Raw genomic sequence first — 280000 nt, forward strand, 5'->3', positions numbered from 1 at the left:
CGTGTGGGCCGTTAAAGGGAAATGAGAGCACCAATTAGAAGTATCGGTTAGAAACAATAGCCGTTAGTTTTTAATTCGATTCAGTGATGGGGGGAAAAAGTAAAGCTGATTAAAAAAATATTGTAATGCCGTATTGGTTCAATTTGCATGTTAGCGGGTTTTGTTTGATTCGGTAAGCCGCGGGATTGGTAACATTTACTACTCTAATGAGCCAAGAATGTCTGTGTCCCGCGCGTGACGTCACTCCACGTCGGCCAGCCCCCCTCATTAATAATCATGAGCAGGTGACGTCACTCCACATATAGCACCCCCTCATTAATAATCATGAAGAGGTGACGTCTTCCAAATGAACACCCCCCCCCGCCATTGATAATTAGCGGGTGACGTCACTCGACATGGGGGGGGGGCGCCTCCTCCCCCCTCCTCGGCGTCAACTGACAACCCTCACTACAAAGGCAGAACCCTCACGTCATCACGCGATCTCCGTCACGCTGTTGAAACATCCAAGTAAAAAGGACGTCGTGATGGACAAGTGATTATAACCTTTATACATGAAATAAGTCTGTGTCACCGCGGCCTTACAAATTGCACACGAATTGATGCAATGAATATCACGTCGCGGTCTGCTTTTCGCTTGCAAGTTTCAGATTTAATGAAATACACCCGTCCCTGGACGGGCAAAAGGTTAGTATGTATTATTTACGCACGCATTAGGAGCTGGGGTATTCAAGGATTGAAATAAATCGGAGACACCTCGGAGGAAAAACCCACCACGTGAAAAATAGCTTCATAGCTCATCCGATTCCTCGAGCACGAATCAATATTCTGATTGTGAGTGGTGTGGCACGCAGCTCCGCCATCTGCTGGCCGCCTCGCAGCCTCACATCAGCAACAGAAACAACAACAGCAGCAGCAAGCGAGCACGCTAGCGATTCCTGGCCACGATATTTCCAATCAGATTTGATAAAGGGCAGCCTGCCCTGTTTTCCATCACGCAGCCTTCAGCTAAAACAATAATGGGTGCCACTGCAGGAGAGGGTGCAGTTTAAAACGAAAACAAAAATCCCTCCCCCTCCACAAAAAATAGAGGGATGCTCGTTTAAGGGCAAGCGAGCCTTCTCTCAATCTCTGCGCAGGCCACTGACATTTCGTCAACCACGGGCGGAAGAAATCCCGTGGAATCCAATATAACTGTTAACCTTCTCCTGAGTGGCAAGCCCGAAGCGCGGGGTTTGAGTTTGGATTCCAAGAGGCCACAGGACAGCGGATTGTGACTCGCGCCTTATTGCAGCGCGTGTTGTGCGCGGAGCGGTGGCGCAACGGTTGGCGCGCCGTACGATGAACTCCGAGGCCCGAGTTCGATTCCTGCTCAGGGCCAACACGGGTGAAGGTTACACTGGTCAACAAAAAAAAAACATTTTTTTCTCGCCTGGACTTTTGCAGCTGATTTAGACTAATTTCAGGGTGCTGATTCCAAATCTGATCTCAGATTTGCTCTATCACATCTCATTTTTATGCTATCGGCATACCCCATTTTCATTGATTTTACCAGAAATTAACTCTGTCACTTATGATTGCAAGTTGTTGCGAGTCAGTGACTGCTTTAGTGTTAAAATATGGTGCTGTATTTTTAGGATAGTGTGTTTATAATATCATTTTATGTACATATCCACATTTATTTAATATTTTTCTTCTGCAGTTTTTATTGAAAATGTAATATTTAATATCTCAAAAACCTGATGTGATAGACAAAAACTGATGCCAGATTTGGAATCAGCACACCAAAATTACATTAAAACCGTTGGAATACCTTATGCCACAAAAAGTGTGTTGACCAGTGTTATCTGAGCCGGTCGCGAGCCTCTCTGAACAGGACAGGTTCCACGGCTCTGAGAGGATTCTGGGATGGAATTCGTCATCCCAACGGCACGACAGCAAGAGCACAATCGGGATGCAATTTGGGAAAAATAAATAAATAAAAGGTTTAACGCATGCTTGGTTTAACTCACACCAAACTAATGTTTTATTGTATTAATCCAACCTGGGCACAAACCCTGGGTAACAAAAAGCTCAACACACTCATCAACAACACCGTGACCTTAAAATGATATATAGCAGAATAAAATAGATATATTTGGCAACGTTTTTGTATCATTGTCTCTTCTTCATAGCACATGAACAGAGGCCAGAGGGACAGAGTGAACGGCGTTTGGAGTCAGCACTTAACGCAATGGAGCCTGATGAGAATCTATTTTAAAAAATGTTTAGCAGCTCTTGAGGACCGAACGATGCATGTAGGTTGAACTTCTTTCGCACCATACGTAACCGACCGCGCTAATCGGAGATGCGGCAGACCCTTCAGTCAATCAAACCGCATGATTAGGACAACTTAATTCATACTCTTAGGTTTTTCGGTAAAGTCACGTAGGTAAAAAAATAAATAATAAAAAATATTATTGAAATAATAATAGAAAAAAATAATAAATCACGACGTTTCGCAGCAACACAAGTCTCCGTCATCAGGTGGGACCGTCACAGCTAGATTTACTGAGACAGTACTGAGACAGTAAATCTAGCTGTGACGGTCCCACCTGATGACGGAGACTTGTGTTGCCTCCAAAACATCGCGGTTTATTATTTTATTTCTATTATTTCAATAATATTTTGATTATTTATTTTTTACCACGTGACTTTACCGAAAAACCTAAGAGTATGAATCCTTGCAGTCACGAAAGCTTCAAATCTAAACTTAATTTATATTCAGTCAAATTTGTTGTTATACATATATAAAAAAAATGTTTGCTGGCACGATGCATTTGGTAACAGGGCCGTATCTACTGGCGTGGCTCCGCGTAATGAGAGCAACTGGGAGCGGACGCGTGGGCGTTCTTTGGCACGCAGAGAGGGCTTCTCATAAACCGCGGCCGCAGCCAGCAGCCCGCCACGAACTCAACAACTCCCACGGCGGCTTTAGCCCGTGGGCGCCTAGAACGACAACGACGATGACAACACAGTCGATACCACCACCATCTTCGAATCGCAGTCCATCATACGTCTCCTCCCTGGCGGTGTGCGGAATCTCCGCTGGACGTAGAGCCGGGAAGGCTGAGCTGGTGTTTAGAAGGATGGGCCGAGCTATTGAGCGCGCAGGCGGCGCAACTGCGTCGGGAATCCACCGGCCAGAATAACCGAGGAACTGGGCTATAAAGTGTGGGGGCGGGGGGGGCTATTTCACTCACTGCTTGCACCATGACCCATGACAACCACGCAACACTACCGAGACCCATGGCGCCTAACATAACTTATGGAGTCGCATGCCAAGGAGACCCAGGGACTCACCCAGGACACACGTGCGGAGCGTGTCGAGTGCGGAGCTGCGGTGCAGCTGCACGGAGCGCCTCGGGCGCAGAGGTGCGACTCCGAGGGGTAATTGGACACTGGGGTCCCGATTCCATTGCGTGCAGCTCATGCCAAGTCCGCGATGGCCAGGAGCCCTCTGGCAGCACGCGTTAGTGGCCAGGTCGCCTCTGAACAAAAAAAAAAGTTGATGCCTCAGTGGGCTTTACCTGGTAAGATACAAACGAAAAAGTTGAGTTTTAGTGTGTATATTTTTAAAATGACTTTTGTTTTACTATTCGTATACTTTGCACTCCACGACGAAAAAGAGCCGAATAGCTCATGGCATTCCTGCAGAAGACATATTCTGATTCAGAAGATCAGATAGTCTTGCGTTGTTTATATTTATGCGACCTAACCCCTAAACAAGTCTATCCTGGATGGTAGTGGTCGCTAGGGGTTGTTTTCTCATCGAGAGACGGGCCCTGCCTTAGACATTAGGAATTCCTACCACTGGCTCAGTTATCACCAATAACAATGCTCCCTATGCATTGAGCTTTGAGGGGGGGGGGGCGGTTATTTGAAGACGATTTAGATTGTTTTGACTTGTTACAATCGAGAGGGATACTGCACATTGGAGTTGCAGTCTAGGTGTCGCCAGTTAAAACCCTGGGGCAACGTTTCGTAGAATTTCTGCCCACTGCCTCTCTCCACCCGCCGGCAGGACAACACATGGATGCAGCACAGTTGGTCGATGGGCAGGTCGGTGTGGTGGGGTGAAGTGTGGGTGCCTCCCACCTCTCTCAAGACGTCCGCTCAGCGTGGACAATTCATTCAGAAACCCTCAGAGGCCTTCCGAACAGCGGTGGCGTGAGCCAGCTGTTGCAGGGCTGTAGCTCCACGGGCTGCGTGAGGAAGAGCCATTGCCCGAAACGTCGCCGATTACGTTTTTATTTTATGGCAACAGTGTTGTTGTTGTTGACGAGTGCGTTGTTTTTGTTGTTGGTTGTGCATCACTGTCAACGCAGCAACAACACGATGGGGATATATGAATTACGTCGCTGCTATGCAGGAGGTCGTGGGTCCGATTCCGAGCCTGATGCCTGCTGTATATTTGGAGTTTGTGGTGTCTCTCTCATCATCATCATCATCACGGTGGCTATGAGATGTTAACTACCTCGCCTGGCTTACAGGAGGTCGTAGGTTCGATCCCGACCCTGACACCTACTATTTATTATATTATATTATTTTCTTTTTATTTTACTTTTATTAATTTCAATTTAAATTTTTTACCTACGTGACTTTACCGAAAAAACCTAAGAACATGAGTCCTTGCAGTCACGAAAGCTTCAAATCTAGAACTGACGCCTACTGTTAACTTGGAGTTTGCGGTGTCTCTCTCCCCCGTGGTCGCGTGAATGTTTCTCCGGGTTTAGAGTATTTGGCTACGGCTATAAATGTCCACATGATGATAAGCCACTTGATTGAAATATAATTTGTGGCCAAGTCGCTTCTAAAAAAAACGTCAACATAACTCAGTGGGCCTTACCTTTTAAATAAAACAAATAGTTTAGTAACAGCGGCAGTGGCATCCCTAAATAATTAGTTAAAAAAAAATTATACATTTTCGTTTTTTTCCAGAAACCTCCGTAAAACTTCCGCTTCTGCGTGAGAGTAATTGTTGCGTCGTATCTCTGCCCTTGGTGCATTGGTTGGCGAGTTTAGGATCGACAGACACGTGGCGAGATGAGACAATTCGCACAGTGTGTGTTACAGAGAGGCCGAGATTGCCTTCTTCAAGGAATTAATTCAGAAGGCCTAAACAAACAAGCGCCGTGCTTATGCCGTTGCCTTGAATTTAATCACAGGGAGACTTTCGGGCTGAGCAAGGTATATCCAGGGCCAAAAGTTCCGTGCTGCAATCAAATGTGTAACTCCGCTATATAAGAACAAACACCTCAAAGTTGATGAAATTATAGTTTTTTCCCCATTTTCTCTTTGAAGGCAATCGGATAAGGGGGTGGTAGCAGCCCTGTGATGAAATGCATCTGGACGGACGTTCTATCCACAAAGGCTTTTTCATTGCAGAAAAAGAATCCACGCAATGTGGCCTCAAGGAAGCCGTGTAAATTCCACATTCCCGTGGCAGGGACTATATCCATAGGCCAAGCACTATTGATTCCCGCAAAGCTGTGCTAATTTTATCGACCCCACTCTCGGGCATGATGGGTTGAACCAACCTGCAACCGGAAGTTGTGCTCAGCCTCCAAGTGGAGGCCGGGTATGGGCTCCTGGACGGTCACGTGGGGGGAGTTTCACAACGTTGACGTGATCCACCAGCCCCCGCCTCAGCGCTGGTGATGAACCAGCCACTGCCCGGCTGTCAAATATGCAGAGGCAAAGGCACGGAATTAATCATCAGCGGCGTTGTGGAGAATTTTCGTGCATGAACAGGCCAACATTGTGGCCAAATTATTTGACGCCAGCCTCCATGCACTGCTAAATCTCATGAGGCGTCAGAACGTGTGTATATAAAAAAAAAAACTAAAATTGTCTCTGTCTACGCTCGCTGCCTGAGCAGAAATACAGCGAGAGACAGAGACGGGAGATGGAGAAAAAAAGAATCCAACAGAAAACAGCTCCGAGTTTAGCATTCAGGGATAGCGACGTCTCACAGCGGGCCAGAGAATTGAGGCTGCTTATTATCCTCGGGCCTCGTAAGAGGCCCTGCGCGCATTGCCGCCCGCCTCTCTGTGTCCCGTGGATATCAGTCGCACCGCTCAATCCTGTCCCTGCAATTACGCGTGCCCTAACAAGGCCCTCTGCGCATTGCGCTCCAATATGGAGCTCCGTAATGGCTCTCTTATTTAACGCTTTTAATGACCACGGGCCGCCTAAGTAGAGGGCTTATCAGTGTGAGACGCAGTAAATATTGTCCCCCTTAGCCATTTAAATGTGCACACGGATACAGCAACGGCGACTTGGCGTGCGCGACGTTAATGACGCGCGCACAGTCGGTGGTGGTAAAGGTGCAGCCCTGCAAGTGCCCGCTGACGCCACCCCTGCCTCAAGATGCCACCACTGCAGTGAGCTCTAGGGAAATCTTCGAGAGGGTGGGTATCTTTGGCCTACTCTTCCCCGCGGGCCGGACGTCTTGGAAGCGGTGGAAAGCACCCACGCTCAACCCAGTACACGCGGACTCCCGGTCGACTCCATTGTATGTGCCACACGTGTAGTCGTGTAGACATGTGGGGAGTGGTGGCGCAGTGGTTATCGCAATGCGCCGTTAGACTGCAGGCCACCATCAGCGGTGATTATCTGAACCTGTCATGCCGGGCCGGCCCTAGGGCGACTCAGCCTTAAATGTGTATCTGGTGGGGTGTGTGTGGGTGTGTAAACAGCAGAACTGGTGGGGAGCGGTGGTGTAGTGGTTAGTGCGCTTCGCTGTGACCCGAGTTCGATTCCCGCTCACGGCCAACACCAAGTGACGATTATCTGAACCGGTCCTGGGCCTCCCCAAGGTCGACTCAGCTTCAAATGAGTACCTGGTGCGGTGTGTAAACATCGCCACTGGGGAGACAAAGGCGGTCGGGCGTGGTGCTGGCCACCCACCCCCTCGTGTACCGTTCCGTCCTTCATAGGTGCTCGCTCACAGCACTTGCCCCTACAGTCTGTTAAGGCTACACGGGGGATCTTTGTCTTTTTAAACATCAGTATATGGAGAGAGACAAAGGCAGCCGGGCTCGATGGATCCGACCACACCGCTCCCATGGCTGCTCTTCATAGACGTGGCACCAACAGTCTGTGTGGGGTCCACGAGGGCAACTTCGTCTTTGTGTATAAATGCGCGCAGTCTAGATACCACCCCCGTTATTAAGTTGAATATATTGTCCAGACGCGCGCTGTTTGCGAGTTCCTATTAAGGCCGAAGTGGTGGTGGTGGTGTTGGAGTCAGCGCGTCGTTGTCTTCCCGAGTGCTGCTGACGCTCACACAATTGAAGCGCGCTGCCCAATTCGGGCCGGGTCCACCGGGGGAAGGGTGCGCAATGCTTGGAGGCTCCGATGCCATCCGTCACCGGCGTTGCGCCGTCGTGCAGTGGGGAAATGCCTCTGGCTTTGATAGGAACGCATCGCTCTCTCGGTGTGTGTGTGTGTGTACCGCTGTTCGTGGAATATGCAGTACTTGCTATTAACGTGAAACTATTTTTTGTTTTGTTTACTGACATAAAAAATGTTATGTTTGGCAATATATTTTCTGATTTACAGAATAAGAACAAAACAACAACAACAACCCTCGCACGAATGAAGCACAATTGCAAAACAAAAACGGCATGAAATAATGATCCGATCAGCGCACGCAGTGTTAACCTTGTAATGTCTGTCGGCCCTTTACTTTGCGACCCATGCAGCGTGGGGCAATGGACGTGGGGCAATGGACGTGGGGCAATGAACGTGGGGCAATGAACGTGGGGCAATGAACGTGGGGCAATGCACGTGGGGCAATGGACGTGGGGCAATGGACGTGGGGCAATGGACGTGGGGCAATGAACGTGTCTCTCTGCTCAATCGTTGAGCCCTGGTCCAGGCGATGGGCGCTCCGCATCCCATTGGCGGATGTGCATTGTCTACACGGGACACCTCCGATTAGCACGGTTGGCTACGTACGGTGCAAAAGAAGTTCACCATAGATACATTGTGAGAGTTACTGGTGAAGGTTCCGCCCTTGCGTTTGTGACCTGATACCACTACGGACAGGAGAGCCCTGGCTAGGGCGAGGGCTGTGCAGTCCCTCTCGACCTGACAGTGGATGCTTGGCCTACTCTTCCACACTGCAAGAGATGGAAGTGCCCGCACTTGACCCCACCACACGCCATCTGCCTCTGCATGAGTTTTAACTGCGCGTCAGGAGAATGAATCGGACCGGTCACCTGTAGATTGCAAGCCCCGTGCGCTAACCATTGCAAGCATGCCGATGCTTTGCAGTATATAGCATACCTCTTAATAATAATAATGAAATGTATTGTCTCACTCATTATATCATTATACCGGGGATGAATAAATTAATAAAGCAGTCGCCATAACAAATGTCTCCCGCTAACGTGCGTACAACCGTACACGGACGTATAAGAATAGGGTTTTACCCTCTCTGGCAATACAAGAGGTGTTAAGATGTTAAAACAACAAAATGTTTCTGTTTGGTGTGTTAACATATTAACACCTGCTATTCTTATAGTTTGATACCGGCACGAAAAGTATCATCACGTGCGTACGCGTCACGCGCAACAAAATATTCCAGCACCCCCCCGCGCCGGCCCGGTTTTCCAGAATGGTCGCGTCCGCATTGAGTGCGCGCCGCCACAGAGAGAGTGGGCCGTACCAAGACGCGTGCGGCGGGGGGGTGAGTTGGGTTGCTCACCCCCCTTTGTATTTGTGGTGCCGCCGTAACCAGAGCGCGATGGGTGCGAGCGGCTAATGGGCCACGCTGCCGCGCTTGACACGGTCGCTGATAATTGGCATTCGCGACAGAGTGCTCCTATCCCGCGTCAGTTTATGCTCGTTTGTTATTTCGCAATGCAGATAGAGTAATGACGATGTTCTTTAAAAAAATATCATTATCAAGTTAGCAGGTCGGCCTGCCAATTTCAGTGTGTGTTATTAATTTGCGGAGTTGTTTACGTGAGACGTTCGCCAAAACGTGCAAATGCGATGATGATATTTCATTTGCGATGTTGGAGTCCTCTTGTCATCAACTCGCTTGACGCTGGCAATTATAGTTGCCTAATGTAGTGCGTTTGCTCGGGAGAGGAGCGGTGGTGCAGCGATTCGCACACTGCACTCATATAACCACACACACACACCGGTGAATTCAGCGAAATTAAATAATTCCCAGTCACGGCTAACACCACCAGCAGGCAGAGCCGTCCCTGTGGTACGGCGAATCGGGGCGACTGCCCTGGGCCCCGAGTTTTTTTTGGGGGGGGGGGGAAATACATGGTGGGATTGGCCCCGCTCCCCCCACACAATGACCCTGTCCTGGGGTGTCCTTTTGACCAACCTGAACTGGACTTCCCTCAAGTATGTTCGAACAAACCCCATGACAGACGTAACATGGGGAGACATTCACACAACAGGAGATTGATAAAATGTTCCACGTTACGGCAACACATTTGTATTTGTTCAAAGTTTTGCGGTGTGGTCTTCTTTCATTCACGCAATTATGTATAATATATATATATAATCAAGTAAGTTTTAATTTCAAATTACAAGAGGAGAGTTTCGAGGTGTCAACAAGCCCTTGGCTAGCAAGGTGAAGACGGAGTGGACAAATGGGGATCAAGGTTCAGGTGCACATGCTGCAAAACGGTGGGATATGGGAACACCTATAGAACAGTGCAGCTGCTGCATGCACCGGTCGGTTGCGGGCGGTTAATTGGTGAGTGTGGAAATGCGACGGTCGGATATGCGACGTTGTATTCTGTCAGGCGTCAGCGCGTGTCCTCGAAGATGCTGTGCACGAGACAGAGGCGGCCGGGCGTGGTGCTGGCCACCCACTCCTCGTGTGCCGTGCTGGCCGTCATAGGTGTTACGCGCTAACAGCACCTGCCCCGACAGTCTGTTGAGGCTATACGGGGGACATTTGTCTTTGTGTGCGGGTATGATACCGGCCACCCACTCCTCTCTGTGCCGTGCCGGCCTTCATAGGTGCTATGTGCTAACAGCACCTGCCCTGGCAATCAGTTGAGCCTTTAAGGGGGACATTTGTCTTTAGCGCATGGCCCGATGTGGCCACGTGTTCGTGTCGGGTGAGCACGTGTGTGAGTGTGGGAGGTTGGTGGATTCGGTCTGGGTTTGTGCTGCACCCCCCAAGGTAATACACAAATTGCCCCGTGACATACAATTTGGCAAAGTGACCGTTACGCTTTAGCCGTGGTCTCGTGCTGCTCGACTCGATTTACCTCCATCCAGCCGTGCGAAGGTGCTCTGAGCCGTGCTAAGTCGTGGAACATGCCAGTGGTTAACATTTCTCTTCAGGGAATTTAATAGCCGAGGTTTATGCGGGCAACACATATTTACAACAGCGTTTGTTGTTGTTACATTTTTTAAATTATATACATTTGCAATACGTTAAGACGTTATTTACTCATTTCCAACATCTTTCATGATCGATTTCCACAGTCAGTCGGCAGGCGTTGTTCGCATCGCAGGGATTGGCCCTGGGTAATGACGACACAGTGCTGCTGTGTGACGTCACGCCGGTAGCCTGTGTCGCCCCCACACCGAAGTGGTATTCGCTGTAGCGCGTGCATCGCACTCCAAACATCCAGGAACATTTCGAGCGCGATCACATCTCTCCCTGCAACAACAAAAACACAACTAGATGTTGATTTTTGCAAAGGTTTGCGGTTCGAGCCCGGTGGCAACCCTGGTTAACACTGCGGGTGTATTCAACCATGAATATCACGCGCCGTCTGCGTCGCAGTGGACTTTAAAGGATCCTTGTGATGTCATTAAAAAACATAAACGGGCCATGCGTCTTCAATGTCCGCAGTGTTCCTCTGGGAGCAGCATCGGACATTGGTCGCCGTGCGAGTTCGTGAGTCCTAGCGAGGACTGGACCAGGCCACAGCCGTCTCCTTGTCTCGCCGCCGCCTGCCGGGATAGCCACGTGGTCTCGACTCTTTCAGTTGGTGGCCTGAACGACGAAATGGCCCCACAGTTCTTTTGAATTGGTGGTCTAGCGAAGTGTTAGCATACGCAACGCTGCACATCTCCGTGTGCCGTTACATCTCCTCGTTGTCTTAATTCTATTGTTGGAATGTGACTCGTGACAATTCTTATCTTAGACAATTTCTTGAGATTCCAAAGTCGTTCTGAAACTCAGGAACCCTGGCCAAAACATAATGTTGATGTAAACAAAATAATACAATAATTACTCATTCACACCCACTGCTGGGGAAAGGCGTGCCCCAGACCTCCTCGTCACGCGGACTGTTCGACCATACTTCACCACACTGGTCTGAGCTGGCCAGGAAAGAAAATACCCCCCCCCCCCCGCCCCCGCCCCAGGATCAGTGGCCGCTGACGTTAGCCGTGGTCAAAGAATCGAACTCAGGATTCCCGGGGTCATGGTACAGTGAGATAACCACTGCACCACCTCCTCACACCGTTTGTGAGATCCGTCTTGGCGAAAAGAAACTAATTTTTATGGGTGGTATAATCTAGAAATGATTAAATTGTACATACTTGGTTGCATACGGCATCATCCCTTCATCTCACTGAGTGAATTATGTAAGATATATTTTTCTTGGAAACTCCAGTTTTTCCCCCCTTCAAATTAATACAAGTCGTTATGAACGCATCTTTGCAGTTAGAATTTACATATTTTAACGGTGCTCTGTGTTAATCTTACGTCTCGATCACAATCGCATTCTTATTAGTTTACTGAAATAATTACAGGACTTGTTTTCAGATTTCATCATCATCATCATCATCAGCTCTGATCGATCCACTAATCACGGAGCAGCAGCTAAGGCACCTCCACGGTGGAGATGGAACGGCGATTAACTCAGCTGCTCGTGTGTGGGGCAGGTGGCTCGGATGGATTGTTGAATTGCAGGATCGTGAGTGGTGGCTGCGGCATGGGCAGGGAGGCCTTCATCCAGCAGTGGATTGACCACGTGGGCTGCTTGATGCCCGCATTTAAACCGTTTTAAGTAAACACGTTCCGTCGGAGTGGGCAGGTAGGAACTTGGTTGGACAGCGCCTTCGTGCACGACGACAGACAGACAAATAATGCCTGGTGGGCAGTGTGGAACCTGTTGTTCCTACCTGTGTAGCACTCCACAGCGCAATAGCTCTACTCTTTGGTTCTTTCGGCAAAGTCACGTAGGTATAAAATAAAATAAAGCACGACGTTTCGGGCGCAACACAAGCGTCCATCATCAGCTGGTAAAGCGTGGTCTGCTGCTGAGGCAGACTGTTCTCGAAGGTTTGAAATGGGTGTCGCTACACCCGTTGGGTTGCACTCCCTCGTCGAGGAGGCCGCTCTACTTTGCCTTCTTTTCTACAGTAATATGCTGATTTTTCACATGAACATCATGCTAATCTCTCACATGAACATCATGCTAATCTCTCACATTAACATGATGCTAATCTCTCACATTAACATCATGCTAATCTCTCACATTAACATCATGCTAATCTCTCACATTAACATCATGCTAATCTCTCACATTAACATGATGCTAATCTCTCACATTAACATCATGCTAATTTCTCACATTAACATCATGCTAATCTCTCACATTAACATCATGCTAATCTCTCACATTAACATCATGCTAATCTCTCACATTGACACCATGCTAATCTCTCACATTAACATCATGCTAATCTCTCACATTAACATCATGCTAATTTCTCACATTGACATCATGCTAATCTCTCACATGAACATGATGCTAATCTCTCACATGAACATCATGCTAATCTCTCACATTAACATCATGCTAATCTCTCACATTAACATGATGCTAATCTCTCACATTGACACCATGCTAATCTCTCACATTAACATCATGCTAATCTCTCACATTAACATGATGCTAATCTCTCACATTAACATCATGCTAATCTCTCACATGAACATCATGCTAATCTCTCACATGAACATGATGCTAATCTCTCACATGAACATCATGCTAATCTCTCACATGAACATCATGCTAATCTCTCACATGAACATGATGCTAATCTCTCACATGAACATCATGCTAATCTCTCACATTAACATCATGCTAATCTCTCACATGAACATCATGCTAATCTCTCACATGAACATCATGCTAATCTCTCACATTAACATGATGCTAATCTCTCACATTAACATCATGCTAATCTCTCATATTAACATAGCCACTTCCGTGCCCTCTAATCTCTCACATTAACATCATGCTAATCCCTCACATTAACAAAGCCACTTCCGTGCCCTCTAATTTCTCACATTAATATTGTGTTGCTGTTGTCTTGCACAGCGTCGTGAGCTGCAGTTTTGCATGAACGACGTTATATATGTGTATATGAAAATAATGATAGTATTATAATACACATGGAAACAGGGTGATTTGTCCTAAACGTCGCCTATTATGTATGTTTCCTTTGAAGGCCACAGTGTTAGGAAGTAATGTTTTGAGTTGTTGTTGTTTGTTAGTTTGTGCTTGTGCACCAATGCAGCAGCAGCATCGCCGAAATTTTTTGTCGAAGTTTTGTCAACATGCACATTATTCAACCAACTTAGGGGAGAGAAATACTAGTAAATAATCATTAAATCGGCTCTTTTTCGTTGCTCAGTCCGAAAAACAAAAACATACCTTTTTTTTTTGGCACCTAGATTTGTGAAATGTTTCGTTTTAAAACCACGCTCTTTGTTGAAAGGTGGTGATAATAGTAATGAGAGGCTGTGAGCTTAAACCGACCCGGAAGGATGTGTCTGGGAACAGAGCAGCCGAGGCATCATTAAGCCGCGCCGGTACAAGCTCCACATGAGGCCTTGAACCCGCCGGCCGATAAAAAAGTGTTAAGGGGAGAGGAGGGGGCTACAGATGTAATACAAATTTACAATTTTGGTGACTTTTCTACCCCAACACTGAAACTTTCTTCTATAAAAAATAATGATGATGATGGTGGTGGTAACAATAATTAGTATACTAGTTCACATTCTTATGCGAGCATCCCCCTTCTTGCAAACTCCCCCCCTCCCTCCTTCATTAATTGCAATATGTAGTGGCCAGCGTTGTTAAGGGTCAGGTTGTGGTGACCTTTTGTCTAGACATGGTTGTACACAAACAAAACAATCTTTGTTTTTTAATTACAGCATATAACACGTATGTATATTATGAGCCCCTCCTTAAGGCTTGCGACCTTCGTAATCAGGAGCTAATACTTCAGTGTTATATTGCAAGGGAATTGTCATAGGAATTCGGAAGGAAAGTCAAAATTGGCAGACGCACAGCGTTTGAAGGTGATGCGACTGCGTAGATTGTGTGTGTGTGTCTGTGTGTGTGTGTCTGTGTGTGTCTGTGTGTGTGTGTCTGTGTGTGTGTAAGAATGTGCCAGATGCCACCGTAATGTGACGCTGAACACACCGGATTGGCAATGCAGAGGTCCTCCGTTCCATCTCCCGACGCGGCATATTAAACAATGGACCGATCGTCGCCTAAACCGCCCTTGCCTGATTCTGTTCACCCAGCAGGATAAAGAGTTACACGGCGATGCGCGGGTCACGTGTGGCGGGGCAACTAGGGGTCGGCACGGTTTGAACCGACTCAAACTGGTTTCAAATTGAGCAATCCAAACCAAACCAGCGACGACTGAACCAAACCAAACCAAAACCAAACCAAACTAAGCTAAACCAAACCTCTTAAGTTGGCTTGAACCAAACTAGTTTGAGCCGGTTCCACCCTGTCCGAGCCAAACCGAGTCGGTTTTCGTAGCCCCAAACCAAACCGAACCAGTTCAAACAGAGCCAAACCAAACCGATTTGGTTCGGTTCAAACCGCGGTTTGGTGGTTTGAGCCAAACCGTGCCGACCCCTAGGGGCAACGCATGGGTAACCTCCAACCTGTTCCGATATATCCGGGCCAGCGTCGAAGATTTGTCTCAAAAAAGAGGGAAGGCCCCGTCTGCCAGCGGTGACGTGAGCAAGCACTTGCTGGGGCTGCGCCTCTACCTTCGACGACCGTGCACGTGGCGCCTGCGTGCTAAAGGTCACCGCGGATGTGCCAACGTGCAGACGCCGAAACGACAGATTTTATTTTTTAATTACCAAAACTTATTCCTGAAACAAAGCCTTTGGGATTCAACTGTGACGGCAATACTTGTTGTGCACAGGCCACTGATGAGAGAGAGAGAGAGAAATGTAATACGGCGGTGCTTTATGTAGCGATACGACACAGAGCCATGCCACGGTAGCATATAATGAGGGTTAAGGCAAGGAACAAGCATACAATTCTATAAATACTGCAGACTGTGAGACGATATGGGTGGTGATTGTGAATACAGAGACATGTACGTATACACACACACACGCCTACAAAGACACAGATCTCCCCCGTACACAGAGCGTTAAGGGAAAGTGCTGTTAGCGAGCACCTATGAAGGCCGGCACGGCACATTTGTGGCTGAGTCGACCTATGGGAAATCCAGGACCGATTCAGATAATTATCACTGTTGGCTGTGAGCGGGAATCGAACTCGGGTCGCCGGGTTCGTAGCGCAGCGCCCTGACTTCTACACTACCGCTCCTCACACACGCGCACAGACAAGTGCTGTTAGCGAGCACCTATGAAGGCCGGAACGGCACACGAGGGGGTGGGTGGCCAGCACCACGCCCGACCGCCTTTGTCTCTCTAGTGGCAATGTTTACACACCGCACCAGGTACTCATTTGAGGCTGAGTCGACCTAGGGGAGGCCCAGAACCGGTTCAGATAATCGTCACTGGGTGTTTGCCGTGAGCGGGAATCGAACCCGGGTCGCCAGGTACGTAGCGCAGCGCGCTAACCGCTGCACCACCGCTCCCCATCGTACACGTACACACACGTGTACACACACACACTTACACACTCACGTACACACACGTGTACACACACACACTTACACACTCACGTACACACACATGTACACACTAACACTTACACACTCACGTACACACACGTGTACACACACACACTTACACACTCACGTACACACACGTGTACACACACACACTTACACACTCACGTACACACACGTGTACACACACTCACGTACACACACGCGTACACACACACACTTACACACTCACGTACACACACGTGTACACACACAGGAGCTCGCTCGTCAACCCAACATTCGGGCCTCTCCCTGGGCGCTCCTGCCTCGCAAGTCTCCACGACCTAACTTCTCTCCACTGGCGCTCTTCGCTAATCTTTCAGACGCGGGGGGCCACTTTCGCCGATAAGACATCATCGGCTCGAGGGCCGCCACACGTGTAAAGCCATCTTCTTGGTTCTTTCGGTAAAGTCACGTAGAAGGGAAGTAATAAAATAATAAAAATAAAACATAATAAAATTATTCTCACGACGTTTCGGCCACAACGCAAGCAGCCGTCCTCAGGTGAAGACCAGGTATGTCGGGGAGACAGCGTCTGAATGAGAATTATTTTATGACGTTTATTTTTATTATTTTATTACTTCCCTTCTACGTGACTTTACCGAAAGAACCAAGAAGATGAATCCCTACAGTCACGAAAGCTTTACATCGAAATATAAAACCATCGTTGCGTTGAACAGCAGCGCGGCGACGATGGGAGGTGGTGTTCTCACTCGCTGTGCACCGTCAGGGGCCGCACTGAAGGCCACCAGGGGGCCTTGCAGCAGTGAGGAGCACGGATCTCCCGGACCCTGACAACCCGAGTGCCAATCCTCGCATTCGGACGGGTGGCAAGGCGACTCGACTCGCGCGCGCGCTTCCCCGGAGCGAGCGCGCAGACCACAGAGAGGCAGAGGTCGCAAACGGGTTTTGATTCCTTACTCGTACCCGTACCCGGCCGCACCAGGGTCGCAAATGGGTACCCGTACCCGGTCGGCCGGGTACGGGTACCCGTTCCCTACCCGAAATGAGTGACAAATGGTTACTCACCAGTGACTCACGGCCTACCCGTACCCGTACCCGGCCGCACCAGGGTCGCAGACGGCTACCCGTACTCGGCCGGGTACGGGTAGCCGGGTATCGGGTAGGGTACGGGTATCGGGTACCCGGTTGCGACCTCTGCAGAGAGGTTCGCCCGCCTCGCTACGGCGCCAGAGTCGGGGATTCATCTCAGCCGGAGCTGCCCGGGGCTGAGCTGCAGGGGTCGGGTCCGGGCGAAGGGTTAGGAGGCACCTCGTGGACACGCTCCGTGAGCAACGAGGCCCGGCCTCTAATTGTATTCAATCGACGCATCCCCCTTCCCCCGCTGGCTATGAGGCGTACAATAAATCACTCTAATCTGAGCTCCTTCAACGGAGGAGGAACAGCAAATCGACACCAACTCTGACTCCCGAAGCCCTCTCGCCGTTGCCAGCAGGCCTAGACATTGGAGTTTAGCGTTCTGAACTAATTGCAATCACACGCAAGAATTGTCTAGAATCCTACTGGCTACGACGAAGTGACTCTTTACTGACGATGACTGCTCCGTGCACTGTCGTGGACGCTCAAAGGTTTCGCCATCAGCGTGAATGCCACCTTGGTGATGGGGGCCACAACCAACGACCTGACCACGACAGTGGTGCAGTGGTCAGCACGCACGCTGGACACGCGATCCAGACGACGCCGAATCGGTTCGATCTTTCCCAGCGCGGCGGCAGCTGAAACAATCGCGCAAGTCCCTTCAAGTTCAAGTTCATTTATTAGGTATAGCCCTGTGAGCCATTCGGCTCTTGAATAGGGTGCAACCGCAACAAACAAAAAACAAAAACATGAACAAAAAACATCTTAAAGTGAATATGTAACTGAGTGCAAACAGAAAATCCAAGAAAAGACAGCAAAATATTGCAGAAAAAAATCACCGTACACCAACGCTGTGTGCAAAAATCCCAGTGGGATGCAAGTCAAACAACCAACGACAACCACAAAACAACTTGAACTTGAAGTCCCTTGAAGTCTGTCGACTTTAGACCACGTGCCGTTCGCCACGAATGTCCGGCGTTTCGCTCCGCGTGCTGGGAGCTTCTTCGAACCGGCAGAGCAGCAATCGGCAGCACCCTTGCCAACAGTGACAGATTATAAGACGGCTTTAAAAAAAAAATTGCATAAAAATGCAAAACATAATAACGTCATAAAAACATAATTAGTTTTTGGAAAGCTGCGGAGAAAGACCTTCAGCCCATCTGGCCTGCCCCTTCTTTTAACGTCCACTATCTTCCCCGCAGTACTTTAGACGTCCCGTGGGATGTACACACGCACGCCGCCCCATCCACCTGCATTCCCCAAACCATCCGACTCAGAACCCAATCAGCACCGGTGAATTTATCTACCCCCCCCCCCCCCGTGCATACTGATGCGTTCCTTCCACTTGTTGACGCAATCGTGTTACAGTGGCCCGATCTCCTTGGGGGCCGTCCATAAATGACGTCACGCGATTTTGGACGATTTTGACACCCCCCCCCCCCTCGTCACACGGCGTCACAAAAAGTCAGACCCCCCCTCAATTATGACGTCACAAAGCTCTGCCCCCCCAAAAAAAATGTAAACATGCTTCAAATCTCTATTGTCATTGTAGTGCGTATTTAATGTGGCGATGCACTCTGATGTTGTAGGAGAAAACATTTATTTAAAAGTCTATTTAATTAAGTAGAACGTGTTGTCTATATTTATTTAAAGTTGCGCATTTTTACGTGACGTCACATTTCTCAACCCCCCCCCCCCCTCGTCACACATCGTCACTGACTACCTCATCAACACGGTGGCTAGGAGATGTTAACTACCTCGCCTGGTTTACAGGAGGTTTGTGTCTCTCTCTCTCATCACCATCACGGTGGCTAGGCGATGTTAACTACCTCGCCTGGTATACGGGAGGTCGGGCTTCGATCCGGACCCTGATGCCTGCTGCTGCTGTATATTTGGAGTTTGCGTGTCTCTCTCCCCGTGGGAGCGTGGACATTTCTTGCGGGCCCCCCTCCACACTGAGAGTGAACATCACGCGTTTAGAGTATTTGACTGCTCTACATTTTCACACGATAAGCCACTTCATGGAGTTATCATTTATGGACAGGTCGCTTCTGAAGATGAGCTCTAGAGCTTAGTGCGCCTTATCTGGTAAAATAAAAAAAATAGTTAAGTTTACTTTAATAGCGGTCTATCATGTGACAAAAATGACTGTCATATGCCGAGTGGGTGGGGCAAGTGCTTCCCTCTCTGTTGTGTGTGGACCAGAGGTCACTTGAAGGGATTTCAGACGTCGCTCAGTGATATCCGCTTCCGTGGGTCGTTGTCACCGCTAAGAAGTGTCGCAACTGCTCTGCGAGAGATCCCCGTGGAGTCTGCGTGTGATGGCGTGATGCCGATAGCGCAATCGGATTAACATTGGAATACAGCAGCAGCAGCAGCAACAAACAGATGTCTATCTAGATTTGAAGCTTTCGTGACTGCAAGGATTCATATTCTTAGTTTTTTTCGGTAAAGTTACGTAGGTAAAAAAAAAAAGTAAAATAAAAAAAATCACGACGTTTCGGAAGACGGAGGCTTGTGTTGCCCTCGAAACGTCGTGATTTTTATTTTATTTTTTATTTTACTTTGATTAATTTTACATTTTTACCTACGTGACTTTACCGAAAAAACCTAAGAATATAGATGTGTATCTGTTCTTATTCCGTAGTCATATCAGAACAATGTGTGGTGCTGCACAGCACGAGCACAACGGAGCGATGGGCATCACGGGCTTCGCTGGTACACACGCTGTCGGCACGAGATCTCAGAAGACAGTCACTCATTCTGCTCTCGCCTTCATTGGCATTTGTGTAGAGTTCGCTCAACGCCGACTGTGCCCCCCCCCCAGCACCCCTGCCCTGTTTGTTTGTGTCTGCAGCCCCCCCCCCCCCCACCGTGTACAAGACCACGCTGTGGGCCTTACCCACGTGGCCCTTGGGCAGTATGGAAATAACCATGTGCAGAGCTCCACTCACCCCCTCCCTCGCCCACAGGCACCGCTGCTCTTCAGGAATTCATCACCGGAAGGCAATGAATTCACCCCTCTACGCCCGGGTGAACGACAGGTGTCTTTAGATATAAATGACAGATGTCTTCTGGTTTAAATTACAAGTTTATTCTGGTATAAATGACAGGTTTCTACTGGTATAAATTACAGGTGTCTTCCGGTATAAATTACAGGTGTAATCTGGTATAATAGACGCGCTGTTCAGGAAGCGCATGCATTCTTTAGCTCGACGGACGTGGATCTGTCGTGGATCGCTTCTGATCGCTCGAGACATCGATCTCCCTGTTTCACACGCGGCCCGTGCTCGGGTTTTGCAGCTTCGAGGACTTTGCACAGAGGCGAATATTACAAACCCCTCTCCCGGCAGTGTGCAGGGACTGTGGTCAGCACCCAGAACAGAACCGCGGAGTGTGTCACGTGGACTCAATGCCCGATTCGCATTCTCAGGAAGAACGTAATCAACCAGGTAGGGTGTTGACTGTTATGTTATCCGACTCTCTGTTGTATTACATTACATTTCTAAGTAGACTAGATTTGTCTTCTTGGTTCTTTCGGTAAAGTCACGTAGAAGGTAAGTAATGTCTACTTGACGGACCTGTTCTCCACCTGAGGACGGCTGCTTGCGTTGTGGCCGAAACGTCGTGAGAATTATTTTATTATGTTTTATTTTTATTATTTTATTACTTCCCTTCTACGTGACTTTACCGAAAGAACCAAGAAGATGAATCCCTGCAGTCACGAAAGCTTTAAATCGAAATTTAGACTAGATTTGTGTTTCTATTTAATTTATACCTGATGATGATTGCTTGTGTTGCAATCGAAACGTCGTATGCTAGTATTTAATTTAATTTATTATTTTATCTTTATACGTGACTTTACCGAAAGAACCAAAGAATAATTCCTGCAGTCACGAAAGCTCCAAATTAAGTACGAAGGGAGGAGACCGCATCTTCATCATCACGGCAGAGATTCAGCACTCCGTTACTTCTGACGCAATCATCGGGCTCAACCAGCCTCAGTGTATACATTACAGCTGTGGCTCTAACATCAACAATGCCAACCATAGGAAAAAGGTCAGAGCTGGGGCAATCCAATTAATATTTAAGCCATCGTTTACTCTGTCGATCATCGGGTTGACCGTACGGATAGCGTGAATATAGCTGGGAATTAAGAGCCCCACGTGTGCCGCTGGACAGGCAGGTCGATGTAAAACTAAACTTTAAAACTTTTTATAATTTTAGGCCCACTGAGCAATGTAGCTCTTTTTCAGAAGCTACCAGGCCACACATGATAGCTCAACGAAGTGGCTCATCATCATGTGGAAATGTATAGCAGCCAAATACTCTAAATACATGTTTCGAAACGTGAAGGGAAAAACCGGAGGACTCGAAGAAAATTCCACGTGACCGCGGAGAGAACAAGCAAACTTCAAACAGAGAGTATCTTCTACTTACGAACGAGCTAGGTTTCCGAGGTCTGTTCGTAAGTCCATTTGTTCGTAAGTCCAACTTTACTCCTGTCGATTCCAAACGTGTTGTACGGCGTGTACACACTAAACACGGGGAATGGCTCTAAAAGGTGTATAATCTCCTGTAGATGTAGATGCCACTGATTCTTCACGTTGTGCAGATGCAACCACCGCCATCGATTGCGCGGTGGTTGAACTTACGACTCTCGATCCGAGCAGGCAGCTGGGTTGTTCGTATCTCTGAAATTTCGTCTGTTGGGTGTTCGTAAGCGGAGGAGTCCCTTATAAAGGCGCCAGGGTCGGGATCGAACCCACGACCTCCTGTATACCAGGCGAGGTAGTTCACATCTCCTAGCCACCGTGACACCCACGGTGGCGAGGAGATGTAGCGTTGCCAACCGTCCCGGATTGGCCGGGAATCTCTACTGGCATTGGCGTCGATCTTCCTGTGACCATTGAAAGCAAACCGGGAGGTTTGAAATGTAAGATATTTTAAGAAAAAAAATAATATTTTAAAAAAATTCCGGAAGAGACTTCAGTTGGAGTTGCCATTTCGAGCGGCAGGTGATAGCAGGACTGGTTATACCCCCCCTACTCCCCACTCGTCACCAACGCGGTGAGGTTGGAGAGAGATAATACACGACACGTGGTGAACGCGGCACGGGGAGACCTTTCTCAATGGGTGGATTGAGCGAGCGAGAGAGCGTGCGAGAATGTGTGAAATTAGTATTTTTTATGGTTAATTAGGGAACACCAATCTGAATGGGGTTCGACCAAATGAAATCAAGCGCGTAAGTCAACCGGTCAAGCGACGTCAGTTACACAACGGGCTTTTTATAATTTTACTTTTATCAATTTTAATTTTTTACCTACGTGACTTTACCGAAAAAAACCTAAGAATACACAACGGGCCTTCAGGAATCGTGAATGTCGGCGGCCTCTGTGTACGGTGAAAGGGCGCAATGGAACAAGAGAGGAATCCACCTGAACAGGACCACGTCAAGAACGAAGACGCCGGAATGGTGGCGTCGTGTGTCAGCCAAGTGGAGCGTGTGGGCAGTGAATCCAAATATGAGAGAGGGGGGAGGGGGGGGGGCGGTGGGGCGGGGTAGGGGGGGAGGGGGAAAGGGGGGGCGGGGGGAGGGGGAGGGGGGAGGCCATTTGACTCTTTCGGAAAGGACTTCATCTGCGAGTTCTGTCCACCTGTGTGGAGATGGAGCGATAAAATAACACAGAAGCGCCCGTCAGAGTTGTTTCATCGCTGGGTGGTGAGAGATGGCGAGATGGCATGCCGAGACCTCCAACCAGCAGTGGCTTGATGATGACTGCTGCTGCTGCTGATGATGATGATGATGATGCTGATGATGATGATGAATCCGAATGGGTTCACGTATGGTTGGATCGATGACGTGTAGGAATTATGAATCTCAGTCGCATTGAACCTCCTAAGTGAAACGCATGCATCACAATACCATGGCACGGGCACATGAAGGGCACTAACACAATCGGGATACGCTTGATTCAGTATTTTGTTTTAATATTTTGTATGGTTGCACACAGTGAACATTTAAAATATATATTTATCTCAATGGCATTCATTACCCCCCGATGATTTGGGGATAGTAAGAAGTAATCTAATTGGGCTCACCGAAGGTGAAAGGACCATGAGAGAGTGAATCTGGCTGGCCACTTATTTGGTTAAATAAAGGTCGTGTAGAGTTTTAGATTTGAAGCTTTCGTGACTGCAAGGATTCATACCCTTAGGTTTTTTTGGTAAAGTCACGTAGGTAAAAATAAATAATACAAATAAATAATATAAGTAATAGGAATAAAAATAAAATAAATCATAAATAATACATATAATATGAATAATAATAATATTTATTTTTAAATCCTTTATATTAAGTTCACTTGCTTGCTTGCTTACGACCGTGCAAATCTTTCGGTCGTTTTTTTAACCCACTTCCCGTGATCCAATCAAGCTGATATTTTCCACACAGACTCGTTGTGCGTGACAATTTATTTTTGTAAAAAAAAAATTCCTAAATTTTACACTGTTTATGGAAAAAAAATTAAATATTGAATACCAATTGCTTAATGGTGCCAGGAAATCATCTGACCCATAGGTGGCAGCCATCTCAAGCCAGAGGACGAGAGGACTCTAGCCGCCCGTTTCATGATGACGCAAATGTTGACTAACCACATGGCATGAAATCCCTGCCCCCACGCTGTACAATGGAGACTATTTATAGAGCAGTTATATTGAAGCCGCCAGGTTCTTGAAAGTGGTAAAACGGGTCAACGCTAGTGCCCTCGGGAATATACGGGGCATGTCAAGAGGTGATCTTACATATAAAGGATTTATAGTGAAAAACTTTGTTTTTACGGGTTCATTTTTTACCTACGTGACTTTACCGAAAAAACCTAAGAGTCGTGTAGAGTAATGAATGTGAATTGGCTGCCGGGATGGGTGAAATAAAGGACGTGTGTGCATAATTAATACCAGTGGGCTTTCGCCTGGTTAAATACAGAATGTGGCGAAATAATTAAGCTCGATTGGGTCTAACTTAGTTGAATAGCGTGAATATAAAACACAATCGAACGGGCCCTCTCTCTGCTAATAAGGTACATGAGAGGGGGTCACGGTGCAGGCCTCGCCTTGCATCGCTCAATCATCCACCCACGGCTGGCGTGAGGGCCTCTGCCAGGCTCTTGCCGTGCCCACCTCTCTCGCCCACGCCTCTCAGACAGTCTCGGAAGAGGCGAGAGCTCCCTCCACACTTTACCACCACCACCACCAAAGACAAAAATCCCCCCTACCCCGGTATAGCCTCAACAGACTGTTAGGGCAAGTGCTGTTAGCGAGTAGCGGCATCCTATGAAGGCCGGCACGGCACACGAAAGGGGTGGGTGGCCAGCACCACGCCCGGCCGCCTTTGTCTCCCCAGTGGCGATGATTACACACCGCACCGGGTTTTCATTTGGGCACCGAATGAGGCATGTGGTTTTGAAATCTGGGGCATTCAAAGTACGGAGAATGCGAAAGACGCTGAGTTGCCACGGCGGGGTGCAATGGTTATCAGCACACCGGACTTGCAATTCATATTTAGCCAGACGAATTGCATCATCCCGGCGCGGCAGTTGAAAGAATGTGGGCACGTTTCTTAAATCCCCAGCCCCTACCCACCACCACCACCACTACCACCCATGTTTATCCAGTTGTTCAGCTGGTCGTGTAGTGGTGGTGGGGTAAAGTGTGGGTACTCACACCTCTTATAAGAAGTCTGGGCAGCATGGAAGAGTAGGCCAAATGTCCTCTACTAGAGTGGATCTCTAGGGTTCGCTGCAGTGGAAGCCGTTTCCGTCAGCAGTGGTATGAGCAAGCAATTGCAGGGATGCGCCTTTACCCTTTAACTTTTCTTTGCAAGATCAAGATTTTGTATTGGAGCTTCAGATCGCACTATGGCTGAAAATGAATAAATGGTAACTGATGTTTTTGTACTGTGTTCATGCACTCGTTAAACATAACACCACCAAACTGGGATATTTTTTTTTACCTTGGAAAGAGACAATATGAACTGGAGAGTTGTGGTTTATTTTGCCGCCGCCGCTGCTGCTGGATGGATTTCCTTACAACTTACACATTTTAGGGGTCAAAAATATCTCAGAGTCCACAAGTGGAAATAACCGGCTGTGCGGGAAAACCGACGATTGCAAAAGCCATTGTGCACCGAGGAATCCAAGCTAAAGGAATCAATTTCCGGGGCTGCCATTACGCATCATGTGCCAATCAGCTGTCTACCCGTCTCCGTTGCACGTCCATCTCAAAGTCATTCTAATAATACAATCGCGTTATATTTATATATATCCACGTGAGCACTTGGCTGTTCAAGGCAATGCAAGACTGTGCCACAGCGGATCCGCCCAGGTGTTGCCGATCGTGGTGGCGGTGACCCCAATGGCTTCGCTGTCAGAGTGCATAGCCGGGCACTGCTGACATCCTGGGTTCGAATCGAGGTTCCAATCATCCACGACGATAACTGAGTTCTACGGTGTTGAGTTGAGAGTCTCAGCCTCGTCACCAATGATTGTACAAGATAAAAAAAAAACACCACCGCCACCATTTTACTTGAAATTTTCACTTTGGTAAGATTCCAGCTCTGAGATTGACATTGTCTTTTTGGATGACTGCCTTGTGACGAACACGTCTCTGGCGTGGCAAGTTGAATCGTTGCCCCGTGTGTCAATTAAAGATGTCACTTGAACAACAACAACAAAACATATCTTGGAAGTAGTTCTGTGATGTCTTCTTTCGCGGGGCAAATTGTCGAACGCTGGGGGCCGATGCCCCCCGTCTCGTGCCGCGATGCCGACAGCAAAGTTGGGAGACACAAAGAGACCCGGCATCTGTAGGGACGCAGCGATGTGTGCATTTCCCTTTCTCCTCTTCCCATACAAGGCGCGCATTGCCATTCAAGTCACGAGTGCTTTAGCCGTGGGCATTCTGGTGTTAACCCAGAAGTGGTGAGTGATTCGCTCCTCGTTGAAACGCGCCGTTTCAACTCGCTCCGTCAGTAAATAACCGCGGCCCTCACTACCCAAGGCCAGTTTGAAGATCCAAAGAAATTCTCCCCGAACAAAGATCGCCCTCCTGAGAAATTGCATGCTGCTGCCTTTTCAAAAAGAAAAAAAAAGTAAATGCAGTTATTGAGGACATCGGTTCTCACCGAAACCGCGTTTGGCCGCCCCCACGCGTTAAACAGAAGCAGAATCTTCAGTTCGCCTGGAGGAATCCGATGAGCTATGAAGCTCTCCCCCCCCCCACAGATGCCCAGTAAATGCGGTTGCAGATCTGTTGCCTCGATCCTCTCGTTCTTCCGTTTGTCATCCACAGGGGTTATATTTTGAGCTATTTCCTCTCTCCTCTCTCTATCCTCTCTCTCTCTCCCCTCCCTCCCCTCTCTCTTCTCTCCCTCCCCCTCTCTCTCTTCCTTCGCTGTCTTTCGAATTCCCCTTTCTGCGTCAACCTTTAGCTCTCCCCCCCCCCCAACATCCCCTTTCATTTCCGCACGTCGCGTCTCGTTAATTGAAAAGGAACGGGAATTGAGCGTCCCCGTTCCCTGCCGCTGTCTGACGAGGCATCCGCTTAGCCGATCGTTATCACTGCGCGCCGACATCAAATCTATGCCACGGGGCTCTGATATCCAGAATTTAAATTTGCCCCCCCCGCCGCCCGATTACTGTCACCACCACCACCACCGAAGCCAGTCAGACTGGCTTTGTTGAATCGAGGTCTCGAGTGGTGAGATGTGAAGCTGGCTGGCTGGAACGCTGAGCAGGTGCTCAGCTGGCAGTCCACAGGCTGCCGCTTGCATCTCCAACCACGACACAGAATTCTACAGAATTCAGAGTCAGCGCTGTCGCCTCTTGTCACGCGAAAAACAGGCAGGTTTCTCATTTTTTTACTGAAAACTAAAAATAAATTTAATTTTTTAACCAAGTAAGGCTCACTGAGCTATGCAGCTCTTTTTCAGAAGCGACCTGGCCACCACAAATGATTGGGCAACGAAGTTGGCTCATCATCACGTGCAAGTTTATTGCTGCCAAATACTCTGAACGCGTGACGTTGATTCTAATTGTGGAGGAAGAAAAAAAACCCGGAGGACCCGGAGAAAAATCCACGCGACCACGGGCAGAGAGAGACACGCAGACTCCAAATATAGCGCATGAAAACATGAGAATATGTTTTACCCTTTCTGGTAATAAAACAGTTGCGTTAAGATATACAGCAGGCGTCAGGGTCGGGATCGAAATCACGACCTCCTGGATACGAGGCGAGGTAGTCAACATCATGCCACCCTGGCGTCTACAATACTTACTGTCGGTTCGATCTCAGGGCGCGGCAGCTAGCAAGTTTCTTAAACCTCCCCTCCACCCCCCAGCGACGCCACTCTCCTAGCGAGTGCACCGACAGCTTGCACGTGGTCATGGTAAACGATGAGTACTCACACATCTCTCACGACGAAGCATTGGCATGCGTGAAAGAGTAGGCCAATTACCCCGCGGGTAGGGGGGCTCTCTCTGGAACTCCCTCTTAGCGAAGGCCCCTTCCGCCAGCAGCGGCGTGGGCGAGCAATTGCAGGGGCCGCGCCTTAGTCGAGTGTCACGATGGCGTCACACCGGCCCCGGCCACGACTCATAGCGCCACAACGACATTTCGTTGGCGGGTGGCCGCGGCGGCTCGGGTGTTCGGGTGTCGTGAGCCACCGTCAGCAAACTCCTGAGGCCGCGGTAAGAAGGCCCGAAGGGGAGAGGTGCGAGGTGGTCAGGGGCACGTGCGGCAAAGAAGAAGCACTTATTGTTGTTGTTTGGTGTGGAGGGCAGTCTGAAGGTCCGCGTGGTTATTCACCAATGATTGGACGAGGGCCGACGACACCGTGGAATGAGTGGAGGTGCATCCCTGGCGACTGCTTGGCGTGTCGCCACGTCAATGACGCGCGCACAATGGGCGATGGTGAAAGCGCAGCCCCTGCAAGTGCCCGCTGATGCCACAAACTGGCAGAGGGACCTTCGCTACACCGGGGTTCTTGAGATCCTCTGAAGGGCGGCTTGGCCAACTCTGCATCAAATCAGCCGCAAGAGGAAGAAGAAGGAGAGGAAGAAGAAGAGTCAACTCTGCAATTGATTGAATCATGGGAAAGTGTCGTCTATAAATTGACGCTGCGCGTAGTGGAAGTCCATGAGAGCGGTGTGAGTCGTGACGTCTCAATCTTGATTTGAAGCTTTCCCACCTGATAACGGACGCTTGTGTTGCGCACGAAACGTCGTGATTTATTTGGTTTCATACCTACGTGACTTTGCCGAAAGAAGCAAAGAGAATCGTGAAGTCTCGTTTGTTTTCGAGGTACATCGCCTCTGACGGGGAACGCGCGAGAAGGAATCTAAAACACGCGACGCACTTGTCTGAAGACATTCGGAATCGTTTGATTTCAACTCACGCCATATCGCAGCCCCTACACGACTGCAATTGTTTTGACAGAATCACAATTGTGTCCACGATGGCCTTTGTTTGCGTTTAAGTGCTCCCTCGGCACGACTGCTTCCAGGGGTCGTTCCTTCGGAGCGAGCCGTGGGGCCTTTCGGGAGGGGTGGCGCAGCTGTGTGGGGGGAGACACCCAACAGCATTTTGGATAAAAAAAATGTTTTAAAATAAACTAATGGTGTTCTTAAGTCTGCGTTTTGTGTGCCCCCACCCCCCGTATATTTATTTAACACCGGACGAATCCGAGAAGCTATGAAGCCCTTTAAATGGGCAGCAGCACGCGAGCAGTCGGCTCGCCACTGGACCGGTTGCATAACAGCGAGCGAACCGTCGGCTCGCGATTTGACCAGTAGCGCGGCTTTAATATAGTCATCGTACGGGCAGTCTAAAAACAAAACGTCAGTTTAGATACAAATATGTTGCACGGGCTGTGTCGGGGGATATGCGTCGCGTGCCGGCGGTAATTAATGACAGCATTCGCCCGAGGAAGAAGGTGTTTAATCAGCGCCGACTACCTGCGACGACATATGGTTCGGAAACACGGCCATTAGCGGAAAAGTACAGAGATTAAAATTTCACGGTGACGCTGCCGAGAGATGCGTGCCGGGGAGGACGACGGGAGAGACGGGAGGAGATGGAGGCGCACACAGGTTGATGGCAACCGCTGTCGCCGCGTGCGACTGACCACATCTCTTCCCTGGCCCTCCACCGTGGCACTCCTCAATGAGGCCGACCAGACCTCTTGCCCCCCTCGCACCCTTCACCTTCCCTGGTCCATGCCCAGCCACAGCACCGATCTATCTTGTGTGGGCCCCCCCGTACCCCGTCGCCTCTCGTTCACGTTGCGCCCATCTGTCACCCTCATTCACCATCACACTCCACGGTAAAACTCATTGACCAAGTCCTGTGCCTCCATCCTCTCCGTCACCTCCCTCGCTGATAGCACTTCCACCCCCCACCGCCCTCTCCCGTTGCTCCCCTTCTGCCCCAATGTGTACCGCCCTCGGTTTGCGGTGTAGAGCTTCCTGCAAAGGGCGCGAATGATGGCAAGGAATGATGGCGAGGAATGATGGCAAGGAATGATTGGCAAGGAATGATTGGCAGTGAATGATTGGCAATGAATGATGACGAGGAATGATGGCAAGGAATGAAACCAAGGAATGATGGCAAGCAATGATGGCAAGGAATAATGGCGAGGAATGATGACGAGGAATGATGGTGAGGAATGTTGACAAGGAATGAAACCAATGAATGATGGCAAAGAGGGAAGGACGAGTTCGCGAGGTGCAGTTGCATCCATGGACTTGGCCACGATAGCATCTTAATCCTGGAAATTCCACATTCCCATGGCAGATGGACATTTTGTGAGGTTGACCGCTGTTGACTCTCGGCAAATGTACATCCCGAAGGAGATAATGATGGGCGAAGTTGACCCATGACCAGGATATGTAAAATGCAGTGGGCTGCAAACCTCTCCAGGTAAAATTAAGAATCTTGGCATGCATTACAGATTATTATTTTTATATATATGAGGCGTGCATTACAGATCATTATATTTTAACATGAGGGTGAAGGCGCAGATGCCCTGCGATGTCTCTTGCTCGGGCCACCGTCTTTGTCTCCCCAAATGCTGACGATGTTCACACTCCACACCATGCACTCTGCTCACAAATATTCGCCGTCGCAATTGGCTGGGTTCGTCGCGCAGCGCGCCAACCACCGCGCCACCGCTCCCCGCAAAGTACGCACGTTTCAATGAAGACACCCCACCCCGCCTCCCTCCGCATAGCTTTGACAGACTGCTTGGGAAAGTGCTGTTAGCGAGCACCTATGAAGGGGGTGGAGTGGCCAGCATCCACACCGACCACCTTTGTCTCCCCAGTGGCGATGTTTTTACACACCGCACCAGGTACTCATTTGAGGCCGAGTCGACCTAGGGGAGACCCAGAACCAGTTCAGATAATCGTCACTGGTGTTGGCCTTGAGCGGGAATCGAACTCGCCGGGTTCGTAGCGCAGCGCAAAACCACTACGCATATACGCAGTTTAGAAATATATAAGTTGCACAAATGAAATGGAAGACGTTTATTTGACTAAGTTGTGACTGAATGACACGCTGGGAGATGGGAGAGTCCGATTTGTATTAATTGTGAGATGTGAGAGTCCGATTTGTATTAATTGTGAGATGTGAGAGTCCGATTTGTATTAATTGGGAAGCCGAGCGGAGAGAATGTGAGAGATGGATTCTCCCAGAATGAGGTCTGCATGCAATTACCCCCTATGAATAATACCGCCCAAAGTAAGTGCGTGTATCACTTCGCACTCACCCTTTGGTTATATGTAAAGATTAACGCAACATGGGCACGTAATTATAAATCGCTAACTCTCAGCGCTGCTAAATTACAGCATTTCAAATTACTTTAAGAAATCATCTCAAATTAGTTCAATTGAGCTTCTCCGCATACCTTGGGATACCTAAATGGTGTTTAATTCGGGGATAAAGCTCTGAGGGTAGTGTCAGGCAGTCCGCGCAGCGGCGAAATGAATCAAAGGTTCCTCCTGAAAACTTCTGCGTCCACTTCACGTGCAGGAGAAAGATTTCTTACAGTACCATTAATTAGTCCTTAATTTTATTTTGTCCCTGAGCAGAATTATACGTGCTCTTGTTCGTCTTATAGGATAATGTCCCCCCCTCCCCTGCTGTGAAATGCCCCTTTGGAAATTGATGGCCAAAAAAAGTAATTACTTGTTCGTGCATTTTTAATGGCCGGTCGTTATTTTTACTGATTTCTCTCCATACGACTCTTTAATTGGATCGTTACGTTATGGGATAGAGGCCGCATTCCCATCCCTTTAACCTGAGGCTGCGCGAGATATTCCCTTTAGTTGCGCTTCGCCTGTTCGGCAAATGCGAAACAACAACAAAAAATTGGTCTTGGGCTGATTTGTACGAAAGCTAATTTTTGTTTAAGGCTGCGTTTCTTTTTTTGGTTTTCAATGCTCGTCGCTTTTGCGGCGTTTGCTGCGGCTTCACCGCACGCCGCCCTCTGCAAGCGCGAGGTTGTTGGCTTGGCCACACGCGTTCGTGCGTCGAACATTTCCCTGGGATCGACTAGAACGTCGCGGGCGGCAGCTGACGCGTTACAGGGTTAAGGAAACGGTTGTTGGTCTGCTGCTACTCCGTGACATCCAGGAAATGATTTTTTCCAATTTAAATGCAAGAGGATTTATTTTTTTAAATATAGTTTTGCAAAGAATATATGCGTGACACGTAGAATTCTTTACCAGTATATCTATTTTTATACTTGTGCGAAAACCGATCTCACGCTTGAATATGTTTGACTAATCTTCTCAAGATGTTTCTACAAGTGTGGTTCACTTCAAGGCCAGCCTGGCGAATGATGTTTGGTCTGCGTATCGCAGCCACGCTTACAGCAAGTGGGTACACTCAGTGTGAGCAGTTGGAGGCTCATTTGAGACACAGACATCGCATCTCCTGGCTTTGACCTACTGCTCGCTGGTTCAGCAGTTCCACTGCTGGATGATTTTTTTCCGCCTGAGCACGACCGCTTGCGTTGCGATCGAAACGTCGTGATAGATTTTATTTCTTTTATTTTATTTTTACACCTACGTGACTTTACCGAAAGAACCAAGAATATGGCTCCCTGCAGTCACGAAAGCTTTAAATCGAAAGCTCTTGCTCTGTGGCCAAATCGCCCGCCAGTCTCGGCAGATCGCGGAAGCTAAGCAGGATTTGAGTCTGGATAATGTTTGGGAGTTTTGGAGACCTAGGGCTCTTGAGATGGATCATGTACAATATACGTGAATAATATTGTTTGCGAAAGCCCTACGTGATAAATTGTGGACTGCATGGCGGGCAGTGCAGTAACATCCGCCAGTGTGCTGCACTTGTATGCCACCGCATCTGTGCGCCAGCCTTCGTATGGATTCCTGCAGTCACGAAAGCTTCAAATCAAGATTGAACTTATTTTTCGATTTAAAGCTTTCGTGACTGCAGGGATTCATCTTCTTGGTTCTTTCGGTAAAGTCACGTAGAAGACAGACCTGTTCTTCACCTGAGGACGGCTGCTTGCGTTGTGTCCGAAACGTCGTGAGAATTATTTTATTATGTTTTATTTTATTATTTTATTATTTCCATTCTACGTGACTTTACCGAAAGAACCAAGAAGATTGATCTTATAATTATTATTATTTCTTCGGCCCTTTTCTCTCCTCGTGCTCCTCCACTGGAAGCGATTGTCCCCTCCTCAACCCCCTTCCGTTCCTCTCTCGAAGCCTCGCCGCCACTTCTCCCTCGACCATTCCCTTCCCCTACCCTCCCCTCGCCCCTCCACTCATTCGCGTCCCTCCCCTGTAGCCCTTTCGTGGTCCCCAAGTCCCCCCTCTGTCGCGCTCACTCGCTTCCTCAACCCTTGTCGCACGCCCACCCTGTCCTCTCAATCAGCCCACTCGTCACCGTTGTTTGCTTTAATTGCGTCAAGCGCCTTGAGTGAAGGTGCTCTGTGAATATAGAATGTGATTTAAGAATTATTATCATTACGAGTGACACAGCTCCAACCACGATCTGTGTTGCAATGTATACTTTATCACAATAGAGGCTCATGCCGGGCGTGTAAGTGTTGTGTCCCATCAAGTCTGGTACATCGAGCATTCGAAATTGGCCCAGCACCGGCTACCATTTGAAGATGTCTGTGGTTAATTAATGCCCCGACTGAACACACAATTTTCCTTTGTTTCTTCTCGCTATAGAGTAATGAATGTACACCTTTAAGTACAACACCGTTCGCCACCCATTACTTACGGTTCCAGAAAGCGCTCCGTGAAAGCGTAAGCCGCCGCTGTTCACGGAAAGACAAATTACATTTAACGGCGGTGATCGCATCCGATGGCGGCGTTGGAAGACGCGCACGCAATATCCTCTGCAGAGGAGGGGGGGGGGGGTGGGGGGACCAGGCGTTTATTTTCCGCTATCTTATTTAATATCAAGTTGCAAACATGACCCTTAAAACAAGGAGCCGACGGCACCTTACGCGATGTTATTTAGACTCTGTATGAATGTAAATGTCGGCGATGGCAGGGTAATATTTGGTGATTTGCAGCATTACACGATTTTTTATAAATTACAGCCCAGCTGCAGCCGTAATCGCCATTTAAAATAAAATGCTGCGAGTGGTTTTTGCGAAAATAAAAAAGAATTAATGACTTTTCACAAATTTTTATGTGTTTTTTTTTTTAACGCGGCAGTGAAATGTGACAATTATAGCCGGTATGAGCTGCGCGTTTTTTCTCTCGCATTCTCGCATGAGCTAAACAAGTTGTTTTTATAGATTCTGTGAGTGTTGGCGATAGTTTAGTGTCGTCCGTGTAGACCTCGAGCCAGACGAAGCGAATCGCTTGCCATTTGATAACCATGACACCCGTAACGATTGACTCCCCCCCCCCCCCCCGTTAGGCATTGTACAAACTGCATGCATGGTCCCGATTTACGACGATTCGCTACTACGATCTGCAGATGTTGTCCTCGATTTACGGCAATTCTTTATCACGAACTGCATGTGTGACCCCGAATTACGACGATTCGGTATTACGAACGTCAGGTGTGGTCCCGATTTAGGACGATTCTTTATGACGTCAATCAAATTGATACTTTTAATTTTTCTTTTCGTTGGTTTCATTATATATATAAAAATTATAGATGATATTTTTTTGGTGGAGAAAACAATCTTAATAACTAAAGTAAATGTCGTTTGTCCTTGTGTGAATGTTATACTGTCCCTCTGCCGTTTTGCCTGGTCAAGCCGCGTAGTTCAAACTACCGTATTGTATGTATGTATGTTGTACGTATATCGTATGTATGTATGTATGTTAACCAACCGTGCCAATGGGAGTTGCGGGGAAAGGGCAATCAACTAAACACAAAAAGCAAGTTCTAAAGAAATTCGTTTTCAATCGAGATGACTTAAAAGTGCATCATAGCTCCCAGCGGCTTCCTAATATCGGAAGGAAGAGCGTTCCAGACGGCCACAGAAGCGCATCTGAAAGCGCCGCGGGATCAATGCGGTGACCGCCGCCTTTGTTCGACGGTCAGCCAAAAGAGGCTGCGAGGATGATCCAAGTTCGCGCGATGGGGATTTATTCTCCTCGACGAGATCAGCGAGATATTGCGGCTCGCTTTGCGGCAAGCGCTTTTGTGCAAGTACATACCCTATGCATACTCGTAGGCAGAGGTGTGGACTCGAGTCATGTGACTTGGACTCGAGTCAGACTCGAGTCATGAATTTGATGACTTGCGACTCGACTTGGACTTGCATAACAATGACTTTGTCCCACCTATGAGATGTGGACTCGAGTCATGTGACTTGGACTCGAGTCAGACTCGAGTCATGAATTTGATGACTTGCGACTCGACTTGGACTTGCATAACAATGACTTTGTCCCACCTCTGCTCGTAGGTAAAAAAAATCTGTATCAGATTTTTTGCTGTGACAGTTTCACCTGAAGACGGAAGCTTGTGTTGCCTCCGAAACGTCGTGATTTTATTGTTTTTATTTTTTATTAATTTTAATTTCATTTTTTACCTACGTGACTTTACCGAAAGAACTAAGAGTATGAATCCTTGCAGTCACGAAAGCTTCAAATCTAGAATTAATACCCTATGCACATTGCGCAAATGCATATACTCGAGGCAATTCTTTGATGCACAAATTCCGTGGGTCTGTCACACGGCTAAGCGACGAATCATCAGGTGGCGAGCAAATGCTGGTGTCGCTCCGACGACGGGAGACGACTCCGTGGCCTTCCCGTTGTATTCGACCGAACCTCAGGTGCTAAAATATCTGCAAGTTACCACGGCCTAAGTGAGCTGCGTCTTAGGTTAACTCGGCCTGAAAACCAAGCACACGTTGTGGCCTCAACGACGAAGACAAGACGGAGTGAGGCAGCGAGCGAGGAAGCGCCACCTGTGTCGTGTAAGTGTGGCGAGTCCCATCTCGTAAACAAATCACGTGGGTGGACCGCTTTATTATGAGTAGTCGTATTATTTTGACTGCATCTGCATTTGAATTGATTCGATGACAGTCGTGAAATGGGTTTTTTGTTGTTGTTTTTTTGGACTCGCCGTGGGGGGAGGATAAGGAATTCGGTTTGGCAAAGTAGCGGTTCGAGGTGACACCGACGGTGATTTTCACGCGAAATCTGCTGGGATTAGCCGGTGCCACTTTGAATAGCGGCGCTGGGAAAAAACGCCGTTTGACAGCGCACAGCACTTGGGATTTTCTTCTGATTCCTTCTCCATCTCATTCCATTCGTTCATCATTAATGTTGGTGCGAGGCTTAAATTGTGGTGACCTTCACAAACAACATACACGACACGCTGTGAAAACATCGCTACCTGTGCAATTAACTCTTGATGCAATTAAGTGCTGCGTTCATTACACGCTCGGCAAGAGTGAATGGTGAAGTAAGGTAGTTAATGTAATATATATATCCAGCATCAACCTTTCCCAAGAGAAGGAGTGATAATTGCAAGCCAGCAGCTGTTGATGTACAGCAGAGGAATTCAGAGCAAGAATCACTGCCTATTCCCCAGCACCCTCAAGTAACATTGTCATATATCAGATTTTTGTATTACAATACAAGATTGCTTTTTATTTTATTTCTTTGACGTTTTCTTATCACCCCCTCCCCACTTTCACGATACTTCCGTGATGCGGAATGGGTCGCACACCGGACTTGCAATGCAGAGTTCGCGGCAGTTTAAACAATGTTGTAAGAATTGAACAATGTTGTAAGAATTAAACAATGTAAGTATTAAACAATAAAAAAAAACCTCCCACCTCGTTTCACCTACGGTCAATCGGCGGTTCGCGTGGAAGAGTAGGCCAAATACCCTCTAGAGGGACTCTCGAGAGCTTCCGACAGTTGAGGTCGCACTCGTTACACACAAGTGAACCACACAGTACCTTGCTGGTCTCGTCAAGGAGTATAAACCATCATCACGCGGCTTGTGGCGAACCGTCGAACAAAGACGGCGGTGGCCGTCGCACCGCGTGGCGCTTTCAGATGCGCTTCTGTGGTCGTCTGGAACGCTCTTTTTCTTCTGATATTAAGGAAGCCACTGGAGCTATGCACTTTTAAGTAATCTAGATTGAAAACTAATTTCTTTAAAACTACTTTTTGTGTTTGGTTTGTTGTCCTTCCCCCGCACCTCCGATTACCACGGTTGGCTACGTACGGCGCTAAAGAAGTTCTACGTGCATACATATTGTACAGACCCTGCCGTCTTGCAGTGGCAAGGGCGGGACGTTTGGAATCCAACACCTCCTGTAAATGATGAGACGATGACAGCGGGGACCACAGAGGAGGCCGCGACCACCACGTGGCGTGATAGGAGTCGTGACGAAGTTCTGCTGGGTGTGAGCTCACCGCCGTGGTGACCTCACCCTCGTGGTGACCTCACCGCCGTGGTGACCTCACCATCGTGGTGACCTCACCGCCGTGGTGACCTCACCGCCGTGGTGACGTCACCCTCGTGGTGACCTCACCCTCGTGGTGACCTCACCGCCGTGGTGACCTCACTGCCGTGGTGACCTCACCCTCGTGGTGACCTCACCCTCGTGGTGAGCTCGTGTCAGCGGCGCCTCACCGTCCACCAACTGGGTGAATTTGTGAAAATGTCGGATTTGGGGTGAACGTCTCGGGAACAGGACAACGCAAATGTACAATCACTGCAACTGGGTGGACTCGGTCAGTGGGTCGGGGCGGATATTCGAGGCTGTACTGAATTGCTAAGTGCACACTCTGATGAGTTCTATCAACCCCACAATACATTTACCCGACCACCCATTGCCCGGGTTTTATTTCTCTTTTCACTTTCGCTGTGTGCAGTGCTTAGACGGGGTGGTCACCGTTCAGGAAAGGTCACGCATTCAATTCTCAATTGAGGGCCATTCGGAGCAGGGGCTATTGCAGAGTCATTAAATAACTCGACAATCTCTGGTAGCTAGTTCATCATCATGGACAACATTTTTTTAGGTTTTGCACCGTGAGAAAAAAAGTGTCCGTCTTGGCGGTTCGCAAGACTCCCACGTGACCGTCCCCGCTCCAGGCTTTTAATCACCGTCTGCCGAGGGGGGCTCTGACAAGGGTTCATCGAACACAATTATTGGGCAGTGAACTCTGCTTTGTGCCATTAGGTGTCCCTTGCCACAGGTTAAAAAGAGTAACCGTTAGTACAACATATTCCTTGGGGGTCTGCACTGTGCCTTTTCGTTTCAGGTGTCAGATCCCTAACTCCTCCCCTCCCTCCCTCCCTCCCTCCCTCCCTCCCTCCCTCCCTCCCTCCCTCCCTCCCTCCCTCCCTCCCTCCCTCCCTCCCTCCCTCCCTCCCTCCCCTCCCTCCCTCCCTCCCTCCCTACCTCCCTCCCCTCCCCCTCCCCTCCCCCTCCCTCCCTCCCCCCTCCATCCCTCCCTACCTCCCACCGTCCCTACCTCCCCTCGCTCCTCTCGCTCTTTCCCTTCCTCCTTCTCCCTCTCTCTTCAGATGTTTCTTTCGTGTTCTCGAAGAAGGAGGCACGGTTGCTGTTACCGTTCTCCTGTCACATCGCTTCAGATGACCTGCTTTGCGAGCAAGTGTGAATGGTGAGAGGGTGCGGCGCAGGGGAGCTGGGTGTCGGCCCCTTTCACAAAGCCCTCTCTGCGCCACGTCCCGTGGCCCACGGGGAACATCAGTGGACCCCGATACCATCTACAGCAAAATCATTCTTTGGTTCTTTCGGTTAAGTCACGTCTAAAAATAAAATAATAAATTAAAATAATAGCGACGTTTCGATTGCAACACAAGCAATCATCATCAGGCATAAAAGAAATAGCAATAAAAATCTAACTAGAATCTAACTAGAAAACTATAGACAGACATACAAGCAGACAGACATCACAAGGACACACACACAGAGAGGACACATGTCGTCCTCTCTCTGTGTGTCCTTGTGATGTCTGTCTGCTTGTATGTCTGTCTATAGTTTTCTAGTTAGATTTTTATTGCTATTTCTTTTATGCCTGATGATGATTGCTTGTGTTGCAATCGAAACGTCGCTATTATTTTAATTTATTATTTTATTTTTAGACGTGACTTAACCGAAAGAACCAAAGAATAATTCCTGCAGTCACGAAAGCTCCAAAATTAAGATTGAACCACTTCTACCGGGAAGTTTTAAGCTTATCTTTTTTCTCTCTCTGGCTATTTGTTCTCTCTGCCTGTGTCCTCTCTTTTGGAATTTTCACACCTAAATTCTAACTTAGCAATCTTTGAAATACGTAATCAACCAGGCTATGCGTTAATTGTGTGTTGACCGACTCTCTGTGTTGCATTACATCACATTTCGATATTTTGCGAGGTTATTTAATTTTAGTGTGCCTTTCTCCTAATTTTCAAGCTTGTGTGCCGTGCCACGTCGTCATCTTACTTGCGCAGCAGCAACACGTTGCCGTCCACTCATTGATATGCTAATTTTCTCTGCCCCCTCCCTCTCTCCGTCCCCGCCCCCCCTCTCTATATTTAAGGGACCGTCACAGAAACGACCCCTCTGTGCCGATATGTGTCCTCTCTCTGTGTGTCCTTGTGATGTCTGTCTGCTTATGTCTGTCTATAGTTTTCTAGTTAGATTTTTATTGCTATTTCTTTTATGCCTGATGATGATTGCTTGTGTTGCAATCGAAACGTCGCGATTATTTTAATTTATTATTTTATTTTTAGACGTGACTTAACCGAAAGAACCAAAGAATAATTCCTGCAGTCACGAAAGCTCCAAAATTAAGATTACAGCAAAATCGTTTATTTTTTAAAATGTTTTATTGACCAAACGTACCAACAAACCTTGCTTCCTCTCTCTCTCTCTGTGTTGCAAAGTAGTCGCAATCGAGCACCTCTCCACGCATCTTTGTGCACATTGCAGTGTTTTGTTCTCACGGGGTTTGTTTTGGCAGGCATTTAATAAACAGTGCAATGCCAGATTAATAAGACTGCTAAATCATTTCCTTTTGTTTTCGAATGCAAGCATCGTGAACGGCTCCTCTGCTCCGAGATGTACACGGGTCGGCTCGTCACCCCGCTGGTCGTCACATTGAAGTTAGCACGCGGCGAGGGCATCGTCGTAATTGCAGATGCCTCGTCGCCGACGAACATCACTGGCGCGCGCGCACGTTCACATTCGGTAACAAACAGCCGCGGCGGAGGCTGCCAACTGAATGGCAGCCCAAGGAGGGAAAACACGCACGGGGAGGGCTGCCCACCGATAATTAGAAAGGACGTCTGGCTACGCACGGTGCGAAAGAAGTTCAACAAAACGTGACGTGCAAAACCACCGCAGCTCACGGCGCGGCCTGGGCCGCCGGAGACGAGGGCGGCTTGGGGGAGCCTTCATCCAGCAGTGGATTTGAACGCGGCTGTTGACGATGACGGCGGCGGCGGCGGTCAGGCCTCAGCACTGCGGAGCGCGTGCCCCCGCAACGATGACGTCCAAGCAGTTCGCGGCTCGTTCCCGCAGAGGTTTTCGCGGTTCGAATCCGAGCGGCATGCCCCGGTTATCACCGCGGTGGCGTCTGCGTATTAACCGTGAATAAAAAAGACAGCGCTAGGCGCCGCCTGGTACGCAGCGGACGTTAAGGATGCCGTGGCGTCGTTCGCAAGAGGAGGCCATTGTGTACCCCGGGGGCCTCGTGGTGGACGTTTGCGAAATTTGTGGAGAGAAAAATGACACCGGCAAATGAGACAATTGGGATTGCACGCGGCGGCAATCCTTGCCCCCTGCTGCGTGATGTACGGGAGGCTTGAGCCGCGTATATGTGTGCGCATGCATCACGTGCACTGCCATACATTCACACTTTACAATTTACTGCACACGAGGAGTTGTACGGTTACGCGAGCGCGCGCGTAAGTACCGCGACGATATTCTGCACGGCCATTTGTTCAGTTGGTAACAAAAGAAAACATTCATTTACATTTTGACTTGTTTTTTACAACTGGCCTTTCGACCGATTTTGACATCAATTTTTCCAAAAAACTTTCTGAGCAACCCAGGAAGGCAAGCCATCACCTATCTGATCCGTCACACTGGCCCAGCAGCGTGGGCGCAGTGTGTGTGCATGTGTGTGTGCATGCGTGCATGTGTGTGCGTGTGTGTGCGTGTGGGAAGCGGTAGTGTAGCGGTTCGCGCGCTGAGCTATGAACCTGGCGATACGGGTTCGATTCCCGCTCGCGGCCAACACCAGTGACGATTATCTGAACTGGTCCTGGGTCTCCCCTAGGTCAACTCAGACTCAAATGAGCACCTGGTGCGGTGTGAAAACATCGCCACTGGCGAGACAAAGGCGGCCGGGCGTGGTGCTGGCCACCCACCACCTCGTGTGCCGTGCCGGCCTTCATAGGTTCACGCTAACAACACTTGCCCCAATACTCTCTTCAGACTCTACGGGGGATCTTTGTCTTTGTGTGTGTGTGATTGGCTGCCAAACAGGGGGTTGGTGGTTGCTGAGAAAATTGGCCTAAAGATTCATTGACCCGTTCGCGGTGATGTCACAAGGGCAGCAGCAGCAGCAGCAGCATTAAAATGAAAAATAAAATCTGAGATCTCTTAACCAGCACCTGCTTGTTGATGTTATTATTATTATATTTTAAGATATCGAGGCAATCTTGCAACCACAAGTCACAACCACTCGTGTCTTTTTTAGTATTGAGATAATTCATCAAGAATAGTTGGTAAAACAACGAATGTCCTTGCACAGTGTGACCGCACCAGATTAGTTTGTTTTACAGAGGTGGTGAAGATGAAGGTACGGGAGAGATGTTAACTACCTCGCCCGGTATACAGGAGGTCGTGGGTGTCTATCTCGAGCCTGACGCTTGCTGCTGTATATTTGGAGTTTTCGTGTCTCTCTCTGTCATCATCAGGGTGGCTAGGAGATGTTAACTACCTCGCCTGGTATACAGGAGGTCGTGGGTTTCTATCTCGAGCCTGACGCCTGCTGCTGTATATTTGGAGTTTTTGTGTCTCTCTCTGTCATCATCAGGGTGGCTAGGAGATGTTAACTACCTCACCTGGTATACAGGAGGTCGTGGGGTTCTACCTCGAGCCTGACGCCTGCTGCTGTATATTTGGAGTTTTTGTGTCTCTCTCCCCGTGGTCGCGTGGATTTGTATCCGGCTCCTCCGGGTTTCCCCCCCTCCACATTCAGAATGACAATGACGAGTTGAGAGCACTTGGCTGCGATACGTGTCAACGCGACGACAAGCCACTTCGTCAAGCTGTCATTTGTGATCGGCAGTTCGCTTCTAAAAAACAACAACATCAGCAATACAGCTCAGCGTGGCCTTACCTGGTAAAATAATTAAGCTAAGTAAAAGTAAAATGCGCAGCCGTGCAATATTCTGTCTCGCACCACTGCTGTCTGAAGCTGCTGCTGCTGCTGCTGCTGCCTCCAGCGAGAGGGAGTTTTGGAGAACGCCGTGGTGAGGACGCGAGTAGAGTAGGGCCCAGACCTCCACGGTGGTGGGGGCAGCACCACTGAAGAGGTCTTGGAACGCCAGTCAGGGGAACAATAAAGCAGCCATGGCCTCGGCTGTTTATCAGCTAAAGGCGAAACAAATGAAAACATTTTCGTGGGGGGGGGGGGTGAACATAAATTTCGAAACCGTATGTTGACATCTTCTTGGTTCTTTCGGTAAATAATAAAAATAAAAATAATAAAATAATATTATGTTTTATTTTTATTATTTTATTACTTCCCTTCTACGTGACTTTACCGAAAGAACCAAGAAGATGAATCCCTGCAGTCACGAAAGCTTTAAATCGAAACATACGTTGACAATTACATCCCTATGTCTACCTCGAGATGGCCCAACATTTGTTGAAATTCACAACTAATTTCCTTCCCAGAATGGTTGTGGCTAAAAATAAAGTATGTCATTTTGACAATAACATATAAACATGTACGTGTGTGTGTGTGTGTCTCGTGGCTCCGGTAACATAACTCGTGCGTCGGAAGTCAAATATTGGATTATTTTATGCCGCAGCCAATTAGCGGAGGGGCGGCGCTGCCCCGGACACGGTTGAGGGGGGCGGGGGGGGGCGGGGGGGTGAGGAGGAGTGGTGGGCGGGGGGGTGATGGGGAGGGGGCCAGTCAGCCCTTGCTGATCCGAAGCCAAGACCGAGCCAGACGGCGTGACAGCCACTAACGAGGCGAGCCCTCGCCTCCCGCCGCTGACCTTAAGCGCAATGTGAGAGACACCCTCCCACAGACGGTGGTCACAATTAACAACTTGGGGAAGGGGGGGGTTACACATTTCAGCGACAAATTGGATTTTTTTTAAGTCAATTAATTTGTTTTGCCCGCCCTAAGTTGGTTGTCGTGGCCGTTACGGCGGCTGGCTGCAGACAAATGCCGTCTAATTAAAATGAACATTTCGATGTGTCGATGGTTAATCCTCGTCATGGGACCGCGCGTATTGACGAAGCCCAACTTTAGCTCTCGCACCTTTAGGCGAGGACAAAACGAAACGGGCATCGCTCTCTCGTGGCTTGACTCACCGCCGCCTCGATGGTGTTCTGAGTAGTCACCCAGCGAGTGGCCACCCAGCGAGGGACGTCTGTGGAGGTCTGGCGAGAGATGCAATCGGACAGAGAGAGAGAGAGGAGAGTGGAGGCGTTGCCGACGAAGCAGCACACGTCGCTATTTAACTTTCGTGAATCGAAAGGACGAGGCGCTGGTTGTGTGTGTGTTGTTGTTGTTGTTCGGTGCACGGAATACTACAATCCCAAGCCGCCAGCACAGACAATACAGCTAACAATATCGGGCGCTAACGACATGCCTTTTTTAGTCTTCCTGCATATGTTTTATTTATAAAGTAGAGTACCGTACATATACTGGGGTGGAGTGGTGGCACAGTGGTTAGCACGCTGCGCTACAAACCCAACCCAATGTGTTTGATATGCAGTCCACGGCTCACATCAGAAGCGAGCAATGTTTAAGCCAGTCCTGCTTCACTCCGCTTCACTAACCCGCAACTGACAAGTGTGGTGAAGTATGGTCAAACATTTGTAACCAAGGAGTGTCAACTTCTGACCGGCAAGCCAAAATGTGTTCCGAGGCAATGCTTTCCAAAACGGGCTCTGTCTCGTCACCATTGTACATTTGGGATGCACACAGCCTTTCCTCATTAACCCTCACGTGGAATCATGTATCTATGCAGGCCCTGGCCGTATCGGCATGGGCTGAAAGCATTCATCAACTATGGCTGGCTGGCCTCCACGGCTGAGCTTCGTGCAGAAGGCTTTGGCCTTCTCGCTCAGGAAAGGGCCACTTCATGGGTGGCCACTTCATGAGAAGGAAGCACAGACGAGCGCGAGGTCGCTGAGCCAACACAAACGATTGCCCAAGCTCTGCGGTCCTCTACATATGACATTCCTATCAGGCAAATTAACGAGCGTTTGCATGTGCATGGGCGGAAACCATAGGGCTCAGAGAAAAAGTGCGAGGGGGAAACACTCTATCCCATGCCCGAAATGTCGCTTATGATATATTTGTTTCCTTTTCTTTTAAGGCCGAACACGGTGTTGTTAACGAACGCGTTGAGTTTTTTTTTTGCTTAATTGTGTTTGTCCACCGCTGCCAACACAGCAGCATCAGAAACTAATTTGTTTAATGGGTTAGAGCAGGGGATGGCTGTCAGCTCGCTCCAGGCGCGAAGATAACTTTAAACAAATTCGCGTTCCCTTGGGCGATTGTGTTCGCTTCTCTGCTGTCATTTTTTCCACTTTGTAGAGGCGGCATTATTCCGGAGTGATATTTCCAAGAGCAGTAATATCCCCACTTGGAGGGGAATATTCCCAATGATTTGCAATTCAAAGCAGACGGCGCGAGATGCTGTTTCGAGAGACAACGCCGCAGGTGAACGCGACGCGATTCGCTTAACCCGTTGAGCACCCACGCTCAGCCGTAGCACTTGGGATAGGGCGCGACGTGAGACTTCGAGAGTTTTAATCGATTATTAATCAATTATTCGGCTTTAAATTTTAAACAAATTCGCGTTCCCTTGGGCGATTGTGTTCGCTTTTCTGCTGTCATCCCTGCAGTCACGAAAGCTTTAAATCGAAATTTAACCGCCTCTACGGGGAGGGATTCCACATAACTTTGAGATCCTTCAACAAGCTCCGTGATAAGAAGGCTCAGCTAATCGAGTCTTCCCTTCTACGTGACTTTACCAAAAGAACCAAGAAGATGAATCCCTGCAGTCACGAAAGCTTTAAATCGAAATTTAATAGATTATTTGAATCGATTATTCGGCTGCTTTAAATGCCCACGCGATAAGCCACTTCGCTGAGATGTCATTTGTGGCCAGGTTGCTTCTGAAAGACAACCAATAGCTTAGTGGACTTTCGCTGTTAAAATAAAATTTATTGTTTCGTTTTGTATATGTTTTAGTGGTTTGCTTACCTTTTCGATACTTTACACTCCTGTTGTGTGTGTGTTGTGTTGTTGATGTTGTTGTTGTTGTAACTTTCTGATCCGCCCCGAATGGATATCCATGATTAAGAGCCTTACAGCTCAATGGATTTCTCCAGGACAAATGAAGGTTCTGATTCTGATAATATCACAGTGCTCATTATAACCCACTGTATGATGCTAACAATAATAGTCGTCATTCAAGGTGACGGGCAAATCGATACCAAGAATCACTTAAACGGTGCGAATTTGTCTGACGCATTACTGCAAAGATATGAACATTTTGACTTGGGAAAAAAGAAATGTGTACATGCAGTGCTGTGAGATTTTTCTCTTGACAAAAGTAACATTTGAAGCTAGAAAGTTGTTTTGGTCGTTTCAAAAGCAAATCGCAATTATTATGGAGAGACAAATTAGTTTTTTTTCAGAAATGCAAAAGCATTTATAATACAAGGTTTTTTTGGGGTTGGATTGCGTAAATGTAAATGTATCTTGATTTAAAGCTTTCCCATCATCCATCCGGGGGCCTTAAAATAACTACCGCTTTGTGGGGAGGTCAGCAGTGGTCGTCCCATGGCGAGAAACTATGTCCCCGGGCATAGGAACGTGGAATTTCTAACACTGACTGTGGGCTTGTAAACAAATTCTCATTTGAGCAGCGAATCACTGTCACTTTGATTGTCGTGATAAATATTCACTCAGCGCAATCGCACGGACACTTTGCGTATCCGCGTGACAGAAGCGGTAGATGGAAAGGCTCCTATTTATTTAGTTACACGAATTAAATTGGTGGCTGAAATATTAATCACATCGCCGCATTGTCTCATTGTCTTGCGCCGTGCATTTGGTATTGATCACAGGAATCCGTGAGATGTTTGCTCGCCAAACTATCATCGATATGAAAACTATATTGTCGCTCGCTTTGGGGCCGTCCTATGCTTGGGATCGTGGTGCAGCTGTCAACCCCCCCCCACCCCTCCTCTCGCTGGGCCACTGATTGTAAGAGGTGATTTTTTATATATAAAGTGCCTTGTCAATCCACTGCTGGATGAGGGCCTCTTCACACCGGGGCGTTGACCGTACCTCACCACGCTCGTGAATGCCGACAGGTGATGGGTGAATTTCGATTTGAAGCTTTCGTGACTGCAGGGATTCATCTTCTTGGTTCTTTCGGTAAAGTCACCAGGTCTGTCGGGGAGACAGCGTCTGACAGCGTCAGACGCTGTCTCCCCGACAGACCTGGTCTTCACCTGAGGACGGCTGCTTGCGTTGTGGCCGAAACGTCATGAGAATTATTTAATTATGTTTTATTTGTATTATTTTATTATTTCCCTTCTACGTGACTTTACCGAAAGACCCAAGAAGAGGTGATGGGTGGTCCACAGGCAGCGTCAGTTATCACTCGGCCGTGCAACTGGTCCCCGGATATCTTCAAATAATAAATAATATCATTACCGTAATTGAGTTCAAAATCGTTTAGCAAAATATGGGCCTTTTGACAGGATGGAAATAATTAGATCACAACAACATCATCATCATCATCCTCCACCCGTCGACTCAGAATGCGCTCCTGCGTCTCTCTGCTTCATCGACCATTGGGTGCCACGCGTCTCGACTTCTTACAAAGCAATCTTAATTTTGGAGCTTTCGTGACTGCAGGAATTATTCTTTGGTTCTTTCGGTTAAGTCACGTCTAAAGATAAAATAATAAATTAAATAATAGCATATTACGACGTTTCGATTGCAACACAAGCAATCATCATCAGGCATAAAAGAAATAGCAACAAAAATCTAACTAGAAAACTATAGACAGACATTCAAGCAGACAGACATCACAAAGACACACAGAGAGATTCCACATTCCTATGGCGGCGTCACTCGCCCACCCCATACCGGGACTCACTACATACAGAGTATATATAGTAAAGCGTGTCTAGTGGGTATACGGTGAGTATCAGAATGTGTTTTACCCTTTCTGGTGTTGAGATGTTACAACACCAAATAGCAACGTTTTGCAAGGCATCATGTCTGCATTAACCATGCGTACTTGTGGTGAACACGCAAACACAAACATGCTCTGGTAGTATTTGATGATGCGTTGGCTTTGAAACCGATTGCTCTACACGAGACACAGCCTTCTTGAAGGCCTCGTCTCAACCGGTGTGAGTAAATGCAGACATGATTCCTCGCAGAAGGATTATGTTCGGTGTTTGAACACCGTAACACCTCCTGTGTTATTGCCAGAGAGGGTGAAACACATTCTTATACTATAATATCGGCAAGAAAAGTCCCATGTTATATAGTGAGTAAATAGTGAGTAAATAGTGAGTAAATAGTGAGTAAATAGTGAGTAAGTGGTGAGTAAGTGGTGAGTAAATAGTGAGTAAATAGTGAGTAAATAGTGAGTAAAAAGTGAGTAAATAGTGAGTAAATAGTGAGTAAATAGTGAGTAAGTGGTGAGTAAATAGTGAGTAAATAGTGAGTAAATAGTGAGTAAATCGTGAGTAAATTGTGAGTAAATAGTGAGTAAGTGGTGAGTAAATAGTGAGTAAATAGTGAGTAAATAGTGAGTAAGTGGTGAGTAAATAGTGAGTAAATAGTGAGTAAATAGTGAGTAAAAAGTGAGTAAATAGTGAGTAAATAGTGAGTAAATAGTGAGTAAATAGTGAGTAAATAGTGAGTAAAAAGTGAGTAAATAGTGAGTAAATAGTGAGTAAATAGTGAGTAAAAAGTGAGTAAATAGTGAGTAAATAGTGAGTAAATAGTGAGTAAGTGGTGAGTAAATAGTGAGTAAATAGTGAGTAAATAGTGAGTAAATCGTGAGTAAATAGTGAGTAAATAGTGAGTAAGTGGTGAGTAAATAGTGAGTAAATAGTGAGTAAATAGTGAGTAAGTGGTGAGTAAATAGTGAGTAAATAGTGAGTAAATAGTGAGTAAGTGGTGAGTAAATAGTGAGTAAATAGTGAGTAAAAAGTGAGTAAATCGTGAGTAAATAGTGAGTAAATAGTGAGTAAATAGTGAGTAAATAGTGAGTAAATAGTGAGTAAATAGTGAGTAAGTGGTGAGTAAATAGTGAGTAAATAGTGAGTAAAAAGTGAGTAAATCGTGAGTAAATAGTGAGTAAATAGAGTAAGTGGTGAGTAAATAGTGAGTAAATAGTGAGTAAATCGTGAGTAAATAGTGAGTAAATAGTGAGTAAGTGGTGAGTAAATAGTGAGTAAATAGTGAGTAAATAGTGAGTAAATAGTGAGTAAGTGGTGAGTAAATAGTGAGTAAATAGTGAGTAAGTGGTGAGTAAATCGTGAGTAAATAGTGAGTAAATAGTGAGTAAATAGTGAGTAAATAGTGAGTAAATAGCGAGTAAATAGTGAGTAAATAGTGAGTAAATAGTGAGTAAATAGCGAGTAAATAGTGAGTAAATAGCGAGTAAATAGTGAGTAAATAGAGTAAGTGGTGAGTAAATAGTGAGTAAATAGTGAGTAAATACCCCAGGGAAGTGGTGACCGATGACAACCTGGGACTCAGGCCCACTGTGGCAGTTGGGCGGTGACCTGCTATTGAATGTATCCCACCTCGCCGCGGATATTAATAATTCTACTGTGCTGCATTATAATAATAATAACAATGATTCAGTTTCAAATAGCGTCATTCACGGTCATTCCATATCACAACGCTGTACAATAGCTGTACGGATGATTACACCAAGGGCTAAATCTTATCCATTAGCAATTATCAAGCAAATACAATCTCAGAGAATAGAAGGCGAATCGTCTGGTACGCTACTCCTGGCCACTGAGCGCTCAGCTGACTGCTGTTCGTGTGCTGCTCTGTGTGTGTGTAGGTTGGTGCTCTGTGTGTGTGTAGGTTCGTGCTCTGTGTGTGTAGGTTCGTGCTGTGTGTGTGTAGGTTCGTGCTGTGTGTGTGTAGGTTCGTGCCCTGCTGTGTGTGTAGGTTGGTGCTCTGTGTGTGTAGGATCGTGAGCTGCTCTGTGTGTGTAGGTTGGTGCTCTGTGTGTGTAGGTTCGTGCTCTGTGTGTGTAGGTTCGTGCTGTGTGTGTAGGTTGGTGCTTTCTGTGTGTGTAGGTTCGTGGGCTGCTCTGTGTGTGTAGGATCGTGTGCTGCTCTGTGTGTGTAGGATCGTGTGCTGCTCTGTGTGTATAGGGTCGTGCTCTGTGTGTGTAGGTTAGTGGGCTGCTCTGTGTGTATGTAGGTTCGTGCGTTGCTCTGTGTGTGTAGGTTGGTGCTCTGTGTGTGTGTAGGTTGGTGCTCTGTGGTTGTAGGTTCGTGGGCTGCTCTGTGTGTGTGTAGGTTGGTGCTCTGTGTGTGTGTAGGTTGGTGCTCTGTGTCTGTGTAGGTTTGTGCTCTGTGTGTGTAGGTTCGTGCTGTGTGTGTGTAGGTTCGTGGGCTGCTGTGTGTGTAGGTTCGTGGGCTACTCTGTGTGTAGGTTCGTGGGCTGCTGTGTGTGTAGGTTCGTGGGCTACTCTGTGTGTAGGTTCGTGGGCTACTCTGTGTGTAGGTTCGTGGGCTGCTGTGTGTGTTGGTTCGTGGGCTGCTGTGTGTGTTGTTTCGTGGGCTACTCTGTGTGTAGGTTCGTGCTCTGCTCTGTGTGTGTAGGTTCGTGGGCTGCTGTGTGTGTAGGTTCGTGGGCTGCTGTGTGTGTAGGTTCGTGGGCTACTCTGTGTGTAGGTTCGTGGGCTACTCTGTGCGTAGGTTCGTGGGCTGCTGTGTGTGTTGGTTCGTGGGCTACTCTGTGTGTAGGTTCGTGGGCTGCTGTGTGTGTTGGTTCGTGGGCTGCTGTGTGTGTTGGTTCGTGGGCTACTCTGTGTGTAGGTTCGTGGGCTGCTGTGTGTGTAGGTTCGTGGGCTGCTCTGTGTGTAGGTTCGTGGGCTATTCTGTGTGTGTAGGTTCGTGGGCTGCTGTGTGTGTTGGTTCGTGGGCTGCTGTGTGTGTTGGTTCGTGGGCTACTCTGTGTGTGTAGGTTCGTGGGCTGCTGTGTGTGTTGGTTCGTGGGCTGCTGTGTGTGTAGGTTCGTGGGCTGCTGTGTGTGTTGGTTCGTGGGCTGCTGTGTGTGTTGGTTCGTGGGCTACTCTGTGTGTTGGTTCGTGGGCTGCTGTGTGTGTTGGTTCGTGGGCTGCTGTGTGTGTGTAGGTTCGTGGGCTGCTGTGTGTGTAGGTTCGTGGGCTGCTGTGTGTGTAGGTTCGTGGGCTACTCTGTGTGTAGGTTCGTGGGCTACTCTGTGTGTGTTGGTTCGTGGGCTGCTCTGTGTGTAGGTTCGTGGGCTACTCTGTGTGTAGGTTCGTGGGCTGCTGTGTGTGTAGGTTCGTGGGCTACTCTGTGTGTAGGTTCGTGGGCTGCTCTGTGTGTAGGTTCGTGGGCTGCTCTGTGTGTAGGTTCGTGGGCTACTCTGTGTGTAGGTTCGTGGGCTACTCTGTGTGTAGGTTCGTGGGCTGCTCTGTGTGTAGGTTCGTGGGCTACTCTGTGTGTGTTGGTTCGTGGGCTGCTGTGTGTGTTGGTTCGTGGGCTACTCTGTGTGTAGGTTCGTGGGCTGCTGTGTGTGTAGGTTCGTGAGCACCTTCATCAGCAGCGTTGATATCAACTCGCTAAGGGAGAACGGTACGGGACGACACTTTGTGAGTGTCTCTTAGCCCTGTCGAACAAACTTAATGGGGTTGTCCAAAGACAAAGATCACCCTAATAGCTCTGACAGACTGCAGGGGCAAGTGCTGTTAGCGAGTAGCAGCACCTATGAAGGCCGGCACTGTGGCACACGAGGGGGTGGGTGGCCAGCTCCACGCCCGACCGCTTTTGTCTCCCCAGTGGCGATGTTTACACACCGCACCAGTCGACTTAGGGGAGGCCCAGGACCGGTTCAGATAAACGTCACTGATGTTGTTGACCGTGAGCGGGACTCGAACTCGGGTTGCTGTGTTCGTAGCGCAGCGTAGCGCCAACCGCTCGAACCACCACTCGATGGGGGAGTTCCATCAGACGCACACAGGCACCAGTAGCATCGCCTCCACAGTGAAGTCGCATCGTGTGCATGGTGTGAGACGTCTACCCGTATAGACAATGCTCTTTTTCGTGTCACGGAACAGCCAACGTGAAGTCTTTAAGTGTCTCTAAACATTACATATTTTATGCATGATGGCGTATCCTTTCTTGTCAAAACAGCGACGACGAAAACTTTGATCGCGTTCATAAATATGCATGCGACTCAGACACAAGATATTGCGGCTCTCGTAACAAAACCACATCGACATCTTACGCGAGAGGTCTCGACAGCGCCGGGCGCGTTTGTCTCATCCGCCTGTCGCCGTGCGAGAGACGTCCGCGATTGGGATGATGCAGAAGTTCCATCGATAGATCGAGACAACTACGATGACGACGACGATGACATCATCACAGCCGCCGTTCGCCTCTCAGTGACGGCGACGTCGCCACTGCGCATGTGCCAGGCTCGGTGCACCTGGAGGCCAGGTGAAGTGTCGGTGTCTCAGTTTAACACGTGGCCTTTCGCCACCAAAATCATCCATAATAGAGGAGACAGGTGGACTTCTCCACAAATCTGACTGTCGCCTGATGAAGCTGGTTGTAATTACTGGCAAAACGTCGTACTCGGATTGTAAATGTTGTGGCTTGGCTCTCCAACACACAACCGGTTAGTGCTGTACCAGTATACTACACTATACACTACACTATACACTACACACTAGTGCTGTACTAGTATACTACACTATACACTACACTATGCACTACACTAGTGCTGTACTAGTATATTACACTATACACTACACTATACACTACACATTATTGCTGTACTAGTATACTGCACTATACACTACACTATACACGACACACTAGTGCTGTACTAGTATACTACACTATACACTACTATACACTACACTATACACTACACACTAGTGCTGTACTAGTATACTACACTATACACTACACACAAAGTGCTGTACTAGTATACTACACTATACACTACACTATACACTACACACTAGTGCTGTACTAGTGACGAATTGGCCACGTTCTGTTTACGTGACAACCCTCACTAGTTGGCTGTGTCGGGTGGTGGCGGGTTTTAACGACACAAACCGAGGGGTTGTTTGGGTAACTGACCGCGATGGCTCCCTGTGCTGTCCACTGTCCCTACCTACAACAACACAAAGACAAAGCTCCCCCGTGTAGCCTAAACAGGCTGTTGGGGGCAAGTGCTAATTTCTCCTCCGTTGAAGCAGCGCAAACCGCAGTGGGTTTACTGGACGGCCCATAGTTTGGGCTGCGTGGTCACGATCGCACGACTTTCGGTTTGTGTCGTCAAATTGTTTCCACTCACCAAGGCGGTGTGCGCTGCGACCTGTTGGTGGTTTGACGCGGCTGATGGTTCACACGAAAATTGTCGTCGAGGGATGTGAACGCCAGGAGGGGTGCGATGATGTCCGGGTTTTCGAGATATTCTCGATGCAGGTTTCGATGTTCGCCTTGGCCGGGTATCAAATTGAGATACCTGGTGGTGCACCAACTACCGTCGCCACCACTCCACCGGATAACGTGACAGACGCGTTCACATCGCTGTGTGTGTGCGCGTGTGTGCGACGCTACGGAGTGGACTATAGGCAAAGGTCATTTACAAGGCATGAAGTCCCGCGCCGTCACATTCACGCACTACACTGCTGCTCGGCCAGGCGGCGTCGTTGTCGAGATTGTTGATGTGTCGCCACAATCCCCATCGAGGTGCTTTAAGTCGACGGGCGACTTTTTCAACAGCTGCACGTGGCGTGGTGCTGGCCACCCACCCCCTCGTGTGCCGTGCCGGCCTTCATGGACGCTGCTGGCTAGCAGCACTGGACCCAACAGTCTGTTGAGGTCACGCACCAAAGCCCGCAATGGGGCCATCTTGCTGCTATGAACAGAGGCCAATGCCTGGGTGCAGTTAACACAAATTCGACACATCCATCAAGAACGTAAATGTCAAACGCCTTTGTTAACCTGCTTTCATTGTCACTTTATTGCAAGGCGATGACAAGGCGTAGAAAATGCGTATCATCAAATAATGAATCTGCGTGGCGAAATATTACTGCGGGGTTATCTTTATTCAATTTTGAGCAGAGGCTGGCGCCTTCCAGATATTGGTTTTAATTATTAAGATCCATCAGAGCAAAGTTTTTTTTTTATATATAAGTGGAGTGGGAATGTTTTAATATCACATGCCAGCACGTGTTACCGAATTTCACCGCCGCCTACTCATTCCACGTGGCGGGCACGTCGGCGTTGTTGGCAGGGCCCCAACGTCCACAGACACATCACAAGCGCAGTCGCCGTCTGCCTGCACGGTGCCATTTCAATGCCCCACGCTTCTTGAACTTCTGTCGCACACGTACGTAGCCAACCGTGCTAATTCGGCTCGGCTACGCGTTGGTGCATGACACAGGTGTTAGATTCTAGATTTGAAGCTTTCGTGACTGCAAGGATTCATATTCTTAGGTTTTTTCGGTAAAGTCACGTAGGTAAAACATTAAAATTAATAAAGGTAAAATAAAATAAAAATCACGACGTTTCGGAGGCAACACAAGCTGCCGTCTTCAGGTGGAACCGTCACAGCCACGACAGCTGTATCAAGTCACTTGATACAGCTGTCGTGGCTGTGACGGCTGTGACGGTTCCACCTGAAGACGGAAGCTTGTGTTGCCTCCGAAACGTCGTGGTTTTTATTTTATTTTACTTTTATTAATTTTAATGTTTTACCTACGTGACTTTACCGAAAAAACCTAAGAATACAGGTGTTAGAGTCGTCGTCGTTATTGTTCTACCTCCAACAGAGTGACGGCTGGGTTAGATCCCCGTCCGTGGCCAGCATCGGCGGTGAGCGGGACCCAAACCCGTCCACCACCTTCCACCAATCCGCCAGAGTCAGAATATGTTTTTATTCAGGAGGAATCCGATGAGCTGTAAAGCCCTATTCGCAGATGTCCAGTAGGGGCGGGTAGGAACGTCACAGCAATAAACAATTACTAAAACACGCTAGGAGTACAAGGAAGGTAAACAAAGACAAATATCTCCCGTATAGCCTTAACAGACTGTAGGGGCAAGTGCTGTTAGCGAGCACCGATGAATGCCGGCACAGCACACGAGGGGGTGGGTGTGTAGTGCAGCGTGTGTGCTGTGTGTGTGTGGTGCAGCGTGTGCTGTGTGTGTGTGTGTGGTGCTGTGTGTGTGCTGCAGCGTGAGTGCTGTGTGTGTGTGGTGCAGCGTGTGTGCTGTGTGTGTGCTGTGTGTGTGTGTGGTGCAGCGTGTGTGCTGTGTGTGTGTGTGGTGCTGTGTGTGTGCTGCAGCGTGAGTGCTGTGTGTGTGTGTTGTGCAGCGTGAGTGTTGTGTGTGTGTGTGCTGTGTGTGTGTGTGGTGCAGCGTGTGTACTGTGTCCGTGTGAGTGCTGCTACATTCAAACAAAGGCATTACAGTCCTTGGGGAAAGCGACTCACCAAGAGAGCACGCTTTGGTTACGATCGTGCTGCACGCACGGAGAGCACAATTTAAAGAAGCGTTTTGATTCATGCGCTGTTTTAATCTCAAATTTAGTGAAAAGAAATTTGTTTTAAAAAAAACCACCCCCCTCCAGGAAAAATTCTCCTACCCACAACGCAGCCTCGGGGGCGGCTCTCCCAGCCACAAGAAATAAAAATATAAATACAATTCCCCCGACAGATCTCCTCTCGGAGTGCAGCGAGAGAGAATCTGCAGGGTCCGTGGGGAACGGGGTCAGTTGTCGAGATGTGATTGCGGCTGCCAAGACGCGACTTGACAGAAAATAAAGCAAACAAATAAAAAAAAATACGGATGGTGTGAGCCGGCTAAGGATCAGGAGGAGGAGGAGGCGCCGTGCTTGAGAGAGAGAGAGGGAGGGAGGGAGATGGGGGGGGAAGCAGGAAAGACAAAGTAGCGCACCTCCGGATGTGCTGATATTGCGAGAGTGTTTTGCGATTTATCGCCTGCGAGTTCACACTCAACGCGCTACCCCCCCCCTCCCGAGGGGCCGGCACGGGGTTACCACGGCAACACTCATCACCGGTCCACCCACAACCTCACACACCACCCCCCCGCCGCTTCCCCCTTTTCACTCGCCTCTGGCCACAGTAATAAGCACACCGCCTGCTTCGAAGACAGAGCAAATGCCGAAGATTTATAACCATATTATATCATTGAGCTTGGCAGGCAAAGAATGTTTGTTTAGAATAAGGAACAAAAAATTGGGAGTTATGGATTTGCATTGAAAATCTGCAATGCGGCCAATGAGTTGCGGTGAATGTATGGACTCGCAATTGTTAGCAGGCGGAATGCAATAAAGTAGTTTTTTTTGTTATTTCGCAAGTTTCACTTACGGTCGGAATACTCGAGTGGTTACATTTTTCACTTTCTTATATTGCCACGCAATGCCGAATGTTTTCACAGTGGTAGCAACTGCATCGTAAGTCTATTGTTAGAACTAATATGACCCAGTCCATATTTTCCCGACAGTCCACCTCAGATGTTTCCAATTTGTTATTGTTTCAGCGGATGACACATTGGTGGTGTTTAAAACAGATATATAAGCGGTGTTGGCGTACAAACCTAAATTATTTTCTTGCAAAACGTGGACTGGATTCGTTTTTTTTAAATATATACAGGGGTTTTTCAATGGGAATTTCAATTGTTAAACGTTAATAACAGAGTGGTGCTGTTATAAAGTAAAGTGCGGCGTGGATCTGTGGTGCAAAGGTTATCGCCATGATCATCTGTCCCATTGCCCGCGACTGCCGGCGTCTGCGCTGAGTGATGACTGCGAGGGCTCACAACGTGCGCGAAGCGTGGTTTGTAAAATCTGAAAACAAAACACGACGACGACTGCGTGGCGACTTCTGCATGCAGCAGTGGCATTGACGCGTGGGCTGCAAGGGTTGTGAAGTGCACACACCGGGAGACAACGAGCCAACGACGCTGGTAGCCACCGCACCAGGACTCTCTGCACGCAGCACGACACGCGCGTGGCATTTGCGTGCGCAGGATGATGTGGCTTTTGTCATTTGGCCAAGATCCGATGTTGGACGTTACGGCCTCTCCCAAACACGCGGTTCGGGTCGAGTGGTGGTTGCTTGACCAAGCTTCGCCGTGTTGGGGCAGACACAGGTTTTGGTGAAGGAGTGGGTGCGTGGAGTGGGGGGGTGGGTAGGCAAAGCGACCACCGATTTCAACAAAAAGACAACTCCCGAATGAATAGAAATACAACTTGGGGAGGGCAATCGAGGGTACGCTCGATAAACAGAACCAATTTGTAGAAGCGTCTGAAAAAAAATGCTTCTCAATATGAAATAAAAACTACTCGTCCAAGGCAAGAGCGCGGATCGAGCCACGGTACTTGGTGATTAATAACTTCGCATATTTACAAACCTCGGCAAAATATTACTCGACGCCCAAGTGGGAGAGGAGGGGGAGGGGGGGTTGAAGGCGGTGGGGGCGGGGGTAGGGGGAGGGAGACGGTGGGGGGGGGTAAGAAGTTTATGAAATTAGAATGGGCTTCCTTTAATGGGCATAGCTCGGCAATTATCCCGTGGCTCCGCCGTGGAGGGCGCGGCTGCGGGAGGGTTCCTCCGGCAGATGTTGAGAGGAGTTCGCTCAGCACGGCTCTGCCATTAGTCACCCATTAAGTGGTCTCAAGGCCATTAACGGCCGTTCGTTGAAAGCGCTCAAACTTGAACATTATTTCTCTGGAACGTAGTGTTACGCTCCGCGATGGATAATAATAATAAGGCACAGTGATTTGGCAATTTAGCATTTCCCGTGTTTCAAATAAGTCATTTTTTTTGGCCACTGTAAGAACCCGAGAACATTGTCGTTTGAGAACAAAAAATGTACGTCTTAGTAAGAGTCCAAAGTTTCCAGAACACCTCTGCAACGTCCAAACGTCATAGTTGTTTTGTTGTTATGGTTTTTAGTTTTTAACAATGTTCCAATACAAAGCCTGCTGCTATGGGATCACACGTTTTGCAAACGGGCGTGCTGTCAGAGTGAGTGATTTTAACATCGATTTACACGGATGACCTTCCACAAGGGACCTAACTTCATTCCCCGTCTTGTGTATGTGTGGTATGAAGCTGATGTTGTCGCTGTTGTCTGTGCGGAATTGTATAATATTGCAGGATTTCTCAAACTCCAGCCTTCCCACAGTCCATTTTTAACATTAGTATCATTATTATTCTCTGTCGATATTTGGCTTTAAAATGTAAAGGTTTAGATGAGCATGTTCAAAGCGTACCTCTTGATTAGCGAATTGAGAAATGTGCACTGTTTGGTGTGATGATGGCCAGTTTTATTTTTTTACATTTAGATTGTTTCAACATCTTGTTACCTTTGGCAATATGCAGTAGATTCAGGATAGAAGCACAACAAATTACATTGGTGGGGGGGGGAGGTAAAAAGCAAACGGAATGGAAGGATTCTAGATTTGAAGCTTTCGTGACTGCAAGGAATCATCTTCTTAGGTTTTTTCGGTAAAGTCACGTAGAAAGTAAAATAAAATAAAAACAAAAATCACGACGTTTCGGAGGCAACACAAGTCTCCGTCATCAGGTGGGACCGTCACAGCCAGATTAGCTGCATCAAGTGAGGCTTTTAAGGGATTACATCTTGAATCATTGCCTCACTTGATGCAGCTAATCTGGCTGTGACGGTCCTACCTGATGACGGAGACTTGTGTTGCCTCCGAAACGTCGTGATTTTTGTTTTTATTTTATTTTACTTTCTACGTGACTTTACCGAAAAAACCTAAGAAGAGGAATGGAAGGAATAATTTACAAAAGGTTGTTAATATTGAATGTTCAAGTTAAGTTAAAACGTCTCCCCATGCCCAAACAAGAATTGGGTTGGTACTCAGCTCTGTCAGCAGCTTTGAGCCGACAGAGTAATATCCACGTTCATATGCCAGGGACCGGTCTCTCCATTGGACAACCACTGTTGACTTACAACCACTCTGTAACCTGACACTCCACCTCTAAACCAAAACAGTATTCACCCAACGACGGCCAGCTGACTTTTTTTCTAGTTTGTTTAGAAAAATATAAAAACTATAGAAGTTTAAAATAAATACGAGTGTGAAGTTGTTTGTTTGTTTGTTTATGGTCCACGATTGAGTAGTTGTCACCACCGCCGTGCTGCTGTGCATGATCTGCACGCTGCACCTCTCCACTCGGGTCTGCCAGTCCAGCCCCCCCACATAATCACGGCTCGCAGTGGAAACAACAACAACAACAACAAAGACAACAACAAAGACACGCCGCCACGAACCTCCTCTGTTGTTGCAGCCCTTTCGTGCCACGATCTCTGTCCATATTTAGTTTCATTCCAAGGTGGCAACCCTGAGACTACGCAGTGTCTGCAGTGTGCCGTGGATGAATGTTGAACCTATTTCGCAATGTGCGAAGCCAACCGTGCTAATCGGAGGTGCGGGGGAAGGACAACACACACACACACACAAAGCAGTTCAAAAAAGATGAGTTTTCAAACTAGATTATTTCAAAGTGCATAGCGCTAGTGGCTTCCTGATGTTGAAATGGAAGAGCGTTCCAGACGGCCGCGGAAGCGCGTCTGAAAGCGCTCGCGCTGCGGTGAGCGTCTTTGTTCGATGGTTGAACAAGAAGCCGCCGCTGCTGCTGCTGCGGTGAGCTTCTTTGTTCGATGGTTGAACAAGAAGCCGCTGCTGCTGCTGCGGTGAGCTTCTTTGTTCGATGGTTGAACAAGAAGCCGCTGCTGCTGCTGCGGTGAGCGTCTTTGTTCGATGGTTGAACAAGAAGCCGCTGCTGCTGCTGCTGCTGCGGTGAGCGTCTTTGTTCGATAGTTGAACAAGAAGCCGCTGCTGCTGCTGCTGCTGCGGTGAGCGTCTTTGTTCGATGGTTGAACAAGAAGCCGCCGCTGCTGCTGCTGCTGCTGCGGTGAGCGTCTTTGTTCGATGGTTGAACAAGAAGCCGCTGCTGCTGCTGCTGCTGCGGTGAGCGTCTTTGTTCGATGGTTGAACAAGAAGCCGCTGCTGCTGCTGCGGTGAGCGTCTTTGTTCGATGGTTGAACAAGAAGCCGCCGCTGCTGCTGCTGCTGCGGTGAGCGTCTTTGTTCGATGGTTGAACAAGAAGCCGCCGCTGCTGCTGCTGCTGCGGTGAGCGTCTTTGTTCGATGGTTGAACAAGAAGCCGCCGCTGCTGCTGCTGCTGCGATGAGCGTCTTTGTTCGATGGTTGAACAAGAAGCCGCCGCTGCTGCTGCTGCTGCTGCGATGAGCGTCTTTGTTCGATGGTTGAACAAGAAGCCGCTGCTGCTGCTGCGATGAGCGGAGTTCGCGTGATGATGGTTTATGTTCCTTGACGAGATCAGCAGCGAGGTGTCGCAGTTCACATGTGGCGAGCACTCTGTGTGTAATTGTCTGTGATTGCTCGGCCACGCGTGTCTGCTCGCAGCATATAAAACAAACAGAGCCCAGGGCCTCCGGTGCCAGAGGCTCTCCACGCCGCGACAAAAGCGGACGACGCAGCAGAGTTGATCTCAAGAGGGTGGGCGCCACGGTGGCTGCGAGATGCTAACTACCTCGCCCGGTGTACAGGAGGTCGTGGGCTCGATCCCGACCCTGACGCCTGCTGCTGTATATTTGGAGTTTGCGTGTTTCTCTCATCATCATCACGGTGGCTACGAGATGTTAACTCCCTCGCCCGGTGTACACATACACACACATACACACACACAGGGCGCTGTAACACCGCTTGCCGAGAGGTGCGGCCCCAACAGAGAGAGGCGCAGCGTCTCTGCTTTGGAGTCGGCGGGTGGTGCCTGTAACAAGGCGCCGTGCGGCGTGCTTTGTGTTTAAGAATCGCGTGGCCTTGGTGCCTTGACTGCGCCTCCCCGAGTTAAGACGTCAGAAGGCGAAGAGCGGCAGCGTCGTGGACAGCTCTGTGGAGCAGCAGCCGGAATATAACGAAGCTGCCGGATTATAACGAAGCAGCCGGAATATAACGAAGCTGCTCTGCAAACGCGCTCGAATTTGCCCAAAGGCTAAAAAATAATGTGCGCAGCTTACTCGCTTCTTCTCTTGATTCGCGCAGCGGCGTCGTTTTCTCTTCTCCTTTTATTCCTCCCCACCCACCACCAGCGTGTCAGTGCGTGTGGGCGACCCAACGATGTTGACAACGCACGTGGAAAACTCATCGCGGTCTCGTCGAGTCACTCAAAAGCCCCCCACCCCCCACCCCCCACGACCATCGCGGCTGTTGTTGCTTCCACCTCGTTGCGATCCTCGTCGCTGGGAAGATCCCCGCGGCTACGCTCGTCCCTCTTGTCGAGATCGCCCCTCTCGTGGGTGTCGTTCACGCGGCGAATTTCTCAGATTTGTTTGGCGTGTGAATCAAGTGAGCTCGGTCTCGTGTGTGTGCTTTTTAAACCCATGAAACGCACAGAGCGTCACCTAAATGAAGGCTTTTCCACAACAGTTGTATTACAGATGCATTACTGTGTCTGTGTGTATGTACATGTGTATATGTACATGTGTATGTACATGTGTGTATGTACATGTGTATATGTGCATGTGTGTATGTACATGTGTGTATGTACATGTGTGTATGTACATGTGTGCATGTACATGTGTGTATGTACATGTGTGTATGTACATGTGTGTATGTGCATGTGTGTATGTACATGTGTGTATGTACATGTGTGTATGTACATGCATATACACGGGGAGCAGTGGTTAGCGCGCCCAGCTATAAACCCGGCCACCCGAGTTCGATGCCTGCTCACGACCAGCACCTATGACGATTATCTGAACCGGTTCTGGGCGTCCCCTAGGTCGACTCAGCCTCATATGAGTACCTGGTGCGGTGTGTAAACATCGCCACTAGGGAGACAAAGGCGGTTTTCCCTCGTTTTTTGACATGTGTCGTGTTTTTTTAATTGTCACTGTTTTCCTTTCGCTTATTTGTGTTTGTTGTTGTGTTGTGTGTGCGAATAAACAATGCACCACACTCACCGATTCGCTCACTCGCTCACGCAATCACCCAGCCTCCTTCTTTCTATCTCACTCACTCACTCAACCACCCACCGACTCAATTCCTCGCTCAGCCCACCAGACTCAATCAACCGCTGATCTTGCCCCACGTCACAAACGGCACGCCGACAACGCCACTGTGCCTTGGCGGGCGTGCTGCCGAGAAGCGGCGCCCGCTACGAAATGGCACAGATCCATTCCCCTCTTCAAAGCCACCTCGGCTCAAATTAGCAAGCAGCGTGGCATCGTCTCAACCGCGGGAGACCCGCCACGTGACGCGAAATTCACGTCTCCCTCCCTCCCTCCCTTCCTCCCTAATGATTTCATTTGCATAATGCGAGGCCCGTTAACACGGAGATGTGTCCCGCCCGCACGTGTAACAATTTGTCACCCCGCTCGTTCCGTGAGCCTCAAAGAAAACAAGTTTCGGCCGTTTCCATCACCGCTGACCGGACGCCCGTCGTTACATTGCCGTTGCTGCGGGTTGACGCGCCAGCCACCGATACATCAAAAGGATGCGCTGAATGTGGACATCAATGTCGAGAAGAATAAGAAGAAAAGAGCTGATGAACAATGGACCACGGAGGTAAAGCTTGGGACACTCGACCGCAAAGCTGCGTTGGTGGAAACGCGAGAGGTCCATTTACACGCTTAGGTGTGAGCCGGGCCATGAAGACACATTCACCGTGATCCATGCACGGGGCTCAAGACGATCACACGCCCAATGAATGTGATCACACCGCCCTCTCTGCCAACGACACCCGCTGCCAGAGACCGTCCCTAGGGATATGCGGCGAATCGTGGCGACCGCCCCGGGCCCCGCGCTTTGGGGGACGGGGGCGCGTTTCGACGTCACGGCGACAGACGTAATACGATACCGTGGGAGCTTGTCGCCAGTATCAAAGTATGAGAAATAAGAAGAGGGGTTTACGCTTCCTGGCAATAAAACAGGATGTGTTAAGATGTTCAAACGCCAAATAGATAGCTGTTGCAAAGAATCAAGTCTGCATTAACCACGCGTACTTGTGGTGAACATGCAAACACACGTGATGTAAGACTGCCGCCTTAGTTTAAAGGCGTCAGGGGGTTGGTATTGATGGGGGGGGGGGCACGGTGGGGTTCGCCCCGGGCCCCGCACCGCCCCCCCCCACTTGCCCCCTACGGATGGCCCTGGCTGCTGCAGCACAGAATCAAGACAAGACGGAGACGTTCTCCGTTCGGGCTTCAGGCGTTGCTGCAGGCAGGACACGTGAGCAGAAGGCTCCCAGCGCAACCGCAGTGCTGCTCCGCTCCTCTGCGGTACAACACACAATTGGGGAGGTGGAGCGGTGGCGACGGTGCCATGGTGAGTGCATTGCGCTATAAAACTGGCCCCCAACCAAGTTCGAATCCCGGATCCAGCGAACATAATTGGGGGCAGGGGGGGGGGGAGAGACAAATATCTAAATTGGTCTTGAGGGTTTTGTAAAATTGCATGAGAATTTTTGCAAATTTAACGTGCAACGAATGCTCAGTCTCAAATCCAAAGACGGGTGAATTGTCAGTCAAACGCGCGGCCCTGCAATTGCTTGCTGACGCCACTGCGAGTAGCGGTGCCTCCAACAGAGGCGGTTCTCGAGAGGGTATTTGGCCTACTCTTCCGCACGGACCACACGTCCAGGAGGAGGAGGTGGGGTTACCCACACTTCAACCCACCGCACGCAACAATGCCGAGTGATGGAGAGTGGCGCATGCGCACGGCTGGGTGATTTTGGCTTCGTGAACTTTGCGAGTTGTTCCAAACTGCTTCGCCGTGAGACGAAACCGCATGGCGACTCTCCTGCATGGCAAGTCTGAGCGTGCCAACCGACGACACATCGCCGCAAGGGTGGCAGCAACACGACCGCAATGCTGGCTACGAGTTTACATCTCAAGGCGGAGAGATTGCTGTTGACCCGTAGCCTGGTCGTGGTTGCTGCCCACACGAGTTTTATGCCGTGTCCTTTATCGGAGTGCCAACGGGGCTCTTTATTAGTGTCCACAGAAGGCGCAGGGCACCTCCGGCTGTAATGTCTCGTCTGGAACGTGGCACCCAACAAACGACATTTTGGGACTGCGTGTCGCCTGTGACCAACAACATGTGTGACATCCAGCGGCGCGCTTGATGACACGTCAAATACTTATAGTAGTGGTTTTAATTTACACTTTCTATACCCTTTGGTTAATTCGGTAAAGTCACGTAGGTATCAAATAAAATAAATCACGACGTTTCGGGCACAAACCCCGGCCTATTTGTTCAGACAATGTCCACTCGGCGGCGGATCACAAAGTTACTACAACAAACACTACAAACAACGACAGGAAGGCAAAGTACCGAGTAGGAAAGGTAAGCAAGTCACCGTAAATAGATAAAGCAATACTTTCAGTCAACATTTACACGTTGATTGAATGTTCACGAGCTAATTATGGGTGCGGCTAACTATGGGTAGCCGCTCATGGCTGGACTGGGTCCGGTCTGTCTCTCTAAACTCGACTTTTTTTTCATTAAAAAAGTCAACAATGTTTTATATTTCACGGGGTAAGACCCCCCCCCCACTAAGCTACTACGCAGCTCTCTTTCAGAAGCGGCCTGTCCGTCACAATGTGTAGCTCAGCGCAGCGGATGATTACTATCGTCGTGCGGAAATTGACGGCAGCCAACTTCTCTCTGTCCCTCCTTCTCCCCATGCTTCCCAATCTCGTCGTCGATCTTTCTCCCTCCTTGCACCCCGCCACCGCAATGAACTACCCCTGTAGATCAAAGGGCAGCCCCCCCCTCTCCTTCGCCTCTTTTTTTACGATCAGTGGAAACAAGAAGATGATCGGTGTAGTCGGCACTTTGCTTCGTTCATCATTTAGGTTTTTTTAAAAAATAACTTTGCTTTATGTAAACCCCCACCTCTCGCTCACTCTCTCGCTCTCTCTTTCGCTCTGCACGCAGTCCTTCCCTTCCTCTCCTAAAGCCACACTTATCTTATTCTCCATTCCCTCCCCTCGCCCCCTCCACCCCTGTGGCCCTGTCGTGACCCCCCCCCCCCCCCGTGTGCCGTCTGGGTACGGATCGCCCATTCCTCGGGCCTCTGCCGACTAAATCACTCGGTCGTCAGTGCCGCGTTTAAACTATTTAAAGCGCCTTGAGCTAAGGCCCTCTATAAATGTAAAAGAGGATAAAGAACATTTGCCAGAGGAGCGGCATCGACACCTGTGGCCATGCAACGCAAACTCCGCACCCTGTAGCAAGCCCACTGCGGTGGTCTGTGCTCCTTCGGCGGAGGAGGAAGACACGACACGAACTCTCTCTCTCTCGCTCTCCGCTGAAGCCCTCTCGTCTTGGCCATCAGCTCATCCCGAGCTCCGGGACGCGTTGCTGCCAAGAATAGGAAGAAGAAAAAGAACCCCCGCCTATTTGATGATTGTTGTCGATTCGGGTCGCAATCGAATATTCAACGTCGGTAGTTTCCCGTGACGTTTTCGCCGCCTCGTTCGGGATACGTCGCGCCCTCGCCGCTGCTTCGTAGTCCGCGCCATTCCTAACAAGGGGCCGTCCATAAATGACGTCACGCGATTTTGGACGATTTTTAACCCCCCGTCTCGTCACACGGCGTCACAAAAAGTCAAACCCCCCTCAAATATGACGTCACAAAGCTCTGCCCCCCCCCCCCCCAAATAAAACATGCTTAAAATCGCTTTAAACTATTGTCATTGTAGTGCGTATTTGATGTGGCACTGCACTCTGATGTTGTAGGAGAAAACATTCAAACGTCTATTTAATTAAGTAGAACGTGTTGTCTATATTATTGGTTCTTTCGGTAAAGTCATGTAGAAGGGAAATAATAAAATAATATAAATATAAAACAATAAAAATTATCACGACGTTTCGACTGCAACACAAGCAATCGTCATCAGGTGTGAAATCCACAGCAAGAAAATGTTCGTGTTGTCTATATTTATTTAAAGTTGCACATTTTGATATGACGTCACAATTCTCAACCTCCCCCCCCCCCATCGTCACAAATGTCTGACCCCCCCCCTAGGTGCGTGACGTCATTTATGGACGGCCCCGTACCCCCCCTCCGCCTCCACAGCTCTTCCAATACATCTGTCCAGCATTGGAAGAGGAGGCCAAATTCCCTCTTCTCTGGAGCTCCCTTGAGTGGAGGCTCTTCCGCCAGCAGTTGCGCGAGAGAGAAATTGCAGGGCTGCGCCCTTACCCGCCGCACCTGTGCAGGCGTTGCACGTAACGCGTGAACAACCCCCACCCTCTACACGGCTGTTCACGATCGGAGGCAAGTTGGGGTGTTCGTGCTGAGCGCACTGTGGTTGCTGTTCTGTCTGCAGTGACTCACGACCCTCATCGCGTCGCAACAAGAACGCGGGCAGGAGGTAAAGGCGTCGCGTTGAAGTGAGACAGCCACAGCCACACACAACATACACACAGCACACACACCACACACAATACACACAACACACACAACATACACACAACACACACACACAACACATGACATACACACACAACATACACACAGCACACACACAACACACACAACATACACACAGCACACACAATACACACACAGCACACACAACACACACACAACACACCACACACACACACAGCACACACAACACACACAGCACACACAACACACACCACACACAATACACACGACACACACAATACACACACGACACACAACACATACGACACACACATCACACACACAACACACACACAATACACACGACACACAACACATACGACACACACAACACACACACCACACACAACACACACAATACACACACGACACACAACACACACCACACACAATACACACACACAACACACACACTATACACAAGACACACACCACACACAACACACACACCACACACACCACACACAAGACACACCTGCGTTGTCAAGCGCCTGCAAACAATATATGAGCTGAAAAAGTAAACAATTTATCCATTATTGATGCTCCCATTTAAAGGGGGACGCGGTGAGATTATTGATTTTGTTTTCTCTCCCTCCCTTTCATTGCCCCCCTCTCTCTCTCTCTCGTTTTGAAATTACCGCTCTGGCGACAAGAGGTCGTGCCTCGCCAACAGCGATGGCATCTTTTAGGGGCTCCGATGTGTCCCGTGCAATAACAACAAAGATCCTCCGCATATTCTAGATTTGAAGCTTTCGTGACTGCAAGGATTCATATTCTTAGGTTTTTTCGGTAAAGTCACGTAGGTAAAAAATTTTTTAATTCATAAAAGTACAATTAAAATAAAATAAAAATCACGACAAGTGACTTGATACAGCTATCGTGCTGTGACGGTTCCACCTGAAGACGGAAGCTTGTGTTGCCTCCGAAACGTCGTGATTTTAATTGTATTTTTATTTTACTTTTATTAATTTAAATTTTTTTACCTACGTGACTTTACCGAAAAAACCTAAGAATATCCCCCGCATAGCCTTAACAGACTGTACGGGCAAGTGCAGTGCCGGATGAAGCTAGGGCGGGGCCTGTAGCATATGTTATGAAGGGGCCCTAAATAAATAAATAAAACACAGAATATTAAAACACGTAAATTTTGAACTTGCATAGTAAAGTAATTGTACTTTTTTTCATTTGCTATACAGCCAGATAATACGACAAATCGCTAACCTTAAACACCCAGTCGTTCGCAAAAGTCGAAGGCGGTATAGTACTATAGTAATGGAGCAAGTGCAGAATCACTGAACCGGAATTGATAGCTTAAAAGCATTTAGCGCGGGGCCCTTGAAAGTGCGGGGTCCTTGAAAGTGTGGGGCCCGTAGCATATGTTACTTTTGCTACTACGATAATCCGGCACTGGGCAAGTGCAGTTAGCGAGCACCTACGAAGGCCGGAACGGTACACGAGGGGGTGGGTGGCCAGCACCACGCACGACCGCCTTTGTCTCCCCAGTGGCGATGTTTGCACACCGCACACAGGTCCTCATTTGAGGCTGAGTCGACCTAGGGAAGGCCCAGGACCGGTTCAGATAATCGTCACCGGTGTTGACAGCGAGCGGGAATCGAACCCCGGGTCGCCGGGTTCATAGCGCAGCGTAGCGCTAACCGCTGCACCACCGCTCCCCATGCAATATCCACACAGACACAAACACACACAGAGACAGAGACAACGAGCCGAGCAGGCAGTTGCTCTTAGAGATTGTCACACGTCACGGGGGTGGGTGGGTGGGTGGGGGGGTCCTGGGAGGGATGTGTAAATGTGATGATTGTCGTCGTTATTGTGGCCCTCTTGCGGGGTCGGCTCGAGCAATGCCTCCAGGCGCCATGCGCGCAGAGGGCTTAAGCCTCTCAAATCTGTCGGCGCGGCATCGTGACGACGTCGCGTCTCGGCCATGGGTTGTGTGACATTCCGTTTGGTAGCGGCGGCAGAGTAAGGAGGTGGGGAGCACGCCGCGCACACAAGACGTGAGGATTTGACTTACAAGCACGTACGAGAAATTAATGAAAGCTCTAAGTGAATGCTGGATATGCAGCACGTGAAATACTGTACTTTTGTGGATCCACTACTGGATGAGGCCCCATGCCTAGCGGGCCCTGGGCACGGACAGTTAACGAGACCGCGCTGGTCAACGCGGCTTGGTCGGTGTCAGGTGGGACCATAGACATTAGAACATAATACAGTACAACAATGGATTTGCTTCTGCACTGCCCTCTGCTGAAATCATATCCCAGCAGTAGCCTATAACGCCCGGTGTCTTACCGGTGTGCGCCTATCTAAGTATTACTCAAGGCTCAAATGATATGGTCATATAATTCCACACGAATCTATAAACACGTTAAAGGTGCATCCCTGCAAGTATTTACAATCACTGCTGGAGGAATTGCCCTCCACTAGAGGGAGCTCTAGGAGGTGTTCGGCCTACTCTCCCACGCTGGCCAAACGTCTTGGGAGAGGTAGAAGTACCCACACTGCCGAAACACGATCTGTGTTGGAGCCAAATGGTCTGATGCGTTGACAGAGGCGGGGAGGATTTAAGAAATCCACACGGTCGTTCCAACTGCCGTGGTGGCTAGGAGATGTTAACCACCTCTCCTGGTAAACAGGAGGTCGTGGGTTGGATCCTGACCCTGACGCCTGCTGCTGTATATTCGGAGTTCGCGTGTTCTCTCCCATGATCGCGTGGATATTTCCACGAGTTCTCCGGGTTTTTCCTTCTAGATTTCTAAGCGTGCGTTTAGAGTATGTTGCTGCTGTAAATCTCCACGTGATAAGCCACTTCGGTTGGCTTTCATTTGTGATAGCCAGATCGCTTCTGAAAACAAAGAGAGCCATGTACAGTAGCTCAGTGAGCCTTACCGAGCAAAATAAAAAAAAAAGTTGAATGTTTCGATCGAACACTACCGACATCTGAATTGCAATTCCACGTGCGAGCCATCAGCCCACGGCGGGCAATCCGCGTTGTGATGATGGTGCGGTGCTCATCTCGTCACACGTGGTTCTGAGCATGCGAGCGTCAGAATGAGCACGTTTCAGCATTACAAGTCTCAATTTGATACATCGATGAACGAAATTGAGAAATAAGTGAGAGCCCACAAAGGTAAAGTATTTTTTCTCTCTCACTCACTCGCAGGGAAACCTTCCCGCAGTCACAAACACGGATTTGAAAAATAATTCACTGGTCAACACACTTTTTCTGGCATAAGATATTCCAACGGTTTTAAGGTAATTTTGGGGTGCTGATTCCAAATCTGGCATCAGTTTTCGTCTATCACATCAGGTTTTTGAGATATCAAATATTGCATTTTCAATAAAAACTGCAGAAGAAAAATATTAAATAAATGTGGATATCTACATAACATGATATTATAAACACACTATCCTAAAAATACAGCACCATATTTTAACACTAAAGCAGTCACTGACTCGCAAAAACTTGCAATCGTAAGTGACAGAGTTAATTTCGGGTAAAATCAATGAAAATGGGGTATGCCGATAGCATAAACATGAGATGTGATAGGGTACGGGTAGCCGGGTACGGGTAGGGTACGGGTATCGAGTACCCGGTTGCGACCTCTGCACGTGGGTGGTCACATCGCGGAACCGTGAGCGGCGGCGGCTCGGGCGATGGCTTCATCCAGCGGTGGATGGACCACGGCCGCTGATGACGATCACCTCATTCGACCTACGAAGCTTCTTGTTGTTCTTGTTGTTGTTGTTTTTTCGCGTTGCCTTACGTGCAGCGCGCGAAGCAGATCCGGCGAATCCACCGCGCGCGAGGCAGTGTGCCTGCACACCGCACCTGCAGGCCAGGGGACAAATTGGTCAAGAGGAGGCGGGGTGGGTGTGTGGGTGCGTGCGTGTGAGTGCGTGTGTGTGAGTGTGTGAGAGTGTGTGTGAGAGTGTGTGTGTGTGAGTGCGTGTGTGAGAGTGCGTGTGTGTGAGTGCGTGTGTGAGAGTGCGTGTGTGTGAGTGTGTGAGAGTGTGTGAGTGTGTGTGTCTGAGTGTGTGAGTGTGTGTGTGAGAGTGTGAGTGTGTGAGAGTGTGTGAGAGTGTGTGAGTGTGTGTGTCTGAGTGTGTGAGTGTGTGTGTGAGAGTGTCTGAGTGTGTCTGTACGTGTGAGAGTGTGTGTGTGAGTGTGTGAGCGTGTCTGTATGTTTGAGAGTGTGTGTGTGAGAGTGTGTCTGAGTGTGTGAGAGTGTGTGAATGTGTGTGTGAGAGTGTGTGAGTGTGTCTGTACGTGTGAGAGTGTGTCTGTATGTGTGAGAGTGTGTGTGTGAGAGTGTGTGTGTGAGAGTGTGTCTGAGTGTGTGAGAGTGTTTGTGTATGCATAGCGGTACTGTAGCGGTTAGCGCGCTGCGCTACAAACCTGGCGACCCGGGTTAGATTCCCGCTCACGGCCAACACCGCCAGTGACGATTATCTGAACCGGTCCTGGACCTCCCCTAGGTCGACTCAGCCTCAAATGAGTACCTGGTGCGGTGCGTAAAAACATCGCCACTTGGAAGACAAAGGCGGCCGGGCGTGGAACTGGCCACCCAACCCCTTGTATGCCGTGCCGGCCTTCATAGGTGCTCGCTAACAGCACTTGCCCCTACAGTCTGGTACGGCCATACGGGGGATCTTTGTCTTCGTGTCTTTGTGTGTGTCACGACTTCCCCCCCCAGGGCTGCTATATTAGAGACACGCTGCCGGGCATCAATAGCAGAGAGACCGAGTGAGGTCATCGAATCCCCGCCCTCGTGCGGGGCCCTGCGGCCGCGCGCGCGCCGCTCGTTAACGGTGAAACGGGGGGGGGGGTAGGAGGGGGCGGTGGTGCCAATTGCCGTGCTGCTGCTGCTGCTGAATCAGTCACAGCTCCAATGAGCTGCGAGCAGCGTCTCTCTTCCGTTACAACGAGATTCCCCGTCGTGTGATTTATAGATATGTGATGATGATGATGAAGGAGAGAGAGAGAGAGAAAGTTATCTGCAGCTGTAATTCTCTCTGTGAGACACCCCTCCTGGTGATGGTGGTGGAGGTGGTGGAAACGCGTGGGTGGATTGAGCTTTGCGGGTCAGTAGAGTTGGTGAAAGCCACCCTCAAGAAAACAGACGACACGTCTCGTTCACGCGAATGGGCCCTGCGCAGGAATCAAACTCAGGTCACCAGGTTCAGAGGGCAGTGTGCTAACCCCTGCACCGCGCCATTCCCACCCCATTATTATCTTTCCCGTCAACCTGGGTGCCTCGTCCCCTTTCACACGAGGGTGCAATTGGTAACTACCCCGCGAGTCTCACCCCAATGTTGACTCAGCTCGAACACGAATGACGTCGGGTGCAGAGCGTCAACATGAGCAATGCGCTGCGATGCTGCCCACACCCGCACGACACTGGGTGCTGTGCTCACCTTAATAGGTGCTCGCTAACAATGCCTTTCCAGTAGACTATAGCCCACGGTTCATTGAAATAGATATGTTTTTTGTAATATTCAAATGCAGAAATGTATACACGGTAATGCATATGGAATCGCATACGCAGTTTTATTATACTACGATGATGATAATAACTTTTGTCAATCCGCTGCTGGACGAACACCTCCCCATGCCACATTGGTCGTGGGGTTGATTGGCCATACTTCACCGCGCTGGTCAGGGCATCTCGGTGAAGCTGGGAGCTTGCGATCGGATCACGTTTATCTCGCTCTCGATGTTAGCCGTGGCCTGGAGGCGAATTCACCGTCTGTAGCAATGACCACTCCACCACTGCGCTACGCCTAAAGATTGTTTTTGAGAATCAACAACACTAACTCCGCCAATTCAGCTCCATCCATCAATATACGTACGCGTGAACATTAGCTGGCATATGCAGACGAGCCGTAATTAAATCATCATCATCGTCATCAGCCACCGTTCATCCACTGCCGGATTAAAGCCCTTCGCCCCCCCCTCCCCTCAGGCTGTCACCATCCCTCGTGGTCAGGCGACGTCACAATCCATCTCGCGTCTGCGCATCTGCTGCGTCTCATCGCTCCATCCCCGCAGCGGGCATCCTCTCAACCCGCCTTTCTTACTTTGGCTGCCAATCATGTTGGCGCGCGGCGCTTTCAGATGCCCTGCTTCTGCGGACGTCTGGAACGCTCTTCCTTCAGATCTTAGGAAGCTACTGGAGCTATGCACTCTATGGGACCAGAGTTCGGTTTCCATGGCCACAGTGGGTTCACTCTGTGGGGTTAGAGTTTGGTTTCCATGGCCACAGTGGGTTCACTCTATGGGGTCAGAGTTTGGTTTGCCTGGCCACAGTGGGTTCAATCTGTGGGGTCAGAGTTTGATTTCCATTGCCACAGTTGCACTACCACCGTTGCTGCTGTGTCTTGAATGTTTGATGTGCGCAGCGACCTGGTGGTGGTGTTCCGATGATGCGGGTTGATGGTTCCACCACCGGTGTGTTCGAGGAGGAGGAGGTGGTGTGATGATGTTTGGATCTCGAATGAGGGTGGTGTTTGTTGTTCTGGACGTCCGCGTTGTTCCAATTTTTCCCAGTTGTGTCTTGATGATCAAACTTTTCTGGACGTGGCTTTTGGTTTGCTCATGGCTACATACGACTGTACCGTATTGGCATCCTACTCGGCAGCCATTGGAAAGTTTTTCAATTCCTTCCTGTTGTTAATTTCCACTCAGTTTTTTTTTATCATGACCCATTTCATCAGCAATGCTGAGGCGATTTCCAATTCATGCATTTGATGTATTCAATGCAATAAAAAAAATCAAGCCTTCTAACATGGCCGTGATTAATTTTGGATATTTTTTTTTTACACAGAAATGAGATACGTCCGTCGTGAAACGCCGCCTCAATCATTATCTTCTCCAAGAGGGGTGATTAAACTGACTTGAAGACTTACAGATCCACTGCCTTCTTCGGAATTGTACTTAATTCATTTCCATAATTCTGACTTATATTTGATGAGGGCATCTGACATTGGTGAACGCTTTCTCCATTTAATATCACAGTACGCCTTGGATTTTCGAATACAGTTTCAGAAACATCTCCTCACGTTGATGCCGCGAAAAGCCATTGGTGAGACCGAATCTGCTTGCTCGACTCCTGTTCTTTTTCAATTGCCATGTTGCCACTCTTCACACGCTATCTTCAGAGTGTCACGGTTCCCTCCTTAGCAAAAAATTAAATAGTTTTTTTTAAACATATATATAATAACGTCGTCGTTTTTGTATTTGAGGCCTTGCATTGTGGACGGCTTTGGTTTACTGCGTCCGTTTCCATCGAATGAAATGCATTTTAAGAGTCTATAGAGGCAGGGCGTGATGGTATTAGATACTCATTTGTCTTTCCTGGGACCTGGTTGACAATATTATGTGGCCAATGGTATAAGAGCCTTGTCTAAATCCAGCTTGACGGCATGTGCGTGCTTGGTTAGCCTCTACGATGATCATCATTAGATTCCTTATAACCTTCATTAACAATTTATGTACGCGTGATTGGAGGCTAATGGCTCTGTAATTTTTCAAATTTGGTGTTTTTTTGTTTCCCTTTTGTGAACAGAACGACGCCGGAAGGGAGTCGAAGGACGTTGCGAGCAACGTCTCTTCTTCGCAGCACCGACATTGAGAGCCCAGAGAGATGGAGCAGGTAAGAGTTGACCACTCAACCAAGGTGCCTTCTGAGAAAACATTTGTTTAAATTCCAGTATTTACCCACGAGTCGCCAGGAGACGCATCCAATCGCCGTTTTACTGGAATCTCCGATTGACATCCTCCGTATTTCCTAATGCGTTCAATGGACTTTTGCGCACTCCCCCTGTTGTTTGATTTCGTCGTGCTCTGTTGACACACTGAAAATCGCGATCCAGAAGAACTCTCCGGTTCGATCTCACGGCGCGGGAGTTGAAAGAGTTGATACACGTGTTTTCACCCCCCCCCCCCCCACCACCTGCCCATCCCAGCAGTGCAAACGCGGACTCCACAGCTGCCTGATCGCGTGCGGTACTCCCACGTATTCCAAGACGTCTGGCCAGGATTTAAGAATAGGCCAAAATGCCCTCCCGAGGAGGCTCTCTAAAGCCCTCCTCGAGCGGAGGATCGTCCGGCAGCAGTGGCATGAGCAAGGCATTGCAGGGCTGCACCTCGAGCGAGCGGTGTTTCGGCGTGGAAGACAATGTCATTTCGATTTAAAGCTGTCGTGACTGCAGGGATTCATCTTCTTGGTTATTTCGGTAAAGTCACGTAGAAGGGAAGTAATAAAATAATACAAATAAAACATAATAAAATAATTCTCACGACGTTTCGGCCACAACGCAAGCATTCAGGCGCTGTCTCCCCGACAGACCTGGTTTTCACCTGAGGACGGCTGCTTGCGTTGCGGCCGAAACGTCGTGAGAATTATTTTATTATGTTTTATTTGTATTATTTTATTACTTCCCTTCTACGCGACTTTACCGAAAGAACCAAGAAGACAATGTCATTGTCATATCAATCGATTAAATTTGCAGATTTGCCTAAGACACCCTCGTGGCTCGGAAGCACGGCCAGCATTATACCCACTTGACATTGTAAACTAGAAAATTCACGTGCGGTCGTTAACATGGGGCGAAAGGAAAAGTGTAGGGATGGGGGGGGGGAGTACAAATAATATTAATGCTAAGAAATCAATATCTGTATAATGATCAGTCACCTAAGACTTTCATGATTAATTCCTTCAATTACTTTTAATTAACCTGCAATGTGTCCATCAAGATCGGGAGATTTAGCCGTGAGGTAGACGTTTCCCGGACAGTGATAAATGCTTCCATTACAAAGTATCTTGTTGTACATGCACCGCAAATCTGTGTGTGTGTGTGTAATTAAAGGGCATCTGGCCACGCGGAAGTGACTTGTCGCCCAGGGGAATTGCCAGTGATGTCATTAATGCGCAGACATTCATGTCTTAGTGTTGTAACGTTTTGTAAAGATTTGAGCTTCGTGCATCTGGCTAATCCTCCGTCGCACCTCCGATTAGAAGTTCAACATACATGTACATACAGCACGTACAATCCCCTGTAACGTTCTGCTATTATATGCGTGGTTGTTATTTTCTCTGACACCTTTAGTTTTTTCCACTAAGTGAAAATACAGTACTCCCATAATTGACTCTTCTTTAAATAGATAACACAAAATCACCTTAACAACAAAAGGGTTATGGAGAATATAAGTTACGATTTCTTATATATATATTCCACAACGAAGCTAATGCGTCAAACTCGGACCCATATTTAAGTATGTGTCCTTGCCTATAAACATTTGATGGTTCACCCAGAATTGGCTCAAGCAAGCCTATCTGATGACGCGCTGAATGTCAAAACCGTTTGCTTGCCTTGGCTGAAGTTACGTGCCCGCAGAAGGCCGTGTGGCTATAGTGGAATGTGTAAAAAAAAACACCCACTTTTAATACTCTTTCGTTTTTTCGGTAAAGTCACGTAGGTAAAAAAAATATTTCAAAAAATTAAATCACGACGTTTAATTTATTTTTCATTTATTTTCTTTTTTTACCTACGTGACTTTACCGAAAAATCCAAAGAGTATGGACCCCTGCAGTCACGAAAACTTCAAACCCACTTTTAATATTTCATGTGAAGGGACGGATTTATGAAGAAGGGCGTATTGTTTGCTTATTTTGATTTAAATAGAGCCATGGGACTTTTGGACTTAGGTTATTTTAATGCGACTGCCCCGTGATCTCAGTGAGACAATGCTATAATAGGCAACAACAACAACCGCCATTCGCGACGAAGTGGCGGTGACGTCACCCCGACGCATGTGCCAGGCTAGGTGCACGTTGAGGCCACGTGAAGTGTCGAACGCCTGCTGACACGAGGTCACGGGACAGACCCAGGTGCCACGGGTCGACTGACTGAGATAACTGGCTGATGCACCACCTGTGCCCCCTACTGTGACAACTTGCTGTGCTTTATCCATGAGCCACAGTCCTAAACCTCGCCCATTTCCCCTCGACATCAGGATGAGTGGGGGATGATGCCAACCACAGTCGCAAGCGATGATGAAATTCTCGCTTGCAACTTCCATCTGAGACCATTCCACTGTGGGTTTGAATGGGGTCCTCGGTGTACACCCACCACCGGAGTGGAAGAATGGCAGCCGCATCTTACAGATGACAAGTCGATGGTCAGTGAACAGATCAGCTCCACGGTAGGTCCGGGTGTCAAGGACATGGGCCCGCATCCGCTGTTCCGTCACTATGTAGTCCAGCAAATGTTCTTGCTTTGACTCGGCATGCATCCATGATGTTGTGTGGATGCGCCGATGCCAGAACTGCGTGTTGGTAATTACAAGCCTATGGGTTGCACAAAAATCTTGCAGCCTTCTACCGTTGTTATTGAGCTGATCTGGCTCATGACTTCCAATCACTCCAGACCAGGTGTTAGCATCATGAACAACTCTAGCATTGAAGTCGCCCAACAAGATTACTCTATCCCGAGGGGTCACTCTAGCCAGCACCTGTGACAGGAGGTCATAGAAGGCATCTGACTCATCGGCCTTGCCTGCATCCCTCCACGGATGTTCGTCTTCGGTGGGGGCATACGTAACCACGACCATCACTCCTCGCCTCTGGTTGATGGGAAGGCGAGCCCAAAGTAGCCTGGGGCTTACAGCTTCCCACTCCTCACCGCCACGCTCCCACAACCCCTTCATTCTTTTGTTCAGAAGAAGAGCCACTCCCTGTAATGGGCAACACTCACACACATACATGCAATGTGAGTATTCAGTAATCTTTAAATCCCATTAATCTCCGAGCACCTCCATTGTGAATCGCCAACATTTGGACTCTGCCTGTGCTTAATGCATGATATGCAAAGTGCAGCATGTAGATTTGCCGCTAGCCTGCGGTTTGCAAATATTTTAGTGCCCAGTGTAGTCAGGGTTGCTGCCTTATTTGTAACGGGGAGCACAACGGACTTGCAATCCACACATTGGACTTTCAATCCAGAGGTTGGTGGCGGTTCATTTTCCTGGCATAGCAGTTGACAGAATGGTGCAATTCTCTTAAATCTCCCCCATCCCCCCCTCCCCAGCCTGTGTCCACCCATCAGTGCCGATGTGTACACCACAGTGGATTGGCAGAGCGCGTGCAGTGGGGTAAAGTGTGGGTAGTCCGACCTCCCATCCCTCCCAAGACGTCTGACCAGTGTGGAAGAGTAGGCCAAAGATACCCACGAGAGGGGGCTCTCTAGAACTCCTTTAGTGGAGGCCCACTAGGGTGGGACATTGCAGGGCAGCGCCTTTGCCTTTTGCTGTAACTTTGCAAACGGCTCGTTGTGGAATTGTCCTGACAGTCTAAGAATTGTCTCGACTGATAAAAAAAATGTTGTCTTAGGACTCTATGAGTGGCTCCTGGATTAATGAAGCTGTGTGTCGCGGTTGATGTTGTTGGTTATTATTATTAACGTTCATTGTTTGCTAAAAAAAATGGTTCAGAAATCCTCTGTTGAATAATGATACGAGTGGGCCCTCTAAACACCATAGCTACCAGCTACTGACATTTTCAAAGGACACATTTATTTATTGCAGATATTTATAAAGGGTAGTCCCATTTTTCTAATGTGCAATAGTTCACATTGGACCTGCGGCAAAATACGTACGGTACTTCAAGTAAAATATGTTATTTTTTGTCCACTTAAGAGGCCTGGTATCCATAGACAATAAACAACTGCAACGCCGATGAAAACACGACTAATAGACCCCAGTGCAATAATGACCATTTCGATTACTGCAGCTTAATGTGTTTAATGCGGTGATATTTCTTCGTGCCATATTAAAATCATTCCTTAAAGATTAGCGCGGTCGTGGATACTGGAGGCATTTGTACTACAAAAGTTAACTCGTCCAATCAAACTAACGTGGTCGTGGTTTTTTTTTGTTGTCGTTGTATTTATGTGTGCTTTATTTTTTTTAATTTGCATGGCTCGAGGGGGAACGTGGCATTGCCAAGGTTACATTTGCACGGAACTGCGCAATCACAGTGCCATCTGGCGCCTGGTTGTAGAAATGCTTCGACAATCGGATTGAAGAAGAACATTGTGGTTCAAATCAAAGACGCTGAGCACAGGGCCCAACTGCCCAAAGCGCCAAGCAAATCAGTAACACACAGTACGGCTCTTTTGCAATGTAATAGACAATCTGGAATGCGTGTCTTGAGCGTAGCAAGGTTCATATTTTTGGGTCTTTCGGTAAAGTCACGTAGGTAAAAAAATAAAGATAAAGAAAACAAATAGAAATACAAAGGTTCTAGCTGTGATGTTCACACCTGATGATGATTGCTTGTGTTGCAATCGAAACGTCGTGATTTCATGTACTTTTATTATTTTCTTATTTCTATTTTTATTTTTTACCCACGTGACTTTACCGAAAGAACTAAAGAGTAATGGCAGGGTTCTTAAGACGACCCATCGTCCCCGCGGCATTCTGGGGAGCACGTAATTTCATCAGACATTGATGATGATGATCATGATTATTCAGTCGAGCATAACGCCGGGCCGCTTTAAACGTACAGAATGTCTCGTGGGCAATGTCAATAGATCACTGGAAGCTTGCCAGCGACAAGGAGCTCATGCCTCTCTCTCTCTCTCTCTCCAACTCTCAGTTGTTCTTGTGAGGTCCCTAATGAGCACACCTGGACAACAGTCACGACGTCTCGACATTGTTCACTCAATAGAATCTCTGGGTGGCTTGAGAGTCGTTCATATCCTTTCAAAGGCATGTGCTGTTTGTTGTTGTTACGTGCTAATGACTGGCGAAATTACTCTTAAGGCAACAAAAAAACCTGTTATTATCTCGGCTTCGCTTCAAAACATAATGTCTCTTCTGATATAATGGTGAGATGTTTCCATTTATCTATACTCGTTGTCATTCGCCTTAATTTGAGATTAGAGTAGTTACGTTGCTTGGAGAGTGGTGGCGCAGTGGTTAGCACACCGTGCTGTGAAACCCGGCAAATAAAAAATGATAACACAGAATGAATGAATAAAAAATCGAAAAGTAATTACATGTACTGTCTAAACATTGAAAGTTACTGAAATTCAATCAATCAATATCCACAAAGTATTACAAATTTGGAGAAAACAAATGTAGTTGCGCCTCCGTATACAAAAATCTAATATCTAAGAAAAAGTCATCTGAAACCTATCCCAAGAATAATGCAATGGAAAGGGGCATATGAATCACTTGGAATGGTATTTGGAATGACTCGAATTATTCTGGTTAATAAGCCTGCTGCTTCATTTTACAGCCTTTTAGACATTGACTTCCAGGCAAAATAAAATGTTGTGTCTGCAGTTTTAGAGAGTAATTTTTACTTTGCATTTATGCAGAGCGCACTTGTCTGGCTATTACGTGTGCGTTAATTGTATGTTGTGCAGTATCTGTAACAGCTGTTTATGCTCACAGTAAGTCCCACAGTAATTACTTTTACAATTTACAGATTACAAAAATTAATGTGGTTGTGAAATTGTATATGCGTGACTGAAGCTAATTCAAACCACATAGGCGTAAACGGAAAACTAAATAACCCGCGTATGCTTGCAGACTTCAGTACTCTGTATCGTATTGCACGCACGTGCTTTTGTGTTAACACTCGGTGTAATTGGATAGACATTGCTGCACATACTGGTCAGGATAATTATGTGATTGACCTTCATTCGTTGGGTCACATCTCAGTGTTTGTTTTTTTGTTGGATTTGACATTGAATTTAAAGGAATACTGCCGTGGCGTAATGATTAGGGCACTGAACTTTGCAATGCAGGTAATCGGCTCCATCTCCCTGCGTGGTAGTTTAAACAATCGGGCACCTTTCCTCAATGACTCCACGGCTGTCCTCCCAGCGGCATGCATTGGTGCACCAGAGAGAGTTGATCGGCAGGTTCCGTGTGATGGGGTAAAGTGTGGGTACTCTGATCTCTCCCAAGACCTCTGGCCATCATGGAAGAGGAGGCTAAACAACCCTCTCCAGAGTTCCCTCCACGGGATAATCTTCCACCAGCAGTGACGTAAGCGAGCAATTGCAGGGCTGCCCCTTTACCTCCTACTCTACGACCAACGAGTATCATGATTGTGATCATTTTCAAAACGAATGCATTTACAACTTGCAAAAAATATATATATATATAACACTGACAATATTAAAATGATTGCATTTAGACAAGAAAGCAAGCGTCCATGCTTAAGTAATTTGTGGCGTTTTCCATCGGTCGTAATCCCTTCCAGCCACAATGTGTCCTGCCTCTAGCCCACTGACATTCCTTCACAGTGCAGATGCCTCTGATTTGCGTCAAGTTCTCTAAAGGGTGCAATCCTCTTTCTGTCTCGTCGTGTCATTCCAGACACGCACGCCTCAGTGGCCCTTTGAGAACGTTTCACGCATTGTGTCATGTTGTTTGACATTGCCCATGTTTCCGATCCATGTGTAGTGAGTCCAACCAAGTTGTAGACGTTGTTCCTTTTTAGAGGCAACGCATTTATTTGTAACACCGTAACACAAAGGGGTAACTGCCCCTTCACCAGATACAGCCTAGGGTGGTGGCCACCCAGCTAAACTACTCTCTACAGAGGAGCTACAGCTACGAAGGGTCGGACCCTCACTCGGGTCCGCGACCGACCACGTGGTTGCATAAATGTGACGTGGAGCTCCAGCTTGAGACGTGGAGCTCCAGCTGGTGGACGTGGAGCTCCAGCTGGTGGACGTGGAGCTTCAGCTGGTGGACGTGGAGCTCCAGCTGGTGACGTGGAGCTCCAGCTGGTGGACGTGGAGCTTCAGCTGGTGACGTGGAGCTCCAGCTGGTGGACGTGGAGCTCCAGCTGGTGACGTGGAGCTCCAGCTGGTGGATGTGGAGCTCCAGCTGGTGGACGTGGAACTCCAGCTTTGTAGGATGCAGCGACCCCGGTTCTTTTCAGGGACCCGCCTTATATCCCCCCACGGGTCGGGGCCACTCCGCCCCTGGCCCCGCCCGCCTTCTGGAGCCTTCCAGCTCCCCCTCGATCCCTCTCGAGAGCTCTCCCCGGACACGTGATCACCCACTAGCCCCCCCCCCCCCCACCTGGGGGCCTCTGTGTGGACACTCCGGATCACGTGTCTACGGGGTCAACCAGAGCGCCATGGCCCGAGGCAACCCTGCCCCTGGGCTGACACTCATCCACTCCCCCTTGTGGGAGCCCGCACCGCACGTCATGCGTGGTGCCCGCGCTATCCCAGCGCTCACCAAGGGCCTCGACACTGCGCTGAGCGGCGTCTGTTCTCACAGGGGGCGGGAAGAGGGGAGGGGTTTCAGGGTGGGGGTGGCCACGTGGTTCACTAGAGGCTTGTGCTGATTTAAACACGTTCCTTCGGAGTGGGCAGGTAGGAACTTGGTTGGACAGCGCATTCGTGCACGACAGACAGACAAATAATCGCTGGTGGGCGTGTGGAACCTGTTGTTTCTACCTGTGTAAGTGTAGTGTATCGTGTCGTGTATAGTGTAGTGAGTAGGTTAAACGTTGAGTTTTATAAGGGCACCACGGGGTGACCAGCCCCTCCCCACCCAGCCCCACCCTCCCCACCCAGCCCCTCCCCACCCAGCCCCTCCCTCCCCACCCAGCCCCTCCCCACCCAGCCCCTCCCCACCCTCCCCTCTCCACCCAGCCCCTCCCCACCCAGCCCCTCCCCACCCAGCCCCTCCCTCCCCACCCAGGTCCCAGCCCCTCCCCACCCTCCTCTCTCCACCCAGCCCCACTCTCCCCTCCCCATATGCACGACAGACAGACAAATAATCCCTGGTGGGCAGTGTGGAACCTGTTGTTCCTCTACCTGTACTATAATGCGCAGTACAGCTAAGCACTGATTGAAAACTTTATTCTTTAGGCACATTGGTTTGTTGCTTCATATTATAAATTCAAACTTCGTGAAAGCATTTAAACATGCGCTCTCTCCCATTTAAAAACATGCATGTAGATTATAAAATTATGTTGCTGCCATAAATGTCCACGTTATAAGCCATTGTGTTGAGCTAACATTTGTGGCCAGGTCGTTTTTGAAAATGAAGTTAATACCTCAGTGGGATTTGTCTGGTAGGATGGTTAAGTTTAATGTGTATGTATTTGGGTGACTTGTTTACCTTTCATAACGTTCTTACCTGCCCCCTACTGGACATCTGTGAAAAAGAGCTTTATATCTCATCGGATTCCTGCAGTGTCAATATTCTGATCTCTTTCTAGTTCATTTTGATCAATAGCTGTCCTTGACATAATAAATAAACGCAGAATTGCCTTCGATTTTTTTTTGTAAAGTAGCCTTCAAAGAAACGTCAATGTCAGGAGGAAAACAACAACAAACAAACAATTTAAATTACAAATCCACTCAAGCTACTCAATTCAATCCGCCTCATATTCCACCACACCAATCAAAACTTAAAAAGTCGACCTCGGCTCCTCACCAAAGCGCCAGCAGCTCCTGAAGGCGTCCAGCAATCCGCCTTCTCAGAGCAGCCTCGCGTTGCTCAGCAATACATTCACGTGTTTGTGTGTGTCTCTGTGTGTGTGTGTCTGTGTGTGTCTGTGTGTGTGTGTCTGTGTGTGTCTGTGTGTGTGTCTCTGTGTGTGTCTCTCTGTGTGTGTGTGTCTCTGTGTGTGTCTGTGTGTGTCTTTGTGTCTGTGTGTCTCTCTGTGTGTGTCTGTGTGTCTCTGTGTCTGTGTGTGTGTCTCTGTGTGTGTCTCTGTGTGTGTCTGTGTGTGTGTCTCTGTGTCTCTGTGTCTCTGTGTCTCTGTGTGTGTGTCTGTGTGTGTCTCTCTGTGTGTGTGTGTTTCTGTGTGTCTCTGTGTGTCTGTGTCTCCGTGTGTGTGTCTCCGTGTGTGTGTCTCTGTGTGTCTCTTTGCCGCTGTGTGTCTCTGTGTGTGTCTCTGTGTGTGTGTCTGTGTGTCTCTGTGTGTGTGTCTGTGTCTCTGTGTGTGTGTCACTCTGTGTGTGTGTCTCTCTGTCTCTGTGTGTGTCTCTGTGTGTGTGTCTGTGTTTCGGTGTGTGTCTCTGTGTGTGTCTGTGTGTTACTCTGTGTGTCTCTCTGTGTGTCTCTGTGTCTGTGTGTCTCCGTTCGATCACACCACTTGCCCCAAAAGTCTTTTTGAAGGCTACACGGGGGATCTTTGTCTGTGTTGTGTGTGAGTTGGGAGCGCCAATACCCAAAGTGACGATTATCTCAACCGGTTCTGGACCGCCCCTAGGTCGGCTCAGCCTCAAACGAGTAACCCGGTGCGGTGTGTAAAACATCGCCACTTGGGGGGAGACAAAGGCGGCCGGGCGTGGTTGCTGTCCCCCCCAGTACCGACTTTCATAGGCTCACAGCATTTGCCCCCCACCGACAGTCCGTGACAGGCTACATGGGGGACCTTTGTCTTTGTTGCTAATGGCAACGTCGTCGTCCCCCTCCTCCTACGCGACTTGCGGTGTTGGGGGGGGGGCTAGGGGGGGGGGGGGTTTATATCGCGCGCATGTTTACACGCGGCGCGTGTCGTCAGGGCGGTAACCCGGGGCGGCCGCTGCCCCACCACAATCAACAACAACACTGCGCGCGAGACCCCGCCCCCCTCCTGCCCCCGCCCCCGAGTTTGATTCCTCAGCGCGGATGCGCAATGTGGAGGCTCGCCATTGGCTCGCTGCCAACACGGGCACCCCCCCCTCCACACAGCCCCCCCCCACTCTCCCAAACAGCTCGTCCAATGGAGACGCGCGCCGTGCAACATCGTTGACCTCGCTCGGCCAATGAGGAGCGAGGATGCGCTCGAGCCCGCCGATGCGCGCTGGGAAATTGAGCGCGCGAGGGTTCTCCAATTCGCTGTCGGGAGTTGTCATATCGGCGGTGCCTCGGGGTCGTTGCTCTGTCGATGGCGGGGGGAGTTCACATCTAGAATTGTACATCCATAAGTTGCTGTTGTTGCTGCTGCTGCTGCTCGAACCCCGAAGACGTCGCAGACATGTTCAAGAACACGTTCCAGAGCGGCTTCCTGTCGATACTCTACAGCATCGGCAGCAAGCCGCTGCAGATCTGGGACAAGAAGGCAAGTGACACGCGTTGGCCGCCACGCGGCGCCGAAGGCCTTGCAGACAGGTTTACTTAAACGGGTCCAGAGTTTGTGTGGAAGAGTAGGCCAAGTTACCCTCTAAGACAGGGGGGCTCTGTGGAGCTCACTCGTGAGCGTGCGGGTGCAGGGCCGCAGTGCCGCTACTTGGGCCCTGTCGTCGTGTTCTCCGACACGTGTCGCACATTGATCGCGTTACGGCGGATAATCGTGAGCGTGACGGACGCGGCGCTGCGTGGCATTCACGACGGAGGAGTCTTCCAGAGCTGAGGACATCGGCTCGTGCGTTCAGGATTTACGCTGTGGTGGTGGTGGAGGTTGTTGTTGAATCGTAACCACTTTTGACGGAGCGGCTTGGGTGAAGCCTTCATCCATGGTGCCCTCTGCTGCTCACCAATAGCTCTGCAGCAGCCGAATTTCAAACAATATTTTTGTTATGGGTTAGATCGCGTAAATATGTACATGTGTCGTTAAACCCGCCACCACCCGACACAGCCAATTCGTGAGCTTTGTCACGTAAACAGAACATTTAAATTCGTCACTAGTTGGAGAGCAAAGCCACAACATTTACAATCTGAGTACGAAGTTTTGCCAGTAATTACAACTAGCTTCATCAGGCGACAGCCAGATTTGTGGATACATTCTCTAGCGAAAACACCTGTATTAAGGACGATATTGGTCGCGAAAGCCTACGTGTTACAATGTATTTTTAGTTTTAGCAGGTAAGGCCCCCCCCCCACTCGCTATCACAAATGATAGCTCAACGAAGTGGCTTGTAGTGTGGGAATTCCTAGCAGCCAAATACACCGAAACGCATGTTGATGCTTATTCTAAATGTGGAGGGGAAAACCGGAGGGCCCGGAGAAAAATCCACGCCACCACGGGGAGAGAGAAAGAACACGCAAACTCCAAATATACAGCAGCAGGCGTCAGGGTCGGGATCGAACCCACGACCTCCTGTATACCAGGCGAGGTTGTTAACATTTCCTAGCAACTGTGATGATGATGAGAGAGAGACACGCAAACTCAAAATATACAGCAGGCGTCAGGGTCGGGATCGAACCCACGACCTCCTGTGTACCGGGCGAGGTTGTTAACATTTCCTAGCAACCGTGGCGCTTTAATCGGGCAGGCTCACCAACGTGCTTAGTTTCTCGAGATTTGACGATTGTAAAACATTTTTAAGTAATCTTACAAAATTATACTTGTTGGATGTTTTTCTAGCTCCATTCACCCAAATGTAACGTTGAAAAAAACAAACTCAAAATGAAAAAAATCTGATTATTCAAGATATTCCATCATGTGTGTTGTGTGTGTTTTTCTTTACTGCAGGTCAGAAATGGGCACATCAAGCGCATCACAGATAATGACATCCAGTCACTGGTGTTAGAAATTGAGGGAACAAATGTCAGGTCAGTGCCTATTCAACGCATACGTTGTCAAACAATACAAGGTGATAATACCAATGCTTTAGAAAACGTTGACTATACAGATGGAGATTGTTTCCGCCTATTTAAGGCCCAAGGCTGGAGGACACGTTGGATGCCGGTTTGTGATTACCAGCGAAAGACATCCGTACCCAGTTGTGAAAGGTCGTGGATTGTTCTCTCAACACACCCGTGTGCTGTAGTGGCAGTAATAAATTGTCACTTCTATTATTTACGTGACAACTTTATGAATCGGCTGTATCAGGTGAACGAGGGTGTATGACACATTGAACTTACACGATCTGACGCAATGATCAATTATACACTGGTCAACAAAAAGAAAAAGAACATTTTTTTTGGCCTGGACTTTTGCAGCTGTTCTAGACTAATTTCAGGGTGCTGATTCCAAATCTGGTCTCAGATTTGCTCTATCACATCTCATTTTTATGCTATCGGCATACCCCATTTTCATTGATTTTACCCAAAATTAACTGCCACTTATGATTGCAAGTTGTTGCGAGTCAGTGACTGCTTTAGTGTTAATATATGGTGCTGTATTTTTAGGATAGTGTGTTTATAATATAATTTTATGTAGATATCCACATTTATTTAATATTTATCTTCTGCAGTTTTTATTGAAAATGCAATATTTGATATCTCAAAAACCTGATGCCAGATTTGGAATCAGCACCCCAAAATTACCTTCAAACCGTTGGAATACCTTATGCCAGAAAATGTGTGTTGACCAGTGTCATGAGCCGTAATATTGGTCGCGAAAGCCTACGTGTTAATTTATCAGTTCAAATTTTTTTGTTAAATTGTTGACATTCCACGAGTATATACACTATTGGCATTTTCGGGTTTACGTGTTCGGCCACGGAGGACGGTGCAACAAAACGCATTGCGCTGGACTCTATGCACCCTCGCTTGTGCTGCCCACCACCAATCCGCACTGACCAGCGTGGTGAAGTATGGTCAAATAAACCCCCATGACCCACGCAGCTTGGGAGGCCGCCTTCCAAAAGTGCATTAAACAGGGCTGTGTGTGTGTGTACGTTTGCATCGTTATACGAGTCCTAAAGATTGGCAGTTCTGTTGAGTATTTGTATTAAGTGAGACATCATTGTAGATGGAAATCCACATGGTAACCATTCCCTAAACAAATCCTTTCAGCAGAATATAAACATTAATATGCAACTTGGTTCCCATGGTATGTGTTACTATATACGCAAGTCATGAATAAAACTATTTTTAAACATGATACTTGTATCAAATTTTGCAATTATGATAATCACTTTTGATGCAGTTTCATTTTACATAACGGAGTAAACAAAAGTGTAAAAACGATGTAAAAAACTCGAGACAATACACATCAGATGCAACAAATGATACACAAGTAAAGATACAAAAATATAACGAAGTAATGGATTTTTGAGTCGTAAGCGTGGCACATCGGATTTCTGGGAGGTGCATCACAATACATGTGTGCTGCAGCAGTGCGTGTAATGCTGCCCGTGACTTGATACTTTGCTTCATCTCCGCAGTACTACATACATCACGTGTCCTGCCGACCCAAAGAAGACACTTGGAATCAAGCTCCCTTTCCTCATAATGATCATCAAAAACCTTAAGAAGTATTTCACCTTTGAAGTCCAGGTACGTACATTTCACAGTCACGTGTGTAATTACGTAATTATAACAACAATACACCAACTATTTTACTAAAAGACGTCAATCCGTACAAAAACGTTTGCGGTGGAATGGTAGCTCAGTGGTTAGCACACTGTGCAATAAACCCGGCCATCTGAATTATTTTCCCGACCACGTTTAATGTCATTCATTGGTGATTGATATCTAAGCAGTTGGTTGTCCCCACTTCACCAACCCACGCTGACCTGTGTGGTGAAGTATGGTCAAACACATCGCCATAACTGTGGAGGCCTTCATCCTGCATTTGATTAATAAGAAACAATGTTGAACGATGTAATTTTTCGCCACGTAAAAATAAAATAACCTTTTTAGTGCTTTCAACCTACGTGCCTTGTGGAGCAATGCGTTCTTACAGGATTTGTTTTAAGTCGGGTGACAAGTAGACAGTTTGCATCTCCGATGAGCACGGTTGGCTACGTATGGCGCGAAAAGAAGTTCAACATGCATACACACACACACAGTTGTTGTTAAGAGTCCACGGGTGCCCATCTTCCTTGCATTGGTCTCCTTGCACACAGGTGCTGGACGACAAGAACGTGCGCCGGCGATTCCGAGCCAGCAACTACCAGAGCACGACGCGCGTGAAGCCCTTCATCTGCACCATGCCCATGCGCCTCGACGACGGCTGGAACCAGATCCAGTTCAACCTCTCGGACTTCACCCGCCGAGCGTATGGAACCAACTACATCGAGACTCTGCGCGTGCAGGTGATTGCCCGTCGCGTGCAGGCACATGGCTCGTCGTCATTCCAACGCGGAAATGGGAAGAGGCGGCGTTACACTCGCAGAGTCTCTGCGTGCTGTGCCTTGCGTCGCTAACTACTGTTAGTCCCCGACTTACGATGGGGTCGTCGTAACGCATCTCCATCGTACGTCGGGGACTACCTGTACTGGGATTTCTATGCATTTGATGGCCCCCTTTTTTTTTTATTGCGTGGTCTCGCACGGTCTTCGAAAGCCCATTTGGGTCACGTGAAAACGGTGTTTCTGCTCTAACAAGCGCTGGGGCAACGCTTGTGTCTGATTGTGAGCCCTGGGCAGTTGGAGGGACCTCTGAGTTTGCTAGGCTAGTGGCTAGCAGCTAGCGGCTGTGTCTTTGCATAGGATGACCACTTTTTCCACATAGTGGTACTCTTTTTATTTGTTTGTAATTGTCTCTAAGTTAGCGCCTGGCTCGCCATTCGGTGATTGCAAGTTCAAAACCTCGCCAGCGGTGGCCTCAGGCCTTCATCCCTCCCTGAGATCGATAAGTTGAGTCGCGCTGTGTGATGTCATTAGTGGTTCTTTGTAATTGCTCCTCCCTGCTGTGGGATTATAGGATTGCTGCCACTGATTTGAGGGATATGGATGGGGAAAAAGTACCTTCTCATTAACGTTTGAGCAGAAAAGCACTTAAACTTTTCATTGTTGTGCATTAGCGCTACTCTTTGCGTTTCGTTTTTTGTCCTTCCCCCACACCTCCGATTATCACGGATGGCTACGTACGGTGCAAAAGAAGTTCACGCATTCATACAGCACACGAGACAGGTTCGCATGCGTTTACAACATGCTGAATGTGAGAAGTCAGTTAAGGAAATTAACCTCGTAATGTTAGAACTTGTTGAATATCAGAACTGCCGCTGCTGCCGTTTGACTTCAGAATCTGAATCTTGATTTAGATTGGAGCAATCCCACAAGCTGCGAAGCTCCTTTTCACTGCCTTCGGCGTGTGGGGCATGAGCGCGGTGCGGCGCTGGTTTCCGAAATCTGTATTTCCGTTGTGTGGCAGATTCACGCCAATTGCCGAATCCGACGGGTCTACTTCTCCGACCGCCTCTACTCGGAGGATGAACTTCCGGCCGAGTTCAAGCTCTACCTCCCCGTGCAGAACAAGAACAAGGCGAGTAGACTGGCACGAGGGGTAAAGGTGGCCAAGGTGCAGCCCTGCGATCGCTCGCTGCCGAGCCCCTCCTGAAGGAAGGGGGGGGGGGGCAGTGTCTTGTGAAGGCCCTCCTAGAGCAGTGGTTAGTCACAACCTTGTTTATAATAATAATGTAATTTTATACAGCGTCATTCATGCAATTGCATGCGACAAAGCTGTACGTAAATTAGCCGACTGCTTGCACAGTTGATACAAAAGTAAAACCCAAACAATTAATACGTAAATAACTACTTTGCCTGACCCCCAACATGGTTCTGAGAAATAAATGTAATGAATAATGAAAATCACTAGTTTAACCTCTTGTCCACTTTGTGAAGTATCCCTAACTAGCTAGTAACTGCAAGCGAACAAAATACAAATTTAACGGACGCTCTGCATGCGTGACGTCGTTTGCTCGCGCTCGCTGTTCACGATCGCTGAGTTTAGAAAGGCCTTTTATATTGTTCTAGATTACCCTATAGATTTCAATCTTATGATCGTTATTTTATATTGGCAGATTCATACGTGATTACTCACCAACGATTCTTGTGCACAATATAATTTCACACGTTTACAAATAACCTCACGTGTACCCCCTGGGACATTGCCACGTACCCTCAGGGCTCTGCGTACCCCTCCGGTTGAGAGAACCACTGCTATGGAGGGTAATTTGGCCTACTCTTTCACGCTGGCCACATGTATTTCAAGAAATTGGAATACCCCCCCCCCCCCCCCGCTTTACTCCAATGTTTCAGGTCGCACTCATTCCACCACACAAAGTGTTTGCTACAAATTAACCACAATACCTTGCTGATCTAGTCAAGGGGCAAAAACCATCCCATCAACTCTGGTCATCCTCACAGCATCGGCTTTTGGCTAATAATTTTTATTAATTGAACAAAGATGGTCACCTCTTCGCAGGCTTTCAGATGTGTTTCTGATGCCGTCTGGAACGCACTTCCCATATTAGGAAGCCACTGGAGCTATGCACTTTTAAATCTAGATTGAAAACTCGTTTATCTAGAACAGCTTTTTGTGTGTAGTTTATTGTCCTTCCCCCGCACCTTCAGTTAGCATGTTTGGCTACGTACGGTGCGAAAGAAGTTCAACATACACATACAGCCAAGTAAATGGGATGCACCCATTAATGCTGCTACTGCTGAGTATCCACTATATAGTCATGGAGGAAAGACCAAACCCAAACAACACAGCTTTCATCTTGATGACATTTTACCCTGGGCTGAGTGCAATGAGCCGTCCAATATAAGATTGTAGATTAATTGAGACATTTTTTTTAAGTAGCAGCAGTGACATCGCTGCAGCATTCCTCCGTTATAGTCCCAAGTATCGCGATAGAGTCCAATTACTGCAGTGAGAACTGGTTGGTGCTTTGCCTTCACCAATGAAGCTTTGTCTTGTTGCACGGCACGGGACCTTCGGCCTGGTAACACAGTTGCAATATAAAGGCTCTCTATTTTTTGGTTTGCGTCCTGAACAGAAAGAAGCTAGTGTGGAGGTGATATTGCCACAGTATTGATTATGCTGGTTTAAAAAAAAAATACTATGCACGCATTTATCATAGTTCAAATGCAGTGTATGTTTAACTTTCTGCGGAACATGTTCACGGCTCATGAACTCTTGAGGATAAAGCAGAAGCCACGCTGGAGTTACTGAATTTTATTTCTGCTCGAGTAAGGTGGAAGGGACTTTGGCCAGGTTTTCGGTGTGTCTAAGCAAGTACAAAAACATCACCAAGTTACCGCTGATTGCACAGGTCGTACGTATGTTGAACTTCTTTCGCACCGTACATAGCCAACCGTGCTAATCGGAGGTGCGGGGGAAGGACAACAAACTATGAGGTCTCTAAGTCTCTGGGTATCTGCTGTGTGAGTCTATGGGTCTTTGCTGTGTGTGTCTATGGGTCTCCGAGTGAGTCTATGACTCTATGATGAATCTAAGGGTCTCTGTGTGAAGGTGCGGGGGAAGGACAACAAACTGAACACACAACAACAACCTAAAGAATACCGCCAATGAACCTGCACATAATTGATAACCAAGCAGGCGTTCCCATTTGTGGGAGCGCCCTTTTAAGTAACGCGCACCCTCAGGCATCGGAGTTGCCCTGCTCCAGCGAGCGGCGGGCGGTTTGCTCGCATCCGGCGGTGGAAATCTGTCGCCGCTGTTTGCCGAGGCTGCTGGTTTTTCGCAGCACCCAAGGGCAAAGGACGAACGCGTCACGGGACACGGCGTGACAAGGGCACTTCTTGTTCGCATTTCCACCCCAGCGACTTGCCTAGTGAATTTTGTTGCATAACGACCCGTTCCCCCCCCCCACCCCCCTTCTTGTGTTCACAGTAGTAGGCATCCCCCGAAGGCTTTGGAAGACGGCGGCGTGACGATGCGTGTGCATTCAGGACCTTCTTCCCCCTCGCCCACGGGGATATTCGAATGTATTTATCACGGCTGGTTAGAAACGTTCACTCACCTTGGCTCGCGACGCGAGTGCTCTTCCGTTTTTTTCTACGCTTCTCCGGCATAAACAAGCCCTCTTGCCTCTGCTACAACTGTATCCTCTCCGTACCAGCATACACGGCTCACATTACCCGCGAGCATTCTTACACGTAAGCAGGCACGCGTGTGCACATGTACGTAGGTGTGCCGAGTGAATAATTGTGCACGTGCGCACAAGCGTACTTTTGTGCATACCTCCGTAGTTGTGTATTAGTGCGTACATATTTCATCGACGGCAACTTTGCAGCAGAGACCTACTACAGAGAACGCATCGTCCTTGTAAATGTGAACTTAAGCAGCGCGTCGCGTGCTCTCGGACGCACGTTTGAAGCTTTCGTAATTAGAATTAACAATGGAAGTTTAAAATCACAAACGCACTCCAGCGATGTTGCAGTAATCCCATTTGCATAACACGTACGCAAGTGCCGCCACAGTGACATCACTGGAGTGGTCCTTGGTGGTTTCCAAATATTCTTCTCAGTGTTTCAATCCGGTGTTTGAGAGAGTCTTGAGGCGACACTGCTTGGGGTACTTTGCAATTACAGGAACCGTTTGGATCTTGTTGGTTTGTGTCTTTGAGTAAAATAATGTAATTTGTGTAGATTACAGTGAACCCTTGTTAATTCGACACGTGGGGCTCTGGCCTTGCCGAATTATTCAATATTCCGAATTATGTACAATGGTACTTCCCAGTGCTTCCTGTCCCAATAAAAAAAAAAAATCCAAATTTGTTTCCCAAACTCTTCACACGCCATACGCATTGACACACACACCCCGCATCAATTGTATACAAAACTCTGTATTTGTCTCGCAGACTTAGGGATTCATACCTCAGTCCCTTTCCATTATTTCTTGATGTAGGTGTAGACGACATTGTTGAGAGGGTTGGCTTACACAGAGTGCATAAGCAAGGTGAAGTCCAAAGCGACGGCTCTGCACTAACGCTCACCACGCTCACCACGCTCACCACGCTCACCACGCTCACCACGCTCACCACGCTCACCACGCTCACCACGCTCACCACACTCGCCACGCTCGCCGCCACCAGACCAAGTCAATGTTTTGGTCGTGGCTTACATCGTCGCTCCACGACGTGCATGCTGCAATTGGACCATTCGGTGTGGCAATTTGGCTCGTGGCGAATTGCTAATAACACCGTAAATATGCCGAAAGCGCAGCCGTGCTGAATGATCCCCAATTACGAATGATCAAATACCGCAATAACGAGGTTTTACTGTGCATTGCGTAGGTAATGAATGGACTCGTTTCTTCTCGCCAGTGAGATCGGTGTGCTGTGGCGCATTGAATCGTGAAATTAATATACTTATGTTAAAACCTTTCTATGTTTTCCGTCTTGATAAATTGTCGTTTCGATGTTAGCAGATGTTTTGGTTTGTGTTTTAGTTTTAAAAAAGAAATACGTCTAAATGGTTGTACATTTGAAGTTGTACACGTAAAAAGAAAAAGTTTTAACTTAAATAAACTTATTTCATATGAATATGCGTTTCGACTGCATTATTTAAACACAATAAAAACGTAAATTCAGTGACACACAACTCAGTTCTACAACAAATTTCAATTGCATTTCTACGTGTATGGGCATAATTCAATCTTAGTAAATAATGTAAATAAGATTAAGGCAGTTGGCTAATAATTAGTACTTTCACTGCATTTGCATGACAAGAAGATGAATGGCCTAGTTAAAGTGTTGGCATACAAATGTTTTTTGCTTGTCAGATTGTTTGGTGACGGTGTGCCAGCCAGTGTGCCATTGCCAACAATGGGGCAAATTGCCGAGCGGCACCGTGGCGGTGAGATCCTCTCTCCTTCGCCGGTTTACGCAGGAGGTTGTGCGTTCGATTCCGGACCCTGACGATGCCTGTTGTGTATTTGGAGTCTGCTTGTTGTCTCTCGTCCCGTGGCGGCCGCGTGGATTTCTCTCCGGGTTCCTCCGGTCTTGCCCTCCTCCACATTTCTGACCGCAACAGCGGCGCACGTGGCCGTGCCGTCGTGCGCGCTTCGTGACTGCCGAGCAGCAGCTGCCGCGACTAATCGTCACCAGGGGTGATTGTCGCCTCCGCTTTAAACTCTTCAGCAGGGATGATGATGGCGATGATGGTCATGATGATGGTCATGATGATGGTCATGATGATGACGATGATGATGACGATGATGATGATGACTGATGATTGACGATCATGACGATAACAATGATGACAATGATGATTGTGATGATCATGACGATAACAATGATGATTTTGATCATGACGAAAACAATGATTGTGATGATCATGACGATAACAATGATGTTGACAATGATTGTGATGATCATGACGATAATGATGACAATGATGATTGTGATGATCATGACGATAACAATGATGATGACAATGATGACAATGATGATCGTGATAACAATGATGTTGACAATGATGATTGTGATGATCATGATGATAATGACAATGGTGACGATGGGCCGCATTCCAGAAACGGATCGACCCTCGTCAGTGACGGCTTCACGCCGTGTCAGTCAAGATGCGCGTTTTTTTTTGTACCATACTTCACCCCATACGGTGTCCGTGCAGATTTGTGAAGTCGGGTGAGGGGGGGTGGGTGCTGTACCGGCCAAGATGTCTCTAGCTTCGTGTGGTCGCTCTGGCTCCGGTCATCCACGCAGCAGCGGCTTTTGGCTAACTATCCGATGCGCTTCTGCGGCCATCTGGAACGCTCTTCCTTCCGATATTAGGAAGCCACTGGAGATATGCACTTTTAAATGATCATCTACATTGAAAACTAATTTCTTGAGAACTACTTTGTTATGTTTGGCTACGTACGTTGCTAAAGAAGTGGCTGCCTTCCCATTTTCAATTCCAAGTTCGTGTTGTTCAACGAGGTGTGGACTCTTTAGATACCAAGCTATCGGAATAAGTATTGATTACTGGAGAAATCCGACGAGCTATAAAGCTTTTGGCCAGTGGAGACGGGTCACCGTCCAGGAGGAGCGGGTCAGATAAGTGACCGGGTTCAAGGCTTTCCCTGTTTCTTCAACAATACAGACACGTGTCCACCGTTTCTGTACGGCATCTTGCGATGTTCGGCCACGATATGAATCCAAAATTGCACTGCGGTGTATAACCACTTGGCACCAAAGCAGAATACCCTCCATACACGGGTGCCAGAATGATATTAAATATATATATACCGTACAAACGAATGAAGCTAGAAGACACGTTACGTTAATTATAATCCACACGCGTATGGAACAGATTGACGTGATTACAACAGTGATGTCAAATTATTCCACGTAAGGGCTGACATTGGTTTAAGAAGGGACGTTTCATCAAGGTAATGATCGCCAACTAACAATTGCTCTACCGCAGTGCACTAATTGCCAAGTCATCTTTGACTGCTAATAAACTAAACAGTTTTACTCAAGTGTCGTCATAGGGTGTTAGGAATGACGTCTAACCTGGAATGCGCTTGACTTGACGTATTTGAATCATGGAGTCTGGCAGCAGCCGCGTGACGAGCGTGGCTAGGCAGGGGGGGGCGTGGCCAGGCAGGGGGGGGGCGTGGCCAGGCAGGGGGGGGGGGCTTGCCCCCACCCCGCCCTGGTGACCAAAGCTACGAGCTGGGGCCCCCCACTTGACAACCACCACGAGCTGTCGTGGGGAGCGCCCCTACAGCGTTAGATGTTCGAGACCATGAGCGGAACGATGCGAGGCCGGCTTCTGCCACAGGGCAGTGGCTTTTCAAGTACTGTCTCAGAGCCACCATCAGCGCCCCACACCCAATGCTTGTTTGGACAGGTAGAACCTCGGGACTTTAGAATTATAATGTTTGTATGAATTATGCATGCAGTGATAGGGAAGGAATGGAACTACTGTGTAACATATCTGTGTACGTACACATTTTCCTTACCAAGCTGCCACCAGACGTTTGTAAGCATATGAGTGGTTTTAATAATAATATGAATACCAATGAAAAGATTAACCCAAGATAGCCCAAGTCTTTAAAGAAAATGTTCAGCAGAGGTCCTGCTTTGCGTGCGAGGAAAACCGGAATTCCTCAAAGTGATGTGTGCCCACGACACCTGGGAAAGACACTCACTGTGGTCACCCACCCACGTGACCTGGGAGAGACACTCACTGTGGTCACTCACCCACGTGACCTGGGAGAGACACTGGTCACTCACCCACGTGACCTGGGAGAGACACTGGTCACTCGCCCACGTGACCTGGGAGAGACACTCACTGGGGGTCACTCGCCCACGTGACCTGGGAGAGACACTCACTGGGGGTCACTCACCCACGTGACCTGGGAGAGACACTCACTGTGGTCACTCACCCACGTGACCTGGGAGAGACACTGGGGGTCACTCACCCACGTGACCTGGGAGAGACACTCACTGTGGTCACTCGCCCACGTGACCTGGGAGAGACACTCACTGGGGATCACTCACCCACGTGACTTGGGAGAGAGACTGTGGTCACTCGCCCACGTGACCTGGGAGAGACACTCACTGTGGTCACTCACCCACGTGACCTGGGAGCGACACTCACTGTGGTCACTCACCCACGTGACCTGGGAGAGACACTCACTGTGGTGACTCACCCACGTGACCTGGGAGAGACACTCACTGTGGTCACTCGCCCACGTGACCTGGGAGCGACACTCACTGTGGTCACTCACCCACGTGACCTGGGAGAGACACTCACTGTGGTGACTCACCCACGTGACCTGGGAGAGACACTCACTGTGGTCACTCGCCCACGTGACCTGGGAGAGACACTCACTGTGGTCACTCACCCACGTGACCTGGGAGCGACACTCACTGTGGTCACTCACCCACGTGAACTGGGAGAGACACTCACTGTGGTGACTCACCCACGTGACCTGGGAGAGACACTCAGCGTGGTCACCCACCCACGTGACCTGGGAGAGACACTCACTGTGATACTCTTAGGTTTTTTCGGTAAAGTCACGTAGGTAAAAATAAAAAATAGAAATAATTATAGAAATAAAATGATAAATCACGACGTTTCGGATTTATTATTTTATTTATATTATTATTTCTTTCGTTTTTATTATTTTTTTATTTTTTTACCTACGTGACTTTACCGAAAAAACCTCAGAGTATGAATCCTTGCAGTCACGAAAGTTTCAAATCTAGAACTCACTGTGATCACTCACCCACGTGACCTGGGAGAGACACTCACAGGTGGTCACTCACCCACGCCAGCACTTCCTAGGCATCTGGCACGATTCTGTGTGCAGGATCCAGGGTGATTTCAACGATGTGGTTGCACATGGAGCGTGCGCCCGGATCGCCGTGTTTGCTACAAGCTCATCTTTCACAAAAGTGACATTAGGTTTCGTACAATAAGTTACTAACAAAAGGTGTGGCAAGTGGAGGTAGCAGCGTCTCTGGAGGGCAAAACATCAAAGTAAAAATGTGCCAGTGCTTAGCTTCGTCTGAGATCATTCACGATCGCTCTGACAAAACTGGGGCGGCAAGCCAGGCCAGCTGAGCTGCACGGCTGGGTCCTCTGTAGACGTGCATCAATGTCCGTTTGTTAATCCACTGCTAGATGATGGCCTACCGTGCAGACAGTGATGGGTATTTGCCCATACTTCACCACGCCGGTTAATGCGAGTTTGTGAAGGTGTACACAAAGAGCAATGCGCGCTTCTGCCCATCCGCACATTCGGTGCATGTTGTATGCGTGGTACTCCTCGCCCGATCCAAACGCTATCCAGGCTCGGCGGGCACTGCTTAGCTTCCGAGGGATCCGACGGAATAGGGCACATCACCCCGGGTACACGTGTTCACAAGTGCAAAACAACAGCGGCTCGCGGTCCCGTCTCTCCGAAGGCCAAATGAGATTATTGAGAGTCACTGAACAATCCACTTCACCCCCGCGTATTGGGTTGATAATTGACGCAGATGCAGTCGTGGCGCGGATGTCTCTGCAACGTGTTACGCACCCGTTCGATGTCAGCTGCCACTGATGAGATTGTTGCCGATCGGAACGAACGGGTCATTTCAGCAACACGTCCACACATTGGTCAATAACGCTGCCGTAGGGTTTGGGCAAAGGCCCTGCTTCTGAGCAGGGAAGGGCCCCTTTGTCTTTGTAGCGTAGAAGAAACGGCGATTCCCAAAACGTCAACAAAAAATAAATCTTTGTTATTCTTCACGCCACAGTGGTTGTTGGACTCGAGTTGTTGTTGTTGTTTGCGCGTTGTGCACCGCTGCCAACGCGGCGAGTGGCACATTTTTTCTAAAAGATAATTTTAGGACCGAGTGTCGGGTCATCATGGGAAAAGCACTTTATTTGCCTACAGCAACGTAGAGACGAGAGACTGCTACTGTATAGAATATTGCAAACGTTTAATAAAGCTACGTGAGAAACTGCTTACCACTGAATATCGCATTCGCATTTTTATGAATTCGAGAAAAAAACTGGTAATTTCAAGTGTAAATATAATGTTTAATGTGTCGTGTCGATGTGGAGGAGGTTCGTGGAGGATGCTGCTGCGGAGTTGGAGGCAGTCACCCTCTAGCAACAGCGGAGGGCAGAGGAGCGACGCTCACAACGAGCAGAGTGAAGGGCGTCTAAAGCGCAGAGAGGTGGCGCAGTGGGGGGCCCAGGTGGTGCATCTGCCAGCCATCTCAGTCAGTCCACCATCATCTCGGCCATCTCAGTCAGTCCACCATCATCTCAGCCATCTCAGTCAGTCGACCCATGGAACCTGGGGTCTGTCCCGTGACCTCCTGCCAGCGGGCCTTCAACTCTTCACGTGGCCTCAAAGTGTACCCAGCATGGTAAAAGCGCCGTGGCGACGTCACCGCCACTTGGTGGTGAACGGCGATAGTAAATGTTACGTCGAGCCCTTCTCAAATCCACTGCTGGATGAATGCCCCCCACGCACGCCTTCTGATCCCTCCCAGCCTGCCCACACGTGGCTGTCTGTGTGGAACGGGCACGCTGCGCCCGTTCAGGCCCCACGTGTTTGAGAGTCAACAAATGTGCACAATGTACGACAATTATAAAACATTTCGCGCACATTGAGTTTTAATTTAAATTGTCACGCATTACGGCGGGCTGGAACCGAATTGCTTTTAAACTAAATTGTTTCTAACTGCCGCACCCCTGGCATTAAAACAGTTATTGGGCGTTTGACATTTAACGTCAGTCCAATTTGTTCCCCCTCTTATTTTAAACAAAGGTGACAGCCAACTCGAATTAAAAAAACACACACACCTGTACTACGCGGTGAAAACACACACACTTTGCACAGTTAAAAGGAGCGGTCAACAAATTAAATACATTGTTTCTGACATTGATAATTACATTTGTGTTTAAAATCATAATCGCGTTGAGAGCATCCAACGCTGAGCTTTGTTTTGCAGATGTAATGTTGGACTTACCGTACTGCTATTTTTAATATTGCAATGTGCTTGCAGCATTCACTTTCTTACAAGTTGATACAAAAAACTAAATGAAGAAAAAAATATTATTTTTATCGACCTGTTATGAGTCGTACATTTACCATAAAGTTCAAACTTCTCTCGAGTGAAACATTCGGTTTAAGAGATAGGAAGCGACGGGTGTGTATTAAGTCTAGATATACTGCAGGGATGGAGGTGAAAATATATTTCGGAAAATAGCGAAAAGAGAGACGGAGAGAGATGTATTCAAAAGACCTGTCAGAGATATGAGATGGGGCTGTGCGGTAGGGACACGCCCGGTTTACGTCGGAGGATGCATTCCTGAAAAGTGCGATGACGAATGTCGAAACGACGCCAAACGGAGCGATGTACAGGGGAGTCGTAGGGGGGAGGCTGAGAGGCGACGGATAACGAGACAGGGCGGGCGATGCTGCTGTCAGCGACGCAAGTGCGGGGTTGGGGCGACGCAAACCCAGTAGCGGTGTTAATGCCGTGACGTGGAGCCGGATTAAACTAGTGCGGGGCCTGTAGCATATGTTATAAAGGAGCCCTAAATAAAAAAAATACGTAAATAGTAAAACACAAATTTTCACTTGCATAGTAAAGTAATTGTATGTTTTAATTTGCTATACAGCCAGATAATACGACAAATCGCTAACCTTAAACACCCAGTGGTTCATAAAAGTTGAAGGCGGTATAGTACTATAGTAATAGAGCAAGTGCAGAATCACTGAACCGGAATCGATAGCTTGAAAGCATTTAGCGCGGGGCCCTTAAAAGTGCGGGGCCTGTAGCTACTACACGTGTAGCTACTACACATGTAGTTACTGCACATGCAGCTACTACACGTGCAGCTACTACACGTGCAGCTACTACACTTGCAGCTACTACACATGCAGCTACTACACATGTAGCTACTACACATGTAGCTACAACACGTGTAGTAGCTACTACACGTGTTGTAGCTACTACACGTGTTGTAGCTACTACACGTGCAGCTACTACACACATGTAGCTACTACACGTGTAGCTACTACACGTGTAGCTACTACACGTGTAGCTACTACACGTGTAGCTACTACACGTGTAGCTACTGTTGCGACGAGGATAATCCGCCACTGGACGTGGATCTTGGTGTGACTGCCCGGTCCGCGAGGCTCCTGCAGGGAGGGGAGGGGGTAAGAGAGAAGTGATAACATCGTCCTCGCCGAGGCAATGTACAACTTTAAATAATCTTCTTGGTTCTTTCGGTAAAGTCACGTAGAAGGGAAGTAATAAAATAATAAAAATAAAACATAATAAAATTATTCTCACGACGTTTCGGCCACAACGCAAGCAGCCGTCCTCAGGTGAAAACCAGGTCCGTCGAGGCGACAGAGTCTGACGGACCTGGTTTTCACCTGAGGACGGCTGCTTGCGTTGTGGCCGAAACGTCGTGAGAATAATTTTATTATGTTTTATTTTTATTATTTTATTACTTCCCTTCTACGTGACTTTACCGAAAGAACCAAGAAGATGAATCCCTGCAGTCACGAAAGCTTTAAATCAAAATTTAACTTTAAATAACTACCAGGAGAGAGCGCACGGTGGTTAAGGGGGTTGGAAAGTGTTCGGCACAACTCGAAAAGTTTGGGTAAACCGCGGATGCTCTGGAGTAAAGGTCAAGTCTGTGGCCGAAACGTCGTGAGAATTGTATTTTATGATGTTTTATTTTTATTATTTTATTATTTCCCTTCTACGTGACTTTACCGAAAGAACCAAGAAGATGAATCCCTGCAGTCACGAAAGCTTTAAATCGAAATTTAACTGCAGAACTAGTCTTTAACATCGCCACATTTGTAATATCATCACTCTATGGTGATCAATCCGCCGTGTATACAATGTCCCCGTAGCACTCGCTATCCACGGGATAGTCATCCTGTGTCTCTGTATGTCTGGAGGAGAGAGAGACACGCGTGTGGATAATGCAGCTGTGACGAGTCTGCCGGGCGCGTGTGATAAAACAAAACACGGTAGGGCGATGTCGAGCATGACCTCAGCCCGTAATTGGAGCCATTATTGAGACAGCGGCTCTCAGCTGCGGTGGTTGAGATATGCAAGGCAAGCAAAGCACGAGGCGTGCTGCGACACCCACCACTTCTCATGCCCATGGCCATACAATTCGCTCCCGTTCTGCGACGGGTTGAGAATCACGGGGGCAGGCGGAGGCACCGTTTGTTTCAGTGATGTTTTATTTGTTTCGGGGCTGGGGGGGGGGGGTCGTATCTGTGATCGGGGGTTTGTATTCGTTGGCTGGGCCGTGTAGCCCGCATGCACAGCCACCACATGCCTAAACAGATTTTGTTCGGCCGGATCGAGGGGGATAAACGGGCGCGGCACGGGCTAGAGAAGATATGGAGTGATGTGGTACAGGAGGACGTGGAGCTGAGTGGACTTGCCGATGACTGGTACCAGCGGTGTCAAGATCGGCCTCTGTGGAGGAGGCTCGTGAAGGACGCTGCTGGGCAGTTGGAGGCAGTCGCCCTCCAACAACAACGGAGGGCGGAGGGGCGACGCTCACAACAACGAGCGGAGCGCCGGGTGACTAAAGCACAGCAAGTTGGCACAGTAGGGGGCACAGGTGGTGCATCAGCCACTCATCTCGGTCATCTCAGTCAGTCGACCCGTGGCACCTGGGTCTGCCCATGACCTCCTGCCAGCGGGCGTTCTACACTTCACGTGACCTCAACGTGGACGTAGCCTGGCACAAGTGTCGTGGTGATGTCACCGCAACTTAGTGGCGAATGGTGGTTGTTGTGTTCGTTATAGGTTCGTTGTCAAGAGTTGAGTTTGTTATTGACTTCAAACACTGCGAGGTCTCGTGTGACTGGCGCTGCGTAAAACCACGATTTAAGTTTGGTTTTCATGAGCGGGCTGCTGCTCTAAGTATAGCTTGCACATTTAAAAATACCGATTTGGTTGCAGGCACCATTCGGCGGAGCGTTTACAAACATTTATTTTAAAGCACTGCATACCGCGAGCAATGCGGGAAGGAAATCGAGGCAGATGTAATCAGTTGTCGGCGGAATATGTACCGAGCGGACCGTGGGTGCAGGATGGAGGAAGGCGTTTGAGTGGCACCCGGTGCTGAGTGAAAGAGAGGAAGACCTCGAGCCAGATGGTGGGATGAGATTGTGAGAGGGAGCCTTGAAGGTCAGATTTTGGTCGAACAATCGTTGAGGCACACAGGCTGAACAATGGAGAGAGACGCTGGCGATGATGCGTGGGATAGACATTGCAGATCCCAATCATCCGTGAATTTACGTGATTTATACTGGTAGGAATCTCCTGGTTACACCAGCCCACAGGGGATTATTGTGTCCGTCGTGCAGGGAGGGGCTGGGTGGGGAGGGAGGGGCTGGGTGGGGAGGGGAGGGTGGGGAGGGGCTGGGTAGGGAGGGTGGAGCTGGCAGGGTTGGGATGGTGGGGAGGGGCTGGGTGGGGAGGGGCTGGGTGGGGGGTGGGAGGGGTGGGGCTGGGTGGGGAGGGGCTGGTCACCCCGTGGTGCCCTTATAAAACTCAACGTTTAACCTACTCACGCCGGCTTGTGCCCGCCCTCACAGTCGGGCATATTTGCGGAATACACCACGCCGCCGTTGACCCTGGCCATTGACCGAGCAACCCAACGTTCCTACCAGCTCCCTCCGCAGGAATATGTTCTGCGGTGAACAAAACGCATACCACGTGGCTACTGGTGGGTCTCGTCTAAGAGGAGTTCTATTGCATTCTATTTTGTCCAGCTCTCCGAACGTGGATCACGATGGTGTCTTTTTCACTTTTCTTGCACACTTTGACCATGCGAACGCAATTCCCTAAGCGGCGTTCCAGCCTCATTTTCCAGTGCTTAATTCAGCAAGCTTCCACGCTCTCACCACTCACCCACCATCCACATACTCTCAGCTGTTATCCCTCTTCTGATTTGTGCGATAAGCATCGTGGGGGGTCTTGCTTAGCAACCGCGACAGAATAAAAATAGAACGTGCGTTGGTAGCTGGCGTGTGGCGACAACAGCAACCCGGTAACCTGTTCGTGCCGAGTTATAGTAGCTAGCCACAAACAGGAAAACCAAGGTTGCGCCCTGAATTCTACAACTGACTTGAATGGAAAACAATTATGCGGCAGTGCAAGGTTATACGAAGTCTGTTGGAAGGATGAAAACGTGCCACACGGCCTTATACTTTGTTGAGTCAATGCTCAACATCACGAGTACAAATTGTGTTTTCTCCATTCTGATCGTGCAAGGGTATCATGAAGGCTCAGTGTTTCACACTATGGGGCGATGTTGCTATGTGGTTTTACCCAATTGGGATCCCTTTGCGTTGAATGTTTCCAAATTTGGACCGTGGCGCTGCCACGCACGCGGCCTATTATTTGTTTAATAATTACGTCGCGGAATATTTAAGGTCCACCGTGAAGCTAACAGTGCGTAGTTTTCTTTTGTTGGTCAATGCGCACCGCACTATTAACCAGGGTGGACGCTGGGCTCGAACCGTGAACCTCTGCAACAAGCGGCAAACTAACTCCTCGCTCGACTACGTCATCTGCTCGGCTACGTCATTGTTCACCAATCACAACGCCCACGGTTCAATGAATCGCAACACGCAACGCCCCAAACATAATCCGGCTATTCCAGTTCGGGGCATAAAACGGGCACGTGCTCAAACACCAATAACGTAAAAAAATAAAGACGAGGTTATATCAACAATTATACTGCCTCGGGAGGGTTAGAACTGAAAGCAAGTGTACTTCTGTGAGCATTGAGTTTTAAACACATTACATGATACGTACACACATATAATTGATTCAGCTCTACAGTCACCGTCATCATCAGGCACTGTCAATGCATTGCTGGAGGGAGTGATGAGCTCAGCTGAGGTGCAAGAAGCAAGACTGATCGTGGCATCAGGAGACACTACGAGATAGTGACGACATGGGAGGCCTTTCTCCAGCAGTGGATCGGTCGTAGCTCTCGATAACGAATGGGTAGAGCTCTGGGTAACGTCCTCGTATAATAATATTGATTGCATGTTTATATCGCTTTTCATCAACGATCTCAATGCGCTGTACAGGACACAGCGCCAGTAGACACTCAGTATGAACATATTACATAAATACATTTTATAAACCGTTTACTAAACAAACACAAATTGTAACAATCGGAAGCGTATGCGCGTTATGGCTGCTAGGAAAATGCAGAATGCAGTGCACGATTTATAGTATCGTGTGTGTGGATTGCATCTAGGGTGTGGAGATTAACAGGGGCAAGTGGCATTCGATGAAGAGGAATTTCACTCAAGTTCAAACTGGCCACGTGCACACTGGCCCGTGCTATCAGAGTGTTGCTGCTGTTCTTGCTGTCGTTGTCAGCAATGTCCCACTGCTGGCCACAGGCCTCCCCCCAACTACTTCTCATCCCTTCCGTTTGTGTTAGGTAGTTGCTCTTCTCCTGCAGTCGTGACCTCTGAACTCTGTTGTCCCGTTCCCACCGCTGCTGCCACCTCTTCCGCTGTCTCCCTCTGCTTCTCTTCCACTTCTCTCGGGCTCCACTCTCGAGTTAATTGTGTCCATCATCTCACGTCAAGTTTTTTTCTCATGACATCTCCACTCCATTTCCTCGGCTCCGACAGTGTGCTGCGTGTTCATTGCATGCACGACAGGGATGCCCAGTGCAGCTATTGACACTTGAGGTACAGCAGTGATGTACATTATCGTGTGGAGCTTGGAAAGTCCGAGGACGGGTGATTTATCCTCTACCGTTTCTACAAACATCTCTCCATGATCTCCTTGACGCAGTACAATCTGGTGTCTGCCAATACCCATCGACCATAATTTACTGGACATCTGTGAAAAAGGGCTTAATAGCTCATCGGATTCCTCCAGTATAAATAGATATTCTGATGACACACTGCAGCTTGACAGTTCTATTGATTCCATGAACACAACTTCGCTGTCCCGTTCTCACATAAAAATAGTACAATTACCTGCGATTATAATTGCAGAATCATACTTGTGCCGTGTAGTAATAACAATGACGATTGCCTGATTATGGTTTGCAATGCAACGGAAACACGTGTATTTCACGAACTACAAGAGAATGATACTAAAGCGTATACAATTACACACATTATTATGGTGTGTTGTTAGTGATGCACAACTAGCATAAACTCAACACGTCCATAAATATGACACTGTGATCTTAAAAGAAAAACATATGTAAGACGTTTCGGACGAAGGCCCTTCTTCAAAGCACATGTGCCATGCACAAGGGCGATTACCCAAAATGTCACCTATATTTATCCTTTTAAAGCCATGGCATTATTGACGAATTTGCAATGTGTAAATGTACACGTGTGTGTATATATAAGGCCTTCAAAGGTGCTACTCTCTAGCAGCACTTACCCTAACTGCCTGCTAAGGCTATACGGGGGGTCTTTGTCAGTGTTTATATATATTATTAGTTATGTAATCTCCTACTACAGTGGTGCCCACCATTTAATTTGACGAAGTCTTGGACCACGATAAACCGTGCTGTAAAATGCACGTTTTGCTCAATAATAAACTGCGGTATCTGCGCTGATCACTTCCGAAGACTTTGCTTACCACCACCAGATCAGGAATCACTGCCTCACTGCATTCGGCATAAATTGCTCCTGCTGTACAGTACTGCACATGTTTATACAATGCAGTAATTGTTTTAAAATGAGGTCATATATTCTGCGTTGTGTGTAGAATATTCCGTAAGTTAAACTGCGATATGTGCGACCCGTTTACAACAATTGTCATCCCTTGCAGTAAAACACGCTTACATATAACACAACAACATTGTTGTTGGGCAGAAACATCCATGATTACATAACCCACTTACAAGTAAGTACTGTTTAAAATTAGATGTTAATGTGTTGACGTCAAATAATGTTACGTGCAGTGCGTAATACAATGACATTCACAGAAAAACACCCATTGCAGTGTATGCTGTGTTCTAGACATGTACACTCATGCACCATTCTCACTCCACTTCTGGATGAAGGCCGATCCCCTGCTGTAGGATAGAGTTCACAGCCCTGAAGCGTGTTGACGCATTATCGTGTTCACGTATTTAGCATTCGCGCTAGGACTGCCGGAGAAAACGTGGAACTTTGCCCCAACCACATCACAACGTTAGCTCATCTTCTTGGTTCTTTCGGTAAAGTCACGTAGAATGGAAATAATAAAATAATAAAAAATAAAACATAATAAAATAATTCTCACGACGTTTCGGCCACAACGCAAGCAGCCGTCCTCAGGTGGAGAGCAGGTCTGAGTCATTCAGACTCTGTCTTTCCGACAGACCTGTTCTCCACCTGAGGACGGCTGCTTGTGTTGTGGCCGAAACGTCGTGATAATTATTTTATTATGTTTTATTTTTATTATTTTATTATTTCCATTCTACGTGACTTTACCGAAAGAACCAAGAAGATGAATCCCTGCAGTCACGAAAGCTTTAAATCGAAATTTAACGTTAGCTCAACTCCACACGTGTGCGTTGGTCCTGGTTGAATACTGGGGCCCTCCCATCTGCTGCGATGAGGTGTCAGGAGCCCATCACGCGATATGCCGTTCCGACGTAATTTGGCTCGTTCACTCGAGACTGCTGGGTGAACAGAGGGAATTAATTTGCTCCGATCGCCCCGTTGTTGTTGTTTCAACTGCCGCGCCTGGAGATCGAACCGTGCGGCCTCTGACTTGCGCGTCGATTGTGCGAAACCATCACACACGCGTTCTGGCGCATGGGAGGTGTTGTTTGACCATACTTCACCAATCTGGCCCGTGCGGGTTGTTGAAGGGGCAGATAGATATAGCAGGAACTAACTGCTGACTTTGCTTAAACATAAAACCTGCGCAGCTTAATTTGACCTAAAAATAGATTTATATTTCCCCCGAAATACGAAGCAAGCCAACACTGATCTTCATTTGTAAAACTGTGGCCTTAAAAGGCAAATATATTTGTGGGTCGCCGTTTTGAGCAATAGCACACGATGCCAGGAACGGTTACTCATGCTCTGCACTATGAAGGGTCATTGCGCGAAACGTCGCCTACTATATGCATATATATTTATCCTTTTAAGGCCACAGTGGCGTTATAAGTGACTGCATTTCGAGTCCAAAACGAGGCCCCATCGCAGGCGGAGGTAAAAAAAAAACCTCTCTTGTGGCAGCGAGACCCTGAGCGGAGGCATTTAAACTCCCCCCTCCCACCGCTGCCCCGCCACGTGATCCCGAGTCAGCTGTTCGACGTAAACATCGCATTGCGCATGCGTGCCGGTTGTCAACGGGAGGAGAGGGCGGGGGCGGAGGTGGGCGGGCCATTATCCCGGCCTCGCGCGTGCTCCCATTGGTTGTCGCGCGCGCGCGCGCTCCCATTGGTTGTCGCGCGCGCGCGCGGTGGTCGCGAGGCGCCTTGCGATTGGTTCAAGGGGTTGGTGGATGTGATCCCCCCCCGCCCCTTGCCGAAGGGCGAGGGGTGGGGGTCACATCTTGGCTCCGCCTCTTTTTGCTGCCCCGCCCCCCCCCGTGTCGCCCACTTGTTGCGTCACTGCAGATTAAGCGAACAAACGTCAACACAGGAGCCCTCATCATCATCATCGCAACAAACCTCTTATTTACTGCTACTACTAATAACACTCGCCGATATAAAGTACACGTTCCGCTTCTAAACATGTCTATCAATTTAGCCGTAGCTCAGCAGGGGAGGGCATCGTAAAAACTTGAGTCTCAATAGGCCGGGAAGAAGAAGGGGGGTTTTGGTTGTGAGGTGGAGGTTTTAGTGTCTCACACGCGCACACAAAACAGTGCAGTCGGAGATCACTTGAATACAAACGAGTCATACATATAAATAATAACGGTAGTAACCGATACATATTGACGGGAGAGAATAACATTTGCTCAAAAATATAAATACATCGGCGTCAAATTTCGGTTGTACATAGTGCTGGACATCGCAGCTCCAGTGCTGTTAAACGCATAACTTTAGCTAACAATGCATTCCTGTAATTAACATTAAGGATAACACCGTACAGTAACAATAATCATAAATAGAATACAACATCAGCAAGCACAGCACATAGAATAGACAGTACAACGATCGGTATCGAGCACATGCATTTAAACTATAAATAATTGGTAGTTTTCGATAGAGAACAAAGCACACAGTATAGCAATACATAGATTAGTGCTGTACGTACATCACTTAGAATAGACACAGACATGCAGGTTATATAACAGACTGTATACACAGTTTATACACAGTGCATAGACTGTACGTAGAGTGCAGTGCAGTATATACAATACTAATACAATATACTTTATAGGCGATATGCAAGTAATATTGTAGTACACAGAACATAAGAGTATTGACTCCACGCACACTACATACACGTATATAGAATACACACATTCTTTACAACATTGTTCTACAGACTACAGGAGAAACCAGTACAGCTTGTACACCACACACACAGTGCGTCTGGTGCAGAATCTCCAGGGGGATAAGGAAACAAAGAGACAGGGGGAGGACAAGGGGACAGACAGACAGGGAGACAGGCAGGGAGATAGGCAGACAAAGATAACAAGAGACAGACAGGGAGACGGTGAGACGGGATATACTGGGACAGGGAGACAGGGAGACGGACAGGAAGATAGACAGAGACAGACAAACAAGGAGACAGGCAGGCAAGGAGACACAAGGAGACACAGGGAGGCAGAGAGAGTCAAAGGGGCAGGCAAGCAGGCAAGGAGACACAGGGAGGCAGAGAGAGAGAGAGTCAAGGGGGCAGGCAGGCATACAGGGAGACACAGGGAGACAGAGAGAGTCAAGGGGGCAGGCAGGCAAGGAGACACAAGGAGACACAGGGAGGCAGAGAGAGAGAGCGTCAAGGGGGCAGGCAAGGAGACACAGGGAGACACAGGGAGGCAGAGAGAGAGAGTCAAGGGGGCAGGCAGGCAAGGGAATCGAGGGAGAGACGGTGGAATCAAGAGGAGGAGGAGGCAGCCAGGCAAGGGGGGAGCCCAGTCACCCGCGGTGGGGGGGCAGCGATGATGGCTCAGGCTGAAGCGAGGGACGCCGAGGCCGAGGCCGGGCCCGGCTCGCCCGGGGTGGCCCCTGCGGAGGAGCCCGTGAAGAAGCGGGCCCGCCTGGACGAGCCGGGCCGACAGGGCGGCAGTGGAGGCGGCGGCGGTGGTGGCGGTGCTGGAGGCGCGAACAGCAACAAGCTGGAGGAGAGGCTGTACTCCGTGCTGTGCTGCACTGTGTGTCTCGACCTGCCCAAGGCCTCCATCTTCCAGGCAGGTCGCCCGCACGCCTTTGTGATGATGATGGTCGTGGTGGTGATTTTTTTTCCAAAATGGTGCTTATAATGATGTTGACTGGTTGGTGAGGATGATGGTGGTGGTCGTGGTGATGTTTTTTCTTTCCAAGATGGTGCTGCTAATGATGATGTGGAAGTGATGATGATGATCGTGGTGATGTTTTTTCTTTCCAAAATGGTGCTGCTGCTAATGATGTTGACTGGTTGGTGAGGATGATGATGGTGGTGGTCGTGGTGATGTTTTTTTTTCTTTCCAAGATGGTGCTGTTAATGATGATGTGGACGTGATGATGATGATCGTGGTGATGATTTTTTTCCAAGATGGTGTTGCTGCTGATGATGATGTTGACTTGCTGGTGGTGATGATAATTTTTTATCCAAGATATTGCTGATGATGTTGACTTGCAGGTGATGATGATGGTGGTGCTATTAATTGTGGTTAATGATTGTGGTGTGTTGGAGGTCGTACGGTTGTTGTTGATGGTGACAGCGACTTGATGGTGATGTTGAATATGGTGTTGGTGCTATGTTGAAGGTGATAATGTTTGGTAGTTATGGTAATGAGGGTCGTGTTGGCGATTATTGCGTCTTTGTGGTACCCGTTGGTGGTGGTATTCATAGTAATATGCTGGTGGTTATGATAGTGGTTATAACGGTCGTGATGATGGCCATATTGGTGGAAGATGATGGTGGTAGTGGTGGTAATAACGGTGGTAGTGGTGATGATCATGGCAGTCGTGATGTGGTATTGGTGGTGGTGATGGTGGTAGTTGTGATTAAAGTGGTGGTGTTGGTAATAATAGTGGTTGTGCCTTCATAGGTGCTTGCTAACAGCACTTGCCCCTAAAGTCTGCTTATGGCTATGTGGGGGGAGGTATTTATATTCATGTAGCGGTAGTAATGTTCCATCTACATCGCCATTACCGCGATCATAACCACTATCACCACAGCCATGCCTATTTATAACCACTATCATCATTGCCACCAGCATACTTCCAATATACTATAGGCCGTCGAAAAAAAGTATTTTGTATGATGTCTGCCTGTCTGTTTAAACATCACCCACACATGATGCAGCAGATAAAAAAAAACACCTTTCTAGACTCCCTGTTCACACGTGCACTGCATACAGAGGGCATTATCACATTGTCCGTCTGCAATGTTGAGTGGATACACCTTGTGTGTTGTGCACAATAGAGTGCGCGTGTGTGTTTAGAATACGCGATATGTATGCATCATGCGACGTGTGTGTGTGTGCAGCGTTGGGTCATATATGTTATATATATGTCAAGGTGTTGAGTTGACAACACAGAAGGGGAGGAGGAGGAGGCCAGCCATTACGATCGCACAAAAATCAAATAAAACCCCGCCCGGTAGCTGAATAAAGGCTGAAACGAGCATTCCGGCGTTTTGTCTTCATCACGACACTGTCGGTGGGTCACGGGAGCTGTGAGACCACGACCCACCTTCCCATTGCCTCGATTGTTCATACGGGAGTGGTGGGTGTGGGGTGGTTTTGATGGCACTGTGCGACAACTCCGTTTGACATTGAAAGCAGAGCAAAGCACTGCCTTGAATCGCGTACCTGTCAACCCATACGGTTTAGCCCGTGTTCTTGTACGTGGACATCGAGCAATTTTTTTTTATTCTCTCTGTTTGCGTTTCTCCCTCGTGATGGGACTTTGTCGGATGAACGTTGAGATGTATACGGGGCACGTGGTGACCAGTAAGGTCTGGATTGTTCTGTAATAAGGTAGGGCACTGATACAGGGGGTTGACAGGTATGGAATCGTAATGCACGGGCTGCATCAGCAAATGCCCTTCTGCTGCTGGTGTCGCGATGATGGTAATGGTGTGGTGGTGGTGGTGATAATGCCCCCGCTGATGCGCGCACGCGTCGTGAATATTCACGCAACACAAATTATGCGTCGGTCATGCCCAGAAGTGCCGCCTTTAAACTCGCCGAATGCGCATTGTTACAACGTGTCTGTATGTACGTGGCGAATGTGATTTCTGATTCAACAACGTCACTTGCCATTGTCATCGAATTGCCACCCCCCACACGTTCCACAATGAACAAATTTGTGTCTTTATAATAATTACGCGTGCGTTTTGTAAGATGGCAATGTCTCTCTTTGTTTCTTTTTCCCTCCCCACCCTGACAATTGCTGCATTGTAGATCCCGGTAAAAACTTAGCAGAACACAATCTAACCTCTGGGTCACGAAATGCTATGTGGTTGTCTCTTTAAATGGGTTAATGTGGTCTCGAACGCACACACACACACAACATTGCAGTACTGTACTTGTGGCCACGTTGCAAATATTGCTGTAATTTGTTTCGGTCTGACCTTGAAGTTTGGGATGCATAACGCCCGAGATAAATATATTTGAAACACATTGGCACAACCTATCCGCACGTTCCCACTCCACTGTTGCTCACACGCGTGAATTTCACGTATTGGATATGCTACGACTTTGTGTTGTTGATAATGTACCTTATTATGTACATCCTATATCGGTCGGTGGTTGCATGGGTGTTGTTCGTATGACATACGCTGGTTTTGCACACACCTGCAGTGCTGTACCAATGGAAAACGGAGTCATTGTGTATTGTTTTTCATCTTTAATTAAATGTACCATTATTATTGTTTTAAATATAATAAAGAGTACAGTGTTATCATTGGTATGCCATGCATTGTTCCTGTTAACTGCCCGCACTTTACACGTGTGTTGTATGTATGTATGCATGCGTCTGTAATAGCACAAGCACCATCCCCCAAATGGCAGGCAGGATACGCTTCCGAGCCACTCCAAACAACAACAACAAAATCAGAATGGCTCTACGCCAGTTCACGTGACTTCCACAAGCCTCGCTGTGGTTGGTTGGGTAGTGATTGTGGTGGTGGTGGTGGTGATGTGCAATGACAAAATGCCACGGACCAGTTTAAACCACTTCGTAGCAAAGCGCCAGCCACGGACGGTCCGGTTGGGGCAGTGCACAAATACAGACTTGGCTGGGCATGGGCCCTATCGTAGCGTGCCATGCAATCATTGAGCGTCGAAGTCGCCGAGTGGCAGGTGCCAACCCGCTAATATTAACCCCCGCCGCACGAGGTCGAGGGTTTGCCAACCTTTTGATACGGTAGCTGTCCTGGGACAGCTTCGTGGGACATTATCCGTTCCCCGGGGTCTTTATGATCAGTTGTGAGATAACTCCAGACAATGCGCTTGCATGTATTGTAATTTCAGCCCGCTTTGGGTTTCGTGAGATATTCGTCTTCCAATGGTTTGACCTGCTTGGTTTTTGTGTGTGTGTGTACACGTCAGGGGAGGCAACCATATCCTGGTCTGGCTTATATGCAGCTATTGCTGTATCACTGCCCGTTGGAGCAGTGCAGCAGCACCGATGCACACACGCGCCAGATACACGCACAGCATACTAAATTGCAGCGCCACTCGCTAGAGCAGAGGTAAAGTGAACCCTGGCTCGGTGGCAGACTGCAGGTTGCATGAAATACATCGCCAATTTACACTCTTGCTGAAACCCCGTCATAGTCACCCATTGCTCACAGCAAGACGGTTGATAGCGACATAAGCACTTGCTTGGCTTAGTCGGAAAAAAAACACTGCTGTTTCCCACACCTTGCCGAGAACAATACCTTTAAAGAAAGGACACAACACAAAAAACCTGCCCTCATCTAATCAGTTTAGTTAACGGTTACATTCCAGGAAGTTACTCGCCATTTTTCAAAGGTTGACTCGCTAAACGCCATTTGCTCCAGGCCACGACCCTGTCAACTTGAGTTTGATTCCCAACCCATGGCTACCGTCAGTGGCGAGTGATATCTGACTGCTCCTGGGCCACACTGACCAGCTTGGTGAAGTATGGTCAAACGCGACAAACATGGTGTGTGGAGGCCATCCAGCAGTGGATTGACATGGTTGTCAATTCTCGTATATATCAGTTGCCTGTGCCTTCCGATCATGATGCAACATTTCCATGGCTTCCCACTGACCAAACCCCCATTTTGTTTTATTGGTCGTGGGTTTTTGTATAAATTGAGGCCAGTGGCAAAACGAGAAGTGGGTTGTGGACGCGTTTCAGATGATTGGATGAAGAAGACCTTGAGCTGGCATCCTGAACAGGAGAAGAAGCTGCATTGAGAAGTCCTCCGTCGTTTCTGAGGCTGGCAACAAGACCGTGACTGCTCCTGGGAGCCACTTTCCATCGGCTCTTCCCTAGTAGCAATACACCCAGGCTCTGCGTCTTGGGCTTGCCTCTTGCATGAAGCAAACGTGCTGTTCTACATTCAGTAACAGCTCTTGTACAGCCTTGATAATGATTTGAAGTATAGGGGGGTTATGGGCCACATGCAGTGAAATCTGTTCCGCGTTGGCCAATCAACAGCTGTGGGTAATGCTCCGCTGTCCAACTTACGAGCTCATGAAATTGATTGGAATTCCAAGTTGGACTGTGTGGGCCCTGCTGGTCCGAGTTTGGCAAATGACAAAATTTGCCCACAAATGACCTAATCGATAAAGAAAACACATCGCAACATCGGTACTTGAAGACAGTGTCTGTAAAACATTGCCCCTTTGTGCTCGCCTTGGTGCTGTATGAATGGCGCGGGCACCATGATGATCGTTGCCCCATCCTTTTACCGTGGCATAACATCGCAGGACTCCGGTGCTGCGGGCTCTGTTTGGGTCCACTCTTCGATGTTTTCTCAATCAGGAATGGCCACACACTGTGAGTGGCGTACAACATTCATTGGACTGGAATGGAATCCAAGGGCTGGAGATAAATAAGGGCTGGCCCAAAATCGGCGTACAATATGCGTATTTTGTTCGGCTGATAGTTATATTCATCGTGAGTGGAAAGAGTTGGTAATAGGGACGATCGTTACATTTTTTTTATAATGCGGCATGATGGAAATTTTTAACAAAACAAGATTAGTGCATGTAATTCCCACAACATTGGTATACCAAATAGTACAACCCTGAGCCCTGCTGGCTGCAGGAGAAGGTTATTTCCAGCTAGCAATGTGTGCGTTACATCATATTTGCAATGTTTATGCAACCAAAGAAATCTTCTCGAGCCCGCCACCCCCCGCCATGTGAGCCGTGTCCACGTGTTTGTGAAACGAGTAAAGCGAGTAGCGGCGGGATAATCCGTGACAGAATGAATTGGCCTCCGCACGCTGCTGCACATGTTGGGTGAATGAATAATCACCCTACGTGTGCCTGCAACCCGTAATGTGGAATCTGAAGCGTGCCCTATATATAGCCACGCTCCATCTCCACGAACGGGAGGGGTCGTTGCTGAGCATAATAACAGCTGTGCATGTGAAGATCTCGAAATGAGTAAATGTCCACCGTGACCTTGATGAAACTGCTCTTGGTTGTTTTGCTTTCGGCTTCTTAAGCCGTCGTGCAGCTTTGAATCCAACTTGGTAAACGTCCGCCATTGGCTTAAGCGTAGTGTCACAATACAACACGTAGCAGGCTTTCGCGACCAATATTATTCATAATATAGGTTTTTGGGTCAGATCGCGTTATTTATAAATGTGTCGTAACCCTCCACCACCCGACACAATTGAATGATTACCAATCTATATAATTACAATACCCTCCCCCTCTTTTCCTCGAATCACTGCACCAGATTGAATTGAATTAAATGATGACGTCACCCTGATGCTGCTCTATTTAAGACCGGGAGCAACAGGAGAGCTTCACCATTCTTGCCCGATGAAGCTGATGGTAATTATCAGCGAAACGTCGGACTACTCAAATTTCAAAATGCTGTTGATACTCTCTTCAGCACACCGGTGGGCTAAATAAGTGAATTATTTTGTCCTTTGAAAAACGTGACACTTTTTTTACTGTTTGACCGTGTCGAGTGGTGGAGGGTTACGACACATTTATAAATAACGCGATCTGACCCAAAAAACTATATTATGTCACAATACATCTCGCTGCCTGCTGTTGTTGAATTGACGTTGGGAGTGCATTTTGCTCGGCGACATGTTTTCAGGTTATACACTGGCGTGTTGTTCGGCACAATGCCCCGACACGTCACTCCTCGCAACTGAATTCACTTCTCGAAGAAGCTCGCGGCATGTGGAGCGAAACGTTGGACACCACGCCTCGCAAAGCGCGGTCCAACCCGAAAGCACATCAGACATATACAGCTCAACCGCAAAAGCGTACGCCAGTGGAAATGCATATTTTTGTTCGTTTGATGAGACAAAAAAAACTAACCACCGCCAATGTTCCTCTTCCGCAAGTCACACCGCGATGGGAGATGCCCTCGGGTCTGACAAAGTTGCAACTTGAACGACGACGGTGCCGGGGGCGACAGCTGGCTGCGTGGGAATGCTCAGAATGTGTGGAACGTTGCTCTCCCTTGACTCTCAAAGGCTGTGGTCTTTCACTGCCTCCATATTGGGCGTGCTTTTGGGCACCAAACCTCACCATTCCACACAAACGAGGTGTCGTTGTTTTTGTAAATGTGTTGCAAAGGGGGAAATAAATAATTTTTTTCATGTCGGTGACATTTGTTTTCGCAAACATTGTTTGCTAATTTGTAGTTTATTTTGGCAAGAACAACCCAAGTATAGTCATGTGTTGTCATACGCTAATGATGTATGCAAGATAACCCTTTAAGGCGGTGGTTCTTATAACCTTTACTGCAGCCTTCCACCCCTTTATTTCTCAATCGTTAAAAATGTTATTATTAATAAATATATAGGTTTGATGAAACAAAGTAGTTGTATTTACGTGACCGTGCTTAATTTGTCTTTCGATGATTTACCTTTAAAAAAAATCTGGCCATGGCTCGGCAACCCCAGGGGATGCAGCGTGCACCCCAGGTTAAGAACCACTGCTTTAAAGTATTGAACGGGTCGAACGGGTGCCAAGAGGTTAGCGCACACTGCACTATGAACCCGGCGTTCTGAGTTCGATTCCAGACCACAGCCACCACCAGTGGTGAGTGACGTCCTGAAGCGTGACTCAACCACTTCCATGACCTCCACAACAATCCTCGAATTTCATGTGTTAGTGTCATTTGTGACTGCGAGTGTACTTAAACATCTACATAATTTAATTTGTGGCTCACTTTACGTTGATTATATTATTAATAACTCGCTTGTTTGCCCGTCCTAGGACGGAAGCTGTAATATTTACGAAAAAATTGAGCAGAGTATAATTGTGTTTTGTGTAAATTTAAAGGCGGTGAATCATGCACAAGAGTACGTCATAAAACACTTCACTTCACTGCTCTGATACTTTATTCTCTTCTGCTTTCGGTCGCTGGGGTTGAAATAAATTGGAATTCGATACAATATCTGTAAAATCACCGAGAAATTTCTATTTTACCATAATGTGGAAGCATAAATTAGACTTTGTCTCATGTGCTGAAGAAATAAATAAAGACACCAAATCCACTTTGTTGCTGCGTAGAATTATTTATTAGATTCACTTTCAATAAAGAAACGTCAAACTTAAAGCGAATTTGCGAAGAAAAATTATTTCCGCTCGACCTTCTGCGAGAGTGTAAAAATCCACCCGCTCATGAATATTAATGAGGGGGGTGCGGCATGTGGAGTGACGTCACGTGCGTTACACACAAACAGACATTCTTGGCTCATAGTAGTAATACAGCCTAAGTGCATACATGGTTTCATTTTTATGCCATTCTAAAATAATATCTTGTGGCCGAGTTACACTTTTTTTGTGACCAGTGCAGAACTTTTTTTGTAGGTTTATATATATACCTCTACGTAAATTGTTTATCGTCCGGGTCATATGCCCCAGTTTAATTTAAAACATTTCATTCATGGTCTTATCAATTATTACAGTGGCAGTTAAAAAACGGGCCCTGAAGCATACTTTTGAAATGTCAAGCACATATTATATATTTATTTGGAGCACCGCTGTGGGTGGTGCGTGTCTTGACGATCTGAATTCGCTTCCCCGCTCACGGCTAAGCATCACCTGACATTAACGGGCACAATATGTTAATGTTGAGAATTGCAGAAGTAAGGATTGTCGTGATGTACGGTGATATTCGGTTGTGTGTTCGATTCACGTTCACCGGGCGGTGTTTTTGGCGATGTCGGTAGCACGCTTCGCCATGAACCCGGCAAAGTTTGAATTCCTTACCACAGCTGAGTTGGGTGGCGAGTGATGTCTGAACTGGTTCTGGCCCCACCCCCTCCCCCTGCTAACCTGCACTGACCAACATGGTGAAGTATGGTCAAAACAGTCCTTATGACTACCAAGGTATAGGGAGGCCATCATCCAACAGCAGATTGACCAAGGGCAGTTATTTATTTATAATAACGATCATGTACGTGGATACATTATAAATTGTAACCTCGTTACGACATTCTCAACGCTCGTTGGTCTCCAAATACAGTACGGTGATGATGCCAAGTTGTTGAGCCACCACAAACATGTTTCAGGGCTCATTTTGTCCTCTTATTTTGACCACAACTCCAAATGTCATAATAGCACCAGCTGGGCTCTCTGATTATTCAAGTTATCGGTCACTTTTCCGATGGTCACGTTTACATTTTTCGGCTCGTCGTATGGCATGAAAATAGTTGGGACAACCAGTGCCGCGTGTGCCGCTGGCCGGGAGGTGATGGGCGGGGCTTGCCAACGACTTCGTAGGCATCGTCAGCCGCGTCGCGCTGGCCGTGGGCGCGTGGGGGTTTCCTACCTTCAGGAGGCAGGTATCTGGGAAGCTACCAATTTTAAGTGGGCCCAAGTAATTGGCAAAAACAGAGCAGTCGGATGACAACGGTTAGCCAAGTGATGAACTTATCTGACTCGTCGTTTCGCGTGTTGATTATTTCCTCGAATGCCAACCGGGGTGACGTGGAGCCGGGTGAATATGGTATGGTTGTGCACGTGCTTTGCGTTTGATTTTCAACTCGACGTAAGCAGTTTTACGCGGTACATAAAAAAAATAGTTCCTTCAAATTCCACAAATGCCCATCGGCAGCCCTGAGGCTGTTGTGGAATGTCCACCTTTCGAAGTAAATTTAGCACCATTGCAAAACTCCACGACTTCTAAAAATAAAAGATACCGCGGACTCATTTGCCACTAAATAGACCACGCTTCAAAGTTTGTTTCCTCCGCGGTCAGTGACCCCAGCTTGACCCGTCATCCATCATGCGCGGGGCAGCAAATGGGCACGCGAAGGGGACGGTTAACGCTGCCGAGTGGCCTTGGCAGCGACACTTTCGCAGCGAATTCGAGTGTTTTCGCACGCCAAGCAGAAAGTCGATTCGTCAAGATGTCAAGCGCCTTGCAGACGGAAACTGCGGCCATCGACGAGGACATTCCCCGTCGGGTAGCGGAGCGCCCGACGGGACGACGAGTCGTTCACGGAGAGCCACGCGACGAATCCCCCCATAGGGCAGTGCGTTCCATCAAGTCGACGGTTCGTCTGCCCGACTCGCGTGATTGACAGCTCGCGTCGTGGTGCATCTCCGCAGCGTCGTCAACGCCTGACCCTGACGCCTGCTGCTGTATATTTGGAGTTTGCGTGTCTCTCTCCACGTGGTCGCGTGGACTTTTCTCCGGTCCCTCCGTTTTTTCCTTCCACTTTTCAGAATCGACGTGCGTTTAGAGTATTTAACTGCTATAAATGTCCACGTGATAAGCCACTTCAATGAGCTGTCATTTGTGATTGCCCGGTCGCCTGTGAAAAAGAGCTTAATAGCTCCGTGGGCCTTAGCTGTTAAGATAAAAATAGTAAAATAGTAATAAAAAAAGGCGGTCGTCACACCGAGCCTCACTTGGCGAAAGGACACTTTGAAGAGTGCTCCGTGCAATGGGAAACGAGTGATCTTGGCAGCTATTCGCGTTAGGAGTTAATGAAGTTTTGCGCCGGCGGTGAATTGACCGAAGCCCTTGGGGATGACATTCGCCACGGAGAAACCGCCGTTGCCCGCTCGCACGGGAGAACCTATTTCGTCAGCTCGGCCGAGTCGACACCCGATGCCTCCGCGTGTGTTGGGGACCTTCTGATGGCGAGTCACGGCATCCTGCCACATTGTCACACGGTCAGATCGAGTTTCTGGAAGGCAGTTTTACGTTTCCCGAAACAAACCAAAGAAACGCCCAATTCCCTCCGATCGTGTTGCAGAGCTGCCTGCGAGCAGGTTGTGGGATTGCCGAGGTGCGTTTTGTGCGCGTTTAATGTCGCAGGTAAATATCGGTGTACGTATGAAGTAGCTTTTTTACATGGGGCATAATTGATGTCGAATTTTGTCCGTACCTCTTGATAAGGGACGAATATCCATAAAATATTGCGGTGTCGGACGTGCGCAGAGGAACTAACTCGCCCACGCTGGGATGGTGATGCTTCATTCTGGTTCTTATCTCTGTGTGTGTGTGTACGTCCCCCCCCCCCCCGCAAATAAGACTTTGAAGAAGAAAACAAATTAATCTTACGGGTTTCGATTTAAAGCTTTCGTGACTGCAGGGATTCATCTTCTTGGTTCTTTCGGTAAAGTCACGTAGAAGGGAAATAATAAAATAATAAAAATAAAACATAATAAAATACAATTCTCAGAAAGATAAAATAATAAAAATACAACATAATAAAATGCAATTCTCACAAAGAGAATTGCATTTTATTATGTTTTATTTTTATTATTTTATTATTTCCCTTCTACGTGACTTTACCGAAAGAATCAAGAAGATGAATCTTACGGGTACTTGAAAAAAACGAGACCCCGTGTGAATTTGCTGTATTCGGATGATTGTGAGAAATGAGGTCCTGAGAGGGTCGCCTAATTTGTGGAACTCTCTGCCCCCCTCGTAATACTCGTGCTGTCGAAATGCAGCACGGAATTGTGGTACTTATGCAGTCGACGCTTGTGACATTTCCTGGAACCTTTCCCTGTTACACTCCTGCATTGTGTGCAGACAGAGCCAAGTGTTCTGATTCGCCACCGAATTGCCACCGCGAGAATAAACGTTTACTGACCTTTACTGGATCAGGGCGGTTTGTGGTGGCACCGCAGTTACATAAACAATGACCTTTTGACGCCTTCCCGTACTGCTGTGTGGGAGAAACACTGCGCTGTAAACGGGCGAAAACAAATTGGACCGAACTCAATCGGGTGAGACGGCGCGTGAGAATATTTCACCACGTTTTATTTATCTGTCTATCTGGCCGGCAGCCTGGGTGCGGTCTTGCGGGGAACAATGACTCGCTGTGAAAGCGTAGACTGTGTACACGGACGCGTTCCGTGCGGTGTGACCCGACGCGTCGTCGATACGCGATTCGGTTTCAGCGTCGTCGCTCGCCGCGCCGTCTCTGGCAGGGCTCGTGCAAAAGTGCTCCCAGGCTACGCCTGCGCAGGCCGTCGCTCTCCGATGCGTCTCTTGCGTCGCGGCGTGTGTTTTCTGTTCCGGGCACCGTGTCCCCGACGTTTCGCTTCGACTGCCGGGAGCTGCGGGAACTACATTTGAGATTTTCTGGAGAAGCTGCCGGCATTGGGTGCGAAACGTCGGACGTCGCGCGGGGAAAAATGCGCGGCCACGATCCGCAAACACGTCGGAGAGGGTCCGGACCGTTGCACTTTGCGAGCTGACACAACGTCGCACGTGACGACGGTTTTTGGCCGTTTGTATACGCCGCACTGTGGGGTACTGCCACCTCTTACAAGACGTCTGGCCACCGTGGAAGAGTAGGCCAAAGTACCCCTTCATAAGAGCTCTCCTGAGCTCACTTCAGCACTTCCGATTCGCATGGTTGGCCACGTACGGTGCGAAAGACGTTCAACGTACGTATTTACAGCACTGGCGGGAGCAAGTAATTCCAGAAACACACTTTTACCTGCACCGCCTCTTGTAAACCTACGGTTTGGTGGTTGGGCAGTCTTGGCCTGCCTCTCTGGACCTTACCGCAACTGCACACGCCGGCTGTGGCCTCATTAGATAAAGAGCATTCAGGGGCTGAGGATTGGAAGCCGAGAGCGGCTGCCACGTTCAGATTTTTTCATCCCCGGGCTGAACTTTCTCCGCTACTCTCGAGGCGAGGAGTGCCAGAGCGTGTGGTCTGGTTCGGCGCGGCGCACGTGGCCGTCGGTTTGGCAGGCGTGGAGGCAGCCGGAATTGAGGATGGATTCGCCAAGAACCGGAGTCCATCCTTCGATCCATTCGATCAAACGATTGGTCAATTGGACGCCTTGCTTGTAGTCGCGCGAGGGCGACGGCCGAGTTGCAGCGTGTGTCCATTTCATGCTTGTTCTGTTTTGCAGGCGACAGCCATGGAGCACTGAGAAGCGTGGCACCGCATCACCCGGCCGGCAATTATTCCAGAAAACGCTTTTGTTCGGTTGCCACGTGTGGCGCGGCGCCGGGTGTTAAGGGCACGCAGCTCGCAGCTGCACCGCTGTTGGTTCAGACCCCTGGCTTACGGGCAAACTCAGCACCCCACCACCCACCATCCCTCGATAAGATAACAACAACCGCTTTGTGGGAAATCGACAGCAGTCAGCGGCTTATGGATGGCCTTGTCCCTGCCATAGTAATTTGGAATGCCCGCCACTGACCCAGGGCCGTCAACAGGAATGAGCGCCGCTTGTCCGCTTATTTCAGCAGCGAGACGATTCAATTTTGGTAGCAACGGTAAAAAGGTCAAAGGTAAAGGTGAAGCCCTGCAATTTCTCGCCCACACCACTGTTGGCGGAGGGGCCTCCAATGCGAGAGACCCCTCTAGAGGATATTTTAACCTCTTGCACCCAGTGGGCACGGTACCCACACTTGATGACCCCGTCACACACGACCGGCCGATTCCACCCACTGTGGTGCACCCACTCACACTTTGCCCGGTGGACAGACGCGAGAGATCAGTGTGGGGGGGGGGGGGGGCGGTGGAGAATTTAAGAACCTTGCACCGCTATTTAACTTGCCGCGCCGGGCGATCGAACCGTCGACTTCTTCCTGTGTCGCCATGACGCTCGGGCAGCGTCTGCGCCGACGACGACGGTGGCAGCGCTGTCGAATTGACGGTACAGCAACGTGCAACCCCATCCCCTCCACCGCCCTCTTCCCCGTGTCTCCCCCCCCCCGCCTGCCCGACAGTGCTCCAACGGACACCTGATGTGCGCCGGCTGCTTCATCCACCTGCTGGCCGACGCGCGGCTCAAGGAGGAGCAGGCCACGTGCCCCAACTGCCGCTGCGAGATCAGCAAGAGCCTGTGCTGCCGCAACCTGGCGGTGGAGAAGGCGGTGAGCGAGCTGCCGGCCGAGTGCGGCTTCTGCCTCCACCAGTTCCCCCGCTCCTGCCTGGAGCACCACCAGAAGGAGCTCTGCCAGGACCGGTACGTGTGTGTGTGCGTGGGGTGTGATGCGCGTGTGTGTGTGTCGGTGCGGTGTGAGGAGCGGTGGTGTAGCGGTCTAGCGCGCCGCGCCCCTCTACGAACCCGGCCGATTCTCGCTCACGGCCACCAAAACCGGTGACGGATTATCTGAACCGGTCCTGGACCTCCCCTAGGTCGACTCGGCCTCAAATGAGTACCTGGTGCGATGCGTAATCATCGCCACTAGGGAGACAAAGGTGGCCGGGCATGGTGCTGGCCATCCACCCCCTCGTGTGCCTTGCCAGCCTTCATAGGTGCTCGCTAACAGCACTTGCCCCAAAATTATGGTAAGGCTATACGGGGGATCTTTGTGTGAGAGTGTGGTGTGGTATGTGCATGCGTGTGTGAGTGTTTGTCTTTGGTGAGTGGTAGTGGAGTGGTTGGCACACTGCGCTACGAACCCTGGCGACCAGGGTGCGATTATATTTCTATCTGGACCGGTCTTAGGTCGACTCGGATGTAAAGAGCATCTGGTGTGGTGTGGAAACACCAGCACTGGGCATAGCGAAGGCCACAACATCCCCTCGTGCTCGTCTTCTTAGGTGCTTGCTAACAGCACTTGCCTCAACAGCATTTGTCGGCTATTTGGGGGATCGTTATCTTGATTGTGTAGCTACCATAGCTGGCATAGGCGGCAGGTGAAAATGTTCTTCGGGGTGGCTGAAATGTTTATTTGGTTGGGGTTGAATTTGTTCATTTAAAAATAAAAAAAAGTAAATCTCATTTCACTAAATCTTGTTTACAATGCCAGGAGCAGAAGCACATGGCACAGAGCGAGTCCAGCGTGCGCTCCGCTCGTGGTGACCTTGGTGGACAGAAGCGTTGAGTTGCTTTACACCGTGGGCTGTGTTTGAACGCAAACTGGCGAACGGCTAAGCCCTGGCCCCTCCACCGCCTGCGGTGGCTGGCCTGGAAACACAAAACACTTTTTTAAAAAGTCAGATTTGCTCAAACGAGCCGTTGGGTGACGGCACCCAACTGCGGCGGTGTTCCGGAGCCGCTGGTGGAAATTCCACAAACGTCCCACGGCAGAGCCGGTCATTTTAAGAGATTTGCGTTGCTTACTCATTTCCGAATTACGACACGGGATCTTTTAACGGCCACCCACAGTGAATGCACCCGCAGTAGTTAACCAGGGCGGCTGTGGGGCTCAAACCGCCAACCTCTGCAACGAGCGTCAGTCGCGCGACCCGCCAGGGTGGTGCATTTCACCTCTTTCGTTCAAGGTGTGAATCCCAGTCCTTTTGACAACTGACTGGTCGTTTCTAATCAGTAGACCTGTGCAAGTAGTAGGTCTACTGATGAATGGGTACGATGTGAGAAACCTTCAACACTGTGCTGTTCGTGCATAGCAGTGCCATCCATGGCCTGTACGGGCACATGCAAGAACTGACACAAAGCTAAATCTGACTCTGCCTAACCACTGGAACCCACCTGCCTTGAGAGTGGTGTGCGCTGGGCAGCTGTGGCTCCAGTTTGAAAAGGCAAAGGGTTATATTCATCCCCGCATAATGACCAAATCGCCCAGAGTGCTCCCGGCTCTCATCAGATCTCGGAAGCTAAGCGGGACGCGAGCCTGGCGGCGCGTGCACGGGGCTGTCCCGTCGTGGGCGGTAGGGGGCACCGCAGCAAACCCCCATTGTTGTTCTGCACTTTGCTCACACGCGACTCTGCTCGCTGCCTTCACCACCCGTCCGCTGACCAAATAATCCCCACGGCGAGGGGGAGGGATGGCCCTGCAATTGCTCGCTCACGCCACTGCCTTGCGGGAAGGGGTCTCCACTAGAGGGAGCTCTAGGAGAGAGAGAGAGCGAGCGAGAGCCCCCTCCTTGGAGGGTAATTGGCAACACGTTCCATGCTGGTCAGACGCCTTGGAGGAGGCGAGAGTATACCCGCACTTTGCCCCCGCCACGTGCTCATCCACTAACTCTGGTGTAACCATTTTTTTTTCTTATTTACGGGTGGACAGAGGCTGCGGGGGGGATTTAAGAGACTTGCCCATTGTTTCAACCGCCGTGCCAGGAGATCGAATCGAACCGTCGACCTCTGGATTGCAAGTCCAGTGTGCTAACCGTTACGCCGCAGCACCATCCCAAATATGGTAATAATGAGGAAATGGATCGTGTAGAACCCTTTGTGAACCCACTGCTGGATGAGGGGCCCCCACACGCAGCGTCGGTCACGGATGTTGTCAGTTTAACACGTAGTAGGCTTTCGCGACCAATATTATTCATAATAAAGGTTATTGGGTCAGATCGCGTTATTTATAAATGTGTCGTAACCCTCCACCACCCGGCACGGCCAAACAGTAAAACATGTGTCACGTTTACAAAGGACAAAATAATTCACTTCTTTAGCTCACCGGTGTGTTGAAGAGCAAATCAACATCATTAAAAATTTGAGTAGTACGACGTTTCGCTGGTAAGTACATCCAGGTTCATTGGGCTGATTTGCTCTTCAGCACACCGGTGGGCTAAAGAAGTGAATTATTTTGTCCTTTGTAAACGTGACACGTGTTTTACTGTTTGGCCGTGTCGGGTGGTGGAGGGTTACGACACATTTATAAATAACGCGATCTGAACCCAAAAACCTTTATTACGCACGGATGTTGTGTTACCACACTTTAGTTTTGACCACACTGGTCAGCGCCGGTTGGCCAAGATCGTTGGGGACCCACGACCCGATTCGGATGCCACTCGCCACTCGGAGGGATTGAACCCGGGCCTTCGTGTTTATAGCAAGGGGCGCCATGGTGGCGAGATGTTAACTTCTCTCGCCTGGGATGCAGGAGGTCGTGGGTTCGATCCCGACAATATGATGCATGTATATTTGGAGTTTGCACGTTCTCCCCGTGGCCGCGTGGATTTTTGTCCGGGTCCTCTGGTTTTCCCCTCCACATTTAGAAACGTGCGTTTAGAATATTTAGCTGCGATACATTTACACGTAATAAGCCGCTTCGTTGCGTTATCATAGTGACCAGGTCGCTTCTGAAAAAGAGCTAGAGAGCTCAGTGGAAAATAAAAAAAAAGTTTAGTTTTAGTTTACTGTGCCCACCAATGCCCTAACTCGGCTGGGGCACAAACAATTGGGGATGTTGTTCCGATGGGCTGCATTGATTCCTGTCACCCGAGCACAGCCCAGTGGGAGGTCTGTTGCGTGGAACACCGCTACAGGTTTAGCCATGGCCGGGTGGGTCAGGGGGTCAGAGGTCACAGCGCTGAGCTGGCACCGCTAAAACCTGGGTTCGAATCCGGGCGGTGGCCTGCGGTTTAACCGCCGAGGGTTTTCGAGTCTCGTGAGTCGACGGCATCAGCCTGGTCGCCGACGTAACCATCAGCTGAAATATTTGGTTCTGCACTTTCAATTTGGTTACATTCCAACTCTGAAAACAAAAAAATCGGTTTGACCGTCACGTGACGATCTTCACTCTCGTACGCAGAGTGGATGGGGAAGTGCTGCCACTTCGCTGTGTGTACCCAGAGGTCGCTTGAAGGGCTCTTGAGCGATCGCTCGGCAATATTCGCTTCCGTGAGCCGTTCTCCGACATGGACACTAAAGCCGTGAGAGATCTGAAAGGCTACTCCGGCTCGTGCCAGGATGCTGATAGAGAAATCGCATAAAACTATTATTTTAAGCCCCCGCCTGTACCGATTAGAAGTAAAAACAAACTCCATTTGTTTTCACACAGCTAAATTAGTGGGGTGTCACGCAAAAATAGAACATTTGAAAGCGCACTGTGCTATCACCTTACACCAACAGCAGCAACAATCATCCAACAGTGGAAAGGACTATCGGGGCTGTACGTGACACGTGACACCGAGGCACAGGATAGGCTCACCCCCGTGCCCCCCCCCCCTCTGTGCCCAGGCTGACGAACTGTCGGTACCAGCGCATCGGGTGCCCGTGGCAGGGCCCTTTCCACGAGATCAGCGCTCACGAGGCCGAGTGCTGCCACCCCAAGAAGACCGGCTCCGAGCTCATGGGTGTGCTCGACGAAATGGACCAGAACCACAAGAAGGAGATGCAGCTCTTCAATGACATCTTCACCCTGCTGAGCCTGGAGAAGATCGGATACACCGGTAACGTTGCTCCGATCCACGCGCACCGCTCGCTCCTTGACTTGGAGGTCGTCCCGTTATTAGCTTGTGTGCAGATCTTTATTGTCGTCACCACACTGTACTCCCTCCCTCCCTTCCTCCGTCATGACCAAGCTCTTGTCCATCTCTGCCTCCCATCCCTCCCTTCCCCCTTTTTTTCTTGACTTAAAAAAAAAGTATTGTTACATCACGGTTGCAAGAATCACCAAAATCAGCTGTCTAAACATAGCTACTCAATTGCCAGACGAAGCCTTCACAGATGCCGGTGGTGGTCTGCCTTGATTCGGTGTGCGCACACCATTCAGCAAACACTGCTGGCTCGTTGCATTCTCCCTCCCACCCCTTCGCATCCCTCCCCTCCCTCGCAGAGGTTCAGTTCCGACCCTACCGGACGGACGACTTCATCACGAGGCTGTACTACGAGACGCCGCGCTTCAACATCCTCAACCAGACGTGGGTGCTGAAGGGGCGCGTCAACGACTCGGAGCGCAACCCCAATCTGTCGTGCAAGCGAGCGCTCTCCTTCCAGCTGAACCTCAAGAGCAAGCTGAGCTCGCCCATGGAGTGCGCCTTCCTGCTGCTGCGCGGGCCGTACGACGACGCCCGCGTCACCCCCGTCGTGCACTACTTCACCTTCACCAACGAGGGCAACGAGACCGAGTACCTGCCCCTGCCCATCGTCTCCGCCGTCGAGTGCAACAAGCTGCTCGCCGCCAAGAACATCAACCTGCGCCTCTTCATGTTCCACGTGCAGAAGTAGTAGGGCGACGGCCGGGGAGGAGCAGGAGGGTGGAGAAGACGAGGATGGAGGGAAGGGGGCGAAGAGGGCGAGATTAAAAACACGTGAATAACTGGAGCGATAAAGCGGCGAGAGCCGGCGAATGCACGGGCACGTTAAGTAAAATACGAGTTGTGTTCACGGCAAGTAAATACGGCGTCTTGGGAGAAAGCAAAATGAGATGTCCGCGACGCAAAGTGCCCTCCCGCCGCTGAAACGGAGCGTGTGGTGGCTCTCGCCCTCCGTCGGCAGCCAACGTCAACATCGGGGAAGATTTCTCATCGCTCTCCGGTCCCTCCTCCGCGTGGGATGACCACTGGGGGAGTACCTGTCCGTGAAGGCTGGATGTTGCAGGCGGCCGTAGCTCGACCCGTTAATGTAAACAAAAGTGTTTGTTACGTCTGCGCTGTCCAGATGCGGGGCGGGACGTTGCGAGTGCTCGCTCAGCCGGGGGGGCACGCGGAGGAAAAGAGAAACGTTAAAAACCACAGGATGAGCGGTGGGCAGGAAATTTAGAAACAAAAAATCATATCCGAGTTACATCTACTGATTTAAACGGCGCCGCCGCTGATCGCAAATCTTTTCTGCAGGGTTTAATTTTGTTTTATTCTGAACAGTCGTCGGGGAGAGAGGGAAGCCCAAGGGAGGGGAGGAGGGACGGCATGATGAGGGGGGCGGGTGGCGAGCTAGCGTGTTGCATGGCATGCGAGGTCCGCTTTACCGTCATCACGGTTGGCATAATTAAATATTCTAACTGCACATTAACGCGTCAAATGCTCGCATCCAAACGGTTCAACAAGAAGAGTTGTAGATGTCGTTTGCCCCATTTCATCTGTGACCTGTGTATTTTTCATGACGGACGATGGCCGTGCGAACGGTCGAGGCATAAACCACCCAACTGCACATCCGGCGAACTGCGCGTCACATCGGTTGCGTGGACAAACATACCGCTCGTTTGGGACTAAGATGTAGAATTTCAAGTGAAATCTCGAGCTGTGTGTGACGTGACGGACGAGTATCGATGCGCTAAGCTGCAGGTTCTTCAACTCCAGTCCTTAGGCTGCGGTGCAGCTGCTTTGTGGTGAACCGCGAACGAGGCACCAGGGTGGTAGTACAGCAAATAGGCTGCTGCAATTCATGTTTTGTGCATGGGCACTCTGGTTATTTCCTCCACTCAAAACACGATTACGAAAGCATTCGTTTTTACCCAGAATCCTCAAGCATTACTCTTCCCCCCCCTACCCCCCCCCAAAAAAATATTTTTCCATGGTTAAATATTATTTAATTCAAATTGCCGATTTACAAAAATAAAGCGCTTGCGTAACGACTGGAGTTTGAGAACCTCTGCTGTTTTTACGTGGTTATGTATTTTTTTTATTTTAAGTACTTTGGTCGGAGATTTAGCGGAGTTTTTTTCTGTGTGTGTAATACTTTGTCATTGTTAGCTATGCAACAGATCAAACCCGCTAATTTCCCTGCTAAACTTTTTAAGCTTACGTGACTATCTTTGTTTTTCTTTGGATTTAACTTCATCAGTTCGTGACGTTTCGACGTCTCCTTCGCCCCCTTATGCTTTGTTGTTGTGTATGGAACCCTCGCTCGGCATGCCTCGGTTTGGGTCACTGTAACGAGCGTAGTAGGTTTACTTTACGATGTATAGTGGTGAAGAATAATAATGACAACATGCTATATTCCAGTTTTTCACGAGTACATATTGACACCTAACTAGTTGTGTACTCCGTGCCAAACATTTGAAGGTCTAATTTACAATGGAACCCCCCCCCCCCCACCATGAAATACAATTAAAAAAAATAGAGCGATCCAGTGGCATTGTCGTTTTTGTGAGAATATCTTCACGCAAACTTGTTTTCGGCTGGTTAAGGCCCATTGAGCCAACCAGCCCTGCCGATTGGTCGACCACAGCCCAAGGCTGTCGGCAGGGGTGGCGGCAGTCACAGGACACTGGCGGTCAAGAGCCGTCCCTAGGGAGGCATGGCGAATCGGGGTGACTGCCCCGGGCCCCGCGCTTGGGGGGGGGGGGATCCCGCGTGCTTTGACGTCACTGTCAGATGTGATACTCCCGCTATGGACGGCCCTGACCGCGGTCACAAAGTTATTGCGAGATTTGTAGAGAGTGAAATAAGGCGCGCTATGTACATCTAGACGATGTAAGATCTACGCTGGACAGATTCCAACCTTTGTGCATGAGCAACTGCTGGATACGAATATTTCCCGCGCCTTTCGTGAACCACTGCTGGATCGCCCTCCTTCGCACGACTCTTTAAAGAGGTCAACAACTTTGTGAGCAAAGAATAGGCCACGCACATTAGTGAAATTAGTATACACGATTGAAGTTAATTTCACAAAGTGAATGGGAATACTTTCACTGCAGTGAATGCGCCGCCGCAATGCAATGTGCATGCATACATAATACGGCATATCTTTTGCAAATGAATAAACGATGGCACAGAAATGCAGACCAGACAGCAAGTTTAATTTACTACATTTCTCAATTTGTGAGTGTACACATTGGTAAGATGCACTGGGCAAGACGTGAATGATTACATACAGTACAGTAGATGGCACAATGTGATTTCCCATCACACATTGCATCCCACAAACCCTCAACGTTAACGCACAGCACATGCGGATACTATTCAAAATCCTTCACCTCATCCCTATCCCGTTACTTATAAAGACGTGACTTTTTTGATTGGAGAGAAAAAACAATACGTTATTTTACTTATAACAAAACACCCCTCTGCATTGCAATGCACAGACTGCATGAAGGCAAACTGGATTCAACTCCGTTTGGGAAATCTCCGCCAAGGCCCGGCCGTTTCAAGAAGCTGTTGAGGGATTGTTTTTTTTTGCAGCGCAGCTCCCCAGACTGTGGAACTCTTCTTCGCCTTTGGTTATCGGAGTCATTGGTGTCACTTTTATTGAAGTCTTATCTTGAAAACGCACCTCTCTAAATTGACCTCTCGCCGTTTGCCCTGCGGGGTTGTTCGATATCCAATCCAAGATGATTGCAGGGACTCCTCTACTTACGAACATTCAACTTACGAACTTTCAAAGATACGAACAAACCTGGTCCGTATGTCCAGTTGCCTGTTCGGATCGAGAGTTGTGAGTTCAACTGCCGCACAATCGATGGCGGTGGTGGCATCTACATCGGCAGAACATGAAGAACCAGTGGCAACATCTACAGATTATACAACTTTTAAAGACATTCTCCGTGTTTATTGTGCATGCCGTCGGTACAACATGTTTGGAATCGACAGGAGGAAAGTTGGACTTACGAACAAATCGATTTACGAACAGACCTCGATCGTAAGTAGATGAGTCCCTGTATTTTATTTCCTGCTGTCTGCAGCACACACCAAATTGGGATCTACGGAGGAAAATGCGCCTTACCGAATTAAAATTTCTACCTCATCTCTGTAGTCTCTCTCTCCCGGGTTACTTCAATTATTTCCCTCCTTTACATGCATGGCGCTCCGAGATACACCGTTTAAAGGGCGCCTTGTAAATCTAAATCACTCTCAGATTGTATAACTTTCAGTGCAAAAACACCGACACATTACCATTCACAACCGTCGTTTAAGGAGCTCTCCACCGTTCAGCAGAAATATAAACGGAACAAAAAAATGGGACTTTAGGCTTTTTATGGGACCTTAGTAGATAGAAAAACATCAAAGCTTAATTCTTAAGTCTGCCCGTCATTCACAAGCATTCTTTCAAGTTGGTCACACAAAAGACAAAGATCACCCCCCACCCGTATAGCCTGCAACAGACTTGGGGCAAGTACTGTTATCGAGCAGCACCTATGAAGCCTGGAACGGCACACCCGAGAGGGGGTGGGTGGCCAGCACCACGGCCGGCCGCCTTTGTCTCCCCAGTGCTAGTGTTTTAACACACCACACCTGATGCTCATTTGAGGCTGAGTCAACCTAAGGGGAGGCCCATGACCGGTTCAGATAACTGTCACCGGTGTTGGCCGTGAGCGGGAATCGAACTCGGGTCGCCGGGTTCGTAGCGCAGCGCACTAACCTCTACGCCACCGCTCTCCACAGACACACAAACGCAGCCGATTGACATTCCAGTCGAGTATTTGGCGACATTCGCTTCACTTACAGTTTGCAAAGCCGTGTGCCCTATTCACCCCCCCCGCGCCCAACCCTCCGCTGTTCCTGTGTGGCGGCCTCACTCCTCACATGGCCCGGTCGGGTCACAGCCTCGACGTTTACGGCGGGTGTTGTGCGCGCAGCCGCAGGCCACCTGGCTGAGAGCACGAGGCCATCAACTCGCGCGACGCTGCAGCTGCCATGTTAGCCGGGTGGCAGCAGTGGTGGTGGTGGTGGTGGCTAGGCCGCTGCATGTCGCCTGCAATCCAGCGCTGTGAAGGCAGCGAGGGTTGGTGTTGCAAAACTGCCTTTGCGTGGGCGTCCAGGAGGTGCAGTGCCGTGGCTTGCCAGGAGACGGCAGTACAGAAAGAAACGTGGACGCCACCCGTTTGCTCCCACATGCAAAAACACTCATTAATTGGTTGAAGACATCTTAACATGTAGAGGACCGCAGAGCTTTGGCAAATGTTGGCACCGGCTCAGCGCGTGGCCGCCTCCCCGCTCGCCTGGGGCATCCTCGCGCATCCCGAGTTGTTCTCTCTTCAAAGGGCCGCGTCCCAAGTTGACCATCATTATTATTGTTATAAACCGCAGGCGGCCAAGACATAGATTTGAACCCCGGATCTCAACGCTGCCAGCATCGGCGCTCTTGAACGTGCGACCTCCCAGCGGGCGCCCTGGCGCCAGCGGTGGGGTAGCTGCGTCGTGCAAGCAACTGCGAGCGCCAGAACTTTTCCTTTACCACAATATTAGCGCATCGAAGAGGTCTGCGCCACTGCGCCACCCTGGCAAATTGCATTTCCACGTCTCGCTGCGCGCTCTGACAAAACAACGGGTGCATGGGGACCTGGGGGATGGGGACTCGGGGGGGGGGGGGGGAGAGGTCTGGGGGACAGGGGTCCAGGGGGGGGGGGGATCTATGAGTGCGATCGAGCTCAGCACGTCCAGAAGAGCACGTTCCACAGCATGAGCCAGCAGGGGTAGACGGCGAGTGCGGCGAGGGGGAACGCGAGGGCACCGTACAGCTGGTGGTCCAGCACCGCCTCGGCCAGGGCCTGCAGCAGCGCGAGCCACGCGTCCAGCGGCTGCCACGGCACCTCCAGCAGCTCCCAGCGGAGCGCCAGCGCCACCAGCAGCAGCACGGCCGGGGACGCCAGCAGCAGGAGCGCCACTTGCAGGAGCCTGAGACGGCGGCGAGAGGGCGACAAGGCGAGAGGGTGAGAGGGTGTGTTAGTGAGAGGGTGACAACAGGGTGAGAGGGTGATCTGGTGAGAGGGTGACAACAGGGTGAGAGGGCGAGAAGGCGAGAGGGTGACAACAGGGTGAGAGGGTGAGCTGGTGAGCGAGTGACAGGGTGAGATAGCGAGAGGGTGAGCTGGTGAGGGGGTGAGCTGGTGAGCGAGTGAGAGGGTGACAGGGTGAGATAGCGAGAGGGTGAGCTGGGTGAGCTGGTGAGCGAGTGAGAGGGTGACAACAGGGTGAGAGGATGAGCTGGTGAGGGGGTGAGCTGGTGAGAGGGTGAGCGAGTGAGAGTGTGACAGGGTGAGCTGGTGAGAGGGTGAGCGAGCGAAAGGGTGAGGGGCCGAGAGTGTGACAGGGTAGATGAGCGAGCGAGAGACTCGGGAGAAGGGGTAGAGAGGGAAGGTCAAAAGGGAGACGCTACAGAAACCAAGCAAAACTTGGATTTGCGGTTGTGCTGTATTCCGCTGATGCGATTTCACACGGTTGGCTACGTACGGGGAAAGAAGTTCAACAACATTCATACAGCGTACAACCAGAGAACACAACAGAGGAGCTGTTAATTACTCAAAACAGCACCAGCGCCGAGGGTGGTAAACAAACCAGCGACGGGACGGCGTGATGAAGGTGGCGATGGGCACCATGGCGACGGCGAGCAGGAAGCCCAGGGAGAAGTTGATAAGCGCGATGCTGGCGAGCAGCACCGACAGGTACATCAGGGTCACGCACTTGAGCGTCATCCAGCCTCGGCGCGTCCCCGAGCCCAGCAGAACCCTGCGGTTACCCACAGAGGCAGGGATCGAACAGTGGCAGGGATCACGCAGAGAGAAGTGAAACTCCCGCGTGGGTCCTCGCGCTCGCACCGGTTAGCGCGCCGCGCTACTGAACGCCGGTCCGTGCGCGTGCGTGAGGACACGGCATCACCCCCGTCGTCCCCGACGCGCCTCTCGACTCGTTCGCGACGCGCGACGCCAAAGGCACGGCACGGTTTCCCGCAGTGGAAAAACAACGCGGGCGCCTCCTGAACCGCGCCGTGCCACGGTGGCGCGCCGGAAGAACCGAGACGCGTCGCGAGGTCACGCGTACCGGTGAGTTTGGTGGGGCAGGGCCATGCCGGCCAGGTAAATGGCGAGCGTGGTGAAGGTGACGGCCTCCGTCTCGGACACCCCGAAGTAGTCGGCCGCCTCGTGTTGAGCGAGCGTGGGCAAGTAGAGCAGCGCGAGGCCCGTGGCGTGGCAGATGGTGATGGGGGCCGCCAGGAACAGCAGCACCGACTGGCTCTCCTGGGGTGTGGAGTGCGTGCGGTGTGTGTGTGTGGCGTATGTGCCATGTGTGTGTGTGTGGTGTGCGTGCATGGTGTATGTGTGGTGTGTAAGTGATGGGGTATGTGTTGTGTATGTGTTGCGTATGTGTGGTGTATTTGTGGTGTGGTGTGTGTGTCATGTACGTCCATGCATTCAGCGTGTGTGTGGTGTATGTATGTGCGGTGTGTGTGCATGCGTGGCGTGTGTGGTATATGTGTGTGCATGGTGTATGTGTGGTGTGTGCGTGATGGGGTATGTGTTGTGTATGTGTTGCGTATGTGTGGTGTATTTGTGGTGTGTGTGTCATGTACGTACATGCGTGCAGCGTGTGTGTGATGTATGTATGTGCGGTGTGTGTATGTGTGGTGTATGTATGTATGTATGTGCGGTGTGTGTATGTGTGGTGTGTGTATGTGTGGTGTATGTGCGTGCATGGGGTACGTATTGTGTGTGTTGTGCATGTGCGGTGTGTATGTGCGTGCATGTGTATGCAAGCGTGTGTGTGTGCGCGCGTGTATAGTTCAGCGAGTGTTCGCTCACTAGGCGAGACAGTCGATTGTAATCACCTCTTTTCGTGCGGGACATCTGTGTACGTACGAGTTACGTGTGCGGCCCATCCCGCAATCCTTGATTGAGGGCCTCCCCACACCACGTTGGTCACGTGGGCAATGTTTGCATACTTCGCCACAAATTTAAGGCGAAGGTTTAAATGCAATTGCAGTCAATGCCGACTGGACTGGGAACGTCCGCTCGCAACACTTGAAAATCCAGCATCAGAACATTTAATTGTACTGGAGGAATCCGATGAGCTACGTTACAACGACAAACAGTACAAAAACACGATAAGCAAGGTAAGTAAAGTATAATAACCACGAGCACCCGAGACGTAGATTCGAACTCAGGGTCTCAAGAGGTGCCGGCGCTGCCACGGTGACCTCCGAGCCACCCAGACGCCAACCGTCAGGTACGCCCACCCTCACCCCCCACCACGTGTCCCTTTGTTGGCGTGCGTGCCGCTGCGATGCCGGTGTGGGGTTCTTACCGCCGGCTCGGCGCGCCGCGCCGTCCCGTTCGACCCTTCCTCCTCCTGTCCCAGCTGGATCCACAGCTCCACCATGTGCCCAGGGGAGGGGGTCAAGGAAATAAAGACGCGCGTCCCGGCGAAGGCGTTGCCGCAACCCGCCGTCGCGCGCCTACGCTCCCACTCGAGATGTTCCGATGTCCTTCCCCAGCCGCCGACAAAACCGCCAATAGCCATCGTCGTCGTCGTCCACGCGGGAAAAACCGCGCGTCGAAATCGACGCGACGCCAACTCACGTTAGCTGCCCGAAGGCCTCGTAGCGGGCATGCGGTGACGCGTCGTCGATCCAATCCGCTCGCGAAACGCGCGCGTCAGAATTGTCCGCGTGAGTAAGTGGAAAGTTTATGGGAAAGCAACAGTTCCCACCTCCCCAATCGGTGCAATTTTATGTCTGGGTTCCACGGATGCATTCCGCCAACGCCGATCGGGCTCTGCTCGCGACCGGTGGATCTCTGCCAACCGCGTTGCGGAACTTGACGAGCAGTCGCTGTAACCCGATGGGAGAGATTCAAATTTCTCTTTTCATGACATGATTATTATTATTATTACTGACCCTCCCCGGAGCCACACGGCCACATCCCTTCGCTACCGCGCTCCGTCCGGAGAGGCCTCTCTCTCTCTCTCGCCGCAGGATATCTTGAGCATGGGCGCGAGGATGATGAAGCCGAAGGCAGGCATGTAGTGCCCGATGGAGATGTAGCGGTGCAGGCAGGGCAGCAGGTAGAAGAAGAACGACTGGTGGAAGCGCTCGAGCAGATTGTTGAGGCTGCGGAAGATGCCCTCCAGCAGCCTGCGACACATCAGCAGCAGTGTGAGTACAAAAAAACAATTATCATATTTTTTCTTCTGGCAAATGAGGTTCCAATGGTGTAAATGCTTACCCCGAGCTCTCATACTCTGATGGTGCATTGTCTTTGAGTTGTGCGACTTTTGGCGTCATCTGGTCCAACCCATGTGAGACTAGGCTCGAAGGAAAGCTGTCTCGGGTGTGGACCAATCAACTTCAAGGACAGTGCATACATTATCAGAGTTATGTTTTTTGTTTGCAATATGGCTGCAGGTATTGTGGTCTATGCAAACATGACTCCTTGTAAAAAAGGTGTCAGTTTTGTTGCCAGATAGAAGGGTAAAAAAACTATTATCAACTTTAGTTTTGTTCCTACCGGAGACCACCTTGACGGGAGCCATGGTGGCCCCACGTTTCTAGCTGGGCAGACAGACCGCCATGTCTGCTGGCCGGCGGGAAAGCGTTCAATACACACCGCCCACACTCAGCCCGGGCGATGGCTCGGAGGGCGAAGGGGGTGGGGGGGACGTGGAAAAGGGCATGACGACGAGGCGGACGCGGGGGCCGTCCTCCGGCGGCGGCGAGCAACGCACCCGCCCACCGTGGTGGCGCCGATCTTGCGTGAGCGCAGGCTGTTGATGCCGCGCAGCGTCAGCGCCTCGATGCGGTAGCGCAGGAAGAGGCTGTGGTCGCCCGTGGGGCGGCTTGAGGCCTGGTTGAGCGCCATGAGCATCACGGTGCGCAGGCTCTGCACGTAGCCCTCCCACGACTCGCCGTCCTGGTGCATCAGCTGCGCACAAGTGGGGGGGGGGGGGGAGAGAGAGGGGAGGGTGTGGGGGAGGGGAGGAAGACGTGAAGAGATTTGCGTTTAACCGCGGCTGCCGCTAGGCCTCCTAAGCCCGCAGTATTAACCGGGGCTACCGCTAGACATTGTAAGCCCGCGGTATTAACTGGGGCTGCCGCTAGGCATTGTAAGCCCGCGGTATTAACCGGAGCTGCTGCTGGGCATTGTAAGCCCGGGGTATTAACCGGGGCTGCTGCTGGGCATCGCTGCGCGAGCCTCTGCCGCGGGCGTTGTTCAAACGTCACGTCGGCGCTGGTGCGGAGCGGAGCGGAGAGCGTGCTGACCTGGCCCTGGATGGTGCACAGCATGTCCTTCTTGCCGCAGATGACGTGGACGAGGTTGACGAGGTCCAGGTTGGGCAGCTGCCCGTTGAGGCCCTCCAGATGCAGGTCAAGGCTCGTGAGCACATCGCTGCTCATCTCCAGCGTGAGCGCCGCCTGGATGGAGCCCGCTCGGCCTCGCATCACCGACGATGAGATGCCTGCGATGACGACGATGACAATGACGACGACGATAAAACGATGACGACAATAACAACCACAACCACAGGTCTGCGTTTCCGGAGACGAAATTCACATGGCTTGCATTGATATTATCATCGTCAGAATAATGTCGACTATTTGTGGGCACAGGCCCGTGCATGGTCGGTACACTCGTTCATCTGAAGCTACATCATTTTCCCCACATTTGCTCACAAAGAGAGCCTCCTACATTGGCATGGGGCTAAGCGTGCGGTGGTGGGTGGCGCATGCAAGTTGACCGCTTACCGGTGAGGTTTGTGTCGTGGTACGCCTCCAGCCACGCCTGCATGCCAATCTGATCATGTTCGTTGAAGAGGAAGATGATGTCCTTGGCCCAGTACACCTGCCCTGTGATGCACGCACACAAACGGCTTCTTGAACCGCTTGAGCTACGGACGGTGCGAAAGAAGTTCAACACACAGGGACTCCTTTACTTATGAACATTCGACTGACGAACTGTCAGAGACACGAACAATCTGTCCGGATGTCCAGTTGCCTGTTCAGAACGAGAGTCGTAAATTCAACTGCTGCGCAATAGATGGCGCTGGTGACATCTCCATCGGCAGAACATGAAGAACCAGTGGCCTCTACATCTACAGGAGATTATACAACTTTTAAAGCCATTCCCCGTGTTTAGTGGACACGCCGTACAACGCGTTTGGAATCGACAGGAGTAAAGTTTGACTATTGAACTGAACTCTGGAACCTAACTCGTTCGTAAGTAGAGGAGTCCCTGCACTTGCGTACAAATGCAATCGCATCTTGAGCTTTACTAAATGAAAAAGGCAAAAAAGTTGAAAGGGCAGGGAAACGCAGGAGAGAGGCAAGAGAGAGAGACAGAGATGTCTAAGAAGTTAGAAGTAAGAGTAGCGCTCATTGTAGTGCAGGCACTGTGATGGTGGAGTTGCTAAGCGTAGTGGTGAGCACCACTGTGCTACAAACACGGCAACCGGAGTTCGATTCCTGGCCACGGATAACATCAGTGGCGAGAGTGATATGTGAACAAATCATTCTGGGCCCCCGTCCTTCATGAATCTGCGCTGACCAACGCGAAGAGTATGGGCTGGCGATAATTTATTTCAAAACTTTACGAGCAACCAAGGCTCGAACTGGAAACTTTCTACGCTTGAAATTTAAATGTAACCAGAGACACAGGCCATGGGACGTTACACGCTGCTTGATGGCTCGAAGGGGCCCACACAGGAAAATGAAAAACAGCGCTCTGGGTCGGACAGGACCGGGGGGAGGGGGGGACGGTGGCGTTTGAGACAAAGGCCTGCCGTCAGGCCGACGACGAAAAGAGATGGAGAGCGTCTCAGCGCTCCGACACGGCCATTAGGAGCCGCCCCCGAAGCTGCGTGGGCCGCGACACCGACACGGCCGGCGTACTGCGGAAGTGGGCGGCGAGCGACAGGGCGAGCCCCGTCGCCTGGTTGTTGTGCTCCCCGGGCTGGAAGGCGACGGTGAACACCAGTGCCTCGGTGCTGGCGGCGCGTGGCGCCCGCACGATGCCGTACACGTTGGTGCCGCGCACCATCTGCCAAGGGCACGGGCGAGGGTCAAGCATTGCGCAATCGCGGACAGACGACGACGCTCGTTTGAGGTCGGGCCAAGCAAACGCTCGGCCCGGTCGTATTGCGTGATCAAAGCAAAATAACGCTTCGGACTTTGTCAGGGCACCGTTGCATGAAGGCCTCCCCACCTGCATTGGCCATACTTCATCGCGCTGGTCCATGCAGACTTGGTGGAAGTGGGAGGGCAGAACAGATTTTTTAATCGATTTCCACTGATTACAACTTTGTTGTTAGCATTATGTCATCCAATCACTGGGTCTGAAAACATGGAATCACACCTTGTGGTCCGACGCATGTCTAAATTGAAAACTCTATTCCATTCAAACTGCCTTTTATGTTTAGCTTGTTGTCCTTCCCCCACACCTCCGATTAGTACGGTTGGCTACGTACGGTATGAAAGAAGTTCAACACACATAACATACATGTCCATTCAGTCTGATGACACGCCACCATATCAACAACCGATCGCAATCACGTTTTGGAAAACACCGCACGCGGACGAACACTCGTTCACAACAACAGTCCATCGATGAAATCCGATTTCACGACGTGCGTGTATGATACTCTGCATTCCTATCGTGTTTTGTGCAACGTTCGTCATTGTAAAGTTCTTACCCGTACCCGACCGTACACCTGTGACAAAGGGCATCGTAGCTCATCGGATTCCTCCAGCGTGTCGTAAATATTCACAATTCCCGATTCTGTATGCAATCACGCATTCCAAATCGCCGGGCCCGTCGCCCCGTGCAGGCGGCGAGCGCGGGGCGAGACCGCGGCTCTCACGTACGTAGCGCTCTCGCAGCTCGTCCGGGAAGGGCAGCACGCGGGAGAAGGTCTGGGTGTGCACCTCCAGCCCGCGCTGCTCCAACGCACGCACCAGCCACTCCACCGGCATGCCGCTGCCAACGCCCGGACGGACACCAAAGGACAAAGGTCACCGCCGTGTAGCCTTAACAGTCTGTTGGGGCAAGTGCTGTTGGCGAGCAGCGGTACACTTAAGACCTTCGCTCGACAGCATGAGACCATGGTTACTTTTATTTGTCCAATTGATGCAGTCGGCAAAGTCCTGAACAAACTACATTTGGAATGGTCGCACTCAGAATAAATGAAAATGAGTACCAAGGCATATCTTACAACGGCATAAATGTATCAACTTATTACATTATTTGGAGGATGCCATAGTTTCCCCATAACCTGGCACTGACCCCAATAAGCCTGGCTTTTAGAGCTTTCACTCTCTGCTGTTGTTACTAGGTAAACATCGAGTGTGTGTAGCACACCACGTAGTTACCGTAATTACAAAAAGACTGCTCATATTTTCACGTAACGTATAACCTTCAAATTGTAAGTAAGGCACGCTCTTAACTCGTCAGAGTCAGGCGTACAAACTCCGCGTGTGCGCTCCGTGCGTGCGCTCTGTGTGTGCACGCTGCGTGCGTGCACTCTGTGTGTGCGCTCCGCGCGTGCACTCACTCTCGCTCTGCCTTGTGCGCCGCAAGCTCCCTGGCGATGGCGATGGCATCGCCGCCGTCCGAGTAGTGGCCGTCCACCAGGCCGGGCAGCAGGGCGTTCTCCGAGACGTAGGTGCGCGCGTTGAGCGGCTCGTACGCCAGCGCCAGGAACCACGCCACGCCCGCCACGTAGCTCAGTGCGCTGTAGAGAGGGCGCAAAGAGATACAAAGATCGCCCGCGTAGCCTTTAACGGACTGTCGGGGCAAGTGGCGTTCACGAGGAGCACCGATGAAGGCCGGCATGGCGCACGAGGGGGGTCGGTGGACAAACACGACACGCCACGGCCGTCTCTCCAGCGGCGATGTTTACACACCGCACAAGGTTCTCGTTTTAGGCTAGGTCAACCTAGGGGAGGCCCAGGTACCGCGATCGTCACTGGTGTTGGCCGTGAGCAGGAATTGAATCGATCACTCGGGCCCCTTGAGAAATGGCGGCTGCCCCCCACATCCTTCCACCTGAAGGCTGAAAACCCCCACAAGCCACGCCCAGCGCTGACACGGCCGACGATGCCATTGACGTCACTAAGCCCTGCGCATCACCTCCCGTCCAGCGTCACACATGGGAAGAAAGGCGAGAATGTTTTCCCACTGCTTTCGCGTTATCCGACTAGGCGAGCAAACGAGCGGATAGCCAGCCGGGGTAATAGATTACTCGAGTAACTAGAGAACCCAGTTCTAACGTCAGCCTACGGCCACACTGCTGGGATTCTACGCGGATGCCATTGCCCACCACAGCTTGGTGTTGTTTCGGAGGAGCAGGCCCACGAACTTCTTCCTCGTCACTGGGTCGGACAGGAGACCCATGGCGACCCGGATCTTCCGTGCCGTTCTCCGCCAGGTCTAGGGAAAACGGCAAATGACAAAGATTCGTGCAAAATCCCTGAGCCGCAAGGATATCGCCAAAATCACGGCATCTCTAGGGTCCACAAGGGAGAGGGCGTGGACTGCTTTTATGGCTTTATTTTGGTGATTTTTGAAAAGTTTTTCGGTTTGGTCATGTTTGTTTGTTGTAGTACAGAGTTAGACTGATGGCCTTAATCTACGTTATCTTGTGGTTGTTGTTGTTTGACTTGCATCCCACTGGGATTTTTGCACACAGCGGTGTACGGTGCTTTTTCTGCAATATTTTGCTGTCTTTTCTTGGATTTTCTGTTTGCACTTAGTCACATATTCACTTTACGATGTTTTCTTGTTCATGTTTTGTTGTTTTGTTTGTTGCGGTTGCACAAGATTCAAGAGCCGAATGGCTCACAGGGCTATACCTACTAAATGAAACTTGAAACCGCACCCGCCGTGTTAACCAGGGGCGGCAGCTCGCTTCGAACCGCGAAGTGCAGGACAACACATTGACGGTGTTGCACTGCCCCCTGCATGATGTGTACCCATGGTTGGCGGTCACTCATGGATACCACAACAGAGACTCAACCCTGCTGAACCTCCTACCATGCCATCTACGTGAAGCTACGTACGGTGCGAAGGAAGTCCAGACATACACCTACGATCGGGCACATTGCGGGACGCTTTTGCCATCGTCGTGTGCATTGTTGTGTCAAGTTGAACCGATCACAAATGTGCAGCCCTCTCTCCATGTATCATGATCAATGCAACAGCCATAGCGGGATCAATGAGCGACTTCCTGAGTGAGCGAAGATTTGAGCGGCACTCGTTTCTCGCTCGCAGTAGACACGAGCCACGGTGGTGGACATTCCACGTTACTGTGACAGGGGCCGGTCGTGCATGTTAGCAAGTACAAATGCTGCTGCTGCTGCGTTGCACAAACGACGAGTTGAATTGGCTAGAGGAAGAGTATTGACGTGACGTGAACACGCAGGATATTAGAAGGTCGCGTTACGGGAAAATCATGCTACATTTAGAACGGTTTAGAAAAAAAAATGTGACTTTAAAAAGCATCAACATTTATTTAATTTAGTGTAGAAATCTAAAAAAAACGCTTCAAGCAATGAATGGCCGCTGGATTTGCTAGTTCGCATAAGAGCGCGTTCGCACGGGAGCGACGCCCATTGGCGGAGGTTCGATGGCCGACACCGATCGGACCAATGGCGTGGCGCGTTACTTACGACGTCTTCGATTGCGGGCCAATGGGAGACGGCGACAGGGCGAGGTCGCTTAAGCAGACTGGGAAACCCAATTGACCGCGGCAAGTCTCGCTCGATGTCTCGGGATTTGTATGAGAGGGACGAGGCCGTTGTTTGTTGTCGCGCGTGCAGAGATAGAGGCGGTCGGAGCGCAGCGGCAGGCGTCGAGGGGACGGGGGGAGCGACTCCGCGTGGCGGTGCAGGCCACGAGCAGCGCGCTCTGCAGGGGCAACCGAAGACGTCCGTTGGTTCCGCGGGGGACGCGCTCCGTGGGAAACCGCGACCGTCGCCGCTTTAGGTTCCGGGTGAAGGGGGATGTTCGTAAGTCGAGGAGTCTGTGTACTGGAGGAATCCGATAAGCTGTAAAGCTCTTTTTCGCAGATTGTCCAGTAGGGGTGGGTAGGAACGTCACAACAATACAGTTACAAAAACACGCTAGGAGTACAAGAAAGGTAAACAAATCACCCAAACACGTGAACAAATACACCCAAACCATCCCCGTCCTGCCAGGCAAAGCCCACTGAGGTGTGAACTTGTTTTTGATAAGCGACCTGGCCACAAATGATAGCATCAGCAAAGTGGCTTGTCATGTGGAAATTTATAGCAGCAAAATAAATAAATAAATCATCACCTACACCCCCCCTCTAACCCCCCACCTACACCCCCCCCACCTACACCCCCTCTCAGCTACACCCCCCCACCCACCTACACCCCCTCTCACCTACACCCCCTCTCACCTACACCCCCCCTAAACCCCCCGACCTCCCCTAAACCCCCCCACCTACACCCCCTCCCGTTGATTTATTATCCCGCACCTCCGAATGTTCTTTATCAAGTGAAATGTTACTAAATTAGTTTTTTGTATTAAAGACTGAAAATCTTGAGACTTGAGAAACGCGACGGGCTACGCACGCACGCGTGACAGCCACGAGCTAAGCGAGATAACACATTCCTGCGGAGGGAGCTGGTAGGAACGTTGGGTTACTCGGTCAATGGCCAGGGTCAACCGCGGCGTGGTGTATTCCGCAAATATGCCCGACTGTGAGGGCGGGCACAAGCCGGCGTGAGTAGGTTAAACGTTGAGTTTTATAAGGGCATCACGGGGCGAACAGCCCCTCCCCTCCCCACCCAGCCCCACCCCTCCCTGCACGACGGACGGACACAATAATCCCGTGGGCTGGTGTAACCAGGAGGTTCCTACCAGTATCACAAATGTAGACAATAGGGATTACTGGCGAAACGTCGTACTCCAATTGTTAATGTTGTGGGCTTACTCTCCAACACACCCGTGGTGCTGAACTAGTAACGAATTGTCACGTTCTGTGTTTACGTGACAGACCTTACTAATTGGCCGTGTCGGGTGGTGGCGGGTTTTACGACGCATTTATATTTACGCGATTTAACCCAAAGACCTCCATTATGAATACTACTGGTCGCGAAAGCCTACAACGCAAGATATGTGCATATAAAAGATGAATTGCCTTCTGCTGCTCTTGTTAATTTTACAGGAAGTCGAGTACCAGCTGATATTTGATGCAGCCCATATTTAGTTTTAATAAATCCCGGACTCTTTCGACGACTTGGGACCCGAAGCATTTGCTTGTGCCTAGCGCTCCCCTTACCGTACGTTACTAATATACGGGTCGTGTTTACTATACATACACACAGAGGTGCGCGCATCCAGACACACAAAAAATACGGTTAAACGTATAAAAAAAAACTTCAAACAGTTTAATTAAAATTATTAAGATTTCGGATATATAAAAACCAAGCTTTACATAACGGTATGCTCAAACACTACACGGTTACTAACAAACAAAAAATAAAGGGCATGTTCGTACAACAGTAGTTAAATCTTCAAATGTCAACAATGTGCGCACAAAAAAAAACAATCTAAACGATGAAATTTAAAGTGACTATTTTACAGTCTAAGCGATTCAGAATAAAGGGGTTAACACTTCGTAAAATACACTGGGGTCTGATCACGAGGATGTCTACTGTGAAGACGACGAGGCAGCAGGCAAATGAAAACCGGCCAGGCTCTCAAAACAGCGGTGGGAATGGCTGGTGCGACCGTAAATTGTCACTCAAACGGTCGACGATTACAGCAGAAGCACGCAAAACTGTTATCCACACACTTTCACAGGTTTTTTTTTTAACATTGACCGGGCATGCTCGTGGACTGTTGCGTTGAAATAAAATTAAAGGTTTGTTTTAGTTTATTCCAGGTGCAGGAAGGGGTTTGTTAATATACGGTGGTCCATTTATAGATGCCCACTAAAATAAATAATAGGGTGGGGGGGAAAAAATAGAAAGCAACGTTTTTAGTTCAAAGTCTCTAAACATCTCCCACTCCGATTAGCACGGTCGGCTACGTGCGGTGCGAAAGAAGTTCTACATACATATAAATCATAATACAATTACTACATCTGTTATCACTCTACTCCGTGACATCTGGAGCCCCTCGCACAAATATTTGTTTAGCTGTCAAAAAGGGTCGTTAGAAATCCGTGGGCCATATCTAATAACTGGATCACCATGTCCGTTGCCAATTTCACTTGTAACAGAATTGCAGCACGGGACACGGAACCCTCCCCTCTAACACATTGTGACAAAAGCATCAACTTGAGTTTTCATGTCTTTTTAAATGCTATATATCACAGGAAGTAGGGTGGTCACGTGAATAAACTGGGCCGTTTCATCGCCGTGTCCAATAAGCCAAACAATTGGTTTGATATTCCGTTTTCGCAGAGTTACTGGCGCCTTCTCAACTGTGGATCCGACATGAAAACATTGTGTTGTAAAGATAGGCAGGCAAACAATCTTCACATATTTAAAAGACTTGCAATGGAAATTGTACACATAATCACATGCTCCCTTGATGAAATAAAAAAAAGTTTACTTTACAATACCATAGGTTGGCATTAACAAATACAAATGTTAGATTTTTTTCCAGTGCTTATTGTTAGTATTATTATGATCTCGACCTTACGGTGGTATGCTGGTGATGGTGGTAATTCAGGCAGCGATTATGACTGTATTCCGAACAAGGAAATGCCCATCTCTCGGAATGAACATATGAATAAAAATTTCCACAACCGATTACTTTGAAAAATGTAACTGCATAAACACAGCGAAAAGTCCATCTGTGGCTTTTCTGCAATTAAACTAATTGGATTTTTTTGCATTTTAAGTAATGTTTACACTTTTTTTTTACAGAAACAAAACAGAAAACCCACAAAAACCTGTCCTTCAACTGCAGGTAAATGTCCCCGAAACGTAAATGTACACAGGCAGAACACGCCGTGCCGTGCCCCCCAATAATCTTGCAGCAGTGGTTGCAGACTCGTGGTCGCAACATAAACATGGGACTGTGTCAAATCTTTTATGTACACGGCTGTACACGGCTTCTGCACTTTCAGAGAAGCAGCCTTGAGCAGCCTTGAGCGGCCTTCCCCACAAGCAGAAAGAAAAAAGTTACCCCTAAACGTATTCAGCATTTCTCTTTGGCAGAATAAAAGCGGGTGGTGATGCTGAATGAGCTCTGAACGATGCTACTTATCTGTAAAAGTTAAAACTCTGGGGACATCCGGCGAGTTTGCTGAAAGAAAATGATTCCTATTTAAAAAAAAAAAGTTGCCCCAACGAGTTACGTGGAGAAGCATTGTGCCGTGTTATCAATTTCAGCTGGTTTTCAGAATGTCTTTGCAATGTAAAACAGGGGCGGCCGTGTTTACAGGACTGTGGGTCACGTGCATAGATAGAGAAGAGTTGGAGAATGCGACGAATGCGTGCTACAAACCTCCTGCTGTCGCCAACTATTTTCTGCATTTCCTCTATTTGCCTACACAGATTCCTCTCCAGAATGTCATAGTTCTTGTATATTTCAAACTTAAAAGTGCAATTCGCCTTCTATACTTAGCCTCGCTCAAATGTTTTGATAAAAATTGTCAGATTTAGTCTAAATTTGTTAACATTTTTTAACGTTTGAACAAAAAATATTCCGCCCACTCGAAATGTTGCGATGTATCACAAGGCCGCATGCCGTTTCACGCATCCCATGGGGTTCATCTTCTGGCGACACAAACTCAAGGAGACTTGGCCACGTACGGCCCTTTTGTCAATTCACTACTGTATGACGGCCTCCCCACATCGTGTTGGTCATGGTAATGTGTTGACCACACTTCCCAATGCAAGGTTGAAGGTGAGGAACGTGGCTGGAGCGTGCAATGATGTATGTTGTTGCACTGTCGTACCAGCTACAACAGTTTTTTTTAATGCAGGGTGGTTACTGCAGAATGTGACGAGATCCAGGTAATTAATCGTAGGCATGCCTCCTCCCTGTTCGTATGCATGTACATCTGGTGGACATGCTGGAAGGCCGGTCCTTATATTTCTAAGCGTGAACCCCGTTCCGTATTTCTGACACTTTTTCAAACATAAATGCTCTGTCCGGGCACGTTCGCACACACAAACATGAATCACCGCTTCTGTGGCGGAGTTGGTGGCTCACGTGGAGATTATTGTATATCGTGAGACACCCAACCTGCTGCTCCATGGAGTGGCCATAAGGTGGCAATAAAGCAAGCGGGTTGATGAATTATCGAGACATGCATGTTTTTTTCTTCTTTTGATACTCATATTTTTTCCCCCACTTACAAACTGGTAAGAGATTGACTTCACATACTAAGCGAAACTCTGCCAGATAAATTATAATATGGTACGTCACGTAAAAGACTCATTTGTAGACTGAGTTGTAGGCGGATATGTGAGACGGTTGGATATGTGTACATCTATAGAATATGACAGTTGTACTACCATGTCCAAATGGGTTACTGGAAATAAGTAAAACGCAAACTGATTAAAACTTGGGGAAGAGCTTCACTTGTGCCTCATAAGTGAGCGGATGCATGTGAGATTTGTGAACATCTATGAGAAAACGGCAGTGACGCTGTGCACAAATACTGCGAATGGATGTGGGGCGGGTAATTGGTCGTGGCGTTTATGCGACGTTGTATACGAGAGTAGAGTATTATTTAGCCGAAATATTTTCTTGATGGCTTGGAAACTGCTCTGAACACAGTTAATCCTTTTTTTTTCTCCTTCAATTTGCAAGGTTTGCTTACATGGATTTTTACATTTTTAATCTCTGCTGCTTAGGAAAAAAGTGAAGTGCTTTGCCTGTAAAGGAATGTAAGATGCTTTGATGCGACAAAACATGGGGCTGAGCTAGCAGGGAGTTTGCCAAGCAGAGAATCAAACTTGCAAATCTCTGCATGGGTCTCAGAGGATTCTGCTAAGAGATACAATCTTCAACAGCCAGCAGAGGTCTCAGTCCATCCCACATCTGAAATTCAAACATAAACATAAAAAATGTTAGTGGTATAAATGATCACGACCTTCATGTTCTTCACAAGACATCACTTTTTGGGCTTTTAAAACAAGCGTAGCCTCAGTACAATGTGAATAATTAAAAAGGCGGCATGGTTGTTTAATGGCCAAAGCCGAACATTTCATTTGTGTACCAATGGACCTCTGCAACAATGCAAGCAAGCAGGAATTGTTTCAACAAGGCAAAGCTTTTAATACATTTTTGATGCGATTCAGTGAAGCTCTAACCACTCCAAATGATACCAGGACATAATAAAAATGCTTCTGGGAATAACAACACTCCATTGACGGCTTATTTTTAAAGTTTCGTGCAATGTTAACTTAGAATGTAATGACTAAATTAAAGCCACAGACTAAGACCCGGTTGAAAACCCCGCAAGGCTGTCCAGCAATCGGACCAAGACCAAAACGAGACGAAAATGCCGATTACGTGAACACGGATGCCATGAGCTGTCGCGATACACAAGCGCAAGGCGAGACAGACCCACTGGCTATCTCTGCACTCTTTGGGCTGTTGCCTTGCAGTTTCAGATAACAGTGATCGGGGGTCTAACGTCACTGTGGGAAAGACAATCCGAGCACGTGGTTAAGCCCCAGCGCCGAAACAGAAGCTGCAGGCAGGGGCTTCGCTTACGAACGCAAGGCTCCACGGGCCAACAGAGCGGAACCCCCTCTGTCCGGCTGCATGAAGACAGCGAGTGACTTCACACCGACCTCAACAGCAATGTGAAGAAGAGGTGCAGCCCTGAAACGTCTTGCTCACGCCACTTGCAGCGGAAGAGCTTTAGAGAGCCCCTTATATTTATATATAATTGTGGTATTTGTATCGAGGGGACCCTTTTTGCCCGAATCAAGATTATGGAATAAAAAAAAGGTAAGACTTTTAGCCTTTCTGGCAAGAACACAGGTGTTAAGATGTTCAAAACATCAAGTAGACACCTATTGCAAGGCCTACCCTTCCATGTTGGACTTTAAGCCTGGTATAACCTCTCTCCGCCACTCACCTAGCAATTTTTTTCATGTTTAAAATGCCTCACCAATGATCACCACACTGACAGTGGTGAGCAATCGTGAATGTAAACACTGATGGGGGTTAACGCGTAGCCATCAAGCCATGCCAGGAATTTAATGCAATGTTACTTTCTTGTCATGTTCTGACCATGCATAACCCCTTGCTGCTGCTGCTGCTGCTGATAGCGTCGTCTATTTACCCCGCCTCTTCATCCTCGCAGTCGTCTGACCCTCCATCCTCCTCGTCCAGCTCCATGTCAAATTCGCTGGCGAGTCCGGAGTCTCGCAGCAGCGAGTACGCACTGTGCACCACACCCAGCGGAGACACCATCAGCATTCGCCTCCACACACAACGGTGGCTGTGTGCGCGCGGGCGGTTTTACTGGGCATGCCTGTGTTTGCCGTGGTGGCGAGATGTTAACCGCCTCGCCTGCTATACTGGTGGTTATGAGGTTCGATCCCAACTCTGACGCAGGTATATATGAAGTTTGCGTGTTCTCCCCGCGGTCACGTAGACTTTTCTCTGGATCCTCCGGTTTTTACCTCCACATATAGTAAAGTGATTTTAGAGTATTTGGCTGCGAGAAATTTCCACGTGATAAGCCACTTCGTTGAGCTATCATATGTGTGGCCAGGTCTGAAAAAGAGCTATGTAGCTCAGTGGGCCTTACCTGGTAAAACAAAAAATAGTTGGTATTGTACGGCTGTGTGTGCATCGCAGAGTAGGTTTTGGCTCCAACGCACACACGTGTAACGCGTGGCACTTGTGTGTGGAAGTCCAGTGGTGGTGCTACGGCTTCAGTGACATGGGCGTTTATTTCCAGCCACGGTAAAAACATGAGCTGTGAATATCTAAACTGGTCGTGGGCCTCCCCTAGGCAGACTCAGCCTCAAGTGAGTACCTGGTGCATCAGCGCTGGGGAGGCAAGGGTGGACGGGCGTGGTTCTAACCACACCACCCCCCTCGTGTGCCGTGCTCGCCTTTAGGAGGTGCTCACTGCCAGCACTTGCCCCAACAATCTGCGAATGCTCCACAGGGGGATTTCTGTCTGCGTGTGGTAAATAAGCCGCTACTCCTATAGACTCGCCTGTTGTTGTTGTTCACAATAAAGCGTGCTTTACTTTTTACTGGCCTGTGGCGGGGGGGGGGGGGGTGGTACTGGTGCGCAGCATTGCGCGACGATGACATTGTGAACACGGAAACACAAAACTGTCTCGCAACGGCTCAGGAGCGGCAACGTAAGAGCAGCGCCCGCTCCTCCATCTCAGCCTAGCGAGCGGTCGTCGCCGACAAAAGGGGGGCACACACACCCACCTGACCGAGCGACAGGTGAAAAACACAATGCGCTTGAGCTTCTTGTTGTAGAAGAAGTAGTTGAAGGACCACAGGCTGCCTTCCTCGCCATACGGGTCAGAGTCCAGGTCCGGGTTGTAGCTACAGGGGGAGACACAGGAGGACACAAATGTCGAGGGTAAATTACCGGCCGCGTGGTTCGCCCCTGGCACGAAAGCTGTTGACGTGCTCTTATTGTGACCGAAGATGCCCGGCCGTGAAAACAATTCACGTGGCCATAAACCTACGCACACCTCCACAGCCTCGTGTTCATTGCAGGGCACACACCCACAAAAAAAAACGTCAAAAATTCCCCACATGGCCTCGTAAACCGCTGGGCCCGAGCGTTGGTGGCGAGCAATTATTAGGGCTGGCACACCACACCAGCAACTCGCTGATACTGACATGCCATAAAATATACCAGTCTCTCTTCTTTACCAACTCAGTTCAACAACACTCAAGTTGTCTGCCCACGTGCCAAGCTTCTTGGGTTCGTTTACAAAGCGACACTTGGTTTCGTTTCACCAATTCTAAACGCCTGTCCGTATGCCAATTTAGCCAGCAATGACGTTAGTTCAAGAGGCCTCTAACATCCAACACTTGGTCAGCAGACAGCTTGTTACATGGTACACTGACATATTTAATCCTCCGAGTTGGCATCTGCCAAAATAAAGGGGGGGGGGAGAAATACACATTTTCTTTTTCTCTTTCCACTCATTGGTGACCAGGCTGACTAAATAAAAAAACAACGGTGAGCATCATCTGAGAATTCGAGAAATAAAATAAATAGCAGACAATTCACCCATGACACGTACCTGTCCCTCCACATGATAAGTATTTGTTTACACATCCCATCAGCTATCTACTCGGGGCACTTGAGAACCTGGCTTAATAGCGAGTAGATGAATCTCAAACACAGAATCTCCGCCATCGCCTTACAGCGTACGGCTGGTACAGAGCAACAAATTGAGACGTTCAATTTGAGGTTGGTTCGCCCCTGAATTGTGTCACCCTGAGCGCCCTTGTAGCACCAGCCAGCCCCCTTTCTATTGTTGTCCAGGGGAGCGTGTCGCCGCGAGCTCCGCTGTCTGGTCAGGGTGGCCACAATCGCGGGTAAGAGGATCCTTGGGGTTTCCATCTATGCCTGCGGTGTCAGCGTGGACTGCGCGGATCAGGTTTAGCACGGTCCATTGCGCCCGTGGGAGGTTCATTCCAGGTCGTCGTTCCGCCGGATCGTGAACTCCGTTCGTGCCCTCAAAATGTCACGATACCTCGTCGATCTCGTCAAGGAGCATAGACCATCACGCAAACCCCGGTCGTCCTCAAAGCAGCGGCGGCTTTTGGCTGGCCATCGAACAAAGACGGTCACCGCATCGCGCGGCGCTTTCAGATGCGCTTCTGCGGCTGTCTGCAATGCTCCATCTCGGAAGCCACTGGATCGAGATTGAAAACTAATTTCTTGAGAACTGCTTTTTGTGTTTAGGCTGTTGACCTTCCCCCGCACCTCAGATTAGAACGGTTATCTACATACGGTGCGAAAGAAGTTCGACCTACATACATACCAACATGCACACTACAAACAACATACACACAACATACACACAAACGCACAAAAACGCTGTGTTGGTTCAACGCTCTGACATGGACTTTAGTCCATCGTGTAAGCCGCTTCAAAATGGAAATCATTTCTCTCGTGAGCGGATCTCCCGTGCGTCGTCCACACTCGCCGTCGACACTGACCTGTAGATGTCGCACTCGTTCATGCCAATCTCGTCGTCGATGGCTTTCCACAGCAACGGCTTCAAATCGCCAAATTCTCCTCCAGCTGCCGACGAGAGGCTGCTGTTGACGGCATTCGTGACCTACAGCACGGGAGACAAAGGCAAAAAAACACCATCAGCGAGTGACGCTCTCGGTTGGCGCGCCACGCACAAACCCAGCTACCTGAGTTTCATTCCAGGCCATGGTTAACATCGGTGACGAGTGACAGCTGAACGGGCTCTCGACTGGCCCACACCCCATCACCAACCACTCCCCCCCCTCACAAGCCCTCCCCCTCCAGCTACCAAGGCTTTCTGCAACCTCCCACCTAGGCAGTGGGAGGTTGCTCTTTTAACCTTGTGCTGTTGACTCCCTGTCACCGTCCAAGACCTTCCTTTTTGACATCTGCCGATGACCGACTGCCTCTCTATAAAATAAATACACTTGCTGTTTGAGTGTAGCAGTCTGGTTAAGTAGTTGCATTAACACAGTGGTCTTGTAACAACAACAACCGCTGTTGACCTGCGGTTCTAATTCAATTGACACCGACCCGAGGTTTGCCCTCATGACCTTCCAAGTGCGAGTGGAGCGCTCTGCCACTGCGTCACCCAGCCGGATGCTTCTCAGCAGATTGACATTTCCGCTTTGCCACCTTGTGTGTACGCACGTTGAACTTCTTTAGCACCGAACGTAACTAACCGTGCTACTCGGAAATGCGGCGGAAGGACAACAAACTAAACACAAAAAGCAGTTTTATAAAAAAATGCGTTTACAATCTAGATGATTTAAAAGTGCATAGCTTCACAGTGGCTTTCGAATATTGGAAGAGCATTCCAGACGTCCGCAGAAGCGCATCTGAAAGCGCGCAATGCCGTGACCGTCTTTGTTCGATGGTTAGCCAAAAGCCGCCACTGCTGCGGAGGATGACCGGAGATCACGTGGTGGTTTATCCTCCTTGATGAGATCAGCACGGAATCGTGGTTCATTTGTGTAAAGCAGAATCACAATCAGGGAGGGATGGAGAGATGGAGGGGGGAGTAGTGAACCGTACCCAGCTGAGGCTAGGCTCCTTGCTGAAGTCGTGGCTCTTGGCGCGGCTGAAGTCGTAGTCGGGCTTGAAGGAGGCGTTGAGCGTGGCGATCAGGTAGAAGAGGGTCTTGCGGCAGCACGTGTCGCACAGCGGGTGCTCCCCCTCGTCCCCGCTCTGGCTCTTGCTCAGCCTGCGCGTAACGACGACGACGACAACGTTGCTCGCAATTAGCGTGTGTGGATATATCTATCGCGTTCTGCATATAATGAGGTCTTTGTGGGCGGGGGGGGGGGGGTCACTTACAAATGTATGAAATTTTTTCTAAAGTAAAAAATCACATTGCGAAGCTCAAAAAATCTGAACGCGGTGCAAGAACACGGTCAGCTTGTTGGTATCGGCGTCGCCATGCTGCTTGGAAACACCGACGCGTGCCAGGCAGTCTCAGGTTAGTACCGAGAGATAAAGGCGCAGCCTGCAGCTACTCGCTTGCAAGGACCTCTACCAGAATGAGCTCCAGAGAGCCCCTCTGGAGAATTATCTTGGCCTGCTTTTTGACGCTGACCCCCACACAACTTAGAAGAGTGCCCCGCAATGAACCCCACCAAACACGCGACCTTCCGATCAACCGAAGGATGGCGTCGGCAGGGTCAGACGCTGAACGGTGCTGAATGTGTCTCTCGAGGACCGGCACACGGCCTGCGATCCCCCCCTTACTTGTTGGGGCTGATTCCGGACGTCTGTGGAGGGGAGAGCGCCTGCAGGAGGTGCGGTTCCCCCTCGGCGCAGAACTGCTTGAACATGTGCTTGTCGTCACCGGCCATTTTGCAGGAGTAGCTCTCGATTCTGATTGACCGCGACAACAAAACGACACGGATCGACACGCTGTAAAGCATCTACTGAAGGGTAGTAAATGTGTTTTTTGTTTACATGATATCGATAATGACTCGGGAGAAAAGCCATTAAATTAGTTTTCGATTTGACGGACGTGTGTGCATGTGTCTCTTGCTATTGGAGCGTGCCATACGGTGGCCGACGAGGCCCCCACCGCTTGGTGCCCCACGATGGCTTTTGTCGAATCCACTGCCGCATGAAGGCCTCTCCACAACGCATTGTTTTACGAGGGTTGTTTGAACGCCATATTTCACGAGATGGTCAGTGCGGGGTGCTGGAGGGAGCGGCACCAGGACCAGGTATCACACAGCACCGGTGTTAGTGGTTGCCCGGGGGCGCCATGGTGGCGAGATGTTAACTACCTCGCCTGGTATACAAAGAGGTCGTGGGTTCGATCCCAACCCTGATGCCTGTATATTTGAAGTTTGCGTGTCTCTCTCCCCGTGGTCGTGTGGATTTTTCTCCGGGTCCTCCGGTTTTTCCCTCTACATTTAGAAAGATGCATTTAAAGTACTCGGCTGTTTTTAATTTCCACTTCATAAGCCACTTCCTTGAGCTATCATTTGTGGCCATGTCACTTCTGAAAAAGAGCCATATAGCTCAGTGGGCCTTACCTGGTAAAATAAAAATAGTTTTTAATAGTTTATTGTTTTAATGGGTTCATAGTGCTGCGCATTAACCACCAAGCCACACACGCGCCACCCAGATCTATCTGTTCGGCGCTCATTGGGCCGAGTGCAATAAAAGAAACACGAGGTGCATAGCACCCACCGACAATTGGAATTTCAACTCACAACCTCTACACACAAGTAGCACCGTGTCAAATGTTTTCAGTTGTTGTTCCTCACATTATAAAAGGAGCTCCCTGGGCAGGACGATGATGTATTTAGGTAACCCCTGAGGCGCAGGAGACAAGAAGAACAGGCGTGTTTTTTTGCACTTTGCTAACACTGCCGACGTTGCACTGTACTCAAGGACCCCGTGATCTGGATACAAGTTGCTCCAGCCAGCACAAACTAACCGTCCTCATATCACTTGACCAAATTAAATTGCAGCACATCCCACGTGACAAAACATCCCTCTACAGCACTGCCCTTGGTGCGGAGAGTAATCGTGATGACGTATTCTTTCCTTCCCAACGGAACCCATCGATTTCACAAACCGCACCGCTCCAACGAGCCACAGGCGGTGCGCGCCCCCAGAAACCGCCGGTGTAAATTCTACATTCCTGAGATGGGGGGAACCAGTCCATTGCACGTGATGACCACCACTAAGCAGCACTTGCCTCATCGCCTCCCCGACGAACAACAGGTTGCGCCATCCCCTCTGAATAGAAAATCAAACTCGCAACTTTACAAGCTGATGAAACAGGTACAATTAACTAGTTGGTGATATAAAGACGAATCGCAGAACGCTGCCAGTCTAAAAATAATTGTAATTAGACAGCAGTTTGAGCTGCGTTGTTGAAATGTCAGCAACATGTCACTAATACGCCAATGTTTTATTTTTAATCTTTGAGCCATCTTTACCGGCACACCACAACTGCGTTTCAACAATTACGACCGAGGTGTTGGGTGAACACCCGGGACTCCCTCGAATCTCAATACGACAGTTTGACATGTAGGCTCAATACGACGCGCGTCGCCAACGCCACAGTGGCACATGTGGCGGTTTAGAGGGATGAGGCTCTTGCAACAACATCTTCACACCACCCCGTGTATACTTTTATTAACCGTGACCAAAATTCTGTCTTACCATGACGATTTAATTATGGATGATACCTTCAGGGACACCCTGCATGTTAGATGCATTTCCATTAGTACTGAGATATCCAGTTATTTAAGTGATCGATTGCTCTACCAATAATCTCCTTAATTTCATAATAAAGGTTTTTGGGTTAGATCGCGTCATTATAAATGTGTCGCAACCGTCCACCACCCGATACGGCCAATCAGTAAAAAATGTGTCACGTTAACAAAACGCCAATTAGTTACTTCTTCAGCCCACCGGTGTGTTTGAGGAGTGAATCCACAACATTTAGAATTTGAAAATCGCTAGAAGATGCTGGATGCAATTACCAGCGAAATGTCGTACACATTTTTTATTGATTGGCTATGTTGGGTGGTGGAGGGTTGCAACACAATTATAATAACGCGATCTAACCCAAAAACCTTAACGAATAATACTGGTCGCGAAAGCCTACGTGTTAAATCTCCTTAATTTATTCGGCTATACACGACGAACATTGTTGGGGGGGAAAAAAATAATCCACATGTGATACTGGACGGGAGGTGATGGGCAGGGAATTTGGTGTCAACATTAGCATCACCAGCCGCGTGATGCTGGGCGTGGCTTGTATGGGGTTTCCCACCTTCGCGAAGCATAATGTTGGGGCGGCTGCCATTTTTAACAAGTCAAAAAAAAATCTTGCTGTGGATTTCACACCTGATGACGATTGCTTGTGTTGCAGTCGAAACGTCGTGAGAATTTTTATATTTTATATTTGTAATATTTTATTATTTCCCTTCTACGTGACTTTACCGAAAGAACCAAGAATATTAATCCCTGCAGTCACGAAAGCTTTAAATCTAAATTTAAGTCCAGGTAATCGGCCATTATAACGTTAGCCGATTACAATTTTCAGTTGATTAATCGTCCCAGCGCATTTAACCGTTTGCCTACCCTCGGTTATGCCGAAGCCGATTACTCGCACTGTGATATTACAGTAGTCAGGGCAGTGCAGAGGTTTCCCTGGAGGCTTCCACCCTCGTTTGGACAGTCCTGGGTGTGGATCTGCTGGCTGGGTAACCTCTCTGAAGGTCGTAAGAGAAAATAGTCACTCTCAGTGCTGCTGTCAAATTTCCTGCTGCCCGACTCTCCCGCCTGCGGCGGAGCCAAAATTAGATTCCAAGGGACAACAACAATAACATGTATCTACTTGGTTCTTAAAATTGCAGCCTTTCCCGTCACTGCTAAACTTCCTAATAATAACCTTTGCAAGGACAGTATATGGCACGTAAAGGCCTCAGCAACTCGAGGGCCCTTACACATCTCATAAATTTGAAGGGGTCCCTGTATGGCACAAGGCAACTCAGAGCCGGCCCGCAAGTGGGCATCAGTCTGCCAGTTGGGGACATGGATTGCCGCGTATCATCCCGATCAAGAGTAATTCGTAGGTCACATTTTAAGTTTGTCAAATTTGGACCGTTACACCAGCACACAATGGCCGAGTCTTATCAAAATAACTTCATGGGATCCTTAACATCGATTGTTAAGGCATGTTGATACAAACTCAGTCTTAACCCGGGCGGCTTGCCAAATACCAACAGAAAACCTCTGCAAACAAGCAGCGAACGCGTTACTTCCGGGCCGTATCGCCACCCTAAATGTAAGCCTTCAATTTTAATTCGGGTCCTTTTCTTAAAACAGGATGAGCAGCAAAAACAATATGAACTACCCCCACTAGTTATTCCCCACTATTTACAAGCCTGCATTAAGCATTCTTCCTCATGTGTGTTTCAATGCGCTAGAAGAGCTCATATTTGAAAATGATGAGCGCAAATGTTTGCGACATACATAATGGCGGTTGCTTTCTGTGGTGCGTGAAAATTGCTAGCATTTCTTGAATGCTCAACACTTAAGAGAAATGTTCAATGCGTAGCCTAACCAAGGAAAAAAAAATCTCAGCTGGATGTGCGGTCTGCTAGCTTTGTTGATATACATTTGCCATTTGCTCTGTTGCAGTACCTACTCTTGAAGTAAGGTCTCTTTTGAAAAAAAACCTCTCAGTCTTAAAAGGTTACAAATAAGCATGTGAACTTGCACAACTAGCATTTGTTTGAAACCCAAAGAGAAACACTGTTCTTGCTAATGTCCAATGCTTACTCGATCCATTAATATTCTTTAACATTTTTAAAGCCCATACAAGCACCTACCAGTAAGATTGCATGCTCTGCTTAACTCGGTATGTTTATTATGTATTTCTTGTTGTTTTCCGTGTCCTGTAAAATGCGGTCCCTGATGGTACACCTTTGAGTGTTGATATTTGTTTTACTCTATCAGTATTTTGTATTATTTGTTGTTCTGTATGCTATGGCTGAACTGAAGATTGATGCACAGCGTAGTATGGGTATGATATATTTAATGGAAAGCTACCATTCCTGGATGTTATGATCGAGAAGAGACCTGATGGCTCGTTGGGACATTTGGTCTACAGGAAAGCCACCCACACGAATGCCTATCTAAAGCCTGACTCCCACCACCATCCAGCCCAGAAGAATTCCCTCATCAAAACACTACACCATAGGGCTCCTTGCATCTCCGACCAGCACCACCTAGCCAGTCAGTTAGAGCACGTACACCAAGCCCTCAGGATGAACGGATACTCGGACCGTACAATCCGCAAAGCTGTCTCCCCAGCCATGCGAAGACAACCTTCTGAGGATTCAACCAAAACCATCACTTTACCTTACATATCTGGGATTACCAAAAAGATTTATAAAATCTTAAACAAACACAAGATCCAGGTTAGTTTCAATACAGTACACAAAATCTGTGATTTAATCCCATCTGTAAAAGATGTGATTCCTGACATGCAATACCTTGGTGTCTACAAACTGAGTTGTGGTTGTGGCAGCAGTTACATTGGGGAAATCAAACGATATGTCTCGGACCGCGTCCGGCGAACACAAGGCAGATCTGAAACACGTTAGGACCAATACCTCTGCCGTTGCCGATCATTGTTTTAACGCTGTGGGCTCACACGAAATTGATTTTTCCAAGATGGAGGTACTCTGCAAACCTACCGGCTACCTTCAGAGATTTGTTCATGAAGTCATCCAGATATATAAGCACAGACACAACTTCAACCGAGAGGATGGGTACAAACTGAGCAATCATTGGAAGGACGTTATTAACCAGGTGAAGCCTTAACTGACTGTGATGTTTCCATCCAACCTGCCTATGTCAGCTGTTATTTAAACTCTCTGTCTCTCTCTCTATGCCTCTCTCTTAGATCTCTCATGCTCACGTCTTTTGGATTAAACTCTCATACTCACAGGCCCTTCGTATTACACCCGTTGGGTTGCATTCCTTCATCGAGGAGGCCACTCTCCTCCTATCTTACAGTTACATGCTAATTTCTCACATTAACATCACTAGCCCCGGCCACTTCTTTATGACCCTTGGGCTACACCCATTTCAAACCTTTTAAAACAGTCTGCCTCAGTAGCAGACCATGCTTTCCCACCTGATGATGGACGCTTGTGTTGCGCCCGAAACGTCGTGATTTATTTAATTTTCTACCTACGTGACTTTACCGAAAGAACCAAAGAGTATGGATTCCTGCAGTCACGAGGGTTTCAAATCAAGAAAGATTTAATCATCTGCTCTTTCAACTCTGGCTACGTGTGGGGTTTCTCTAGTTCTACCTAGCGAGTCAACAGAAATGATATAAATAGAATTGTCCAAACGCAGGGGAACACTATGCAAATACGACACTTCGTACGAGGATGTATATTTAACGAGTCGCCCTATACACTTAGAGATCAAATACATATTTTGAATGTTGGATTAAGAAATCATGGTTTTCCTTTGCTTTGTGGGGCTATTGGTTTTTTAGCAATATTATTTTTGGTTATTTTTTTGCTGTTTCACTCAGCGTTTCGATTATGTTTGGTTTTGCATTCCAATTATTCTCATGTTATTGTATTATCTGTTGGTATGGTATGCACGTGAAGATTATTTTGGGTTGTGCTCATTCTTCTACAGCGTGCGTACATCACGATTTGGATTGGCTTGCAAGAAAACGCCGATCAGTTCAAATCTACTTTGCCCTTTCATTGGAAATATGAGGTCCATGTATTTATTGCAATCCACGTTTAAATATTCGTGCTGCAGCATGCATTTTAAATAGGGGTTCTACATTTTCCAGGAAATGCGAGGAGTGTGAACTTACCGACAGATGTGACCGTGGTTTTTCGCACTGCACCAAGGCTCCATGGGGATAAGCCGATACGTCTAAACAGCAGTTCACTATTTAAGGTGTGTTTAGGGCCAAATGCATTGCACGCGTTGTTGTTTACATGGGAGTGGAGGGGTGGCGCAACGGTTCGCGCACTGGGCAAATACCGCTGCCACCTGACAGCGATTTTACCTTCCGCGACGGTGATGAGAGATGTGGCAATGCTCTAGACTTCTCTGCCTTCACCAAACAAGCACTTGCCCATTGCGAAGCAAGTTAGCTAAACAAATCCACCATCGAAAACGACGCAGGTTGGCCTTCATCCAGCAGTGGAGTATTGAAGGGGGGGGGCGTCAAACTACGGATGTATTGGCGGTGTTGACGTGGTCCTTTAAAAGTATACCCAAGTACAACGAAGCACCTTTACTCGAGTAGAAACATCCTGGATACACGACTTTAATCACATTCAATGCACACACCTCCAGGTTAGCCTCACGCCGTGGCAATAACCAGCTAGCATCGAACGCGTTTTCAAATCTGAACACAATGCACCACCACGAGTGTGCATCATCACACTTACTAAATGCCACCGCCGTTAAGCTGTGAAACCCGCAGATTCACGACAGATGTGACCCCCAGGTTCACAGCTCAAGCGCGCGAACCCAAACAGCAGCCGCCACTCATCACTCAGTGACGTAGCCCACAACGCTTGTGCCAGGCTAGGTGCACCTTGAGGCCGCGTCAAATGCGGAAGGCTTGCTGAAAGGCGACGGGGCCCTCGTTTTATCCGCCCGGCGCTCCGCTCGTTGTTGTGAGCGTCGCTCCTCTGCCCTCCCGCTGCGACTGCCCAGCAGCAGCTTAAGTCCAACACCATGGACTGTTGGGGCAAGTGCTGTTAGCGAGCAGCACCTATGAAGGCCGGCACGGCACGGCACACGAGGGGGGTGGGTGGCCAGCACCACGCCCGACCGCCTTTGTCTCCCCAGTGGCGATGTTTTTAATAAACCGCACGAGGAATCGAGCTCAGGCCGCCTGGTTCGTAGCGCAGCGCGCTAACCGCTACGCTTCGCCATATACACACACACAAAGACACACATACATACCACAAAAACACATACACACACGAAACAGACACCTATACATACACACCACACAAAGACACATACACACACAATACATCCCACACGCATACACACACCACACAAAGACACACATACATACACACCACAGACACACATACGCACACACCACACACAGACACATATACACACATACATACCACAGACACACATACACACCACACAGACAATGCACACCACACAGACACAAACATACACACTACAAAGACACATACATACACAAATGCGCACATACATACACACCAAAGACGCGCACATCATACATACACAGACACATCATATACACACCACACATATACCACACACAGACACATATACACACCACACATACACGCACATACATACACAAAGGCGCACATACACATCACACACACACCACACACACCTGCCAATGATGCGGCAGTCGCCCGTCTCGATGGTGAGCCGCGAGTTGATGGCTTCAAACTTCTCGTTCTCGAGGAGCTTCATCGTCGCGGTGACGTCTCGCAGCAGCAGCAGAAGAAGAAGCAGAAACCCAACGGAGCAACTTCGCAGTTCAAATCTTCCTCGTTCGACGCACGCCACTGGAAGTTTAGTGCCACTAATCGCCCCTTGTCGTTACTGGTCACGGATAAACCCTTTAGGCCGAGGCGAGACTTAAAACGACAAGATCCGACTCCTCTAGCCTCCTTTGCCAAGAGCCACAACAACCCGCAATTAAATTTGCTGCTTTCGCCCGAGACCGAGCGAAGCGCCGGTCTTGCCTGGATTCCTCGCGGGGAAAGTCGCCTCTCAGACGGTAGAGCGATAGGAGGGTAGGGGGGGGCTACGAGGACAGATGACGTTGGGAGAGAATACAGAAACAAATCCCGAAATGACAAAATCCTACAATAAATGCAAATTTCTGAATGCAAAAAAAAATGTGTAACGAACGTTTAAAGTGTTTAAGGTTTCTTTAAGCGTTTAATTGCGTTGGCGACGGCGAACGACTCCGAGTCGCTCTTCGAAAACTGAATCCGCTAGGCCCGGGCCTCGGGGTTGCGCCGCTCTGGCAATCGGCCCGGGGCATCATCACAGCGGCCTTGTGTGGTGGATTCTTGAGTTTTAAAAGAATACAATTTTAAATAAAAAAAACTCCGTAACGGCGATCTACTCACGCGTTTAAACCGAGCTGGCTAGACGGTAGGCAAAGCGATCGTATAGCGGCGTGTGTCGTGGCGAAGGAAAATCGCGGAAGTTTTGAAGAAGAGACGTCGCTGCCAATGTTTTCAATTTAACTGCTGCGCAACGCCGCGTCTCGAACCTTGGCGAGCCCTGTGGAGACTTGGTAGCGCGCACGCGCAGCGGTGTGCGGCCCCCCCCCACCACCACAAAACACCCCGCCCACCAATCCTCCCCCCCACCAAACACCCCCCCTTCAACCCCCCCCCCACTAAACACACCCCCCCCACTAAACAGCCCTCCCCCACCAAACACTCCCCACCACCAAATACCCCCCCCCCCACTAAACCCCCACCAACCCCTCCCCCCACCAAACACCCCCCCCCCACTAAACACCCCCCACCAACCCCTCCCCCCACCAAACACACCCCCCACCAAACACCCCCCCCCCACCAAACCCTCCCCCCACCAAACCCTCCCCCCACCAAACACACCCCCCCCCACCAACCCCCCCCCACCAAACACCCCCCTCCCACCAAACACACCCCCCCACCGAACACCCCCACCAACCCCTCCCCCTACCAAACACCCCCTCCCCACTACCTCCACTTGCCGTTCGCGGCGTAAACAGCGGCGCTGATTGGTCGCCTGCGAAATTCGATCGAGCCAATGGCGAGGCGTGTGGGTCAGGCCACGGGGTCGCGCGCGCTGAGCGTGGATTGGCCGAGACGTTGCGTCGTGCCCCCGCCCCGCCGCCACCCGACAACCAATCAGTGAGCTGCGTCACGTAAACAAAACGAGCCAAATTAGTGACGATTTGAGCACACCGCTGTGTTGGAGAGTTTGTTTTTTTGGTTTGTTGGTGTAACGTTATAAACACACTACTCGACATCTGTAAAAAATAGCTTCATAGCTCATCGGATTCCTCCACTTTCCATATTTTGAAACCCACCACATTTGCAATCACTCTCCAACACACCTTTGTGCTGAAGTAGTAACGAATTGGCACGTTTTGTTAACATAACAAACCGAACTAATTGGCTGGTTTATCTTTACACTGATCTAAGGGGTCGTCCATAAATGACGTCACGCACCTAGGGCGGGTCAGACATTTGTGACGATGTGACGAGGGGGGGTGAGAAATGTGACGTCACATCAAAATGCGCAACTTGAAATATAGACAACACGTTCTACTTTATTAAATAGACTTTTTAATAAATGTTTTCTCCTCAGCGTGCAGCGCCACATTAAATACGCAGTACAATGACAATAGTTTAAAGCGATTTGAAGCATGTTTTATTTTTTTTTGGGGGGGGGGGCAGAGCTTTGTGACGTCATATTTGAGGGGGGGTCTGACTTTTTGTGACGCCGCGTGTGACGAGGGGGGGGGTCAAAAATCGTCTAATATCGCGTGACGTCATTTATGGACGGCCCCTAACCCAAAACACCTTTGTGGCAGAGGTGTGGACTCGAGTCATGTGACTTGGACTCGAGTCAGACTCGAGTCATGAATTTGATGACTTGCGACTCGACTTGGACTTGCATAACAATGACTTTGTCCCACCTCTGCTTTGTGGATATTTGTCGCGAAAGCCTACTACGTGTTCAACAAAGTAGGAATTATATATTATTTGGGTCTTTCGGTAAAGCCACGAAGAATATAAATTGCTGCAGTCACGAAAGCTTTAAGTAAAATAGGGGTTGTGATCGTCAACGATGATTGAAGGCTGAGCGATTATCATTCAGTTGTTGAGAGATTATTTTTTTTTGTATCGATTTGTTACAAAGTACAATAGAATAATGGACACGTTTGAAAATGTGTTGTAAAGTTAAGGGAGTTGGAATCGATTCCTACGATCGTGGCGCTTTCTGACTCGAAAGCAAACTTTAAAAACACCCGAACGGTCTCTGCTGATTGGTTGGAGTTAATTGCCCGGCTAATTATATGCGTTACGGCATGGGCTCAAATGACTCGTGCAATATATCAGCACCACAACAACATCCAACACGAATTATTTTCCAGAGCCCAGCCCCAGGCAACTCCGGCTGAAATAAATCACTGCACGTACACGACTGTATTTAAAAACAAAACAGGAAGGACGTCTAAATTTCGATTTAAAGCTTTCGTGACTGCAGGGATTCATCTTCTTGGTTCTTTCGGTAAAGTCACGTAGAAGGGAAATAATAAAATAATAAAAATAAAACATAATAAAATATTTCTCACGTTTCGGCCACAACGCAAGCAGCCGTCCTCAGGTGAAGAACAGGTCTGTCAGAAAGACAGCGTCTGTCGTGAGAAATATTTTGTTTTATTTGTATTATTTTATTATTTCCCTTCTACGTGACTTTACCGAAAGAACCAAGAAGATGAATCCCTGCAGTCACGAAAGCTTTAAATCGAAAGTCTATTTAATTAAGTAGAACGTGTTGTCTATTATATTTATTTAAAGTTGCGCATTTTGATGTGATGTCATATTTCTCAAACCCCCCCTCGTCACACATCATCACAAATGTCTGACCCCCCCCCCCCCTAGGTGCGTGACGTCATTTATGGACGGCCCCTTATATATAATTAATGTGCAGCATTGTGGGATGCAGTTAGCATGAATGACACTATACAACTAAATTATTATCATGAAGAGTAGGTTTGAAGTGCTTTGGGAACAGTTGAACTTCCAGCACAAGCGATTTGTACCCTGCATTAAATGTCGCATACATTCAGGAAATAATGCCAAGTGACCATCCAGTGTTTTTTTTCTATCAAGGAAGAACTTAACAGTATCCTTGGTTCTTTCGGTAAAGTCACGTAGAAGGGAAATAATAAAATAATAAAAATATTAAACAATAAAATTATCACGACGTTTCGACTGCAACACAAGCAATCATCATCAGGTGTGAAATCCACAGCAAGAAAATTTGATGATTGCTTGTGTTGCAGTCGAAACGTCGTGAGAATTTCATTGTTTAATATTTGTATTATTTTATTATTTCCCAGTCCTCGTGACTTTACCGAAAGAACCAATAACATGAATCCCTGCAATCACGAAAGCTTTAAATCAAAACTTAACAGTAATTGTAGAGCTGTATTTAATCTAATGCTGCGTTACCAGTGGCGCATGTGCGCAATTAACAAACCTCGTCAACATTTCAGAATAAGCCAAAGCAAGCTGCACAGAGGCGTTTGGAAACGCCATGCAGCAACAACAACACTGTCGGGAGAGCCCATCAACATTTTTCTGAAATTACATCGGTCTCTAAAAGCACACACCCCTAGCTCTGTCCAGTGACGGCCTTCATAGATGTAATAGGTGTGTTGCAAGCCGTTTAATAAATTACACTTACACATTGAAAGAAAGCATTCAGGCTGCAACAACTTCAAATGTGATTAATGAGAGGGAGGCTGTTGACATCCCTCCATGCAAGCTCACGTGGTCACAATAACAAGGCAACTATTACAACTTGTACGGGGTAAAGGCACATCCCCGCAAGTGCATCCTCTCACCACTGCTGGCAGAAGGGCCTTCACGAGAGGTCTAGAAAAGTTATCTAGAGGGAACTTTGGCCTACTTTTCCACACTAAAAGGACATCCTGAAAGAGGTGGAAGGAACTATCACAGGTAACATTACAGAAACATTTCCACCGCTTTGGGTAATCGTGAAACTGATTTTACCAACGCACTTATTCTATCCCAAACGGAAACAACTTTGTCCGTGCCATGCAGCTTGCCCTCAGCTGCCACAACTGCCGAACTCGGCGGTAAACTTGTTGAATTGATTTACTTCCTCTTTGGTCACCGTCGCATGCGCCTTCATCAGCGCAGACCTTAAGTCCATGAAGGTGAGCTTAGGGAGCTGCACCTGCACAGGGTTCCAAAGGGCAACAGAAACAACTCGGTTACAGAATATGATTAGTGACATCATCATCATCATCCTTTAACATGTCGGCTTTCGCCACCAATATCATCCATCAGTTCAACACGTCGCAGGCTTTCGCGACCAATATTATTCATAATAAACGTTTTTGGGTTTAGATCGCGTTAATTATAAATGTGTCGTAACCCTCCACCACCCGACACGGCAAATCAGCAAAAAAATGTCACGTTTACAAAAGACAAATAGTTCACTACTTTAGCCCACCGGTGTGTTGAAGAGTGAATCCACAACATTTAAAATTTTTGAGTACGACGTTTCGCTGGTAATTACATCCAGCATCATCGGGCAATTCGCCCAAAGCAAATTCGCCCGACACACCGGTGTGCTGTACTAGTAACGAATTGGCACGTTCTGTTTACGTGACAAACCTTACTAATTGGCTGTGTCGGGTGGTGGCGGGTTTAACGACACATTTATGTAATCTAATCCAAAAAAACCCTCGATAAGGGAGTTCTTTATAAACTGATCCCTTACGTTCGACACCACGCATGACGACTGAACTCACCTTCTCGGGAGAAATATCGCGCAGCGTTGCCTTTTTTGCGCCGTGTGTGTCTGGGCTGCATGGGGTCACTTTTCCACCTGGAGATTAACGCGACCAAATGTGACACCATCATTAATGCGTTACCGTTATAACGCCGCTTCTAGCATTATGTAACAACCTAAATGCATCCGTGTGACAAATGTACGTTGTGGCTCTTCCAAATACATTGCCAACTGCTCATAAAATACAATGTACATGTAAAGTGTTTTGCTTATCTTAAATGCAGAATATTACATTTATAAACTCCCATGTCTTTGCGCCCCACCTTCACCAACCCCTAGTGAGTTTCTCTGGTGAAGTATGGATATTTAACTCCTACAACCCTATCTGATCCAGTCATTGATCGAAAAATGGCTGGCTACAGGTGATAAATATGAAACTAGGCCTATTTGTATGAGCTACACCAACATTTAGTGTGGCAATTTTGACAAAAATGTTTAAAAAAGAAAAGTAGATCTTACAACTTGAAATTAATTTCGATCTCATTTTACTTAAATTATTTAACCAAATTGGTGGCACTCAATTAGTTTACATCAACTCTTGATTATTTATGCAGGGTAAAAGGGAGGGGTAGAAGTGGGTTACACAGCGGACGAAAGTCCGTGTCGGAACATTGGACCAACGCGGCGGAGATCCACTTGCATTCCCGCAAACATTTGATATGCATATTGTATGTGTTTTGAATTTATTTCGCACCGTACGTACCCAACCGAGCTAATCGGAGGTGCGGGGGAAGGACAACAAACTAAACACAAAAAGCAGTTCTAAAGAAATGAGTTTTAAATCGAGATTTAAAAGCACATAGCTCCAGTGGCTTCCGAATATCATAAGGATTTCAGACGACTGCAAAAGTGCATCTGAAAGCGTGCGATGCAGTTACCATCTTTGTTTGATGGCCAGGCAAAATTCGCTGCAAGGATGACCGGAGCTCGTGCGATGATTTATGCTCCTTCACGAGATTAGCAAGGTATTGTGGTTATCTTCTTGGTTCTTTCGGTAAAGTCACGTAGAAGGGAAGTAATAAAATAATAAAAATAAAACATAATAAAATACAATTCTCACGACGTTTCGGCCACAACGCAAGCAGCCGTCCTCAGGTGAAGAACAGGGCTGTCGGAAAGACGCTGTCGTGAGAATTGTATTTTATTACGTTTTATTTTTATTATTTTATTATTTCCCTTCTACGTGACTTTACCGAAAGAACCAAGAAGATGAATCCCTGCAGTCACGAAAGCTTTAAATCAAAAGTATTGTGGTTAATTTGTGGCAAACACTCTGTGTGTGTAATGAGTGCACTTTATGTGCAATGGCAATGCCAAACACCGTGACATTTGCATAATAACCCCGGTAAAAAAAAACATGTTTTACCGGGCAGAGAAACCCAGGCGGTTGCCTTTTCCGTGTGGCGTATGGGCTGGAAGAGTGCGTCGGACACGGCGTTGCAAATGTCGCTCCCGCTGAAGCCCTCCGTCAGGTCCACCAAGGTCTCCATGAACGTGTGGGACAGGTTCACTTCCTGCGAGCCTATGCACTTGCCGATGATGTCTCGTCGCGCCAATCTGGTTAAGGGCAAAGGGGCGGCAGTGCGTTTTTGCCGCTCGATGCAAAGGTTCGCGGTTCGAGTGCTGGGCGGCCACCCCGGTTAATGCTGCGGGAGGATTAACCAAACGTAAAAACGTACCGCCTGCTTCACAGTGGAAGTTCAAGTCCTTGGTGATGTTATTCAACAAGGATCTTGGTGATGTTATTCAACAAAGATCTTGGTGATGTTATTCAACAAAGGGTGGGCCATGCCTGTGCCAGTGTCAAGTCCCAAATTAAAAAAATTATAAGATTACCCGCAATTTACCCTAATTATGTGAAGCCACATTGCAACATCGCCCCCCCCCACCTACCTACCGTAAAAATACTGCAGAATATTGATCTGTGAAGTACAGAATCAGAATATTTTTTCATACTGGAGGAATCCGATGAGATATAAAGCTCTTTTTCACAGATGTCCACAACAACAAACAGTACATAAATACGATAGGAGTGCAAAGTACAGTTTAGGAAAAATAAACATATCACTTAAAAAATATACAAATACAACTGAACTATTTTGTTATCTTATCAAGCAAAGCCCACTGAGGTATTCACTTATTTTTCAGAAGCGACCTGGCTATCACAAATGATAGTTCAACAAAGTGACTCATCATGTTGAAAATTATAGCAGCCAGATACTGCAAACGGACGTTGATTCTAAATGTGGAGTGAAAAGCCAGAGGACCCGGAGAAAAATCCACGCGACCACGGGGAGAGAGACACTCAAACTCCAAATATACAGCAGCAGGCGTCAGGGTCGGGATTGAACCCAGAACCTACTGCATACCAGGCGAGACAGATAACATTTTGCCACTGCGGTTACCCAACACGTCATATGAAAATCGTAAATAACACGAATGCTGTGGTCCGTGTCGGGCCAGACCTGTTGGGCAGCGGGATGCAAATCCTGCGCTGGAAGCGGCGGACGAACGCCGTGTCCAAGTCCCAGGGGCAGTTGGTGGCACAGATGAGGAAGAGCTTGTCGCGATCGCCCACTGCGTGCGTGCAGTCGCCCTCCATCTGGCGCAGCAGCTCCGTCTTGATGCGCCGCACGTGCTCCTCCTCGCTGCTCTTGCGCTTGCGGCACAGGCTGTCCACCTCGTCGATGAACAGCACCTGCGGGGTTGGTAAGTTCCACGCGTTGGTGTGTGTGTGAGAGACCCCTCCCAGCCACTCACTACGAGCCGTTGTGGGGCACCGCGGCGGCGTAGATGTTACCTCCCTCGCCTGCTGGGCAATAGGTCGTGGGTTCGATCCCGGACCCTGACAACGCCTGTTGTATATGTGGAGTCTGCGTGCTCTCTCTCTCTGCCAATGGTGGTCGAGTAGGTTTTTCTCCAGGTTCTTCAAGTTTTGCCCTCCAAATTTAGACACATGCATTGAGATGCATTTGGCTGCTGCTATAAGTGATCATGTTTGATGATGGCAAAGCCACTTTGATGAGCTATCATTTATGGCCAGATCGACTCTGAAAAAGCACTAATAGCTCAATGGGCTTGTACCTGGTAAATTAAATAGTTAGATTCACCGCAATGTTAACACATTTTTCTCATCGGTTTCTTGATTAGAATCGCGAAGCGGAATGCTAGGAACGGTACAGACATTGTGAGCGCGACGAGTGCACGTGCTGTGATGCACTCACACATTTCCCCTGCTGGCTCCTGGCTTGTTGAAATAGCGCCTTGATCATCCTGGGTGAAATAAGAATCACGTGAAATTTTTTTTATTGCAAGGCAATGAAAAGAACATTTTAATTGAATGTCAAGACTACAAAATAACTACAACAAACTTAACAGATTTGTATTTTTGGCTTTTAACAATGCCTGTAAAGCTACAACTTATACTGTTTTCAATTTGGATGATACATTTATTATGGTCAAAGTAATAATAATTATTTCTACTTATAACGCATACAGTATTCCACTCACTCTCGAAGAGAAAGAAGGATTCAGAGGCGCGAGGAGGAACCACAAATAAGCAGCAAGGTGGCCACATGATTGCCGGGGGCTAACAATTTCCCAAGCTCTGCTGTCCTCTATTCACTAACGTGTCATCAGCCAATTCACGAGCGCTCACATGGGAAGAAACCAAAGCGCCCGGAGAAAACCCACACACGCGATGGGAAAACACTCAATCCCACAAGGACTGTACACACAGACCGCGTCAACCCATACAGTTTACCCCGTATTCTTGTACAGGGACATTGAGTTTTCAGGTCCATGTGGCGTACAGTCGTTTCAATATGGGCAAAAAAAATGTGTCTCTTTGTTTGTGTTTTTCCCTTGTGATGGTACTTTGTAGGATGAACGTTGAGATTTATAAGGGCACAGGGTGACCAATAAGGTCTGAATTGGTTTTTAATAAGGTAGGGAACTGATAAGGGGTTGACAGGTACGGTGCAGGTGTACGGCAACCACCCAGAGGCCCTCGGCAAGGGAATTTGACAGCATCTGTGCGATCCACAAACCCATCGTCTCCACACCGCTCGATAAAAAAATAAAAGCGATAAACAATCGTAGCAACGTAATGCTTACTCTACAATGGCAACTAAAGTGAGAGCAACCAGCTATTGATCTGGGTAGCAGTGGGGGGGGCTGGCTGGGTGGTAGGGGGGGTGGCAGGGGGGGTGGCTGAGTGGCTGGGGGTGGTTCAGAGGTTACAGCTCTGAGCTGGTACAGCTGAGATCCTGCGGTCGAATCTGGACAGGCTCCCAACAAGTAAAACTGGGTCCTAAAAACGTATGTCGTGGTCTCAGCCCGGCCACCACGGTGTGGCACGAAAAAAGCCGTCCACGAAATTAGCTTTTTTCCCCCTCACTTAATTTTAATCTTTTGTAAGCGTGATTTGATTTTCCAATGCATCACAAAGTAAAAAATATCAGCAAATCGTTTGATGCATCAATACACCCGTGACATCAACCCGCAGGGCGACATATTGTTGAAAACCAAGTGGCACAGAACTTACTTTTCCGTTTCCCCAAACAAGCTGGAGACAAGGTCTGAGCTGGAGACGGAGTAAAACTTCACCTTAATCTCCAGGGCAATCGCGAGGGCAAGGCACGTCTTCCCTAGAGGGTGCAGCACATAAGGGAGCCAACATCGTTACGTGGCCAGCCCGAAACAATTGCCCGGCGTGTCAGTAACACCACCAGTGTGTGTTGAGGCATTAGGCCTTGGGTAGGGAACCCATGGCCCACGGGCCCGATGTGAGACGCGACTTTATTTCACGCCGGTCACCACCACTTCTAATCATCCGTCGCCACCGCTGGCATCTTAGCCACGCCATTCGGTTACAAGAGGGGGAATATTGCTCAGCTGGTAACCCTGTGATGCTAATTTTAGCACACTCAATAGCTTGCCTTCGCAAGGGCCTCTTGCAATAATAGGTGACGAAAGTGTTGGTTCATGTGTGATCCACCAAAGTTATTTGAGGGTCTAATTCAGCTCCCAGGAAGAAATGGGTTCTCCACCCAGTATTTAGGAAAAGTTCAGTATTTAATGGTGTAGGCTCATTCACAAATTCACCAATTATCGTGTTACGTCTTCTCAAAGGAATCACATGAAAATGGAAAACAGACAGGAAGACAGAGAGACTAATGGAGCTAATGTATAAATGGTTCACCTTGGGTTGGAAAAAAAAATAAGTATAACAAATTCTAAACATATTTTGTGCACAATTCCCAAATGCTCTGATTAGGGCCATTTGATAAGAAATGGTACAATTGGTCTCCAGCACATGCGAATAACTTCTAAAAGGCACGGCTTTGCGAAGAACAAATAATACATTCATTGCAAACAAACCTGTCCCAGGAGGACCATAAAGTAAAATGCATCTCCAAGGTTTCAGACCGTCTGAAATGCAAAGGAAAGATGAAGGTAAACATTAGGATGGGGCTTTAAAGGTCACCACCTGCGACACGCAAAACTGATCTTAGAATATATCACGCGAGCACTGTAGAGTAGTGAGTCTATCTGTAGGTCGTGTATGTTTCATGTGGAAGGTTGGAACCTCATTGGTGCACATGTTTGTGTACGCTGTACATTGAGTACGTTTCCCACTTGTATGTCGACGAGTCCTTAAGCCTTTATGGAACAAGGTTCCTCTTCCTCGTATGGCTAATGTTGATGTAGAAGAGCGGTGTGCAGCCTGCGTGCCGTGGGGCCACCGCCTGGTGGTGGCCTGCTCTATAGGGCAGCAGTAGCCACCGCGTGCCTCTCCCGAGCCGCACACGGTGGCTCTTTAATTCTAGATTTGAAGTTTTCGTGACTGCAAGGGTCCATACTCTTTGGTTTTTTCGGTAAAGTCACGTAGGTAAAAAAATAATAAAAATGAAAAAAACTAAATTAAATCACAAATTATTTTTTTACATAAAAATACTAAATTCAATCACGTTTCGGAAGCAACACAAGCCTCCGCCTTCAGGTGTAACCGCCACAGCAAAATTATTTTACTTATTTAATTTGTCATTTCATTTAGTTGTTTTCATTTTTATTATTTTTTACCTACATGACTTTACCGAAAAAACCAAAGAGGTGGCTCTTTAATTCACCACACGCGGCTCTATCGAAAGGGGCACAACGTGGAACGCGCTACTATCACAGTAGCAAAGAATAATGAAAGTCTACCGTGCTGTGCCGAAAACTGTCAATAAAAACACACACCTACATACGTACACTCGGCTCTTTGCAGAACTCACGGGTACTTTTTGGATCTGGCTCTGTTACAGGTTGGCCACCCCTGGTCTACGGCGATGCGTGGGGGCGTCATGGTTATCGTGCACAGGCACGATGCCGAAGTTCATTCCTCGACCATTTCCCCACATTTTTTTCATTTTTTAGTCTGGTTCAGCAATAATAAATGCCACAAACATTGTCAAGATAACTTTGCAGTCATAAAACCTATCTTCCTTTTATTTCCCCCCCAAAAAAACCCCATCAGTTCACTGACCTAATCTGCTGGGTTTTTTTCCTCCAAAAAAGATAAAGGCACATTTAACTTATAGTAAAATCTATCCAATTCAGATTTGCACATACTGTACACGTCCACTGCTAGGTTTAGAGCGTACTCCACACCTTGTGGGTCACAGAGGTTACTTGACCATACTTCACCACGCTGGTCAGCGCAGGGTCGGGGCAGGCAGGGAGTCGTAGACGTTGCAGCTCCACAGTGCAGGAATGTATTTCACTGCCCTCTGCTGCCTTACATTGGAGCACTGCAGCCCTATTCCTTTATCATGCATTGTACCGCATTGCCGATTATTCCACACGTTGTAATATATTCTCATTATGTTTGTGAGCCTGTAAAAAAATCGATTCACAGTGCTTGTGAAAAATGTATTGTTAAATAAAATCCTGACCTTTAAAGAAATGTGGGTAAAGATCGGGGAAAGTGATGGCTTCTCGTAGGATCTGTTTGGCTTCGTTTAGCCCCGAAATGTTTTCGAAGGAGATGGTCTTCTGCTGTATGGCCATGCCTTCGATAGCCTGTCGCCTGGAATCAGCGTCTAGACAGAACAAGCGCCCTTAGTCCATGGGCGTCGAGCAGCAATTTGATACCACCTAAGGCAGCAAAGCTATCTTCCTTTTATTTCACAAAAATAAAAACATCAGTTCATCGACCTAATCTGCTGCAGCCAATCTACCTTAGGTGCGAATAGGAGTTAATTAGTGGACAACCCACTCAGTTAAAAAATTGTTATCACATAAATTCAAATGTTATTGGCCGCATAAAGGAGAAGATTGCAACCACTATATATGTGCAACCTCAGGTGGTACTGACAAGTGAAATATTCGGTCTGGCAGTCCTGGTGGAAGTTCCACATGTCTATGGTCAGTGTCTGTAAGGTCATGTATAGTTCCAGACTTGTTTAACTTTATTTATGAATCCAGTCCTTCTAAATAAGTCAACAGCTATCAATGACAATACGTACAACTGATGCAGATTTTTTTTTAACGTCATTGCTCAAATTGCATGTTTTTGTAAAGAAAATATTACCTGCACTTGTTTGTTTTGAGAGGTCTTGCTTTGCGCACGGTTTACTTTTGTCGAGAGTATCTTTCTTCACTGACATAATAGTGACAATGTGTTTTAGGAATTGTTTCAAAACAACCAGGGACGTCTGAAGGAGACAAATAAAATTAAGTGTTACAGTATTAGCGTTTCACGTTAAATGCTTCATACGGTACTTTTAAATTCTAATTCATTACAGGATTACTGAAGGTGACAGGAATACGGATTGACACTTTGTTCAATGCTGGTCTCAATCATGCTGCTACAATAAAATAAAAAGCCCTACTCAATGCGAAATGTTCATGGAACTGAAAAAGGGTGATTGCCGATTCAAATTAGCACTTGCCGAAGGCTCGTCACTTGTGTGTGTGGTTACTGCGTACATGGAGCTTAATGGGTCTATTCAAACCTTCTGGAGCAGGTGATGGGCAACATGCCCACAGTGTGTCGTATACTCACCTACTGGTTAATACGGACATAAGTGAGGATGTGGGATTCAATCAATCATTACCTCCACTTGAATAATACGTCCAGTGCTTGCCAGGGAAAATAAAATGTTACCCAAAGTGAACATCATTTTTAGTTTAGGGACGGAGCCTCAACCGAATGACTGACGTGCCTCTGATTAAAAGTCCCCGGTTTAAAATTGCCGTATTTCACAAAAGCAGTATCGGATGAAAATTGTCTGCCGATAGCCTAACGTCATATTCGCCTGCCATTTCGAGGAGTATTTATAAAGATATACGGCTTGAAATATGAAAACAGCCATGCAGGCTCAACCACAGCTTGTGCCAAACCCACTGAAAGAATACTGCCGCACAGAAGAAGCGTTGCAACAGAGGTGTCAAGGTCAATTTGAACACATTCCTGCGGAGGGAGCTGGTAGGAACGTTGGGTTGCTCGGTCAATGGCCAGGGTCAACGGCGGCGTGGTGTATTCCGCAAATATGCCCGACTGTGAGGGCGGGCACAAGCCGACGTGAGTAGGTTAAACGTTGAGTTTTATAAGGGCACCACGGGGTGACCAGCCCCTCCCCACCCAGCAACACCCCTCCCACCCCCACCCAGCTCCTCCCTCCCCACCCAGCCCCACCCTCCCCACCCAGCCCCTCCCCACCCTCCCCTCCCCACCCAGCCCCTCCCTCCCCAGCCAGCCCCTCCCTGCACGACGGACACAATAATCCTCTGTGGGCTGGTGTAACCAGGAGGTTCCTACCAGTATAACCACCCCTGTGGTCTCGGTCACGGCTAGAAGACGAAGACACGGTGGGCATGGATTACAATAACGACATGACACCGGTGACAGCGTTCAAACAAAACACTCCTCTCGCCTCGCAACTGAAGCTCACGGTCGAACGCAGCAGCGTCACTCAAAATCTGCATCAGACACCATGTGGTGGTCTGGAACTGTTGCAGCCTCACTTCGGCTCTCTGCTGTCGCCCCCTCGGTGTGCAACTCTCTACCCCTTTGCACCACCTCAACATCAAATGCACTCTGACTTTCAAGCAACACCTGAAGGCCTCTGTCTGTCTGGATCAGGCTTTCCAGCAGCCCCCAGCTTGGCTCCATGCCTTGTCGATATTATTGTTAAAAGACAAAAGAATAAAAATATGCAAATGTGTTTGTGTGTTTTAAAACCATGTTTTAAATATCCTCAATGGAGTGGCTTGTGTTCAATCGACGAAGGGCAGCGGGGTCATGCTATTTGGAAATCTGTAAATAAGAAGAAAAAAACCCACGGTGTACTCACTCTTCGTCCTGGAGAATGATCAGCCTCGATGAGGTTGTCAACCAGCTCAATCCCGACTTGACATCTGCTCAGCATCATGCTTCTGCTTGGAGTTGGCTTGTTGCATTCCTCTGCCACCAGAGCCATTCTACGATTGATTTCGTTGGGCGTGTGGCACAATTCTCGTTAAGGACTTGCGTTTCGTGTTATAACGAAACCTCATCGCGCTGTTAACTTAGTGCATAAAGTGCCTCGTGAAGTATAATGCGTAAACAAAACTTACATTGAAAATTTTACACTGAAATACAGTACTGTGTACACAATCTGATGTACTAAGGTATTAAAACATGCCCTTCTTCAGAAGAGAGAGACTGGGCAATTGACTTTCTATTCAGACTGCTTCAAATACTCATCAGATGGGCCAATTCTCAACTAAAGAGCTCTTAGTCCATACACACAAGAGTACAGTAGAGTTGAATGTTGTTACCACGTTTACAACATATATGCAATGGAAATGTTAATATTGCTTGCATATGGTATTTGAACTTAGGTTTCTAATTAAGCGGCTCTGAATTAATAACAATTGCAATGTTCAGAAAAGTTGCAAATGTGTGTTTAACTTACATTAAGTCGACTTCTGTTAGGAAAAGAACATGAACACACGTTTTAGTTACACGAAGTCAGAATGTAGTATTGTAATCTCAGATATTTTATGAAAAATAAGATACATATACAGTAGTGTACTACATGAGGACCGGCATGCTTTTTGTAAACAGTGGAATACAGTATACTGCATAAAATGTATTTATTACAAATATATACTATGTTGGATGCTTCTGCTGCCGTGCCCTGTACATCGCTTTGAGATCCTTTATGAAAAGCGATATAAACATGTCGTTATTGATAATTGGTTTTTAAATCCTTTATATTAAGTTCACTTGCTTGCTTGCTTGCGCGCTTACGACCTTACGACCGTGCAAATCTTTCGGTAGTTTTTTAACCCACTTCCCGTGATCCAATCGAGCTGACATTTTACACACAGACTCGTTGTGCGTGACAATTTATTTTCGTGTCCACTTTTTAGGAATTTGTTTTTCATATTTAATTTAAAATACCAATGTGATAAAAATGAAACTCTTACTCAAGAAAAACAGAAATAAATAATAAAATAAAACCGATGCCACGCATATAAAGATTTATAGTGAAAAACTTTGTTTTTACGGGTTAATTTTTTACCCTTTCATCTGGCAACAAAGCTGACACCTTTTTTTTTTACAAGGAGTCATGTTTGCATTGACCACAATACCTGTGGTCGGAATGCAAACAAAAAACACAACTCTGATAATGATATGCACCGTCCTTGAAATTGAATGGTCCACACCCGAGACAGCTTTCCTTAGAGCCTAGTCTCACATGGTGTTGGACCAGATGACGCCAAAAGGCGCACAAATCAAAGACAATGCACCATCAGAGTATGAGAGCTCGGGTCAAGCATTTACACCATTGGAACTTCCTTTGGCAGTAGCAAAATGTGATAATTATTTTTTTACCCTTTTATCTGGCAACAAAACTGACACCTTTTTTTTGACAAGGCCCTAAGAAAAGCTGTCTCGGGTGTGGACCAATCAATTTCAAGGACAGTGCATACATTATCAGTTGTATTTTTGTTTGCATTCCGACCGCAGGTATTGTGGTCAATGCAAACATGACTCCTTGTAAAAGAAAAGGTGTCAGTTTTGTTGCCAGATAAAAGGGTAAAAAAACAATTATCATATTTTGCTACTGGCAAAGGAGGTTCCAATGATGTAATTATTAAATGTCTAAGTGTATCAACAATTTGTCTTATAAATGACATATCAACTCGTATTATTACACTCCACAAACAACTGCGTTTTTTTAAAAAAAGTGGAACTTTATAACACTCAGAACCACTCATTAATTACAATCCTACCTCGATATTTTTCCCGAAGCGTGCAGTCGGGGTTCATCGGCAGCTCCGCCATCTGGCCCACTCACAGACCGTAGGGGCGTGGCTCAGGGCGTTGCTTAGGGGCGTGGCTCAGGGGCGTTGCTAGGGGCGTGGCTCAGGGCGTGACGTCACCCAACGTCGCCTCGACGTCACCGGAACGTCGCGACGTCAATCCTCCGCTCCCACCCGCTACCGAATATTAAAAAATACAAAGTGAGCGACGCGCGATTTCGTCCGGGCTGGAAACCAGCGCCCGCAGAGTTTCGTTCCGGGCATAACGAGTACCGCTCGACGTAAAAGTTCCGCCCTGCCAACTCGGCTAAAGTTCGCTCGAAAGGCGTCGCTCTCTCGCTCTCGCCCGTGACCCCGAGCCTCTTATCTCTCTCGGCGATGCTCTTAGCTCGGGGGGTCTGCGTGCCGGCAAGCGCGGGGTGGACTCGATTCCACGCTGCAGGGATGGCGACGGCGGCGGCGGCGGCATCTCCGGGCAAGGAGGGTGGTGGTGGCGGTGGAGGGAGACTTGCGGGCAAAGTGGCGATTGTGACCGCGTCGACAGACGGGTGCGTGTGTCTGTGTGTCTGTGTGTGTCCCCGTGTCATCTCGGTCAGTCGACCCGTGGCACCTGCTGGGTCTGCCCCGTGACCTCCTGCCAGCGGGCGTTCGACACTTCACGTGGCCTCAAAGTGCACGTGGCCTGGCACAAGTGTCGTGGTGACGTCACCGCAACTTTGTGGCAAATGGCGGTTGTTGTGTTGTTGTTGTCCCCGTGTGTCTGTGTATCTGTGTGTGTGTCTGTGTCTGTCTGTCTACATGTGTGTCCGTGTGTCTGTCTGCCTGTGTGTCTACATGTGTGTGGTGTGCGTGTGTGTGTCTGTCTACATGTGTGTGATGTGCGTGTGTCTGTGTGTCTACATGTGTGTGGTGTGCGTGTGTCTGTCTGTGTGATGTGCGTGTGTCTGTCTGTGTGTCCGTGTTTGTGTCTACATGTGTGTGACATGCGTGTCTATTTTAGTCTGTGTGTCCGTGTGTCTGTCTCTCATGTGGGAGCGGTGGGATAGCGGTTAACGCACTGCGCTACGAACCCGGCCACCCGAGTTCGTTCCCCGCTCACGGCCAACCCCGGTGACAATTATCTGAACTGGTCCTGGGTCTCCTCTAGGTCGACTCAGCCTCAAATGAGTACCTGGTGTAGCGGTGTGTAAACATCACCACTGGGGAGACAAAGGCGGCCGTGCGTGGTGCTGGCCACCCACCCCCTCGTGTGCCGTGCCGGTTACATGGGAGGTCCTTGTCTCTGCTTGTCTATCTGTGTCTGTGTGATTGTCTTTCTCTGTGTGCCTGTTTGTCTGTTTATTTTGTGATGTTAACTTTCGCTTGGCAAACTCAAAATAAACTGGCATTCATGACAACTGCGCGCTGAACGTTCGTGCGGGGCTCGGATGTTCAGCCATCGGTGGAAATTCCACGTTACCATGACGGGACGCCAGTGCACTCTTGCGCAAGGATGCATTCAGGAGTTCAGTCTACAAGGGCACGACTGCTGGTTTCCCACAAAGTGGGTACTTGTACTCGTTTACCGACCACAGAGGGATGATGGTTGATGATAGCCAGATCATAGAACGACCGCGGGGGCTGTCGTGGTGGTGCAGTGATTTTTCTCTCGTAACGCGCCACGAACCCGGCCCAACAGACCACGGCTAACATCATTGGTGAGCGATTTGACCCCGAGCCTCGGCCGTGTTCTCCCTGAAATCCACAGCGACCAGCGTGGTGAAGTATGGTCAAACAAACCCTCGCCCCCCATGACGATGCATGGAGGAGGCCTTCATCTAGCAGTGGATTGAGAAAAGGACCGTGCGTGATTAATCGCCACTCTAATTTACTACCAGATGTTTGCACGTGCTGCGTTTGCAGTGGTGCAAAAGCACAATACGAAACAAATCAAACTCAACGGAATATAAGAAGGGCCATCGCCTGACACGTCGCCCATTATATATTTGTTTCTTTTGTTAATGGAGAGTTTTCAAAGTAAAGTATAGGAGTTATCCGGTTGTTGTGTCTTGCGTTTAAACATAGATGCGGTGTTGCAATAACCACCCAACCGCGGACACGGAGCGATGGAATCAGCTGGTGTGCCGGTGTTATGTGGGTTGTCATGTCGTAGCAGTGGATTGATCATGGCCGACGACGACGACGATGATGATGATGGAGTACGGCTGGGTGTAGCTGTGGTTAAACCGATATGCTCAAAGTGCAAAGGTTGAGAGTTCTAATCTGGGATATGCTGGGGGATGGGTCGAGCACGTTATCATCTACATCTCTCCAAGGTCATTATGATGAAAGCAGCAAACTTTGGTTCAGCAGTGATCGTCCTGCACAGACACTCAAGTCCACCATGGCATTGCGAGGTGTCCACCACTGGTTGAGTGCCACAAATGGCGATGAGCTCCCTCCATTTGCTCTGCTCTATAAGAATAACATCACTTTGCAAACGCATACTGTGAGAAAGTCAAACTTATATCCAAATCACCCGCTGTCCGCCTCACCTCGTCATATTTCAGAAGCTTAGTACGGCCCGACAGCTGTTGAACGAAGCGGAGACATTTCTTCGGAGGCCTCATCAGGCGCTCCTTCAGGCACCCGGCGGCACGTGGAGCGAAACGTCGGACAATCGCACCGAACCGCACGCGGCACAACCCGGCAAAGCGTGCCGGGGGAGCCGTTGCCGCATCTCTCGTTGGGTGCTCGCGAGAGAGCGACGCTTCAGCGTTCGCCTGTGCCTGCCGTCCCCCGCCTCGCATGCGCGCCGGCGAGGCGTGGATGATCTATTTGATCTCTCCGGGTCCTCCGGTTCTTCCCTCCACATTTGGAAACATCGCGTCCAGGTCACTTAGATGATTTTGCTGCTGTGGACTTCCACATGATGACGAGGAGCCACTTTGTTGAGCTATCATTTGTGAAGGCCAGGGTCGAAGTGATTCTTTACCTTGCCTATAATTTGCACTCCTGCCGTGTTTTTGTATTATTTGTTGACGTAACTTTCTGACCCCGTGCCCTTACTGGACACCTGTTAACAAAAGAGTTGTTTTTATAGCTCATTGATTCCTCCTCCAGTACAAATTAATATTCTGATTCTGGACCCGCCGCCGTGACGGGTCAACAGCATCGGCTACAGCATCGCGGAGCGGCTGGGGCGCGAGGGAGCGCAGGTGATGATCAGCAGCCGCAAGGCGGACAATGTGGAGCACGCGCTGGGCCGCCTGCGCGCTCAGGGCTTGCTCGTGTCCGGCACGGTGTGCCACGTCGGCAAGGCTGAGCACCGCTCGCAGCTCATCGCCAAGGTGATCGTGTCCTCGGCAGGACTTCAGAGTCGGGCGGGGGAGAACCATTGGTCGATGTAGACGATTAATTCAAGGAAAAAAAAATCGTAATCGACTTTTTGCGGTTTACTACTCGTGGGCACCTTTATAAAGCCTCCTGAAGGTGGGAAACCCCCCCCCCTTAAGCAGCCACACCCATTGTGACGCGGCTGATGATGTTACCAGGCTCCGCCCAACGCATCCCATTCAGCGACACGCGTGGGCACCCAACGTGAGACTTTTTTTTTTATCCCAACTATTTTGGTGTTTTCCGTTTCGTCGAGTGAGAAATGGACCCGATAGAGTAATCGCATAAAATTTTGGTTCCGTTCTTCGTCTGACCAAATTCCAGTTGTGAGAATAAAAAATGTCGTTTTGATTGTCGTGCTAGACGAGAGACGTGACGCTGTGTGGGCCAGACGTCACTTGAAGGGATCTCGGAGGTAGCTCGGTGATGGCCACTTCTGCAGGTTGTTCTCATATCACAAATGGCTGCACTGCCCCGTGAGAGTTCCCGATTGGAATCCTTTGTCTCGTGACGTGACGCCGACAGCACGATCGCGGGATGGAGTTGGGGGGGGTGTGGAAATGACAACAACAACAGCAACAACAACAATTTAAGACGAGCGGATACAAAATAAACAGGCAGTGCAGTTACCACACTGCTCACAGCATAAAAACAAACATCGTACGCATATATGGCCCGGGTAAGTGAAAGGGTAAACCTAGTTGTTTATTAATTCCAAGGTTCACTGTCCATACCGTAACCCAGCTCCAATGACCTCTGTGCAGCAGCAGCGGCGGCAGCAGCAAGCGCCTGGCTAATGTCACGTTAAAAGAGCAGCGCATTGTGCTGCAGTGCCATGGACGCTGTTGCATTCTGCACTGCACATTACCGGAAGGTCATGCTTGCTATTAGAGTTCTCGCATCGAACTTGCGTTGAGTAATTCTGCACGTAATGAAGCGGGTCAAAAAACACTTTTGTCTCTTCCGCTGCGTGAACCACCATCACACACACTCCCGGCTCTTGGCTCGGCCGTCGAACAAAGACGGTGGGCACCGCATCGCGCGCTTTCGGATGCGCTTCTGTGGCCGTCTGGAAAGCTCTTCCAATATTACGAAGCCACTGAGGCTGTGCATTTTTAAATCTAGATTGAAAACTAATTTGTGGAGTTGTGTTTAGTTTGTTGTCCTTCCTTGCGCCTCTGATAGGCAGGGTTGGCTAGGTACGGTGCGAAAGAATTTTAACATACACACATTGGAATTTCCTACGGAGCCCTTTTTGCCAGTATCAAGATGATTAAGAAGAACATAATTTTCTCTTTCTGGCATTAATACAGGTTTTATGATTTTCAAACACCAATTAGACATTTAACACGGTCGTGCTGTGCTGTCCTAGTACAGTCTTACTGTAATATGCTGTAACATTTATGCTTCTCGTCTTCACCAACCTGCACTGACTATCACGGTGAAGTATGGTCAAATAGGCTCCACGACCCACACGATGTGGGAAAGCCATCATCCAGCAGTGGATTGCCAAAAGGTCCCTACGTGCACGTAAATGGAAGTGCGATTGCATTTAATTTCGTGCACGTGTGTGTGTGTGTATCGTTATCTGAACCGGTCCTGGGCCTCCCCTAGGCCGACTCGGCCTCAAATGAGTACCTGGTGCGGTGTGTAAACATCACCACTCAGGAGACAAAGGCGGCCGGGCGTGGTGCTGGCCACCCACCCCCTCGTGTGCCACAGTGCCTGCCTTCATAGGTGCTCGCCAACAGCACTTGCCCCAACGGTCTGCTAACGCTATACTGGGGGATTGTTGTCTTTGTTTCCGGAGCAGACAATCAAAGAGTTTGGAGGGATTGACATCCTGGTCTCGAACGCTGCCGTGAATCCTTTTGCTGGAGACATTCTGGACTCGACTGAAGAAGTGTGGGATAAGGTACCGCGCTCAGCTGACAAGGATTTGAAACGGGTTCAGTTTTTTGTTTGCGAAGAGAACCGTTTTTGCCCCACGTTTCCGCGAACGCTACGAATTCGATGTGTCCACTCCCGCCCGCCCGTTGGTCCGTAGACACTCCACGTGTTTTCACAGTCACTACGGAAAATCTGTGAATCGATTGCTACGTTCGTGTGTATGTTGAACTTTCTTCGTACTGTACATAGCCGACCGTGCTAATCAGGGGTGCAGTTTTGTGGGGCATTGCCCAGAACGGTGCAGTTTTGTGGGGCAAGATCAGCGATGAAACACCCTTAACGCCACATATCCGACCATTACATATCCACCCTGAAACAATTAACCGCTCGCACGCAGTGCAGTATTTGTGCTCGTTCTGCCATGTTCTATGGATATTTACAAATCAGGCCTTTTCACCTATTCCTCCGTTTATTCCCTAGTGCGTCAGATTAGCACAGTTGGTTAAGTACGGCGCGAAAGAAGTTCAACATACACACACGTGGCGTACTGTTCCTACAAAAATATTAAAATTTGTATCCATCTATAAAATGTAGCATTATGCTGCTAACAGAGCTATGTGTGCTGGGGGGGCGGGGGATGGGAGAGGGACAGAGGTGGGGGTGTTGGGGTGGGGGTTGTGTCGGTGAGGCGTTGACACAGATCGGTGGGAAGAGACGAGCGGCCGGGGGAGTCGAGCGTTAACTGCCGACACATTTCTGCTGTCGGACTCGTTTGCAGATCCTGGACATAAATGTCAAGTGCATGTTTATGATAACCAAGGAGGTCGTCCCACACATGAAGACCAGAGGGTGAGATGTTTGTGGCACGCACCGGTGCGTCGTCTTTGCTCACGACGGCCGCCACCGCCACCACGCAGTGTGCTTTGCGAACAGACGCGAAAGCGCGGCCGTGTAAACCTCTGCCCTCGCGTTCGTGCTTAACGATTGACTTCTCCTCCTCTCCTGTGTTCGACAGCGGAGGCTCCGTCGTGCTCGTGGCCTCCATCGCGGGCTACCAGCCGTTCAGCGTAAGGCTGCTTCTCGCACGTTCACGGGAGTTGTCCCAGTGATGCCAGTCCAGGGGCGAGGACGCGCATCCACTGCACAAACCGTGGCAGCAAATGCGGGCACCTGAGGATGTACAAACAGAAACATTTAAAACTCTGCAGTAGTGGTGTGCAACTGTGGTCATCCAGAACGGAGACCGTACAATGTAGAGCGACGCAACGCCCGATCCACGCGTACGAAGGAGACATCGCCGCGATGATACACTCCGCTGCTCCTGACGCGGTTATCTGGGCTTGGCCACGTGAATGTCAAAATTTTAGCCGTTGCTCTGCATCCACATCAGCAGCCCGTACGAAAGAAGAAGGGATGAGAACACGCCCCTGCCTGACCCCGGACAGAGAGCTGATGCCCCATCGGCAGATCTCACGCGTCGCACGACGCCCTCGTGAAACTGCCTGATAATTATAGCGGTCAGGGGAGGTGGGCCACCCGAACCTATGAACCCAGAAGCCCGAGTTTGATTGTCGGCCGTGGCTAACATCGGTGACGAGCGATATTTAAACCGGTCCCAGGTGCTCCCCGCGCCCCCCCCGCCCCTCCCCCACCTTCAAACCCGCACTGACCCCATGACTGACACGGCACGGGGGAGGCCTTCACCCACCAGTGGGTTGAGGAAGAGATGAAGATAAGCAATGAATACAAATAACGTGTGCATGTGTAGATACTGCGCTCGCAGCTTTGTTGTAAGAGCACTCGCCGAACCGGCGTGAAGTTTTCTGTCGGCTCCGCACAAAGTTGCGAGAGGCCGTACGGAGCCATTCGTCTTATGCAGCCGGCAGTGCAATCTCAGTTTCAGACAGCGGAAGGGCAGCTTAATGTTTAATGCACGTCTAAGGACAGACCTGTTTTATTCATGCGAACCGATTTGCCAAGTCGGAGCACCTCTCTCTCTCTCTCACTCTCGTGCGAGCTGAGTGTGGAAGCCGATAACAGCCTCGAGCTGCAGCGCCACTCAGAACAGGTGTCCAGTAAAATCCACGACTCGTCCTGACAGAGTTTTATCAACTCTACAGGAGGAGGTCTCTTCAAAATGGAGTGGTAGTAGGATTTTGCGACCAATATTATCCATAATGGAGGGTTTTTTTTTTTTTTGGGTTGGATCGCGTGAATATAAATGCGTCGTTAAACCCGCCACCACCCGACACGGCCAATTAGTAAGGTTTGTCACGTTAACTGAACGTGCAAATTCGTTACCAATGCAGCACACCGGTTTAATCTAGATTTGAAGTTTTCGTGACTGCAGGTTTGTTGGAGAGTAAACCCGCAACATTTACAATTTGAACACGACGTTTCGCTGGAAATGATGAATCTGGTTGTAATTACCGGTGCGCTGCACTAGTAACGAATTGGCACATTCTGTTTACGTGACAAACCTTACTAATTGGCTGTGTCGGGTGGTGGCGGATTTAACGACACATTTTCGTGATTTAACCTCCCCAAAAAAAACCTCTTATGGATCTACAGGAGGTGCTTAACAGTAATTGCTCATTTAACGCGGTAGATGCGTTCTTGAAAAGTGTTAAGCGCTTTAGTGAATTGCACTTGCACTGTGAAATCACGCTGCAGTCATCCCATGGTGAACAGGAAAACGCAGGGCTGCCCCTTCACCTTTAAGTATCCGTATCATCTCCGGCCTCTCAAATGATCATTCCGATGCCCTGGCAGGAGCTGGGCCCGTACAACGTGAGCAAGACGGCCCTGCTGGGCCTCACCAAGACTCTCGCTCCACGGCTCGCCCCCATGAACATCCGCATCAACTGCCTGGCACCGGGCATCATCAAGACGCGCTTCAGCTCGTTCGTAAGTGCCACCGTGTGTTTCCTCTCCGCCAGCGTCGCTCCACGCGCCGCGCTTGCTCGCTCCGAACGGCCACGGGGCGAGATACCCGCGGCCCTGCGGGTGGACGTTAGCCGGCCCGGCGACTTCGTTTCGTACGGCCCCACGGCCACCTTTGTGTCGGCCGTCGAACGAAGACGGTGGTCGCCGCATCTCGCGGCGCTTGCGCACGCCCTACTGCGGCCGTCCGGAAAAACGCTCTTCCTTGCCGATATTAGGAAGCCGCTGGAGCTATTGCACCTTTAAATCATCTGGGGTGAGGCCTGGTGCCACTTTATCCGTCACTGCGAGCATCTTAGCTGCGCTAATGGGGAGCTAGAGGGGAATGCATTTGGGCTGGCGGCGTCGTGTTTCAAATTTTAGCGAGCTCAGTCGCTTGTGTTACTGCAGCGGCAGAAGCTGCTCAAGTTGTGAGGGAAAATGTGGCCTGCCAAAGGTGTTTGAAAGTCTTATTCGTTAACTTTTTTTAAAAAAAATACAACATTTAAATGTTTGCCGTGTCACCGCATACATTCCCTTTTTCATTTTATGCAGGCTGGCACATTTTTTTTCTTTCCAGCAGACGCTGCAGCACCGTGCGCGCGACGTAATTAGTTTCACGCCGGCCCTGCCAGCGCACCGGCTGAGTTGCGAACGCAGGCAGCTCAAGTGTTTTGTGTAAAGCAGCGTAACGGGGAAAAACACAAGCACGCACGCACGGCCACCGTTGTAACGTGACGCTTCAATGACACCGGGCGCTTTGCTCGCTCCACTCCCGAATTTGCTGAGTTTTTGACATTTTTCTCCCCCCTCCCCCGTCGCACGCACCGTGTGGTTTCCGTAGCTCTGGGAGAACAAGGACATGCTCGGCGAGTTTGTGAAACACATCCCCATGGGACGGTAAGAGCCGAGCCAAATGTTGTGCTGCGTTGGCCGTCGGGGTAAAGGGGTAAGGGCGCAGCCCTGCAATTGCTCGCTCACGTTACTGCCGGTGGAAAGCGCCCCTCCACTAGAGGGAGTTCTGGAGAGCCTCTCTGGAGGGTGTTTTTTCTCTCAACTGGCCGGACGCCTTTCACATTATTTACCGCCACTGCATTGCTCATTTGAGCAGTGGGGGGACTTATGCAACTTTAACTTATTCACTTTATCTGTTTTACATATTTATTGTTAGTGATTTTTTTTATATCTTTGTTATGCTTTTTGTACTGTTTGTTGTTGTAAACCTTCTGACCCACCCCTACTGCACATCTGTGAAAATGAGCTTCATAGCTCATCGGATTTCTCCAAGGGTAAATACAGATTCTCATTCCGAATATGATGACTTTTGACTCTATAATGAGCTGGCTTCCAGGGGGAATCGCCTTCATAATATGAAATGCGAATGGGCATCGCTGCAATTACTGGCCGAAGTTCCTCGAGAGCTTCCCTACGAGGGTATTTTGGCCTACTCTTCCATGCCAGCAAGTTGTCTCGAGAGAGGTGGGAGTACCCACACGTGACCCTCACCACCAACACGTGACCTGCCGACCGGCAAAGTGCGCTTTGCCAGATTTTGCCGCTGGATGGGCAGCGCCAATCGGTGAACTTGCTCAAATCTATCCGTGTCCTCGTACTGTACCTCAAGAGCAATGACCATCTTCTTGGTTCTTTCGGTAAAGTCACGTAGAAGGGAAATAATAAAGTTAAAAAAATATAAAACAATAAAAAATGACCATGTTTGGTCTTCCTCGGTGCACCGCTGTCTCGAACGGCGTGAATCCGTTTGGTGTCGTCACGGAGTTTGCTCCACACTGGATGATGATCTTCATCCACTCACTGCAACTGCTGACTAAAATGAATGCAACAAAAAAATGCAAACGTTTGACAAATTCTTTTTATATCACGAATTTTGTAAATCTCCGCTGAGGTCCGCGGTTCAATTGTGGGGTTTTGGCCGCGCGGATTGAACCACGTCTTCAAATGCCGTTCGTCTACGGTCTTGTGCCTGACGGTGCCACATTTTTGCTATTGTCCAATGTTCAGCCCACTGAAGTCTCGTTACTGCCTGCGCAACGGCTGTAGAGAGCGATAGTGAGCTGCAGCAACACCAATGACATTCACTGCGATGCAACTTCCCCTCTGTAATTTTCCACCGTTGCCGCCCCCAGCTTGGGCTTGGACACCTGTGAACGAAAGCTTCACGGCTCGGGGTTCTTCGAGCTTTAATGTGTCTGTGTGCGGCTGTGATTAGCACGAATGGCTCTGTGACAAATCCCCCCTCAACAACACCGCTGTAACCAGCGACGCATCGGACCATTAACAGGCCGATGTGTGAATGTCATTTTTTTCGTGTTGAGTTTGTGGTCCTTCCGCCCCCCCCACACACACCTCCGATTAGTGCGGTTGGCTATGTTCGGTGCGAAAGAAGTTCAACGTAATATATGCATGGAAGGTTACTGACGCAAGCCCCGGTAGTGCGACTGTGGCCATGCAATACAAACTGTTAGAGCAATGTAATAAAGCCACTGTGGTCTGCGATTCTTCAATGGAGGAGTAGGAGGAACAGAAACACATTGTCCTGTGGAGGGAGCTGGTAGGAACGTTGGGTTGCTTGGTCAATGGCCAGGGTCAACGGCGGCGTGGTGTCTTCCGCAAATATGCCCGACTGTGAGGGCGGGTTTGAGTTTTATAAGGGCACCACGGGGTGACCAGCCCCTCCCCACCCAGCCCCACCCCTCCCAACCCCCACCCTCCCCACCCAGCCCCTCCCCACCCAGCCCCTCCCCACCCTCCCCACCCAGCCCCTCCCCACCCTCCCTTCCCCACCCAGCCCCACCCTCCCCACCCAGCCTCTCCCCACCCTCCCCACCCAGCCCAGCCCCTCCCTCCCCACCCAGCCCCTCCCTGCACGACGGACGGACACAATAATCCCGTGTGGGCTGGTGTAACCAGGAGGCTCCTACCAGTAAAACTACACGCTCTCTCTTGAAGCCCTCTCATCGTGGGCAGCAGACCTCGCATGCGATGGCGATGTTGTTCAGGAGCTAAACACTCCTGAACCGCAACGCTCCTGAGCCACACCGCCATCGTATGCCAGAGTAGAGTAGCGTGAATTTCGTCGACGGCGTTGACGCTGCCCCCCCCACTCCCCCCCCCCTCCCCTCCGGCGAGCTGGCGCGTTGACGGCGCTTGTCCTCCCCTCTGCCCGCAGCATCGGCGAGCCGGAGGAGTGCGCGGGCACCGTGGCCTTCCTCTGCTCCGAGGACTCGGCCTACATCACGGGCGAGACGCTGGTGGTGGCGGGCGGGTGCCCGTCGCGGCTTTGAGGAGCGTCCGTGCTTTCCCGGTCGCGGCTCGGCAACCCCCCTGACCTCCGGGTACGCAATCACAGCCCCCCCCCCACCCCCCTGCCTCGCACTCTCCGAGTGGCGTTGTCACGCACCTCCGATTAGCGCATTTGGTTACGTACGGTGCGAAAGAAGTTCAACATACGTACGTATGCACATGTGTTCCGGATAGGCCACGTTTTTTGAGCATTTCTTCTTCTCCCTGGCTTTCGCCACGCACTACTGCGGGCATCTTTTCAGGCCATGGTAATGTACGTTGAACCTCGTTCACACCGAACGTAGCCGACCGTGCTAATCCGCGGTGCGGGTGGATGGGGGGAGGACGCCAAACCAAACGCAAAAAGCAGTTCTAAAGAAATGAGGTTATCAATTTAGATTTAAAAGTGCATAGCTCCTTCCCCCTCTTCCTCTCTCCCCCCTCCCCGCCTCTCCCCCTGCTCCCTCCACCTTTCAGATATTAAAGTACACGCGTTATCTGCTCGCTTGGTGGGGCAGCAGCGAGCCCAATCTGCCCCCTCCTCTAAACCCAGGAGCACTGCGTTTTGGACTTCTGTCCGTGGAGTTTCTGTACCCACCCCCCCCCACCCACCCACATCATGGTTTGTGATCTGTCCCGGGCTCCAGTGGCTTCCGAATATCGGAAGGAAGAGAGCGCTCCAGACGGCCGCAGAAGCGCATCCAAATGCGCAGCGATGCCGGTGACCGTCTTTGTTCGATGGTTAGCCGCAAGCCACCGCTGCCGCTGCTGCTGCTGCTACTGCCGCTGCTGTTGCTGCTGCTGCTGCTGCCGCTGCTGCTGCTGCTACTGCTGCTGCTGCTACTGCTGCTACTGCTGCTGCTGACGGTCAGCGCTTACCGTGCCGAGCAGCTGCCGCAATCGCCGACCGAGCGAGGCTGCAGTGAGAATCGGCACAACGGCGCACGTTTTCATAAACCACCCCCCCCAGCTGCCCTATCCACGCAGTCGTATAAAATGGGTTCACCACGGCCCATTGGCAGGTTATGTGCGGTGCGGCAAAGTGTGGGTGTACTCCCACCGAGCTCTTCTCACCAGAATCTAAGAGGCTGCTTCAGGGCTCCCTCTAGTGCTGGCCTTTCTGCCACGGGTGGCGTGAAGACGCAATTGCAAGGGCTGCAGCTTTACCTTTAAGTATCTAAATCGTCTCCAGGCTCTTAAATTACATGCAAATTAAATCTGTAATTTCACCGCATTTATAATTGGTAATTGATAATTAAATTACACACTTGCAAACGTAATTGGTAATTTTCATCGAAATCACATGAGACACTGTTAATTGCTTGTTTTTTAAAAATCTACATGACATTACCAGAGCAATTTATAATTTTGAATGGATTTTGCCCATCTCTGCTACAGTGTTAACAGCGCCAGGCAGCAAACTTGGCCCTTTATTCTTCTGGGGTTGGCAACACGGGGCACCGCTCTGCGAGACGTCAACAGTGGTTGTGCTGTGGATAGACTTGTCCCTGCCATAGAACGGTGGAGTTTCCATTTCTGGCTCAAGGTTAGCGGAGTCCAGCAGTGCCGGACACTTATTTTAACTTTACGATGAACCATCCGCCACCGTGACCTATCCGCTGCTGGATGAAGGCCCCACAGTGTAATTTCCATCCTCCACGGTTCTGCAGTACAACAATTCTATACTACTTGACTATTTTTTATTTTATCGGGTAAGGCCCACTGAGATGTGTGGCTCTTTTTCTTTTCTTTTCTAAAGTCACCTGGCTATCATAAATGATCGCTCAACGAAGTGGCTTATCGCGCGGAAATTTATAGCAGCCAAATACTCTAAAAGCACGTCGAGGGAAAAACCGAGGACCCGGAGAAAAATCCACACCGTCACAAGGAGAGAGACACGCAAACTCCAAATATACAGCAGCAGGCGTCGGAGTCGGGTTCAAACCCACGACCTCCTGTAGACCAGGCGGGGTAGGTAACATCTCGTCAGCGCAGCGCCTGCACACGGGCTGATTTCCGTCTCTCCGTCTACCCGAGCGGATGTCCCTTGGGACGCGTTTCATGAGCTGGGGGTCACTCTGTCGTTATTCAGGACTGTCGGACCATCTTCCCCCTGAGGCTATGACGCGTCCCTGCCTGAACCCGCTTGTTTTTCTTGACAGTTTAAATTCGGTGATGAACCTGAGAAAGAGAGCAACGGTGGCTAGGAGATGTTAACTACCTCGCCTGGTGTACAGGAGGTCGTGGGTTCGATCCCGGCCCTGATGCCTGCTGCTGTATATTTGAATTTTGCTTGTCTCTCTCTCTCTCCCCACAGTCGCATTAAATTTTCTCCGGGTCCTCCGTTTTTTCTCTCCACATTTCGAAACGTGCATTTAGAGTATTTGGCTGCTATAAATTTCCACGTGACAAGCCACTTCATTGAGCTATCATTTGTGGCCAGGTCGCTTCTAAAAAAAGAGCTATATATTTCAGTGCGTCTTACCAGGTAAAATAAAAATAGTTTATAGTATTAGTTTAGTTTAACGGTCTGTAAGCCGCACCTTCTTCTCTCTGTCTCTCAGTGCAATGCCAGCCACGGCTTGTTCTGTTCCAAGCCTACTTTATTTTGTTAAGCGTTTGAATGTTGTCATGTATCTGCGTTTGTTCTCCAATTCGTGTGTTTCTCTTTCTGCCTCTTAATGCAATTCCAATCGCGCATCTCTGCTTTCCTCCCCCTCCGTACTCCCCGGTTTTTGTTCGACGTTTAGGCGACTTGGGACTCAGATCTGAAGTAAAACTCAGAGTGAATGTGCACCTCGGGGCGCATTCACTTTTGCTCCCTAAGATTCTGGCACTTTTTTCCTTTGGATACAAAATCTATCACGTGTATTTTTTAATCCATAACTGTAGTGGTCACGTGGGGAGGTGCTGTTTGCATCGAGGCACAGTAGTAACTTGTTACTGTGGGCTGCTGACGCATCATTAATGAATTCTCCAGACACGGCAAACACAAAAAAAAAATTAATGCTCTTGAATTATTAAGCATTAATTGTGCGATGTCCAATTAATATCAAATATACATCAGAAGGAAACGCTGCATTTTTAAGAGCCTCGAGCCCAAATTGTTCTGCTGCTGGCGAAGCGGCAGCTTGCAAGGGACTGTCTCCTCGCACCCCCCTCATCCACCTCGTCTCAGCGTAGAACCTGCACAGAGCTCCCCACGTGCCCTCCAGCGGACGTTGAAGAAGACCCCGTGCTAAGAGTGTCGTTCACTGGATTCGTTCGTTCGGTTTCGTTTTTTTGCTTTGCACGTGCGTTTGCCAGAGAGCCGTTGACGTTTGACGCGGCCTCAAAGTGCACCTAGCCTGGCACCAAGCGCTTTGTTGATGTGTCCGTTGCTTCGTGGCGAATGGCGGCCATAGTTGTAGTTGTTGCCACTCTGGCCGGATCAGATGCAGCGTAGGTATGTGTGTATGTGGATGTTGAACTCCTTTCACACCGTACGTAGCCAAACGTGCTCACCGGAGGTGCGAGGGAAGGACCAGAAACAAAGCACAAAATGCAGTTCTAAAGAAATGAGTTCGTCAATTTAGATTATTTAAAAGTACGGAGCCTCCAGTACCTTTCTAATATCGGAAGGAAGAGCATTCCACACGGCCGCAGAAGCAGCGCATCTGTAAGCGCGCGATGCAGCGACCGTCTCTTTTGCTGTCTTGTGACCCATAAGCCACGCGAGTTTGTCGGTAGCACTCGGGGTGGTCAATGTTACCAGCGTCCACCACCATGGGCTGTATCTACGCGTGTGTATGTTGAACTTCTTTCACACCATACGTAGCCAACCGTTCTAATCGGAGGTGCGCGGGGGGAAGGACGACAAACTAGGCACGCACAAAAAACAAATTCCTCTGGACTCACGGACAACCCTTGACCCTTGGTCAATGACTTTATCCTGCGTGCGATCTCTCATGTCTCGATGCAATCCCAAGCGTGCACCTCTCCGCGCTTCTTTGTGCGCTTTATAGCTTTTTCGTTCCATCGTCTTGTTCATGCTGTCGGTGAATAATTAACATCGCTGTTGAGCAATGCTTCAGTTCTGCAATTCCCGAATTGTATATTGCAATGTAAAATAAAAAACAACGGGCCTTCATTTGTATATGCCTCGCATGTTGCGATAATAAGCATCTATTGCGAGCAGAGAAAATTCACCGATTATCGTGAGGCAGTAATTGGCATGCAGATAATGAATGAATAAAGAAATGAATAGGTTGCACTTTAGCGTAATGCGCCATCGATGCGAACTTAATTTACTTGAGTGGTGCAATTAGAGGGCATGGTGTGCTGATAGCAATAACAACAATAACAACAACAGGTAAGGAAAACCAGTGAAATCTTAAAACCAAGGAAGTTCTGTGTGAATATGGCTGTGCTGACTCGGAGGGCTTCATTTTAATGGCGGTGAGGCCCTTTGAGGTTCATTATCTCTGCCAAGAGGTCCTCTGGGTAACCAATTTGTGGGTAAATCTCATGCTTGGGATGTGTTCCCTGCGACATGAGTACACAGTGGCCTAGGCTCGCGAGTAACGATACAGGCTTTGTGCATCCACGTCGCAGGAATCGTCATCATCGTTGTCATCGTCAGCCATGATTAATCCACTGCTGGATTAAAGCTTCCCCAAGTTGTCGCCATCTTTCATGATCCCGCGACGCCAAGATCCACCGAGCACCCACCACACGAGCCAATGTCATCGCTCCGGATGCGTTCCATCTCTTGGCTGCGGTGGCTAGATGTTAACGACCTCACCGTGGTATACAGGAGGTCGTGGGTTCGATCCCGACCCTGGCGTCTGCTGCTGCTGTATATTTTGAGTTTGCATGTTCTCTGGGTCTTCTGGTTTTCCCCTCCACATTTAGAATCGTGCGTTTTAGAGTATTTGGCTGCTATACATTTCTACGTGATGATAAGCCACTTCGTTGAGCTATAATTACGTGTGGCCAGGTCGCTTCTGAAAAGAGCTAAATAGCTCAGTGGGCTTTACCTGGTATAATAAAAAGCTGTTTATAGTTTGTATAGCTTAGCTGCCACTATAATGTTCTTGACCATCAGCCATCACCCCTTCAAGAGTCGTGTCGTGCCTGAGCCCACTTGATATATTTTTTTCCCGTTTGGGTTCTGTGTTCACCCATGCGCATGTTCTCGAATCCACGTGGTTCTCTCTGTCTTGCTGTGACTCTCTCCACTCGTTTTTGCACACTCTGCAGTGTTTGCTTCACATCACCATCAGCTGGCTAGGTTTGTGGTTTAAGGTCAAATGTCAGCACAACCGAGGTGGTGCTCATCTTCATCGGTGGCCTTGAGTCAATGATGGACATTCTACACTCATATGTCAGGGCCCAACCTATTTGTAGGATGACTGCTGTAGCCATCTCACAAAGTGGCGCTCATCTTTAGATTTGGACAGTGAGTCAGATGAAGGTGAATCGTTGAATAAACATTGTAACCGACTTTCTTTGTGGCTGATTACTCGGGGGCTCCTTTAAAATGGTAGCCACCCCATACATTCTGCCCCCCCCCCCTGAGGGCAGAGAAGCCTCTAAGAGCCACGACCAGCGTGACGCCGCGGCTGACGATGCTGATCATGTCACCGAGCCCTGCCCATCACCTCCCGTCCAGTGGCACACGTGGCGAGACTGTTTTCCCAACTATTGTTGTGCTGTCAGATTGGTTGAGTAACCGATTGGTTGAGTAACCGATTGCTTAAATAATCGGGAGAGCCCAGCGCTTGTCGTTTTTATTGACCCCGGAGATGCCGATGGGCTGAACGATCCCTCCTGAAAAATTCACGGAAACTGACCGAGCGGTGAATGAGCTGTCCGCCGGTCTCCACCAGTGTTTTATTCTTGGCCGACAGAGTGAGATTCACGTCAATATCTCTGGCCCTTTAAAGAGTAGGGGCCGTCCTCTAGGGCAGCCAAATCCTGGCTTTGCGTGCATCGATAGGCCCCGCTTGGCAACGGCGGCGTAACAGTGCCACACAGAAGGTCGATGAACCGTGGCTGGGAGGTGATGATTGACGGGAGGCGAGATTCCTCTGGGAGGCTGATGCAATGGTTCACATTCACAGCTCAGGAAGTAACGGATACCACAAAGATGTGGTTGGGTTGGCCTCGTGGGTGGTGGGGGGGAGGGGGCTAATGCCGGTGTCGAAGTGGCCGAGCCAATAAAGATGAAACCCTGGGTTCAATTTAGGGTACAGCTGCGTTATCCAATAATTTGTGTACAATAATCGATCAATTCACAGATACCCCCACTAAATTTTTTAAAATTGCCTTCTTTCTTCTCAGCAGGTGATTGAGTATCGGGAAAGCGACCGCTTCACGTCGGACAGGGTGGTGGGGGGGCGCGGAGCCGGAGGGTGGCGGCACGGATGGAGATTCACTGTGGGCCGCGTGGGCACGGGTGGGCACGGCGGCTCCCTCGCGAGGAACGTGGGGCGGGCACGCGCCACCGCCGCAGGAGGACCATTCGCAGATCGTGTCGCCAATTCCGTGACGTGGAATTCGATTCAAGATATTGGAGGGAGACGGAGCAACATCTGCGAGAATTTGGGGAGAATGTGTTTGCGCTGATACGGGATGCCGTGCCATCGCAGCCCTCAAATCACGATCGTCGTATAATCTCTTCCCATTATATTTTTTTGTTGACGAATGGGGTGTCTGCAAATGGATCGCCTTGTGTAATTCACGATGGAATCCAAGTAAAGCGAGGAAGAAAGAAAACCACGCGAGTGCGTGGATTCCGGAGACGGTGTCAAACGCGTGGTCTGTTTCCTGCGAGTAATTAATTAGCGACGATAACGGCAACCTTGACGCCAGGCAAAACAAGGAGGCAGCACCGTGTGTCGGCTGCGGTGAGGCAGCGGCGCTGCCACGGAGAAGGGCAACTTACGCTTTGGTTTGTGTCTCCAAGTTTATAGGCAGCACCTTTGATCAATGTGGCCGGCCTCAATCGAGTAAGTCGCTGAAGGGCAGCATAAATTTACGCGGAGAGTTAATTTCAAATTAGACACGTTGACGTGAGTTTTCCATGATCCCACGTTATGGACGGACGGACTGGCAGGCAGGCAGGCAGATGGACGATCAGATATAATGCACAAACACTTTCGGTCATAGTTGCGAAGCATTAATAAAAAGTGAGAAAATACGACGGCTGCTTGCAGGGGTTGAGCACCAGTGATTGACAGCATCCCTGATTTTAATGAATAAGTAACGCAGCGAAGGCATAATTACCGAGTTACAGAGATGTCAATGTCACCATTAAAAATGTGCTCTAATGACAACGACCTGGAAATGCTTTGTTGACAGTGTAAACTTTGATGTCTAACGATGCATTAGCATTCATTAATGCAGCAGGGTGCTGCACAGTGATGTAGAGTCAAAGTTTTATTTTTTCTTTCTCCCAATTTAGAATGATGTGAATGATTAACGAGGGAAAGTGACTGCCACTATAATTGAACTACATGATGTCGCTGGAATAATGGCGTAATAGGAGATGTGACTTGAATTCCAGGCTATGGCCATCGTCGGTGGCTGGTGATGACTGAAGCACGTTCTGACCGTGCCTCGTCAACCAAATTGAGCAGTGCGGTGAAGTATGGTGATCAAAATTGCGTGGCTGAGACCTCCATTATCCAGCGATGGATTGATAGAATTCAATGAGTTTTATTCGGATGACTGCTTCCAAGTAAATATACGCAGAGTGTGTGTTTAACAGTTATGTATTTGAGATTTATAAGGGCACGGGGTGAAGACAATCTAACTTTTAACATATCGTACAGGACGCAGCGTCTGCAGTGTAATATCAGTTACACTGCTGCGCATCGTTACTATATGCACATTTATACTGGCAAACGTCAAAGTTAATAAAAAATAGCGGTATTTGGGGAAAATGGTACTGCCTTGTTTGTCTCGATGAAATGTTCGCTTTTCAAAAGCGCTGTGAACACCACAAAGGGAAGGGTGGCGCAGTGGAAAACGCCGCGTTTGACCGGTGACGGCCCCAGACTGTAACGCGCTCCCCTCTCGTGTCAGAGGTTCCCGGTTCGAATTCAGCGGCCGCCCTAAACCAAAACTATTAAACTTTGTTTTACCAGCTAAGTCCCACTGAGCTATATAGAAATGTTTTTTTTACAGACGCGACCTGGCGACATTCATACCTGTCAACCACTCAGTGCCTGCCTTATTACAGACCAATTCAGACCTTATTGGTCACCCCCGTGCCCTTATGAATTTCAAACGTTCATCCTACAAAGTTCCATCACAAGGGAGAAACGCAAACAAATATATATGTTTTGCTCGTATTGAAACGGCTCTACGCCGTATGGACCTCAATTTTCTAGCAGCCGAATACACTAAACGCATGTTTCTAAATGTAGAGGGGAAAAAACCAGAGGACCTGGAGAAAAATCCACGCGCCCACGGGGAGAGAGAGAGACACGCAAACTCGAAATATACAGCAGCAGGCGTCAGGGATCACGATCGAACCCACGACCTCCTGCATGCTAGGCGAGGTAGTTAACGTATCGCTACTGTGGCACCCTGCTTATTGCTGCGGTAACAACCGTGACGATGCTACGCGCCACCTGCTTCGCTCACAGTGGACGTTAAAGATCCCCTGGCGTCATTCGCAAGAGTAGTGCCACTGTGTGCCGGCATCCGAGTCCAAATTTGCCACAATTCGAAGATGACACCGCAGACTATCCAATTGGGTTTATACCCGGCGGCATTAAACACCCACCACTGCCAGGCCAATTCCCCAGGTCACTCTTGCATTTGAGACCCACCCTGGTCTCTCCCCCCTTGTCACCTGGTTCACTAAAATTCAACTTGAAATTGTGAACCGGCCCGACCTGAGTTCAATTCCAGGCCACGGCCAACATCTCTGCCGAGTGACATCTGCACCGGTCCTGGGGACCCCACCCCACCCACCCCAACGTCACCAAACCCCCACTGCCCAGCGTGGTGAAGTATGGCGAAACACCCCCCCCCGCTCCCCCCAGCCAGCAGCGGCGGACTGACAGAGAGCCGCATACTCTTGCTGGATTGCAGCGTTCTTCACTAATGTTCAGAGGTGGGGAGGTCACTGGCCGAGGAGACATCATCAGCGTGAGGGCCGCCACACGTTTGGAACCAACATTGGGTTTGACAGCAGCGCCACCACCACCATCATGATGTTGATGATGGGGGTGGTGATGGTGGTGGTGATGATGGGGGTGGTGGCTTTTGCTGTTTGTGTATCGTCAGGCCCCCAGGGGCCGCACTAAAGGCCCCCAGAGGCCGACAGTAACCCATGGGCCTTGCAATGAAGAACGCCGCCGTGCTCCATGGCGAATGAAATCCTCGACCTTGACCACATCGGTTCAAGCAAGAGGCGAGAGAGGGCGCTATGAGCACATAGATTCGGTAGATTTGTTTTGAAGCACCCTGTGACACTTTTACGGGACTATCGTTTTTAGTGGAAAAAAGAACGGATAATACTACACTGTAACATGATAACAAATGTAACGTTAACAGCTTCAAAAAGTCAACGAGTCTTCACTTGTTCGCCATCGTTGTCAACGCATCTCCCAGGTGGTCTACAGAGCCCGGGTGGTACACGTCTCCTCGTGGTTTTGTTGCAAATTCTCAGAAGCGCTCAAACATTTCACTGTTTTATGTGAAGCATTGGGGTGACGAGTCGCTTGTGGCGCTTGCACAGGCAGGGGCGGTGACTTGGCCACCTAAGCGGCCCCCCCACCCACGTGGCCCCCACCCCCCCACCCACCACCAACGCGGGGTCCTTGAACAGCTGAGAGCGGCCAAAGCTGGCGGCGGTCTTCGTGTGCCCGCGTCTCGCGCGAGTCGCATCGCCCTTCGGACGCGCTGACGCGCTGTTTTGTTGAGAGAGGAGGCCCCGGGTTGAACCCCAAGTGGCGACAAGAGAGAGAGAGATAGTGTGAGAGAGCACGCGGCTCAAGGTGACTAAAGCGCCGTCGGACACACGCGCGGCACACGAGCCACTTGCGAGTGTAGTTTGTTGTGCAGCCTAGTCGAGTAGGCCGCAAAGCGCAATTCTAGATTTGAAGCTTTCGTGACTGCAAGGATTCATATTCTTAGGTTTTTTTCGCTAAAGTCACGTAGGTAAAAAAATAAAATTAATAAAATAAACTCACGACGTTTCGGAGGCAACACAAGCTTCCGTCTTCAGGTGGAACCGTCACAGCACGATAGCTGTATCAAGTGAGAGAAATTCCAAGAAAACACTCCTTGTATATACAGTTTACGCAAAGCGCAAGTTGACTAACGCCAGCTACTACGGGGTTGAGCTGTGTGGTAAGTGTCGGGTTCTTTGTTGTTTATAACATAGGGGTTGTGTTGTTGTTGACGTTAGATCGCATAAATATAAATGCGTCGTTAAACCCGCCACCACATAGTCACTTTAATATGTTGTCTTATTCATGTTTTTGTTTGTTGCGGTTGCACCCGATTCAAGAGCCGAATGGCTCACAGGGCTAAACCTAATAAATGAACTTGAACTTGAACCCGCCGACACAGCCAGTTAGTAAGGTTTGCCAAGTCAACAGAACGTGCCATTTCGTTACTAGTACAGCACACCGGTGTGTTGGAGTACTCATTGTAAATGTTGTGGATTTGCTCTCCAACAAACCGATATGCTGCACTAGTAACGAATTGGCATTTTCTGTTTACGTGACAAACCTTACTAATTGGCTGTGGCGGGTTTAACGACACATTTATATGCACGCGATCTAACCCTAAAAAACAACAACCTATATTTGTTGTTGGTGTAATTGTACAGCGTGCCACGTTCACAAATCGAGGGCCTTCGATACGGGGACTTGGGTTGGAGCAACCGGTGCGGGACACTGCGGACAGCCCCAGTTCGACTCCCGGTCACGCGGCTAACAGCCCGGGGGTGGTGGTGGTGAGCGATGATTCTAATAGGCCTTTAAACGCCTTCATATCCCTTTACCACCACCACCAACCACCCTTCACTCAACTCGTATTGATCAGCGATGGTGAAGTATGGTCAAAACAGCCCCCCGATTTTGATGACAAGGCGGGGTGTAGGCATTCTTCTAGCAGTGTATTTGACAGAGGTTGGTGCGTTGTTGTTGTTGTGAGACTTAAACCTTGGCCTTTATCGTGGGACTGGCGTCTAAAGTTAGTTTCATGAAGGGGAACTTCCTCATGGCTGTACTGTACGCACAGTGCCGAACGATAAAGTCGCCCACAATGTTGGCTTTGACGGTGCATGTGAGGCTCGCAGGTCATCGCCTGGGTTACCATCACCTGGGTTACCCTCACCTGGGTTTCCATCACCTCGGTTACCATCACCTCGGTTACCATCACCTCGGTTACCATCACCTGGGTTATCATCACATGGGTTACCCTCACCTGGGCTATCATCACTTATGTGTTAATCAAAGTTGCGAGAGAACTGTTTTGCGTGTTTAACACGTAGGCTTTCGCAACCAATATCCATAATATCGGTTTTTTGTTTGTTAGATCGCGTAAATATAAATGTGTCGTTAAACCAGCCACCCCCGACACAGCCAATTAGTAAGCTTTGTCACGTTAACAGAACATTCTTCGTCAGAAATTCGTCACTAGTACAGCACTAACCGGTGTGTTGGAGAGCAAAGCCACAACATTTACAACCTGAGTACGACGTTTCGCCAGTAATTACAACCAGCTTCATCAGACGACAGACAGATTTGTGGAGATATCCTCCTGTTTCGTTCCTTAGAGGGATAGATGTGAAGACACCACGTATCCTTCCGCTCCCCGCATCTCCCTATCAGCAGGGCTGTGGCTACGTACGCTGCTGCAAAAGAAGTTCAGCATACATACATCACTGAATAAATGTGTATATATAGCACCGCATTGAAAGCACAACAACAACTGACGTCAACAAATCGACGGCCGAATATCACGACAAAGATTGCCCCAGGCCTGGTCATCGATAGCAATCACGGCCCCTCCCTCCCTGCACTTCTCATGGCCAAAGAACAGAGCGTGCCATCGTCAACAAACGACGGATGTGTATCGCTCACATCCATAAGAGAGGGGTTTTGTTTTTGTTGGGTGATATCGCGTAAATATGAATGTGTCGTTAAACCCCGCTACCAGCCGACACAGCCAAATGAGTAAGGGTTGTCACGTAAACGAAACGTGCCAATCGGTGACTAGTTCAGTACACCACGCCCCGTGTGCTTGGAGAGTAAAAACCCGGAACCTTTTTCAATAACAAATTGACAGGGAGAAAAAAACCCCTCAAAGTTAGTTAAATTAACAGGAAAAATATACAAGAGGTGACATTTGGGCCAATATCCTTCATGTGTACAGTACAGTACTATGATGAAGGCTCATTGCCTGAAACGTCACCCATTCTAATAAATACACATACTTTATCTGTGTGCTGTGAAGAAGGGCCATTTCCTATTTTTTATATGTTCCCAACAGAGCATTGCTCTTGACGAATGTGTTGATTAAGTTTTATTTTATTAATTCACGTTGCAGCACGTTCCTCATCACTGCTCTCTGCCCAACGCGGCTTTGTTTACATTTCGTCTCTTTAACCCACCGTTTTGTCTGCGCACTAGTTTACATGCTTGCTTTGTACAGTGTATTGAGACACACTTTGAACTTAGGCGCTTCCTAAATTTATAGCACTTGGTATCGTACGTGATTCTTTATTGTCAGGGCATGTAGAGCTGGGCTGTCCAATCACTTAAGTAATCAATTACCCTCACCGTTATCGGTCCAGTTACTCAACAGGTAAGTGAAGTTAAGCACTGGGGCAGACTGTCAGACAGCTCATTCACCGCTCGGTCCGTTTCCACGAAGGGGTTTTTTTGCTGCTGCATTTGGGATCGTTCGGTCCATCAGCCTCACCACAGAGTCAATGAAACGACAAGAGGTGGGCTTTCCCGATCATTTAAGCAACCTATGATGGGTTCGATTACTCAACTCATCGGACAGCACAGAAATTGTTGGGGGGAAAAAAAAACCTCACCTCTCCTTTCACACGTGCCGCTGGACGGGAGGTGACGGGCGAGGCTTGGTGATGTCACCGCAATGGGCGCGGCTTGTGGCGGGGGGAGGGGGGCGGTTTCCCACCTTCGGGAGGCAGGGGAGGTCGCGGCGCATTCGGCGAGATTTGGCCATCGGTGCGAATCCGGCGTCGGTCATGCCGCGGGGCGCGCGGACTTGCCGCGTGCGGCAAGGTGCATTAATGTGCGTCCCCACGTGCGTCAACTCTTGGCCAGCGGCAGCGCGCTAGCGCAAGGACGCTTGCCGGCCCGGCGCCAAGAGGCATAACGGCGACAAATCCCACCGCCCTTGTGCGCCAAACCCCACAAATAAATCTTTGGGGCGCCCGTGCCAGGGCGGAAAAATACTAATTTAAAAACAGCTCCCAACGAGCGTACCGTTTGGGATTACTGCATTCAAATACGTGCACCATGATTTAAGTCCTTGGACGCATTAGGAATGTAAAAAGGCTATTTTGTTGATAAGGTGAATTCGTCTTGTCTAATTATAGTATATTTTATTTAAAATGTACGCGCTCGTACTCGCTTTTTAACTTGTGTTGTTTTTTTTACTTTGCACGAGATTATTATCCACTGAAGTGTGCGGTATTTCAGATGCGTGCAAACGCTCGTATGTGGTAGTTTGATGGGGCGGTGGAGGTTGTAAAGTGGTGGCGCAACGGGTAGCAGGCTGCGATATGAACACGGCGACCTGAGTTGGTCACTGCTAACGGCGATCGACATCCCGAACCGTTCCTGGGTACCCTCCCCCGTGCAAACCCACGCTGACCAGCCTGGTGAAGTATGGTCAAAATGTATGCCATGGCCGACGGGGCATCGGGGGGCGGGGGGGGGCCTTCGTTCAGCAGTGGTTGGCAAAGGGATGTACTTGATTATAATTAATTTTTATTATTTGAAATTTACCAAATCTGGAGGTTGTTGAATATGTTTGGAAATGTAATTCAGGTCGATTGATACAGAGCGCGGTTCGCAAACCACTGCGGCACCACTTTCTACACTGTTAATTTGGTAGTTTGTGTAAAAACAATTTTTAAGTACATCTTTTCTATTTTAAATACATGATGTAAAGTATTTGTGATTTCTATTTCAAATACATTTTCCCAAGTGTTTTTTTAAGTGTTATGTCCGACACATTGGTAAGAGTTTCCTGTCCACATCTGCTTATATATGCACGGTATGTATTTACTAAACGGCCAAAGTGTGTCCCCATACGAAGAGAAAGTGTTTATTGGTGCTCAATATCCCAGCCAGGGGTCAGCCTTTCCCATTATCCCTTTGGGGTAAGTGTGGTTGTTCAACGGAGAGACTTGTCCCCATCATAGAAATGTGGAATGTCCACCACCGGGGGGGATCAGTGCTGTCAACAGAGATAGGGACTCCCGCATGATTTTTTTTCCGGCAAAGACCCTTAACAATTTTATCAATCGCACAGAGAAACACGGCCGCTGATGTTCGGTGGATTGTCACACGGCGGGATTGTGAGAGGTGGCGATGACGGCATGGTGGGGCTTTCACCTGGCAGTGAATTGATGGTGACTGCTGGTGGCGATGAAGATGACGGATCCAAATTGTGATCTGAAACATTTTGGCAGTGCCACAAGAGGCACCTGCTTTAAACAAGAAGCCGTCACGCACATGACAGCGTTTTTTGGTGCCACCCACGGGGGTTAATGGTATATTGTTTCTGTGCCAGTTTCATTACACTTGACGATGACTGATGGCCGTTTCTTTCTCTGTGAATGCAGATCGGCCGCAGGGATGGATGCGGATTTTGAAAGACTCCGTAAGTGTACGCCAGGTCACCAGTCTTCTCTTAAACTTGCAAGTAATAATTATATAATCATGACAATTTTCATCCTTTTTCCCCCGGAAAGCCTGCATCTCAAGACTTGGAGATTTTTCCTTGTTTATTGGGACACTGCAGTGGTGTAAGGGGTACCACACTGAACTTGCAATACGGAGGTCAATAGTGGTCATCACTCCACGTGCCGGAAGCATCTCCAGTAACTGAATTTACTTCCTCTTGACAATTCACTTCCCTGCAGCCGCCCCCAAAGCGTGCTAAATGACGCACGGCACACACAGCCAGAAAAAACTCAGACCGCAGAGCTGTGTGCGTCTCGTCAACACAGGTCCCCCACGCCCCCTTCATGCCCGCATTGTCTGGCCACGGCACCGCTTGATCCAGGCCCTCAAATTGTGGAGCTGACCAAAGCTGTGAGTGCCGGAAACAAGGTGGAGGCCATGACGCTGGCAGCTCTCCTGGCACGTTCCAACACCCCGCTGGAGATCCGCCCGCAAGAAAGCGTCTACCCGGCACAGGAGATCAGGTGAACGCCGGATCAGCCTTTGTCCGCTTGTTGCCCATTGTCCACTGTGTGAACGTCGCTGCAAGGCTGCAGTTATAGCAAGCCTTGGCGACGCATTTCTGTATGCCGGTGGTTGTCCAAGCTGCGGTCTGTGGGCTACTGGTGTTGTGCAAGGCCGTGAGGAAACTGGTTCAGATGTTTTTTTTATTCCACAAAACACCATATTTATTTACTGCAAGGTGGTCCATGGAAAATATTTGACGGTGTATGAGTGACCACCACGCACACGAAATCGTCACAGGCAGCAGCTGGGCTTTGCTAGGGGATGGTTAGCATAGGGCGGTGCAGCAAAGGCTGTTGTTGTATCATACTTCCATGCTCCCCACCTTCACCAACGCACACTGACCAGCGTGGTGAAGTCCGCGGGTCGAGGAAGATTTTGAACCCGTGCAATGTGCTGTGTTTCTAACCATGTATTGATCACGGCTGCTACTGCTGATAATGATTCATCCCAATGCAGGAGTCCTCAGAGAGTCTCAATTCCGGAGGCTCAGCGAGTCTCTTATGGATATAAAATGGCATCGTTATTGTTGTAAATGTTTTGAAAATCAGGGGCGATGTTCAACACACGAATCCCCAAATTATCAAGATCTGGATAATAATAATATGGATGTAGCCATCCATGATTCATCACGATTCTGGGTCAATATTTAATTGGTTATTCGATTGTTTCTGTTGCGAAAGATGTAGAATCAATCATTTTCATCATCATCATCGTCGTTGTCTATTCACTGCTGGTTGAAGGCTTTCCCACGCCGTACCTTTTCTCCGCTGCCTCCTGCGATGCCGCAGTCCATCTTAGTTCTGCGAATTAACTGACCTCGCCTCCCCTCAATCTCAATAGCGGTCCTTCTCTCAGCCGCCAGTGTGTAGGATCCACAGTGGTATTAATGTATACAATGTACCGTGGTATAGACACTTGTGAATTTAAAATAATTGATTATTGCGTGCCATGTTAGATTTTTTATCTGTGAATTAATATAGCCTGACTGGGTACATGTAATAGCAAAAGTTTCACATTTATTATACATCTTGTCTTCTTTACAATATAGTTTTATCCCCATTAAATATTTTGAAATCTGGGTCTCTGACTTAAGCACACAATGGGCTGCTTGTGCGCAAAAAAAAAAGATTGTCTTTAAAAGTAAAGTGCCGTACTTTTCTGCAGACAGTGTGCTTCAGCGATATCCTCCAACAAGTCCAATCAGTGGCAGGAATCGAACTGTCATTGCCCAGTGGACAGGTTCAGTGGCGAACGCTCCGCTTTAATCCAGACGCCCCCCACCCACCACGTGGGTTAAGGCAAAGCGGGCGGGGGGGTAGGGGTCACGCTTGCGCGTTACGTTGGGGTGGGGTTACATATCGGTGGGACAAAGTGAGTGTGCCTTGAGCTTATTTACGACAAAATGAATGTGACAAACCGAATGAGATAAATTGAACTGATAGAAAATCCCCACTGAATTACCCAAGCGAGTGGGGGGGGGGCAGGGAAGGAAGAAACAACTCGTAGCGCAGATCGTCTGGACTCGTGCAGTGGCAGCAGGAATCCGTGTGCTTGTACGATAATGAACAGCGTCAGACCTCTTATCTGAATTCCTCAAAAGCCATAATTTCTGTTATCCTCGGCTGAGAATAGACGCATAGATTTCACCAGTTTGAGGGTTTCATTAAGCTATAGGTGAACTTTGAGCCTTTTGGTCATTCGATGATAATATATATTTTTTACACCGGAATATTAATAAATTGGCTGAATGTGGAGGGAGAAAAATAAATGAAACGGCCATTGGGTCTTGGCGGCTACATCACCGTGATCATCAGGAAAGTCCTGCCTGCGGCTGACTCTGCAACAAAGAATATAAATTAAAAGTTAAGTCCGTGTGATTGTCCAAGTGTGAGAGAGGCTCTGAAATCTAAAAGCCATTACGCAACAATGGAATACGTTCATGGGAAGTTTGGAGGACATTGAAAAAAAAATTGGTTAATCAGATCAAAAAAAAAAACTTAAATTAAATTGGTTCCTTCCAATCCAAATCGTGGGCGTGTTTTTTTTTTTTAAACTGCAGCGATGATTTTGAATCGTAGGTCATAATGTATTATTCATTGCCCATACCTTTTTTTAGATACTTTCCAATTCTAAGTCTTGGATGTGTATACAGTAGTAGTTGTTTGAGGATCTGATTTAGAAGGAACTTTATTTGTCCGTCTTTGAATCAGCCTGTCGGTTACGACACAACTAACAATGACAATAAATGTGTAGGCCTTTGTTCATCATTCGACTGCGGGGTCGAAGGCCTTCACCGCGCCCTGTCGCTCGTGAGAGTTGTTTGGCCTTGCTTCACCACGCTGGTCAGAGTGTTGTGAAGGGGTGGGGGGGGGGACAGGACCGGTTCAGTTATCAGCTACCTTGCCAGGTATGCAGGAGGTCGTGGGTTCGATCCCGACCCTGACGCCTGCTGTATATTTAAAGTTTGCATGTTCTCTCTGTCTCCCCGTGGTCGTGTGGACTTCTCTCTGGTTTCGCCACCCACATTTAGAATCAACGTGCGTTTAGAGTATTTAGCTCCTGTAAATTTCCACATGACGATAAGCCACTTCGTTGACCTTTCATTTGTGGCCAGGTCGCTACTGTAAAAAGAGCTATATTAGCTCAGTGGGCCTTAACTGATGAAATAGAAAATAGTAAAAAAAAAATGGTTTAGGTCGCCATTTGGTGTTAGCCACGGCCAGTTTTATAGTGCACCATGTTAACCATTGCACCACCACTCCACCCCGACTGTGTATTGTAAATAATAATCTGAATAAATAATCATTTACAGTCCACTGTCAATCCACTGCTGGATGAAGGCTTCTCCAGGCCATGTCATGGGAGTTGTATTGAACCACACACCTCACCACACTGGTCATTGTGGGTTGGTGAAGTTCAGTGACCAGCGTGGTGGTGGTGGTGGTGGGGAAGTATGGCCCAGCAATGTTTGGAGAGGCCCTCATCCAGCAGCTTGTTGACAAACATGGGCTGTAGGTGTACTCGTAGAAGGTCGCACGGCTGTGAGCATTCTCACAATGTACGTTTGTATGTTGTATATATGTTATATGTATGTATTTTGACCTTTCGTACCGTATGTAGCCAAGCGTTCTAAATTGGAGTTGTGGGGGAAGGACAAACTAAACACAAAACGCATTTTTAGAGAAATTATTTTCAATCTAAATTTAAAAGTGCGTAGCTCCAGTGGCTTCCTAACTTCGGAAGGAAGAGCGTTCCAGACGGCCGCAAAAAGCGCATCTGAAAGCGCGTGATGCATTGACCGTCTTTGTTCGATGGCCAGCCAAGAGCCGCTGCTGTGAGGATGACCGGAGTTCGCTTGATGGTTTATGCTCTTGACGAGATCGGCAAGGTATTGTTGTTCATTTGTGGCAAGCACCTTTGTGTGTAATTGGTACGACCTTATAATGTATCCTGTCGGCAACCAGAAGCAAGAAGATCGTGGGCCTAATCCATGTGTTAGTGGGAAGGAGGTCATCGCTGCTCTTTGACAGAGTAATTAGCATTTGGGAGGAAAAGTGCACCCTGTCAAAACATCAACCACGGTGGCTGTGCGTGACGTGTCGCCGTGTGCAGGATTCAGGTGCGCTTTGAAGATGCCCAGACCACAGTGGGGCCCATCGCTCTGACCGTTCATTCACATTGGACAGTGGCACACCTGAAGAGTGAGGTAGGCACGTGCTGGCCCAAGTCTCAGAATAATAACTTTGCATTGTTTTATCAACCCAGTCTGGATGACGACTGGCTAAGTGGAGACCCGAGGGGGACGTGGACTCGCGACCTGCCGCTAGCGTGTCGTGAGTTCCAACAAAAACTTCATCCACTTTGCAGTCTGACTAAGAAAAATTTAATGGTGATGGCGCAGCCCTTCGATTGCTCTCTCATGCCACTGCCGGCACAAGTGCCTCCAGTAGAGGAAGCTTTATAGTGGATATTTGTCCACGCTGGCCATACAAAGCCGCGTTATTATTATCATTGTAAATCTTGAACGGCGGAAGAATACCCACGCTTTACCCCACCATGCGCGACCTTGCCGATGGGCCAACTGTGGTGCGCCCGCTTTCACCGCTGGGTGTACAGAGGTGGTGGCTGTTTAGAAAGCTTGCCGCGTTTTCACCGCCTCGCCTGGAGATCGAACTGCGACCTCTGCATTGCAATATCAGCGCCCTGAGAATTATTGTTTAAGGACGCTTTATATATAAAAAAAAAGATACAATGTTTAATTATCAATGTGTCGACCATCGCACCACCCCTGCATCCCTAATTGTCCCTGTCCCATTACATATTTTTCCCTCCCCCCTACTGTGTTAGGTTTTCCACAAGTACGGCTTCCACCCATTGCTGCAGCGGTGGGTGTTTGGGGGCCGACTGGCCAAGGACTGTCACTCGCTTCACTTCTACGGCGTCAGGACAGATGGAGACTACGTCTTCCTCTACCTCCTGAAGGTGCCGTCTTCCAGCAGCGATGTCGCGGAGAGACACAACGCAGGTACGGGAGCGCGATCCCCCCGCACCCTGCCAGCCCCCACAACCCCGGAAGAGAGGTCACGCCGGCAGACGGGAGCCTTCAGCTTGGCCGAAGTTTTGCGAGAAGAGTAGAACGTGGGAGTCAAACGATAGAAAAGCGGGTGCATTACAGTTTAGTTTCGACCGTATATTTTTTAAATAACAAAATGACATCGAAAACTCTGTTGGCTCTGGTTGTCTCTTGTTTTGTTGTTGCTGTAACAGGAGAACGGTTGGGTGGCGGTGAAAGGGCAAGAGCCAACAAGATGAGTCTACAGGACATCCTTCACGTGTTAACCGACCAGCTGGGCTCAATGGACCCGGCTCCTCTCCTATCCAATCCGCCAGCAATAGCCGCCGTGAGTGTCATTCGAACCGTTCGTTCATTTGTCAACTTCTTTTTGGAGATCCCCAATGAACTAAAGCGGCACGTTGGTCAGTGGACGGGTGTGTTTGGTTGTCCATTAAAAACCCCTCCGAGCCAGACTTTAAGAAGCCAGAATTCGGGGTAAACCAGAGGGTAACTTTAAAAAGTTTAATAACGACGCAAAGCTCATTCTTGATAACGAAAGAACCCAACTGATCCGAACACTTGCTCGTGCGCCATTTGGCCGGCCTGCACATGGTAATTTTTGTGACTTGTTTAACTTTTCTCTATTTGACACTGTTTTTGGTAACTTGCTGACCCCCGACCCGAACTGGAACATCTGCAGAAAAGAGCTTCATAGCTCATCATGTTCCAGTCTAAATAAATATTCTGATGGAATCTGACTGCGCGAGCAATTCTACGGCCGTTTTTTCTCGCTATCGCGTTTCATTTGGTGAACCGCTTCCATTTGGTGACCTTGCAACCGGCAGCGCAACGGGGGGGGGGGGGGGGGGTGTAAAATCCAGCGGGGTTTGAGCGCGCGCATTGCTCTCGCCGTGAATGTGCGTTCAGGACGCGATGGCTGAGTGGTCGTGTTCGGCCTGCACGCTGCTCAACCAGCCCCGAGCCGCCCGCTGCTGCGTGTGCGACACCCCTCGACAGCACGATACTCCCGAGCAGGTGAGGGAGTCGTTTCAAAACCCGTGGGACAAGTGGGACAACCACGTTTTCCGTTCTTTTGAGCTGGTGGGTCTGGACAAGGCCGCGTGTGCGATGCGCCGCTACATGCGGCCTTCGCGCGTTTGCTAGCCCCAGCAGGTGGAGAGAGGGCGGCCAGGAATTGGCGCCTCGCACGGATCTCACGCCAGCGGTCGCTGGCTCCTCTGCGCCGTCTGGTTTATGGGTTGGTTGTTTATGGCAGGGCGGGGGGGGAGAAACCTTTTAACGTTGCACGCTTAATTTGTTTGTGACGTATTTGTACACACTTGTAACAGGGCTCGCGGGCCGTTCCGAGAACTATATACCGGACGCGGTAAATATATTCTTGGGGGGGAGATCGTAAAATCGAGCACCCGTTGTTAAATGTCGTCGTGTAGCTGCGCGTGCCTGTACACACGTGCACATGAAACACGTGCACATGCATGCACGTGTGTCATGTGCATGTGTGTGAGGTGCTCACTAACAGCACTTGCCCCAACAGTCTTGTTAAGACTACAAGGGAATATTTGTCTTTGCACATGCATCAGCCCTTCTGACAATCCACTGCTGGATGAGGGCCTACGCACAAATACGGAATATTGTACTGGCTGTGGCAAAAACACCTTATTTTTTAAGTGGAATCTAACTTATGTGTTAAGCCGACGTGTTGAACTGGAATCCTAACTGTTGACACTCAACAGTGGCTTAAGTGGTCAGCTTGCCGACTTCCAAACTGCGCTGCCACTTGCGTTAAGATGTAGTCTCGCTGCGTGCTCACCGCTGTGTGCGCGCTTTCTGCCGCTGGTAAAGGCATTATTCCTTTCCGTGCGAGAGAGGGAGAGTTTACTCCGTGTGGCAATAAACTCAGTCTGCCTTTGAGCGGTCGAGGAAACAACTACTTAGAGGTAATATTTTTTTATTAAGTCGAGTTTTATTGCGCATTACTTTGAAAGTGCAACAACAAAAAAGCTTAAATCCTGTGGGAAATATTGGTTGCTAATTGTATGATTGTGTAATTTTTTTACCACTTTATTGATAGAATGAGTCAATGATTCATTTACAAACATGATTTTTTTTGGTTCCCAAAGTAATTCGTGTCAAGGTGCGTTTAACATTCAATATAAAATAATTACACAATTAATTTTTATCATTAACTGTTTTGTGACAGGAGTCTGTAATTTTTCAAGTCAGTTTTGTCTTTGTTTTTTAACAGAATTAATGAGGAATCGGTCCACAATCGAGGTATATACATTTTTCCCCCTTGCAAACATTAGGTGAAATTTATTCTATGGGCCCAGGGCAGATATTTCGCTTGTGGCTACCGCTTGGCGTGACATCACTTTAGCGGTTCCGTATTCTTTACGTGGCCAATAATGGTGTATTATGTGAGAACCATTTGAAATTAGCGGGCTTATCAAGTAGCATATAATTCACGCCTATTATTAATCAATTGGAACCACTGAAGTTTTGCAAGCCGGTGGTGGCACCACGCCTATAATACAGCACTGTCGAGGCAGCGAGAGGCGTTGGTGGCTTCCCGCACCAATGTTGCGACTCCCTATCCCTTGCGTGTCGAGGAGGTGCCAATCCCTGGCTTGCCAGAAAAGGGCGGCACAGCAATTGTGGAGTCCCATCTGTTCCATCTGCATGGTATTAGTGTTTCCCCTTCGCACGTGTTGGTGTTCTCCAGGTGCTGCAGTTTCCTCCCACATGTAAAAAACTCACTAATTGGCTGTAAACATCTTCATATATAGAGGACCGTAGAGCTTAGGCAATTGCTCTCACAAGTTCACTGTGGTTCCCTGCTGCGCCTCTATGAGCCGTTCTCCCTCTTGGAGAGCGAGCGAACACTTTGCGGTGCCTTGCAAGTTGAAATTATTGTATTTGTTATTTTGCTACATCGTGTTTTAGGAAATTCTGCTCTGGCCCATGGACTAACTTTGGCAAGGTGATTTGGTTTCAACGGCCTTTCCCACTTCTTTGACAATGCCCACAGGTGTTCCCTCCGGTGCAACAGATTTCACTTCTTTCTAAAGGCAGGTCCAGACCTGAGCATCCGTTTTTGCACAATTTGGTTGCATGCAACTGAATGGTTTCTTTGCGGACGTCTCTGCAACAAAAGGTGGCTGAAAGTTGCGCATTGTTGTCGCGCAACTTCTCCCCCAGATGTGCACCCTGCGTAACTGTTGGGGTGGTCATTAACTCTTCAGGCGTGACATCTGGTGCAACATCATCATCATCATCTGGTGCAACATCATCATCATCTGGTGCAACATCATCATCTGCTGCAACACCGCCCTCCCCCCCCCTTTTGTTTGTGAACTATAAATATATGAGCGATTGTAATTTACTGACAGGTGTGCGCGTGTGTGCGGGTTTCCGTGTCGTGTATTTATTCAGGGGAGACGAGGCAACTCCGTGGAGAACTTCATGCGACAGATGTCATCGCCACATTCAGACCTACAGTCCGATTTACTGAAGGCTTTATATAAGTTTTAGCAGCTTTTCCCGGAGCCAAGTCAGAATATTTCTGACAATACGACCATGAGAAGTTGGCACTTTGAACCACTACTGATATGCTTGCACTGTATTACTGTACTGCTTTTAATGGTACATCCTACAAAATTGTTCACGACTTTTTTTTTTTAAGTAGCCAGCTGGTTCGTAGACCGATCAGCCCTAGATCCGAGATGATTATCACGACGATTTAATCGACTCAACGTTGTGTCAAATCAGCTTCTCTTCTTTACGTCACCGGTTATTACTTGTGGAGCCAATGGAAGCCGCCCGGTCATTGCTTCCCGCAGGTGGGAAACCCCCTACAAGCCGAACACCGATAATTGGGTTGGTGAGTGGGCGGGCGAGCGGGCGGGCGAGCGGGCGAGCGAGCGGGTGAGCGAGCGAGTGAGTAGATAGGCCGGGGCGCGCCGTATCTCGATATCTCGTGTTGATGCTTTGTTTACTTTGTGCTGCCGACCAGAGTCGATGGAAACTGCCGTAGGCATGGTAACTGGTACCGCATACACACACACACGCATCGGCCGGGCAGGACGGTGCGGATTGATGTAAACGCTCGTCGATGAGAACTCGCGACGCGCGACTTGCGATCGATCGTCTTGCGGTACTGGCGACCGGTGGGGCTCGTGGAGCCGCTGCAACGATGCGATCGTTCCTGCGTTGCGCTGACGCGGCAAGTGTGTGGCGGCAGCGGGGCCGCCGTGCAAGGGCGGTTGACTGGAGGGGGACGAACGCACGGAGCAGTCGGCGCGACCGAAGATGCCGTGACGGCAGTCGGCGCGGCTGGTGGCGACGGCGGATGCGCAGACGGACCCCCCCCCCCCCCCCCCGGTGTCTTGGTCGCAGCGTGACTGGCGTCGTTGGGCCTTCATAAGTGTTCGAGATCACGGCGATTAGAAAGACTGTTGGCTGGCTTGTGTGGAAATAAAGTGCAGTTGAAAACCGTTCAACGTCATCAGAATCTTTTTATATTCTGGAGAAATCCGATGAGCCATGAAGCTTTTTCACAAATGTCCAAGTTTGGGTGGGTTCGTCTGCATTTGAACTAAAAGTGTAGCAGGTGACGAAAGTGATGCCATTTGCACTGCAGAGTTACGGGAAACTGGTCTCGCGACGATGGCCATATATCGCGAAAACTCAACGCTGTCGCTCATCCGTAATGTGGCAGTTTTACGCGATAATCCCGAAATCATGAGCCGTGTTTTTTATGGGGCTGTATACGGCTTGTTCGCAGATGAGTCGCTCATTGGCAAAGTTTGCGTCGATTCGCGCCAGCGCAGATGTTAAGCTAATTTGCATCAACAATCTAAGTGAATCGTACAAAATGATAAGCCAAAAATAATCTCGATGCTAAAATGTTCCACTTTGTACTTTGTGAGCTACGTTGAGTCCAGCTCGTTGCGGGTAATTCCGGCAGCAAATTGGAAGTGCGTTTAACGGCGACGTTGAGTATTATTAATCTCGCCAAGTGTTCCGATTATGTAAAACATGCTGCCTGGGCAAATCAATTGGTGATTACCAAAAAGAAAAAAAGGCTTCTTAAATGAATTCCAATTTTTTTCCTCTGTCGCTGCTGCCAAATTTTTTCTGCCATTTCGTTTTTTGGGTTTGGGGTTTTTAACCGAGAGAATTCGAATTCCGTGGTTGATTTAAGTGAACGTGCCGTTTGTCAGCCACGATCGATCCACTGCTCGGGGAAGGCCTCCCCGAGCCCCTGCCATCTCTGGCGATCTGACGATGTCACGATACAATACACAACAACAACAACTACGTTTGGGGATTCTCTCTCTACGTGTCGCGTCCTGTTTAAACGATCTCGGCGAACATGGCCTCCCCTCCCTCTGGCTCTCTCCGTGATATTCGCTCAGCAACTTGGCAATGCGTTCTTCTCCCAGTCGCATCCAATTGCTTACGCAACAATTCTCTGTCATCCCAGGCTTGTGGTGGTACCACTAATGTCCGCGGCCAAAATTATATTTACGACCGCGCTCTGCAGAGTCCCTCTGAAGAGAGTTTTTTTTCTTCCACGACTCCTTCAAGGTGACCAGACATCTTGGAAGAGGTGGAAGTACCCACACTTTACCCCACCCCCCTCCCACACGCGACATCAGAATTTTGAATCTTTATTTGTTCTGGATGGAATCTGATGATCTATGAGGCTCTGGACAGGAGGGGAGTGGGGGGGGGGATTTAAAAAACTCGCACCGTTTTAACCGCCGTGCGAGGTGATCGAATCGGACCGGCGACCTCTGGATCGTAAGTCCAGCGTGCTGTTGACCCCCTACACACCGCGGTGGCTGGCGGGACTGTTCGCAAGACATTGAGCGATTGCCGGCATGCGACGCGACTGTGAATAACCCCAAGATGAACGCGCTCTCTCCACCCGAGTTTGTACGTCTGATTTAACGACGTGCAATTCCATTCAATACACATTTACGCATTAAAACACGTTTACTTTAATTGATAGCTTTCAATAGTCAGTTCCGGTTGAAGTCAAGCTGCATTTTGTATTTTACACCATCGAGTTATTTTTTTGTTTTGAAGCCGCCGCCGATGCCTTTTAGCCGGCTTAATTGCGAGCGTCTTTTTTTGGCAGACAATGTTGTGTGTGGTGCTCTGTGTATTCATTCCCAAGTGGCGATGCGCGCGCGTGCGCTCATCTGCTCCGAGATTCGCCGCGCGCTCTCTCGTCAATTCCAATCGCTCGTCGCCACCTTACCCGGCCGGCGTGTTCCGCGACAGCCGACGAGTCGCTATTTTTTAATATATTTTTTGTGTTTTTTTTTCTTCTTCGCGCTCTGCGGTTCGCGCTTTTGAGTTGTTGTTTTTTTTGCCGCATCGAGGAACCCGGGCAAAAGTTGAGTTTTTGTTGTTGTTGATGACGCGGTAGGTCGCGGAGGGCGTCATCCGAAATCGGTTCAGTTTACTGCTCTCGTCGATGACAGCCGTGATCAATCCACTGCTGGACGATGAATGCCTCCCAACCCCTCCCCCCCCCCCCGAGCATCATCGCCGCCGCTTACGCAGGAAACGGTTTTACGTGAATCAAATCAAGACGATTCATCAAACCGCCGTGTGGGTTGTGGAGCGAAGCGTCACACGGCTAAGTAAGTTGACTGACACGATGGGACATCCTGTAGCCACTGGCTCAGCCCCAGGTCGACTCAGCCTCACATGGACGCCTCGGTGCAGCGTATAAACATCAGCGCCGGGGAGACAAAGGCGGCCGGGCGTGGTGTTAGCCACCCACCCAGCCTTCATAGGTGTTCACTAACAGCACTTCCCTGTGTAGGCTAAACGCGGGTTCTTTGTGCCACCGACAAGGGGGGGCTATATTTTTGGTTATTTAAGTAGCCACGTAGAAGGGAAATAAGAAAATAATATGAATAATAAACAATACAAATTCTCACGACGTTTCGACTGCAACATAAGCAATCATCATCAGGTGTGAAATCCACAGCAAGAACATTTTCTTGTTGTGGATTTCACACGTGATGATGAGAATTTGTATTTTTTATATTTATATAATTTTATTATTTTCCTTCTACGTGACTTTACCGAAAGAACCAATAATATTAATCCCTGCAGTCACGAAAGCTTTAAATCAAAATTTAAGGGGGGGGCTACATTGAACGATGACACAGACACACTCACGTAGATGTCTGACAAGTGTCAAGATTTGTCGTGTGGCCAGTCGTTAGTTTTTTGGGCACGGGCGCGGGGTGATTCTCATTGGGTGTTCTAGAATGGAACGATCGTCTTGTTTGCAAGTCTGGCTCCTGCCCACAACTGGCGTGACACGGGCACATAAAACTCTTAGGTTTTTTCGGTAAAGTCACGTGGGTAAAAAAATAATACATTTAAAATTATAAAAGTAATAATAGAAATAAAATAATAAATCACGACGTTTCGGAGGCAACACAAGTCTCCGTCATCAGGTGGGACCGTCACAGCCAGATGTACTGTATCAAGTGAGGCAAAACATTTCAAGATACAAGTTCTTAAATACAAGCATCTCTTGAGGAAGGCCAGCGTCTCGAGAAGCTGTGACTTCTTGTCTCGTCTGTTAAAAACTCTCACAGATAGGTGCAATTCCTACCCGTAGAGTGTATTAATTCTAGATTTGAAGCTTTGCACATCACTCACAACGAGGGCGCGTCACGGAATAATCGAGCGGCTAACAACTGCACCCCGTTCCCTTTGATCCTTCCTCCTCGCGCACTGAACGAGATCGCGTTGTGCGCGTTGCGCGTTGTGCGTCTTCAGAGAGTACGGCCCCTGCGCGTGGTGCCTGCAGCCCAGAGGTCGCAACCGGGTACCCGATACCCGTACCCTACCCGATACCTGGCTACCCGTACCCGGCCGGGTACGGGTACGGGTAGCCGTTTGCGACCCTGGTGCGGCCGGGTACGGGTACGGGTAAGGAATCAAAACCCTTTGCGACCTCTGCTGCAGCCTTCGGCGGCATCGCTTCAGCACGCAAAGCAGCACACGCGGCAGCCGCGGTGACATCCTCGGTGTCTCGGCGGCGGGGGGGGGGCAGCGCTGGAGAACTTTGCCGGATGTGTACTGTGTGTGTATGTGTACTGTGTGTGTGTACTGTGTGTGTACTGTGTGTGTACTGTGTGTGTGTACTGTGTATGTACTGTGTGTGTATGTGTACTGTGTGTGTGTACTGTGTGTGTACTGTGTGTGTGTGTACTGTGTGTGTGTACTGTGTATGTGCTGTGTGTGTACTGTGTGTGTACTGTGTGTACTGTGTGTATGTACTGTGTATGTAGTGTGTGTGTTCTGTGTGTGTACTGTGTGTGTACTGTGTATGTACTGTGTGTGTACTGTGTGTGCTACTCGGCAGGCAGGTGTCTCGTGCCGGTTCGCTTTGTGTGCCCCCCCCCCATTGTTGGAACGCATCTACTACGACAACTACTACCACAACAACTACTACAACCACTTCTACAACCACTACTACTACGACAACTACTACCAATAGCGCACTGAGCGAGACGCGAACAAGTACGAAACAAAAAACACAGCAACGCAAACAAGGGGGCACAACAGCGCTCCCGAGGAGTCGAGCGAGTGAGACATTCTATTTTATTTTAAATTCCCGCGTGTCAAGCCACGTGGCGAGGAGCAGCACACTCCTTACTCACTCACTCCTCACTCACACACTCCTTACACACTCCTTACACACTCCTCACTCACACACTCCTCATACACTCCTTACACACTCCTTACACACTCACTCCTCACTCACACACTCCTTACACACTCACTCCTCACTCACACTCCTTACACAGTCCTTACACACTCCTCACTCACACACTCCTCATACACTCCTTACACACTCCTTACACACTCACTCCTCACTCACACACTCCTTACACACTCACTCCTCACTCACACACTCCTTACTCACTCACTCCTTACACACTCCTTACTCACACCTTACACACTCCTTACACATTCCTTACTCACTCCTCACTCACACACTCCTTACACACTCCTTACACACTCACTCCTCACTCACACACTCCTTACACACTCACTCCTCACTCACACACTCCTTACACACTCCTTACTCACTCCTCACTCACACACTCCTTACACACTCCTTACTCACTCCTCACTCACACACTTTTTACACACTCCTTACACACTCCTTGTGGCCAAGTCAACCATCTGCCTTGGGGGACCCGCATCTCTTCAACGCAGAACACCACCACCACCCCCTCCACCTCTTAGTAAATTAATGGCTCAAACGAGCCATCCTGAATAAACATTCCATAATAAAAAAAAACTGCTGATGCGACGCACAGCTTGCAATATGATAGCGAGTCGTAAAGATATTTGTTGCAGGGGTTTATTGTTGTGCGTGTCGCGAGTTCTGGCCCCTTCGCGTATTTTCGATTTTGTGCGCGCACACGCACGCACGCGCACGCACGCGCGCGTCTTAATTATTTATCGTGCCATTTCTACGGGAAGGGACACTCTGGAGGGTTTTGCTCGGAGGGCGCCGCGTGGATTAAAATGTCACCGATTATTGAGAGCGGCCGATCGAGCAGAGCGCTGCGATGGTGGTCGGCCGGCGACTTGTGGGCCATGCGACGACTTTTGAATCCCAGCCACTGCGAGCTGCGGTACTTCTCGATTGAAAAGTCATCGCTTTGCGACCGCTTGTTTGTTTGTGTGTGTTAGGGGAGCGGTAGTGTAGCGGTTAGCGCGCTGCGCTATGAACCCGTCCTGGGCCTCCCCTAGGTCGACTCAGCCTTAAATGAGTACCTGGTGCGGTGTGTAAACATCGCCACTGGGGAAACAAAGGCGGTCGGGCATGGTGCTGGCCACCCACCCCCCTCGTTCGTGTACCGTTCCGGCCTTCATAGGTGCTCGCTAACAGCACTTGCCCCTACAATCTGTTAAGGCTATACGGGGGATCTTTGTCTTTGTTTAGTTTGTTGGCCTTCACCGCACCACCCGCACGCGCGCCTCTACGTAGCACGATTGGCTACGTACTTTGCGAAAGAAGTTCAACATGCGGGACACACATCTGCCATCGCACCGCCGGGAATCCATTCGCTTGAGAGGATGTCCATAATCAGAACATTTATTTATTTATTCATACTGGAGGAATCCGATGAGCTACACAGCTCATTTTCACAGATGTCCAGTGGCTGCCCTGCCACGCGGGGACACTGAAGTCTTGATTACAGCTTTGGCCCCGCTCTATGCGGGTTCGCTTCGTGCGATTTCGCACTGCATGGACAGTATATGCGGCTAACCGATTTCTCCCCCCCAAAAGATTCGCCACGTGGTGCGGTTTGGAGGGCCTCTGCACGAGCGTGGCCATGTTCGGTGCGCTGAAATGTCTCGCACGAGGCTCGCAACAAGGAGGGCTTTCTGGGCTCCACGTTCCAAATGAGGACGAAAATTAATTTAGACCCTAATTGACGATATCTCCTGTTTTGTGTGTGTTCATTCATTCATTTCCTTGGCACACTCACTTTTGTCTGCTTGAAGTGTCATTAATTATGGAGTGTGACCTATTTTATTGTTATTGCTGTTACAGAATTTGTTTGTTACAGGAATAATAGTAGAATTATTGCTCTACGGGGTGTGGGGCGTTGGATGGGATCGACCTGAGTGTGATGTCCGACTGTCACTAACGCCTGAACTGGTCCCTGCCTTCATCAACCAACACTGACCGGCGTGGTGAAGTATGGTCACACGATCCGCATGACTGAAAGAGGGTGGAGGTGGGGGGGCTTTCGTGCGGCAGTTGATTGACAGGCAGCCGTCGACGATGATTCTGGGCATCGGCTGAGATCTAAAAAAACACCAACACGAGCTGGGCAAAGCATCATTTATTTATTATTAATGATAACAATCGAATTCAATTCGCCAGGATTGTCGTGCAACACGCGCACGAAAAAAAACATTTCTTAAACCTTCTTGGTTCTTTCGGTAAAGTCACGTAGAAGGAAAATAATAAAATAATAAAAAATAAAACATAATAAAATAATTCTCACGACGTTTCGGCCACAACGCAAAGCAGCCGTCTTCCACCACAACGCAAGCAGCCGTCTTCCACCTGAAGACGGCTGCTTGCGTTGTGGCCGAAACGTCGTGAGAATTATTTTATTATGTTTTATTTTTATTATTTTAATATTTTCCTTCTACGTGACTTCACCGAAAGAACCAAGAAGATGAATCCCTGCAGTCACGAAAGCTTTAAATCGAAATTTAATTCTTAAACCGTAAGCAACAATGACAACAACAACAACAGCTGTCTGACATGATGCCACGCAAGTTGTGACACCACGCGGCCCGTACGTCATTGCCGTGGCTGCGACAGACGCGTCGCCGCTGACGAGCTGATGAATGTTCTTTTGCCGCTGACCTTCGTGTCCGAGGAGGACTCTTGCTGACGGCCTCGTGTCCTGCACGCTCAAGCGTGGCCGTACAGACCGATGCGCGAGTGGCAACGCCTCTCTGTCTCTCTGTCTGTCTCTCTGTGTCTCTCTGTCTGTGTCTCTCTCTGTGTCTCTCTCTCTCTGTGTCTCTCTCTGTCTCTCTCTGTCTGTCTCTCTCTGTGTCTCTCTGTCTCTCTGTCTCTTTCTGAGTGTCTCTCTCATTCGGTCTCTTTGTATCTCTCTGTCTATCTCTGTATCTCTCTCCGTCTCTCTCTCCCTCTCTCTGACTGTCTCTCCCTCTGTCTCTGTCTTTCTCTCTCTCTGTGTATCTCCGTATTTCTCTCCGTCTATCTCTTTGTTTCTGTTTCTGTCTCTTTCTGTGTCTCGCTGTGCCTCTCTGTGTCTCTCTCATTCTGTATCTCTCTGTATCTCTGTCTTTGTCTTTCTCTCTATCTATCTCTCTGTATCTCTCAGTCTATCTCTGTCTCAGTCTCTCTCTGTCTCTCTCTCTCACAGGAGTTGTATCCGTGTATGCAGTGGCTTCCTCGCGCCCACGGCTGCCAGTGGGACGTGGATCGAGAAGGCGCGCGAGAGAGATCAGTGACGACGGCTTACCCGTCCACTCTGGCCAGACGGCTTGGGGAGTAACAACAACAACAACAACAAAGCACAGCCGCCATTTGTCACCACATCGCTTGTGCCAGGCCAGGTGCACTTTGAGGCCATGTGGCGTGCCGAAGGCTCGCTGACAGGTGGTCACGGGACAGACCCAGGTGTTATGGATCAACTGACTGAAATTATTGACAGACAATAAAAATAATACAATCTTGATGTGAAGCTTTCGTGACTGCAGCAATCCATACTCTTTGGTTCTTTCGGTAAAGTCACGTAGGTAGACAAATAAATCACGACGTTTCGGGCGCAACACAAGCGTCCAGCATCAGGTAGGAAAGCACGGCCTGCTGCTGAGGCAGACTGTTTTAGAAGGTTTGAAATGTGTGTAGCTCAAGGGTGAGTGGGGAGGGTGGAGACGTATGGGTGGTAGACCTTGGTGGAGAGACAAAGGCAAAGATCCCCCGTGTAGCCTTAACAGACCGTAGGGGCAAGTGCTGTTAGCGAGCACCTATGAAGGCCGGAACGGTACACGAGGGGGTGGGTGGCCAGCACCACGCCCGACCGCCTTTGTCTTACCAGTGGCGATGTTTACACACCACACGAGCTACTCATTTCAGGCTGAGTCGACCTAGGGGATGCCCAGCACCGGTTCAGATAATCGTCACCGGTGTTGGCCGTGAGCGGGAATCGAACCCGGGTCCTCAGGTTCGTAGCGCAGCGCAGCGCTAACCGCTACACGAGAGGGCTTGGTGGCACAGGACTGGGCACCACGGTGATGAGATGTTAACTCCCTCGCCTGATATACAAGAGGTCGTGGGTTATATTCTAACACTTGACGCCTGCTGTATATTTGGAGTTTGCGTGTCTCTCTCCTCGTGGTCGCGTGGGTTTTTCTCCGGGTCCTCCGGTTTTCCCCTCCGCATTTCGAATGGACGTCACCACGCGTTGAGAGGTTTTTGGCTGCTGCTGCTGCTGTAACTTTGCACGCGATGATGATGATGATGAGCCAACTTCGTTGAGCTTTCATTTTTGATTGCCAGGTCGCTTCTGAAAATGAGCTTCGGAGTTTCAGTGGGCCTTACCTGGTAAAATAAAAATTTGTAGTAATACATCTTGTACCGTATCCTTGGCTTGATGGAAAGGCTTTTAGCGAAGCCAACGAAGCCAGATAGGGGTGGTCGACTAGCACCACGCCCGACCGCCTTTGTCTCCCGAGTGGCGATGTTTACACAACGCACCAGGTACTCATTTGAGGCTGAGTCGACCTAGGGGATGCCCAGCACCGGTTCAGATAATTGTCACTGGTGTTGGCCGTGAGTGGAAATCGAACCCGGGTCGCCAGGTTCGTAGCGCAGCGTAGCGCTAACCGCTACAGCACCGCACAGACACAGACACACACAGACACACACGCGTGCAGGCACACACCTTGCAAGCACTACACATTGACCTGCCAATACAGCTCGGCTCCAACAGACACAGATGTGCAGACGCGACTAAGACCTTGCCCGATTCCCCGTCTGCCAATCTGACAACTTCATTAATCCTTCGTTTCCTGCCCTGTAGGGGATTTAGACGAACGGAACAGAAGTCGATTTTTTTGTTGTAGCTCGCTAGCGCCTATCGCACCCCCAGCCCAATCCCAGCCAGCACATCTCCTTAACCTACTGCCCCCCACACTGCCCCCTATCACCGCCCCCCCCCCACACACTGCCCCCCCACTGCCCCCCCCCCCCCCACTGCCCCCCCCCACACTGCCCCCCCCCCCACTCCGCAATTCCTACAGCAAGAACGCCCCGTTCCTTCCCCTCTCGAGACTGCCGCTAATGTCGCACGCGCGCTGTCGTTAAAGAACCCGAACGATTTCTACTTTCTCGCGGAATCACTGCGGCGCATACTAATGATGCGGCGGAGAGAGAGACGCTTTATGCAAACGACTTTGAACAATTAAGTGTTAACATTGAGGTTTTTAATTCATTAATTAAGATCTCGATTTTTTTTTTGGGGGGTGGCGGAGTTGGGGTTTTTTATCGCAACGGTAGCTAGGAGATGTTTACTAGCTCGCCTGGTATACAGGAGGTCGTGAGTTCAATCCCGACCCTGACGCCTGCTGCTGTATATATAAAGTTTGCGTGTTCTGCCCGTGGTCGCGTGGATTTTTCTCTGGGTCCTCCGGTTGAAACCTCCACATTTAGGAGCGCGCGTCTAGAGGAGTTCGCTGCTATAAATTTCCACGCGAAAAGCCGCTTCGTTGAGCTGTGATTTTTGATAGCCAGTTCGCTTCAGAGAAAAGTGCTGCATAGCTCAGTGAGCCTCGCCTTTACTCTTTGGTTCTTTCGGTAAAGTCACGTAGGTATAAAATAAATCACGACGTTTCGGGCGCAAAATAAAATAAATCACGACGTTTCGGGCGCAAAATAAAATAAATTACGACGTTTCGGGCGCAACACGCTTGTGTTCACGACGTTTCGGGCGCAACACAAGTGTGTTTATTTTATACCCACGTGACTTTACCGAAAGAACCAAAGATTATGGATCCCTGCAGTCACGAAAGCTTTAAATCAAGCCTCACCTTTATACTGTGTTTGGAGTTTGTGGTGTCTCTCTCCCCGTGGTCGCGTGGATTTTTTCCGGGTCCTCCGGCTTTTTTCCCCGTCCACATTTATAATCAACATCACCACGCCTTCAGAGTATTTAGCTGCTGCTGTTAGAAATGTCCACATGATGATGATGATAAGGCCACTTCGTACGAGCTATCATTCGTAATCGCCAGGTGGCTTCTGAAAAAGAGTTACATAGCAGCTCAGCGAACCTCGCCTGGTAAAATAAAAACTGTTTAGTAGTTGAGTTTTCGATTGCAGTTTGTGCCTCGCATAGCGCACCGCACTACGAACCTGGAGACCTGAGTTTGATTCACAACAGCGGCTAACATCCGTGGCAAGCCGTCTCTGAGCCGGTCCAAGGCTGCCTGCCCCTCCCCTCAATCCCCTGCCTCCCTCTTCACCAGTGCACACTGACCAGTGCGGGGAAGTATGGTTAAGCAGTGACTGATAAGAAAAGGGCTCTAAGTTGTTATTTATATAAATCTACGACAGTGGTTGTTTGACGGCGCGACTCGCCTGTCACAGGAACGTGGGATTTCCAAAGCGGGAGATTATCACTGCACTCGTGTTAGTCAACATGCAGCAGCAAGCACACACACAGCCAATGTTGTCGTCTGGGCAATCCCTCTACACGTTCAAGGGCTGACCAAGAGACGCCCCGCAACAATTAGGGGCACGCATCCTGCCGCGTTGTTTGTTCGGTCTGAACGTCGTCCCTGGCTTTAACAAGGGCCACGTCAATGCTGATTCTGCTGACGAGAGAAGGAGCGAGCTAAGGAGTTCCTGCCGCACCGCGGTCGCCGGCCAGCCAGCCAGGCCGGCTCGCTGCGGAGCTGCAATATGATTCACAGTGCGGTGGACCTCCTCTTAGGGTGCCGTCCATAAATGACGTCACGCACCTGGCGGGGGGCGGGGGGGTCAGACCTTTGTGACAAGGGAGAGGGGGGGTTTGAGAAATGTGACGTCACATCAAAATGCGCAACTTTAAATAAATATAGACAACACGTTCTACTTAATTAATTAGACTTTTTAATAAATGTTTTCTCCTACAACATCAAAGTGCAGCGCCACATTAAATACGCACTACAATGACAATAGTTTAAAGCGATTTGAAGCACGTTATATTTTTTTGGAGAGGGGGGGGGGCAGAGCTTTGTGACGTCATATTTGAGAGGGGTCTGACTTTTTGTGACGCCGTGTGACGATGGGGGGGGGGGGGGTAAAAAATCGTCCAAAATCGCGTGACGTCATTTATGGACGGCCCCTTATCCATGACCGAGTTGTGGGGGTGGGGGGAGCGAACTTCATGGCTCTTATCTGTCAGATCGTTGTCCTCCCCGCCCCCGCACCTACGATTCGCACGGTCGGCTGCCTACGTACGGTGCGAAAGAAGTTCAACATTACCGTACATGGCACAGGTGTCGATGGATGGTGGCGCAGTGCAATGACTTTGAATGCCAGCCACTGGCAGCTGTGGTGCTTTGAAATCATCTCGAGTGCAAACTCCTTGCGACTGATAATTGGTTTTTTATCCTTCTATCTGGCAACAAAACTGACCCCTTTTTTTTACAAAGAGTCATGTTTGCATAGACCACAATACCTGCAGTCATTATGCAAACAAAAAACACAACTCTGCTAATGTGCACTGTCCTTGAAGTTGATTGGTACACACCCGAGACAGCTTTCCTTAGAGCCTAGTCTCACATGGTGTTGGACCAGATGACTAGGCTCTAAGGAAAGCTGTCTTTGGTGAGGACCAATCAACTTCAAGGACATTGCACATTATCAGAGTTATGTTTTTTGTTTGCATTATGACTGCAGGTATTGTGGTCTATGCAAACATGACTCCTTGTAAAAAAAGGGGTCAGTTTTGTTGCCAGACAGAAGGGTAAAAAAACTATTATCATATTTTTTACTGGCAAATGAGGTTCCAATGGTGTCCTTGCGACTGCTTGCGCTGTGTTCGTTTGTCGCCCTTCCCACGCCGCGCGCCTCCGACTCGCACGGTTGCCGACCTACGTACGGCGCGAAAGAAGTTCAGCGTACCGGAGATGCACACATCTGACCGCTAACCACCCGGGAGTCTGTTCGCTCGCAGCACGCCCGTAACCAGACAGCCTGCAGGCTCCTTTGTCGCGTCGCCTCGCTCCTACGCGTGTCCGCTTGGTGCCACTTCGCGCTGTTGTGCGTTACGGTTTAAAGGATATCTCGAGGCCCGATATGAACGTGAACATCTTTTTTTTTTACAGTTATGACGTTAAAATTGAATGGCCATGCACTGTTGATGGATGCGGTCGTGGCAGCGATGGCAGTGGACTTGTGGACCAGTGCTTGGGCACGGCTCGCGTTCCAGTGGCTCCTCATATCCCAAGCAGCCCTTGCCTCCCTCTTCACCGACCCACCCTGACAAGCGTGGTGAAGTATGGTCAAACCAACCCCCCCCACACACACCTCTATGACCGACTCAACATTGTAACGACTTTATCTAGCAGTGGATTCACAAACCGCTATGAATAATTTGTTATGATGTTTTGTAGCGTTACAATCTTGGTCGGCGAAACGAGCAAGCCTATATCATTCGATTGGTTTTCATAAAATTAGTTTCACATTTTCTGTGAAGTATTCAGGGCTTGTCCTGTGGAGGGTGCGGGGGGGGGGGACAAGCGGTCCCTGCCATATGAACGTGGAATGTATCCATCTGGTCCTGACTCTTTAACAGAAATGGCCCACCGTCCAGAAACACGATTTCACTTTTAAACACTGAAGGGCGGTGAGAGAGATTTGTGTAGCATTTTTTTAATCGGCTGGTTTTGACTCGTGTTGCTGGGGGTGGGGGGGGGGGCGACAAAGGGGGAGGGCTCGGCAGGGTGGTGGTGGTGTTGTGGTTGGGACAGGGTGATGGTGGTGGTGGTATTGGTGGTGGTGGTTTTGGTGGTGGTGTTGTCTTTGGGGCAGGGTGGTGGTATTGGTGGTGGTATTGGTGGTGGTGATGGTATTGGTGTTGTGTTTGGGGCAGGGTGGTGGTGCTGATTGTGGTGTTTATTGTTGATGGAGCTGGGTGGCGATGTTGTTGATGTTGTTGTTGTTGTTGACGGTTGCGAGCTGTCGGGTTGCTGCTGCTGCTCGCCGCTGTTGTCCGAGGTGGTGGTGGTGGATTCGCCATGAATATTGATGCTGTCGGCTGGGACCCCGGCGCGATAAATAACGTGGACGCAAAGTGCCGGCCACCGTCTGCAGGGACGAGCGACCGCCGACTCCACTGGGACCGCAGCAGCAGCAGCAGCAGGGGTAGGGGTAGCAGCAGTGGCAGCAGGGGTAGGGGTAGCAGCAGTGGCAGTAGGGGTAGCAGCAGTAGGAGTAGCAGCAGCAGCAGTAGGGGTAGCAGCAGTAGGAGTAGCAGCAGCATCAGCAGGGGTAGGGGTAGCAGCAGTGGCAGTAGGGGTAGGGGTAGCAGCAGTGGCAGCAGGGGTAGCAGCAGTGGCAGTAGGGGTAGGGGTAGCAGCAGTGGCAGTAGGGGTAGGGGTAGCAGCAGTGGCAGCAGGGGTAGCAGCAGTGGCAGTAGGGGTAGGGGTAGCAGCAGTGGCAGTAGGGGTAGGGGTAGCAGCAGTGGCAGTAGGGGTAGGGGTAGCAGCAGCAGCAGTAGGGGTAGCAGCAGTAGGAGTAGCAGCAGCAGCAGGGGTAGCAGCAGTAGGGGTAGCAGCTGCAGCAGGGGTAGCAGCAGCAGTAGGGGTAGCAGCAGTAGGAGTAGCAGCAGTAATGGCAGCAGCAGTAGGGGTAGCAGCAGTGGGAGTAGCAGCAGCAGTAGCAGCAGTAGCAGTAGGGGCAGCAGCAGCAGCAGGGGTAGCAGCAGTGGCAGCAGGGGTAGCAACAGTAGGGGTAGCAGCTGCAGCAGGGGTAGCAGCAGCAGTAGTAGTAGCAGTAGCAGCAGAAGCAGTAGGGGTAGCAGCATCAGCAGTGGCAACAGGGGTAGCAGCAGAAGCAGTAGGGGTAGCAGCATCAGCAGTGGCAACAGGGGTAGCAGCAGAAGCAGTAGGGATAGCAGCATCAGCAGCATCGTGCCCCGCTACACGAGACGATTTGGGATTTATATATCGTCTTAAGTGCACCCGCACCTCAAAAAGCACGCAATTGAGATTTGTATAGGGTAGTGTATATAGGGTAGTGTGTATAGGATTGTGTATATAGGATAGTGTATATAGGATTGTGTATATAGGATAGTGTATATAGGATTGTGTATATAGGATGGTGTATATAGGATTGTGTATATAGGATTGTGTATATAGGATAGTGTATATAGGATTGTGTATATAGGATGGTGTATATAGGATTGTGTATATAGGATGGTGTATATAGGATTGTGTATATAGGATAGTGTATATAGGATTGTGTATATAGGATGGTGTATATAGGATTGTGTATATAGGATAGTGTATATAGGATAGTGTATATAGGATTGTGTATATAGGATAGTGTATATAGGATTGTGTATATAGGGGAAACCCCACTCTAGGAGATGTGACGTTGACGTGGGCTCCTGTTGCGTAGCGCGAACACGAGGGAAGTGACGTCATTGTCCAGCAGTGGGTTGAGCATGGCCGATGACGATGCTGCTGGTGTCTAACATGTGACTAACATGCGTCTAACATGTGACTGCATCTTCAGACGATGTTGGGTGAGACCCGTGGGGATTTCTGGGGGGCGCCGGGGGGGGGGGGGGTGGCGTTATTTATTTATTTATCTATCGGAGCGACTGAGAGTCGTGGGTTAGACAATGAGTGTGTATCGACCCTCTGATTTTCCAATGGCTAAGAGACTCTTCACGTATCAAGGTCTTGGGGCTAATATGTTAATTACTCGTTTTACCTTTAAGGTAACGAAAATGTGGACTGATTTATAGCTGTATCATTTACTTGATGCAGCAATCGTGCTGTGACGGTTCCACCTGAAGACGGAAGCTTGTGTTGCCTCCGAAACGTCGTTATTTTTATTTTATTTTTATTTTACTTTTATTAATTTTAATTTTATTTTTTTGCCTACGTGACTTTACCGAAAAAACCCAAGAACCACAAACTTTAATTGACTTAACTGGTTCACCACTTGTTGTAGACATTGGCGATCTGACTCCAGCTGGCCGCCCTGGAAAATACTGCCACGTGTATTAACAGGAATACCACAACGACTACTACGCGTCGTGTGCTTTGCTCGCGGCCGGACATCAATTGTTCCCCGTGACGTAAGTTCGCAAGATTATCGTGATCCAAATGATTTGCAGAGTTTGAAAGAAATAAAAAAGAATGACCCCTGCAAGGTAATCAAATTGGGATCACACGCACGGCAGCAATCACCGGGCCCCATATCGTGAAAAAAAACCTCAAAAATTGGCAGGACCCTCCTGACAACGAGTCTTGAGACTCAGCGAGGCGTGCCTGGGATGGTTCGCCCTGCGGAACGTGGAGCCGTAGACTTCACGATGCTCGATCAGACGTTGAGACGAGGGCGATTTTAAACCAGCGGGGCATCTACTAATGCCACTTTGATGACAAATCAACAACTTACGTTTGGTCGTATTGCACGTTCTGGTTTAATGTGATTCAAAGAACAACAACAACAATAATCATTAGCCACGATGAATCCACTGCTGGATGAAGGAGTTTCCCAAGACGTCAGCATCTCTCACTTTTCTGCAATTCCATCGCTCCATCTCTGCGGAGGAACGTTCCCCGAGCGGACGCGTTCCTTTCCTTGGCAGGCGATCCGCCGTTGTGTGTTGGTCGTCTTCACCATCCTCCGTCAATTCTTTAAGCGACGCATCCTGCCCAAGGCCATTTTTCACTTCTCATGGGGGGAAATATATATATAAATAAATATATTATAATATTGACATGAAATAATTTTTTCGCGCCAATGAACTCTATGAAACAATTATAGTGAAGTTAGTGTTTTCCTCTTGCATCCGCTGTATTATTATTTTATTTATAGCTACGAAATGTACAAATGGAATACATATCAGGGGCATTAGAATATCGGGATGTGTTCGGTCTGCGGGCAAGAATTGAAAGAGTGTTACTGAAAGCATACAAATGATGCAGTGTGTGCGTGTGTGTGTGGCTTACGATTCAATACAAGACTATATTCATTATCTGCCCCAGTGAACTATAAAAGGGAAACGCACTTTGTCCAATGTTTGTATTTTTTATTATTGCACATCATTCATTTCAATGAATATACAAACATTTATTTGGGGGGGGGGGGGGGGGGGTGGTGAAAGCTGCTACTGCTGCTGTGGAATGGTCGGCACGCTGCACACTGGCGATGCCGAGGTCGCCAGTTCGATCTCCCAGCGCGGCAAGTTTTTATTTGAATCCCCCTGCACCCTCCCCCCCACCACTGCCCCACCACTGCCCCACCACCACCTATCTCCACTGAGCACTACAAATGGGTACCTCGCAGCTAGTCGATCGTGTGCTGGTGGGGGAGGGGCGGTAAGAGTGAGCAACTGGTGCTGTGGGTTAACATCACCAAGACGGGGGGGGGGGGGGCAAAGGGGGGCTGCCGTGATGCTGCCCACCTCGTGTGCCGTGTCCGGCCCTCGTCGGTGCCGCTGCTCGCTAACAGCACTTGCCCCTGCAGTCCGTAAAAGGCTGAACGGGGCATCCTTTGTCTTTGTGCGCCTGATGGAGGAGTGGCCGAGTGAGTGAATTGGTGAGTGAGTGAATTGGTGAGTGTGTGAATTGGTGAGTGAGTGAATTGGTGAGTGAGTGAATTGGTGAGTGAGTGAATTGGTGAGTGAGTGAATTGGTGAGTGAGTGAATTGGTGAGTGAGTGAATTGGTGAGTGAGTGAATTGGTGAGTGAGTGAATTGGTGAGTGAGTGAATTGGTAAGTGAGTGAATTGGTGAGTGAGTGCGTCGCCTGTTAGCGGCCCGCAGCGTGGCGGGTGAACGCAGCGTGATTGACGGATGCGACGAGGCCGTCAGCCCCGGTGAGACGCAGTCCTCAGCGTGGCCCAAGTAGCGACAGAAGGGCGACGAGGAGGCGACTGACCGCCGGCGAGCGCTGCTGCTGTGCCCATTGTTTGATCAACGCGCGCCGGCTGGGCAGCTGAGCAGACGAAGCAATCCAAGGACAATCAACACGGTGGTTGCACGCAAGTGGATAAGGAACGCTTGGCTTGCATTGAGCGCCCAGACCTCATGGCACCAGCGTCGTCACCACCACCCTCACCACCATCACAATCAGCAGCAGCAGCAGGAGATGCGATGAGTTCGCCTGCGCGCTGTGATAACCGCATGCGCGCACATACGCGCCACCCGCTGATATTTTAGCTGAGCGAAATGACAGCGCTCGGTTCGAGTGGTTTCAAAACATTTTTTTTTAACGGATAGCGATCACGAGCCCAACACTCTTCCATTTACATCACAAGTCCATTCCGCCCGTCACTCGGTGTCCACTTACACAACATTCTAATCTATATTATCTCTGCCTTTCTGAAATGCACTGGAACCGATGGCCAGACGCATTTTATATTTATTTTTGCGGGTATGCGTGCCACTTAAAAGATGAAGAAAGATATATTTTTTACATCTTCACATTCCAACGTCTCCCCTTCAACAACCCGCAGCCCTGAACCAGCGTGGTGAAGTATGGTCAAATAACCCCCCCCCCACCCCACCATCTTCACCACAAGACGTCGTTAAGGTCCGTAATCCAGCAGTGGATTGGAACCTCCGGATGGCTACGTACGGTGCGAAAAAGTTCTACATACAAAATGGGCTGGTGCACGTGCATGCCCATTTGAATAGCATGTAACTCGCTGACACGCCCCTACCGGACATCCGTGGAGAAAAAAGAGCTTCATAGCTCATCGGATTTCTCCCCCCCCCCCACACCAGGATAAATACAGACCCTGATTCTGGTTCTCTGTCTGATACACAGAGATTTGGGATTTCATTTCCATGCGCCGCACGCAGACCGCAATTGCAGGGGTGGAGTGGGTTTCGTCTGCGTATGCCTCTTGCCTTGCCAAGGTCAGTTGGCATGGCCGGACGCGCGCTATGGAATTAAATTAAATAATCAGCTATTTATTTTATTCTACCAGGTGAGGCCCCACTGACCTGGTCATCGCAAATGATAGCTCGACGAAGTGGCTCATCGTCGTCGTCGCGTGAGCAGCAGCAACCAGAGACTCTGAACGCGGTGTTGTTGGTTCTAAATGTGGAGGGGGGGAAACCCGGAGGATCCGGAGAAAAATCAACGCGATCACGGGGAGAGAGAGAGAGAAACACGCAAACTCCAAATATACAGCAGCAGGCGTCAGGGTCGGGATCGAACCCACGACCGCCTGCGTACCAGGCGAGGTAGTTAACATCTCACCACGGGGAGAGACACGCAAACTCCAAATATACAGCAGGCGTCGGGATCGATCCCACGACCTCCTGTAAACCAGGCGAGGTAGTTAACATTTCCGAGCCACCGTGGCGTCCTTACGGGCGGGGAAAGCGGCCGATTCATCAAAGTGTCAAACCGAGCGGATGAAAAAAGAGTTTGTTGGCAGGAAGAGAGCTGGGAGGAAACGCTCGTCAATTGAATTGGCCAAACATCCCAACAGAGGACCTTCCTGCAACATGAGACTTCCCTATATGAATAATTCACATTACTTGTATTGCTACTATTGTTGTCGTCTAAACAATCGAGAAATAAATGTGCACGAGGGCATTGTCAATCATCGCCAACATCGATCTACTGCTGGATTAAGGCCTCCCGCAATCTCTTCACGAACGAGCTGATTTCATCACGCTCTCCATCTCCGACCCCTAGGTCTGCTCAGACTGAAATGAGTACTGGGCGACGCGCAGTGAGTTGACCGTGCGTGGCACTCCAGTACTCACACCGCAACACTGCCACGCAGTAACAGGTGCTCGCTAACAGAGGTTGTATCAACAGCCGGTAGGAGGTACTGCGATGATATTTATGCCCGCATGTTTATTACATTCGTAAATAAAAGATACAACCCAGGCCGCTATTTTTTTACGGATTTCACTGAAAGCCTCATCAAAGCACGCGCAGCAAACACATCGCGTGTCTATTACACGACATGTGTTTTTTTTTTGTACTTTGAATTAACAGCAAACCGAGCATTTCATTATTTAACGAGATACATTTTAATGACACTCGTTATTTTATCTTTGACCAAATCAACCCCCCCCCCCCGCTCCCCCTGCCCCCCCCCAGTCTCCACATATTAGGTTCGATCGTTCGCGTCGGAGCTCGCAAGCTAAGCGGGGCTCGCGCCTGGACAGTCGACGCGGCGGGCAGCAGTGAGGAGCGCGGAAAGATCCGTTTGACGCGCCGGATGCTGTCGCGACCGACGTCATCCATGATACAGTCCGCCCGATGAAGCTGGTTGTAATTACTGGCGAAACGTCGTACTCGGATTGTAAATGCTGTGGATTTGCTCTCCAACACACCGGTTAGTGCTGTACTAGTATACCACACTATACACTACTATAGACTACACTATACACTACACACTAGTGCCTTACTAGTATATTACACTATACACTGCACTATACACTACACACTAGTGCTGTACTAGTATACTACACTATACACTACTATATACACTAGTGCTGTACTAGTATACTACACTATACACTACACACTAGTGCTGTACTAGTGACGAATTGGCCACATTCTGTTTACTTGACAAACCTTACTAGTTGGCTGTGTCGGGTGGCGGCGGGATTAACGACACATTTACATATTTACGCGATCTAACCCAAAAAAAAACTGAATTATGGACAGCAAAATCCCTTTGTTGCTAAGCTCCCTCCCCTCCCCACTGTCACCAACAAGGCACAGGGCCAGCGTAGTGAAGTATGGTCAAAATCATCCCTGACGAGTCCCCAGGTGTCGGGAGAGATACTGCAGGAGTGACACCACACATGAGCTGTGCACGTACACACACGTGCACACACGTACACACACGTGCACACACGTACACACACATACGTACACACACGTGCACACACGTCCACACACGTGCACACACACGTACACACACGTGCACACACGTGCACACACGTGCACACACGTGCACACACGTGCACACACGTGCACACACGTACACACACGTGCACACACGTGCACACACGTGCACTCACGCGCAAACACGTGCACACACGTCCACACACGTGCACACACACGTGCACACACACGTCCACACACTTACACACACTTACACACACGTACATTGCGCGTTCCTTAAATTATTAATGGAGTATCCCGACCCTGATTACTGCGCTCAAACCCGCCGGCTTTTAATATTTCCCTCCCTGCATTTTTATTTAAAATCGAGCCTCTTGCGCGTCGTCGAATGAAGAACAACACAGAAACAGAAAATAACGAGCCGAGTGAGAGACAGCAGAGGTACCTCGGAATAGCACGGTTGGCCTACGTACGGCGCGAAAGAAGTTCCACACACATGCAATATACATAGTGCAGGGTACAACAAGGCGATTGTGTGTGTGTGTGTTGTTGTTGTTGTTGTTTATTGAGTTTCTGGGTCATGCTGCGCCAGCTCTGGGCAGGCACACAACCACAGCGCTCCAACACCAACACAACAATTACGCATACAGTGTTTAAGAACGCGCAATTAAAACAATTACATATAAACAAATATACAATTAAGAAGAGTAAGACATTAAGATGATTTTTTTTTATCTTATGATTCTCATACAGTCTGAGACACTGTTCCGATATCGAACGCGGCTGCTGTTGAATCCACCGTTGGAGCCAATCGTGACTGTTTTGTCGATTTATTTTTAGATTTATCTGTAGATTTATTGATTTCAGCAGGAAGGTCCCGCGTGAGCTGCCAGGGCTGTCTTCCGTGACGCAATGCGACGGTGCAGATGTTGTACGGAATATCATCTTAGCGACGACAATCACGAGATGCAATCTTCCTTCTGATCCACAGGCCCCAAGGGCGTTGCCGGAGCTGGGCTGCTGGATGTGGAGAGCAAACACACGTGGAAGAGAAAAAGCAGAGCGAGAGAGAGTTTAACGAGAGACTTTTAACTTTTAAACAACTTTTATTTGTCGCCAGCAGCAACAGCACTGGAGGCGATTTCGATATGAAATACACAAAGTCACCAGCAAACAAATGAAAATAAACGCTACAAATCCACGCGCTGTGGCGCTAAAAGCACCGCGTACAACACAAAATAAAGTCACGTGGCTGTGGTGGTCATCGCGCACGCCACGGTGACGAGCGAGCGCTTCAGAAGGTGAACACGAGGGTGCCGTCCACGCTGGTACAGAGAGGGGCTTGTCCGGCCCCTCATCGTTCGAAGAAGACGTGCACATCACCGACATGTGTGTGGTATGCGTGCTCCAACCAGAGTCACGCCTTGAGTAGGCCCCTGAACACTGGAAGCACCACAGAGCAGCCGTCAGTGTCACCTTGCAGCATCTTTTTCCTCGTTCTGTACACCGCCATCTTCCCCTGAGCACAGGCGAAGTTGGCGAGGTCATGGCGCTTGCTAGCCAGGAAAGGCACCACCCCATATACAAAGCTGCTGTTGTAGAAGGGCACCCCCAGTTTCCTGAAGATGTCCTCCAAAAGGCGGAACATTGGTTTGAGCCGCTGGCAGCGTAAGTACTGGTGGGGCAGATCCTCCCTGGCACCGCAGGAAATGCACAAGTTTGTTACCCCCGGCGAGATTCGGCTGAGCCACATGGCCGATGGCAACGTGCGGTGTGCCAACCTCCACTGGAGGTCACCGCAGCGTTTGGCTACGGGGGAGACTTGTACATGTGTTTCCAGAGGGGCGGCCACAATGAGGGGAGAGAAATGGTCTCTCCGTTTTGTGTCCGGTAGGTCGGCCAGGTCCTGGGAATGCAGCGCCTTGACACAGCACGTGTAGAGCGCCTTGACGCAGCCACGTGTAGAGTGCCTTGACACAGCACGTGTAGAGCGCCTTGACACAGCACGTGTAGAGCGTCTTGACACAGCACGTGTAGAGCGCCTTGACACAGCACGTGTAGAGCGTCTTGACACAGCACGTGTAGAGCGTCTTGACACAGCACGTGTAGAGCGCCTTGACACAGCACGTGTAGAGCGTCTTGACGCAGCCACGTGTAGAGCGCCTTGACACAGCACGTGTAGAGCGTCTTGACACAGCACGTGTAGAGCGCCTTGACACAGCACGTGTAGAGCGCCTTGACACAGCACGTGTAGAGCGCCTTGACACAGCCACGTGTAGAGCGCCTTGACACAGCCACGTGTAGAGCGCCTTGACACAGCCACGTGTAGAGCGCCTTGACACAGCCACGTGTAGAGCGCTTTGTTTGGGGCACTCTTCAGGGGCACGTTCCTGCAGCCTCGGAGCTTCAGTAGCTTGCCGGAGTCGCTGTGGCCAGGGGGCTGCGCGCAGGAGAAGCACAACTCCGGGAAGGAGGAGGAGGGGGGTGGGGCCGCCACCGTCCCCCGGCGTCTCCAGCTTCAGGCGCAGCTCCTTCATGGCGCGTGCACAGGAGCCTCACGTGCGAGATGAAGGCCTGGCCGAAGCCGAGCGACGTTAGGAGTTTGTCCAGGTGCTCGTGGCTCACCCTGTCGAAGGCCTTCTCCTGATCCAAGAAGAGGAGGCCCAAGTCCACGTTGTGCGCTTCTGCGAGGGAGATGACGTCTCTGACCGTACCGATGTTGTCGTATATGCACCGGCCAGCGAAGCAATACGACTGTTCCGGCAGGATCAGCAGACCCAGCACTGTCTTGAGACGGCGTGCCAGCACCTTGGAGAAGATGTTGTAGTCGGTGCACAAGAGGGACACGGGTCGCTAATTCTCGACGAGGCGCAGAGACCACCGCTCCCCTGCAGCTCTGGGAATAAAGGTCGTGCGTTGCACGTGGGAATAAGACGCAACAACAACAACAACAAGACGAGTTGGTGTTGTTGTTGCTGCGTGTTGTAACCCTTTCTCCTGAAGGTGGGAGGGGTGTGGGGGGGGAGTGGAATCTGGGACGAATCAGTAGAGAGAGAATGTCAGGACAAGCCGCGGCGTTGCGGAACACGCGCGGCGATTGTGATGAATGTAACGCGGGGCCAGGAACATTCATCACCAGGTGGCCGGCGACACAGATAGCCGGGGACGCAGCAGCGACGCGCCAGGGGAAGCGTCGTGGACGCAGCAAGGAAGCGTCAGGGAAGCGCCAGAGAAGCACCAGGGGTAGCACCAGGGAAGCGCCAGGGAAGCACCAGGGGTAGCACCAGGGAAGCGTCAGGGAAGCACCAGGGGTAGCACCAGGGAAGCGTCAGGGAAGCGCCAGGGAAGCACCAGGGGTAGCACCAGGGAAGCGCCAGGGAAGCACCAGGGGTAGCACCAGGGAAGCGTCAGGGAAGCACCAGGGGTAGCACCAGGGAAGCGTCAGGGAAGCGCTAGGGAAGCACCAGGGGTAGCACCAGGGAAGCGTCAGGGAAGAGTCAGGGAAGCACTAGGGAAGCACCAGGGGTAGCACCAGGGAAGCGTCAGGGAAGCGTCAGGGAAGCATCAGGGAAGCACCAGGGAAGCGTCAGGGAAGCGTCAGGGAAGCACCAGGGAAGCACCAGGGGTAGCACCAGGGAATCGTCAGGGAAGCGTCAGGGAAGCACCAGGGGTAGCACCAGGGAAGCGTCAGGGAAGCGCCAGCAGCACTGTGGTTGTCTTGTCTCCCCCGTTGGCCCTGACCGCGGCTGTGGGCCAGAAGTGGCCGCTCCCTTCGGGTCGTCAGCTCCAAGGTGCAGGGCGCAAAGGGGCCGAGGCCGATCGTGGGAAGAAGACGACCTCGCGGTGGAGGTAACCTTGGCGTCTTCACTACGATACAGCGATCCACGTCTGGGGAAAGACGGAGAGAGCAACCTCAATGTTTAAACAGAGGGGCACATTATGGGGAACACCAGGACAGGAAATGCTCAGGGTCCGTGAGTGCCGCGGCTTGTCCACACCACCACCCCCACCACCACCACCCCCCCACCATCACCCCCACCACCATCCCCCCCCACCATCTCCCCCACCATCCCCCCAACCATCCCCCCTCACCGCCCCCCCACCATCCCACCACCACCATCCCCCCCACCACCCCCCCGCCACCCCCCCTACCCCCTTACCATCCACCCCCCATCCCCCCCACCATCCCCCCCACCATCCCCCTCACCATCCCCCCACCATCCCCCCCACCATCCCCCCACCCCCCCCCCACCATCCCCCGACTCGTTTGTCCGTAAACCTTCGCAGGGCTTTGGCAGGGAGCCGAGGCCGAGTCGGTGTCACGTGCGCAGGGGACGCGAGGAGGCACCAAGTGGCGCCTCCACGCGCAGCTGAAGAGCGCGTGGCAATCACCAGCCAGGCAGGGAAGCGGATCTCGTGGCAAAGGTGGTGGCGGTGGTGGCGGTGGTGGTGGTTGTGGTGGTGGTGGCGGTGGTGGTGGTGGTGGTTGTGGTAGTGGTGGCGGTGGTGGTGGTGGTGGTGGTGGCGGTGGTGAAGTAAAAACAAAGCGAGCAAACAGCCCACCGCCAGATTGACGACGGGCGCATAATTAGCAAATTAGTAAATAAGCAAATGCGTTCGACACGAGTTGGGGCGTAATGAACGTTCTCGCGGCGAGCCGATAAATATCCGCGAATAACGATTCGGCTTCATCGTAGAGGAGAGAGAGGGGAGATGGGAAAAAAAAAACAGCCTTTGATGTCAGGGAATTCATTGTGACATTCACAGCAATGTCAAAGGCAGGAGGGCGTTATTGTGCTACAATTGGAGAAGGGTTTTTCCCCCACCTCCCTCCCACCCTCCCCTCCCCTCCTCTCTCTCTCAGGTTGCTGCAGTAAGCAGATTTGTCTCCTAGCACAGAGGACTCGCGCTGCGATTGATTACAGCCCCTCCACATAACTTTAACCCTTACTTGGTGAGACCGCGCGCGCGCGCGCGCAAAATCGAACGCTTATCCGTTTCCTGGAAGCCGCTCTGGCCATGAATCAAGTAAAGTCGGTCTGGTCGCTCGGCATGAACCTTACATCAACCGCCGGCTCTCCCTCGCTCACTCACTCGCTCGCTCAGTCACACACACGTGTGTGTATACACGTGCACACATACACGCGTGTATACACGTGTGTGTGTGCGCGTGTGTGCGCGTGTGTGTGTGCACTACTTGTACACGTGTGTGTGTGCACGTGTGTGTGTGTGCGCGTATACACGTGTGTGTGCGTGTATACACGTGTGTATGTGTGCACTACGTGTACACGTGTGTGTGTGTGCACGTGTGTGTGTGCCTTAAATGAGTACCTGGTGCGGTGTGTAAACATCGCCACTGGGGAGACAAAGGCGGTCGGGCGTGGTGCTGGCCACCCACCCCCTCGTGTACCGTTCCGGCCTTCATAGGTGCTCGCTAACAGCACTTGCCCCTACAGTCTGTTAAGGCTATACGGGGGATCTTTGTGTGCGCACGTGTGTGTGCGCGTGTGTGTGTGCACGTGTGTGTGTGTGCGCGTGTGTGTGCACGTGTGTGTGTACACGTGTGTGTGTACACGTGTGTGTGCACGTGTGTGTGCGCGTGTGTGTGCACGTGTGTGTGTACACGTGTGTGTGTACACGTGTGTGTGCACGTGTGTGTGTACACGTGTGTGTGTACACGTGTGTGTGCACGTGTGTGTGTACACGTGTGTGTGTACACGTGTGTGTGTACACGTGTGTGTGCACGGTAGAGCGGCGGTGGCGCGAGCGGTTAACGCGCTGCGCCACGGACCCGGCTATCAACAGTTCGATTCCAGCTCACGGACAACAGCGGTGACGATTATCTCTGAACCGGTCCCAGGCCTCCCAAAGGTCGACTCAGCCTCAAATGAGTACCTGGTGGGGTGTGTAGACGTCGCCACTGGGGAGACAAAGGCGGCCGGGCGTGGTGCTGGACACCCCCCCCCCCCGTGCGCCGTGCTAATGCCTCCCAGCGTTTGTCAATGTTTCATTGTGCGTGTGAATTTGGAAGAATTTGGAAAGGTCATTTTTGGGGGGAGACAATACCTACCTTATATTCTTGGTTATTTCGGTAAAGTCACGTAGAAGGGAAATAATAAAATCATATAAATATAAAACAATAAAAATGCTCACGACGTTTCGACTGCAACACAAGCAATCATCATCAGGTGTGAACAAAATGTTCTTGCTGTGGATTTCACATCTGATGATGATTGCTTTGTGTTGCAGTCAAAACGTGAGAATTTTTATTGTTTATATTTATATATATTTATATTATTACTTTACCGAAAGAACCAAGAATATGAATACCTGCAGTCACGAAAGCTTTAAATCAAAATACCTACCTTGTTCCGTCAACAGCCTGTTCACCTCCTTGTCTTAAAGCATCGGTGACATGGTCGTTCAAATGTAGTCCAAGATTCGTATGGACATAAACATTCGTTTGAAAACATTCGGTGCACTTCAGGTGTCCTGTGCTGCAACCCCAAAGGTCGCGTGATGCACAGAAAGTCCCCGTTGCCTGGAGGTGTCTCGGCAGGTTGTGTGCAGGTGTCTGAGACAGATGCTGGGAATGTCGTGGCAGCAAGCCAGGAGAAGCCACGCAGACGTCAGGAAGACTGCCACGTGTACGGGATGGGGGGGGGTCAGCTACTTTGAGAGTGTTGAGAGAACATTGTGGTGTAGATACGGATGGCACACGCGTGGGACACGGGTGGGTAGGTGGTGGGTGGTTTAGATACGGGTGGGACACGTGTGGGACACGGGTGGGTAGGTGGTGGGTGGTGTAGACACGGGTGGGACACGTGTGGGTAGGTGGTGGGTGGTGTTGACACGGGTGGGGCACGTGTGGGACACGGGTGGGTAGGCGGTGGGTGGTGTAGACACGGGTGGGACACGTGTGGGACACGTGTGGGTAGGTGGTGTAGATGCGGGTGGGACATGTGTGGGTAGGTGGTGTAGGTACAGGTGGGACACGTGTGGGTAGGTGGTGTAGATGCGGGTGGGACACGTGTGGGTAGGTGGTGTAGGTACAGGTGGGACACGTGTGGGTAGGTGGTGTAGGTACAGGTGGGACACGTGTGGGTAGGTGGTGTAGGTACAGGTGGGACACGTGTGGGTAGGTGGTGTAGATGCGGGTGGGACACGTGTGGGTAGGTGGTGTAGATACGTGTGGGACACGTGTGGGTAGGTGGTGTAGATACGTGTGGGACACGTGTGGGTAGGTGGTGTAGGTACAGGTGGGACAAGTGTGGGTAGGTGGTGTAGATACGTGTGGGACACGTGTGGGTAGGTGGTGTAGGTACAGGTGGGACACGCGTGCACGATAGGAGAGGGCCATTGAGCGAGAGGCGTTGGAGCGGTCCCCACGAGTCACAAATGCGGGGTCCCTTGAGCTACTTGGGGCCCTAAACTTTTGCTTCGTCCACTTTCCCCGTGCGCCACCACTGCCTCTGACCTGCATCTCACATCCACCTCCCTGGCACGCATGCTACTTCTCCCGGCGCTCGGCTTTCCTCCCACATGCATGCAAGTGCATTACTTGATCGAAAGCATCTGAATACACAGAGGACCACAGAGCTGCGGCAATTGTTGGTGGGGTCGGCTCACCGCGTGGCTTGCCGCCTTCCCCCCTCGTCCGTGGTGGCTTCCGAGTCGTTTTCTGTCTTCGAAAGCAGAGCGAATGCTGCGCTTGCACGCTGCGGTTAATCAATGAAACAACAGCGCTGGCTCCCGTTCTGGTATCGAAGAGCGGGTGTAACGCGAGCGACAGAGTGCGAGGGTTTTGATTTTTCCTCCACTGGTAGATTAAACGAAGTGCGCACTGCACCGAGTGCTACATCAGTCACGCTGCATTGCGCGATGTAAAAGTATTTGCTGTGTTGTGAGTGTTGCTACGCACGGGGGTTGTTTTCCCGAGACGGTGAAATGACGATGAATAATGTGCAGCCTCAGTCCACCGATGGATCAAAGCCTCGGTCCGCCGATGGAAGTTCAACATCCGTATGGACGCACGCAGAATATTGCGAACTTTTTTGGGGTAGAAATGGGTTAGCCGCATGCGCAGCGCTACACCGCACGCACGCACGCGCAGTTGGACTTCTTTCGCACCGCGCGTAGCGAACCGTGCCACATGAAACCCGCACCGAGAGAGGGAAACTTGCACGGCACCCACGGTCCCCACGGCGCCCACGACTGTGGTGGTGAACGCGAGACTGTGGTGGTGGTGGTGAACACGAGACTGTGGTGGTGGTGTACACGAGACTGTGGTGGTGGTGAACGCGAGACTGTGGTGGTGGTGAACACGAGACTGTGGTGGTGGTGAACGCGAGACTGTGGTGGTGGTGAACGCGAGACTGTGGTGGTGGTGGTGGTGGTGAACACGAGACTGTGCTGGTGATGGTGAACACGAGACTGTGCTGGTGATGGTGGTGGCACCTCAATGAAGAACGTCACCAAGCAGCAGCTCCTTAAAGAGCCGCAGGTTGCCGAGCCCCCCCCCCTCCCCCCCCCTCTGAATTAGGCGATTGTCCAATTTAGCGTCGCCCTGACCACCCCCCACGACCCCCCACAACCCCCCCTCCTCCCAAGCTCAGCGACCGAAGCCTTTCCTTGTTGTTGTTGTTGAATGCGCCCATCACTCAAGGGGTTAACGGCGCAAGTGGTGCGGGAGGCGAGCGAGCGAGCGAGGGAGCGAGAAGCCGGGGGGGGGCCCGTGGGGGGCCGTGGGGGGCTGTGTTCGCGTTTGGCTGATGAGCGAGATTCTGCCTCTCCTATAAAGCACCGCGAGACGCTGCGCCGGGCACAGCGCAGCGTCCGCTAGCGGCTGTCTCCGGACGCGGACGAGTCAATAAATAAACGAGCGCCAAGCCTGGCGGCGATTGTCATGCGGTCAGCAGCAGCGGTGGCGGCGGTGGCGGCTATTTTCACTCGGGCGTCAAGCAAAGAGTTAAGACGCGGCAGGCCAGGCTGCTTTGGCTTGCTCGAGACGTTGGCTGTGGACGGGATTTGCCGCGAGAGAATGGGAGAGAGAGAGAGAGAGAATACCCTCTATGCGCCGTGGTGGCGAGGTGTTAACTCCCTCGCCTGGTATGCAGGAGGTCGTGGGTTCACGATCCCGATCCCGACCCTGACGACCTGCTGCTGTGTATTTGGAGTTTGCGTGTCTCTCCCCCCCGTGGTCGCGTGGATTTTTTTTCTCCGGGTCCACCGGTTTTCCCCTCTACATTTAGAATCAACGTCACGCGTTTGGAGGATTTGGCTGCTATAAATGTCCACATGAGCTATCATTTGTGACCAGGTCACTTCTGAAAAAGATATATATATATATAGCATCCCAGTGGGGCTTATAAGGTAAAATCAAATACAAATATTTATAGTTTTTTTTATTAAACTGCTGACAGCAGAACCTCGAATAGGATTTGTAGCAAAACTCCCCTACCCACCCCTGACCCCACGCACACCTGACCCCACCCACACCTGACCCCCACCCACACCTGACCCCACCCAACCTTGACCCCACCCACCCCTGACCCCCACCCACACCTGACCCCCACCCACCCCTGACCCCACCCACACCTGACCCCACCCACCCCTGACCCCACCCACACTTGACCCCACCCACCCCTGACCCCCACCCACCCCTGACCCCTACCCACCTCTGACCCCACCCACACCTGACCCCCACCCACCCCTGACCCTCACCCACCCCTAACCCCCACCCACACCTGACCCCCACCCACCCCTGACCCCACCCACCCCTGACCCCACCCACACCTGACCCCAGACTTGACCCCCACCGCACGCGACCTGTGGCGCGCACGCCGTGGATTCTGCCAGCTGGACAGAGGCTGCGCGTGGAGGTCGACTGGAGAAATCTTTAATCGCCCCGTGCCGGGAGGTCGAGAATGGACACCAGTGGCGTTTTGAGCCGCTCGCAATCCACCGCACCGCTCTCACTGCATCCTTGGGAGACCCTAAAAGAATGGCGCTCTCTTAACTATGAATTGCGAAGCCATTGAAGGCCCCTCCGCCCATTGGGGGGGGGGGGGGGGGTTGACTTTTGACCATACTTCGCCACACTGGGCACCACATCTGGTTATGATATAAAACTTTCATTATCAGCCTGGCCTTGCCTAGTTGCCTGTTTTCTTAGCCCGTAATGACGCCGTTCCATTATTAATCGTTCAATAAGATATATATACTGCGTATGCTGTGTGTATATACGCAGTATATTGAAACTGCACTCATACTGGGACACGGCAATATAAAACAGTTAACATTTGGGACTATAAAGGCTTATCGTCCGAAACGTTAACCGCCTTTATATTAATCTCACCGAGCACTAATTCCATTCCCGTTGTGCGCGCGCGCTAACTACACAAAATGTTATTACATTTCTGGCCGACTCGGTGTAAGTAAATGTCAGAATTTAACGCGCGATCCGTGCTGAGCATCTGCCAGTTTTTGCGCGGCCCATCATTTTGAGCCCGTGAAATGTTTCATGACAAAAATGGGACATATGTGCATCATTCACTCCGGTGCGCCAACGGTGACTCGCGGCTGTCGCTGTAATAATTTCATAGCAACATTGGCTCACTCGCACGCTCTCTCGCTCACTCACTCGCTCGCTCGCTCGCTCACTCACTAGCTCACTCGCTAACTCGCTCGCTCACTCGCTCACTCACTCACTAGCTCGCTCACTCGCTCTCTCGCTCACTCACTTACTAGCTCGCTCTTTCGCTCGCTCACTCACTCACTCACTCACTAGCTCTCTCGCTCGCCCACTCGCTCACTCACTCGCTCACTCGCTCACTCACTCAATAGCTCTCTCGCTCGCTCGCTCACTCACTCGCTCTCTCGCTCACTCGCTCACTAGCTCGCTCACTCGCTCTCTCACTCACTCACTAGCTCGCTCTCTCGCTCGCTCACTCACTCACTAGCTCTTTCGCTCGCCCACTCGCTCACTCACTCGCTCACTCGCTCACTCACTCAATAGCTCTCTCGCTCGCTCACTCACTCGCTCTCTCGCTCACTCGCTCACTCACTCAATAGCTCACTCGCTCGCTCGCTCACTCACTCACTAGCTCGCTCTCTCGCTCACTCACTCACTAACTCGCTCTCTCTCACTCGCTCGCTCACTCGCTCGCTCGCTCTCTCGCTCACTCACTCACTCGCTCACTCACACTCGCTCACTCCAGTTTCACAGCCTTGCTATGTGGAGCAGTAAAAGATTAAAGGGTAAAGGTACAGCCCTGAAATTAAACTAAAACTAAACTATTTATTTTTTAACCAGGTGAGGTTCACTGAGCTATGTAGCTCTTTTTTCAAAAGCGGCCTGGCCGCACACGGTAGCCCAATGAAATGGAAATGTAAAGTAGCCAAATACCGGAGGACCCGGGCAAAAATCCACGCGACCACAGGGAGAGAGAGAGAGACACCGCAAACTCCAAATACACAGCAGGCGTCAGGGTCGGAATTGAACCTACGACCTCTTGCATGCCAGGCGAGGTAGTTAACATCTCGTCACCGTTTTTGCACTGTTGAGGCTGGAGCCGGCGGATCGCACCGATGTTGTGCAGCTCCGTTCTCCCGGGGGCGATGACGAGATGCCGTTGCGCGTTTAGCAAGCGGTCGGCTTTCGCGACCAATAATATTCAAAATGAAGGCTTTTTGGGAGGGTCAGAATGTGAAAATATGAATGTGTCATTGACCCGCCACCACCAGACACAGCCAATGAGCAAGGTTTTGTTACGTAAACGCCACGTGTCAATTCGTCACTACTGCAGCATCACCGGTCACGTGTTGCAGAGTAAACCACCGAACAGCATCTGCGGGTGCCGTTGGTTGCACTCCGACTCACCGCTGAGCCGACGCGGTCACTCACGGGATTGTCTCGTCGTGTGGCGGAGGGTGCACGACGCGCGCTTTCCTCGTGCGCTCCGGACCTCAAAATGTGTCGACGATCCAATCGCCTTTCGATGTAAAGCTTTCGTGACTGCAGGGATTCATCTTCTTTGTTCTTTCGGTAAAGTCACGTAGAAAACAGACCTGTTCTTCACCTGAGGACGGCTGCTTGCGTTGTGGCCGAAACGTCGTGAGAATTATTTTATTATGTTTTATTTTTATTATTTTATTATTTCCATTCTACGTGACTTTACCGAAAGAACCAAGAAGATGGATCCGATCGCCTGTTTGCTCGCACCTGTTTCTCGTCGAATGATCACGGGTCTGCAAGTTGCTGCTGCTGCTGCTGCTGTTTTGCCCATCTCACGTCTCGATGCCGTACACAGCGGCCGGTGTGTTTATAGTTTGTTGATTTAAAAGCACGCGCGGGATATATTTGCCTTTTCGCGACCGCCAAAGCGTAAATCAACGCCTCCTACGCGCGACGCGGAGCGGCGGGCCACGGGACACGGGAACCAGCTCAGAGAAATCAAAAATACCTTTTCATCAATTACCTTCTTTTTTTTCGCGTCAGATTTTCATTTTGTTACCAAAAGTACCGCGCGTTCTTTCGGCGGCCTCATAAAAAGTACGCGTGAAAAAATAAAATGAAATGATTTTTTTTTTAAATGAAATGCCACGAGAGAGAGATATATATAAAGATACGAGCAGCGGTGAAATTCGTGACATTTCGTTCAAATGTGTAATTACATAACACGTGGCTCACACCACGCTGGGCTGAGATGGTGATGCGAGCGCTATTTAACCCCCTGCGTCACCCTAACGATCCCAAATCCTTTCCCTAGCCCCCCCCCCCCCCCATCTGAAAAATGTACGGATTATTCCGCGCGTAAATAGTTTTGCTTAAATCGCATCATCATCATTATGACTGCTCTCATTATGATTGCGAATCGCACTTTTTTTGCGCGACACGCGCGCGTTCAGACGCCGGTGTTTTAGCTTCGGCCGGCGTTCTGAAAGAGAAAGCCAAAAAACCAAGTTCGACATCCGCTCGTGCTCATCATCCCGTCCGTGCGGATTTGCGGGCACGTGGGTTAAATGGCGATTTGTAATTCCCTGTAGCCGCCAGCGCCGAGAGTTGATCCGGCCAAAGTGTTGTGATGTGCGGGCGGGGCGTTGGCAGTCCACCCCCCTTCACACGCGTTCCGCAACCCTCCCCCACCCTTCCACTTCGTCCAGATCCACTGCTGGATGAACGCTTCCCCCCCTCGCCGCCGTCCCCCATCCTCCCCCCACGCCATTTGGGCATCGCAACGTTGGTGGGGTCGGAACCTGCACGCAGAGTGACGCTGCGAAACGTCGACATCGCTCCAGAATGTATTCTTTGTTGAACCCAAAGCTGCTGGAATTATGGCCTTCGCGACAATGCCACGTGGCTGATGAGATGTGCTAAAAAAAGAAGAAACATCCTTTTATTTTAGTTGTTGAGAAAACGAGCACTGGAAGAAGGCGGATCAGTCAGCGCGTATCTTGTGATGTGGCGAGCAACCCGCACCTAATTTGGACTTGACAGTCTGTCCCTTCCTCCAGCCAGCCAGCAAACCTTTAAACAAATACAGCCGTGTAGGTAGCAGTGAATGGACAGGGGACCTCCCTCACCCCCCACACCCCCACTTCCGGGTGCCCCCCCCCTCTTGCGCCTGACAACCCCGGGGCACCCCCCCCCCCCACAACTCCCGGGGCACCCCCCCGCCACGGTCACCCCCTCCCCCCCACGGTCACCCCCTCCCCCACGCCCCCCCACCCACACTTCCCCTCTGCGCCCCCTCTCGCCTCTGCCCCCCCCCTCCCTGCCATGCCCTACACGGCGTAAGGAGGTTCCTCATCCAGCAGCGGAGAAGCCACAGGCCTGTCTGTGCACGCGTCTTGACATCCACTGCGTCGCGGCCGCGATGGAGTAAACGAGATGATGGTGGATGATGATGGATGATGATGGATGATGGTGGATGATTATGGATGATGGTGGATGATGGTGGATGATGATGGATGATGGTGGATGATGATGGATTATGGTGGATGATGATGGTGGATGATGGTGGATGATGATGGATGATGATGGATGATGGTAGATGATGGTGGATGATGGTGGTGGATGATGGTGGTGGATGATGGTGGATGATGATGGTGGATGATGGGGGATGATGGTGGATAATGGGGGATGATGGTGGATGATGATGAATGATGGTGGATGATGGTGGATGATGGTGGATGATGATGATGGTGGATGATGGTGGATGATGATGATGGTGGATGATGGTGGATGATGGTGGATGATGATGATGGTGGATGCTGATGGATGATGATGATGGTGGATGATGGTGGATGATGGTGGATGATGATGATGGTGGATGCTGATGGATGATGATGATGGATGATGGTGGATGATGGTGGATGATGGTGGTGGATGATGGTGGTGGATGATGGTGGATGATGATGATGGATGATGGTGGATGATGGTGGATGATGATGATGGTGGATGCTGATGGATGATGATGATGGATGATGGTGGATGATGGTGGATGATGATGGTGGATGATGGTGGTGGATGATGGTGGTGGATGATGGTGGATGATGGTGGATGATGGGGGATGATGGTGGATGATGGGGGATGATGGTGGATGATGGGGGATGATGGTGGATGATGATGGATGATGGTGGATGATGATGGATGATGGTGGATGATGGTAGATGATGGTGGATGATGGAGTGACGAGATCGAGCACGACAGCGGTGGGTGAGAGATGGCGACGGCTTTGGGGGGGGGGGGAGCTTTCATCTAGCAGTGGATCAATCATGGCTGATGCGCACGACAATGATGATGATGATTATTTTTAATAAATAGTAGTGGGATTTGATAAATGTTGGCTGATGTGTGATGATGATAATTGATACACATTATGGGGAATTTATACGTCAACCCCATCCATTCTGTATGAGTATATAACACGCGAAAAACTCTGCAAACTCTCTCCTGAAGCTCTCATTGTCATTAGCAGTCCTCGACGCTGCCATTTAGCTCCTGCGCGTATTTCCCATTTGCAGGGATAGAATTTAACGCGTACATTTTAATGTGTTTATTTTTAAACCGGAGAGTGCTTGGCGTCAAGCTGTTAGACTAAGCGAGTGTGCAAGTCTCCGTCGCGTGTTCGGAGGCTTAGAGGAAGCAAGCCACGTGAGATCAAACGGTGGCTCCCTCCAATTTGGTCCCACATCATCGATGATCGTAATCAATAATTCATCGATATTTCATCGTCGTCTCCGAGGCTTGCTCGTAAAGCCCGCCACGTGATGTTTTGGTTGCCATTCGTTTTTAAAACGGCCCACGGTGTGTCCTTGACGCGTACAATTTGGCACAGATATCCGTGGCAGTCCTCTACTGGACAAGGGCCGTGGGCTCGTGACCGATTGTGACCCATACGTCACCACGCTGGGCGGTGCGGTTCGGTGAAGGCGAGGGGACATAGAAGTGCAGTACAGCGCTAGAATTTTGCTGCAGAATGTGTCCGCGCAAGCCGTACAGCCACCTGTTTGTGTACGCCGGTAGTCGCCCATCCAGCCACTATCCAGGCTCAACCCCTGCTTAGCTTCTGAACTCTATCAGTGCTCTATTGGGTTACATCCCACACGTGGCGATATCGTCACCTGGAGGTCTGTTTACGACCACGTCTAATTGCGTCACCCCCTTGGCTCGTTTGTCCGTAACCTCGCTGGGCATTGGAAGGGAGCCGAGGCTGAATTGGTGTCCACGGACCTTGGGCACTTAAAGGATGGAGGAGCACATCGACTGCGACTAACTAATGCTTAATTCACACGAGCAGCGTCCCGGCTCAAAATCTTGATTGGCTTCCGATATTTCACGACAGTCGTCGCGCTGTCTGTGTAATTTGGCGATGGTAAACAACAACAACACATGTTTACGTGTTTGTTTATACGTGAAAAGGATTGAACCGCTTCTCAACCAATTAAAAAAAAACACGCGCCATAAAAAAAACCGATTGCTTTAGAATGTCTAAGCACCCATAACCTACCACTGCCGTTCCATCCCCGTGCACGGCGAAAAAATGTATTCCTATTTTCTCAATTGCTGTTCGATAAAGGTCGGAGAGGAAATATCGCTGCTCGATACGTGTTTTCCATAATGCCAAAGGGCAAGCACGAGCTCAGTGATAACGAATGATGTAATACATCGAGTGAGAGGCCCTCCCACACTGGACATGCTGAAGCCGTGTAATGGCCATCACGCGGGGCTCGCGCTCCAGACGCTGCAGCTCTTCACATTTCCTCCCGGCGAGCCCAGTTGAAGCAACGGACACACCGCACGCGATCGGCACAGGTGAGCGGTGGGGCAAAGCGTGGCTGCGCCCACGTCTGCCAAGACGTACGGCCGGCCTGGAAGAGCAGGTCAAAAATTCCCTCCATAAGAGGGCCTCTCTAGAGACCCGTCTAGTGTAGGTTCTTCTGGCGGCAGTGGAGTGAGCGGGAAGTTGCAGGGCCGCGCCTTTAGCCGCACCCTGCCCCAGTGCTCGTTGTGACAGTGCGGCACACGGGCAGTGCCCCGTGTCGGTCGGGTCTGTCCTGGCCAACGACCCGGAACATGTCTCGGCACCCGGCACACCACGTCCATGGCGCCGAATCTCTTTCGTCTTGCGGCCACTGATCACTAACGCCGAGCCGCCTGCCAGCGACACAGCGAATATTCACCGACAAATGACGCCCCGAAGCCAAAGAGCAGCGGCAGTGCTGGGGATTCAGCGAACCAAGCAACAGCTTAGAGACCGAAGCAGATCAAGGGGGCCTCACAGATTTCATGCCAAAAAAAAATTGGGGGTGCATGGAATTTCTCAAATCTTAATTAACATTGAAAAGCTAATTAATCTCTCTCATCTGAAATTTGTTTGTCTGCATCCGCATCCACGACATCTCAATTCGCGTCTACGTTTACTCTCGGTTCACTCTTGTCTCGATCTCTTGTGGGGTCTCGCGATGAGTTTATAATTTGAATGGGATGGTGGTGGGGGCCCCGTAAAATAATTTCTGTTTAGCGCCCCCCCCCCCCCCCCACCGTAATGTGACCATTACTACCACTGGCCCTGAGTGGCACAGAGCTATCATCATTATCAGTGCAGCTCTTTGCTTGAGCTGCATTGGTTTGCTCATTTGCGCCGCCCGCATTGCATCGGCGCTCTGTTGTCAGACGTGCGGACGGTCAGATGGACGAGGGGGCCCATGGCCGGTTACGGCGAGGGGGGGGCATTGGTCAGGAAGGGGTTAACGGTGGTCACGAGCACCGGTGACCCCCATAGTCGGGGCAGTGGGTTTGATGAATAATTTACTCGGAGGCTCTGGGATTCCTACTCAAGTGTGAAATTACTTTGGCGAGGCTCATTTCTCCGCCCATCCTTTTTTTTGCGGCACACGCGTCACATTAACCCTTTCCTCTGGCCACTGCCGACGGGACAGAGAGACAGAGAGAGACAGAGAGAGATAGAGAGAGACAGAGAGACAGAGAGACAGAGAGACAGAGAGAGATAGAGAGAGACAGAGAGACAGAGAGACAGAGAGAGAGAGAAAGTAAATGCATTAAAGGGGAAGCTCTCGGACGCTGTCACGTGGGCGGGCTGGCGTGCTCGCGAGTTTCATTCCGCCCGACGTTTTTTTATTTTATTTTTCGCGCTCCACGACGTGCTGAAGTTCACGAAAGAAGATCCCAGCAGCCACGTGGAGCGAAACGTCGGACATCGCGCCGGAACAACAACAACAACAACACGCGGACGCGCACCGCGAGAGCTACGACGGAGTAACCCCGAGCAGAACAAGAAAAAGCCCCGTTCGCAGTAAATAAATGAAGATTGTGCCCGCTGGGGCGAGAATGACAAATATGTGTGCGTTGCGTCTCGGGCGGGGGGAAAATGATGCACGCCGCTTGGAAGACAGCTGGCGGGAGGTGTGGGTCGAGCCGGGGAGAGTTGCAAGTTCACAATCCTGATCAAGATGCTGCCTCGGCAAGTTATCACTCGAGTTAAATCAAATAAAGAATGTTTAAGGGTGCAGCCCTGCAATATCGCTGGCAGAAAGGGCGTCCACTAGGATTTGTATAAAGCCTCTGCAGAGAGGCCTACTCTTCCATGCTGGCCGGACAACTTGGAATAGGTGGAGGCACCCACACAGCCGATCGACTAGCTGTAGTGAAACCAATTTGCCCCGCTCGGTGGACAGAGGGAAATCGAACTAGCGACCTCTGGATTGCAAGTCCAGTGTGCTAACCATCACGCCACGGTAACATCTCCTTTTTATACCTCTATGGTCCGTGACTTGAATAACGTTTTTTGGTTGTGCTATGAAGAGACTGAACCTCAGCCATGGGAACGTGGAATTTCCACCGCTAGGAGAGGACGTCCAAAGAGAAATGAGCGGCTGGCCAAGAGAGATCCTCTGACAGTTTAATTCATTTATTTACACTGTACAGTAAAAACGAGTCAAAAACTCCACTATCTGTGATAAACTAGTTGCACCGAAAATATTGTCCCCGCATTGCTGGTGGTCTGATCACCGACCACACTCCGCTTCCTGCGGCGCGTTCGCCTTGTGCTGCACAGGGGCAGCTGCCACTGGGGGTGCCCTGTTGTAGGGCACATCGAGGCCGTGTTGCGTGAGAGGCGCCGTGTGAATATTCAGTGATTGGGAAGCGATTTGAGGTGGTGGTTGCGGTGATGATTGATGGTGGTGGTGATAGGAATGTGGAATTTCCATCACTGGCTCAGAGACGTAAATAGTGCCGAGCACTTGACAGAGAGACGGAGGGAACATTGCTGTATATTCCTCGAGCAACGATTATTAGAGAGGCCACAATAAACTAATCAATGAATGGAAATGAATTTCGTGAATCACCGCTTACTGCTACTGCAATAGGCGTCCTGCACCCCCTCCGTATTAACAACATCCACTCAACACATTTGTCAATAACACCACACTGAAGAGGAAAACAATATATAATAGGCGACGTTTCGGGCAATGACCCTTTCTTTGAAACGCGCGTGACCCATGAGTTCCGCGTGTATGCACGCGTTCATTAATGTTCATGTGCGTGAGTGCGTGTACGTTCACATTTGTGTATGTCTTGTTCGGGTGGGTGCTCGGTTGTGTGTATGTATGTTGAACTTCTTTCGCACCGTACCTAGCCAACCGTGCTAATCGGAGGTGCGGGTGTTCGTGAGTACCTGGTGCGCTGTTTAAACATCGGCACTGGGGAGACAAAGGCGGCCGGGCGTGGTGCTAGCCACGTACCCCTTCGTGTGCCGTGCGGCTTTAGCCGGGAGCTACCTGTTAACAGCACTTGCCTCCAGAGTATGTTGAGGCTATACGGGGGATCTTTGTCATTGTTTGTGGCCAAAACGTCGCCTCATCTCTCTTTTTAAATCCTTTATATTAAGTTCGCTTGCGCGCTTAGGACCGTGCAAAACTTTCGGTCGTTTTTAACTCACTTCCCGTGATCCAATCGAGCTGACATTTTCCACACAGACTCGTTGTGCGTGACAATTAATGTTCGTGAAAAATGTTTTCCAAAATGTTACACTTTTTAGGACAAAAATATAATATTTAATTACCAATTGCTTAATGGTGCAATGCAATCATCTGACCCATAGGTGGCAGCCATCTCAAGCCAGAGGACGAGAGGACTCTAGCCGCCACGCATATTAAAGATTTATAGTGAAAAACTTTGTTTTTACGGGTTATACTTGTTTCACGGCGGTGTTCTCGACGAATTTAGTTGAACGCTTTTCCTGCCCATGTCAGAACGCCATTGGAGCTGTGCACCTTTAAAGCGACGTCCGGATTGAAAACTCATCATCTCTTTAGAACTGCCTGTTTGTGTTCAGCGTTGTTGTCCTGCCCCCGCATCCTCCGAATAGCCACGGTTGGCTACGGAAGGTGCGACATAAGTTGAGGATACGTGCATTGCAACATGCAATCATACAACGTACATACATGCACACAAGGGCGTAATTATAATATATATTGGGGGACACACATCCCACCCAATATTCAAATATGCTCAAAATGTCCCCCCCCCCAATATATTGCTGTAAACAATATAAAACAAAAAAATTCTATGCTATGTAAATAAAAATAACAATTTGCTAAATCTTGGCCACAATATCTGAACTTGTCTTCATATAACAATGCATAGATTTCTGTTCATATGATTGTGGTTATGGTTGTACTTTATTAATCCCTAATCTCTGCCATTATATACAATGGAACAAGAAAAGATAAAAACGAAAAAACAGAGCAATGTAATACAATACACTATTAGACATTATTGTAAAAAAGAAAATGTCCATCTCATGTGTTAGTGAATTTGTTAATATTTTAGGCAGGAAATGGCTGGAAATTTTTTTCAAATTTTGATTTTTTTTCGGGGGGGGGGGGGGGGGGGCTAGACCCGCTGGGATATTTGGTCCCCCCCAATGTTGACTCCATGGCTACGGCCTTGCATGCACACATGCTGTGCCTGTGCACCACCGTCAACCGACGCACGATCACAACAACAATAACAACAACAACAAAGGCAACAGATGATTTGATTTTTTTTCCTCGCGGGAGACGAATGCACAGGAGGTGGCGCAAACTCTCTCCAGGAGCTTCTTCTCGCTTGAGCGACGTTCCTTCAATCGTTTACGAGGGACCCCAGCACAACAACAACAACAAACAACAACAACAAAATCTCGCGCGCGGATTGATTTCAAGGTCACCGGGTCACGCGTATCAAGGTCACAGCGCTCGCACTAAACTGCCAATCCGGCGGGTCTCCAACGCGTCGCGTGGCGGGATGTTTGTGGCATGTCGGGGATGAGTCCCAGCGCCGGAACGCTCTGGGCTGTGAGTGCTTTCTAGGTTTAAAGGTTGCATCGATGGCTGTTGCGATGCCGCTGGTTCATGCCCACAATCTGCATTATGCACGTGTCGTGTTTTGGGTGGGTGCGTGTGTGTGTGTGTGTGCGCAGGCTATATGGGGGATCTTTGTATTTGCCTTTGACAGTATAGTATAGGATGTGTCATCATCCTCATCATTATTATGAATCATCGTAAGCCAAGTCGATCCACTGCTGGATGAAGGTCTCCCCAAGTCAATAGCTATATCTCACACACCATGGATAATGATGGTCATCGTTTTCAGTCTTCGGATGAAAATTAAAACTACTAGAAACACGTTTTTAAAATTATTTTACCAGGTGAGGCCCACTGAGCTATATATATATCTTTTTCAGAAGCGACCTGGCAATCACAAATTGATAGCTCAACGAAAGTGACTCATCATCATGCGCACATTTAAGCAGCCAAATGCTCGAAACGCGTGCTTCTAAATGTGGAGGCAAATCCCGTAGGACTCCGAGAAAAATCCACGCGACCACGGTGAGAACATGCACACTTCAAAAATACAGGCGCCGGGGTCCGGGATCGAACCCATGTCCTTGTGCGTACCAGAGAAAACCCAAGCGTGCAAGGGCATAAAAAGCTAAAAAATCACTTAAGACAGTAAATTTAGCTGTGACGGTCCCACCTGATGACGGAGACTTGTGTTGCCTCCGAAACGTCGTGATTTATTATTTTATTTCTATTTTTTATTTTATTTTATTTTTTACCTACGTGACTTTACCGAAAAAACCCAAGAGTGTGAATCCTTGCAGTCACGAAAGCTTCAAATCTAGAGCAAAAAAATCCATACGGATAGGTCATGAACCCACTTGCTATAATGCATCTCGCAAGCCCATTCACAAGCCTGGGCAGTATTCTGCATGTAATAATCTCTGTGTGATCCATCAACCCCCCCACCTCTTAAGGGGCCGTCCATAAATGACGTCACGCACCTAGGGGGGGGGGGTCAGACATTTGTGACGATGTGTGACGATGGGGGGGGGGGGGTGAGAAATGTGACGTCACATCAAAAGGCGCAACTTTAAATAAATATAGACAACACGTTCTACTTAATTAAATATACTTTTTAATAAATGTTTCTCCTACAACATCAGAGTGCAGCGCCACATTAAATACGCACTACAATGACAATAGTTTAAAGCGATTTGAAGCATGTTATTTTTTTGGGGGGGGGGGGGAGCTTTGTGACGTCATATTTGAGGGGGGGGGGTCTGACCTTTTGTGACGCCGTGTGACGAGGGGGGGGGGGGGTAAAAAATCGTCCAAAATCGCGTGACGTCATTTATGGACGGCCCCTAAGGCACCCGATTGCGAGGCTGCTGTTGACAACAAATCCAGGCCGTGTGCGTCGTTGTTGTTGTTACGACTACGCCAGTAATTCTTCTTCTTTTTCACTTCCGTCACGGCGAGGGCCCGCATCTTGCAGTGGCACGAGTCACTGAGCTGTGTGTGTTAATGTGTGTTAATGTGTGTGTGTTAATCGATGACTGGTACCAGCGGTGTCAAGATCGGCCTCAGTGGAGGAGGCTCGTGAAGGACGCTACTGGGCAGTTGGAGGCAGTCGCCCTCCAACAACAACGGAGGGCGGAGGAGCGACGCTCACAACAACGAGCGGAGCGCCGGGTGGCTAAAGCACAGCAAGTTGGTACGGTAGGGGGCACAGGTGGTGCATCAGCCAGTCATCTCAGTCAGTCGACCCGTGGCACCTGCTGGGTCTGCCCCGTGACCTCCTGCCAGCGGGCGTTCGACACTTCACGTGGCCTCAAGGTGCACTTGGCCTGGCACAAGCGTCGTGGTGACGTCACCGCCACTTAGTGGCGAATGGCGGTTGTTGTTGTGTTAATCGGGCGGAGCAACAGACCGGGTAGCTTCCACACAGCGTTACGCAACCGATGAAAAAATAATGCCGCTCGACTGATTCGGAGTGAGACCTCTGCTGTCAAACCGGAGCCAGTCATGAGCACACTGCCCAGGTATGGGAAACTCTCCACTGCGGACTGAGAATCACCCCACGGGCTGTAAAGAGGGAACTCCGTGCCACGGGACAGCGGTGGCGTGACGGGGGTAGGGGGGGGGGTCCTCACCACGGCTCCGAGGGCACAGTGTGTGTCGTACGTTGAACTTCTCTCGCACCGTACGTAGCCAATCGTGCTCATCGGAGACTCGAGAGGGAGAGAGAGAGAGAGCGTCCAGTCTCACGGCAGAGACGGGACGAGAGTCCATCCTCCGTCGTGGAGGAGGAGGTGGAGGAGGAGCGATGAGATGGGCTCCGTGTGCAGGTGCTGGGTGTGTCGTGACATCGCACCGACCGTGAGAGATCGTGACAGCACCAGAGAGGCCTCCATCCTCAATGGATCGATCGTGGCTGGTGGTAGCGGTGATGGTATCAGGATGCCACCGGAGCGACGCACTTCCAAATCTTGATTTGGAAACGGATGTCTTTACAACCGCGTTTTGTGATTCGTTTTATTTTTTATCCTCCCCCAAGCACCTCCGATTAGCACGGTTGTCTGCGTACGGTGCGAAAGAAGTCCAACGCACATACATTCAAAGCAGCGGCAGCGCGCTCCGTATCTCACTCAACATCCCCCCCATCCCCTCCCCAGAGAAGAGGTCATTCGCCGGCTGCCCGCGCGCGTTCCAAGGGGGTTTACAGTGCCGAGGTCATCCGGCTGAGGTCACGGAGCACGCCACGATAGATCGCAATGGGAGCGACACACGCGGAGAGAGCGAGAGAGACAACAGCCGAACTGGCGGAAGCCGCGTCTATCACACGAGGTGCACTCTGGGCGACCCTCTGAGTAAAGTGTCGGGCATTGCGAGCGGGCATTCATCAGTCCCGGCTTTGTGTTCGCCGGCGACGAAGAAGGGGTGTCGGCCTTCCATCGTGGCGCGCCGCGCGCTCTGTGAAGGATTTGCCAGTTCCACAGCCGCTGAGTCGATATGCCGTGGGCTGGAGTGGTGGCGCAGTGATTGGGGGGCCACTGGCAGCGAGACGAAGGCGGCTGCGCGAAGATGGATTTCGATTCATTTACGAACACGTATTGAACCGGCGTGGTGAAGTATGGTCAAACAACCCCCCCCCCCATGCTTTCGATTTAAAGCTTTCGTGACTGCAAGGATTCATCTTCTTGGTTCTTTCGGTAAAGTCACGTAGAAGGGAAATAATAAAATAAAAAAAATTTCACATAATAAAATAATTCTCACGACGCATTTCACAAGTAGTGACTAATCCCATATCTGCATTTCCCATAAATATGCTAAATTCCTCTTGATATGCAAATTATTTTGTCAAGGCGCTCTTCCCCCTCCAACCCAGCTTAAATATACGCTCCAAGCCTGGGGTGTTTCATTCAGACGCTGTCTTCCCGACAGACCTGTTCTTCACCTGAGGACGGCTGCTTGCGTTGTGGCCGAAACGTCGTGAGAATTATTTTATTGTTTTATTTTTATTATTTTATTATTTTCCTTCTACGTGACTTTACCGAAAGAACCAAGAAGATGAACCCCCCATGAGTGGCCCGGCGTGAGGAGGCACTCAACCAGCAGTGAATTGATATCGGCAAAGGGCTGTTTGGTTATTATTATTATTAAGGGGTGGTATTGTTAAAAGTATCGTTATTTTAAATACGTTTGTACATTTTTACTGGCAATTGTGCAATTACACGGAGACTGATTAGAATGTTGGGATTATTGCAGCACGGTTTTCTTGTACGGGGATCAAGCAAAGGCAGACTCTTTTCGGTCTGATATTTGTCATCTTGAAGTCCCGAGTCAAAATGTCTCTCTGCTCAGAAGTACAAAGACCAATGATGATTATAATAATGCATTGCTCATGCGTCTACGCACTTTAAGATTAATTACCTCAATGATTGTATAATAATATCTCATAAAAACAAACTCCTTATGTGTGATTGATGATGGGAAGAGTAATGATAGATATGGACATAGCAAAGCTGGTTTCTGATTCACCGATAACATTAGTAAACCTGCAATGACCAGCGTGGTGAAGTATGGTCAACCCCCCCTCCCCCATCATTGTAATTGGGTAGGGAAGATATGATCCAGCAGTGGATTGGCGTAATGCGGTGCAATTTATATAACGTATATAAGTGTTCCTGGAGAATATTGGTCCGTGAATGAAAATACGGGCCCCCCCCTCGCCCAAAGCGCGGGGCCCGGGGCAGTCGCCCCGATTCGCCGTTCACCCTCGGGGCGGCCGTGACACAGCGCGACACAGACGCACACAGCAAGAAGGACTCACACGACTCATCGTCACCCCCACGCGCCACGAGGAGCCGATGGGGGAGAGAGGCGAGGGCGAAGCGGATGGAGGGGCGAGAGGCGTGGAGGAGGAGATGGAGCGATTAGGGGGGGGAGCAGGAGCGAGATGGGTGTGGGGCAGCACCGTGGACTCGCGCTGGAGAGGAGGAGGCCTTCATCCAGCAGTGGATCGGCAATGGCTGCTGCTGGTGGTGATGATGGTGATGATGGTGATGATGGTGATGATGGTGATGATGATGCTGATGGTGATGATGGTGATGATGATGCTGATGTTGATGGTGATGATGATGCTGATGGTGATGATGCTGATGATGTTGATGATGATGCTGATGATGATGCTGATGGTGATGATGGTGATGATGGTGATGATGATGCTGATGGTGATGATCCTGATGATGTTGATGGTGATGATGATGCTGATGGTGATGATGGTGATGATGGTGATGATGATGCTGTTGGTGATGATCCTGATGATGTTGATGGTGATGATGATGCTGATGGTGATGATGCTGATGATGTTGATGATGATGCTGATGATGATGCTGATGGCGATGATGATGATGATGATGGTGCTGCTGATGATGATACCGATGATACTGATGGTGATGCTGATGGTGATGATGATGATACCGATGATACTGATGGTGATGCTGATGGTGATGATGATGCTGCTGGTGGTGATGATGATGCTGATGGTGATGATGGTGATGATGATGCTGATGGTGATGATGCTGATGATGTTGATGGTGATGATGATGCTGATGGTGATGATGCTGATGGCGATGATGGTGATGATGATGATGATGCTGATGGCGATGATGATGATGGTGCTGATGGTGATGATGTTGATGGTGATGATGATGCTGATGGCGATGATGGTGATGATGCTGATGGTGATGATGATGGTGATGATGATGCTGACGGTGATGATGTTGATGGTGATGATGATGCTGATGGTGATGATGCTGATGATGCTGATGGCGATGATGATGCTGATGGTGAAGATGCTGATGATGCTGATGGCGATGATGATGATGGTACATCGGGCTCACCAAAAAAAAATGCCATCTATAAGGCGGTCATTAAAAAAAAATGTGAAACTACTTAATAATAATAACAATCGTATTTAAACACTGCAATAACGCAATAGGATTCATTACCCGGAGGTAATTCTGATAATGCGGACGGCAATAACGCGGCCCATTCAATAACACGGCCTAATTAATAATTGCTGCTGTGGCCTGGCGCACGGCTCGGTGAGACGGAGCCGCGATTCCTCCTCGGCCCAGTCTCCTCCACGCGAACACAAAGAGAGTGGGGGGGGGGGAGACGGTGGAGGGGAGGGAGGGGGGGTCTGTGGGAGGGGAGGAGACGGTGGAGGGGAGGGAGTGGGGGGGGGGAGACGGTGGAGGGGAGGGAGGAAGGGATGGAGGGGGGGATTGTGGGGGGGGAGGGGCAAGAGAGTGGGGGGGGGGGGAGACGGTGGAGGGGAGGGGGGGGAGACGGTGGAGGGGAGGGAGGAAGGGATGGAGGGGGGGATTGTGGGGGGGGGGAGGGGCAAGAGAGTGGGGGGGGGGGAGACGGTGGAGGGGAGGGGGGGGGAGACGGTGGAGGGGAGGGAGTGGGGGGGGGGAGACGGTGGAGGGGAGGGAGGAAGGGATGGAGGGGGGGGTCTGTGGGGGGGGGGGGCAAGGGAGTGGGGGGAGACGGTGGAGGGGAGGGAGGAAGGGATGGAGGGGGGGGGATTGTGGGGGGGGGGCAAGAGAGTGGGGGGGGGGAGACGGTGGAGGGGAGGGAGGGGGGGATTGTGGGGGGGGGGGGGGGCGGGGGCAAGGGAGTGGGGGGAGACGGTGGAGGGGAGGGAGGAAGGGATGGAGGGGGGGAGAGGGATTGTGGGGGGGGGGCAAGAGAGTGGGGGGAGACGGTGGAGGGGAGGGAGGAAGGGATGGAGGGGGGGGGAAGAGGGTTTGTGGGGGGGGGCGAGGGAGGGGGGGTGAGGAGGTGGGTGGTAGCGAGGGTGGGGGGCGAGTTAAAGGACCGTGGGATGGTTGGGTAGGATGGAAGCAGGGAGGAGGGAGGCGGTGGAGGCGAGATGGGAGAGGAAGGGAACGAGTGGGGGTCTTGGGGGAGGGAGTGCGAGGTGCGGGATGGAGGAGGGAGGTGGGGGGGAAGTCTGTGCCGTGGGGTCTTGAACCCCACGGCACCTGTGAGATTTAGAGACCCCCGTCACACGGAATGCGCCCCTACTCGTCACATCTCGTTATTTCCCCTAAAGATTATATTTGAGAGCTGCCGCACTGGTGTCGCGGTTCGATTCCCCGGCGCGGCAGTGCGATTATTTAATAATATACCCCCCCCACCCCCCACTGTTGCCTCTGTCCAGCCGGCAGCATGACAACACCCACAGTTAGTCGATCATTTAATCGAGCGGTCGCAAATGGTGGGGTGTAAAGTCTGGGTGCTCCAACCCATTTCTTCCAAGACGTCTGGACCAGGCGTGGAAGAGTAGGCCAAATACACTGCACTGGAGAGCCGTCGAGCGGAGGCCAGCAGAGTGTAGCGAGCAAAGCAATTGCAGGGCTGCGCTTGTATCTGTAAGTGTACCGATGTAACATCCCCTCTGCTCTGACAACACACACAGGCGGCAAATCGCGCACAACACGTGTGTGCGGGGAGCGGTGGCGCAGCGGTTAGGGCACTGCGCTGCAACCCGAGAACGATTCTCGCTCACGAGCGAAAATTAACAGCGGCGAATACTTAAACCGGTCCCGGGCCTCCCCTAGGTCGACTCAGCCTCAAATGGGTTATTTGGTGCGGTGTGTTGACATCAGCACAGGGGAGACAAAGGCGGCCGGGCGTGGTGCTGGCCACTCACCCACCCTCCCCCCTGAAGGTGCCAGTTTTCAGAGGTGCTAACAGCACTTGCCCCAATCGCCTGTGAAGGCTATACGGGGGCTCTTTGTCTCAGAGTGTGTGTGAGTGTGTGCACTGTAATCCAAGGACAGACTTAGGACACGCGCTTAACCAAAGTCGGGCATACATCACGGCCGAGCGTGTCAGCGCTGGCGTTATGAGGCTTCCCTGCACCCCCACTCCTTTCTATCCCCCCACCACCATCACCACACCCCCCCACCCACCTCTCTACCCCCCACCCACCTCTCTCCCCCCCACCTCTCACCCCCCCCACCCACCTCTCGCCCCCCCACCTCTCCCTCCCAGCACCCCCACCACCCCCCCCCATTTTTTTCCTCTGCTCCGTTTTGTGCTCCCGTGAGCTGCCTCTGCACATGCAACACAGAGACCCCGCTCGTCGCATTTGCAGCAATGGTGCGTGCGTGTGTGTGCGCGCGTGGGGAGACAAAGGCGGCCGGGCGTGGTGCTGGCCACCGACCCCCTCGTGTGCGCTGCCCGCCTTCATATGTGCTGTTACTCGCTGAACAGCACTTGCCCCAACAGTCAGTTGAGGCTATAGTGGCGGGGATCTTTGTCTTTGTGTGGGCACGTGTGTATGTAAGTGGCTGTGTGCGTGTGTTCACGCTGTGGCGCTCACGGCCAGCATCGGTGAAGAAATATCTGAGCCAGTCCTGAGCCACGCCTAGGTCGACTTAACCAAAACATCGGCACTGGGGAGACAAAGGCGGCCGGGCGTCGTGTTGGCCACCCAACCTCTTCATAGGTGCTCGCTAAACAGCACATGCTGCTATGTCCACATACCAAAGGCACGTGTTGCTATGTCTATCTACCCTCTGTATGTATGCGGCACCAACACTCGCTGCCTCGGGCGCAATCTCAGACTCTGTCAGGTGCGCTGCTGGCTCAGAGTCCCGAGGCAATTGCACATTCGACCCGAAGACAAAGGTCCCCCGTGTAGCCTGTAACAAACTGTTTGGGCAAGTGCTGTTAGCGAGCACCTATGAAGGTCGGCACGGCACACGAGGGGGTGGGTGGCAAGCACCACGCCCGGCTGCCTTTGTCTTCCCAGTGGCGATGTTTTTATGCACCGCATCAGGTACTCATTTGAGGCTGAGTCGATCTAGGTGAGGCCCAGGACCGGTTTAGATAATCGCCATTGGTGTTGGCCGTAAGCGAGAATCGAACCCGGGTTGCCGGGTTCATAGCGCAGCGCGCTAACTGCTACACTACCACACACACACACACACCTGCACACACACACACCTACACACACACCCCTGCAGACACAGATACCTACACACACACCTGCACACACGGACACCTCCACACACACGTGCACACACAGATACCTACACACCCACCTGCACACACACACATCTGCACACACAGATACCTACACACACACCTGCACACACAGATACCTCTACACACACACCTGTACCGAGCCACAAAGCCAACCCCCTTTGCTCGTTTCGCATTTATATATTTATTTATTTGTCCTAGCTGCGGGTCACAGAGGACCCTCTGGAGTGGCAATTACATCGCTGTCTTCTCGTAATTAAGTTTCATCCCGTCGAGTGGGCGGGCAGCTGGCTTGCGGGTCGGGTGGGAAGATATTTGCACAGCTAACCAGAGATGGGATGCAATGGGATGGGATGGAATGGGATGAGATGGGATGGAATCAGATGGAATTGGATGGAATCAGATGGAATTGGATGGAATGAGATGGAATTGGATGGGATGGAATTGGATGGGATGGAATAAAATGAGATGGAATGAAATGGGATGGAATTGGATGGAATGGAATTGGATGGGATGAAATTGTATGGAATGGAATGGGATTGAATGGAATTGGATGGGATGGAATTAAATGGGATGGACTTGGATGGAATGGAATTGGATGGGATGGAATTGGATGGGATGAAATTGAATGGAATGGAATTGGATGGGATGGAATTGGATGGGATGAAATTGAATGGAATGGAATTGGATGGGATGGAATTGGATGAGATGGAATTCGATGGAATGGAATTGGATGGGATGGAATTAAATGGGATGGACTTGGATGGAATGGAATTGGATGGGATGGAATGGGATAGGATGGAAATGGATGGCATGGAATTGGATTCGAAAACATGGGATAATATGGAATGGGATGGGTCCGCACTCTTGGACCTGGAACCCCAGAGGTTGCCGGTTCGATTCACCATATGGGCACGGCAGTCCAAACTACACAGCCAGCAAGTAGATTAAATCGCCAATCCCCGACTCTGTCCTGCTCAAGCAGCATCAGCAGCAGCCATGCATTGGCATGCTTGTTCACGCAGACACTTTATTTATTGTGCCGTGTCGGGTGGAGGAGGGTGTACAACACACATTTTACTCACGCAGCGATCTGACCCCAAAATCTATTATTCGTAATATTGGTCGCGAAAGCCTCTGCGGTGTTAGCAGGTGCTGCATCACCTTGAACCGAACAGGGACGGCTGCCACTGGGGTTGCCCCCTGCGAATGCGTTGAGACGAGTTGTGGTGCAGCAGCTCTGAGACGCTCTCTCAGAAAACGGAAATCGCCATCATGATTATAATTGTATCGTTAACTTTTTGACGCGGCTGTCCTGGGAAATCTACATTTATTCCCTGGACAATTAAAAGTTCGTATTTTTTGTCAGTTGCATAATTGTGCGTTGTTTATTGCACCTGTTCATCCAGCTAAACCTCATGGAGTCTACAAACTATTTTTTTTCACCCCTCAGGGTCCAGTAGGAGGGGACGACTGCTATGTTTTCCAGTGAAGTAATTTACAGCGTAAATCTCTAGTTTTGTTAAATCTGGACAAAATTTTGATCGTGACGCGAGCACATAACGGACCCATCTTCTTTACATCACGCCATGGGGTCTTGTACGTCTACGTACTGTGAAGCGTAAACTTAGATTTGAAGCTTTCGTGACTGCAATGATTCATATTCTTAGGTTTTTTTCGGTAAAGTCACGTAGGTAAAAACATTAAAAAGTAAAATAAAATAAAAATCACGACGTTTCGGAGGCAACACAAGCTTCCGTCTTCAGGTGGTACCGTCACAGCCACGACAGCTGTATCAAGTAAATGAGAGATTGCAGGAGCTACCACTCCGTTTATATAATGGAGTGGTAGTTCCTGCAATCTCGCATTTACTTGATACAGCTGTCGTGGCTGTGACGGTACCACCTGAAGACGGAAGCTTGTGTTGCCTCCGAAACGTCGTGATTTTTATTTTATTTTACTTTTTAATGTTTTTACCTACGTGACTTTACCGAAAAAACCTAAGAATATGAATAAGCCTAATCTTTATGATTAATGCATCCGCAGCATTAACCCGGGTGGTCGGCTAGATTCGAACCGCGGAAAACCTCTCTGCAGATGAACGGCGAACGCGTCAACTGCTGAGCCACCGCTCAAGACAAAATGCATTCACGTCCCACGGGGCCGTGTGAGCTATTCCCCCAACTTTTTATTCTTTTTATTTTGGACCTTTCAGAGGCTGGCAACTTTATCCGAGCGCCATTTCGTGAGTGGCACCAATTTGGTAAAGCGGTGGATCGTAGCATGAAATATCACACGGACAACGTGGGCGTTGAAGAAGGGGGAACACGCAATTGGATAAAAAAAAAACAACAAGGACCAGTGGAGAGAGAGAGAGAAGAAAAAGATATAAAATAAATTCAACTCTGTAATTTTTTTCCTCGAATTCCGATGGGAAGACCAAAACAAAGTAGTGAGCCAGGCAGGTGGACAGCTGCGTTCCAAGCAACAACAACAACAAAATAATCCCACACCCGCCCCCACCGCGACCAGCCAAGAGCACGGATCGCACGCGTTCGCCGCGAGTACGCGCGGCGTCTCTCCCCCCCCCCCTCTCTAATTAGCGCAGCCATCTGTCTGCATTTGTGCCTGCGCCGCCCATGATTTGACACCCCCCGAGTTTTACAAAGCAAGAGTCAAAAAAATATATATAATAATTGCAAGATGGAAAAGGTAAAGGTGCAGCCCTGGCAATTGCTTGCTCATACCACTGCTGCCAAAAAGATGCCCCTTCCAAGGCAGGGAGCTCTAGAGCAGGATGCCATTCCTGACTTGCAATGCCCTGGAGTCTACAAACTAAGTTGCATCTGTGGTGATTGTTACATTGGGGAAACAAAACGTCATGTCTCTGACCGTATCCCCGAGCACACGTCAGATCTGAAACACGGCAGAACGAATTCCTCCGCCGTTGCTGATCATTGCTATAACGCTGTGGGCTCCCATGATATTGTTTTCTCCGAGACCAAAGTGCTCTGCAAGCCGTCTGGCTACCATCAAAGATTTGTTCATGAAGCCATCCAGATATATAAACATAGACATCACTTCAACCGAGATGATGGATACAAATTGAGCAATCATTGGAAAGATGTTATTAACCAAGTAAAATGTAACTGTTCATAGTTGTTCCATCTTATTTACCGTGTACTAGTCTATTTTACCGAGCTAATTGCATCCTCCGCGTTTAGCAGTGCGGCTATTTTGCTTTGTGCGCCATCATCGATCTTGGCAGCAATCATGTTTCTCCTTTGCTCTCAGCGTCCCTGCAGCGCTCGCCCTCCTCACCCCATTCGCCCCCTCCCTTCCCCCCCCACCCTCCCCTCTGTGACTTATTTAACTGCCCTATCCCTGGCATATCTCCCACTTCAGTAAAACAGTTTCTTGCTGTGGTTGTCACACCTGATGATGATTGCTTGCGTTGCAATCGAAACGTCGTGATTTAATGAATTAATTTTTGTTTTGTATCTTATTTTTTCACCTACGTGACTTCACCGAAAGAAAGAAAGAATATGGATCCTTGCAGTCACGGAAACTTCAAATCTAGAATGAGCTCAAGAGCAGTGGTTCGTCTTAACCTGGGTGCACGCTGCATCCCCTGGGGCTGCGAGATGCCCTTTCTGGGGGTGCGAGACATGTCCAGATTTTTTAAGAAGGTAAATAATCGAAAACACAACTACTTTGTTTCATCAAACCCCTGTGCATTTATTAACATTAAAACTATTTTACGCTTGAGAAACAAAGGGGTGCAAAGACTGCGGTAAATGTTAAGCACCACTGCTGTTGACGGTATTTAGGCTGCATCTTCCACATTTGAAGCTTTCGTGACTGCAAGGATTCATACTCTTAGGGTGTTTTCGGTAAAGTCACGTAGGTAGAAAAAAAAATAATTAAAGTAATTTATTTGCATTATTACTTTAATTAATTTTATTTTTTACCTACGTGACTTTACCGAAAAAAACTAAGAGTATGAATCTTCCACGCCAGTCAGAAGCGTCTTGCAAGAGGCGAGAGTGCCCACACTCTGCCCCACCGCACTGGCGCGACCCGCCCATCGACTCGACATCCATCCAAGGCCCTTCTCTGTCCACGCTGCTGCTGCGTGGACAGAGCCGGCGGAGGCGAGAGGCGGTGAAGGCGCTTGAATTAACTTGCACAGTTTTTCGATTTAAAGCTTTCGTGACTGCAGGGATTCATCTTCTTGGTTCTTTCGGTAAAGTCACGTAGGATGGAAATAATAAAATAAAAGTAATAAAAAACAATAAAGTAATATAATAATATAAAATAAAAAATATTCTATTATGTTTTATTGTTATTATTTTATTATTTCCATTCTACGTGACTTTACCGAAAGCACCAAGAAGATGAACTTGCACAGTTGTTTCAGATGCCGCGCCCGGGGGAGATCGAACCGAACGGGCAACCGCTGCATTGCCAGTCCAGTGCGCTGTGCTGACCGTCTTATCGCCGTGCCAGCAGCGTCCCATTCTGTGCAAGATAATAAATAATTCCACATTGTCAGTGGGGCACCTGTGAGTAGTGGCGTGTGTGTGTGTGGGGGAGCGGTGGCGCAGTGGTTAAGCGCGCTGCGCTACGAACCCCACAGAGACCCGAGCTCGATACCCGCTCACGGCCACCAACACCGGTGACGATTGTCTGAGCCATAACCACAATCATATAAACATAAATCTATGCATTGTTATATGAAGACAAGTCCAGATATTGTGGCCAAGGTTTAGCAAATATTTTTTTTTACATAGCATAGCAATTATTCTTTTAAAATATTGTTTATAGCAATATATTGGGGGGGGACATTTTGAGCATATTTGAATATTGGGGCCTTGCTCCGGTCGATACCAGCGAGTCAGAGACAACTATTTCAGTGAGATATCACCTGTATTGGTAGGTCGCGTTGGTTGTGGGGTAACGTGTGGCTACTCACACCTCTGCCAAGACACCCGCTGCCGGCGTGGGAAGTTAGGCCACGAATACCCCTCTTGGAGGAGATCTCTCGCGAGAGCTTCCTCGAGTGGAGGCCCTTCTACCAGCAGTGGCGTGAGCGAGCAATTGCAGGGGCTGTGCCTTTAACTTTGGAAATTAAAATAAAAACAAGCAAGAGGAATAGAACGATGCTAAAAGCGTGGCAAAGACAAACTGTGGCCTGGCGGTCGGGGGGAAAAAAACAACCCAAATGCACCGCTGCAATTTGACATTACGAAAACCGTATCTGTGATTTATTGAGAAGCGGGTAAAATGGTTAAATTGCATGCGAACAAAAATCACCGCTAACGAGAACTCGCCGTTAATTGATTCCGTGTTTAATTGAGCCATTTGTTACGCGCAAGCAGCTAAGCGAACGCCTTGTTTGCAACGCGCTCAGTCATCGCGCATTGTAGCCCAGTTGAGATGAGATGATTTTATTCACTCATTCCAGGGGGGGGTGGCGGGGGGGGGGGCGTTTTACCTTAACGATTGGATGTAATTAGGCACAGAAAGGAGACAATGGGCTTGATTTAATCAGTCTGTTTTGTAGAGGCTGCCTCTTATTTAAAATAAGCGGTGATTACCAAATACAGCTTCAGAGTCCCATAGCAGACCATCCCATATCCGACCGTCCCATATCCGACCATCCCATATCCCACCGTCCCATATCCGACCTAGACAATTAACCCGCACGCCACCCAGTGCATCCATTGTTGCCACGTGTTTGGAGACGTTGATTCAACGTTGGTATATCTACTGCGCTACTGGCAGACAGTGCTCGCATGTTAAACAAAGCGATAACAATCCCCACACTTTACCCCAGCGCGAAGAATGAGGGACATGCTATGAATAAACAAACAGCGGTGGAACGGTCGATGGCCACCTGAGTTCGGCCCACAGCCGCGGATAAAGTCACCGCGAATTATATCAAATGTATGAACAAACACGCGCTGGTTAGCGTGGTGACGTATGGCAAGCATAATACACCATCTTCGCCCAGCGGTAGGTTTGACAGGGACCCAACTTTTATTCTTCAGCAAAGTCACGAAACAACTCTCAGCACGTTCGTTGACAGCATCGTGAACTTAAAGGAGCAAACATTTTGTACAGGTAAAGGCAGAGCCCAGCAATTGCTCGCTCGCGTCATTGTTGGCGAAATGGCCTCCACTAGATGGAGCTCTAGAAAGCCCCTTCTACGATGGTATTTGGCCTACTCTTCCACGCTGGCCAGACATTTTGGGATCGACTCAACGTGAGTTTCGCATTTACAGAGAGGCGGTGGATGGGAGGCAGCTGCGGCTGGAGGGCCAGGATATTAAAGAGACGCGTCACGTGTCCACTATTTCACCGGCCGCGCCGCGAGATCAAACCTCTGGATAGAAAGTCCGGAGCGCTGAACCCTCTCGCACAACTACGGTGGGAGGGGGGGGGGGTGAGCAGCGAGCCGTGTTCGCTTTGCAGTGTTCACAGCTTACAGCCAATTTGAATGGTTCTCACGCGCGCGGTGGCGGGGTGGGTGGCGGGGTGGTCATCGTTCCGTTGTCACCTCGCGTCTCGAGCGCACGCTCCTTTGCGCGCGCGCCTCGTACGCGGCTCGGCTGTGCCACTCGTTTCTCATCGCGGCGAGGAAACGTGCACGGAAGAAATCGCTGGGGGTGGCTGGGTGGGTGGGGGTTTTTGTGTTGTTGTTGTTGTTGTTGCTGCTCATCGTTTGATCTTTCGTAGCTCGCTCGCTCGCTCTCCCTCTCGCTCACTAATCCACGTGTATGTTTCCTTGCTCCTTCGAGGAATTCCGGAAATACATCCTCGTGGCGCGGCCTTTGACGGCGATACAATTGTAGGCGATTGATTTCTTCAAAAAGTAATACAAATATAAGATTAATCATGAAAGCCACGCCATCTTAATCAGAGATGCTGCTGCTGCTACTGCTGCTGCTGTTACTACTGCTGCTGATGCTGCTGCTACTGCTGCTACTACTGCTGCTGCTACTGCTACTACTGCTGCTGATACTGCTACTACTGCTGCTACTGCTGCTACGAGTGGTGCACTCACGGTACTGGACTTGCAATCCAGAGTGTTCACCAGTCCGACTCCATCTTCAGGCGCGGCACTTGAAACAAGAGCGACGTTGCACATCGTTTCTTAACATCCACAAAGCGATCGGCAGGTCGCGTGTAAAGTGTGGGTTACCCCCTCCCCCTCCTCTTACCCCCCCCCCCTCCTCTTACCCCCCCCTCCTCTTACCCCCCCTACTCCTCTTACCCCCCCCCTCCTCTTACCTCCCTCCTCTTACCCCACCCCTCCTTTTACCCCCCCCCTCGTCTTACCCCCCCCCCCCCCTCCTCTTCTTACCAAATCCGTCTGGATGGTGCAGAAGAGTCGGATCCAGTTCCCCTCCAGAGTCTCGAGGGCACTCCCTGGAGCCCTCTACAGTGGAGGCGCCTTCTGCCAGCAGTGGCCAGAGCCACATCATTGCAGGGGCTGCATCCTTGAAAGAAATCGAAAGGATAAGGGCTCTGAGAGAGAGAGAGAGCCGGCCCATTTCAGGGCAGTGAAGCGATGGCGACGACTCTCAAGGCTCTGTGATGGGCCCGGCCGGGCTCATTCTGTTTGGGATATTTCAACAACCTCGTTGCCATTACGTGTGTGTCGCGTCGAAGGGAATCCAGACCAGTCTGGAGCAAACACCGCCGCTCACAGCCGAGGGAATAATGGTGTGTTTTTTTAATTATGAAACTGTTCATCGGTAACCGACTTGCAATGCTGCCCCATACAGGCAGCACTGGAAGAGGGGACTGGGATCTACGAATGAAATGACCACGACCGCCTCGCCTCTCCCCCCCTTAATGTGTGCAGTTACAACTATAGACCATTGTATACAATAGAGTAGTCAGTAGTTACAGCAGTTACAACTATAGACCATTGTATACAATAGAGTAGTCAGTAGTTACAGCAGTTACAACTATAGACCATTGTATACAATAGGGGAGTCAGTAGTTACTGTAGGGTGTGTAGGTATATATATTATTATAATAACAACAACAATATACTATAATAATATTATTCTAATAACAACAACAATCTACTATAATAACAATCTATTATAATATTATTATAATATATTGTTATTATATTGTTGTTATTACATTCTTGTTATAATAGATTGTAGTTCTTATAATACGTTGTTGTGATTATAATAGATTGTTCATATTATAATAGATTGTTGTTGTTATTATAATAGATTGTTCATATTATAAAACATTGTTGTTGTTGTTGTTATTATAATAGATTGTTCATATTATAATAGATTGTTGTTGTTATTATAATAGATTGTTCATATTATAATAGATTGTTGTTGTTATTATAATAGATTGTTCATATTATAATAGATTGCTGTTGTTATTATAATAGATTGTTCATATTATAATAGATTGCTGTTGTTATTATAATAGACGAGCCTTTTGCCCGTCCAAGGACGGGTGTATTGCAGTGAATCTGAGACTTGCAAGCGAAGAGCGCGGACCGCGACGTAGTGAGTGACGTCACCCGCTCATGATTATTAATGAGGGGGGGCTGGTCGACGTGGAGTGACGTCACGCGCGGGACACACAGACATTCCTGGCTCATTATAGTAGGTAATTGTTGTTATGTTTAAAGTGCAGGTTGTGACCCACCAGCCGCGCCTACGAGTCGCTCGGTTTTTTTTTTCTGGAAGACTTTGCACTTTTTTCCTGGATTTTTCTGTTTGCGCATAGACACTTGAAGATGTTTTCTTGTTCGTGTGTTTTTGTTTTTTGTTTGTTGCGGTTGCCACCCGATTCAAGAGCCGAATGGCTCACAGGGCTACACCAAATAAATGAAACTGAAACTACTGACAAGCCAGCAGTGGAGTGATCATGGCTGGGCCATGATGATGATGATGCTGGTGATTGTAAGTGGTCTATGCTGCGTGCTGCGTAACGACTGACACGCCTGAGATTGACGTCACGTGAAGGGAAGAGACTCGTGATGCGACATTGCACAGACCTTCGTCAATCCACTGCTGGATGAAGGCCTCCCTTGCAACGCCGTGCCGGTCACGTGTGCAGCTTGACCATACTTCACCGCGCTGGTTCAGACGGTTTATTTTTTGTTAAGGGGCCGTCCATAAATGACGTCACGCACCTAGGGGGGGGGGGGTGTGACGATGTGTGACGACGGGGGGGGGGGGGGGGGGTGAGAAATGTGACGTCACATCAAAATGCGCAACTTTAAATAAATATAGGCAACACGTTCTACTTAATTAAATAGACTTCATAATAAATGTTTTCTCCTACAACATCAGAGTTCAGCGCCACATTAAATACGCACTACAATGACAATAGTTTAAAGCGACTTGGAGCATGTTTTATGGTTTTGGGGGGGGGGGGGGGGCAGAGCTTTGTGACGTCATATTTGAGGGGAGTCTGACTTTTTGTGACGCCGTGTGACGTCATTTATGGACGGCCCTTAAAGTCGCCAATCGTCGACGTCGTTCTGGCAACGGGAATCAAACTCGGGTCGCACCGGGCGCGTGGCGTAACGGTGAGCCAGCGACGAATTCAGAAACGCAGACCACAGCGAAAAGTAAATAATAAATAAAAATTACAGCACCTTGGGGAGTGTGTGTGGGGGGTGTGTGGGGGCATAAAGGTGACCTTTAAAATTCGCAGCAACAGTTTGTGGAGGCTTTAATGTGGTACAAATGCCCCGGTTATTGATTAAATAATTATGCCCCTGTTTAATATTCCAATTGAAAGCGCCGAGCGTTGGCACAACCACATTTCCCAAACGCCCGATCAAACCTACCCTTCACGAGTCCAGCATACGCTGCCTGATCACTCACACACGCACTCACACACACGCGCTTACACGCACTCACAAGCACACTCATGAGCACGCATAAACGTACACGCCGCATACACACACACATACACACGCACTCATACGCACTCGCTCACACACACACACGGACTCACATATGCACTCATACTCACTCACACACGCATACGCAGTCACTCACACACGCACTCACACACGCACTCAAACGCACTCGTACGCACTCACACACTCACTCGACAACCGCCATTCGCCACTAAGTGGCGGTGACGTCACCACGACGCTTGTGCCAGGCTATGTGCACGTTGAGGCCACGTGAAGTGTCGAACGCCCGCTGGCAGGAGGTCACGGGGCAGACCCAGGTGCCACGGGTCGACTGACTGAGATGAGTGGTTGATACACCACCTGTGCCCCCTACTGTACCAACTTGCTGCGCTTTATCCACCCGGCGCTCCGCTCGTTGTTGTGAGCGTCGCTCCTCCGCTCTCCGTTGTTATTGGAGGGCGACTGCCTCCAACTGCCCAGTAGCGTCCTTCACGAGCCTCCTCCACAGAGGCAGATCTTGACACCGCTGGTACCAGTCATCGGCAAGTCCACTCAGCTCCACATCCTCCTGTACCACATCACTCCATCTCTTCTCTAGCCCCTGCCGCGCTCGTTTAGCCCCCTCGATCCGGCCGAACAAAAGCTGTTTAGGCATGCGGTGGCTGGGCATGCGGGCTGCATGACCCAGCCAACGCAGCCTTGCCTGCCGGGGGAGCTCACCGGTGGGACTTTGTTTAGATCTTTGAAGGATTTGTGAGCTCCTCACACAATCCAGCCTGGTTAAACCCAGGATGGATCGTAGGCAGGCCAGCCTAAATGTTTCTAACTGGCGAATATGTTCTATTAGGGGGGTTCACATATCGCAAGCGTAGAGAAGGTAGGGAATGACTGGCCGCGAAGAACTGACCAGGTAGCTTCCACGCAGCGTTACGCAACCGATTAAAAGATAATGCCGCTCGACTGATTCAGTGTGACCTCGGCTGTCAAACCGGAGCCAGTCATGAGCACACGGCCCAGGTATGGGAAACTCTCCACTCTCTCCACAACTGCCCTATCACCAACTGGGAGTTGTGGGGGTGGAGTGTCCGATGGTACAAAATACCCAGGCAGGTGCTTAGTTTTGGTGGGGCTGATGGTAAGGCCCCACCTCTTAGTGGTAAGCTCCAGGTTCAGCAGCAGCGCCTCCAACTCCTCCTCTGAGCGAGCAGCAATTACAAAATCATCGGCATACATAACATGGTTGAGCAATAGGGAGCCATCTCTTGACCACACCCGGGCATCGATCAGCCTCCCATTGCATCTGTACCAGATTGAAATTCCTCCGGTACAGCTATTGAAGGCTTCACGAACTACGTGGTCGAAATAGATGTCAAATAATGTGGGAGCCAGAGGACATCCCTGTCGCACCCCAAGGTGTACAGGGAATGGCTCCGACTCCCGGCCACGTAGTTTTACCTGGGCCCGCTCACCATCATGAAGGTCCTTAATGATCATGAGCAGAGGGTTAGGGACTCCGAAAGCACGAAAAACAATCCAGAGCCCAGGCCTACGGATGGTATCATAGGCCTTGACCAGGTCAATAAAGCAGAGATGTAGGTCTTGTTGTAATTCCCTACACCTCTGCTGTAGCAGACGGACAGAAAATATGGCATCCGTGCAGGATCGCCCTTTCCTGAAATCGCATTGGGGCTCCGCAAGCCTCTCCTCAGCGTGCCTGGCAAGGCGATGTTGAATAATCCTTGCCAGGACCTTTCCCGGCACACTGAGGAGTGAGATGCCCCTGTAGTTGTTACAGTCTGTGCGGTCCCCCTTCTTAAAGAGGCGTGGACCACCAGGGCATCCTTCCAATACTGCGGACCCCGTCCAGTGGTCCATACTGTTGTTATGATGTCATGTAGGGCAGTCTGTTCACAAATGCCACCCTCCCTTAGCATTTCGCCTGGGAGATCATCTCTTCCCGGTGCCTTTCCTGGTTTTAGACTGGATTGCCTTCATTACTTCCTCAACAGATGGCAACTCAGCCAGCCACTCACAGGGGGTGACTTCTTCTTCCAATATTTGAGGCACTCAAATTCACACGCACTCACACACTCCGCACGGCTCCCACAAGCTGCAGAACCCATATCTTTACGTATATTTACGTATAAAAAAAAACGAATCTTGCATTTACTATTGCCTGAAAATAACTACATATAATCAGCGACGTTTCGGACAATGACCCTTCATCATAGCAAATGTCCCATAGAAGGACCATTGCCCGAAACGTCGCCGATTATATATTTATTTTAAGGTCAAAGTGTTATTAACGAGCGTGTTGGGGTTTGTGCACCACTGCCAACGCAGCAGCAGCATCAGCATCGCCGGGTGATTAATAAATTATTGGGGTTGGTGGAGTGGTGGCGCAACGGTTAGCGCGCTGCGCTATGAATCCACCCGGCGACCTGAGTTCAATGCCCGGCCACGGCCCACGCGAGTGGTAACACAAGGTAACTTGCTCCGAGCCTCTTCCTCCCTCTCCCCGCTCCCCCCCCCGCCACTTCACCAATCCGCACTGGCCATCGTGGTGAAGTATGCTCAAACTACCCCCCGCAAGTAACGTGGCGTGGGTAGGCCTTTGTTAGTGTAAATAGCTGAAATGTATTCGCATTTATTTTACATGTCGTGTTGTTGTTCTTATTATTCTTTTTGGGATGCTACGTGGGCGCAACAATGGTGAGCACACGGAACTCGCAATCCATGCAGAGGGTTGATGTTCTATCTCCCGGCGCGGTAGTTGACACTGTGAGCAAGTTGCTGCAGTTTCCCTCTCACCCCCCCCCCCCAAACAAAACAAAACTCCCCATTTCCCACCCTTAACCCCCCCGCCCCCACCTCGCCAATATATTGATGGATGCACAACACGGTTAGTCGATTGGCGAATCGCCGTGTGGTGGGGTAAAATGTGGGTGCTCTCACCTGACCTGCCAATTAGGAACCTTTTATAATCAGCGTCAAATAATTGCCCGAAATATCCTCCAGAACAGAGTTCATTACCCTCCAGAGCAACGTTCTTCACTAATGTTCAGAAGTGGGGGGGGGGGGGCACTTTCGCCGAGAAGACATCATCAGCGTGAGGGCGACCACACGTTTGGAACCATCGTTGGGTTTGACAGCAGCGCCACCACCACGACCATCATGATGGTGATGATGGGGGTGGTGGCTTTCGCTGTTTGTGTATCGTCAGGGGCCCCCAGGGGCCGCACTAAAGGCCCCCAGCGGCCGCCAGTGACCCGCGGGCCTTGCAATGAAGAAACGCCGCTCCAGACTCTGTAACGGCTCTCTTCGAGCTCAACAGTGGCGATATCGGGCACTTGCAGGGCTGCACCTTCACCCGGCCTCTCGCCAAATTTTTCTCTGCCTCTTCCCTGATTCCCTCCGCGTCGCCGTCGTGGTTTGATCCGCGGCGTCTCCCACGGGCCCCGGGGTGCGGTGAGGAGTGTGGGGTGGGTGGTGGGTGGGTGGTGGGTGGGTGGGTGGTGGGTGGTGGGTGGGTGGGTGGTGGGTGGTGGGTGGGGGGGAGAAGTGAAAATGAGTGTTGTCCTCGCGAGGGCTAGGGGACCGAGCAGCTAATTGACACCGCGAATTCGCCGAGAGCTCATCCACAAACCCACGGACACCCCGTGTCGTTAGAATATTTAATTATCCTGCGCACGTGCGCGTCTGTGTGTGTGTGTCTGTGTGTGTGTGTGTGGGTGTCTGTGTGGGGGGGGGGGGTGTTTCTCTGTGTGTGTGTGGGTGTGTCTGTGTGTGGGTGTCTGTCTGTGTGTGGGTGTCTGTCTGTGTGTGGGTGTCTGTGCTACAGCAGAGGTGTAGGGAATTCCAACAAGACCTACATCTCTGCTTTATTGACCTGGTCAAGGCCTATGATACCATCAGTATGTCTGCGCTCTGGGTTGTTCTTCGTGCTTTCGGAGTCCCTGACCCTCTGCTCACGATCATTAAGGACCTTCATGATGGTGAGCGGGCCCGGGTAAAACTACGTGGCCGGGAGTCAGAGCCTTTCCCTGTACACCTTGGGGTGCGACAGGGATGTCCTCTGGCTCCCACATTATTTGACATCTATTTTGACCGCGTAGTTCGTGAAGCCTTCAATAGCTGTACCGGGGGAATTTCAATTTGGTACAGATATAATGGGAGGCTGATCGACGCCCGGGTGCGATCAAGGGATGGCTCCCTATTGGTCAACCACGTTATGTATGCCGATGATTTGGTAATAGCTGCTCATTCAGAAGAGGAGTTGGAGACGCTTCTGCTGAGACTGGAGCGTGCCACTAAGAAGTGGGGGGCCTTACCATCAGCCCCACCAAAACTAAGCACCTGCCTGGGTATGTTGTACCATCGGACACTCCACCCCCACAACTCCCAATCGGTGATGGGGCAGTAGTGGAGATAGTGGAGAGTTTCCCATACCTGGGCAGTGTGCTTATGACCGGCTCCAGTTTAACAGCAGAGGTCTCACTCCGAATCAGTCGAGCGGCAATATCTTTCCATCGGTTGCGTAACGCTGTGTGGAAGCTACCTGGTCTGTCGCTCCGCACGAAGCGTCAGGTCTTCTCGGCCACAGTCATTCCCTCCCTTCTCTACACTTGCGAAACGTGGACCCCCCTAATGGAGCATCTTCGCCGGTTGGAAACATTTAGCTGGCCTGCATACGATCCATCCTGGATTTAACCAGGCTAGTTTTGTTTTTGTGTTTGTGTTTGTTTCTAGATTTGAAGTTTTCGTGACTGCAAGGATCCATATACTCTTTGTTTTTTTCGGTAAAGTCACGTAGGTGAAAAACTAAATAACTTTAATCAAAATGAAAACAACTCAATTAAAAACAAATCACGACGTTTCGAAGGCAACACAAGCCTCCGTCATCAGGTGGCTGCTCCAGCAAAATGACTGTAGCGTATAAAGAGAGCTCTTTCTGAGACGCATGTTTATATGGGATACTAGACGGGGCCAAGAGCCAAGTGGCCGAGGAGGGAGAGAGAGGACGTGACATCGTTGATTTCATTTTCATTTATTTTGTGTTTGTTTGTTTGTGTTTTTTAGTTTTTGTGTTTGTTTTTGTGTTTTTTGTGTTTGTTTGTTCTGTTTGTTTTGTTTGTTTGTTTATCGCGGTACAACGACGGCGGTGTTTTTGCCGAACCTGCCCTCATGTCTTTACATTCGTGGCAACAGACCACGTATCTGTTGACTGGGAAAAACGCCCGCGAAGATGAGGGATGTTGTATTCCCGTAATACGCCGAGGTAACGGGTTCAAGAGGCGGCAATTCATCTCTATTGTGCATCAATTTTTCTTGATGGACCGCAGGAGGTGAGATGGACTGACTCTAAGATCTCACAGATCAATAGCGAGACAGACATATTCGTGTCTGTGTGTGTCTGTCTTTGTAGTGGAGCGGTTAGCGCTACGCTGCGCTACGAACCTGGCCACCCGGGTTCGATTCCCGCTCACGGCCAACACCGGTGACGATTATCTGCACCGGTCCTGGGCCTCCCCTAGGTCGACTCAGCCTCAAATTAGTACCTTGTGCGATGTGTAAACATCGCCACTGGGGAGACAAAGGCGGCCGGGCGTGGTGCTGGCCACCCATCCCTTGGTGTGCCACAGTACCGCCTTCATAGGGGCTCGCTAACAGCACTTGCCCCTACAGTCTGTTACAGGCTATAGAGTGAGATGTAAATTTTTATTTTGTAATTATCAGTGGCCTGGCTGACACGACATTTGAATCGAAAAAAATGATTGTTTTTAAACATCTCAACAGCGCTGTGAGTTCAGTTTCCAGCGCCAATTGACACCCCCCCTCCTTCGCTATGGTCGTCAGGGAACACGTGGCCTCGCAGCAGATGGCCAATTTTGGCCGCGACACAAATCACGACGACGCTCTCCTTGCACAAAGTTGACGCGGGACATTAAAACGAAAATAAAAAGAAAAATACAGCCGGCAGCGCCCGCTAAGTGGCGGTGTCGTCACCGCCTTGGCGCTTGTGCCAGGCAAGGTGCACTCCGAGGCGACGCGAAGTGTCGATGGACTGGCAACAGGGCAAGGAACGGAGCCACGTGGTGCCACGGGTTGGCTGAGCGCGATGACTGATAGCTGCACCAGCTGTGCCCCCCACTGCGCCAATATAACAAACAAATAAAAAAAACCACAAAGATCCCACACCCCCCCCATTGCTCCCCTATAGCTTTAACAAACTGTTGGAGCACGTGCTTAGAGAAGGGAGGTGAAATGAACGTCCCCCCCCGCAACCCTATTGGTCTTCCCCGGTACGGTGCGAAGGAAGTCTAAGATACATACGCAACAAAGACAAAGATCACCCGTATAGCCGGACACAGACTGTTTGGGCAAGTGATGTTAGCGAGCACCTATGAGGACCGGCACGCCAGACGAGGGAGGTGGGGTGTGGTCAACACCACAGCCCAGCCGCCTTTGTCTCCCCAGTGTCGATGTGTACACACCGCACAAGGTAGCTGATTCGAGGCCGAGTCAACCTAAGGGAGGACCGCCCAGCAG

At 49.5% G+C, this 280000-nt stretch overlaps 7 protein-coding genes across 14 annotated transcripts; 4 read left to right on the forward strand and 3 right to left on the reverse strand.

Annotated features, from left to right (window-relative positions):
• The first annotated feature begins 83443 nt into the window (after positions 1-83443).
• On the forward strand, positions 83444-94784 carry CFAP20 (cilia and flagella associated protein 20). 2 transcript variants are annotated; one of them, XM_078879527.1, is made up of 6 exons: positions 83444-83725; positions 85079-85158; positions 86718-86829; positions 87402-87590; positions 88651-88761; positions 91141-94784. In XM_078879527.1, exons 1-6 carry the CDS (start codon positions 83642-83644, stop codon positions 91141-91143), a joined length of 579 nt encoding a protein of 192 aa, XP_078735653.1. In that variant the 5' UTR covers positions 83444-83641; the 3' UTR covers positions 91144-94784. The 2 variants fall into 2 exon arrangements, with proteins under 2 accessions (XP_078735653.1, XP_078735652.1); XM_078879526.1 differs by having other exon boundaries at positions 91138-94783.
• A 12575-nt stretch (positions 94785-107359) lies between these two features.
• Positions 107360-129794, forward strand: ZFTRAF1 (zinc finger TRAF-type and ring finger containing 1). 2 transcript variants are annotated; one of them, XM_078879530.1, is made up of 5 exons: positions 107360-109108; positions 122247-122485; positions 124494-124625; positions 126392-126603; positions 126990-129791. In XM_078879530.1, the coding sequence occupies exons 1-5, from the start codon at positions 108860-108862 to the stop codon at positions 127379-127381; spliced, it is 1224 nt and encodes a 407-aa protein (XP_078735656.1). In that variant the 5' UTR covers positions 107360-108859; the 3' UTR covers positions 127382-129791. The 2 variants fall into 2 exon arrangements, with proteins under 2 accessions (XP_078735656.1, XP_078735657.1); XM_078879531.1 differs by lacking the exon at positions 124494-124625 and having other exon boundaries at positions 126990-129794.
• Positions 129795-129874: 80 nt separating this feature from the next.
• GPAA1 (glycosylphosphatidylinositol anchor attachment 1) lies at positions 129875-142789 on the reverse strand. The gene is made up of 13 exons (XM_078879528.1): positions 142466-142789; positions 141118-141227; positions 140350-140529; positions 139664-139775; positions 138692-138839; positions 137549-137650; positions 137066-137262; positions 136531-136727; positions 135785-135940; positions 135112-135184; positions 133852-134048; positions 133369-133539; positions 129875-132708 (listed from the first exon to the last, which is right to left on the reverse strand). The coding sequence occupies exons 2-13, from the start codon at positions 141189-141191 to the stop codon at positions 132462-132464; spliced, it is 1854 nt and encodes a 617-aa protein (XP_078735654.1). The 5' UTR covers positions 141192-141227; positions 142466-142789; the 3' UTR covers positions 129875-132461.
• A 1408-nt stretch (positions 142790-144197) lies between these two features.
• Positions 144198-162331, reverse strand: MAF1 (MAF1 negative regulator of RNA polymerase III). Of its 2 annotated transcripts, XM_078879532.1 has the most exons (7): positions 161387-162331; positions 153724-153852; positions 153031-153199; positions 151959-152080; positions 150201-150320; positions 149086-149187; positions 144198-147830 (listed from the first exon to the last, which is right to left on the reverse strand). In XM_078879532.1, exons 1-7 carry the CDS (start codon positions 161467-161469, stop codon positions 147815-147817), a joined length of 741 nt encoding a protein of 246 aa, XP_078735658.1. In that variant the 5' UTR covers positions 161470-162331; the 3' UTR covers positions 144198-147814. The 2 variants fall into 2 exon arrangements, with proteins under 2 accessions (XP_078735658.1, XP_078735659.1); XM_078879533.1 differs by lacking the exon at positions 149086-149187.
• Positions 162332-165040: 2709 nt separating this feature from the next.
• LOC144949585 (uncharacterized) lies at positions 165041-180698 on the reverse strand. 2 transcript variants are annotated; one of them, XM_078879534.1, is made up of 13 exons: positions 180456-180698; positions 177892-178098; positions 176565-176577; positions 175962-176088; positions 174197-174320; positions 173559-173705; positions 172003-172053; positions 171167-171269; positions 169845-169893; positions 169086-169318; positions 167987-168177; positions 166580-166656; positions 165041-165999 (listed from the first exon to the last, which is right to left on the reverse strand). In XM_078879534.1, the coding sequence occupies exons 2-13, from the start codon at positions 177941-177943 to the stop codon at positions 165871-165873; spliced, it is 1296 nt and encodes a 431-aa protein (XP_078735660.1). In that variant the 5' UTR covers positions 177944-178098; positions 180456-180698; the 3' UTR covers positions 165041-165870. The 2 variants fall into 2 exon arrangements, with proteins under 2 accessions (XP_078735660.1, XP_078735661.1); XM_078879535.1 differs by lacking the exon at positions 180456-180698 and having other exon boundaries at positions 175962-176071; positions 177892-177952.
• LOC144949586 (dehydrogenase/reductase SDR family member 4-like) lies at positions 178131-197341 on the forward strand. 2 transcript variants are annotated; one of them, XM_078879536.1, is made up of 9 exons: positions 178131-178469; positions 181073-181250; positions 183110-183211; positions 183965-184035; positions 184202-184253; positions 185959-186093; positions 186953-187008; positions 189299-189464; positions 195736-197341. In XM_078879536.1, the coding sequence occupies exons 1-8, from the start codon at positions 178300-178302 to the stop codon at positions 189411-189413; spliced, it is 879 nt and encodes a 292-aa protein (XP_078735662.1). In that variant the 5' UTR covers positions 178131-178299; the 3' UTR covers positions 189414-189464; positions 195736-197341. The 2 variants fall into 2 exon arrangements, with proteins under 2 accessions (XP_078735662.1, XP_078735663.1); XM_078879537.1 differs by having other exon boundaries at positions 195739-197341.
• Positions 197342-199225: 1884 nt separating this feature from the next.
• LOC144949587 (ranBP-type and C3HC4-type zinc finger-containing protein 1-like) lies at positions 199226-213950 on the forward strand. Of its 3 annotated transcripts, none has more exons than XM_078879539.1 (8): positions 199226-199761; positions 204248-204285; positions 204691-204832; positions 208488-208581; positions 209223-209400; positions 209643-209776; positions 210358-210465; positions 212884-213950. In XM_078879539.1, the coding sequence occupies exons 2-8, from the start codon at positions 204261-204263 to the stop codon at positions 212980-212982; spliced, it is 780 nt and encodes a 259-aa protein (XP_078735665.1). In that variant the 5' UTR covers positions 199226-199761; positions 204248-204260; the 3' UTR covers positions 212983-213950. The 3 variants fall into 3 exon arrangements, with proteins under 3 accessions (XP_078735665.1, XP_078735666.1, XP_078735667.1); XM_078879540.1 differs by having other exon boundaries at positions 199226-199668; XM_078879541.1 differs by having other exon boundaries at positions 199226-199406.
• Positions 213951-280000: the final 66050 nt, after the last annotated feature.

Source organism: Lampetra fluviatilis, chromosome 54 (genome assembly GCF_964198595.1).
Source record: "Lampetra fluviatilis chromosome 54, kcLamFluv1.1, whole genome shotgun sequence".
In the NCBI taxonomy this organism is placed as follows: Eukaryota; Metazoa; Chordata; class Hyperoartia; order Petromyzontiformes; family Petromyzontidae; genus Lampetra; species Lampetra fluviatilis.

Excerpts from the sequence above, each read along its gene's own strand:
- LOC144949587 (XM_078879539.1), top strand. The coding sequence starts at position 204,261 with ATGGATGCGGATTTTGAAAGACTCC. Across the intron at positions 204,286-204,690 it reads TGCGGATTTTGAAAGACTCC|GCCCTCAAATTGTGGAGCTG; the intron begins GTAAGTGTACGC and ends CGCTTGATCCAG. Across the intron at positions 209,777-210,357 it reads ATCCGCCAGCAATAGCCGCC|GACGCGATGGCTGAGTGGTC; the intron begins GTGAGTGTCATT and ends ATGTGCGTTCAG.
- LOC144949585 (XM_078879534.1), bottom strand. The coding sequence starts at position 177,943 with ATGGCGGAGCTGCCGATGAACCCCGACTGCACGCTTCGGGAAAAATAT. Across the intron at positions 172,054-173,558 it reads TTACCCACATTTCTTTAAAG|ACGGTCTGAAACCTTGGAGA; the intron begins GTCAGGATTTTA and ends TTTGCATTTCAG. Across the intron at positions 169,319-169,844 it reads GGAGCCAGCAGGGGAAATGT|GTGCTGTTCATCGACGAGGT; the intron begins GTGAGTGCATCA and ends CCAACCCCGCAG.
- GPAA1 (XM_078879528.1), bottom strand. The coding sequence starts at position 141,191 with ATGGGTCTCCTGTCCGACCCAGTGACGAGGAAGAAGTTCGTGGGCCTG. Across the intron at positions 135,941-136,530 it reads GGCGCCACCACGGTGGGCGG|GCTGCTGGAGGGCATCTTCC; the intron begins GTGCGTTGCTCG and ends GATGTGTCGCAG. Across the intron at positions 132,709-133,368 it reads ATCACGCCGTCCCGTCGCTG|GCTCCTGCAAGTGGCGCTCC; the intron begins GTTTGTTTACCA and ends CCGCCGTCTCAG.
- ZFTRAF1 (XM_078879530.1), top strand. The coding sequence starts at position 108,860 with ATGATGGCTCAGGCTGAAGCGAGGGACGCCGAGGCCGAGGCCGGGCCC. Across the intron at positions 124,626-126,391 it reads GCAGCACCATCCCAAATATG|GCTGACGAACTGTCGGTACC; the intron begins GTAATAATGAGG and ends CTCTGTGCCCAG. Across the intron at positions 126,604-126,989 it reads GGAGAAGATCGGATACACCG|AGGTTCAGTTCCGACCCTAC; the intron begins GTAACGTTGCTC and ends CCTCCCTCGCAG.
- LOC144949586 (XM_078879536.1), top strand. The coding sequence starts at position 178,300 with ATGCTCTTAGCTCGGGGGGTCTGCGTGCCGGCAAGCGCGGGGTGGACT. Across the intron at positions 184,254-185,958 it reads CGGGCTACCAGCCGTTCAGC|GAGCTGGGCCCGTACAACGT; the intron begins GTAAGGCTGCTT and ends ATGCCCTGGCAG. Across the intron at positions 187,009-189,298 it reads AAACACATCCCCATGGGACG|CATCGGCGAGCCGGAGGAGT; the intron begins GTAAGAGCCGAG and ends CTCTGCCCGCAG.
- CFAP20 (XM_078879527.1), top strand. The coding sequence starts at position 83,642 with ATGTTCAAGAACACGTTCCAGAGCGGCTTCCTGTCGATACTCTACAGC. Across the intron at positions 83,726-85,078 it reads TGCAGATCTGGGACAAGAAG|GTCAGAAATGGGCACATCAA; the intron begins GCAAGTGACACG and ends TCTTTACTGCAG. Across the intron at positions 87,591-88,650 it reads TCGAGACTCTGCGCGTGCAG|ATTCACGCCAATTGCCGAAT; the intron begins GTGATTGCCCGT and ends GTTGTGTGGCAG.
- MAF1 (XM_078879532.1), bottom strand. The coding sequence starts at position 161,469 with ATGAAGCTCCTCGAGAACGAGAAGTTTGAAGCCATCAACTCGCGGCTC. Across the intron at positions 152,081-153,030 it reads AGGAGCCTAGCCTCAGCTGG|GTCACGAATGCCGTCAACAG; the intron begins GTACGGTTCACT and ends CCCGTGCTGTAG. Across the intron at positions 150,321-151,958 it reads AACGAGTGCGACATCTACAG|CTACAACCCGGACCTGGACT; the intron begins GTCAGTGTCGAC and ends CTCCCCCTGTAG.